This window comes from Sceloporus occidentalis, unplaced genomic scaffold (genome assembly GCF_023333645.1).
Source record: "Sceloporus occidentalis isolate IW3139 unplaced genomic scaffold, rSceOcc1.0.p SCAF_1, whole genome shotgun sequence".
NCBI classification, from domain to species: domain Eukaryota; kingdom Metazoa; phylum Chordata; class Lepidosauria; order Squamata; family Phrynosomatidae; genus Sceloporus; species Sceloporus occidentalis.
The window spans coordinates 137,586,378-137,844,298 of NW_028316981.1; the positions used below are offsets into that span (position 1 = coordinate 137,586,378).

At 41.1% G+C, this 257,921-nt stretch overlaps 4 protein-coding genes across 6 annotated transcripts; 1 reads left to right on the plus strand and 3 right to left on the minus strand.

Annotated features, from left to right (window-relative positions):
- Positions 1–11,800: 11,800 nt before the first annotated feature.
- On the minus strand, positions 11,801–15,380 carry SOCS3 (suppressor of cytokine signaling 3). The gene is made up of 2 exons (XM_089538635.1): positions 15,251–15,380; positions 11,801–13,812 (listed from the first exon to the last, which is right to left on the minus strand). The coding sequence occupies exon 2, from the start codon at positions 13,731–13,733 to the stop codon at positions 13,104–13,106; it is 630 nt and encodes a 209-aa protein (XP_089394761.1). The 5' UTR covers positions 13,734–13,812; positions 15,251–15,380; the 3' UTR covers positions 11,801–13,103.
- An 18,798-nt stretch (positions 15,381–34,178) lies between these two features.
- On the plus strand, positions 34,179–71,798 carry PGS1 (phosphatidylglycerophosphate synthase 1). 3 transcript variants are annotated; one of them, XM_089538661.1, is made up of 10 exons: positions 34,179–34,329; positions 46,630–46,819; positions 48,320–48,397; positions 49,213–49,312; positions 50,522–50,711; positions 56,746–56,975; positions 60,085–60,618; positions 65,387–65,535; positions 68,666–68,807; positions 70,967–71,798. In XM_089538661.1, the coding sequence occupies exons 1-9, from the start codon at positions 34,187–34,189 to the stop codon at positions 68,783–68,785; spliced, it is 1,734 nt and encodes a 577-aa protein (XP_089394787.1). In that variant the 5' UTR covers positions 34,179–34,186; the 3' UTR covers positions 68,786–68,807; positions 70,967–71,798. The 3 variants fall into 3 exon arrangements, with proteins under 3 accessions (XP_089394787.1, XP_089394805.1, XP_089394796.1); XM_089538679.1 differs by having other exon boundaries at positions 56,746–56,924; XM_089538670.1 differs by lacking the exon at positions 70,967–71,798 and adding an exon at positions 70,878–70,964.
- On the minus strand, positions 70,709–121,431 carry LOC149322290 (dynein axonemal heavy chain 17-like). Its single transcript, XM_089538648.1, has 28 exons — positions 121,350–121,431; positions 118,248–118,514; positions 113,920–114,081; positions 112,275–112,508; positions 110,246–110,410; positions 106,924–107,019; positions 106,061–106,278; positions 102,996–103,203; positions 101,602–101,717; positions 96,090–96,282; positions 94,898–95,133; positions 94,163–94,285; positions 92,332–92,536; positions 89,553–89,717; positions 89,207–89,347; positions 88,232–88,402; positions 84,328–84,450; positions 83,222–83,415; positions 81,924–82,072; positions 81,702–81,829; positions 79,978–80,205; positions 78,259–78,450; positions 76,186–76,365; positions 75,596–75,778; positions 74,715–74,897; positions 73,196–73,339; positions 72,317–72,542; positions 70,709–71,059 (listed from the first exon to the last, which is right to left on the minus strand). The coding sequence occupies exons 2-28, from the start codon at positions 118,452–118,454 to the stop codon at positions 70,812–70,814; spliced, it is 4,818 nt and encodes a 1,605-aa protein (XP_089394774.1). The 5' UTR covers positions 118,455–118,514; positions 121,350–121,431; the 3' UTR covers positions 70,709–70,811.
- Positions 120,007–204,817, minus strand: LOC149322291 (dynein axonemal heavy chain 17-like). Its single transcript, XM_089525681.1, has 54 exons — positions 204,479–204,817; positions 203,201–203,394; positions 202,177–202,369; positions 201,833–201,932; positions 201,626–201,711; positions 199,556–199,681; positions 197,872–198,027; positions 196,525–196,611; positions 195,915–196,082; positions 195,570–195,686; positions 194,289–194,557; positions 193,940–194,135; positions 191,539–191,685; positions 189,416–189,524; positions 187,838–187,941; positions 187,527–187,667; positions 183,692–183,835; positions 179,303–179,485; positions 167,572–167,826; positions 166,987–167,156; positions 164,706–164,928; positions 163,437–163,553; positions 162,718–162,804; positions 162,098–162,250; positions 155,830–156,078; positions 154,926–155,048; positions 153,952–154,299; positions 153,763–153,854; positions 153,328–153,454; positions 151,956–152,108; positions 147,464–147,589; positions 147,105–147,212; positions 146,737–146,868; positions 146,212–146,372; positions 145,953–146,109; positions 144,739–144,843; positions 143,637–143,794; positions 142,954–143,092; positions 142,239–142,466; positions 141,196–141,333; positions 139,877–140,009; positions 138,704–138,831; positions 138,472–138,620; positions 136,890–137,172; positions 134,720–134,893; positions 133,812–134,019; positions 131,011–131,176; positions 129,085–129,187; positions 128,774–128,921; positions 127,017–127,108; positions 123,699–123,860; positions 123,172–123,336; positions 121,350–121,541; positions 120,007–120,072 (listed from the first exon to the last, which is right to left on the minus strand). The coding sequence occupies exons 1-54, from the start codon at positions 204,815–204,817 to the stop codon at positions 120,007–120,009; spliced, it is 8,577 nt and encodes a 2,858-aa protein (XP_089381807.1).
- Between the last annotated feature and the right edge of the window lie 53,104 nt (positions 204,818–257,921).

Genomic DNA, 257,921 nt, shown 5'->3' on the forward strand with positions numbered 1-257,921 from the left:
CACAACATGAGGCCAGTTCTGCACCAAATCCGCCCCTTCCCTGTCTTAAAATAGATTCAAAAGACTTGCCTTTTGCTGTGGGTTTTCCAAGAAAACCCAAAGGACTTCAGAGTGATGTTGTGCAGCTGTTTACACATTTGTCTCACTGTGCCACCTAGCACCGCCACTGCTGATGCGAGTCACTCCCTCTGAGATCACAATGAGGGGTCCAGCCATGTGATCAATGCTAGGCACCTTGTTTCTAATCTTAGAGGGAGCAACACATGCCAGCAATGGAACCGTGACAGTGGGAACATGAGTATAAACAACTTCCCAGTGTTACTCCAGAATGCCAAGGTAATGGGGGAGACTTGGGGCAAACTCTGGGGCCAGAATACTCTAGGAGTAGCCGGTATGGATGAGCCCAAGTAATTAATTATACTCTTAGGATATATCTTGCATGGTTCCTTTCAAATTCGAGTTCAAACTCAGAGTAGATTCACTATCCCCACTGGCATGAGAACCACCAGCCACCAGTATATAATAAAATTTCTGAGATGTTTTTAGGAAAAGTCATAACTCTTCAGCTGCTTTTAAAGAGAATTCCCTTATATAATGCAGATGTAATACAAGAACTAGAATTCAAAGGATGCTGTATCAATCCACAATGCCTTGAATCCCATTCTGGAAGAAAGGTGGGATATAAATCCTTGAAATAAATACAAAAATAAAAATAACCCCCCCCCCCCCCCACTTTCTGCCATTCCTCCATGTCACAGATGAATTTACTAATTGTTAAGGGATCCATTTACATTCGGAAAAGAGTAAATTTATTATAAAAAAACAAAAGAGAACAATTTTGCACACAGTTCATACATGCTAATTTATATGTGTGGTGCAAATTTAGAAATAATTTAGAAACTTGCCATAATGAATAAGAACATGCTTGCCTCCCCATCTGCATGGGTCAGGAGCAAAGGGCAGATGGGGAATGGTTCTCACTTGTAATGGTCCTTTATCTTAAAACCTGGGTTGGCTTGTACAGCCCTTCAAGTAGAAGACCGTCTACTATAAAGTATAAAATATGACACTTGGCCACCCTACAAGTGCCTAGCCATTCTCCTCTGAGCTTACAGTTGTTGTGTGCCTTCAAGTTATTTCCAATTTACGGCAACCCTAAGGTAATCCTATAGCATTCCAACGTCTTACTCTTAGGCTAAGACAGTGTGACTTGCCCAAGGTTATGGTGGGTTTCCACAACCAATAAGGAATTTCACTGCTTGTCTCCCAGAGACCTAGTCATTCAGCTTCCTACACCACACTGTCTGCCATATAGACGGATACATCCAATGCTTATTCTAAATTGTCCAAAAAGGCTACAAACCTGGACAAAGCAAATGGGATGGAGTGAAATGGAGTGGAGGTCGAAGTAAAAGGGCTGATTTACTGTAAATGCCCAGCTGTGGTTCCTTTCTTTCCTGAGCTTCTCTGGGAAGTGATGAGTGAAGAAATTCAGGCAGAAGGGAGGATCAGTCACTGAATAATGGGAAGCCTTATGCTTCCCCTTTCCTCCACTAATCTATTCTGTGGGTTATTCCTGACTCAGCCTAGACCGAGCTGGGATACGTCGCCAAATGCAGGAATTGTGTGCAGCTGGGAATTAGCCAATGCCTTGATTGGGAAGTAATAAACTGTTGCAATAATGTCACCGTGACAAATATTGCTTTCTGTGGAATATGATGTGTGTTTGGGTCCTTCCTCTCCTGCCTGAATCCATTGTCATATGTATTCTAGTGATTCATTGTAATGGGAGCAGTTGCTGAGCAGAAGTGCCTGATCTTGTGTATGCAGGTACCCTGGGGCCGTTGTTGCTATTGCAATATTGCACAAGATTATTTATGGCAAATATCTGAGGTCTGCAAAAGCACAAAACCCTGTTCCTTGTCGTAAGCAGCAATATACTGCTAGGGCTTTGTTGTGGGACTGTAGTACAGTACACTTAAGTAGCCTCTGCCATTGTATCACTTTTTCAGTCCCCAGTATTTTGTGAACATACTGCTTCATTGTTGTTATCCCTGCATAACTTGCTTCCAGGCAAGTTGTACCATGTTTATAGCACATAACCAAATGCTTCCTTCTTTTGTAATTACTTGGATTAGCTCTCTCTATCTCTCTCTCTTTGTGTTTGTGTGTGCGCATGTATTTTTATTTGTGGGCAAACTTTTTAAAAAATCATGCAAGATTTGTGCACAGCCATATAATGGCTTGTACGTGACCAAACGTGCACATTCAGAAAAAAGGTATTCCCCCTCCCCCCCCCAAAAAAAGTTGGTAATGATTGTTAAATATAGAGGCATGTACAAAACCAGGAAAATGGGGTGGGTAGGTGAGTGCAAAGAGGTCTCTCTTAAGGGAGCACTTAAATAGATGTACATCCACAAAACTACTAGATAAAGGCAAAAGCAAAAGAGTCATGGGAAAGGTTGGGAACAGAAGTGAGTGAGTTAAGAAGTGCTTATATTCTACTGTCAGAAAATACTTGGTAGTAGTTGTTGTGGTGTACCTTCAAGTTGTTTCCGACTTATACGACCCTAAGAGAACCCTGTCACCAAAAGAACCTGTCTTTTTGGGCAAGATATGTTCAGAGGAGATTTGCCATTGCCTTCCCCAGAGGCTGAGAACATGTGACTTGCCCAAGGTCACCCAGTAGGTTTCATGGTCAAGCTGGGATTTGAAGCCTGGTCTCCAGACTCATAGTCCAACACACAACACTACTACGCCACAAGCCAGAAACAACTTGGAAGCACACAACAACAACAACAACAGCAACAACAACAACAGCAACAGCAACAACAGCAACAGCAACAACAACTAAAAATACTTAGGGAGATCATAAGTACTTGGGATACAGTGTTTGGAAATTTATATCAAATAAGGAAGTAATTACAGTTTAGGAAATGGTAGTTACTATCATGGGGACATTTTTTTTTAAAAAAATAGTTCTTTCTTTTCCCTTTATTGAAAAGTAACTAAAATAGTGACTTTAAAAAAACAGCTAACACACAGCTACTAGCCACAGTGAGAACAGTAAGGCCATTCACATTTTGAAACTAAAAACGTAACATTTAACAAAATGAGTTACAGTTATGCTGCAACTGAATTATAAGTGAAGGAAGAGGAGAATGAGCATTCTTGGTAACTTGTTACATCCAAGTATTTGCTAAGAAAAATCTATCCACTATTACTTGTCACATTATTTCACTTTTAGAAGGTAGCACAAGGGTGAGAGGAGACAAGACTTATTTCCTGATGCATTTATACACAGGAATAGCCTGAAATTTCTAGACTCAGGCCTATTTCTTTCTTGTTCAGTCTGAGGGCAATGTGAATATTGCTTGTGGACACATTTGCCTCAGGCTTCACCTCCAAATTGTGTGACAGTTATACTTTTCTGAGTATAACACAGATCACAAAGAGGTCATTCATTCCTTATTATGACCCTTAATGTATGGAGTTTATACGCCGTGGCATTCTGGTTTCCTGAATTTTTTTTTAATTTCCAGTAACAGAAAAGTGGTTTGATCCAGGCTCAGAGTCAATTGCTGCCCACACACATGACTTTTAGTTGCCATTTCCCTGAATGGAAGAACTTGCCACAGTGAACTCTTTTGGAATTTGCTTTTCCCATACCTATACCCAAGAAAGACTGCTCTTTCCTCTTAGATCTGATTCTGATTCTCAGAAGAATCAATGATTCTGTGTTTAATATCCAAAGGTGGGCTGGAAATTTTGTGGGTTCTTTCAGAAGTTGTTGGACTGCAACTCCTAGTAGGCCTAGCCAGCATAGGCAATGTCATATGGCTACTGTGGTCATGATAAATGTTTACTCCCTTATCTTCTTCCTTGTCTTTTTCTTCTTCTCATTTATATCCCTCCTGTCCCCAGTTTGGGACTCAAGGCAGCCTATAATAGTTAAAACAAACATAGGCTGCATCTGCACTGCAGAAATAATCTGGGTTGACACCACTTTAACTGTCCTTGCTTAATGCTAGGGAATTCTGGGGACTGTAGTTTTGTGAGACATTTTAGCCTTCTCAGTCAGAGAGCTCTGGTGTCACAACAAATTACAATTCCCAGGATTCCCTAGCAGTGAGCCAGAGCAGTTAAAGCAGCCTCAAACTGGATTATTTCCACAGTGTGTTCCGGCCCATAGATCCAAAACACACTGCAGAAATAATTCAGCTTGAGACTGCTTTAACTACCCTGGCTCAGTGCTAGGGAATTCTAGGAACTGTAGTTTTGTGAGGCAATTAGCCACAACAAACTACAATTTTGCTTCAAAAAGTACGTTAGAACAGCAGAATAATATGCAATCCTGGGGAAAGGAGAAGTGTGGTATTAGAGAAAGGAGGAAGCAGAAAGAAAAAAGAGTGACCAAATGAAGGAATGTTAAAAATAAATAAGCTCCTTTTTACCAGGTAGGCTTAAAAGTAAGTGTCAGATCTGGACAAGCTTAAGAGCACTGCTCTACATCTTTCAGCTGATGCTTTTGGCTCTTGGGAAAATTAACTTTCTAGGGCAGTTTAAGATACATTATGGTGCATGGAGAATTCCCCATACATTTTGGACTATGGCTGCATCTATGCCACAGAATTAATACAGTTTGGCACTGCTTTAACTGCCATGGCTTAATGCTATGGAATTCTGAGATTTCTGAGATTTGTAGTTTTGTGAGATATTTCACCTTCTCTCTCAGAGAGCTCTGGTGCCACAACAAACTACAAATCCCAGGATTTCATGAGATGAGGCCAGGACAGTTAAAGCATTGTCAAACTGCATTCATTCTGCAGTATGGCTCATGACTCTCCTAGCCCCCTACTAGAGATGTCAAGGCCTGCGGAAAAATTAAGGGGAAAACCACACATTTTTGTCCTTGTTTTTCCATCAGCCATGCTGGGTATGGCTTGTGGGAGGAGAAGTTCAAAACAACCTGATTTTTCCCCTCATATACCAGTTGCAGTTGCTAGGACTACACTGACTTCCTCTACCCTTTCCAGTAAGTTAACACATCATAAAAGTGACTCAGGTTATCTAGGACATGGGGTAACCTAATTCTAGTTTTTAAAACACTCATTGTGGGGTGGTGGTGGGGTGGGATGGAGAATGAGGGGTAGATTCTGATGTTTGAAAGGACTGCATCAGACTGTCATGAATGCTTCTAGCCAGCTTCTGTTTTGCTTTCTCAGAACACTGGCTGACAGGAACTGGTTAATGGTGTACAGCGTTAGATAAGAGCCAAGCATCCTGCATTTGGTGGAGATACTTTCCTGTTGGGACCGAGTATTTCCTGCCAGTTAAACCAGGGCCAGAGCATCATTCCCCAGCAAGTCCACCCCCATTCTCATATCCTACTAGTCCATCCCATCTCATCCAGTAAATACCAAGGATGGGGGCCTACTCTGGTAGAGAAGCAAGGAAGAGAACTGTGACATAATTGATGTGTTCACTTACTTCCCTATGTAATGCAGAACTGGAGATGTTTCTGGGGAAAAGAATGAGGCTTGTGAAACTTCTGCTTAAAAGTTTTCTCCTGGACCAGCACGTCATTGTTGACTGGGAGGCATTCCAAGAAATGAGGAGCATTTTGTAAAGCTTCCCGGACCTTTTGAATCAATCAATTGCAGCAGTCCTGTGTTGTGTAAAGCAAAAAGCTGAGGGCAGGTTGGTAAGGGTGTGTAAATGGCCAGTCCTGAGACAATTTGCTGCCAGAGGTGGAGTGACACATTGCACCCCTTTCACTAGCCTTGAAACCAAAGTATCTAGTAGGCCAGCCACACTATTTTGGCAGCAGAACCTGAGGGTCAGACAGGTCTTTTTCCCTGGCAGTGAAATAACAGTGATCATGACTTAACTAATCATTTTCTGCTCTTTCATGGCATGCAAAATGCCTGGGTCAGATGCCTTATGCTGCTAAATAGTACATCTCTCTCTCCTGAGAGGCAGAGCTTGGGAAAGTTCTTTCTTTTTTCTTTTTTCAAAACTACAACTTTCAGAATCTCCCCATGATTCTGGGGATACAGGAAGTAGACCAGCAATTCTGGAAGCTGTAGTCCTGAAAAGGACATTTCAGCGCTCTTCCTAGAGCATGTGCCTGTAAGAGGGATTTAAGAACTCAAACAATTGCAAGTGGTACACAGAGATAAGACTAGTGTGTGAGAAGACACCGTTTGCTTTTCTTGTAAGTCGAAGGGTGCCTGGAATTCTGGCTCTGCCCTCCTTTTGGTGGCTTTTGGGAAAACCTTCTGAGTTCAGAGGGTAGCCTAGGCACCTGAGGCTTGTTCTGTTTGGCAGGCAAACAATGTACCTATTGTGGCCTGATCCCTGGACAAAGTCAGTCAATATTAATTGACTGCTTCTCTTATGTGCCATGTTGTCCAGGCTGAGCGTTCTCAGAGGGACCTACAAATCAAGGGCACCCCCAAGCCTCTCCCTTGATTGGCTGCCTTGTTTGCTTTCCAGCCTCCACCCGCCACCAATTTATTTCCATGAAAGAGACTACCCAAATTTTCCATGAATCCTACCCTCCCCCTCCCCAGCCCATGGCAGCTGCTGGAGTAAGGGAAAGAGAAGGCCTCTCATTTCCTGGCACAGGCCAAAGAATAAACAGTGATATTCCAGCTTTTAATTCTGTTGCTGTAGAAACCCAGATCTCAGCAAGGGAGAGGAGAGGGGTGTGTGCTGGCCAGGATCAGATGGCACTGACGCTGGGGATGTGTCTCGGCAGGGCCTGGCATGGCGCCACCAGCTTTACTCTGCCTGGACATTCTTGACATAGCACTCTGACTGGCTGGGAATCAGTGTTTCCTGGCAGGGCTGAGACAATAGGCCAAAGGGGCTGGACAGGGGCTGGGCCAGGAGACGGTGCAGCTCTCTTCTTGGCTTTCTGTTTTCTGTGCTTGGGATGAGATGACAGATTAGAAGAACTACAACAGCCTCTCCATATACAGAGAGGAGGTTATGGTACTCTTGTGCCCATGTGGGCTGGCTGATATGCAACTGGACCTTACTTTTCTGGAAAGGATGTGCCTTCTCTCTTAGGGCCACTTTGTTTTTCTCCATTAGGATTGCTCTATTTTTAAGTGTGTCAGAAGAAGTAAATATCGAGAGAGTACAGTGGAGAAGTTAAAGTTTAGATTTCAATTACCATCACCCCCAGGCATCATGCCTTCTGACTAGGAGATGCTGGGAGAAATGGTTTAAAAATAAACTTTTCCAAGCTCTGTCCTTGCCCCCAGCTTTTAGCATCCAGAGGTGGCTCTTTCTTGATTTCTTATAAGATGTACTTTTACCTATCTGTTCATCACCATATTCCTTTTACCAACAGGAAACCAAGGTACCAATAAAACACACCAAAACAATGACAGCTAAATCTTGATCAACACAAAGGTTTCTGAGAAAGAGGACTGCCTGATAGATATAGATGAACATAGTTGTGTGAGCGACTGAGCATTCATACAAAGCAGTAAAAAAGTGTATTGATGTCTAATGGTTGTATATCTCTGGGCTTTTTCTTGGATAAGTACAACTTCTGGTTTGTAAGCCTGAGGAATGGTGGTGATGGGATAGCCATGAGTGGAAAATTGGCCTGTTCACTTTTGGGGGTAAGATCAGAGCTTGGAAAAGTGACCTTTTGGACTACAACCCCCAGAATCATCCCAGCCACCATGGCTGTTTCCCATACTAACATGAAGACTGAGGGAGCTGTAGTCCAAAAGTAATTAGGTAGGACAAGATGAAGGGCATTCAGAGTTTGCCAAATGGTTAATTGCTTTCTTCTTCCTGAGGCTGGGATACACAGTAGGCCACAGAAGCCAGGATCCTGTAATGTTTCTATGCACACCATTGGCTATTTTGGAAAAAATAAAGTGGGAACGAGAAGAAAATAAATGGTGTGTGTGGATAAATGCACAGTTTGAAATGGGAGGGTAGTGGAAAGTGAAAGCTACTGAACCCTGGCAAAACTGCTGAAAACAAAGCCTGAAAATTTGCAAAGGAAAAAGAAATGAAATGCCAAACTAGAAAATGAAGAAGAGGAAATGTTTGCAAAAATGATGGCTAACTCAATTTCTAGTTAAAATAACCTAAAAATATAGCTTCTAGGGAATTTTTTTTTCTTCAGGCTGCTGCCACACTGCATAATTAATGCAATTCGACACTTCTTTAACTGTCATGGCTCCATCCTATGGAACTGTGGGATTTGCAGTTTGTTATGGCATCAGAGCTCTGTGACAGAGAAGGCTAAATATCTCACAAAACTATAAATCCCAGTATTCTATTGCATTGAGCTATTACAGTTAATCCTCCATTATTTCTGCAGTGTAGATGCAGAGAATGTTAATCTGTATTAAGATAGCTGTGCACAGTCATATGGTCCATCCCTAGTAGGAGCCGAAGAAGGTTTTGACCATGCTGGCTGGGATTCTGGGAGTCATCATTCCTGTGCCCCCCCCCCCCGCCCAATCACCTTTTGCAAGAATTATTTTACACTCACTTGAAGACATAAGTGGGAAAAGACCATCAGAAGACACCTCCCCCACTCCTGTTTCTCTAACAAATGCCTGAGTGATAAGGAAGCTTCTTTCTGCAAACATAGTCAAGAAGTGGACATGCAACCAGCACGTTCTCCTCCAGAACTTTCCACTGCCCTTGAAAATCTCCTGAAGCTAAACAAGCTATCTTATCATACCTCCCAGTGGTCCAAACATAAGGCACTGGAAACAGGAGACAGCTCTCTCTATCCATCGCCTGAAGACCCAGCAAAACCTTTAGCATGCCCCAAAGGGTGTGTTTTCCATTTGTGTTTAGTTCTGGGAAGCAGGAGATTCTTAGCAGCAGTGAGGAGGAACAGTAACTTCTCCTGGGAACTGGCTGTGCTGGCTTGGACACAGTTAGACAAAAGCATCTGGAGGTCACAGGTTTATGATGTCTTACCTCAAACTGGGGCCTGGGAACATGTGGCGCTCCAGATGTTGGACTGCAGCTCTCAGCCCTCACCACTATAGGCAATGGTAAAGGGTATATGAGATGCAATCCTACACTTTGGGTGATGCAAGTCATTGTTGTTTTTAGAAAGGATTTGAAGATGTATCTCTTCAAACTGGCTTTTAAAACTGTTCTAATATCTATGAATTGTTAATTTTGATGATTTTACTATCTTGTGTAAAAACGTAAATGAGGAAAGAAGTCTAATGGCATCTTTAAGATTAAATAGTTTATAAATTTGAATCTTAAAAGTGCCACTAAATTCCTCCTCCCCTATCCTTTTTATAATGAAACAGATGGAACACAAATATCTCTACAAAGGTTCTCATGTTTTTAGTGATGATTTCAGTATTATGGTTTAATTTTGTTTGAGTGTTAACCACTTGGTGTGTTATTTTTAGTGGGAAGTGGCATGCTGAGTAGGGGATAAATTAAATAATTAGTAAACAAGATCATCTCGTTCCTTTAGCAAGCAACATTTTTAGTCTTCCAACCGACAATGCTGCTAACCCGTTCCCTACACAAGGCTTTTCCCTGGCAACACCTCTCCTCAGTTGCTTTCATTTCTGATAGATATTCCTGATCAGTGTCCATCTGGCAAAAGCATAGCCATGATGGCACTGACAGGAGAGGGGGATCTGGCCTGAGTCACTGTGATATCATCACCATCACCATCACCACCATCACCATCACCACCATCACCCCCCCCCCTCTTCCTGGCCTTATATAATGGTAAAGGGGTTCCCCTTTGACAAGGTTGTTGTGTCTGACTGTAGGAGGCAGTGCTCCTCTCCATTACTAAGTTGAAGAACCAGTAGTGTCAAAGACAACTCTGTGATCATGTGGCCAATATGAGTGAACAGAATGCTGTTACCTTCCCACCAAAGTGGTACCTATTTATCTACTTGCACTTTTACATGCTTTCAAATTGATAGGTTAGCAGAAGCCGGGACTAGTGACGGTGCTTAGGCCTTGAGCTGCCAATCTTGCAATTGTCAGAGTCAGCATCTTAACCACTGAGCCACCATGCCCCTAGTCTTTTATATGATTCCTCTTATACTGCCAGCCTGTTTGTTCCTTCTCTGTTGTTCTGCCCCATCCAGACAGAGAAAACTACTTCATGCCAGATCAAACCACTGTTTACTATGACTGGCATTGGCTCTCAAGGATCTCAGGGTGAAGCCTTTGTCAATTAATTACCCAATGCTTCTAACTGGAGATGTTGGGGTCTGAATCCTGGGCCTTCTGCATGCAGTGCATGTGCTTTTCCAGTGAGCTATGGTCTTCCCCGCTCCCAAAATGGAACAGCCTGTTTTCTGCTGTGCTCTCTTTGTGTGAGGTCTTCTGCTTTAGTCCTACAAAGCCTTTGATAACACAAAAGGATAACATATGACCGTCTTCAAATAAAGTAATGCCAAACAGCGGTACAGATGCCCAGGTGCTGTTTCATGGTTTCTTCTACGTGAAGCAGAACTTGGAAATGTTACTTTTTTGCATTGTGCTGGTCAAGCTGTCTGGAGAATTATGGGAGCAGTCACTCTATAAAAATAACTTTACTGTATATACTCATGTATAAGTCTAGATTTAGGTCAAAAAATTGACCCCAAAACATGAGTTGTCTTATCCATGAATCAATGTAAGTACTATACTTTAACTCTTATTTAAAAGAATGAACCATCCCCTGGTGAAAAGCTGGAATTTTGTATGTTCTTTGACATTATTTTGCTTTGCTTCATCCTTTAAATCCTTTGCTATATGCCCCTAAGGTTTACCCTCGACTTATCCACGGGTCATAGCAAAATCCACAATTCTGGCCCCAAAACCTGCCCTCGACTTATACATCAAGTCAATCTATAGTCGAGTATATACAGTAAGTTCTGTCTCTGACACAGCGAAGCAGACTTGGAGAAAGTTGTATCAGGTGACTTTTAACATTTAGTACTTTAAATCACAAGAAGCTTGCCAGAACACAAGCACAGATGGGAAGATTAGGGTCTGTTGTTGCTATGTTGCATGTAATTCCATCTTTTATGCTTCTAGTTTTGGCACCGTGTCAGTGTACATGCCTTCAAGTCGCCTGTCAACTTATGGTGACCCTATGAATTTCATAGGGCTTTCTTGGGCAAGGAATACTCAGAGGTGGTTTCACCACTAGAAGAATGGAAACAAGACATCTCTCCCACTGGCTCACAGATGACCACTGGCAGCGATTCTTCAGCTGCAACCCACATGCTTTTGGTGACATAAGCAGGTACCCCAGAGTCAAAAGTAACGTTCATGCTGAAACCATCCATGACTGAGAAGTGGTAGGAGGTGGTGGCTTTGGGTACCAACCAGCATTATCAAACACCCTCCTTGCTTAGTTATGGATGGCTGCAGCTACCCACTGTATTAATTCTTCCTCAAAATTACTTTTAAAACTTTGGTCATATTTGCTAGCATGAACCAGCCCCTTAGTCATTAGATATTAGTCTGCACTGTGTTTTGATGTTTTTCTAGTCAACACCAGCATGAGAATTCCCTTCTTTTACACAAGAATGCCATGTACCCTCTTTCATGAACTAGATGCACAGGTGCTTTAACACCCAATGAGAAATCAATGGGTGTTAAGCTGCCTAATTGCGGCATGCAGCATTCTGGCCCAGATATTTCCTTCAATTTTCTAACACTATTAGAGAAATACTGCATAAGCTGGGTCCGAATGCATGTATCATTGAATGGTATGGGAATAGCAAGGAATGGAAGAAGAAAAGAAAAGTTCATTTAAAAAATAGTGCTTTTTATTATAAATTAACAAATGTTGTATTTAAAATCCCTTGAATATAAATATAAATAGATGTGCAAAGTTTTCTTCCAAGTTTGATTTTTTGGTTGAGTCTTCAAGCATGTCTAACAGCCTGCAAGGCTGAAGGGTGGAATCTTTATAAAAGACAGAATGATATTGTTTTAGGCAGGTCTGTAAACATTTCTTTCTGTAAAAACAAAACCTCATCTGCCCTTCTAAAACCCTGATATGGAAAAAAATAAGATGAACACGCAAAATTTGGATTACAGTTTTTTTTTTAAAAAAAAATTATATAAGAGTTCCAGGTAATTCTGTTGTTGCTACATTCCTGTATGTTTTTTCATTCTTTCAGTGCGATTTAGGACCCAAATCTACAACTTATGCTGTAGATGCAAGACAATCTGAAAACCCATGGATAAAGGCAGGAGATTATCAGTCCAGGCAGAGATGCTCAGGTGGAATAACACTTCAGGAAAAATTGCTAGTTCATTCATCATCCATGTTGTTGTTCCAGCAGTTATGTGATTTCTCAGAATGAAGTCCTCCTTTGTTTGCATAATGCCACAGAAAGTGAATGACAATCTTTCTGTGCAAGATGTGCAGTAATAAATCAGTCCATGGGATAGGACGACATAAATTTCTTTCTTTTTTTAAGGCTTAGTCTCATGTGTGGCAGCTTCCTCTGAGAAAGAGGCTTGGGTAAGGAGAAATTCTGCCTCTCCTGGAGGTTGAGAGAGGTAAAGATTTATTTATTTTTAAAAAGTTTCCTCTTAAAACTGAGGAAAAGTTGGTTTTCAGGCACTAGCTGGATTCCAGTGCATTTATTCCATTGTCTGCAGAATGGTTTTGGTCAGAGGTCATTAGAAATGGTGTGGGGCCAGTGCAGAGCAAAAGCTCATTGTAAACTGTCCATCAGTTAGTGAAGTTTGCAAACCATTCTATCTTAACTAGTACAGGCCAGACAGACAATTATCTCAAGGAACAACAGCCTGTTACATAGTCCAGCAGCATCAGTCTCTCTCCCGCATAAAGCACCCCTTGGAAAACCATCCAACACAAACAACAGCAGGACAGTTACTCTGATCTGGGCAGAGGATCCTTGCCCACTTGGCATGCCAGCTCTCCCTTCCGCATTGTGGCTCCTCCTCACATATTCCACAAGCTAGGACAAAAAAAAAAGGTTGTCTTTGTTGTACATAAATCTCCTTTTTCCTCATTTCTCCCCTGCTCTGCTCTTGTGCTTGTGTCATGGGCTCTCTCCACCTCATCTCTGTCCACGTGGAGGGAAAAGTTCCACTTAGAAGGGCGCATCATACTGGTCTAGGAATTCTTTGATGGGACCCGGGAGCTGGGTCATCTTCTCATAGGAGTCCAAGTGGCCATTGACTGTCTTACGGCACAAATGCTGCAGAGTGGAGACGTTGGAGGAGAGGGGGCGGCTCAGCACCAAGGGGATCTTCTCTCCCCCAGAATAGATGTAGTAGGCACGCTTGGGGCGCGACACCTCCCCTGGATGCTGATGCTGCTGATGCTCAGGGAGAGGCATGTAGTGATGGACCAGCTTCAGGACACAGTCAAAGCGCGGGACGGGTTGGCTGCTGTGGGGGTCGCTCTGGAGTGAGAAGCTGCCCCCTTCACACTGGATCCGCAGGTTTTTGGTACCAGACTCTGTCTTGACACTGAGAGTGAAGAAGTGGCGCTGATCCGAGCTGTCGCGGATAAGGAAGGTGCCAGTGGGCTCGGCGCTCAGCAGTAGGTTGGCCTGCCCGCCTGTCACTGCACTCCAGTAGAAGCCGCTCTCCTGCAGCTTGCGCACAGCGTTCACCACCAGCTGGTATTCGCTCTTGGAGCTGAAAGTTTTGAGGCGCAGGCTGGTGTCCAGCGGGTGGCTCATCCCGGCACTGGGGAACTTGCTGTGGGTGACCATGGCGCAGGGAGCCAGCTTTGCAAGCAATCTGGGCTGCAGCCAAGTGCAGCAGCAGCGGTCAGGAGGATGAGGTGAGTATCTAGAGAAGCAAGCAGAGAGAGAAAAGGCGTTAGGGAGAAGACAAAAAGGGCACCTGGGAGCCACTTCTCCTCCCCATAGGGCCCAATCCAGATGAGGACCTCCTCCTCCTCCTTCACTCAGTCATCCTGCTGGAAATCTCCCGTTATTCAGGGTGACCAGACCTCCTCCTTTTCTAGGACATGTACTACATTTCAACAGCTTGTCCAGGAGGAATTCCAAAAGGTCCACCATTTTGAGCATCAGTAAGCAGCATGCTTTTATATTAAGATGAGTGTTTTTAGCTGGCCGTGCCCTACTTTTTTCTTGAATGCTCTACATTCTGCAGTGCCTTGTCCTCCTTGGTGGTGGGGACATGTAGTCACCCTGCTTGCCAGGTATTCCCCGATTTGGTCACCACCACCACTACCACCATCACAATGCCCTCGGGCTGAGCATGAAGCCAAGGGGCACCTGCCTTAGCTGCCCCCTGCCACATGCACCCTAACATCCCACTCTCTCTGTGTTTCCTCCTTCTTGGTCCTGCCTTTTCCCTTTTCCCTCTCTCCCCACCAAGGATGACAATGTCATAACCCAAAGAGGAGGAGGACAAGGCACTGCAATCAAGAAAAATGAAGGACATGACCAAAATAAGAAGCTAGAAACACTCCTAGAAATATAAATGCATGCTTCTGAATCCTGCTCCAAATGCAGGAGAGTTTGGAATTCCTCCTGGACAGAAAATAAAAGCTAACCACACTGCTAGAAACAGAAATCCCCGTTTCTGAGTCCTGCTCCAAAAAGAGGACATTTGGGAATTCCTGCTGGAAAGAAAATAAAAGCTAAAAACCCAGAAATATAAACGCATGCTTCTTAGTCCTGTTCGAAATGGAGGCTCTTTTGGAATGCCTCCTGGAGAGAAAACCAAAGCTAGAAACACTGATCTAAATGCAAAGGCATGCTTCTGAGTCCTGCTCAAAAGCCGGAATGTTTGGAATGCCTCCTGAAGGGAAGAGAAAAGCGAAAAAGACTCCTCTAGCCTCTTCCAGACCGTGGCCACAGAGCCCGAAAAGGCCACACACAAAAACCGATGGATGCCGGCCACGAAAGCCTCCGCCTGCCCTCCTGCTTCTCTTCTTCCTCCGGCTCAAAACTGCAATTTTTGGCATTCCTCCTGGAGAGAAAACCAAAGCTCCAACCGCGGCTTAGAAGCAGAAATGCCTGCGCAAAATGGGGAGATGGTGGAGAGAAAACCCAAAGGCTTCTCTTCGTCCTCTTCCAAACGGAGGAGAGAGAAAAGGCAAAGCGGAGCCCTGCTCCGAAGGGGGATTGGGGGACTCCTCCTGGAGAGAAGAGCCAGAAAGGCCAGCGCCGCTCCTAAGAGGACCAGAGAGGGATGCCTGCCCTCCGAGTCGGGGGATCCCTCCCTCCCTCCCGGGGGCCAGGGGGCTGCTGCCTACCTGGGCGAGGAGGGCACCGAGGAGGAGGAGGAGGAGGAGGAGGAGTTGAGGCTGGGGCCGGCGTCGGGAGCGAGGAGGGCCGTGTCGGCTTGGTCGCCGTGCTGTGCTCCTGACTGCCCAGCCGAGGGAGGTTTTTATCCGCCTGGCTGAGCCCCGCCTCCGGCTTCCTGGAATTGGGCTACTTCTTGTAACCTGGCTCCGGGCTCCGCCTCGGCCTCCAGAGCCAGCCAGCCCCACAGGCAGCCAGCCAGCCAGCCAGCCAGCCGGCAGCGGACGGCCCATTCCGGGCAGCGGGGAGGGAGCCCCCCTCCTCCCTCCCTCCCCAGTCAAGGAAGAAGAAGCCGGGACCTGGCGGGGGGAGGCCCAGCAGCCCCCTCCCTCCCTCTCTCCCTCCCTCCTCGGGGGAGCCAGGCCCAGGGCCTCCTGAGGGCAAGGAGGGGGCTGCCCTGGGCCTGCCCTGGCTGGCCGGAGGGACTCAGCACAGGCCTCCTGGCCTCGGAAGGAAGGGAAGGCCAAAGGCCCCAAAGAAAGACAGGGCTAGGGACCCTCTCCGAAGCATACAGCCGCCCTTCTGAGTCCAGACCCCAAAATAGGGCACTCGGGGCGGGGGGGGGAGTGTAGGGAAACGAAAAGCTCAAAACACTCTAGAAATAGACATCCCCACTTCTTAGTCCTCCTCAGAAGAAAAGTGACCAAATGAAAGGCTCAAAACACTCCTGGAAAAAGAAAGGCCTGCTTCTTAGTTAGTCCTGCTCAGAAGAAAAAAACGGAGGGCATAACCCAAAGAAAGCGAGAAACAATCCAAGTCTAAATTCCTGCTTCTGAGTCCTGCTCCAAAGGGAGGGCACTGGAGAAAAGTGTGAAGTCGACATGGCCATATGAAAGGCTCCAATCACTCCTAGAAACAGAAGTGCCTGCTTCTTAGTCCTCCTCAGAAGAAAAGTGTTAAGATATCACCAGAGCAAGACACATGCTTCTGTGTCTTGCTCAAAAGGGAGGAGGAGGAGGATGTTCAGGAAAAGTGTAAGACCTGACCCATCTACAAAGCTCCAAACGCCCCTAGAAAGGTAACTGCATGCACCTTCTTCCTGCTCAGAAGGAAGGACTTCGGAGAAAAGTTTAAGACCTGACCCAAATACAAAGCTCAAAACACTGCTAGAAATGTAAATACATGCTTAGGCCTGTTCAGAATGGAGGACATTTGAGACAAGTGTAAGAGATGACCAAATAGAAAGGTAAAAACACTCCTAGAAACATCAGCTCTTGCTTCTGATGAGTCCTGCTCAGAATGGAGGACATTTGAGACAAGTGTAAGGTGGCCAAATAAAAGCTAAAAACGCTAATATAAATGTAGATTCATGCTTCTTGCTGATGATCAAAATGGAGGATCTTTAGGAATTCCTCCTTTCCAGGGAAGAAGGGCTCAGTGGGGAATCCTGGGGCCACCCCCCACTTGCTATTGTATCTACATTTTAATGCTTTGAATTGTTTTTAAGTGAGACAGTGTGCTGCAGTGGTTTGAGTGTTGGACTATGACTCTGGAGATCAGGGTTCAAATCCCGGTTTGGGCATGAAAGCCCAATGGGTGACCTTGGGCAAGTCACATATTCTCAGCCTCAAGGGAAGGCAAGGGCTTCCTCTGAAGAAACCTGCCAAGAAAACCTCATGACAAGTCCGCCTTAGGGTCGAACCATAGATCAGAAATGACTTGAAGACAAGCCACACACACAAACAGATTTTTAACTAGTACTGGTATAAATTGTGTTAGCTGCCTTGAGCTTCTATCCCTGGAGAAAGGCAGGATATAAATAATAATAATAATAATAATAATGATAAGGGGTGCTCTGAGGAATTGGGAACCTCTGTACACAGGGTGGCCAGACACCCGCTTTTCCCAGGACATGTCCTACATTTCAGCCTTCTTTCCCAGAGGAATTTCCAAAATATCTTCCATTTTGAGCATGCCCAAGAAGCGTGCATTGACATTTCTGTGAGTGTGTCTAGCATTGTTTATATTAAAGGGATTCACTTTTGTTGTGTCCTTCATTTTTTCCTTGAATGCCCTACATTTTGCCTTGTGCCTTGTCCTCCTGTTAAGACCTCTGGTCACCCTGTCTCTACAAGAATTGGGGAGGGGGCTCAGCAAGTCTGCCTGGCCCCCTGGCTCTTGATCAAGCCTCTTGATGTGCTAGACTGCAACTCCCACCATCCCCCGCTGGCTCTCATTCACTCTTCTGAATGAGCTGTTTCTCTGCAGCCCTTCCAGTCAGTGTTTTGAATTTCTTAGAAGGCAGCATTGTTATTTGAATCCTGTAGCCTGGAGGCGGAGGGTGGCAGCAGTTCTCTAAAGCGTTTTCTTCATCGTTCAACTCTCCTAGCCCCAGTTCTTCTTTCCTATTCCGCTAAGCTGCTGGGTAGGTTGGCTGGCGCTAGGGGGCGCCCTTCCTGGGCAGGCCTATGTGTCTTTCACAAAGCCAGGGCTTGCTAGATCACTGACACCAAAGCATTTGCAGTCCAGAGAGCAAGCCTGGCTGGCAGCTTTCTGGCATGGACCCAATCTTCCAGCCAACTTGCTTTATGAGAAGCTGCTCCTGGAAGCAGTGGCATCATTAGGAGGGTGCTGGGGCACCAAGTGATACTCTAAGTGTAGGGTGACACCACTGCTCCCCAACATTTGCTTTTGGGTAGAAATGGACTGTGGCATTCACCTGTGTCCCTTGAAAATGCTGAAGAGATGATGTGAGTGGGCTGAGGCTCAGTGGGAGGAGAAAGGAGAGGCCCCAGGTGTTTCTTTTTTAATTAAAATTCCCCAAAATTAATTTTTAAATTTCTTTTATAAAACATTTTTTTAAAATTGTTTAAAAACATCACATTTTACCAACTGTTCACTTTAAGCACATAAAACTTTGTATAGTGGGGGCTCCTCATCCATGGACAGCAACCCCCCGTTGTCTTCAATGGTAGTGTGTGCACGCGGCCACACTAGTGGCTGCACACACATTGGGCCACCATTAGGGAGAATGGGACTTGAGGTCCCAAGTTTTTTTTTGGTATCCACGGGGTGGTGGTGGTTCAGGAATGGATCCCCCGTGGATACAAAAGTCCAACTATGTAAATACATTTAGGCTGTGCATATGATATTGTAATTTAAAAGTACAATTTTAATTGGGCTAGTTGTTTATGTTGCAACTATAACCGTTAGATTCAGTGATAAAGGGGAATTAGGACTTACGAGTAACATTAGTACCAAAAACATTACTAAGGATTCTGGTAGTGGAGGAGGTCAATGGAGGGGGTGACACCATTAGTTACTACACAGGTGATGGCAACTCTAGTGATGCCACTGCCTGGAAGGAGGGGGAAAGCAATTTTTTGCCCTCTTGTAGATGGTTAGTTGGCCCTCCACATTTGTGGCTTTGACTTTTGAGGATTTGATTATTTGGAGTTTTGATTAATATGTTGTCTCTAGGAATCTCTAGGTCCTCCAGCACAACTCTGCCAGGAGTTGACCATAGAATTGTGCTGGAGAACCTAGAGAAAACACTTCCTCAAGCATTTGTAGGTCCTCCAGCATGATTCTATTATCAGTTTCTAGCAGATGTTGATCATAGAGTTGCACTGGAGGACCTGGGGATTTCTGGAGAGGTGTTCTCGCAGGTAAAAATAATAAAGTTTTTTTTTAATTTGCGGGTTTTCCACATTCACAGGGGTCCTTCACACCTAACCCCACTGAATGTGGAGGGAACACTGTAAACTGGTTTAACACCACTTCAACTGCCATGGCTCCGTGCTATTGAATTCTGGGAATGGTAGTTTGTTGTAGCACCAGACTTTTGTGAGGTTGGATACCAGATTAGGAAAGGCTGACACTGACATGTGATCAAGCAGCATCAAGAGCAGGAATATCATTTTAAGGGAAGATTTAAGACACTCCTATGGAAGGTTCCAGAAGCTTGCTTCCCTGCACTGCTGAAATAATGCAGTTTAACACAGCTTTAAGTACCATGGCTCCATTTAATGCAATTCTGGGATTTGTAGATTTGTGAGATATTTATCTTTCTCTGTTAGAGAGCTCTGATGCCACAATCAACTACAGTTCCCAGAATTCCACAGCATTGAGCCATGGTAGTTAAAGTGGTGTCAAACTGGATTATTTTTGCTCTTGATGCTGCTTGATCACATATCAGTGTCAGCCTAGTGAATTGGGCATCTCTCCAGCATCCTTTGGTGATGCCTTGCTCATATATTGCAAAGAATACTACCCAACACACCCAGCCACCCACCCACAAGCCTAGTGGACCCTGGGGGAATCTTAAATGCTCCAAATGTTACTTGGGAGATTTACTTGGGGGGCGAGGGTAATTTTTAGCATGGTCTATTTTATGCCATGCATAATATGATTATGTTTGAGAAGCCTAAACAGCAAATACAGAAATGTGCTTTTTTAAAAAAGCTCTTTCTCTTTGGAATAGAATGCAGAAGAGGACCAAAAGAATATAAAATCTACAGACAGTATTGTATCCTTGGGGTTCTGTTGACCACAGCTTTTATCTTGCAATCATTGTATCTACTGAATTTATGGAGGGTCCAGCCACAGGTCTTGTTGACAAGCAATGCCTTCCCAATGTCACCCTCCAGAATTCCCCCAAATTTTATTTTGTTGCATTACTTTACTTATGCACTGCTTTTTTTGCAAAGCTGGGGCTCCTGAGCAGATTATGAAATAAAAAATAAACACAAGTGAAAACACATGCAGATAAAGTATACAAAAACTATTGTTAAATGATATTGAATTTTCTAGAGAATTAAAAACATTGAAAACATCCCAATTTAAAATCAAAGGACAGAAATAGCATAATGCACTAAGGAAAGCCCCAAAGAGTCTAACATTTTGTTAATAAAAGAAAATATAAAATAACTACAAACTACTGTCTTTTCTTGGGTAGCAGTAGGAGCCTTCTTTTTTCAAAACTACAATGGAGGCAACATTTCTTTTCTTACTGACCCCTCTATCTGCAAAGCAATCATAGAGAGTGGCTTAAATCATATAAACTGAACAATGCTTCCAGGGATATCCTCTCCTTGTGCTGCTGTCACTCAGAAGGCATTTCCCAAAATCTCAGCTGGATGATGATGACAAAAAGTTCTGTGTAAATGTTTTCCAGTGTTTGCTATGGAGAAGAAGGTCTCCTTACATACCTCCCTCCTTCCTACACTTAGCATTTTGTAGTGTTTGGCAGGGTGTCCTTGGACTTTGGGAATTCTTGGGGTTTAATTGTCCACAGAGTTCTAAGCTGTCGGTTTGTTTTTTGTTTTTACTCTCTCCAAGGGCAGGCTTCCATCCTATCCTTACTTGCCCTTCTCAGAAAAGTTGCAGGGCAGGAAGACAAACTGAGTATGAGACATTTTGGGAACAAGAAATGCTAGATCCTCTCTCCCTTTCTTATCTTGATTCAGTAGCAGAGGGCTTGGGAAAACAGGTCAGGTCAGTCTATTAACCACTGAGTGGATGTGCTGCAGTAACAGCTTGTAATAGAAGGAGCTGGTTTTGCAAGAAGTACAGGAGACTGAGGATACCTTCCTAGGAGACTTATGTGCTCAGTTTTGGGTTAGGCTGTTGGAATTTTTCCAAGAGGCAAGGAATGTGATGCATAGGCTGGAACAACATAAAAGGACATGGGTTGGGGGGGGGGCTAAAACCTTTGGTTCAGTGTGAAAGCTACATGGCACTTTATGCCACCATTGAATTTGCTGCAGCCATTTCTGGCTTTGGGGCCATAACTCCCACTTTGTTGACCATTGGCCATCCAGGCTAGGACTGATAGGAAATGGTGCCACAAATTTCCCTCTCCTCCTTCACAAAAGTGAGTAGGGCTGATCAGATGTGCTCCCTTAAATGCTTGGAAGCATGCATTGGGACTTCTGATAGGCTGTGATTTCCCACAGTATGTCCACTGTAAATGTAAGTCCTTTCACAATGGATATATTTAATGCTAGAAATATTAATGCACCATAGATGTAGTTTTCTGAGAGCATGGCTGGAATCTTGTTGTTAAGTTGCAAATGGATTAGACCTACTGACTCAGTTGATAAATGGTGTGTCAATAAAACCCATTGATTATGGGATTATGGCTCTAATTATGGAGTTAATCACATGGATGAATCCCGTGCAGAAACTAGATTTAAAGTGAAGAAAGCCTGCTTTTGTGGGTTGTTTTTCACATGATGTTTGGGGTTAACCCGAACAGAAAGTAGAAAAACCCCACGAATGCAGGTTGTTTTTAAGATGATGTTTACGTGAAAGAGAAATAACACAAAAATAACCCAAAGAGAACGCGAACAAAACCAGCTCCTTTTTACTTTCAGGAAATTCCAAAAGAAGAAAGGGGTGGTTTTTGTTGGGTTTCCATTTGGGTTATTTTTGCATTATTTCTCTTTCTACCAACTTGTTTAGCGGATTTTAAAATCCTGTTTCTGCACAGGATTTGCCTCCGTGTGATAAACAAAAGCTAACAATTGGATTTAAACCAATAACTTTAATAGCTCAATAAATATGGTACTTGTTTGCTACTTGAAATCTGACCGTGTGCCCTCAGGCTTACACTTTACATTTTCATAGCTCTGAAAATTCAGAGGCTATATGCTTTCATCATATCTTTGATTAATGCCAGGGCTGTGTGGCTAAATGAATGTCATGGCCGCCTTCTACATAGTTCCAGTGATGCTGATAATAAGAGTCATTTTATTTACCTCCAGCCCCATGGCACTCCTCTTGCTTATATTGTGTCTGTCATTTGATAAAGATGTTTTTTAAAAGAATATATAATTTCTTTGTGTCCTCACTTATTGGCTATGTGCCCACCTTCCATGGATTCTGGTAGCTTTGAAATATTTGATGAGTGATGGAAAAGTAATCTGGACAAACCAAAAGGCTACTACTACTACTACTACTAATATTTATTTATATTCTGCTTAATCTTGAGGAATCAAAGTGGATTACAGCAGCAAAACAAGATACAATTTTTAAAAAGCATTAAAAGTTCCAAGATCCCCATCCCTCCCCCCCATCATAAAAACATAATAAACGCTAAAAAGAGATTAAACCAGGGGAAAAAAGTTAAAAACAATGGTACAGTATACAATAACAATTAAAATGAGATAAAATTTCAAGTGGAGACCAGGTAGAGTAAAAGGTAAAGATGGAGAATAATGGGGGGGGGAGGGGAGGCAGGTCAATAAGGATGTTCTAATCCAGAAAGGCTTGCCAGAAGAGATCCATCTTAATAGCCTTCTTAAAGGTTTCCAAGGTGGTAATCTGACAGATCTCGTCTGGCAGGTCATTCCAGAGTCTAGGAATGGCTACAGAAAAGGATCGCTGGGTCACTCCATCTTCACATTGTTCTACCATTTCAGGAACATTACTTGGTCAGATGTATGATTCCCTTGCTAGCTGCATGTTTCTCCGTTGCAGAAACACAGTGTTGGAAAGCTCATCAGTATACTGCCACAACCAACACAGAATGATCACTAATGGTGGATTAAATTGAAACATACAAATCTGAGTGGTATTCCTTTGGGGTGGTTCATGGGTATGTGTGCCACTTTTGTTTCTTTCTGTGCAAGGAGTTGGAAGAAATTCTGCAAAGGGGATAGTACTAGTCATACTAGTTGTCACCATCTCCCTACTCCTATCAGTATTCAAATAGTGAATGATATGGTAAGACCAGCCCTGGCCCATGATGGGTGAGTTCTGGTTATGACCATCTCCTATGCCGTCCCTCATCTGATGTCCTCTTGTTGGTGGAAGATCTAATATATATGTATTAGAACTGACCTTGAGAATAAGGTCTGTATGCACCACTGTATGCACAGAGAGGAGGAGAAGGGCGGGAAGGAGAAGGAAAGTTTCTCTTGCTTCAGGGCAGCTGCCATCAGCAGCCAGGAATAAACACCAGCAAGCAGTTCTGGGAAGTGAAGCTGCAATAGCAGCTGCTCTGAAATGCAAACAAGAAGATGCTGCCTGGAGCCTTTTCCTGGAGTAGGAGAGCATGTTAGAGTCAAGCAAGGAGCATGAAAAGGACCCACAGCTCTGGCAGTTCATTTCTTTTAAAGCTGGGGTGGATGTAAGACCATAAGATTTGGGGACCACATTGGGTCCATGCAGGTCTTCAGAAAATGGAATGGATCAGCTGGAGCCAAGCCCTAAAACAAAGCCTCCTTGTCTCTTAATCCTAAAGCTGGATGGCAACAGATTGAGGTTACTTAGTAGCAGTGAGAGGGCTAAGCCCCACATTTTCTCAATAGCAGATCATTCCCAGGTGGTTTTCCATCCAGGCAATTTACAGAGCTGTGTGTATGCGTGTGTGTGTATGCTGCCAAATCAGCAGTTTAGAAATATTCCTTTTTTGGGACTACTGCTCTCAGAATCTTCTAGCTATCATGGTCAGTGTGGGTTGTATCTTTTTGTTCAACTTCTGGGAGTTGTATTTTTTATCACAGCTCTCAAAATCTCCTGCATTATTCCACGTAGCATTTGATTCATTTGCTATATTTCTGACCAAAGTCTTATTTGCTGGTACTGGTTGATTTTTATTTTATTTGTCATTCTAATGACTTATGAGCTGAATAACTTTTTGGAGCGACTATCATTTTTATATTTTTAATGAAACTATAATGAACTGTGTGAGAAACATCACCCTGAAAAGTAATCAATCAAATTGTCTTCTTCCTTCCATTCATTTCCTTTAGCTACTTCAGAAACCTTTCCTCTGAAACCCACTTCAGTTTATTTTTATTTTAGTCCTAAATACTTATGTGCAAGATTCACTGACTTCATTGTCTGATGTGTGAAAGAGGCAGTACAGACAAGAAGAAAGGGACAGCCAGAGGCCATCCCTTTCTTCTCTGGATCATTGCTGTAGCAAACACATGCCTGCGGCAACGATCCAACTAAAAAAGGAGCTCCAAAACAGAGCTCCTTTTTGCGCCATCATAAGGGCTGTGATGCAGCCCTTATGATGACGCTTCCAGCTAGAGCCATTTGGGCGCTCTGATGCCTTTATGTCACGAGGCTGCACCCTGTATGGACGGGGCCGCAGCCTTATGATGTAATGGTGCTGTTATTAGGGCTTGGCGAATGTGGAAGCTGAGCCACACTGAGCCCTTATATCACCACCACCACACCGCTTCATGCCGGTATGTACTGGCCCAAAGTTTTCTTTTTAGCTACAGTTACAGAGAAACGGAGAGGGGGAAGTAATTGTAGTTGGGGAAATGGAAACAAGGTATACAATTATGCACCGAAGAACAGCCAGCATGGTGTAATGCTTTGAGCATTGCTCTAGGACAGTGATGGCAAACCTTTTAGGATCTGAGATTCCAAACTAAAAGGCTTTCCATTACCTGGTGTTACCCAGTGCTGGGGGCAGAACTTCCAGGAAGAACAGGATTTCTGCCCACCAGGGGTGAGACTTCCACCTTCCGGGGGTGGGACTTCTGGGCTGGACTGCTTCCTCCCACCCTCCTGGGCCTTTAGCTGCCTCCGGAGATGTAGCTGAAGGCCCAGGGGGTGAGGGGGCAAGAAGAGGAACAGGTGTGCTCCTGTTCCTCTCCCCCCCCACACACCGCCAGGCCTTTAGTTGCCTCTCTGGAGACAGCTGAAGGCCCGGGATGGCTGGGAAGAGGAGGAACAGGCATGTGCCTGTTCCTCCTCTTCCCCACCCTCCACATGCCCTCCACATGCCCTGAAAAATGGCTTTGTGTACCATCTGTGGCACATGTGCCATAGGTCCGCCACCATGGCTCTAGGATTTGAAAACTCAGTGGATGATCTTGGACAAGTCGCCCGCTCTCATTCTCTGAGGAAGGAAATAACAAAATTTCCTTATGAACAAATCTGGCCAAGAGAATCCTGTGATAGATTTGCCTTCGGGTCGCTTTAAGTCAGAAATGAAGGCACACAACAACAACATGTGCAGTGAAAATAAGACATTAGAATGGAAATTTATAACAGTATGAACACACAGAAACCCTTGCAGAAGTTTTTAGAGTTCATGACACAGAACATCCCTACCCACCCACCCACCCTGTATCTTAAAAGTACCAATTTTGGAAGCATTCATTTTATGAGATGTCAGGAATAGATGGGCAACTTTATTGCTGAAGTAATACAATTGATTTGTTGATATTTGCAATTAATGAGATTGCCATGAGTAAACAGATGTTTTGAAGGCACCTCTTCCCACAATTCCTTTGAAAGAAACAGCCAGCAATACAGGGCATAAGCAAGGATCGAAGCCAGCATTGTCCTTGGCTCTTTTCTTTCTTTCTTTCTTTCTTTCTTTCTTTCTTTCTTTCTTTCTGCATTGGATCTGAGTGTGGGGCATTTTTGCAGGTGAAAAATCTGTTCTTTAAAAAGGTGTGTTTGTAAATAATCTTCACCTCTTGTCTATCTGTATGATTAGTTTATCTTCTTTTCACAACCTCTTTTTCTAATCAATTAGCTGTGGAATTCCCCTTCTTCTCTTCCCTTAAATCCAGTGAACTTGGAAAAGCCATTTCATATTACCTAGAAAAGTTTAAGGAAGAGAAAGAGGAAGTGGAGTAATAATGAGAAAAGAAGGAGAGGGGGAAAAAGAAAATGAGCTAATACTGGATTCTTTTTGTTACTAATGTCATCTTATAGGTCCTTAGTCCAGAATGGTTCACAATAGCTTCTTGATGTTGAAACAAAGTTTGTGGAAACCTAATACTCCACTTTCCAGGAAGAGTTACGTGTTTGGACTACTCATTGCTGGCCAACTGTTCCAGGTGTAAATGCAACATATATAATGGCAGGTATATGGATCAGGACCCAGAATGCAAGAATGGGATTTTCCTTAAGAAAGTGTCTTGCTCTGTACCTTTTATCTTGAGGTGTAACTGCTTTCAGTTAAGAAACACACAGTGGGTATGTTATGTGGGGGCTCATCAATTCAAGAGCAATATTGACAAGCTGGAGCATGTCCAGAGGAGAGTAACCAAAATGGTAAAAGGTCTGGAAGCTATGTCATATGAGAAGCGACTTAGGGATCTGGGTATGTTTAGCCTCAGGAAGAGATGGTTTAGAGGTGACATCATAGACATTTTAAAATATTTGAAGGGATATCGTATTGAAGATGTAACAAGCTTCTTTTCTGCTGCTCTAGAAACTAGGACATGGAGCAATGAATTCAAACTACAGGAAAAAACATTAGGAAGAATTTCCTGACAGTAAGCTCTTTGACAGTGGAATATGCTGCCATGGAGAGTGGTGGGCTCTTCTTCTTTGGAGGTTTTTAAACAGAGGCTTCGATTGTGTCTTCCTGCATGGCAGAGTGTTGGACTAGATGACTCTTATGGTCACTTCCAACTCTGTGATTCTATGATTCATCATGAAACTGATTTTTTAAACACATGCAACATTTCTGTATTATATCTGTAGTTTTTTAAAGGTAATGTTGTTTCATATAACATGAAACACCATTACTTGCAACAAAACTAGAGTTCTCAGGGGTCATTGAAAAGACAACTCTAACATTTCAATGGTTTGGTAAAGGTGCTTTATTGGATTCTACTTTAATACAGGTTTGCTGTAGTCTACTGTTCCAGGAAATCTTGTGACTTCTTAAATTACAATCAAGGAGATTCTGACTAAACATTAGAAGCCCTTTCACCCTATGCAGGTAAAGAACTATGATTCCAGTTCAACTGCCATGGCTTCATCCTATGAAATCATGGGGCTTGTAGTTTTGTCAGAAGCACTAGAGGAGCTCTTTGACTGAGAATTTGAAGTACTTCTCCTTAAACTGCAAATTCCAGGATTCCATAGGATGGAGCCATGGCAGTGAAATAAGATTATAGTGCTGTGGGATCATGTGAAAGTGCTGGGAAGAACTTCCTGATGGTAAGAACTGTTCAGTAATGATGTGGACGACTGGGTGAAACAGTAGAACTGGCCTTGGAGGGTGGAGGAGGCACACCTTCACTGGTATACTTTTGCTGTGGATTACCTGCATTGGCAGAGGATTGAAGTAGATCACCACTGGTGTCCCTTCCAGCTCTACAACCCTTTGATTCTATAAACATGAATGCATTTATTGTTGTAAGAACATTTTGAAGCTACATCTTTATCTCCTCAGATGCATTCCTATATGCTATTCTAGACCCCAGTTACAGCAGCAGCAGAACTGTGAATTAGAGCAGGGCTGAAGAAGTAAGGGGCACAGTAAGACTGGTAAGAAGTGGAAGGTGCCTACAGAAGTGGGGTGTGTGTTCTCTCTGGATGGCCATCTATTGGGGATGCTTTGGTTTTGTGTTCTGGCATGGCAGGGGGTTGGACTGGATGGCCCTTGTGGTCTCTTCCAACTCTGATTCTATTACTATTACTCTTTGACTAGATTTCACTGGTACAAGGAAGGGAATGCCTAAGCTGGAGCTGTAGGTTTAGTTCATTTGTCTGACCTCATGTTGAATCAAGCAAGCGAATCAAGAAGCTGCAGCGTAACTATATGTTCATCTCCAGAGTGTGTGATCTGGCACATCTGACAAATAATGTATTCTGTAGGATATTACTGGGTAGTGAAATGTCCCTGTTTGGAATAGATTTCTTGTTCCAGAGTTGCATGCTGTCAAGAAGAAAAGCAAAGGGGAATGGGGATGAGAAGACAGTTGAGCTAAACTAAATATTTAAGCAGTTTCTGCCAAACTAATCAGCCATAAAGTTTATTCTGATCCCCCTCCTAGATAGGGAGGAGCAAGTCACATGTCTTGCACTTTAGAATCCAGCGTGATAGACAAGAGGCGACCATAACTCCTGGCCTTGTGGCAGGAGTAAAGATCCTGTTCCAAAAACTCAGCCAGGCTTGTAGAGGCTTGGAAACCAATATGTTTATTTAGAAAATCCACTCAGTCTACCTCCTACTGTTCCACTGTTGAGTCAGTCCCTGTTGGGCAAGATTCATGTCACGCAGAAGAAGTTTAGTCAGTTCACCATTTACTGTTAGAGGATGGAAATAGATTCCACAAGGGCTGATGCTGCATTTAGCTCTGCAAAGGGCTCCATTTTGCTCAGCCCCCCCCCCCCCTCTCTCTCTGCCTTTAAATCACCTGTTGACTTATGGCGACCTCATTATTTTTACAGGGTTTTCTTAGGAAAAAAATCCTTTCAGAGGTGCAGGAGTAGAAATCATGCAGCCCTTCAGGCTGTGCTGCACTGCAAATTCCCACATTCCTCATTATTAGATGTGAAGGCTAGGGCTGCTGGAAGTTGTAGTCCAAAAACATTTGGAAAACCACATGATTCCCATCTCTAGTGGAAGCCGGGTTAGGCCATTTCTTTGGTCTTCTTGAAGATGATCTCAGTGAGGCAAGGAGCAGCAAAAGGACTAGAACTTGGAAAGGTTACTTTTAGAACAACAGCTCTCCAAATCTGTCATGCTGAGGGAGTTGTACTCTAAAAATTAACTTTTCCAAGTTCTAGTGATCCTCAGTGATCCTTCAAGGCCTCAGTGATAATTAAGAGCCATGAAAAATAAATAATGTGGATTTGGTCTATGATAATTTTGTAGGGAAAATATGAAAAGAAATGCAGGGATAGAAACTGAGTTTATTGCATTATTCTTGGACAAGGTAATATTCTTCAACAGATGGTGAACAGGAAAAAACAATGCAGCTGAAGCAAAATATGGTTTTCAATGCATGTTCTTAAATTTTCTCATTGAAATTAGTGGGACTTAACAATGCCACATGTTAGCAGGTGTGCACTCTAATTTTATCATTACTGAATAAAAAAATATATGCTTGGTAACAGATATATTATTTGACTGGTGACACAGAGTATGAAAAATCTGGAAAGCTGCAAAAAAAAAAAAAAAAAAAGCAGGGGAGAAGGGAAGATAATAAAGAATCTTGAGTTGCAAATACTATCTCAAAACCAGGGGCAATGTTTTCAAACATTTCACCATCATTACTATTTTACTACACAAAAAATTAAAAATTAAAAAAATGGCACAATTATATGAGAGTGGGGAGGGTATAATGGGAAATGCTGAAGAAAATGAGGAGTGTCCATCTTGGCTGGATATAATTTAAAACACATACACACCATCTCTGTAGAGTCCTGGGGCCCATTCCCGTTACTCAGGTATGATTCCAGTCTAATTGCCATGGTTTCACCCTATGGAATTCTGGGATTGGCAGATTAGGGAGGTGCATTTGGAATCCTCAGCCAGGGAGTTCCTCTGGTGCCTCATGCTGCTATAATTGTCTAGTGTGAAAGTGCTCCAAAACTGTCAGAATTAATATGGTCCCTCTTGCTGCTCTTTGCTTTTGGTGTTTAGCCTTGCCCTGCAAACGTGGAAATGTAGAAAGCCAGTGCTGAATATCACATGGGCTAAACTGAGAGGTTCTGCTTCTGAAATAGAACTATAATGGCATGCTTTGAACTAGCTGGTACAAAAAAGCATATCCTTCAACATTTCACAGATGAAAACTGGGGCATGTGTGACCAAGCAATTTGGCCAAGATGTTTGGCCAAGATGGCACAAGTTATTAATGAAGAGGGACAAATTAGGAAAGGCTTAATCAGTCTGCTTTTACCTAAATCTACAGGGAAGCACAAGATTCCACCCCTTCCCTCTCTCCCTCTGCTGAGTTGTTTTTGTGCAAACTATTTTGGTACTTTTAACTCATTTTTCTGCAAATGGAGTAAATTGAGGAGTAGGGAAGTGGGAAGAGAAGATAGCAATTCGGACATTTTAAAAGCAGCTGCAAAAGTGAGGTAAGTATTTGAGGGTATGAGAAAAGTTAGTTTCTCATTTGCAGATTGGAAGTACCAGTATATCATCAGCATTTCTAGATGGCTTTGATACTAGAAACCAATCAGAAACATTTCGTACCTTTGGTGGTGATGATGAAACATTAGAGGAGAGGGAGTGGGGAGCCAAATGCTTACTATAGCTGGAAGGGGCTGTACATCTTGGCACAAGGATTCAGCACATGCACCACTGAGAAAACCATTCATGCCACCCTTCTCCTGTCTGCCATGTCCTTGACAGAAGGAAGCTGCAGCTCAGCCACAAGGACTTGCAGCCAGACCAGCTCATGCAGTAGCAGCATCTTTGATCCACCTGCCTGCAGTTCACACAGATCCTGTTATGCTGTTCTTACTGATTCCAGCAGTTGACCACTGTAACCAGAGGCAGTGTGGATCCTCCCAATAGATCCATGCACACACACAGCTACTTAACATGCCCTCCAGAACCATGTGCTTCTGAAGCCAATTCCTGACACCAGTACAGAACATACGGCATAAGAAACTTTCAAAGCCATTCTGTTCCTTTTGTGTTGATGTGGGAAACCATTCTATCTCTTTGAAAGGCAATGAAAAAACATGTTGCATCAGGGTGCTCTTGGTGTTCATAACTCACCAATATCTCCCAAGAAACTCAAATAAAAGTATGCTTTATGTGGCTTGTAGCCAGTAGTGCCATCAGGGCAGACTCTTAGGGCCTAACTCAGCAAAATGAGCAGGAGGGGTCCAAATGCTGCATATTTGGCTCATGATATTTTGATGTACATGTCTCAAAATGGGGGCCCTTGGATGTCTTTGAAGTCCAGAGACCCAAATGTTCTAGATGTGTCACTGTTTATTACACTTTAGTGGAGTTGTCATAGGTTTATATAAAATTTGCATGATCTCTTTGTTTTCAGATTGTGAAGTGACTATAATTTTGTTTCTAGCCTCTGTCAAGCCATAGTTTTCAAACTAAAAGGATCTGTTTTAATCTCCTCCCTTAAAACAGAAGCCATCACATTTCATACTGTTGAATATTTTATCTGGATTGTGAAGACATGAGTCTGGCTTGGTTTCATAACTGAGGAATTAGGTTGAAGGCATTTGGGGACTGGGGAAAATATGTAATTTACCTTTGCTTTCCCTTTAGTTGACCTCTGCCCTCACCTGAAAGAGAGAGAGAGCTAACGTTTATTTACCATCTTGTATCTAAAGCACTCTTGCTCATGTTACTTATTAAGCAAAATTACTTATCTTGTCTCTTTGTAGTTCTCTACAGAGGTGGGATTCCTCATGAAAAAGTTAACCCAGAATAACTGTATTGGTTTAATCAGCAAACTGAGGATCTCTCCTTTGATAAAAACTACAGAGAATCTGAGTATGTTCAGAAGTAAGCCCCACTGTCTTCAGTTTAACTCCCCACCCCATCCCCCAAATCGGGGTGTATTGGATTGCAATGTTATTGTACCATGCCATTGCTTTCAAAATACTATTCTGGGTAAAAAAAAAAAAGGAACGATTGAAAACACTGGAAGATTATTACAGTTTCTGATAGTTTTGATCCTTGCTTGCCTCGCCCCCAAGGCCTCTTGTAGAGCTGTATTTCAGTACCCTGCTGCCAGATGTGAAAGCCACAATGGGAAAATATAAGGAGAAGTCCAACTGTGCTCTGATCTTTAAAAGGAATGCCATTGGTTTTGGTCAAAGGCCCATGGGCAGATACCAGACAAATCTTAGATCTTCAAGGAAGCCAAGAGCATCTGGGAATGGCAGAATGTCTTTTAGATAATTATTTTGATGGTTTTTGCCTTAGGGCTGAATCATAGACATTCTGCCCATTACAGCCCTAAGTAAGGATTTCCTGCCTTTCTTGGGTCTGACCAGAAGCGCAAACACTAGAGCAACAGAATTCAGCAGCTCAGTCTGGAGAGAACAGCATGATCTGGTTTCAGTGGGAAAAATGTCCTTTGACTTATACTTCAAGAAAAACCTCTCCTCCTAATTTGTTTGAGAAGTGATTTGGAGATTAGTAGATTTCAAAGCACCCCCCCCCCCCACAGTTGCCAGGCATTGTGGGTGAAACCCTCTCCCTTTCCGAAAGTAAAAGGTTTTCTATTGCTTTGTGCTGGGAAGGCAGCTGGGCTTCTCTAAATAACTCTCAACTATTTCAAGATAAATGGAACTGCCATCCAGTACAGGAAAAGTTCAGTGGGCCTTTTTGGGATTAACAAACATTCTTTATCTTATGTATGAAGGGTGTGATCCTGAACTCGTTTACTTATGAGTAGGCCATAATGGAGACTATGGAACTTAAATCTGGGGAAGCAAATATGGGCAGGTCACAATCTCTCAGCCCCAGAGGAAGGCTAGCACCCTTTGAACAAATCATGCCTTAGGGTTGGTATAAATCAGAACTTGAAGGTGCACATCAAAAACAAAACATATGATCAAGTTATTAGTAACACAGGTTCAAATGTTGGCAACCCTACCCATTACCCTAACTCTCCGCATAAAGAATTGTCAGGTTACCCCTGACAATTCCCCTTACTCAGAGATCTGGGATGTATCTTAACTGTTCCACGGCCACAAGACAGGATGGGGTTGTGGTACAGAATGGAATCAGCTATGCTGCTTCTCTTTTCTGAGGTGCAAACCAGAAATCCTCCCCTAGTTTTCACTTTTAATGCTTAAAAATACCAGCTGGTTCTATCCTTCACTCTGTCCGCTTTCTTCACTGTCCAGCTCTCACATCCGGACATAGTGATGGGGAATACAATGGCTTGGACGGTTCTGACTTTAGTATTCAGTTACGTATCTTTGCACTTAGTCTAGGTCTCCCATAACTGCCCTTCCCATTTCTGATGAGTTTTCTTGAAAACTGCCCCTTTAGAATAGTTGCCTGATTACTATTATTGTGTGGTTGTTGTTGCTGTTGTTGATTTCCTTCAAGTTGCTTCTGACTTCTGGCAATGCTAAGGTTTCATGGGGTTTTCTTGGCCAGATTTGTCCAGAGGAGCTTTGCCATCCTCTGGTAATGATTGAGTTGCAAGGCTGTTGCATTTTTAAGTACTCCAAGTGAAGCTTGAGCTGTCAAACAGCATTGTGTACATTACGTTTGAGTAGTGCACGTGTCAAGAGTTCTGCCATTTAGGCAGAAAAATTAACATTGGGGAATACCAGAAAGGCTCTGCCCTTCTTCCTCAACGGTGCCCCACTATTTTGCAGGCCTTTTTCTTGGTTTGTTTTAAACTCTCTCACAGCCCTGAGCCACATCCTACTCCTGATTTTGCATTTGTTTATCTGGCAACTGAGAGCATAGTGGGTTTTTTCCCTTTCTGAGGGGCTTTGTTGTTGTCATTGTGTGCCTCTGTCATAGGATCTTCTTGACAATGTTCTTCAGAGGGGGCTTGACGTTGCCATCTTTTGAGGCTGAGAGAGTGTGACTTGCTCAAATTAACCCGTGGGTTTTCATGGCTGAGCTGGAAACTCACACTATTCCTCTGTGGCTTTGTGAGTACAGAGCAGAACTGGTGGCCCCACAAAACACAGAGGGTGCCAAGAGACCCGGCGACTGGAGCATGATGACAGCAGGACACGAGGGAATTAAGCTAAGTTCTGCAGTATTTAATAGCAGCAACGACCTAGATTACCGCTCTACACTCTTAGGGTGCTGCTATTCCACTTTAACTGCTCTGGCTGCCCCCTGTTGCATTCTGGGATTTGGAGTTTAGGGAGGGGCATTTAGAATCCTCAGCCAGAGAGCTCTTAGGCCTCACTGAACTACAAAACCCAGAATGCAACAGGAGGCAGCCAGAGCAGTCAAAGTGGAAGAGCAGCACTATAGGAGTGCAGTGCGTGGTAATGTGGAACGTTTATTTATATCGCCCTTTTAACGAAAGGGCGGAACACCAGGCGCGCGTGTGTGTATATATAAAATCAAGGACACATTAACAGAAAGGGGCTTCTGCCGCCATTTTGTGTCGGGGCACAAACACGCCCCCAGCCTCTCTCTCCAAAGCGCCGCTAAATGAGCGGTCAGTGAGGCCCCGCCCCCCGCGCTCTAAAACGGAAGTGACGCGCCCTCCGCGGCTCCGTCAACCGGAAGCGGAAGTACCTAGGTTTCCATGGCGGCGGCAGTGGCGGAGGCTCCGGCGCTATGGCGGCGCCTGTTGCTGGAGTACTGGCCCCGGGGCAGACCGGTTTGGGCCGCCCTCCTGGGCCGCCTCTCGGACCGCCTGACCCGAGGCCGAGAACGCCGCGCTCGCAGGTGACGCTGCCGCTGGGAACCAGTGGGCCGGGAGGGAGGGGGCTTCACGGCTGCTGAGGGCCTCCGGCTGATTCGGGGGTGCATCACCCGGAATCCCATAACATAGAGCCATGGCCATCAAAGTGGCATCAAACTGGGTTATCCCTGCAGTGTGGATGCAGCCGGGGAAAAGGTGGGTGCATGGGCAATTGCGGTGTAATTAGGGAGGGAAGATAAAGCTACTAATGCCATGCTTTCTGGTTGCTAATCGCAGTCAGGTTGACTTATTCAGCCAAGCACCTCAAAATGTAGGACACTCAAGGGAAAATGGAGGACGCGACCCTCCACAAAGCTTAGCAAACCCTCATTAGCAATGCAAATTCCTGCTGCTTCTTGGGCTGTACTTGCACTGCAGAAGTAACCTGCTTTGGCACCACTTTTTCTCAGTGCCTTTCGTAGTTTTGTGAGCCTTCTTTTGTCACAGAGCTCTGGTGCCCCAAGAAACGACAGTTCCCATAATATCCATAGCATTGAGTCATGGAGGTCAAAGCGGTGTCACACTGGATTATTTCTGCGGCGTAGAGCAGCCTTCGTTGGGCTCGGAACAGAGGACGCTTTGAAATTCTTCCTGGACATACTATTAAAATGTAGGGCGTGTCTGGGACAAGGAGGACATGTCGTCCCCTGACCTGGACTGATGGTGATCCTGCGGATGAGAGGCCTCCAGGCTTCCCTGTCGTTGCCAGCTCTGCTCAGGTCCTGCAGACTCAGGGCTGACCTTCCTTGAATGAGTCTGTCCACCTGTAAAGCGGTCTCCTTCTTTTCCTGCTGCCTTTCACTTTTGTGTGTGCATGTATCTTCAAATTGCCTGTTGACTGTTGACCCAGGACTCCCATCAGGGTTTCCTTAGGCAAGGAAGACTCAGATGGTTTTGTCAGCTGCTCCTGAAATGCAGCCTACAGCAGTTGGCATTCATTAACGGTTTCCCATCTAAGTACTAACCAGGGCTCACCCTGCTTGCAGAATGTGATGCCTTTAGGGTATTTAAGCCCTATCTATCGGATGATTGCCAGCTGGGAATTCAAAGCAGCTAAGCAGGTACGATTCCTGAACACACCGCCAGCACTGAGAAGACTAGGAACATGTTACATGCATGTGGTTAGATATCTTCTCAGTGTGTGTGTACATGTGTGTTCAAGTCACTTATGGTGACCCCATGAATTTATAGGAGGTGTTTTGTCATTCCCTTCCTCTGAAATATAGCCTACAGCACCTGATATTTCTTGACAGTCTCCCATCCAAGTACTAACCAGGGCTCATCCTGCTTAGTTTCCAAGATCAGACATGATCTGGTGCCTTTAGGGTATTTAGGCTTCCAAATCCATGGTGAGTTCAGAGATGGAATAAGATTCACAGTTCAGGCCATTGCACTAAAATGGCTCTCGAGCTGGAAACTGTAGAAGAGGGCAGCCAAAAATGTTGGAGGGGCTGGAGGATCTCACCTGTGAGGAAGAGTTACAAAGTTTGGGACCACTAGAAGAAGAAAAAGGCTACTAGTCAGGATGGCTGTATATTGCTGTAAGTGACAGCTGCTCTGTATCGATATTAGTTTTTGAGGATGGGGAATAGAGCATGCACTTTCAGTCCTTTCCTCTAGCTGGGCTTCACACAGGCATCTGGTTGGCCACTTTGCAAACAAAATCTTGGACTACATGATCCTATAAGGCTATTACAAAGGTTCTTCCTGATGACAGCATTGCTTGCTGTTTTCCCTTTTGTACAGGTTTCCCCATCCCCAAAGATTGAAATGCCTCTTCTAACACTTGTGTTCCAGCTGTAAAAGTTTTAAACAAAATAAATGCAAATGTCTTTGTTCTCACTCTTTTGTCCTCACCTCTGGAATGCAGCTCCCATGAAAACTTCTCTGAAATTGAATTTGATCTTTGAGCAGAATCATATTCCCAAAGACTTGATCTAAATTTGGTAAAGGTATGAAGTGAGCTGTGAGAGCTAGTGTTGGGTAGTAGTTTGCATGTTGGACTAGAACACTGGGAGACTAGGGTTTGAATTTGAGACTAGTAAAATTTTCAGGGGACATGGCAGCATGTTTTTGGACATTCCTTGACCTCTAGGACAGTGGTTCCCAACCTGTGGGTCGGGACCCCTTTGGGGGTCGAATGACCCTTTCATGGGGGTTGCCTAGGACCACTGGAAAACACCTTTTTAATTACAGTTATGAAGTAGCAATGAAAATAATTTCATGGGTTTGCGTCACCACCACATGAGGAACTGTATTAAAGGGTCGCGGCATTAGGAAGGTTGGGAACCACTGCTCTAGGAGGTCAAGGCAAACATTTTTCGTTGAAAAATTGTGCAAAATTTCATTTTGACCCAGGGGCTGGTTTGTGTGTGTGTGTGTGTGTGTGTGTGTGTGCGCGCGCGCGCATGCATACGTGTATCTCTATGTATGTGTCTTCTGTCAACTTATGGTGACCCCATGAATTTCATAGGATTTTCTTAGGCAAGGAATATTCAGAGCTGGTTTTGCCAGTTCCTTCCTCTTAAATATAGCCTATAGTACAGGGGTTCCCAACCTGGGGGTTGCTCGACCCTTTCTCGGGGGTCGTCAAGTTGGGAATCCCCCTGCCTCCCCCTCCCCTTCTCCCCACGGGTGCTGGCGCTGGCACCGCATGGGGAAAAAGGGGACGGGGATGTGTTTGCCTCCTCTTCCAGGTGCTGGCGCTGATGCAGGCACCCACAGGGGGAAGGGGAGGAGGAGGGAGCCCTGACCCTGTCTCCTTCTCTCTGCGGCTGCCAGGAACCCACGGGGAGATGGGGATGGGGTCAGGCCTTCCTCCTCCTCCCCTTCTCTCCGCGGCTGCCAGACAACTGTGGGAGAAGGGGATGGGGACGGGGCTCCTTCCTCCTCCTCTCCTCTCCGCGGCTGCCAGACAACCGTGGGGAGAAGGGGATGGGGATGGGGCTCCTTCCTCCTCTCAACGGCTGCCAGTCAACCGTGGGGAGAAAGGGACAGGAACGGGGCTCCTTCATCCTCCTCTTCTCTCCGCAGCTGCCAGACAACCGCCAGGAGACGGGGATGGGGCTCCTTCCTCCTCCTCCTCTCTCCGCGGCTGCCAGACCAATGCGGGGAGAAGGGGACGGGGCTCCTTTCTCCTCTTCTTCTCTCCGCGTCTGCCAGACCAATGTGGGGAGAAGGGGATGGGGCTCCTTCCTCCTCCTCTTCTCTCCACGGCTGCAAGACAACCACGGGGAGACGGGGACGGGGCTCCTTCCTCCTCCTCTTCTCTTTGTGGCTGCCAGACAACCGCAGGGAGAAGGGGATGGGGCTCCTTCCTCCTCTCTGCGGCTGCCAGACAACTGCGGGGAGAAGGGGACGGGGCTCCTTTCTCCTCCTCTTCTCTCTGCTGCTGCCAGACAACCGCGGGGAGAAGGGGACAGGGACGGGACTGCAAGCCCAGCAGCCTTTATGGCCAGAAGTCCCACCCCTTCTCCCCCAGTGGCCTCCCTAATTGGTTGGGAGGCTGGGAAGAGGGGGGACTTCTGGCCGCAAAGCCCGCTGGGATTTGTAGGCGGCCAAAAGTCCCGCCACTTCCTGGCCTCCCAACCAATCATGGAGGCCGTGGGCGGGACTTTCATCCGCAATGGGGGTCGCGGCCCAACACAGGTTGGGAACTGCTGCTATAGTACTTGATATTCTTTGGCACTAACCAGGGATGATTTAGCTTCTAATATCAGACACCGCTACAAACATTATGGCCCTCCACACTTCAAGAGATCATTTTGGGGCATTTCTGAGAGAGAAAAAATGCTCTAGTGCCCTGGTGATGATTCATAACCAAAGTGTCCGTCTTCTATTTTACTTATGTTAAGAAAGCAAAACTGTAATCAAAGAGGATACACCTGGCTTCCCTGAATCTCTTATGTTGATTTAAAGCTAGGGAGTCAACTGACACCCATGGCAAACATAGTTCCCACGTTCCGCTTCCCCCATCAGATCTCTTCCTGCTGGTAAACTATGCTGCTCAGGTGCCAGGGCCAGAAGAAACCACTTTCTGCAAATGTGGATGATTTCACATCTAAAGTGTTTGTTTTACACTGTGTTTTACTGTACTTGGCAAGAGTCCTTACACAAAGCAAGCCTGTAGATCTTTGTTGTAAAGTAGCATTTTCTTTTTCCCTGTCTATTTCTTATTTATTTAAAAAATATCCTGGCCTTCAGCCTCCAGAGGATCACAGACTGTTAACAAAGTTAATGTTAAAATAAGAAAATCCACATTGTTGTAATGCCTTTATTAGGGCAAAGTATAAAATTTACAAACATGTTGCAAACAATATTAAAATAACAGTCTTCAGTATATGCCACCCATGAAAGCGATTCTCTTAATTTGGTGTGTGGATGTGTTTCTCAAAATATGAGAATTGCAGTTAATTGTATTCTTCCTTAAGGGTAAGGAACAGAGGACTGCATCAGGGGCTGTATTTTCTTCAGCCACCCATCACATGTAGGTATTGAATACACCAGTATTTCATCAGACCTGCATTTCTAGTACAGTGCGCCCATGCCATACACAGGTACACTATACGTGGCTTTCAACGTACGCTGAAGCTGCGGGACAAAAGAATGAATGGCACGTGCACCCTCCCACAACCACAAGCCCTATTATATTGAATGGGGCTTGAGCATATGCGGTTTTTGGCTTATGCCAGTGTATGTCCATCCGGAACAGATGCCCCCGTAAGATAAGGCTCTATTGTAATAATATAATTTTGAACAAGTGTAATACTTGTGTATGCATGATAGGACAAGAAGAGCTGTGTGGGATCAGAATAAAGACTCATCTGGTCCAACATTCTGGTCCATTGACAGCCTTCACCTTCCTGAATTTATTAATTCTCTTTTTAGAGGCATCCGCGTTGGGAGCCAGCACTACATCTTATGACAGAGAGTTCCATAATTTAACTCTGTGCTGCATTAAGAAGTACTTCCTTTCATCTGTCCTGAATCTGCCACCATTTGGGTTCACTGGATGATCCAGGCTTCTAACATTATTCAAGAAGGGAAAACACACACACACACACACACACACTTTGCCTGTCTACTTTCTCTGCAAGATGCATAATTTTACACATGTCTAGCAGGGAAGCCCTTTTATACATGTCTGTCGTGTCTTCCCTTTCTTCTAAGCTCATTATAATCTGTCCTTATAGCACAGTTGTTGTAGTTTCTGATTTAGGGTGGGAACAGACTGGCAAGAAGGTGTGGTTTGAAGCTACCCAGCTGAAGGTGCATTGGGATCATGGCAAACACACGCCGTGGCCCCGATCCACCTTGAACCAGGCCTTTTCCGCTCTTATTTGGGCTGGGAAAGGGAAGCTTTTCTGGCCCCGCCACAATTTCGGGGCGGCTTCAAGATGCTGCTGGAGCATCTTGAAGCCGCTCGCATCTAGGCAGGTGACCTGGTTCCAGGCATCTTCAGAATGTGCTCCATGTAAACACTGTATTCCCAAGATGCCCCAAGGTGTCTTTAGTGGGCTGTCTGTTCCGGCCCTATATTAATCTTCCTAATCAGCATTATGGTCTTCAGCTGGGGTGGGCAATGGTGGAAGGTTAGGGACCCACATGAACCCCTAGAAGACCTTGGAGAGCTGTACCTGCTCACATAAAAAAAAGTTGACCTCAGACTCCTTTGGGGGTTCTGGGACATTTTCATCACATTTTGGGTTTCCAAAAAGGCCTCTCCTTGGGCTTGAATTGGCCCAGAAGCTGCAAAATGTGGTGGAAATGCACCCATGCCTCCTAGTGGACATTTTGAGTTGTTCAGAGGCCCACAAGTAATACATGCAAAGTATCTTGTACCACATGCAGGGCCAGATGGACCAGTTCCTGTTTCTATTTTTTTTAAGCACGTGAGGATAGCTTTTGTACTACAGTTCGTCAGTCTTGCATTATCTGGGGAAATTACTTGCTGCTGGTGTTACAGGAAGTATATTGCATTCAAATGAATTCTTTATTTTCTTAGCAGATGTTCTGACTTTTTCTTCATGCCACCTCATCTGTGTACAGTAATACATACTGTATTAAAAACAAACCTTTCCTTTTAAAAAATGCATTCTAAAGAAATAGTAAACAATGGTTTCTCTGGTTAGAAACTTCCTCTCTTAGCCACAGTTCCTATCCTTGGTTCCCAGGGCATACTTTTCTTGCCAATTTCCATAAAGAATCGATTTCTAGAAAAGTGGCTGAATAGATTCTCTGTGGTCTGTGGAGCAAGGAGAAAATCTGTCCAACACAACTGCAAAATCTGATACTGTATTTTTACGTCAGAGTCAAGTGGCTTTCATGGGAATTTTGTTTTCAAAATGCTTTGTCCTCATGATTATGAGGGGGAAATGTTAAATAGTTGGATACTCTTTGTGTGTCAAGTTTACTTAACACCATACAGCTGCAAATCTCCTGGGTTTTTTTTAAAAAACATCCATTCAAGTATATATTACTCTTATTTTTGCTTTTCACTTCTGTACTTAGCACTGTTACATTAAGTCTCAATTTGTAACGAAATATTCAAAAGCAGTCTATACGAATCTGCTTTATCAAATCCAAACCTATATGTGTATTCGATTACAGTGGGCCTTTGGTATCTATCGGAGTTTGGTTCCAGGACCCTTGTTGGATACCAAAATTTGTGGCTGCTCAAGTCCCTTAACATATATTGACATAATAAAATGCTGTACCTTGTATAAAATGGCAAAATCAAGGTTTGCTTTTTGGATTTTTTTTGGGGGGGGGCAGGGATATTTTGAAGTCATTGGTAGTCGAACCCATGGATGCAGAATCTGTGGCTACAGAGGACCAACTGTACAGCATTATGTGTTATATGGATATATAATCTGTTTTAAGAATGGATTCCAGGATATGTGAGCACAGAATTCTAGGTTATATGCATATCTTTGTGTCCATGTTCTGGGTTAAACTGAATTAGCTGGAGGTATAGCTAACTGTTTAGCTTCTGAAGTATGTGCTAATTCTTAAAGATGATGTATGATTCAAGTTTATTAATACAGAGTATGGAAATGTCCTATATGAAAATATTGTGTTTAGAAAGTGGGTTTTGCCATTGTGTTTGTACTGGGGTTTTGTGTCACTTTTGTTGATGTCTTTCAAGATTTTGTTGTTTTCAATAGTAATTTTTAAATATGGAAATTAATATGTTTCTTTAGAAGCAAGCTTCAATGATGTGATTAGGCCCAAGGTAGAGCCAGAAAAGGGAACCTATGTATAACATCCAGTAAGCATGACTCAGTAAAAGTATTGGAAAACAACAGTTTGAAGGCACATGTTTGAGACTAGCCTTCAAATTGTTTCATGCTTAAGAAAGTTACTCTGAAATCTTTGTTGTGGGTTGTATCAGCATGTTAACAGTAAAGCTTGTTTCCCAGATTCAGTCACAACCTATGCAGAAATACAGTAATACGCACTCAAGCATTCCAGTGAATTAAGAGCTATTGACAAAAGTCACTATTTTGTGGCTTATGTGTGGGTGATGAACATTATGAGATATATCCTGTAATCTCTTTTTGCCTCTGGTGAAGTAGCTGAGGTTGAACAAAAACTGTGGTACTTGAACTTTATCGCAATGTTAGTCAGCTCCTTATTTCCTAAAAATAGCAGTTTCAAACCCCCCAGATTTATAAAAATAGATATTTCAAATTCAGAAAAGAGATCAAGACCTCTGTTCAGTTCATTTTCTTTTCTAGGGAATTTTGACTCTGTGTTTGTGGTATTTGCAGTTTTTTTAAGATCATACAATTTGTTTAATGATATGGGATATGTTAAATGTTTTGTAGGTAGGTGGTATCTTTTCAGAAGTCTACTTGCAGATATTTTTGGTTTATCTGTGTTTCTGGAATGAGTTTCTTTGCTCGTTAATACTGATTTTATTAATTGCAAGAATGTCATTAATAGTAAGACAGTGGGCCTGTATGTATGCATCTGTCCAGACAGCTCAAGACATTTTCCCTGGACCGAGATTGGCCAGTTCAGAGGTCCTGGCTTGATCCCAAAAAGACCATTTGTTTGCCATAGTTTCCAGGAAACTCTGTAGTGACAATCAGAAGGCCAGATGTTCCTATGTGCCCCATATAATAATAATAATAATAATAATAATAATAATAATAATAATAATAATAATACGTTTTATTTATAGACCGCTATTCCTCAATGATCATAGCGGTGTACATTAAAAATTGAATACAACACAAATACAAGGTGACAGTTAAAGGAGGGAGAAGTCTCGTCCTTCAGGCAGTCCCTGATGTTGCTGGGTCTGCCTGATCGCTCCCTCTGAGGCCAAGATGACAGTTGAGGAGGGAGGGGCCTCTTCCTTCAGGCAGTCTAAGATGTTGCTGGTCTGCCTGATGGCTCCCTCTGAGGCCGAGATGACAGTTGAGGAGGGAGGGGCCTCTTCCTTCAGGCAGTCCAAGATGTTGCTGGTCTGCCTGATCGCTCCCTCTGAGGCCAAGATGACAGTTGAGGAGGGAGGGGCCTCTTCCTTCAGGCAGTCCAAGATGTTGCTGGTCTGCCTGATGGCTCCCTCTGAGGCCAAGATGACAGTTGAGGAGGGAGGGGCCTCTTCCTTCAGGCAGTCCAAGATGTTGCTGGTCTGCCTGATCGCTCCCTCTGAGGCCAAGATGACAGTTGAGGAGGGAGGGGCCTCTTCCTTCAGGCAGTCTAAGATGTTGCTGGTCTGCCTGATGGCTCCCTCTGAGGCCGAGATGACAGTTGAGGAGGGAGGGGCCTCTTCCTTCAGGCAGTCTAAGATGTTGCTGATCCAGATCCCTGAAGCCCACCATTATAACCCTTATGCCACATTGGCTCTAATTATTATTTATTATTTATTTAGTGTGCAGTAGTTTAGGAGTTCTTAGCTTAACACCCCCCCAGTAGTTCAGTATGTTCTATACTGGATGTTCATGAATTATGTCACTATCATGTTTGTTCTGAAGGCTTTCAACGTTAGAAGGGGGTGCCGACCATGGGCCACAGCAGGGGCCTTTGGGACAGATGCGACAATAGCAGCCGGTATAGGGTGCATGGTGGCAGCAAGTCCATGGTATAGCAGTGGGTGGGCATGTAAACACCTGCCCATCATTGTGCTGGCCTTGGGACTGACCTACATAGGTCAGAATCAGATTTGGTCTGTGGGATCCTGTCCACCTGCTCAGGCCCAATATATATTTAAAATTTCATAAGTAGATAATCTGAGTGTTCTCTTCAGGCCTGCCATTTCCAATTTCTTATCTAGATTGGCTACTCTAAGTGCCACATGGCAGTGCTGAATGATACTTGAATGTTGGGAAAGTTTAACATTGATGGTGAAATAGCACCTTACACTGTGGAAAAAGAAATTGACCTGTGTGTCTAAATCTTTTATCTGTGTAAAGGTACTAACTAGCTTTGAACTCATAGATCATTGTTGAAAGGAATGTGGCTCTCTAGATGCTGGATAGCAGTCTCCATCATCCATAGCCTGCCTATTCAAATGTCAAGAGATGCTATGAGTTACAGCTCAACAACTTCTAGAGAGTGTTCCTTCCCACCTGCTGAGATGTGTTCCTTTCTTCACAGGGATAGTTCTATCTTTGCCCACCATCAAAAAACAAATCTTAAGGCATCATTTGTTTTGTAGGCCCTAATTTATTAATTATTTATTGGACATACTGATGTCCCACTTTCTTCCAGTGAACTCAAGGCAATGTATGTGGCTCTCCCCCTCCCCACATTATCTTCTCAACAATCCTGTCAGACTGCAAGAGAGTGACTGGCCCAGGAAATAGCATGGGTCATTCAGTAGGGAACTGAACCCAGATCCCTGAAGCCCACCATTATAACCCTTATGCCACATTGGCTCTAATTATTATTTATTATTTATTTAGTGTGCAGTAGTTTAGGAGTTCTTAGCTTAACACCCCCCCCCCCCCAGTAGTTCAGTATGTTCTATACTGGATGTTCATGAATTAATAAAAATGTGTCTGAGCGGGTTTATGATTTCTCTTCACATGAAAAGAATCACCGAAATACATTGATCGTGGTAATTAAGTGAATGAGCACAAATTTGTAATCTTTGTTCTGAATTTATGTAAATAAATGTAGACATGATATAATAAATTAAATATAGGAGGAAAATTTTCCACAAAGTACCCAAGGTATATTATGATATTAAAATAAGTCATATGTTGTTATGTGCTCCAAGCTGCTTCTGACTTATTGTGACCCTAAGGTGAACCAATGGTGAGGTTTCTTATCAAGATTTGTTCAGAGAGGATTTGCCTTTGCCCCCCGCTGAGGCTGAGAGTGTGTGATGTGGTTACCCAGTGGGCTTCCAAGAGTGAGCAGGGATTCAACCCCTGGTCTCTAGAGTCCTATGACTTTATCACACAGGGGAAAATCAGAGGTTTAAACAGGCATTTTCTGGGGAGTATGATTGTCCCCGTGAATGATTTGTTCCTGGAGCATTCCTGGTTCTTCTCGGGATAAGTGCGCTCTAATTGTGACATTGTGTGAAAATCTTCACTGCGATTGTGCAACTGTCCCAGGAAAATGCCTGCTTAAACCCCTGATTTTCCCCATCTGATGAAGTCCCTAGTCCAACGCTCAACCTATTATACTATGGTGGCTCTCAGTATGTAGATATCCTTAATGAATTGTTTGGGACATTTGAAAAGACACTAATACTGTACAAATTTAATGTTTGTAATATTTAAACTGCTGGTCCAATTTCAGTGGTCACTTGGAACTTTGCATTTTATTTGCCTGTTCAAATATGCCCAAAGGGAAGTATTTCTTAAAGTTCTGCTTCTAGTTTAAGGAAAATGGAATTGTTTCCTCCAAATTACTGTAACTCAGGATTGCCAAAGAAGTACCCAGTCCCCACAAACTGTTGAAAAACAAAACTGCTGAGAATTCTTACATACACTGAGTCAGATCTCCAATGTGATGAATAGGTGGTGACAAACTGATGGGCTTTCTGGGAAATTCAGTGGCAAACTGTCTGGGGTTCTTTTTTTTATGTGTGTAAGGAGGCATGTGAACCTTATGAAGATTCAGTGTTTTATCATGAAGCAAGTAAGTGAAATCATCTTCCTGGAATCTGGTCATTTTTGCTTTGGACTCAGAGTTCCTCATAACTAAGAGTTCCTCATAAAATTCTAATAGTTCACGCCTGGGAGTGCTTTGTAGTGAGGTGTGGAGTATTGTTATGGCAAATCACAACCATGGAGCAAGTATGGGTTGTAAGCTATCTACTGAGAATATGTGGTGTTTGTGTGAGGAAATGTCTTGCCAAAGTACAATCATACAGATATAACTTTGCTTGAAATTATTTCCTTTAGGCTCACCTGCCTTTTTTAATTGTAGTCTCTTTCCCAAAAAATCTCAGTCAGGAAATGCCACCTACTTGGTGCTGGCAAATAGCATTTTGCCCTCTCCCAGGTTTGCTGATAATGGTGTTGTGGTGGATGATAGCTTTTTAGCAGTGGATGTGTGTCAACCAAAGATTATGATTTAGTCTTCTTACTTTGTGGAATACGTGCCAGAGGAAAGGATTAACCTCTCTTAGACAAAATGTAATGGTATTTCTTCAGCAAAGACAACTGCTGTTGTTCTATGCCTTCAAGTTGTTTCCAACTTATGCCCACCCTAAGGCTAAAGTATCAAGGGGTTTTCTTGGAAAAAATTATTCTGAGGGAGTTTGCGTTTACCTTCCTCTGAGGTGGAGAGTGCGTGACTTGCCCAAGGTCACCCAGTGGTTTTCTGTGTCTGAGTGGGGATTTGAACCCTTGTTTCTCAGAGTGCTAGTCCAGCACTCAAACCACTGCACCACTCTGGCTCTCAAAGATAATTATGATGCAATAGAAGTAATCTTCTGAATGAAAAGCACACCTAAATAGTGTTCTTTCAGCAAGTGAAACATGAAGAGATTGCAAACAATGGACCTTGGATATAATTCCTCAAACTGCTATCTTCTTACAGTGTAATTTGCTGCTGTTCCTAAATGTTGGTCATCTTTGTTCATTTTCATAGAATCTCTACTGTATAGCCCTGCTAAGAAGTTACTGACATACGCCTTTCCCTTTGGTAAGGCATTTCCTTTCTTGGCATAAATGACCTAGCTGTGACTAATGGAGCTGAAAGGCAGATGTGTAATGCTTTGACTGTATCCCCTTTGCTCACACACCTGGAGGCACTTGAGAGGAAATAGTACATTTATATATGCAACTTGACCCACATCTTTCTTTTATTAGGTCATCATGGCTGCTTTTGGCTCCACTGCTTGTTCCTGCTGCTCCTCAGCTAACAGTTTCACCTTGTTCCCTCTGCTCTGAGGGATCACATAGGTTTCAGTGGATCAGAAACTTGGTCCCAGAGTTTGGAATTGCCAGCTCTCATGTCAAGGTGCTTTCATCTCCGATGGAATTCTATGAACTTATGAAGGTGATTTTCATACCTCCAATATTTGTGCCATGGGGATGTGGGCAGCAAAGTATAGATTTAATAATACAGCATTTTCCTCATGTGCATATATCACCACTTCTGTCTCACCACATCAGAAATGGCAACTCAGGATTTCAGATTGTACAGGATTAAAATCTTTTCTTACTGTCCCTTAATAAATAGACCAGTGTGGTTTTCATCTTATCACCACACTTTCCTAGAACCCAAGGTTAGGATCTGAATGTGATAAGGGGAAAATCTTCTTTCCAAAAATTATATAAAATTCATCTAGACTTGGGGAAAAGGGAGAAGAAAGGGAGTAACTATGTCTCAGTATCAGAGCACCTGTATGCGTTATCAAGTTGCCGGTTTCAGTTTCTGGCCTCCCTGTTAAAAGTTCAGGTAGTGGGATGGGGGAGACCCTTGCCTAAAGTCAAGAGGAGTGCAACTCCTAGCACGGCTAGTAACACAGTTGTGGGTGAGGAATTCTCAGAGTTATAATTCAAAACCTGGCCAGCCACACAATTCCCACACAATGGCCTAAATTTTTGAAGAGCCTCTGTCAGTCATAAGAGATAATTTTAGTTTTATGATTTGCCTCAGAATAAGACAGATGCCCATGTTAAGTCTTTCAGCTTAAGGAGAAACACTTCTTTATCCATGCCTGTCAAAAGCATTTGTTACTTCATTTTAGAAAGAACCAAAAATGTGTACAGCGCACTGCACTGTACGCAGGCTCACCATTCGCAGACTTGAGGTCACATAGACAGTGAGCCCCAATATGGTGAATGGGGGGGCGTGCCCGTGGCATGTGCTGTGCAGAATTTGCCTTATGGGGGGTTCAGAATGGATCCCCTGCATAAGGCGAGGGCGCACTGTATTTAACTTCTTAAAAAATACAAGTCCCCCCCACACGCACCTATTAGCCAATAAGGCTGAGATTCTGACATATGAAGAAAAGTGTTTGTTGAAGTATGCCTGCACTTTCTCTTACAGAATTAGGGTGACACTTAATGTAGGTGCCTAGGGACTTCGCATGTTATAAATTCAGCTTCCTATATCTAGATTCCTTGTTAGATTAATATATTACTGTTATTTTAGTGACATGAAGGCTTTGTGTTGTGGCTACCTGAAAGCTAGCTATGTCTTGCACTTTACCTCTTAATGTATCCACCTCCACCATCAAGAGTTTCTAGAACAGCCACCCCCAACCTGACAACTGATTGGGGATGGTGGGAGGGCTGCTATAGTCTGGGTCTGTCTTTCTCAGCACCTTCTATTTCACTGAACTAGATATGCATGTACAGGTTGTCTGTCTTTCCCAGCTCAACAATATCTATCCCCAGCTCACTTATGGTCAATGTTTACTAGTAATAAGATTTAAAAAAATCAGATATGCTTGATTCCCATCACTAAGTACTCATTGTATACTCATTGGGTGTTTCACTTGATAGACAAATGAGGGAATCTGAATTTCTTTCTCCCTCTCGTGTCTTTCAGAGACAGATTAAGATGGCCAAACATCGAGTAGTTCTGGCTTCACTCTACCTTGGAACAGGACCCCTGGAACAGGAACTAGTAAGTGGAAGGGGCTGTGGGTTGTTGAGAAGATTTGGTTGAGAGATACCCTAATTGAAGCCTTTCTTGGAGATGGTCTCCAATCTTTTATTTCTACTTATTTTTGTTATACGTACCTTTGTGCTAAGAGTTTTTTGTGGTGGCATTAGCAATGCTTTTGAGCATTATAAAGTGAACATTTTGTGTGTTGTTACAGTTTTCATAGCTTTTCAGATTACTAAGTAATCCTCATGGATTACTTTGCTGCTCTCTGCCTTTATTGTCAGCGACAGCCAGTATGCCCTACAGGTATGCCAGTTTGTATTGTATGTAGTATGTATCAACTGTTGGAAGGAGTCTGTCAACACAATATTTTACTTTCATTCCTTTTCTTTGAGGAAATACTCATTGTTCTCCCTTATACAGTATTGCTTTAACCTTTTCTTAGTTTTACTTCCAACTAATGAGGAATTGTGTCATTAGTCTGTGGTGAGATCAGTATTAAAGGCATATTAAATGTTCTAAATTGCTTTCTTTGTACTTTTATGTTAATGTTTTTGTAGAGTGTTAATATATTTGTCATAGGAAAATAATTTACATAGAAACTACTATTTCCTCCCCTTCTTTGGGTGGAAATGAGTGGTAGCTGTCTATCTAACCATGATGGTTGTGTTGTATCCTGAGGATTATTTAGGAACTGAGTGTACTCAGAAAATTGATGTGCAGTGTATGGTTTTGTTTATCTTATATTGCACATGCTTGACTCCTGAGCATGTGGCATGCTTGAGATAAAAGCTTCTTGTGCTTTCATGCCTATGGTATTTCTTTTCTTTCAGGTGGATTGCATTGAAATGGCTTTGGAGAGGTCCTTGCAGGGATGTGGGACTTCCAGTCTTACAGTATCTATTCTCCTTGACTTCACAAGAGGATCTCGGGGTATGTCTGTGTCTGTTTGGTCACAGTGGTTTTTTTCATGTACCCTAATTTAATCTGCTAAGTCTTTGCTGAAAAGTTCTGTGTTTACAAGCTCTTCAAATTAAGAATCTTGGACTTTTTTTTTTTTTTTTTGGGTAAAAGGTAATCAGAAGCTCAAAGTTTCCTGATAGTAGCATCTCTCTCAACTAGGACTAAGCCTTAAGACTTCAGTTTTTCTTCCCTCTTTGGGTCCAAAGCAGGGAAGTAACTACTTACAAGAAATTAGTTACTCTCTCCTCTACATATGTATAACTGTGTTATATTACTCTTGTAATTTGTTGAGGGCTAATCACCCTTTTTTCAGTATAACTTTAAAAATTACTTCTATAGGTATAGCTTCACTAAAAGGTGGAGAGAGAATATAATAGGGTTCAATCATTGCCTGGTACTGTGCGTTCTGTTGTTTAGCTCTCTTCCTCTGTATTGTGTGGATTGTTGCTGGAATGGGAGTATGTACTTGTAAGTGTTGGTGTGTGAATGTGCACATTCATACATCTTTTTTGTTGCCATGAACTTAGCTGCCTGTTTCACTTTTTTCCAAGTTGGAAGAACATGACTACAGTAGAGTGCTCTTATGTGGCTTCATGAATCATTATCATCAACAATAACATTGCTGTTACTCATGCAGTAGCTCCTTGTCCTCCTCCTTGTTGGATTTTGGATGTTCTCAGAATTTACTGTCCATGCTTAGGCCTGATTAGTCTAAAACTTTTTAATTCTGAGCATTCAGATGATTCTCTGCTAAAGTAATTAAAATGTGAAAAAATAGTTATTTTGAAAAAAATGTGCAAGTAAAGAGTTACTTTTAAATATTGTAACTATAAAAATAACTGACCTCTGGGGTGAGTGTGAGTGTTGTACCTATAGCAGTTCCTAAGTACCTTAAAAAGCAACTTTTCGAGCTCTGCTGCAATTTTACCTTGCTATGGTTGGTAACCAGATTGGAGATGCAGGTGTTCTTCCTGCTGTCACTATTCTGCTGGAAGAAGATATAGGCCTGTCAGTCCTGATAAGCAGTATCCATTCACTGATAATTTTGAAATGCTAAAAATTAAGTGTTAACAAGAATGACTTAAAGAAGAAGGCCATTTCAAGATCAATAGATAAAATGTGACAGAAATTGTTGTATTATTGGAGACTGCAGGAAATCTGTTTCCTTCTGTGTTCCAGGCCGGAAGAACTCTCGGACCATGCTCCTTCCACTCCTGAAGAGATTTCCTGAGCAGGTCCGTGTCTCTCTCTTTCACACTCCTAATCTGCGTGGTCTTCTCAGACTCCTAATCCCTGAGCGTTTCAATGAGACCATTGGGTTGCAGCATATCAAGGTCTATCTCTTTGATGATAATGTGATCTTGAGTGGGTGAGTTGCTTGTTACAAGGAAAAAAATGGTTAAAATCCTAGGGTGGGGCATATATGGGTGAATTTTATGAACTCCACTGAACAAGAATGAGACTCAATAGTCAGAGCATACTGCAGACCTTACTAATTGTACTGTTATTTTAACTGCCATCAATCTAACTTTACCTTATAGCAACCCTACGAATGAGAGACTTCCAGGTCACACTGTCATCAACAGCCCTTCTCAGGTCCTGCAAACCCAAGACCGTAGTTTCCTTGATTGAGTCTATCCGCCAATAGTGGGGTCTTCCTCTTTTCGTACTGCCTTCTGTCTTAGCAAGCATTATTGCTTTTCCCAGTAGATAAGACCCCCACATCATGTAGAGTGGGTTATGCTCCTCCCACTCACTCCAATAGGCAGGAAGTAAAAGGAGAGACCTTCTGGTGACCCCACATGGGTGGAGCTAACCCTAGAAGCTCAGTCTTGTCCTGCCTGTCAGTCCAGTAGGATGTGTTTACTGTTGCTCTGCAACTTCTTCACTACAGCCACTCCAGTACTTTCCTTCTTTTCTTTTCTCTTGCTGCCTTGGAAGCATGAAAAAAGACTTAATATGGCAAGGACTCCCAGGATTGCAGAAAGGTCTTGGCTTTGCCAATGACTCTCCCTCTCCTCCAAAGCTGCCCCTTTTCATGGTGGGAGCACAGGAGATTTCTACAAATAGCTTGGCAGCACATGGGAGCCGTGGAAGCAGATGGTGCAGGTTATCTCCTCCATGTCTCTGTTTCTCCACATCACCTCTGCCCAGCCCGTTTAGGTCCAGGGATTAGTGAGGAAACTGGTCAGAAGTTATGGAAACTTCCCTTCTCAGCTTCTCTGCCCAGCCCATTTAGGGCCAGGGTTCAGAGGGTAGGACAGCCAAAAGCCATGGCAAAGAGTTTCTTGGCATCATCTCTGCCCAGCCTGAAAAAGGGCCAAAGTCAGAGAGGCAAGCCAGCCAGAAGACACAGGAAAAGGGGTGAGTACCAGGGGCCCTCTCTCTCCAGCCACCAAGGAACCTTTGCCAGATCTAATGCCCTCACTCAGGGCAGGCATTGCCAAGAGGCCTCTGCCATTGCTACTGCAGGCACTGTGCCTAGCATAAGGTTTGGGACTCTGCCAGGAGGGCAAATGGGGGGGATAGGCTCTTGTTTTCCCCCTTCCTTCCCATCTCTGGCCGTAATGGCGTTCAGGATCCCAACAGGTATGGGAGATCCTATTACAGCCTGGGAAACACGTGGTGTTGCCAGGGCTCCTGCACATTCCTTTTCAATTCTTCAAATGAGATGGTGTGGAAGGAATCAGAGGGCTCCTTCTCTGGCATGTACATGTTAGGATAATCAAATGTTGTGGTACACCCATTTTTCTTTAAGAGCAATCCATGCTTTTTCATATCTATATACAATCAAATGCTTTGCTATAATTTACAGGGCACAGACTGATTTTCTTCTGGAATTGTGTGGAACACTGCATTATTCAACATAGGTTTACAAAATGATCCCTAGTGCTCCTGCCTTTCCTATTTTTTACATTATCCCTAAATTCTGCAGGGATATTCTTCAGGTTGTATTTTTGCACATTGATTTGGTATTCTTTATTTTTATTTTTTATAATCTTTATTAGTTTTTAAAATAACTCTTTAAAAAACATATCTATTATGAGATACAAAATATATATCGGAAACCTGTAAATTGCTTGTTACACAAAAAGAGTAAAAAAAAGAAATTTCTACATTATCTTCTTTTTCTTCCTTCTTTCTAATGAGGTTCATCTGTTAATTTACACTATATTTCGATCACCCTATAATATAACACTATAAATTACATAAGGTTCTGGTAAACATAAAACATAAACATACTTCCACTAACATGAAGTATTCATAATCTTAGCATGATTACAAAGTCTTTTCGATTCAGATATAATAAATGTCAATATCTTTATTTTCCTTTTCCTTTTGTTTACTCCAGACCAATTGTAAAGTCATTTCCCTGTTTTGTTTTCAGATATTTTATCAGAGGTCTCCATTGTTCTTCGAATTTACTCATAGATTCCTTTTAACTGTATTTTCCGGCGTATAAGATGACTTTTTACCCCTGTCTTATACACTGGGTTCTGACCACAGAGACAGACGAATGGTGTAGCCACCTCTCTGTCTCTGGGGTAGTTCCTGTCCCAGCAGGCACCGCGGCCGGGCTCTCTCTCACCGCCATTGCTGGAAAAGGCGGCAGAGAAGCGGCTCCAGAGCCGGTCGGGCTGAGGGAAAGAGCCGACCCCTTATGCTTTGCCGCCACCGCCCGGAATACTCCGCTCCTCCAGCGGCTTCCACGGCGGACTTCTGACACGTGGCGAGAGAGAGTCTGGCCGCGGTACCCGCCTTCCAGGCCTCCACAGACGCCCCCTCAAGCTGGCGCATGTGGGCACGAGACCCCCTTAATTCGGCCTATAGGAGGCCAGGGACTCTGCCTGCCTGCGACTTGGAGGTCGTCTTATACGCCCAGTTGCCTTATACGTTGGAAAATACGGTAATTAAATACAGTGGTACCCCGGGATACGAATTGCTCGCGTTACGAAATTTCCGGGGTACGAAAAAGTTAGATAGGAAAAAACTGTTCCGGGTTACGAAGATTTTTTCGGGTTACGAAATTTTTTTCGGCGCGAAATTCAAATCTGAAAGCGCGGCTAGCGGGCGGCTAGCGGCTTTCCAGCGCCTTTTCGGGTTGCGAAATTTATCGGGTTACGAACGGCGCCGCGGAACGAATTAATTTCGTAACCCGAGGTAGCACTGTATGTTAACTTACCAATTTCTATAACCTCATACAATTTCATCAGCCAATCATTTGAATTCGGTATTATTTTCTGTTTCTATTTCTGTGCATACAACATTCTTCCTGCTGTAATCATATAAACATCTTTTTACCATATTTATGTTCCAGTTCTTCATTTAAAAATATGTTCAATAAGTACATTTTTGTATCCTTCTCTAGTTTTTCTTGCAGTATTATTTGTATTAATTTGTGTATTTTGTTCCAGTATTTTCTTGCCATCGTACACCCTCACCACATATGATATACCAGTCTTTTTTCCACATTTCCAGCATATCTTATTAACCTTTTTAAACATTTTTGACATTTTGTAGGGTATATAGATAGCTTGAGTCTTATCATTAGCCACAGTGATACTCTTAGTTGTTCTCTGCTGTACCCCAATAGCTCACTGAATATTTTTGACCTGGGAGTCTCATCTTCTGGCATTTCTATCAGTTGAGATTGTATTATCATAGGTTTTTCATGGTAAACGACATTAAAAAGGGGTTTACCATTGCTTTCTTCTGAGCAGTACTGACAAAGGTTAGCTACAGTGTCACTGCTGTTGTCTCTGAGAGATACTCTGCCAGTGACACCCTGCACTAGTGCTGCTGTCAAGTAGCTGTTTGGCATCTTTAGTCTGGCTCCTCATTAAAAGCCTGTCTGACATGGGAGACTCCCCCAGTAGCAGTGCTCCTGTCAGCAGGAGCACATAATTCCCCCACCATGGAAAGATGATCCCATGTTGGGAGATTATACTGTGGAGTAGCTTTGTTTTTCACCTTACCATTATGGCAACATTACCACAATTGCTATTTCTGAAGATGTATCCCCTGGGTTTCTCACATCTTAGCTTAGTAAGATTGAAGAGGAGGGTTAAAGAGGCAACCTCTGCCTATATGTATTTATTAGCTCCCTTTATATCTATTTTATACATGCTTTTCTGTCAGCTTTGTCACACATATATGGCGTGGAATATAGGTATGCTCTTTTTTCCTGCAGTGTGCAGAGGGTATCCTGGGTTGGTTCATTATTGCACTCCCTCATCTAGGCAAGCTCTCCAGCCAATAACTTTGCCACCCAATGAAGGGAGGGCAGGATCTCTTTGTGTGCTTAAGCTGTTGCCTGCCTCCCCTTGGAATGAGAGCTCCACATATCTCTCACTTTGTCACTAATGAATGCCTCTGCATCTCTCTTCCTGCTCTCATCTTCCTTTCCTTTGTCTTTCAGATTTGCCTCACAAAATAAGCTCTTCCATCTGTTATTCTTTTGCTCCTCACTCCCTCCCTCTTCACCACCACCTCCCCCATTGAGTGGCCTATGCACTATGCAGGGGGAGGATTCCAGCCCAGGTATGTAGAGGGACATGCCTAATGCAAAATAGGAGCCACTTCAGTTCCCTCAGTTAATAGTCAGCAGTCAGCCACTCCTGCATTCACTACACTGGACAAGCTGCTCCTAGGCTCTCGGGAAAACTCTAGAATGGGGGAATTATCTTCAGCACCAGCAACAGGGGTGAGTGGTCCAAGAGCCCTACTTTCCACCCCTGTCAGTCTCCCTTCTGGGTCAGCAAGCTCATAACCTTGGACTTCCTGGCTTGGCTGAAAGAGGTTGATGGCCTCTGGGGAACAGGGATCCCCAGGAGGGGGAAGAGGAGAAGGGGCCTTGTCCCTTGGCAGCATGACTAGGAAGCCCTCATATGGCAGCAAGCTCTCAATCTTGAATCACTGCTGCTATGCAAGTAAATCTTCTCTCTTCCCCAAAGAGAGCTAAAAGGGGCTCCAAGGTGGGGAGACAGCATGGCTGATCCAAAAGGGACTCATGGGCCTTCCCCTTGACTCATTCCTCAGCATACGAAGGTGAAAATTCCTCCTGGTCCCTCTTGGGTCCAGGCAGAGAGAAGAGGTAACTCCAATGGGGTTGGGTGGGAGTTGAGTGGCAAGAGGATCCCAATCCATTTTTTTAACCAGGGGGCTTTTCAAGTCCTCCTTAGCAAAGCTGCAAAAGCCTTGGCTTTACCCACCAAGGACTCTCTAGTCCCTTTGGCAGATTCAGACTGGCTGTATCAAGGTCTACATGGTGGCATCAGACCCAGCACCCTGAAGCGCCAGCTGGTAGTCATCTTGGGTTTTGAGAGGAAGCCTGTGTCACACCACCTACATGTTCAGACATTTTCTGAAAAGGGCTTTCTCAGATCTCACACATTCCCTTCTTTATAGCTGGGTTTGGTGCTGAGAGCTCTAATTGCCATCAGTCCCACTTAAGCATCTCTTTCTAGTTGTCATCACCTTGGCCCTCAGGGTTTCTGAGCTGGGGACACGCTCTGCCAGTCTGGAATTCTGTCACTTCCATCCTGACATAGTCCTAACTTTGCTTTGTGAGGGGAATTCAGCCTTCCACAGATCACAGGATCCTATCCTCTCAACCTTCTGCCCAAACCTTAATAGATTGCTGGAGAAGAAATGACACAAACTAGACATTATTAGGAGGACATTAAAATATACCTTAATGGCAGAGAATCATTCAGAACTTGCAGTTCTCTCTTTTTCTCTTTCCAAGCATGCTCTCCGGAGCATAGTATTTCCAAGTTCACCCTAGTGATATGGATTAGGTCTTGTATTGCCACATGCTATGACTGAGTAGGTAAACCCCTCCCTCTGGTTACCACAGCCCATTCCACCAGAAGTGTGGCTGCCTTCCCATCCAGGATGTCCTCTGCACACCACAAAAGAAAGAATTCTTAGCATTCACCATGAAACAATCATTCTGTATGGTGTGGAGAGGACATTATGCCCCTCCTGCTACAGGGTCTTTCTCAAGGGGTGGGGCAACCCAGTTTCCCTCCTTTTGAGCCATTCACCCCTGGAGGTGTTCCACTGTGTATGATAGTTTTCCTCTTTTCATTTGTTTCTTTCTCCACTCCCAGGAGGAATCAATTCATCTGTTGTTTCCTTTAGCCTCCTAGCAGGGGATATTGAATTCTCCATCTGGCTCGTAAGTGGGCACACAAGGGGAGTTCCCCCTCCCTTCAGTGGGGGGCCAGAGCTTCAAACTGATTAGTTGGAGAGTTTGCATATTGGAAGGAGTGGGAGGACCCATTCCAAGATGTCCTTTGCACATCATGTAGAATGATAATCTCTTGGTAAATGGCAACGATTATTTCTACTGGCACTCTTAGCTAGCTGTTGATGTCTTTCCTCTTTTCTTCTTGCAGGGCCAACTTGAGTGACTCCTACTTTACCAATCGTCAAGACCGATATGTGTTCCTTCAAGATTCCCCTGAGATTGCAGATTTCTTTAGTGAGCTAGTAGATGCTGTTGGGGATGTGTCCTTGCAGTTACAGCAAGATGATACAGTCGAGGTGGTGGATGGGATGGTGCACCCTTACCAAGGTAGGAGCATTATTAGTGGAGTCACATGCCCTTTCAGCACACAATGTCCAGGTAAGCCAAGGGCTGTCCAGCCCAAGTAAGCTTCTAATTGTGTACCTCTAGGCTTTAAGGCACAAGCAAACTTACCCCAAGTATTTCCAAAGGAAAAGCCATTTCTATGGACAGAGAGGCTCTAGGGTTGACTCTTGGCCTGATGTCTGGAGGTGTGTGTCTTTGGTGTGGTTGGATGGGAATAATTCTTAGAAAGGAGATAAGTCTAGCCACTGGATATTGGGTTTGCCTCCTTGACAAGTATGACTATCAGAGTTTTAAACACAGTGGGGAACTGACATATACTCTTAGCGGTGTCACCTGATGATGAGATTATTGATGATAGAAAGGATTTGTCAACAGATGGCATTGTAGCTAAGGAGATGTTGGTAGTTCAACAGCTTTTATTCTTAATGTTTGGGTGTGCTATGGATTGTTAGCTTGTGCTTAACATGTTGATTGCTAGATTAATTCCATTCTGGTAAATAGGTTTGCAATCTTGTATTCAGATGTTTCCTGGAAAACCAAGAAGTATGGATCAGAGGGAAGGTTTTTTTAAGTGTAGTTTCCCCAGTATCACCTTAAAGTATTTCCTAAATAATTTGTGTATGAATACGTATGTCCTGGTTATCATCATGTACTCAATGAGAGAATATTTTGCATGCCACATTTATCAGGAGAATATTGTTCCTCAGTTATAGCCTGAAGACCTTTAATATAAGATGTAAGATATTAGGTTGTCACCCTCCTTTGAAAGATCTTTTCCAAGTACCAGCAAGAGTTCAACTGTGTTCCCAGTAGCAGAGCTGCTGAGATTTCTATGATCAACTGAGTTTCTGGAGAACAGATGCAGTGGGAATAGGTGAGGGAAGGACAGGCCTCCAGTATTGATTTTCAGGATTAGCACACACAAAAACCTCATGCCCATCACAGATGTTAGCCTACAATTTCTTTCTTTCTTTTTTGTTGTTGTTGGTATGTAATTGTTTGTTCCACCTCCATTTAAACATGTTTTTGTATTTGTTTTTTTTACTATAGGACTTCTCATTTTTGTCATTCACATACAGTAAATTCTGCTGGGTAAATGACAGATGTATGTGGAATTTACCTTGCATCAAGTGAGTTGTGATTGCTTTGGCAAGTGCTTTAGAGTGGACCCAATTTTTCCCATTGAAATTATTAGTGTAGTTTTCCATATTTTGGCTGTTCTTCCATTCTCTTTCACCTGATGTCCCGTGTTAAGAATTTGGCCCTGAGCCTTGCACACAAGGAAGAGATGGGTGCATTCTTTGGAATATATGTAGTGCTTAGGACAGACATTACTTGTAGCTGCTTCATGCTAAGAACTGAAGGGTACCAGTAGCTTCTCCTGGTTTGGAATGTGACCAAGTACTCAGACAAGATAAGAATAGTTTTATATAGAAGGGTATTCTGCCAGGTGATTTACCTTTGTTAATATGCTATAACTGGGGTGAGCGGTTGGGATTCTGACAATGAGTGAAACCCTTTTTTCAAAAGTAAGGCAGTAGAAATGTTTGCTCCCATCAAAAATTTAATATCTTCTTGGTGAGTTCATATAGGCTTATAAAAAAGCTTGAATATTGCTGTTTTTTTAAAAAACTGGACAGATAGAATTATTTTCCTTGTTCCTTTCTCCTTCTGTATAGTGTAGCACTTAACCAAGTTAACCAAGTGTGACAGTCTAGAACTCTTTGTTCAAAATAACAATGGCAGTTATGTTGCTTCAGACAGTGACTGTATAATTACTTCAAAACTGTTAGTTTAAAATTGCAAAATAATGAGCTTATTTTAGAATTTTGCAGAACTCTCCCTCAAATTGGACCTTAAGTTAGCACGCACACAAAGCTGAGATGGTGGTGGTTGTGGTAGAGAAGTGGAAAAGATCTTGCTGGTAAGAGTAGTCCATTATGAATGGGACAGTCTTAAGATGGAAGTATTGGAAGCTGTTAGGAGACTGAAGTAACTGTGCTGCACACACATATTTGGGCATAAATGATGCTTTGCTAACATAAGGGCTACCATGTTTTCCTTTTTTCTCTGTGTCCTAATTAGTATTGGGGACAGATCTGCAGGGTTTTATATTTTCAGACAAGTTAGCTATTACTTTGTGGTTGTGTGTGTGTGTGTATGCATGTGCCTTCAAGTTGTCCATTGACATACAACAACCTAATGAATTTCATAGGGTTTTGTTATGCGTGAAACACTCAAGAGATACTTTGCCACTCCCTACTTCTACAATACAGCCTACAGCATCTGGTATTCCATGACAGTCTCCCTTTCAGTTGCTAACCAGGTCAGACCATGTTTAACTTCCATAGTCAGTTGAGACCTGGTCCTTGGTCTTAGTATACTTCATTTCAATATGAGATTCCTTCCACTGAGCACAAGCTAACTTAATTAGAGCTCTGTATATGTTGTAATGTAACAACCAAACTCTTGTTCTCAGAATATAATGTGGCTATTCTGTGATGGGCATGTGAATTTTGTTGTTGGGTAAAACAGAGGAGGATACATATTTGGAAAAGAAGCCTAGCAATAGGCTTTACCCACAGAAGAAAGAAAACAGAATACTGTAGAAATTAATGAAATCTTCCATTTAGATAAAAATCCCTCAATTTTTCTGATGAGTCCTGATTAAGAGGCTTCCTGTGATGACAATTCCCCCTTCCCGAAGGAAATATACTTGGTTAGCCCTAGTCTGGGTTGGGAACTTCTTTCCTGTTCTTCAGTGAAATGCTGTTACTTTCACATCTGTACATGGTTTTCTGCATTTAAACCCAAGCTGTGATCATATAATATGCCTATTGTGTTTGTGCAATAGATGTAGAAAATGTCAGATGAATGGTAAGTCATCTTGAGTGGGAAGAAAGGGATACTCTAATCCTTCTGTGACCTGTTCTTGAAATTGCTTACAACATCCAGAATTGCTTATACCGTTTGGAAAAAGGCTTATTTTGGGGCTTAAATATTCCTCGCTGTATTCTCGTGTCATATAGCATCTATGATTCTTGTCTTGTAGGGGATCATATTGGTATTATTTTGGTTTCTGCAGCTTTACAGGTAATGTTGTATACTGTTTTCCTTCACTATCATGTATTCCTTTCCTCAGGAGACAAAGTGGCTTATTGTGAAGCAGCAAATAGGAGAGTGATGGAAGTGATCAATTCTGCAAGGACCAAACAGGAGTGGCTGCACACTCAGACTTTCCATAGCAACAGTGCAGAAGAAGAAATTGCATTGTCCACAGACCCAAAGGCAACTGGTGATGGGCAGCCTGAACCAGACACATGGATTTATCCACTAATACAAATGAAACCATTTGGAATTCAGATAGATGAGATTGTCACAGAGACTCTCCTGATGGAAGTGGAACGAGGTGCTAGTGTTTATCTTACCACTGGCTACTTCAACCTCACAGAAGCATATATGGACCTGATTCTAGGCACCAGGGCAAAATATCAGATCCTCCTAGCTTCACCAGAGGTCAATGGGTTCTTTGGGGCCAAGGGCGTGGCAGGTGCTATCCCTGCTGCTTATGTTTACATTGAACGGCAGTTCTTCAGTGAGGTGTGCTCTCTGGGTCAGCAAGAGAGAGTCCAGTTGCAGGAGTACTCTAGGAGTGGATGGACATTCCATGCCAAAGGTGAGATATTACAAAGAAAGGGCAATGAATACAGAACATGAAGACCTCTAAGAGCTTGCTTATTCATTCAGGTAGCTGAATACTTATGCTGAAGCTGATGATTGGGTTGCATTGAGTTCTGTATTATATCTACCTGCAACTTCCTGATGGGAAAATATCCTGTCACTTGCATAACATTTGCACAAAATCTCTTAGACTATCCTTGTTCATCTTGAATGATTTTGTTAATGGTGGTATTAGCAAGGCTTGAAACAGGAATCATAAGATAGTTGTTGTGTAAGAGATTTACAAAAAGATTTAAGCTACAGAGGCAATGTAGCAGGTATGATTTAAACAGCATATCGAGTAATTTGCTGTTTCTCAACATCTTAGTGGCAGCAAAACTATTTTGGCATAATGTGAGCAGTTGGCTAGTTATGATAGGGTTGGAATAACCACCCAATCAAGCTTTGTAGCCATGTAAAATCTATCTTCAAGCCTAATATCTAAGATAGCAAAACAACAAATAGCAACCAAATATAAACTCCACAGGCAAGGGAGGAGGAGATGGAGTATATCCTTCTCATTTGTTGTGATATTGTTTCTTCATTTTCCTGTTGCAGTGGTATAGACAATTGGGAAAGCAGGAAATTCTGTAAGCAAGTAGTTAGAAAGGATCTGAAGGTCATTTACAGTGTAACATTGTGCATAACAACTAATGCCCTGTGTTCTGAATTTTCCAACCCTTCCTCCAGTTCTCAGAGTAACAGTCTTTTGTTTCCTTCTGTGATGGAGAATGTATATAGTGGAGAAAGGTATTCTCCATTAATTCAGTGGCCAGACTTCTCTTTTGCTCTGGCCAGTGAGGATAGAAATGAATAAGGATGTCAGGGACACCAGGGAGAAGATCCTCCTTTCACCGACATATCATGGATGAATTCATTGTTGGGGTGTGGAGAAGACAAATGAGATTAACTGGTATGTCATAAAGATGTGGGTGTGAGATGTACAAAGATAGAAGTGGAGACATTAACCAGGGCTATCATATCGCCCCTTAATCTTCTCTTCTCCAGGCTAAACACACCCTGCTCCCTAAGTCATCCCTCATTGAGCATGGTTTCTAGACTTTTCACCATTTTAGTTGTCCTCCTTTGGACACGCTCCAGTTTCTCAACATCCTTTTTGAATTGTGGTGCCCAGAACTGGACACAGTATTCCAGGTGAGGCCTGTCCAAAGCAGAATACAGTGGCACTATTACTTCCTTTGATCTAGACACTATACTTCTATTGATGTTTTATTGAACCATTTCCTGTATTGCTATGTATTTTATATCTATTATCCTATTATTTCTTAGATTGTATGCCATAGGCAGGTTTACTCTTTTATATTTATTGTTTTTATGTACAGCGCTGTGCAAATCTACAGCACTATATAAAATAATAATAATGATAATAATAATAATAATAATAATAATAATAATAATAGAATCACATTGGACTTTTTGCTGCCACATCACACTGTTGACAGAGGTGATATGATAGTCCTGTTTAAGTAATTGAAGGGGTGTCATACTGAGGATGGAGCAAGCTTGTTTGCTGCTGCTATAGAGAATAGGACCCAGAACAATGGATGCAGGCTATAGGAAAAGATTCTACTTAAACATTAGGAGGAACGTCCTGACAGTGAGAGCTGTTTGACAGTGGAAGACACTTCCTCACAGTGTGATGGAGCCTCCTTCTTTCGAGGTTTTTCAACAGATGCTGGATGGCCATCTGTGGGGGATGCTTTGGTTTTGTGTTCCGGCATGGCAGGGGGTTGGACTGGATGGCCCTTGTAGTCTCTTCCAACTCTGATTCTATTACTCAAGTTCAACTTGCGGTCTACTAGGACTCCTAGATCCTTTTCGGACGTAGTCTCATCAAGTCAGGTGTCCCCCATCCTATATCTATGCATTTCGTTGTTGCTGTTGTTGTTTTTACCCTAAATCTTACATTTCTCTATATTGAAATTCATTTTTTAAATTTGGCTCAGCTTTCTAATCTATTAGGGTCATTTTGAATTTTGATCCTGCCCTCTGGGGTATTAGCTATTCCTCCTAATTTGGTGTCATCTGCAAATTTGATAAGCATGCCCCCTATTCTTTCATCCAAGTTAACTGATAAAGATGTTGAATAGCACTGGGCCCAGAACCTTGTGGGACCCCACTGGTAACTTCTTTCCAGGATGAAACAGAACCATTGTTGAGCACCCTTTGTGTTCAGCCGGTCAACCAATTGCTAATTAATTTAATAGTTGCATTGACTAACCCACATTTTACTAGCTTGTTTGCAAGAATGCTGTTGGGTCCTTGTCAAAGGCCTTACTGAAATCAAGATATGCTATGTCTACAGCATTTCCTTCATCTACCAAGCTGGTAATTTTATTTTTTAAAAGAGAGAGATCAAATGTCCCTGATGTGTTTTCAGTTTAAGTGGAAATCATTGGATAATTGATTGTGCAAATAATTGGAAGAACATGCACTGTGTTAAATTTCTCGTCTTTCTAAAGGGCTAGTCACACCCTTTAAATCTGGAAATGCCAGTATCCAATGTCAGGGTGTTACGGCAAATAAATGTGCTGCAATTCAGCCCCCTGCACCAGCCCTGCATATATGGACTGTCTCCTAGAAAATAAATTCTTAACATGTCCTATATCAGCCTTCCACAGTGGTATCCTCCAGATGTGTTAGATTATAGCTACCATTATCCAGCAAGCAAGGTTATTGCCAGTTCTGGTTAAAGTTGAAGGGAACTACAGTTGGTTTGATTCCTTATCCATGTATTCAACCATCCATGGTTGGAATGAATATATATATATATATATATCTCACACCTTGATTTTGCCATTTTATATAAGGGACACCATTTTACTACACCATTGTTTTTAATGGAATTTGAGCCTCCATGGATTTTGGTATCCATGGGTGATCCTGGAGCCAAAACCTGAGCAGATAACGAGGACTCACTATATAGTTCAACACATCTAGAGGGTGCCAGGTTGCAGAAGGTTGTCACCAAAGTAGAGATTCTGAATTCTTATCATTCTGTCACTAAAGGCCAGTGAGACTAAGCAACCTTGATGAATATTGGTAGTACTCCTGCTGTTTCAGCTTGTAGTCTCTGTTGCTGCTGGCTAACAATCGATTCAAAGAAACTTTGCAAAGTAATGCAAAGGACTTCCAAGGGGATAGTAAACAGACAGTAAACTTAGGCACCCTGAAGTTCCCATAGTTTGCTTTTATTTGTACTGAGAAGCCCAAATTGTCACTTACTGTATATATAAGACTACAGTAAGCTGAGCAGGCTCTCCATTCCCTTGAGCATGTCCCAAAGGTCATGTCCTAGTAGGCTGAACTTCTCCTGGGATCCCTACTTTTGTTTGTCTGAGGCTTGCAGTTGTTAATGATTATGGGAATGCTGCTATCTTTCCTGCCTTTTTCCTGCAGAGCTTCTGGGAAGAGGTTTGGAGCTTGGTGTAGGGAGTGCTGCTGACTAAGCCCTATTCTCTTAAGAAAACACAGTCATATCTCTTCGCTCTGTTCTGTAATCACAGCCATGAGAAATGGCAAGAGAAGGGGCTGCACAGATCACAAAGAGCACTACTCACATTTGTGCTAGGATATCCTGCCAGCGGTCTTTTTAATGCAGTGTGACAGATCAGCATCTCTTCTTTAGCAGCAGCAGATCCCTTGCTTAAATCTTGGCTAGAGTAGGATAAAACATGGCTTCCCAAGGTCACTGCTTTCCCAGGCTCATCAAGTTTTTCCCATCCAAGAAGGGAGATATCGAACGAACATAGGACATTTGAGATTATGCTGGTATTGTTACCCTATCCTAAGCCATGCATAATTGTAGTCTGTCTGATTTTGTAAAACTAAAAATAAATGTGAAGCACGTTTTAAAGCAATGGATAACAATCACTGGATAACAGTACCAAAGTAACTAAACTCCAGTATCCTGGGCAGTCAAGCTCTTCCATACCACATTTTATTTTTGCCAATAACAGTCACAGAGGCCTAAATCACCCTAGTGGTACCACATGTCAGTGCAGTCTAATATTAATACTTGGTCATTTTGTCTTAAATGCTTGCTCCTTTTCTCACGATGCTTTTCTGATTATGCCCTTGAAACTGAACAAGTACTCTAGTTCTGATGTAATCAGGAAACTTAAAACTGAACTAGCACCCATAAGGAATGTACCTGCCTTTGGGTTGCAAATCAACTATCTGTTGAAATGGCTGCTGTAGTAAGTGCACATTATGTATTGATGTAAGTTTTATTGAGGTAGAATGTTATTTTCAATGGGAGGTATGACCGCTCCTGTTGAAGAAATAGATTGACAATAGAGATGCAGTCTTCTCTTTGTATAAGTACTGATCCCAAGGACTGGGATCCTTGCCACTGAGGCTGCTGTTAGTAGTGTAGCCACATGGAATAGGGAATGTGTGACCTGATTTGTCTCGTAGTGCAAAGATTCTATAAGTTGAGAGTTTATTCTTCATAAGTGCAGTCAGATACTGCACTGGGTTTTATGCCAGGTCCTGGTGACCTGTATGATATTGTCACCAGGGAAGTTTGACTGTTTCCTGGTTGCTTAGTGGAGATCTGACCTCTTTACACTTCTGGTAAAACTAAAAAAATGTTTTGTTGCTTTTCCTTTCAAGAACAAACTATTGTTTGAAGTTCATAATAGCCACCATGGTCACTTCCTTTGTCTGAAGGATTTCCTTTCTCCTTTTTTTCACTGCAGGTCTCTGGCTATACCTGGCAGGAAGCAGTCTGCCCTGCTTGACTTTAATTGGTTCTCCTAACTTTGGGTATAGGTCAGTTCATCGAGACCTGGAAGCACAAGTTGCAATAGTGACAGAAAACAAAGCTCTGCAGCAGCAGTTTCATCAGGTGTGTAAGCTATAGGCTGATCAGAATGCTTTGTATAATAATAGAAAGGGGGGAATTTGGATGAAATCTTTGCCCCAAAACTGCAGCAGTTAAAAACTAAATTGAGGGAGGTTGCATGACATCCCATTTGTGGTCACTGTGCTGATCATGTATTCAAATACAAGTTAAGTCTCTTTTATCTCAAATGTTTGGGACCTGAGGTGTTTGGGGGGGTGGGCTTTTGGAATAGCTGTGTTTGCATATTTATGCTTTATATACACATAACCTGAATTTTATACAACATTTTTAATAATTGTGTGGACAAAATAAAGTGTGTGTACATTGAACCAGCACTGTCTCAGCCACCCATGAAAAAAGTTTTGGTTTTTGGAATAGTTCAGATTTCAGAATTTTGAATTAGAGATACTAAAACTGTAGCTACTGTAGACCACAATGTATCTGGAATAACATGAACAGACTGAAGAAAACATGGGGAAAATTTGAAAGTAAAGCCACCCAAGCAGTAATGCATTGTATGTTTTTTTTTTCTTCTGATTTGGTGGTTGTCACCATCTGAGAGCAGCAGATGGAGAGTAGAGCATGCCACTGACTTCCTAAGAACAGTTTCTAGAACTGTTCCTAGTATCCATTCATTCTCAGTATCCCCTGGTATATAACTAATCCACAGCCTGTTGAGTTTTATAAGAAAAGATAACGATTTCTATCTGCTTCCTGGTTTCCTTCCTTCCCATAAATCTCATCCTTTCAGTAAATAAATGCTAGTGTTTCCTTTTAATGTGTTCTTATTGTGGGTTTTAATTTAGATTTCTGGTTTTTAAGGTTAATAACAATGATGACTGCTCTGGGCTTGTAGTATTTTCTTGTGTTACTGGTACATTTCAGATTGGTTTGTTAGTATCTATATGCTTGCATTTTCATTATTTATTAAAGTATTATGAGTATCAAAAGCTGATCTAAAGTTTTAGTAAGAAGTGTTGAATAAAAAGCTGCATTCTTTCCTGGAAGTGGGGAACCTAGAAACTGTAGTGCATACGCTGGTAACCTCTTGACTCGATTTCTGTAATGCACTCTACATGGAGCTACCCTTGTGCTTAGTTTGGAAACTCCAGTTACTTTTGGACATGGCAGCCAGGCTGATTACTGGTAAAACCAGAAGCGATCAAATAACACCTATTCTAAAAATCGCTTCACTGGCTGCCTATTAGTTTCTGGGCGCAGTACAAGGTGTTGGTTATTATCTTTAAAGCCCTAAATGGCTTGGGTCCAACCTGTCTTGGGGATGTCCCCCTTCTGTACAATCTACCCCGCACACTCAGATCTTCTGGGAAGAATCTATTGCAATCTATAAAAACTAGGCTAACTGCAACCACTCAGAGGACCTTTTCATTAACCACTCCCAGATTATGGAACGGCCACCGGAAGAGATCCATCACGTTACTAGTGTAGACAGCTTTAAAAAAGCTGTCAAGATGGATCTCTTTCGGCAGGCCTTTCCCAAATAAGAAAACCAATTTGAACTCTCTTACGTCTTTGAATTTGCTACAGTTTATTGCCTGATAGTTGATATTGATACTGATGTTGTTTTGATGTTGTCTTGAATGTATGGTTTTAAATTGTTAAGGTTTAATTGATGTTTTAAGGGGAGGGTGGGATTGGGGATATGGGATTGTATGTACATTTTAATTTGTAAGCCACCTCAATTCTCATCAACAGAGGCGGGATATAAATAAAAGTTTTATTATTATTATTTATTAAATGACAAGGACATTGTGTGAAACTTGGCTGCTGTCAGACTACAGACATCATGTATGAATGCAAGGGAGCCCATTTTGACTGTATTTTCCAGCCAAATATTATTCTGTGGCTGTTGCTAAACTTTTTCCGTTGTTATTGCTGTGTGCCTTCAAGTTGTTTCTGATTTACGGTGAAGCTAAGGTAAACTTACCATAGGGTTTTCTTGACAAGATTTGTTCAGAGGAGGTTTGCCTTTTCCTTTTCCTCATATTATCTGCAATTTTGCCCAAAAGAACCTCAAGTAGGGGTATTTCTCCATGCTGGCTTTGTGGAAAGCAGAAACAATGGAAGCGAAGTACCTTCTGCAAAATTATACTATAACCCATTGGAATTCTCAAAAGTCAGATAAACTAGAAATATTTGGAAGTGTAGTAAAAATTGAGATGACACCTAGTGAGAAATACTCCCAGAACATTCCTGTTACTTCTACAAAAGCAGCACCCCTCCTTATTTTGACCATGCTCTGTGCAGTTTACCCTGTCCTGGTCTAAATCTTATGACTTAAAAATTGTTTTAGACTGGGTGAGATTATAACATGGGTTGCTATCATACTACCAGGGCTGGGAGTGGGGGACCAAATTAAGCTAGGCATGGTGTAGCTAGGTTGAAGCTGGGCAGAAGTCCCAAAATTGAGTCAGGGCTCTGTGTATACAATAATCTGTTTTGTTAATTCAGACATAAAGGCACTCTTGTGATGTAAGCATTGCTTTCAAATATTGTGGTGTAACCATTGTAACAGAGATGCTCATTTTTCCCTCCAGATGTCCTGTTTGTACTTTGAAGGAGCTTAGTATTTCTGGGAACTGCATCGAAACCTTGAAGGCACATTCATTTTAAAATGCAGCCTAGAAGCTTTTTCTAAAAAGAAATGAACAGTCCGGTCTCTAGAGATTAAAGTCAGGCTTCCTATTTGGACAATTATAGCTCAGGGTTTGGCTGTGTTACGGGAAAAAGGATAACTGCAGGGCCAGATCTTGCAATGCTTTCCTCCTTGTTGTGTTTGTATACATGTGTGGGTTGGTCTATGTGTGTACAATTACTTGGGTTTGGCTCAGTAGGCTTTTGATGCCAGAATTTGAAAAGCTTTGGCAGGCTGACCTGAGGTTTATATGTGGGGTCAAATTTCAGGAAAATGTAGGATAGCTCAATTCTAATCATGCTTTGCATTATGATTCAGAATTGTTAAGGGCAGTGCAAAGATAGACTCTTTCAGGAAGAGTTGATGAAGTTTTGGTTGTGATGGTAGATGCAGTATGGAAGGCATCTTTTGTTGGTCATGGTGAGAACAAATGTTACCAAATTTACCTTATAGTTTCTCTATTTTCTCTCTTTCTAGGAGCAGGAACAACTCTACTTGCGTTCTGGAATGGTGTCTTCCTCAACCTTTGAGCAGCCCAGTCGTTATGTCAAGCTGTGGGTGAAGATGGTGACACCTCTGATTAAGAACTTCTTTTGAGAAGAGAGAGGCTGGTCCTTGGGTAAGTTTAATATGGTGCTCTTAATTCCCTCTTCCCCTTGGCAAGTACCTCAGCTGACAGAAAATAAGTAGTTTTGTTGCAAAGAATAGAACCTGGTGCCCAAGGGCCTGTATCAGATTGTCATTACTAATTTTGTGAGATCTTATTCTTACTACCAATCTTTATAGTTTAAAAATTATGTTTAAAAACAACCTGGGCAGCTTTGAGTATCTCAGGAACTACTTTGACCCTCAAGAACTTTGAACCACTTTCTGTACAGTTAGAAAATACAGGTGCTTCCCATCAGTTATGAACATCCATTTAAACTGCTGCTTCTCTCAGCAAAAATATAAAAGGGTATAAAAATATAAATATAAAAGTGTATTTTGGAAAAAATCCAAAAACAGTTCAATGCACCATCTCCTTCTTAGAGAAATGCCATATGTTTGCCCAAAATGTATTTCTGCATATATTGCTATGAGAAAAAACAATTTAAATGCTTATCACCATTCATAAATGATGAAAGATGAATGTGTATTGTACTCTGGTAGCCATGCTCAAATAATACATAAAGAATCCAAAAAAGTTGTCTAACTGGGGATGTAATAGAGGGCAAGTGAAAAAAGCAAGAGTACTTGCACCAAATAATTTGAAAGCCAACAAAGCTCCCCAAAATTAGAGGAAAGAGCGTCAATCTTGTGTTGTATTAGTAGCCCTTTTAGTTTCCGACTAGTGACAGCTGCAGCATCCATAGTCGAATAGAATCTTGAAGGAAATGACACCCTTTAAAAAGTTCATGGGACTTAAAGCTTGGGTTGGGAAAGTGGTGACCCATGGCCTGGTATTCAGACGTGAGACTCAATAAAAACTCCCCTAAATAATTCTGCCAGTTGCTCTAGGAGTCCCCATGGAAGTGGGTTTCTTAGTGCTGCTGCTGTTCAATTTCCTGTGACAAATAATTAACGAGAAGTACCTTGAGCATAAAGTTCAGTAAAAAGATAGCATTTCCATAATAAGTTATGGAATGGTGGTGGTGAAAATCCTAGCCTTCCATGGTCTTGGAGTGGTTTCTTCACTTAGTGATTTTACAGCATTGGCTATTTGATGCTGAAAAAGTTGAAATTCTGTATTGAGCCAATCCAAGTTAGGTTACACAAAACAGGGCATCTACTATCCTTATGCATACTTAATCTGTTTTTTTTAAGATGGGAGTGGGAGCAAAGAGCTATAAAAATCCTTGTACATATTTCCCTTGCCTTTTCAATCCTGGTTGTGGCTGCTGTGCTGGGGCTTCCAAAGGAAATGCGTGCAGTGACTAAAATGTGGTTGGTGAGAGGTGAGAAAAGTGCAGTTGCGCTTTTTAGGATATGGTGCAAGAGACTTTTCCATTGTCCTAGCTTTTCATGGTGCCAAACAACTCTGTCCTCTAGCACAATTGGAGTGTGTGTGTGGGGGGGTGAATCTGCCATTGTGCAACAGAAGTGCACATCAGTGTCATGTGAGTTTGGGTGAAGTAGTACACCAAAGGCGGAGCTATGAGGCCACGGCATGCTACACAACCACTTGGCCATCTAACTGGGATATTTTTGTGGGTGACACATGCAACATAACCCATGAAATCATTTCTCATCTTGCAGGGAAGACTTCAGGAGAGCTAGGTTGGGATGCAGCACTGTAGGATCAATGGTGGATGTTCTTGTAGCTCTAAACACGCAGCAAGCACTAAGTTATGAGTTTGAAGTGGGAAAGGAATCCAAATGGCCCTTAAAAGGAATCTCTTTGTTCTTTCCTATATGCTGGTGCAGAGCCAACAGTGAGTGGACAAGGTTCCTGTCATTGTTATTGGGCTGTAAGAAATTATCACAACAATTCTGCTTATATGGGTAGGAACATCGCATCGGACAGACTTTCAAGGAGCAGCCTTTTTATTGTCAACTTGCAAACAAAACTCTTGCTTTGTGTTTCTGGAAAGGGAGATGGCAGGGATGACATGATGGAGTGGGTGGGGCTTTGTCAACTTAGATTTTAAACTTGTAAGAGCAAAGCAACTCCCGCAAGAATCCACTTAGCAGGCTTCTCTTTTGTCTTCAGGTTGAAGGTCCAAACATAAGTAGGACCTCGCATACGTGTTTTGTACACAGGGCACTCATACATGTTCTTGGTGTCCATGCGATCCACAGGAATGGCTTTAATGAAGATCACTGGCATGGAGGGCGTCAATTCCTTCAGGCGTGCGTCATTGATAACACCAGTTTGAACATCCCAGCGGGCACCTGCAGCAAGACACGATTGAATTATCAAGACCAGTCACTTCATCTGAGAGTCTGCTTCATTGGCAGCAAGTCCAGAGCAAAGGGAGCCCACCTTGACTGCCAGCCTTTTATCACTAGCAGCATGGCTAAAGACTGGGTGCCATGGCTTGGATGTGCCTTTCAAGCCATCCCAGTAACTCACATAATGCATTTACAATGCTGTGAACAAGATTTTTTTTAAAAAAAATCTCGATCTTATGTTGCCCTCAGCCTGATACTGTTTGCAGTGTTCTTTTGTTAAAGAAAGCTGTATACTGTCCCATTAGTTCTTTCATTTAGACTTGTAGAAAACAATAAAGCCCACCTGTACTTATTTGAGCAGTTAGGCTTCTTTAGCTCCCTTTAAATTAATTGTGGCTTTAAAAAGAAGAAAAGATTTAGCCTAGATACTGCATTCCCTTCCTAGAAACTAGGAGTATTTTAACAAGAGCAATTAAATAGCTAACTTATCTTGCTCTTAAATGTTCCGCTCAGTCTGAATGCAATAAAATGGGCATGTGCTGCCCCCTGTTGACATGCAATTTTTAAAAAAAGCAGCTACCAAACCTGTCTCCTTTATTGTGGTCAAATCTTTGTTGAAAATACAACTGTAGTTTTCAGACTGGAAGTAAATAGAGTGAATATAATCTTGCCCATTTTTTTTTCCTGGTAGAAGTGCTTATGTTTAGAAACAGAATAATATTTTTTTTAATTCATGAAACATACTAAGCATCCTCTGTTCTTATACTTATTTTTCTTTGATGGTATTTAAAACAGCTGAAGCACTGAAAGCATAACAGAGTCTGAAAAATAATTCCCCCCCTCCATACACACACTCTTCATCCCCACATCAAAGAAATAATTTAGGAATGAAACAGCGACTTGGATGGGAAGAGGCCTGCTTCCTCTACAGTAGAAAACAACAAAGAATCAGTGTAGAGTTCTGCTGGCAAATTATGTCTCAGGTTGGAATCCTCTTTGTGAGTTAAGTTGTCATAACAGGGTTGCACTAGTGTAAGTTCTTTCTCTGATGTTGGCAAGGTGGTGCCCTTTCTTCCCCCTGGCAGCAAAATGGCTGTCAGATAGCAGGTGGTATGTGTGCACACTTTAGTTAGAAATCAGAACTAATTTGTTGGAGAGGACATCTGAATATAGAGAAAGCTCTGCATAAAACTACACTAAGGACCAAAGATCACTCAGCCATCTAATGGTCAGTAGTAATAGCAGGACTGTCTTTACCTTCCATGAAGAGTCCATGCACATAGGAACCCTCTCGAGGTGGAGCAGTCATATCTTCTCGGTTTTTCTTGGTAACCTCCACTGAAAGACACATCCTATCAAGAGGCCACTCATTTTTTCTAGCCATAGATTGCATAATGGCTGTGAGGAAAGACTGAGGGTTAAAGAAACCTGCTAACCATACAGTTGTGGGTAGGGCAAAATCTGTTGTCCAAGCCTCCAGCTCCTGAAAATGAAAATGATGTTGGGACATTAAAGGTAAGCATGCTTAGAAAGCCAAATTTTATGCTGCAAAATTAAGGTATTCCTATATGTTTACAAGGATGAGGCCTAGAGGTTCAAAGCAGGAAGCAATAGGGTGGTGGTTTCAATTTTGAAAGGCTAGCCTGGTGCAATAAAGGCACAGGAAAGCCTGGAATAGCCAAGAAAACTTTGCTCCTTTGTACGTCTCCATTTGGGGCCATTGTTTTTTCTGGCAATGGAGATGGGGCTGCAGCCTGCATAATAACTATCCCTGACTTAGAAAGTGAATATGATGGAATAAGGAATAAATATTTTCATAGTTTTGAACTGTCCCTTTAGCATATCTGTAATTTTTATTAGAGGCATGCCAAGGTGTACACACACACACACACACACACACACACAGAGAAATATCATAACCCTCCCCTACTTTTAACATCTTGCAAAGATCAAAAGGGATTATGAAATTATCCTCATAAAAATGTTTGAAGCCCCTAAGTATAGACTGCATTTATAATGTGTGGTGTGGGACCACCAGGCTTTACATTAAATTCCATGCCATTTCTAACAGCTGAGAGGCTGTATATAAGAAGAGCCTGTCTGTGAAAAGCTTAACCAAGGCAACATCTCCCTCACCCTGATCCGGAGCAGTAGGTCAGCATACCACGCTGCCAAACCAAACAATGATGGATAGGCACGGTTCGTCCAGGACTCAGGCACATTATCATAGTAAAGAGAATTTGACAGTTCTTCCATGTCTGTTGTGATTGTCAGCTCTCCCTTTACAGAAAATAAGTTAAAATAACAGTTTTCAATAGGCTCCCTCCATTAGCAATAGCCATTTGTAACTGAACAGTCCGGATAGTTCAGATTTTATATAATCTTACAAAAATGGCATCTTCTTTATATGAAGACTTCTACTAATTTAAATGAATAAGTTGCTTAATTAAGATTTTATCTTTATTATATCCTATGCCTTTCAAGAGTATATGCTATGCAGTAAATACACTATAATTGCTAACTTTTTGTGGAGCTTTCAGGCACCTTGCCTCAAGGTAATATTAATGTTATGGCAATTTAAATTTCCGAGCATTTGCCTTGCTAAGGAAATGAGATGCACTTTCCCAGCTAGTTTTGTAATGCTAGGTGGGTATGTTGTTGTTGTTGTTGTTGTTATTATTATTATTCTTTATTTACATTTACTAATCAGCATTAGCACAACTTTTCCATCTTAAAAAATTTTCTGTTGTGTGAACACTCTTCTGCTTTATACGCAATTTCAACAGGATCACCTGTATCCAAAGCCTGTGACCTGCCCTATGACTCACAAAGCTTCCAATTGCCCTTTTTGTTGTTTTTGTTATGTGCAGTCAATTCAGCGTTGACCTATTGTAGCCCTATGCATAAAACCTCCAAGGGATCTTGTTATTAACAGCCCTGCTCAGGTCTTGCAAACTCAGGGCTATGGATTCCTTGGTTGAGTCTATCCCTCTGTAATTTGGCGTCCTCTTCTGTTTTTCCTAGCATTATTATCTTTCCCAATGATCCGGCTGCCTTGAATATTTCTTTTTGGAGCAAGTACATTTCCACAACCAATCAATTAGCTGCTGCTTCCTTTGCAGCAGCTATGTGCTTCTAGCCCTGAACAAAGAAAGCAAGTATGCTCCCCAAAATTGGAGCAAGGCTATTCTTTGACCACTCACACACATTTGCCAACTTACTGCAGCACTTTTAATGACTTTTAAAAATATCTAATGATAATGATTGACAACCTGGAAAGAGCTCTTGGGCAATGAATTTCCGTTCTCATAAAGACTGATTCCTAGCAGCAAATGTAAAAGAAAAGTACCCAAGCAAAAAACTTTAGAGATGCATCTCTCAATTTTCATGTGCTGTGTGCATGGACTGCTGACTATGCAATTTTCTGGATGGAAAAAAGATATGTACTGTCTACAAGTTTAAAGTGCCTTTTGGTACAAGTAATAACTCGAGATGGCAGGAAAAATAGAAGTTGAAGACTTGATGACCTGGCACTGCCTGAGAGAGCTACACTCAACCTACTTTTTCTGTGCCAGTTTATAAGAAGGTAAATGAAGCAGATAAAATAGCTGTTGTTCTGGTACAGTGCTAGCTATGGCATACCATGCACACCTACCTTCAATCCCAAGTTTAGTTCTTTCAGAGAGCGTCTAATTTCACTGGTAAGAATGTTCATTCGTTCACATTCCTGGAAGGCAACCACTACATACGGAGTTTTCTCAGCTGCTTTTGCCATGATTTCTACCATATTGAATGGCTCTGGAAGTCGATCCATAATTTCATCTAGCACTGATTTTACCTGTAGTAGAGAAAGCCAAATGAATCCTTCACTTTGGCTAAGGCCCAGGTAGCCTGTGGTCACCCTGCAAGTCTCCACCAGTATAGAATCATAGAGTTGGAAGAGACCACAAGGGCCATCCAGTCCAACCCCCTGCCATGCAGGAAATCTAAATCAAATAATCCCCGACCGATGGCCATCCAGCCTCTGTTAAAAGACCTCTAAGAAAGGAGACTCCATTACACTTCGAGGGAGTTTGTTCCACTGTTGAACAGCCCTGACTGTCAGGAAGTTCTTCCTAATGTTGACGTGAAATCTGTTTTTCTGTAGCTTGCATCCATTGCTCTGAGTCCTAGTCTCTGGAGCAGCAGAAAACAAGTGAGCTCCCTCCTCAATATGAAATCCCTTCAAATATTTAAACAGGGCTATCATATCACCCCTTAACCTTCTCTTCTCCAGGCTAAACATCCCCAGCTTTTGATGGTTGTCTGGAGGGCAGAGGCTCTGTAGTCAGTTGTACAGCAAGGGGGCATTATACAAGAGGATACACAACATATCAGTGTTAAGATGGCTAAATGATTCTAACCTCCTTCTTCAGTGATAGTGAGACTAAAACCTTTTGCTAGCCAGAAACAAAATAGTATCAAGTTAGGAACTCAAAACAGTAACGGGTCCTTGAAATCCAGAGCTGAAGGAAACAGACTGGAATGTTCTCTTACCTTTTCCTCTCGGGAAACACCAGTTCCTCCTCCAGCATCTGACTCTTTGGGCTGCATTTCTAGCACGGTGCGGAAAAGCTTTTCTGAAGTGACAGTGAGGAAACCAATCTCTGCATTAGGATGAAGCCCATACAGGTAAGGACTCTCTGGTGGGAGGTTTTCATCTATATATTCATGATATCCCTATAAAACACATTTTGTGGAATATTAAAAATTTTAGTTGCTGCTCCAGGGCAATTACTCTGGCCCAGTAGGCCACTTTCCATTTCTATACCTTCACATTACGTTCCAGTGAACTGTGTGCTCATAACAAGAACAGTGCTCTTGACTGGCTTAGCTATTTCTCTAGGGGTTTCATTCAGCTTTCACTTGAGTGTAACATTTTCTCATGGCCTTCTGTTTTTGGTTTGTTTTGCATTGAATTACCTTTCTGTGTCCTCTTTGTTGAGGTATGCAAGTATTGGTAGTTGTCTTTCTTCACATCTTAGTACTACTTCTCCTGTGGCACATAATTTGCATGCAGTCCACCCCTCCCCTCTGATTCTCAACCCAGCATGCTTGTGAAGTCTCTTTCATGCACACTTTCATACCTTGTAATCAGAGTTGGGTGGTATAAGGAATCCTGGTGCCAGAAACATTTCTCCCTCCAGCATTTCCATACGGATGTATTCACCCAAATAGGTCCGGCATAGTCGGCGGTCCCAGTCATCAGTAATGTGTCCCCCATACATGATCTCACCAAAGAGATACCGCAGGTCATCCCAAGGAACCTAAGAAGAGATGCCAGACCAGCATGATAGAATAAGCAAGATGAGGGGAAGTATTATTATTAAAATTTGTTTATATAGTGCTGTAAGTTTTGCATTTCAAAAACAAGATAAAACCTGCCTACAACATACAGTCTCAAATTACAAAGCACAAAATTTTAAAATAAACAATTTATCCATTAAAATAGCTCTAAAACTATATGGAAAAGCAATACAGATTTAAGATGAACAGTCCTAGATATCAGGTTGTAATCTGAAACACTTCCATAAACAAAAACATCTTTAATTTGGACTTGAAATTGTAATAGTCAGCAAATGTTTGGGGTGGAGGTTCCAGGAATGAAGAACAGCAAGGGAGAAAGGGCAAATCTGAGCCGGGGTGGAAGAGACCCTTGGCTGGGTCAAGAGCCCTGAGCCCCGAGTCCCTGGAGCACAAAGCACGAACAGAATGATAGGAGTAAATAAGAGTTGACAAACGAGGGAGCCAAGTCATGTAGGGGTTTTAAGGTTAGAAAAAGAAGCTTGAATCCTGAAAGAAATGGGGAGCCAGTGAAGAGATGTCAACAAAGGGGTGAGCTGAAAAGATGATCCTGGCAGCATAATGTTGAACAGAGATCAAAGGACCAAGGTGGGATAGAGAAAGCCCCATCAACAGAAGGTTGCAGTAATCAAGGCAAGAAATAACCAGGGAATGAAATAAAGTCTTAGTAATTGATACTGACAGAAAAGGTCTAATTTTACCTAAATTGTAAAGAAAAAATGGACAAAACTTGACTGTGGCCTGGATCTGAGGAATAAACAACACGGAGGAATAAAAAAGCCAAAGCTACATGTTTTGTTCACAGGATGAATACGAATGTCATTAACTGTAATTGAAAATGTATATTGTGAAGTCGGTTTTTGTGGAAAAATAAGTAGTTCTGTTTTCGTCATGTTAAGTTTTAAATGCCAATGAAGCATCCATGCAGATATAGCAAAGATGATGAAACTCGCTGTTCAATGTTTGAAGAAAGTTCTGGAGTGGAAAAGTACAATTGGGTATCATCAGTGTATAGATGATATTGAAAACCATAGGAACTAATAAGATTACCTAAAGACAGAGTGTATAGGGAGAACAACAGACCCAGGATGGAACCTTGTAGGATGGTAACAAGATGGGAGTAGAAACCTGAAGTACACTAGAAGGAGATCAGAAGAATGCTACTAGTCTGGTGGTATTACAAAGGACTCCAGCATTTGTTACAGAATAAGATCCCCTTTTGAAGAAAGACTACGGTATATCAGGACTTCTTTTTTTAATTAAAGGGGAATTTTGCTATCAGAGCAAAGAGCAAAAGTGCAACCACTGAAAGTAAATTCAGCCAATCTGTCTGACGAATAAATCTAAAATACTAATTCTAAGAAAATGTGACTTTACTACTCCCCTCCTTCCTTAATGACAGCAAGAAAAATCTTGAATGCCAGAGATTTATGAAAATGGGTTTTATTCCCATTTAAATAGCATGCTGCACAAACACAACTCCTGCTTTATAGTAGCAGACATTAATGACTTTCAAATTACAAGAGCTTTGGCTTCTGGAGAAGCAGTTCCAGGTTGAAAAATGCAAACTGTTTACTCTGAAAGCTGAGACTCTGCTGGCAATGTCTATAGGAGCATCAATGCCACCCAATGAGATTCTTACTCTCCCAAAGCCATAAGCTACTCTGTACAATGTTTGTTAGGCTTAGAGTTTGTGTTGTTCTTTTTGATTTATTAAAACATGGTAAAATTAAAATGATAGTTTTCCATTTCCTCCTAAGTTTCAATGTAGATCATATCATTGCAGAAACATTGGTGCTATTGGTTATAGTTTAAAGTTACTTTGCTATGGAAACTAGTCTTAGCTAATTCATTACCTTTGCATTGGCTTCCAAGTAGTTATACAGTACATTGATGGAAATTGTGAGATCTCCATTGTTAAATGGATAGGACCTGTTCCATCCTTGGGCTCCAAATTTCCGTCGTTCTGCCACTACTGCATGGAAGTAGCAGAGGGCAAAAAGAATGCATTTGAATTCAATTTCTTTGGTGCACATTTCCAGGGTATCCTACAAGAAAGCAAGAAAAGCAACCAGGAAGTCTGTTTCTGCAAGCTGGAGCAGCCGTGGGGAAGGGGTCACCATGGGGGGGGGGGCTTTCTTCTACTTGCTCTTGGACTGCCAGCTTCTACTATATCATTCCTTTAGCAGTGGGATCTATATTGTTGTCACTTAGGGTAGTCATCCAAAAGCAAGCTATGTGGTCTGCATTAAACTATTCAAAATGTAACTAAGAGTTCTTTCACATCAAGCATTCTCACTTTCTACAGAGAATCCACCCAATTCCATCATCCAACCATTGTCATCTTGTTTTTTCCCTGTGGCTCCGCTGTCTTTTTCCAAGACCATCTCATTTTTTTCAGAAAAATGGAAAAGTAGCAGGGTTTGAGGCAGGCTGCTCTGGGGATGGCAAAGCTCCCAGATCACAGCCATCCAAGGACACGCCTCAAGTCCAGTGTTGCCAACAAGTCTCACAGATATTCCCCAGAATGTTTTACCAAAATCCCCAGAATTCCCCAATACTTATTATTATTCAGTCAAAATCCCCGGAAATAAATAGATTAAATTCCCTGGATTCTGGGAAATTACACAGAAATGGGCAACACTGCTCCAGTCTGTTCTATCCCAAGGAACAAAAATGAGGAATGCTCCTCTACTTCTTATTCCTGGGCTGTTGGCCCTGTGCACTGTGGAAGAGCAGCACAGTCTCCACAGGCAGGGAGGCCTTCAGTGCTTCTGTCTTTCAGAAAGGACAGAAGTTTGATGTGGCCAGTGACATCAGATAAATACGCATTTCACAGTTTTATAATATTTTGATGATTTAATTTATGAGCCTGATTATTTTTCTAATTAATCTTTTAGTGTTAAAATTGTTTTTTCTTGGTATAACGTTTAAAAATAGACAAGTATAGTGTTGTAACATCATAAAACTAGTATGAAAATTTTGAAAACAAGATTTACAAAAATATTGCTAGCCACTAGCATTAAACATGTTGGTAAAATGAAAGTGATCTGAAATGTTTTTTTAAGTACATTTAAAAAGGATTATTGGATTATAGGTGTATAGCCACAATACAGGCATTACTATTCTGTCACCCTGGTGTTATAGGTGTATACCTGCCTTTCATTAAATGGATGCAAACAACTGAACAACCATTTTATTGCTAGTTGTAGGTTGATTTTTTAAAAAATGGTCATCATAAAATGGCACTGATCACAAGAGCCCAAGATCCAATAGAGAGATATTGTACAATATATTTCCACTAACAGCTATGCAGTGCTTACATGAGGTTTGCTCTTATACAGGATCACACTGTAATGCAACCAGTTGTATATCTGGAACCATGCTAGCCTACATACCAATAAAAAGATGTCAGAGTGTGAATCTCATAGGGATAAAATTATGTGATTAACCTTTTTTCTAGTCAATATACTGCCAGCATTCTTAGGAAAATGAGAAAACCAACTGCAGTGCTCGTCTTTAGGTGTGAGAGAATACAGAGTCATAACAGACCAGGAACAGCAGAGTCTGCTTACCTGTGTAAAAAGATCCAGGGCTTTGTGTAAGTTGGCATACATGCCTGTTGGAGGCTCATTGGTGATTTTAATGGCATTTTCCAGGAGTCCCTGGGGAATAATGTGTGCTTCAGGGGTGGGGGCTGGCTCAGCACTCATAAATACACGGTAATCATCATGGCTCCCAATACTGTATCGTTCAACCTTCTTATCCAGGGTGCTCAACCACTTGGCTACCAGATGTATATTCTATGGGGCACATAAAGTTATGTGTTATTTGCTACTACTGAGATTCAACTTCTGTTTCCTCTATCCCACCCAGAGCCCTCTAACTGTAACTTTATAGATTCCTGTAGTGTGAATCAAAGTTGTTTTAAGTTTGCCTCCTGGCCCCAATTTCTAGTCTTTGGTTTGGATTCACTATTTGTGAAGGGTTCTTATCATCCCTGATTTGGGGGATTTCCACCTTCTTAGACCACAATTCAGCCCACCAGCAGCGTTTTCCACTGATCCTCTGTGTAAGACTTTCAGGTGGTGGGGGTGGTGTAGGAAGGGGAAGTCCAGTTCCATCAGTTCACATGCATATCTGCAAATCTGGATCCAACCTATGGAAATAGTACACTGAAGGTAGTGGGGAGGTTATCATTGTTAAATGCATGCAACCTGTTCCATCCCAAAAAGAAAAGAAAGGGCTCAGTTTCTTACATTCTTTCATTTTGTGTTCTAGTATGATGATGTGCTCTGTGTTGCTCTGCTTACAAGCTTAAATTTCCCTGAATTTAGAACACCTGAGTAGTGATTTGTTTGTTGGACTAGGATTCTGGGATATCAGGTTTGAATCTCCACTCAGCCATGGAAACCCACTAAGTGACCTTTGGCAAGTCATATTCTTAAAGCCTTGATCTTGTTTGTTCTCAAGTCAAAGGCAACCTAATCATGGGGGTTTCTTGGCAGAATTTGTCCATAGCAGGTTTGTCCTTGCCGTGCTCGAAGGATGAGAGTGTGTGACTTGCCCAAGGTCACCCAGTAGGTTTCCATGGCTGAGCAGGAATTTGAGTCCTGCTCTCCTAGTGTCCTAGTCCAACATTCAAACCACTGTGCCTCATGCTTTCAACCTCAGAGGAAGGCAATAACAAACTTCCTCTGTATAATACATCTTGCCAAGAAAAAATAGAGATGAACTTGAAGGGACATAAAACTTCAACAAACCCTTGCTGTGTGTTACATTTACCGCACCCATGCAATGAAAATCTTAACTTAGAGTAGAGCTGGGGACTTGGCCTGAAACATCATTGTGCATCCACCCAACTCTAGCTCTCACTGTCCCTGGGGCTTTTTAGAGGAAAGGTTCTCTCTTGTAATCAGCTTTGCCTTCCAAAAGGGGGGAAAGGATCCTACTTCAGCCTCCACATCATATATGTCCCCCAATTTGCACTATTTCATTGGAGGAGAGGGAGGGATCCATTATGCTGCAAAGTTGATGTTTCTGCATAGAGACTGCAGCTTTTAAGAAGTGCCAGTGTTACATCCTTGCTAATTTCCTGGACAATCACCAACCAGCATATGGAACATTATTTATAGTGTTTTTTTCTTTTACTGGATTATTGTATTTGTGCATTTGCATGGGGAAATATTGAACATTATTATTTTGCTAAGAGGTGACTTACATTAGAAATGCAAGAGAGGCATGGATCTATGAACTAGAAATTACAAAGCCATAAGAAATCCCATTGCCATTTTAATACCTGAAGGATGACCCAATGTCCCTCTACTGCAGCCACATCTAGAGCATTTTCTGCTACGACCTCTTGTCCTTGCCCTAAGGACACATTGTGGATTTTTCCATTGTCTATAGTGAAGCCAAGCTTTTGACCTAGGAGAATTAACATTTAAAAGTAGTGTTCGTTGCTTATCCTTGTTTTTTTAAAAAATAAAGCATGTATATAGGAGAGGGGGTGCTAACTTACCTAGGGCTTCAACATCTTTCAAGGGATCAACACCAGGAGACAAAATGAAGAATATTGGTGTAGATTGACTGCTTTCTTCATATGACTTGGAGAATTCAACACTTCGGCCTTCAACAAATTTACTCCCCATCTTCTCTTCCACAAAGTTCCTGAGAAAATCATAATTTGGGAGCAAGGAAATGGGGCAGGCAAGAGGGATAGCCAGAGTTTATAATCTAACACATTTAGTATTGTAATTAATTAAAAATAACTCTGGGCTACACTCTTAAATACACTTACCTGGGAGGAAATCCCACTGAAATCATGCATAGCATAACTAAAGCAAAGACACCAATGCCTATGAACTGACAAATTCACTAAGATACTCTTGTAAATACAGCACAACAACTCTTATTCCCCAGGGCCTGAGAAACATTGACTGCGATTCATTTTCAGTTTCTTGTTTAGGCATGATTCTAATGCCATGGAGCACCTGCCCACAGTAAATGCAAAGGAAGAGGTTTATTAAAAAGGCTCTTTCAAATAAGTAAGATATTTTTTCATATTAGAAGCCCTATAAAGATGAGTCGGTGGTGAAGTGCTTTGAGTGCTGGACTAGGACCTGGGGTGGAGGAGAGGGGGGCAAGGTTCAAACCACAACTCAGCCATCGAAACCCACTGGATGGCCTTGGGCACATCACTCTCTCTCACCCTCAGAATGCAATAGCAAGAGTTCCCTGAACAGATCCTGTCAAGAAAACCCTGTGATAGGGTTGCCATGAGTAGGAAACAACTTGAAGGCTCGTAGCGACAGCACCAACCCTATAAAAGTAAGATGAAATTCTATTATTGAATAATTGGTAAAATGCAAATACCCGTATATTTGTAGGAGAGTCCCCCCCCCCCCCCCCCGAGCTGACACACTCTCTTAATATCACATTGTTGTTCAGATTTTTGGAGCGATGAATGACAGGCACACTAATGCAGGAAAAGGTGTATTACTTTCCTGAGAGATCCAGCCCATGGGTACTGCTGTACGTAGAAGGGAAATGCATGTGACCATGCCTTTTAGATGGGAAACTGCCACTTCACATTTTGTTGTACATCTCATTTGAGGATGGAGAATAAAGCCAAAATATACTGACAAGCCAAAGTTTGCTCATTAGCACTTTCCCCCTGTCTTTGGAGTATGCCACAGAACTACGTTCTTACATGGTGCTGTGCCAGCTGGTTTAATGGTGAAATTGTCCCCATTCCCCAAGTGCAGGAATTCTAGTTTTATCTTACTTTCCCAGCAGTGTGAAGAAAGCAACACATACTTCACTGCATAGGTCATCCGGTCTGGCCTCATGCATCGCATCATGCACAACTTTTGCAGGGCTGTCTTGTTCTTCCACTCTTTAGGGAATACTTCTTTCTCTGGAGTCTCAGACTCCACAAACTTTTTCCACCGCTTAGCAGAACCTTCAATATCACTGTCCAGGTTTTTGAACTCATCCATCTCAGAAAGTACCTGAAAGTAGAGTGACAATAGTGATGATGTTGAATATTTATTTCCTGTCTATTTCCAGTATAACCCAACTGTACAGTGTATTTCTCCTATGAGCCATTCAGAGAATAACACAATTCTCTTTCAACCCACATACTCTTAAATGTGGAGCCTGCTAATAATCTCCCTGACAGCAACCAAGTAGACTAAACAGCAACTGATAAGCCTCTCGCCCATGCCTCCCCTCCAGCAAAGGCAGTGCAGGCAAGAATCCTCTCGGTTGCTGCTCAGGCAGCTGCTTGGTTATTGCTCCCAAAGCAACCAGGTGTAAAGGGAGAAACTTCTCCCTCATGAGGAAGCACTCTCATCCCACCCCTTCTTCATTCGGGAAGAGAGTGGTGCAGTGTGTAGAGTGTTTACAGAGGTCCCATGCTATTGGCTGGAGACTGGGGCAACAGGAAAAGGGAGAGATTTTAACTACAGGAGCTGCTCAAAGGCGAAGAACTCTTTCCAAGAATTGACCCTAGATAGTCCTCCCTTTCATTCACTAGAGACATGTTTGCCTCACACAGCTTCAGGTGTTCATCCACCCACCCAATCACCTAAATATACAAACATTGCTTCTTCTTTTACCTCTTATCTCAGACTGTCTGATGAATAGAAAACAGGAGCAGCAGAGTAGCTCCAACTTGCCAAGTCGCAGCAAAGCTCACGAAGTTTAAGCAGGGTCCTAAACTAATGCTCATATTTGAAACTGAAAGGACAACTTGCATGTTATCACTGTTTTGGGTTTGGATACAAAAGCAGAATTCCTAAGACTGTTTTACTTGTATTCCTATCAGGGATGATGGGAGTTGCAATACTCAGGGCCACATGTTCCCTTTGTTACATGCTTCCTGTTAAAAGGATATTGGACTAGAAAGAGATCAATCAAACCTTAATTCCACCCCATCCTTGCCCCAATAAGAAATCCACTGGAGAGGTTAGTCCAGCTTTAAAGGGAAAGCGCAGAAGAAAATCAAGTTCCACTGGATTCACTTCTTTCTTCACCAGCAAGACCTGGATAAGGCATGAAATTAAGAACATTAGAGGACTCTTTGTTCCACTTCCTGTGAAAAGGTTAGGTGTGTGTGTGTCTGTCTGATCTGTTGGGAGGGAACAAGACATATTGCTGTACCTCCTCCTTTTTAAAAACAACCTTTTTGCTAACCACATGATGTTTGGGGCTATTTCCATTCCTTTTCTGCAGTAGTCCAAAATATTTTTCTATACCCAAAAGATGATTTATTAAACAAACAAGCAAACAAACACAAATGCATTTGATTTTCAGGTGGGTTATGATGATCATCATGGGTGGGTCTAATCACTCATCCCTAGCTATTTTCAGGATGTTTCTGCCCTCCATCGTAATTACTTTCTTGCTTCTGCCCTCACATTGCCTAGGGCCAAATGGTACCCCCAAGCTCTATGTATCCTGCGTTTCATGGAGGTGGACTTCTGACAAGGGATGGGTTGCACCTCACAGCATTTGGCAGGAACTTTTCTCTCTAAATCAGGAGGCTTTAAATTGAGTTATGTGGGGGAAGGAGACAATACATGAGAATAGGAGCTCATGAAGTGCTGGAGATAATAGCCTAGATGATATAAAGAGAATGAGGCAAACAGCATAAGAACCCAGCAGTGGGAGGGAAAAAAACTTTGAAAGGCAGATAGGGGAAGAAAATGCAAGAAATGACAAAGTGCTAACAAGGAGCAGATAAAAGACAGAACTACTCAACACCTTCTTTACCTTGGTTTTCTCTGAAAAGGAGAGCAGTGCTCAACCTGGGAAAAATGGAGCAGATAAAACAGTAGGGGAAATGCAGCACAAAATAGATAAAGATACCTGGCTGCTCTAACTGAATTAAAGTCTCCAGGGCCAGATGAACTACATCCAAGGATGTTAAAAGCACTGGCAGAAGTAATCTCAGAACAACTTTCAATAGTCTGAGAATTCCTGTAGAACAGGAGAGGTCCCAACAGACTGGAGAAGGGCAAATGTCGTCCCTATCTTCAAAAAGAAAAAAAGAAAAAGAAAAAAGAGGACCCAAATAATTATAACCCAGTCAGCCTGACAGGGAAGATTCTGGAACAGATAATTAAACAGAGTTGGTAGCACTTAATGAGGAATGCTTTGATTAATAAAAGTCAGCATAGGTTTCTCGAAGTCATGACAGATTTATCTTCTTTTTTTTTTTTTGATAAAGTCACATGCTTGGTAGATGAAGAGAATGCTGTGGATGTAGTAGATCTTGATTTCAGTGATGCCTTTGACAAGGTCTTCCATGACATCTTTGTAAAAAGGCTAGTACAGTGCGCCCGCATCATACGCGGGCGCACTTTACATGGCTTTCAGCATATGCTGAAAGCCGCGCAGGGAGGAAGGGGCTTTCCCATTGGGAGTAATGGGGCGTGTGCCTGTGGCACGCGTGTGCTGCCATGTGCACAAGCCCCATTCATTTAAATGGGGCTCGAGCATGTGCAGAATTTGCTTTATGCGGGGGAGTCTGGAACGGATCCCCCGCATAAAGCAAGGGCGGACTGTAAAAGGTGGGCCAGAAATGCGACTGTTAAGTGGATTTGAAATTGGTTGACTGAACAAACCCAAAAAGTACTCAATAATGGCTCCTCCTCATCCTGGAGAGAAGTGACTAGCAGAGTGCCACAAAGTTCTGTTCTAGGCCCAGTGCTATTCAACATCTTTATCAATAACTTGGATGATGGAAGAGAGGGCATGCTTACCAAATTTTCAAATGACACTAAATTAGGAGGGACAGGATCAGAATTCAAAATGACCTTAATATATTAGAGAGATGGGCTAAAACTAGCAAAATGAATTTCAACAGAGAGAAATGTAAGATACTAACTTGCGCAGTAAAAATGAAATGCACACATATTGGATAGGTGTCATATGGTCTGACAGCAGTACATGCAAAAGGGATCTAGGGGTCTTAGTGGATCATAAGCTGAACATGAATCACAAAGTGATGCAGCAGCTAAGGAAGCCAATGCAATTCTAGGCTGCATCAGTAAGAATATAGTGTTTACACTGAGGGAAGTAATAGTACCACTCCATTATGCTTTGGTCAGACCTCACCTGGAATACTATGTCCAGTTCTGGGCACCACCGTTAAAAAGGGATGTTGATGAACTAGAGCATGTCCACAGGAGGGCAACCAAAATAATAAAAAGTCTGGAAACCATGCCCTATGAGGAGCATATTGGGGAGCTAGGTATATTTAGCCTTGGGAAGAGAGGGTTAAGGAGTGACATGATAGCCATGTTTAAATATTTGAAGGGATGTTATATTGAGGATGGAGCAAGCTTATTTTTATGCTGCTCCAAAGACTAGGACTCAAGCAATGGATTCAAGCTACAGGAAAAGAGATTCCATCTCAACATTAGGAGGAACATTTTGGTGGTAAGAGCTGTTTGACAGTGGAATACACTTTCTTGGAGTGTGGCAGAGTCTTCTCCTTTGGAGATTTTTAAACAGAGGCTTGATGGTCATCTGTCAGGAGTGCTTTGATTGTGTATTCCTGCATGGCAGGGGGTTGGACTGGATAGTCCTTGTAGTCTTCCAAATCTAGGATTCCATGATTCTATGAGAACTAGTGAGCAATAGCAGATGTGAGCCTTAAAAAAAAGACAACTGACTAGAGGAGCAGTTATGGTACTTCCGTCTTCAGAAGGTGCGGTTTTGCTAATAGTAGGTATGCCTCTCAATTTTGACCTCTCTGCTCTTTGCTTTGAGCTTCCCTGTCTGTACCCCAGCATTCCACTGATAAAGAGGTTTGTCGCTCAACGCTTTCTTATTCAGTGCTCTTTCCTGGCATGCCCAGAGACATTTATGCTCTCTGGAGCAAGTAGCAAATGGCACCCACCCCCTCAAAATCAAAGTCCACAGTAGCCAAGTTATTCTGGCAGGTAATACAAGGTAGGTAATTCCACAATCACCTCTCATTCTTGGCAATAACGATACAAGGCAAACAAATTTTAAAACTTAAAATGTTTTCTCTTTTCATATCATTCCAAATCTGCTGCCTGAGGTAGCTGAACCACTCTGCTTAATGGGAGGGCTGGCCCTGGCTCTTTCTTATAAACTTTTATTTATTATGTTTATTTATTTATTTCATTTGCATGCTGCCTTTCTCCCACAGTGGAATCCAAGGGGGCTCCCAGAAAGAATATATTAAAGAATATATTAAAACCTAACAATAAAATTTCAAAAACAATTAAAAATAATAACATCAAAACAATATAAAATCATTTAAAAACATACAAAAGTTTTAAAATTAAGTAAAATACCTCCACCCATAATAAACCTCTCTGTTTACCCATTAAAAGACTGTTTAAACAAAAAGGTCTTTGCCTGCCAGTGAAAGGAGAGCTAGGAGGGGACCACACTAGCTTCCAGTGGAAAGGAGTTCTAGAGGGTTGGAGCTGTCACTGGTAAGCCTCTCTCACCTTCTCTCTTACCAAGCCTGTGGGACTGATAAAAATCCCTCCTTGGTAGATTTTATGACTCTGGCAGGTTTATATAGGGAGATATGATATTTTAAACTTTTCCATAACTTTTATTACAACTCCCTTCTACTCATACTCCCACTATTGGGTGAGCCTTACCCCCCAGATGAGTGCTATTGTCCTTTGCATGAGTCAATAGCCTGTCAGCTGTGCCCCTGTCCACATAACTATATGCTGACTGTCATGAAGGACAGCGATGTTGACTGACTCCAGCACATCAAGAAAAAACCACAAAATAATTTCTTTAGCTTTTGTTAGCATAAAAGCATCTTACCTGAAAGGCAACCTGGGCTAGAAAAATAAGCTTGTCTCTTTCAAAAAGTCCCCGAGCTGTGTACATGTAGACTGAGTAAGTGATCTCATCCGTTAGATTGATCACCCTGTGTTTCACGTCATCTGCTGGAAGAGTACGTTGAATGGCTTTCTCAAAGACCACGTTGAATGCCTGGTTAGAAGATAAGTCAATGCACAGATCCAGGAAGTTTCAGATGGTTATCCAGTTTAGCATTGTATTAAAAAAACCTCGTCCCTTCACATTTGCAGCTTTGACTTTTGCAGATTTAATTATTCATGGATTTTATTAATATATTCTCTCTAGGAATAGGTAGGTCTGCCAACACAACTCTATGATCAGTTTTAACCAAAGGTTCGCACTGAAGAACCTAGAGATTCCTAGAGAGAACACTCCACTTGGCAATTGCAGCTCCCTCAGTGCAATTCTATGGTCAATGACTGGCAGATGTTGAACACAGAGTTGCACCAGAGGACCTAGAGATTTCTAGAGAAGTGTTCTCTGGGGTAAAAACATAGTGTTTTCATTATTTGTGGTTTTCCACATTTACAGGGGTCCTATTCCCCTAACACCAGTGAATGTGGACGAATGAGTGTACACAGATGTTGGGAAAGCATCTTCATCCAAATATGACATTACCCAACATTTGGGCTTTACAGTGTGACACACATCAAGATTCCAGTCCCATGGGCAATATGACTTTGGGACAAGTTATTTCTCCCTGGCCCTTAGTTATTCTTCACTATAATGGGCATAGTATGGTAGCCATGCCATGGTCGTCACTCCTATCACATGTCACTATGATGGGCAGATGATCACCCACCATACAGACTGGCTGTAAAATGAACTGCAAAACACAGTGAGTGATTGAGGTTCTGTGAAAACAGAGGACAAACTACCTTACTATTGAAATGAAATTAAAGGTCCATCCAAATAACCTGATCCATTGTTAGTTACCTTTAGGGAGAACTGATAGATGGGATTGATTTTGTTGAGATCATTTAATATAAAATACAATAAAGATGCTCTTTCTGCAGCTGGCCTGTAGTTTTCTCTAGCTTCGTTAATTCGCACTTCAGTAATCTTAGCCTCTTTCACCTAAAAAAAACCAAAGCAAGCAATTGCCAACACACATTATATTAGGGCTTTTGCAGAAAGCTCTCACAATATCCCTCTCCACATTGTTGCTCTGCTGCTGGGCTAGGAATTAATATCCACTCTCATCAAAGATCCCAACAAGTCCTTTTGGTGCTTATATAGGCACTGCCCAATAGCACAGGAAAGGACTAACAATCCCACTTACTTTTTCTTCTATCTCGTTTGCTGTGCGTTTGGTTGTCTCTAGATTTTCCACTAAGGCTGTGTCGCCAAGGAAGTTCCCTGAAGCAGCAGAGAGTCTTGCCAGTAAGGAATCCTCCAGTTCTTTCAGGATGATCTTAAATTCATTTTGTTGCTTTGTGAGAGTGGCCTGTAGCAGCAAAGGGTATCGGGGATTAAGAGAATGGGTTGAGAATTTCTTACTTATTAGTGAATGCATTGTCTTCTTATACTGAAGGTGAACAATATTCCCATCAGTGTTGCAAGCTCCTGCCTCCAAACTATTGGGAATATATGAGAGATTTTCTAGTTCTCGCTCAAGGAGAATATCTGATGCACTAGGTGAACGTTTGAAGAATCTTCCAGTAATATCTTGCAGAGATATAGATCAGACTTAGCCTTCTTCATAAGATATATAAAAGTAGTTTTACTTACTGAATAATTTGTACACAAATCACATAGGTGCATTTTCTTGTGGAAGGTAAGGAAAAAAAACTTCTACATAGTTGCAGGGAATTGGAGCGTCTCACGCATGGAGACAGCTCTTTCAGACCATATGCTTTGTGAAGGACGAGAGAAAGAGAGAGCAAGTGAGCACATGCAATCTCAGGAATGCCTAGGGGCTAGTCTAGATGTAAGTATACTATGTGAATTGCCGTGGATTTTCACACATTCCTATAGATGTTTAATTGTCTTCAATTTCCTGTAGAAATTCGTATCTATTTGCCCCCCCCCCCCTTTGCCTAAATGTGCAGCCATGTGAATTGATGTGAGCCTATGTGAAGCAAACAGCCAGCCACACATTTGATAATGCACATCCTCACAGATACTCTGGTAAAAATGCAAATCCCTTTTCAGAGACATTTATGGAGACACCCTCCCCTGCAAAAAGCCTGGATCCCCCTGAATGGCTTGTGACCAGATTGCAGTCTATTTGATTCTAATGAGGTATATTTTAATCATTAAATTAAAATTAGATTAAAGGCCTAAGTGACCCAAACTGCATCTGCACTGCAGAAACAGTCCAGTTTGACTTTAACTGCAATGGTTCAATGTTATGGAATCCTGGCATTTGTAGTTCATGAGACATTTAGCTTTCTCTGCTAGGGAGCTCTGGTGCCACATCAAACTACAATTTCCAGAGTTCCACAGCATTGAGACATGGCTGTTAAAGTGGTGTCAAACTGGATTATTTCTGCAGAGTGGACATAGTCCCAGAAAGAGAGTGGGTATGAACAAACAAGTAAACAAACAGGATGTGACCATAAACATACTGTGCCTTAAACTCCTAGTAAGTACATGCAATCCAAAATAACACTGAGTCTAAGGTATGCAAAGGTTGCTAACTCCAGCACAAACAAGGCAGATGAATACAACAGGAGCTTTTTGAATTCAACACCTGTAGTGGGTCTCCAAAGTATTCCTGATCTTGTTGGTTTCAAGCGTGACAATACAAGGCACTCAGAGACTTGTAGCTCTCTTTTTTCCCTCACTAAAGAGAGCAATTTGGATAAAGCAGCTCTCATATATTTATAACTATACTGAACAAATCAGCCAACTGGCTTCCCCTCTACTGCTATTCGTTTGAATGAATGTCACCTTGTTGCCTTCATGGTGAATCCATGCCATGTTTTAATTTGAACTGTAAAGTGCTGTGCAAAGGGCTGAACCCCATCTCTCACCATAGGTTCAGTACCTTAGATAGCTCCTTCAAAGTTCAGTGTAAAACTTACAGCCGACTCATCACCCCACTGATGGAAACTATCAGCCACCACTGCCTTTCCATGAGAGATTGCTGAAATGCAACAAAAGGCAACAGCTCAGGCAGACACTGAAGATGAGTTGCAAATGCAGCTAGGAATACTAAGCTTACTTGGTTTGTGCCTCTTTGTTGGCAGTATATGAAAGAACCCAGCACCCAGTCTCTCACCTGATCAGAAGTGAGAGAAATGAGTCCTATGCATGTGTTAATACTTTTAACGGCAAAACGTTAATGAATGAGGGGTTGGGGGTGGGAATAGGTTTCTGCTTGAAGCAACTATCACATTTTTGATAACTTCGAGCAAGAAATGGCTCCTTCCCTGTTTAAATTGTAGGCATCCTGTTTTGCACACCCCTGTATTCCATCACCAACATCTCATACATTTAAAATGCCTTAATTTGTACATCTCTCTTGTTTTTTTTTAAGTTAATAACTTTGACAAATCAAACTTACAAAGAAACAACAAACATGCAAAATAACAGAAAGGAAAAATGTAGAGACTAAATAGGAAAAATAATTAACACATATCAACAAAGAAAAAACAATACCTAGTTTTTTGTGGGTTTTTCAGGCTATGTGGCCATGTTCTAGAAGAGTTTCTTCCTGACGTTTCACCAGCATCTGTGGCTGGCATCTTCAGAGAAAAACAATACCCTCTCCCCCCCATGCCCTTACCCCTCTGGATTGACTACCCATTTAACTCTGTCTGTGATAATTAAATATAGCATCTCATTAAACCTCTATAACTAACTCAATATTTCATAGACCAACTTTTCTATATTTTCCTATAATTTAAAGAGAAGAGGGAGAGAAAAAAAAAGGAAAACAATGTACATCTCTTTTTTATAATACAACTGGGTTCCTCCATGTAATAAGTACATCATATGTGAAATCTGAACAGTAGCTTCACTTTGCTCTGGGGTTATGAACACAGTGTAGCCACCACAAATTCTTGCAAAGCAGACCATGCTGTTCCTTCTCTGGTGTATACAATAACAATTACCTTCAGTTCCTCCAAGTCAGGCCTCTCCTTTGCCACCACAGCAGCTAATAGTTGGTCCTCGAGCCCATCCCTGGTGACCAGAAAGTTGATCAAAGTACACTGGGCCTGCATCTCTGGTTTGTAGTGAGGGTTGAAATATTTGGTGTGCAGAATGAGACGGAACTTGGGGTGGTACTCTACCTCTTTGTCTCCTATCCTAATGAACCTGTGGATTAGGGTTTTGAAAAGAGATGAGGATTTTGAACAAGCCAAAAGCAAAAGTTAGACTGGTAGCTATTTCTCAGACCTTAGTGATTAGAGGGGAATAGTGCCAACCTATTTTGTTTTAGCAGAGATCCAGTGTTAACAAGTGAGAAATCCTAATGTTTCTACTCTGGAGAAGATGGTTCAGTCCAACACAAGAGAATCAAAATCCTGCATGCTCTTCTCTTGTAACAGATGAAGACGAGGGCTTTGACTGTGTTAGATGGATTCCATGGTGTTAACTGCCTTCGAGTCAACCCCAACCCATTGGTGACCCTATGTATGAGAGACCTCCAAGTCACCCTATTCCCAACTGCCCTGCTAAGCTCCTGCAGACTCATAGTTGTGACTTCTCTGATTGAATCTATCCATCTGGAATGCGGTCTTCGCCTTTTCCTATTGCCCTCCACTTTACCAATCATTATAGTTTTTTCTAGTGAGTCATTTCTTCTCATAATATGCCAAAAATACATAGAAAAGTAGTGTATATTATGAGTATTTGTTGTTGATGGTTTTAAAAATGCTTCCTAAGAACTTGAATGAATCCAGATGGCAATCACATTTAATTTGAAACACCAAGAGGGGAGGGTATCTCTGTTGTCCTGCCCTTTAAATGTCACCTACTAAGTGGTAGTCTATACAAAACACACCTTCTGCTGGAAATTATATGAGTGGGTTTCAATGCATTTATGTATACAAACAACTGTTGAAGTGATTCCTGAAAATTAGATTTGCTTGACAGCCTTGCAGCCCTTACAAATAGGCATCTTCCAGAAAATTTTTGATCACATCTCTTAAAGGAAATGAAATAAGACCCATAGCAAAACTAGGAAGCTTTTTTTGGTGGCAGAAGGTTTTATTTTCTTAATGTCTGAAATTGCACAAATACTAGAAAAAATATGCTTGCAATTTCAAGCCCACTTAAAAGCAAGATATTTGAAGACTAACTCTCAGTTTTTCATATTATTCCAGTCAGAAACATACAAATTTGCATCTGGAAATAAGTATGACATTTCCCAGCAGCGTGGAGCTGGGGAGGGGGTTGCACTATTAATCTGGGAACTCCCAGGCAACAGTTTCCACTGCAAAACACAAGGGATGCAAGTCAAGGAAAATATACAGCAAATTCTACATTTCCTTCTGACCTTGAAGAGCAGATAAAAATGGGAAGGGGATAAGGAAAGTACACAGATAATGTTTCTGTTCAGGAAGGACGTTATGAACAACACATCCAGTCAAAGCCCTTGTATTCATCAGTTACAGGAGAAGAGCATGCAGGGCTTTGATTCTCTTTTATTGTTATTAACCATCTTCTCCATGATAAAAACATTAGGATTTCCCACTACTTAACCTCTGCTAAAACAAAAGCAGTTGACTATTTTCCATTAATCAGCATAGTGTGAGTGACTGCAGATTGTGTTTTTCATAATCAACGCACATGTTTAGTCATTTTATCCTGAATAAAAAAAATCTGGGTTCCAATTACAAAAGTGTGACAGAAAGGCTAATAATCTATCTCCAACATTTGTTGTTTTACATTTATGTAATTCTTGTTACTGTCCATACAATGGATAAACAGCAAACCTACTTTCCTTTCTTTATGGTGTTTCGACCCAGCAGAGGATCCAGTACAGGCTCCACTGTCTCTCCAATGTTCTCAATGAGTAGAGTGTCTCCATCAGAAATGGCTTGTTCAATGATATCTAGATAACTGCAAAACCAGATGAGAAAATTTTAAGTGTGACACGCAACACTAAAAAATACACAAGGAGCCCTTTTAACTTGGGCCTCTGTATCCACAGGTTCTTTATCAGTGCATTCGACCATCTACAGCTTGAAAATATTTAAAAATATACGTAAATTCTAAAAAGCAAATCTTGATTTTGCCATTTTATATAAGGGTCACCATGGTGTAGTAAAATGGTGCCCCTTATATAAAATGGCAAATTCCCATTTGACAAAATTTCTGCCAATCATCAGGGGCCCAGGTCCCCTTTTGCTCCCTAACTCATGGCATTTGGCAGGGTCTTTTGATACTTACGTATCAGTTTGGGGACTGGAACAGGTGATGTAACTAACTAACTAAATGAATAAATAAATGATCTGTGGAAAAGGAAGGGCCGGGAACTCTGCCCCTGTCAGCTTTGATGTGAGGACTCAAACTAGATCTAACCCACTGGTTATGAGGAAGCCTCTCACAATATTTCTGAAATTTGAAGGGCACCACCCTTGGCAGCATAGCACACCCTGTCTTTGGATCTGTAGACAAGTTCATGCTGGGGAGAAAATCCAAAAAATAAGAATGCAGCAACTGGTGCTCAACCTTTTTTGTCCAAGACGGATAGCCTTCAGGTCTCTTCCATGTTTGTTCTTAATCCATTTGATCCCTTGCAGCTGGGCATCTACAATGAGTGGCCAGCGTTCTGTATTGCACAGGATAGTTGCATTTTCTGATGACATGCGGTCACTGGGGAGACCTTGGTTGTTCCATGTTGCTATATCAGCATCATCAGTTAGGAGGCTCAAAGGATCCAGCCCAGGAGTGATGGGAATTGGCACCTAGAGAGGAAGAGCATCTTTTTGAGGCCATAAAGACATAATTGTTTTTGTCTGATATAGAACCATATGATGGGCTACAGTCACTCATTTGGGTAGAGTACAGTCAAATAAACTAATTCATAACAGAAAACTTTGTATTTTATAGTTTCTTCATATGTTGATATGTATAGGAATGATAATTATGATATTTTTATAGATATTATCATAATTATGTGTTGGCCTTTTGATTTTTAATTTATCATTTGTATTTATATTTGTTTTTATGTAGCCCTGGGAAAAGGCCATTGAAAAGGCTGAAATGTGTTGGGCTTGTTTCAAAATAGAAAGTAAAGACTATGTACAGAACACTTGAAGACATAGCTCCCCATTTTTCGTGAGAATTCCATTGCATACTCTTCAATATTCTGCCTGTACTTTATGATCTCCTTTGGAGATCACTTTCTGGATGCCTTTACCATCGTAGGTGATGAGTGGGGAAAAGGCCTTCTTGGTTATGGTGCTCTGCTTGTCGTACTCTCCTAGGTTAATGTCTTAACAACACCAAACAAATACCTTTTAATTCCATCTGGCTTTTAAACTCAGATATATTACTTCTGCTGCAATTGTTTTTTTCAAGGCTGCCTTTTCCTGGTGTTAGCTGTTGCAGTAGTTTATGTAAACTGCCCTGGACATTTCAAAACTGAAGAATAGCATGCATTAACAAGAGGAATCCATTTGCACCCTAGCATCACTTGGGTCAAAATTTTAATTCTTGAGCAAGGCAAGTACGGTTCTCATGAATTTAGAAAGGGTTTTTTTTTTTTTTTTACTGTAACTCTCTGAACCCCCTAGCCTGCATTTCCAGTAACTTTTCCCCTGCTTTGGGATTTGCCAAAATGCAACATGAATCTCTGCAAAAATATCTCTTGAGGTTATGATTAGCTGCACAAGTCCAGTTTACTACTGAGCTTAATTACCTTTAGCTGTTGTAAGTAAGGAGTCCAGAATTTGTCCAACAACTCAGTTCTGTATTTTTTGGTAAAGTAGCCAACATAGGAAACAAATGCAGTAATTAGGAGCACATCTCCACACAAAGTCTTTTCCTGTTCACGGAAATTTTCCACAGACTCGGCCCAACGCACATTTTCTGATGCTAAGCCACCAACAAGCCTTAAGAAACATTTCAAGAAGTTAGATGCATTTGGTTAGCGCAGTGCATGAGTCTCCCTAACCAATTTGATATTCATTGCTAGGCCTGCAGTGTTTCCTGCTTAAGGTAAAGGGTGACCAGTATCTTCATGCCAAGGACCATCTTTATTTTCTGCTGCTGGTATAACTTTGAGATGGTACTCAGAATGACTTCTCAGGTGTCTCAGGTTCCAGCCATGTGAAGTTAGACTGTGAGAGTTAGGTCTGTCACATCTGTTAAACCAGTAGAACTACTAGAGGTTATCTTATCAGCCCTGACAAGTTACATTCTTTCTGAAGGACCTGGTTCTCACTTGGGGATGCTCTTGGATTCAGCATTGCTTCCAGAAGGCAAATAGCTGCTGTAGTTAGGAATGCCCCTAATTTGGCTGGCACTCCAGCTGCACCTCTTCCAACTGAAGGCACATTTGGCCACAGTGGCAATGTTATGACTGCACTCCTACAGTGCACTCTGTGTGGGGCAAGTGTTCAGAACTTACAGCTAGTGAAAAATATTACTTGTCTGTTTTGCACTGTAAAAAGCATTGATCTTGAACAAATGACATTGAACAAATGGGAAATTTGTTTCAATCTCAATTCAATGTACTGATTTTGACCTCAAAATCTTACTGATATGAAGCTGCCTGAACTTTGAGAAGCAAAGACTAGATGCATTTTGAAATCGTGACCTTCTTCAGTGGCCAATATGAGTTCTTTAGTCTTCTATTTCTCCCAACAAGGCTAAACCAAGCACATCACTGTAGAGTTTCACACAGTGTAAGAACTATGGGGTGGTGAAGGCAGGAGACATGTTTATTCTTATTTCATGAGGAACTCTATACTGATGGGTTTGGTTAGGTCTGCTGGGAAGAACTAGGAAGTTAAAAGAACTCTAATGCTGGCCACTCATGAAGATGACAATGGTGAAATGCATCTGGCCTTTGTTTTATTAAAGGCTTGTTCAAACCTATCTTTCTCTGGTTAAAGATTCATACCCAGCAGAACTTCACACGTATTGTCCCTTCAGTGCTATAAAATCTATTTATTTATTATATCTGGATTATTGATTGTTGGTAGATCTATCGGAAATTAGCTTTTAAACATTTTTAAACACATACACATTACTTATTTTCTGACTCTGCTATTTAACAGTCTGGTGAATCAGGTCCTATATTAAGTTTTTTTCTTTTTCAATTTTGTTGGATGTTTCTATGCCAATTATCAGTGAATTAACACTCCCTAACCTGTTCACAATGTGGAAGCTAATTTCCCCACACAAGCCGGGTACTCATTTTAATGACCTACAAAGGATGCAAGGCTGACTGGTCCTTGGAGCCTCTGGGATCAAACTCAAACTTGTGGCTTCAGTACAGTACAGTAGTAGAAGGGTCATAGAACAGATCAACATTCCTGCTAGTTCTTTCTAGAAAGACTTCTTTGGAAGGTCAGATGTTCTAAATGTGTCTTCCAAAGAGAAAGCCTTCAGTCTGACTTTCTGGTTACAGAGCCAGGCAGCCCTTGGTGAAGTTTTGGCAGTGTTTGCACCTGTCTTGCCTGAACAAATGAAGAAGCAAGAGCATATGTTGGATACTGTGATTGTATCCCTGCAACTAAGACTGAATTGCTGCAGTGGATGAAAAAGATTTGAGAGGATTGATCAGAGATGTGCCTGGCTAGATGGGATGAAAGAAAGAAAGAAAGAAAGAAAGAAAGAAAGAAAGAAACCTACAGTCATCTCTACAAGGTTCTAACCAGCTCTGTATAAGCACATAATAACCTATGTGTGTGAGATCATGAAGAAGAAAAGTGAATAATAAATGCTTTTCATAAATGATAAGTAAGTGTTTTGCCTTAAGAGACTGCTTTCAATTGCTAGAATCTTTTAGAAGACAGACATCAGAGTTAGAATCTCTCTTCACTTCTCCTAGCTGTGGAATGGCATTCTTCACCTATACAAATTCACATTCTTGGTGTGCTTTTTGCAAAGGTATCTAGACACTACTGAAAAGATGTGTGGCTTCTTTGTGTGTGATATATTTTGTGCAATTTCTGGTGTAAGATTGAAAGTAGCCCTTTTGAGGGCCTTTTGAAGATCTAAGTCAGCTAAGCTCTTGAACTCCTGTAGGACCATAAAAAAGCAGTGAGTGTTGCTCTCCTTTGGACTGACTGACTTCCCACAGTTAGGGTTGCCATAAGTCAGGAGCTCCAAACTGGGACAAATGTAAGACAAATGTAGGACAAGATTTACAAATGTAGGACACGTTTTTATAAAAATGGAGGACACGCCAAAAAAATAATGATTTTTTTAAAAAATGTTAATATAAATGCATGTTTCTTAGACATGGTCAAAATGGAGGACAGTTTGTTGTTTAATAACAAAAATAAAATAAAATAAAATAACCAAGGCTGGGTTGTATATATTTAAAAATAAAATAAAATAAAATAAAATAAAATACCAAGACTGGGTTGTATATATTTAAAAATAAAAAAACACCTTTCCCTCCCCCTGGCCCAGAGGCCTATCCTCCTCCTTTGCCTCCTCCTCCTCCTCTTACTCCTTTGCCGCCGCCGCCTCCTCCTCCTTTGCCTCCTTTGCCTCCTCTTCCTCCTCCTTTGCTTCCGCCTCCTCCTCCAAGACTGCTGACACTGGCCAATGGCAGACTGGGGCTGGAAATTAGGCCAGCCCCTGCTCATCTGCCATTGGCCAGAAGGCTTAGGAGGCGAGCGCTGCTCCTTAAGCCCTGCGCGCAAGCGTGCAAAAGGGGCAAGCACACGCTGCTCTCGGCCGTGGCCCAGTCAAGCGCTGCGGGCTGTGCAGCAGCTGCGCTGGGGGGGAGGTGGAGGAGGAGCGGTGGAGGCGGAGGGCGGTGCGGCGCGGCCATGGAGGAGGAGGAGGAGGAGGTGGGTGGCCAGCCAGCCGCGTTAGCAGCCACGGTAATGGCCGCATGAGCGCGCCCGGCCTGGAGGCTGGGCCTGGGACAAAGGCCCCAATTGGGGGGGAACTGGGCCGGGGAGGGCAGGGGCCCTCCAAAAGCGGGTTTGTCCTGGGGGCCGCCGGGATATGGCATCCCTACCCACAGTCTAATTACGTCTTCTCTAAATAAACTATGTGTTCTTGATTCACTGCCTTTCATGCAGCATCCATTTTCAGGGAATGTTTCATAACATGCTGGGAAGCATAACAAGTTTCTTCTTCCCAGTTGGGTCAACCATAAGCCCTTGAACTTCTGACTCTAGATATATAAAATACTGAGTGATCCCTTCAGATTCACAAAATTTAAAAATGAAATTATATCAATATGCAATAACATTAGGAGTCTTTTTAATTTCTTTTTGACATATTGTTTTAATATCTACTGCTAAGTTGCTGGTTTTGACCTTTCTGGAAAATCAAGTTTTAAAAAAATAATAAATGCTTAGATTCTTGGGATACTGTAATAAACTGCCATATTCCCCACCCTTGGCTTAAATTCAGGAAATATCACAGCTTGATTTTAATAGTACTTAGTGGAACGATCCATAGATCATAGCAGCAGCACAGTTATTACCATATTCTTATGATGATATTTTGTATGAATGGATCTGGGGAATAGCAGTCGAGGCTGAACATGTTGGCTTTTGTAGCATCTTAGGACCTTAGCCCTGTTCTGCCTCTTAAAATTTCAGAAGACAAAGGAATATGTAACACTGGCTCTTCCAGAACCAAACTAATTGCTACATAAAGAAGATCCATGACTGATCTCTTGCAAGGGACACAATTTTAAAAACATATTTACTGAAATTATATTCTGCCTCCCTAAGGGCCTTATCACATTTCTTCTTTATACCACGTTAATCTGCTCCAGAACAGGCTGGCCCAGCGTCATCAGGGGCTAGCCTGAAGATAGAGGCCCCTCCCTCCATAACTGTCATCTTTCGGCCTGTGAGGGAGAGAATAGGCTGGCCCAGTTCCACCAGGGCTAGCCTGAAGAAGAAGAGACCGCCCTCCGGTCCATCTGCCTTGGTCCAGGCCTCAGAGGGAGAGAAGAACCACTGGACCTGATCCCCTCCCCCCCCCCCTCACCATTCCCTTCTCTCCTTTTGTGTCGTGTCTTTTAGATTGTAAGCCTGAGGGCAGGGAACTGTCTATTATCCCCTCTATTGTAAACCGCTCGGATTCCCAGTGATTGGGCGGTATATAAATAAAACCTATTATTATTATTATTATTATTATTATTATTATTATTATTATTATTATCAGTAGGGATACTGAACTGTATGCACCTTGCTGTTTTTCTGCAGTAATCTCTTCATTAGCATGCTCCACACATAGTTTTCTCTTCCATAATACCCATAATACTTCCATAGCCTCCTTTCATATCCTGCTCCCAGGTTCATGATTGTTCCTTTGTTTTTATTTTAATTTTATTTTTGTTGCCATGGTGTCACAGCAGAAAGACGTCATGCTAACACCTGGCACTGGGCAAGACCTTTTCTCATGAGAGAGTGAATAGGAATAAAAGGTGCCACCATTTCCCCCCATTTTGTGTAGATGAAACTGCCTAATTTGATTTGAACTCATGTAATGAGGTGTATTCTGGCAGTTTAGCCATTTTCTTCCCACCATGGTGTTTTAGTGTCTTTGCATTGTGGGGCCAACTTGGTAGGGTGCTGCAGCTGAGAGTGATCTTCTCTGACCAAGCACCAGCAATAGTCTGTTTATTCTTTGTACAAATCTCCTGAGCAATTCTGAGAGAGGAACTACCTGACAACACTCTCAACGCACCCTCATCACACCCAGTAATGGAGTTCTCACAGAAGGAAGTGCCATTAAGAGTTCCACAGCAAAAAAAGCTAGTTTGGTGGTGTGAAAGGTGATCATTAATGGATTATTTCCAGTGTGCAAAAATGCACATTTGTGACAGTGTTGTGGCAGGATGACATCAGGACACCAACATCATGCAGTAGGGTATGAATGCTGGTGATGTTGCTGCATCACTATGTCACCATAGCACTATGGTGTGATAAGGCCCTAAGAAACATTTCACGGCACTTTCCCTCTGTATTTCCTCCTTTCTTTATTCCACATAAAAAGTGAATGTTTGTGTTGATTTGGGCTTGGAATATGCAATGTGGTAAGAGGCACCCCCCCCCCCTTCTCACTGCTTCTCCAAAACCATGTGGCAGCCCCCACATGTATTTCATATCTTTAAGTGGGGGATGAAGGATGGATCTCTTCCATATGTTGTTTGGCTCCTAATAAAACAGGAAACCAGAGTGACAATCAGCCAATGCCAGCAAGAGAATTTGTTAACGTGGTACCTGTTAGCCAATGAAATGACTCTGTTAGTTGCATCAGCCTCTTGCTGGCACTTGATTTTCTCAGCAGTCGCCTTTTCAAATTCAGCAGTGAGATTGGCCAAATTGGCATTTAGATCCTTTAAAAAAAGTTTGCAGTTAGTTTCATGAAAACTCTGATCAGTCTAGAATAGCAACAGGAAACCCACAGACTATGAGCCACATTTGCCTACCAAAGCTGGACCAAATTCTCCTTCCTCAGAAGAGAAAAGCATTAGACTAATAATTCATCTACAATCTTGAGGCTGCAGCTCAGCTATTCTACTCCTCTCTTATCCTCCCAATAAAACAAAAGTCAAGCTTGCTGTTTGGTCAAGAGATCAGGATTCAGCTGGCTCCTTGAAGCTCTGACTGAATCCATGTCTCTCCACTGCATTCCCCACCTAGGTAAGCCCATAAGGGCTGTTTGATATTGGAACACACTCCCTTGGAGTGTAGTGAAATCTCCTTCTTTGGAGGTTTTTAAACAGACACTGTCGGAAGTGCTTTGATTGTGTGTTCCTGCATAGCAGGGGGTTGGACTGGATGGCCCTTGAGGTCTCTTCCAACTCTACAGTTCTGTGATTCTAAGCCAAGGGAGCAGCGAAGCTGGCTGTGCATTTAGCCAATACTATGAGGTATTGTGTAAGTCTCAAGGTGAGGATTCAGCTGGTCCAGGAACTGAGTCAGTGTTGCTACTCTTCCATCTTCCATGTGTAAGAAAGATAAAAGATAAAGCCACCCCAAGCAAAGTATTGGTAGAGGAGCATTATTTGGGAAAGTGACTTCAGTTTCCTTACATTTTTCTAACTGTGCAGAATGAACGAGTGTCCAGGACTGAAGTCCCAAATGGGAGAGTTTCAGTTGGTATGTTGGCTGGGCACTCATGACATTAGGTAAAAGGCTGTGGAGGAGGAATCTAGTTTCTAGAATCTCCAAAATTCCCCATCACTGTTACTGAGTTTCAAATAATACACTTAATGTTTCCTCCACTGGGACAATACTTCACACGTTGCGTGTTATAACCTACACCCAGAAGCATCTGGTGGCCCCCTATGGAATACAAGATGCCAGACAAGAAATTTTGTTTTGATTTGAATCCAGCAGAGTTCTTCTGCTTTGACCTCTGTCATGAACTGGAGACTTATTGGCTCAAGATGACATGCTTAGCTCATACACTGACTATCCATTTTATATAGACATAGGGGAAATGTCACTTGAGCACTATAGGCTTAATTTGCTAACTCACATATAAATAATGGGTTTGCTTGCTCAGTGCCAGTAGTAAATGTCAGTTGTTTTAAAAGAGTGACATTTACTTGGATGGGACTGCCTGGGGCTCTGGCAATTCACCAAGGTGATGTTATGGTGCACTTAACTGCAATCTTGTTTTTAATCATTGTGAGTTTTGCCTGCGCCTCTGCCAGTTCATTATTAGCCTCTTCCAAGGCCTGCCGCTTGGGTGCAACATTACAGTAGACTTCGTAGAAACGAACAATGTTTAGGCACCATGAGCACAAACCAGCTGCTGCTGTGGACTTAGACAGTATAAACTCAGGATCAAAGGTTGGATCATTCTGAAATGGCCTGCAGAGAGAAGGCAAAAAGCAGAGGTTTTTAAACATGAAGAAGCAAAAGATCCTTAAAAATTTATAAAGGGGCCATAAAATATATTATCACATCTACATGCTTGTTATCACAGAGATCACTCCTCCATGCAGGGTTCCTCTATTTGATATAAAATTAATATTAAACAGATGTTTTAGGCAGGTAGCCGAGAGGGCACCCCAGTGCAGGAAAACTAGCTATGCCATATAAGGACCATATTTGGCGATCCCGCTGGCTCAGGATGAGAAAGCTGGGATATGTAGCCAGGACAGATGAATTAAAATCAGAATCTGCATAATCCCTTCACTGATAGGAGTGATGGTGGGTGATAAACCTTGAGTTTACACATGAACAGAAGTCCAACATTTCCTCTCTCTGAGAGTGAGATTCCTTTGTCAAGGGACATTCATGGTGACTGTTCAGCCATTTACAGACTTCTGGTTCTTTTCTTCCCTTCTGGAAACTTCACCTTAATTCCCAAACTGTCCCGGGATACATTTTGTCCTATAAAAATGCCTGCCAAAACACTTTCAATTTGGTTTCAGATCCCCCTTTCTATGTTGATTGTGGGTGTCCTCTTGCATTTTGGGTAACATGCTGTATATGAACAAAAGATGTTAGGAGGGACAGATGCATTCCAGACTGCACTTATCAACAAAGAGAGGTTGGCCATATTGATATTCTGATCCCAAATGTACTCAGGGAATATGAGAGCATATTTACTATGTCTGTAGCCTTCCTGGTCATTTTAGGCTCAGCAGAGGCAATTTAAAAAACAAAAACAAAACAGGAAATAATTTCTGTTCACTTCCTGTTGTTAAAATTGCTTCTCCTGGGTCTGAAATGGCCGGAGATAGGGACAAAAACATGGTAAAAATGCTCCCATGCCTCCCAAAACACTATAGCACATTGGGAGAGTAAAAAAGCTTGGATTTTCTTTTGCAAGTGTATGTGGCCCTTTAAGGTCTCCTTGGAGGCAATATAGTCCCCTAGCCTCCCACAGTTGCCCACTCTGACTTAGATGTGAGACCTTGGAGAGGACAATCCCTATGTAGGCTTCTTCTATGCTTTGATCCAATAAGGCAGGGGTTGGCAACCCCTGGCCCGTGGGCCGCATCCGGCCCGCAGAAGCAGCAGGACCAGCCCCAGCCCGGTCCTGCTGCTGATTGCCACAGGCGGTACTGCGGTGCTGGTGGCGCCGCTGGCACCGAGGAGGGCAGGCCACAGACAGTGTGCCGCCGCCGCCGCCGCTGCCCACGCCTTCCTGTAGCCCTGCGCGCGCCTGCAGGGCTGCGCGCAGGGCTAAATAGGTGGAGTTTCTCCTCCTGGGGCTGGCTGGCCAATGGCTGCTGGCAGGGGGCGGGCTTTTGGAGCTCCAGCCTGCCCCCTTTGGCCAGCCAGCCTCAAGAGGAGGAGCTCCTCCTCGGGCAGGGCTGGAAGGGGGTGGGGGTCCTCCTCCTCCTTCCCGCCACTCCCACGGCTGCCTGACAGCCGCAGGGAGGGAAGGGGGCAGGGGTCACCTCCTCCTCCTTCCCGCCCTTCCTGTGGCTGCCTGACAGCCGCGGGGAGGGAAGGAAGGGGGCGGGGTCGCCTCCTCCTCCTTCCCGCGGCTGCCTGACAACTGCGGGGAGGGGAGGAAGGGGGCGGGGGTCACCTCCTCCTCCTTCCCACCCTTCCCACGGCTGCCTGACAGCCGCGGGGAGGGAAGGAAGAGGGCAGGGGTCGCCTCCTCCTCCTTCCCTCCCCTCCTATGGCTGCCTGACAGCTGTGGGGAGGGAAGGAAGGGGGCGGGGTCGCCTCCTCCTCCTTCCCTCCCTTCCCACGGATGCCTGACAGCCGCGGAGAGGGAAGGAAGGGGGCGGGGGTCACTTCCTGCCCTTTCCCTCCCTTCCCACAGCTGCCTGACAGCCGCGGAGAGGGAAGGAAGGGGGCGGGGGTCACCTCCTGCCCTTTCCCTCCCTTCCCACGGCTGCCTGACAGCCACAGGCAGGGAAGGAAGGGGGCAGGGGAAGAGGAGGAGGAAGAGGAGGAGGAGGGAGGAAGGAAGGAGCAGGAGGAGGAGGGAGGACGGAAGGAGGAGGAAGAGGAGGAGGAGGGAGGAAGGAAGGAGCAGGAGGAGGAGGGAGGAAGGAAGGAGGAGGAAGGAGGAAGAGGAGGAGGGAGGAGGAAGAAGGAGGAGGAGGGAGGAAGGAAGGAGCAGGAGGAGGAGGAGGAGGAGGAGGAGGAGGAAGAAGAAGAAGAAGAAGAAGAAGAAGAGTAGCAGGAGGAGGAGGAGGATTTCCATTCCATTTGTACAGGTCTGCTTTGTTTTAACAATGATAGTGGTGATGATGATGATGATATCAGTCAGTTTCTGAGACATGCACTCACTCTTTCTGAAGGTGAGAGAGTGTGACTTTCCAAAGTGCATTTCTGTGTATTTTCGGTGCTTTTAATGCTAAAAGGTCTGCTTTAACAGTGATAGTGATGATGATGATGATGATGATGATGATGGTGATGGTGATGATGATGGTGAAGGTGATATTGATATCAGCCAGCTTCTGAGGCCCAAATGTCCTCCATTTTGATCATGCCTAAGAAACTTGCATTTATATTAACATTTTTTAAAAATCATCAAATTTTTTCGCACGTCCTCCATTTTTTAAAAAATGTGTCCTACATTTGAAAATGTTGTCCTATTATTTATTTATTTATTTATTTATTTATTGGCTTCGGCCCCCCAGTTGTCTGAGGGACAGCAACCCGGCCCCTGGCTCAAAAAGGTTGCCTACCCCTGCAATAAGGGTATGGCAATAACTTCTTTTGATGTAGCAACATTAGTGGAGACTCCTCTTACTTAAAAGCTTTCAAGCAGGGCTCAGGAATATGCTCCTTGTCATATTTCTTCAGGGCATCCAAAAATGTGTCCACTTTGCCCATCATGCCTTTTGCCGCCTTCCAGCTTCTGTCCTTTGGTATCTTGCCACCCGGAGCTGTAAGGATCATTACTGCAGCTGTCACATTAACCACAGCTTCTGGAGGTGACCCAAAAGACTTCAGTTCTGTCAGGTTGTTCTAGAAAGGCAGAGAGAGAGGGAGGGAGGCAGGCAGGGAATTAATGGATAATGATGGGACAAGATGTGGTGGGAGACAGAACAATTTTATTTTTCATGTGGTACTGTATGTCAGGGCCTTAGCTAAATACTGAAAATTATATTATAAACCAATAAAAGTTTATTGACCAAAGAACCTCAATCATATACAATATTTAAGCACTAAATAGTGCTCTGAAATTTTTATTTTTGGGAAGGTGGTAAAGTTTAATGTTTGTAGACATATCAACGAAGGAGGAATAATATGGAAGTCATATTTTGGAGTCATTTATAGGCTCTTCCTTACAGGTAAAGTCTTTTCTGAGGTTCAGGCTAGAAATGGTCTCAAACACTTGGTTGGAACCCAAATCAACTTCAAATCTGCAGAGGTTTGCCATTTCTATTGAATTTTTGGATTAGAAGAAGAGCCCAAAAGAATTTGGAGCCAGTTTCTAAACAACATGAGAATGTCCATAATTTCAAAATATTTGGGGCCTTGTAATGGTATTTAGAGGGGAAATAATGCTTCCGAAAACCTTTACTGTCTCTGTAATTCTATTTGACATTGATCAACCTTGAACTAGAAAAGAATGTATCATCTGACCCATGGAAAAACCTAAGACTGTACCTTGTTGAGAGTGTCCAAGGCTTCCTGAGCAGCAATCAGTGCAGGTTCGGCTTTGGCTAAATCAGTTTCACAAGCTCGTTGCTTTTCTGATACATTCTGGGTACAGGAAGTGCAAGGAGATGTGAGAAATAAATGAAACTGTTGATGCAAATACACTCACTTCATGTCTTCCCCCCAACTTTTAAATTTTGAGGCCTATCTTTTGTATACCTTCCAAATAACCCAATTTGGCAGGGACAGTCTTAGTTAATCTTCTCTCACCCTGCTTTTTAGCTGCTTTTAAAGGCCCAATTCCCACTGGGCTAAAAAGGGGGCCTATATTGCTGCGATTCTGATCCTGATTTTTTTTTTTCTGAGCTGTATTTGAATCTGGTCCCTCATTCTCATTACGAAAGGGTGCAAACAGACTTGGGTTTTTTTTTACACATGTTCTCTTTCCCATTGAAATTTTCTCAGTTGTAATTTGAAGCAGACTTTTTTGCTCCTCATTCCCATTGCCCTTCTGGAACCTCTTTTTTTTAAGCAGCTGTCAATCAAGTGCCTAGGCACTTGATGTCACAGCCAATCAATCTCTTAGGTGCTTTTCCCTTCTGGGAAAGAGAGAAGGAGCCTCCATCTCCCCAAGTCACTTTGCCTCCCAGGCTCTCCTGTGTCTTCCCAGAGCCCCTCTGGGAATGGGAGAAGGACCCTCTATCCCCCTAAGTCCCTTTGCCTCCCAGGCTCTCCTGTGTCTTCCCAGAGCCCCTCTGGGAAAGGGGAAAGGAACCTCTATTCCCCCAGGTCCCTTTGCCTCCCAGGCTCTGCTATGTCTTCCCAGAGTCCTTCTGGGAAAGGGGAAAGAAGCCTCCATCCTCCCAAGTCCCTTTGCCTCCCTCATTGCTCCCTGAGCTATTTGGGGGGCGATCGAGCAGGCATGTAAAAAAAGAAAGAAAAATAGTTAAAAATAGTGTTCAATGAGTCTCTTCACACATCGGTCTATGAATGTGGAGCAGGGGGGAGTTTGCAGGGGGGGCATAATGTGTTTACTGCGTTTGGAGGTCAGTGTAGCAATTTGCTATATTTGGACACCCGACAGAGTGCCTAAGCGATTGAAAGCTTAATTAAAAATAAATAAATTTGTCTACACATGCGATCGCCTTATCCTGCTTCCCACTCCACCGGGGGAAAGGCTATGCGAACGGGAGAAAATGGCACCGGTAATGCAGGAAAGAGAACAAGTGGGTGACACCCCCAGGCCAGCCCCTTGAGCACTGCTCCTCCCATCCCCAAGTTCCTGAATCAGACATCCTTTCGTTCCCATTCATTTGCCCCGAATCAGACTCAGAAGGTGCAGGAAAAACCTCCAAAAAAGTACAGTCAAATTAACCCAGATTATCCACCACTGATTAGGGTTTTCCCAGGAAAAATCGATTACATGGGGATCAGATCCGAATTCCAATGGGAACGAAATCAGTGCAATGAGGATCGAATGCGCGCTCAAATGGGAACGATGCCCCCATAATCCATGTCTTGATCCGCTTTATAACCCAGTGGGAATGGGGCCTAAATATACCAGGTTCTCTTTCCCCCACTTCCCCCCTTTGCCTTCAGCTTACTTCCATTGTTGCGAACTGAGATCAAAGTGCAAAATAGTTTGCATTCAATTAACCCAATAGGGAAAAAGGAGAGGTGGGAGTGGAGTCTTGCCCTTCTCAGTAGGATCAGGGGGAAATAAACTGCTGCACCCTCTCCTATCTTGTGCATTCTTCTTCATTAATAACGTTTGCCATTTTGACAACATTCCAATGTTGCATGTGCCCACAACATTTTCATCTGTGAAATGTTGGCAGGCATGCTTTTATTATTGAGAACATTTCCACAACTAATGCTGAGAAAAGGAGAGTATGCTTGTGAAAAACCAAGCATATCACTTGGGAACATGGCTCAGCTGCACAGTCTCAGAAGCCTGCCACTATAAACCTTCAGCAGAAGGTAGAAAATGTATTCTTAAGAAAGCTTGATGGATTAAGGTAAATTGTCCAGAAGAAAAGGGCAGCCATTCCACAAACACAATGGAGAAAATAATGGGTCTGAAGAAACAAAAACCATCTCTCTACCTTAATACAGCCAGGCTTGTGACATGCCAGGATAGGCATGTGACAGACACACTGCAGTTTTAAGTGCTTTGTTGCATGTTGGTGTAAATATACATCAACATAGCACAACAGATGTCACAGCCTTGAGTGCACCTGCTGTATAGGGGCTGATTAACCTCCATCTCAGCTAAAACTGTGAGACAAGCCCATGGCTACACAGGCACCCACATTTACACAGCTTCTGAAAGACAGTGAAAGACAGTGAGGTAGCACAACTGCTTGTATAACCATAGTTATGCAAATGTAGTGTTCCAACAGGACTCAAGCTCATGAATAATATCATAGCTGCAATATTTTTAATGTGAAAAGAATCCACTGTGGCGAAATATGTCAACAGTTCCAGTCATCAATGTTTGTAACACAGTACCTTTCCTTCTTGTTACTAACCATCTCTTTTCTTACACTGTCATAGTTCATAATGAGAAAGGCTAGGTGATGGAACTGGAGACTTGCAACAACTCATTAAAGGGCCAGTCTCTGCTGCATGACTAGTTTATGAGGAACATGTTAGAAATGCAACAACACCTAGCACTGAAGAGTCAAGAATGCTTCAGAGAGGGCAACAGTAATAACGAGTGACTAAAAAGTGTCCTCCCTGCTTGTCTACTTATCCTGACCCTCTGTGATGTAAATGGATCCTCTCCCAGCTCCTCTCTAGATTGGAACTAGTTTATATTAGCACCCTGAGTAACTTTTGTATCTTATAACCTTATCACACAGGGAAAATTGAGGGTTTAAACAGTGACTATCCCCTGAAAATTATGTGATCGTGATTAAGATTTTCACACACATCACGATTAAACAGTCATTATCCCGGGAATAACCAGACAATAATTTCCCAGTGACTGATTTGTTGCTTTTTATTGCCTGCTTATTCCCAGGATAATAGCACTTTAATTGTGATGTCATGTGAAAATCTCAATTGTGATCACATGATTTTCATGGGATAATCACTGTTTAAACCCCCAATTTTCCCCATGTGATAAAGTCCTTAGAATACAGTTTCTATAACAGAGTGTTTATTTTGTTTTTCTAAGCCATTGGTGTCTTTGCTCCTTCACCAGGATCTTTAACCAATTCAAGCACACACTATCAAAACAGACCAACTAGTATTGTAGCTTTGTACCTTACTAGGAGGATTCTGCTTTCCACTGAGAACTAAATAAAATAAGAATAGTTTTACTTACTATGTTAATGACCTGGACTTTCAGTTCCTCCTCATCAGCAATTGCTTTCTCCCTGCTCACTTTCTCTGTTTCAACCCCCACCACTTGGATCAGTTTGTCAGCATCTTCATTCTTATGTTTGAGCTCCAGCTCTTGAACAGCAAGTTTAGCTTTCAGATCATCAACCTATCAAGTACATCCAAAAGAAAAGATTGAGCTGAAATAAAGTGTGTGTGTGTGTGAATTTCATGAGCTATTCTGCTTCCCTTCTCCTGATGACACATTTCTCTGTTTCAGTGATCTTTCATGGACCTAAGAAATTGAATGAATGGGAGTAGAAAAGGGGGACAAAGGGGAAAGATGTATATTTCCTCCTTTGGTCTAACAACTCCAGCTCTAATCAGATTAACACATAGCAGCTTTTAATGAAATAAAAGTACCCCTAGAGCCCAGACACTCTTAAAGTGCCCACTTCCATCATTTTAAAAGTCAAAATCAACCTGGGCAACATGTGAGCAGGAATGTGTGGTGAGAGGAAGAAACAGAATGAAGGTTTAAACTTTTCTTTGTGAGTTATTTTTTCATCTTGAAATTAGACACAGGAACCTTCCCCATGTTCACTCTGCTCCAGTAAATGAAAAAACAGCTTGAGGAAGGGGTAAGTTGACTCTGAGCAAGAAAATAAGTATGAGGAAAAATATTAAGCAATCCTTCTCCATTCTCTTTTCTGGTAGTATAATGTTAAAAAACCTTATGAAATTCATGGGGTCACCAAAGTCAACAGATGATTTGAAGGTGCGTGCATGCATGCACAGTATTGAGGCTGCACAAGCTGCTTGGAAAAAGCACCACAGGTGGTGGGGAGTCATGCAGTTCCATGTAGCGTATAATTTGAGCTGTTATATACTTGCGGGGAACTTAGTCAATGAATTAAATGTGTTTGGAGTATGCACTGGTCGCTCATCTGGAAAAAAACCTTAGTCATGTGTAAATAATTGAATTTCTTATGGGACGGAGTATCTTTCAGATCATCTCAGAGAGGGCGGACAACAACTCACAGAGGGTGGCCTTTCTCTCACATTAGCACTTTCATGCACTCATGGGTCCCTTCCTGCTTCTGGTGAGTAGAACGGTACTCCTTAAGGGCATCTGGATGAGCTGTCAGCACCCACTGATTTTAGTCCATGTGACCTAGAAACTCAGTGAGAAGTTACTGTGGGTTCAACTTGCACTTTCCACCTTTGACTCTGCAGAGATTTTCTTTCCCTCACCCTTATGGGAGCAGGCACATGAAAGAGTGTGAAAGAGTGGAAGTCTGTAAAGGAAGCTTTATGCTAAACAGTAATCTACATTGCAAAAGGTTGTCTTTTGCATGAAGGACACTCCTCCCTTCAGGCATATGTAGAAGAAGTTACAAAGTTGCAGAATAGTCTAGGTCACATTCAGCCAAGGTGACAAAAATAAACATAAGCCCCAACACATCTAGCTACATCTTTTGTCCTTGGATTTTGGATGTTCCCGGGACAAGCTGTGATTATGGACTGCATGATCCAGCCTCAACCAAGCATCCATAGGTATGGCAGACACCCAGCCCCTTTGTCTTTGTTTGTTTTTCTCTCCGTTCAACTCTCTTGCCTTGTGGTCACTTGGTGCTTTTTATAACTTTTTCTGGGAATAATCTCAAGGATCCATGTTTCTGCCATCTCCACTGGACTATTGTCTTTTCTCATCTTCTATACTGACCCCAATACATACAGTTTAGCACCATCATATCATCAGTCCCCTGCAGGGAGACAATAGCCATCAGCTGTGTTGCCCAGATGATGGGAAAGCCCATTATCACAAGCACGTTGATGTTACACAAAATACCACATTTGCATTCTTCATTATTTCTCAGTGACTATACAGCATCCAGTGTATGTGCTAGATTCATAGTAACTAGACACATGGCAATTCTCTACAGACATGGAGTAATGGACCCAAGGAGTGATCTTGTCATTGTCACTGCAAAACAAAACAAAACAAAATGTTAATTCATTCACAGACATACCTGAGAGGCTGTACTCTGGAGTTTCATCAAACCATTCTCCAGCCTTTCAATTTTGGCAATCAGCTCCTTTCTTTTTTTAGCAAGCAGGTTCTGATAAAGTTTGATCTGTTCCAGGAAGGTCTTTGGAGTGGTATAATTATAGCGCCTCTCAGTGGACAAGTAGACCTTGGACATTTCATTAACAGTTTTGTGGACATGTGACATAAAGAGGCTGATGGAAGTCTTAACATCAGGCTGTAAAAAGAACCATGAGATATCAGTTGGCCTCTTTAAAAAACAGAGGCTGGTAATCAGACAGGCAGTGAATACCATAAAAATAAATTGCAAATGAAACTTACTAATACATGATAAAAACTAAGTTTTATTATTTTTGTCACTTCAGCATTGAAGAAAGAATAAACTGTGTTCAAACCAAGCTACATTTGAATCAGCCTATATTTTATAAAACAAGTGAATTGAACAAAGATAGTAAAAAGCCTATATGAGAGGTATTTTGTCCATCCTCCAACCTAGTTCCAGCAAGCATACTAGCTTGATAACTACAATTACTGAGACATGCTATGTTAAAATTAAGGAATCCACATTGCCATTTAACACCTGATTCCACTGTGGAGAAGTTGGTATGTTGTTGCTAAATGAATGCTACTCTAAAGACCAGAGGTTTTGCACACTCCAGTTTCCTTTGTTTAAATATGCAACATGAGCATTGCTGTATAATACAGAGCCTATGAAAGTTTAATGTGTTTAGAAGAGGAAAGCATGTGTACTGAAGGAAAACAAAGATATAAGGGTTTTTGTTGGTGAATATTAGCATTAACTAGTCTCAGTGGGACACTGATGTTAATATACTGTAGCTCTACAAATGTAATGGGACTCAGTGGTGTTTGACTTGCACCACTGCTTTTTATCTGCTGTACATGTTCAAAACAAAATAAACAAACATGGCAGAAAGCAAGTCCTTTCCAAGAAGTGAAAGCTTCGGGCAAAGATCTAGAAAGCTGGGCTTTTAGCAGAATCCCCCTCTGTTCCATGCATTGTGTTAAACTGGTATTGTAATACAAAAGGGTGATACAATGACAATGTTTTAGTATGTTTTCATCTGTGTAATTGATTTTTTAATGTATTGTAGATTCTATGTACTGTAAATTTAGATCATGTTCAAGGCCTACAGATCCTAGAAGCCCTAGCAAACGTGGCTAATGGTAAGGAATTTGGCAGGAGTTATCCAGAAATCTGGAAGGCCAAAAGTTCCTCATGTTTGGTTTACATAATCATTTGAACTGGGGCAAAAGCTCAAGAGTCAGAGCAATTGTCCCTTTCAACAAATATATGTTACTGATATGTTAGTGGCAGTGAGATAACTAGTTGTTGTTTTTAGAAAAGCTATCTAGCTACTGGTCAATCTATTTCTTCATAATTAAAGTTTGTGCAAAGGTTTTGATTTTAGTGAGATAGAAAAATGCCATTGGTTTAGCTCTGAAGTCTGGCAAAGAATAAGAGTACCTTAGCCACACATAAAACCAGTAATAGACCAGTAATGGACTATTACAGAGATTGTTCTACTCAGTACTAATTTAGCCTGGGAGACACAATGCTCACTGAGTTAACATTGTTAGAAAATATGTTATTATAAGTGTAGGCTCACCTCTATTCCTTCTGTCTCCTCTAAGAACCTTGCACTGACAGACACCAGTGCTTCATCTGGCCATTCATGAAACCAGTCAATTGCTGTGCAGTTCACCACAGCAGGGAACTTTCTTGCTCTCACTCGGAGGGTGGACCCCACAGGAGAGAAGCATAGGATCACCTGGAGCCCACAGGAGTAAGGAGATACAACATTCAGCAATTGTTTTGCTTGACAGATGTACAAAAGTAATGTTTTGTGGCAGGTTTCCTGACTTCTACATCTGGGGATTTCGGTCTGAGTTGTCTCCAGGGATGCAGCTATTGGGCCAAGGAGTGCAAAATGATGGCATTGCAACTCTAAATAAAAATTCTGTCCTCTGCATGAAATTTTCTTTCATTCTCCAAATTTCTATCATAGTGGTAACTTAAAATTTTGGTTGAGCATTTGAAGATACAGTTTAGTCACTGAGGGAAAAGCAGCAGGCAAAATTACCAAACGACTATCAATGCTTTTCAGTGTTTCTCTGTCTACAAATGGTGAATAACTGAACCTTAAGAATCTGATGTACAGCAGGGTATAAGATGGGATGGGCAATTATTGGGGATAGGAAAGCTGCACTAACTCACTATGAGACCTTGGAGGGCTCCTCTTTGCTCCCCCCCATCCTGTATTTTTTTTTAAAATGTCCCTCAATGCCCCTAGGGACAAAATTTCCCCTTTGCCCCAGGAGGCATTGAGCAGCATTTTTCTATTATTTTCAGTGGAAGGACAACTGTCCCTCCAAAACAGCTTTAGGTGGCTGAATGGAGCCTGCAGAAATAAGTAATAATTCTAGTAAATCTGCAGTGTATCCACCCAGATTGGAAGACTCATAGGCGGCATCCACACTGTAGAAATAATCCAGGTTGACACCATTTTAACTGCCAAAGCTCAATGCCATTGGTGGCACTAGGGTTGGTGTCACTGGGTGTGGCAACTCCTGGTGTCATGCCCCCACTGACCTCCTCCCACTTTACACCATGATCTTTGGAATAGTGGTATATAAATAAAACAAATTATTAAATTATTATTATACAGAATCCTTATCAATGTTTTCTTGCACTAATGTTACTTGTAAATCATAATTCCTACATACCACTGAATAATAATAATAATAATAATAATAATAATAATAATAATAATAATAATAATAAAGATTTATTTATAGCCTGCCCAATCACGAAGAATCCGGGCGGGTTACAACAATAAAATATATCAGTTACAATAGAGTTAAAAATCAAACCCTAGACCTACTGCCCCCCCATACCCAGTACTAAAACAGAATTAAATAATAATAGTATAAAAACATTAAAAACATTAAAAGCATTTTAAAAAAGGCAGAAACATAGGTAGGGAAGAATAGACAAATGAGAGGACAATGGAGTGTTACAGACCACGCGACTCCTTCGCGGAGCAAAAAAGAAGCTCCAAAATGGAGCTTCTTCCTGCAGCGCGGTTATGACGCCTCAAGGTGCCAATGGCGCACTCGCAATGTCATAAGCGCCGCGCAACGTGCGGACGCACAGCATCCACTACATCAATATAGCGGCGGCCGTGTGGAACGGCTGTCGCCATATTATACATATTGACTATGTACTAGGGTTAGGGGTGTGTGGAAGCACCGCCCCTTCCTAACCCTAATACGTAGTCAATATGTATTTTATGGCGGTTTGTAACCCGCCAATATCTCTATATCTGGGGAGGGTAACTAAGTTGGAAAGGCCTGCTGGAAGAGATCTGGCTTGAGTGCTTTCTTAAAAGCTGCCAGAGTGGAAATGTGACAGATCTCCTCCGGCAGGTCATTCCATAGTTTAGGAGCAGTAGCAGAGAAGGTCCTCTGGGAAACTGATGTTGACCTAGATTTTTTGGCTGTAGTAGATTTCTTCCAGAGGACCTTAGTGTGCGGGGCGGACAATAGGGAAGAAGGCGTTCCCTCAAGTACTCTGGGCCCAAGCCATGTAGGGCTTTAAAAGTAATCACCAACACCTTGTACTTTGCCTGGAAACTAATAGGCAACCAGTGCAGGGAATGTAATGCTATTGGTTGTGACATAAACAACTAGCAAAATTAAAATTATACCTTCAAATTAAATATCATACTCTCAATCTAAATGTATTTACATATACATTATGAAGATTTGGTTAAAATGTTTTAAAAGAAAATTTAAAATATATATATTTTTTAAAAAATAAAGTTTAAACATTTTGAAATTTGAAATTTTATTTTAAAAAAATTCTGGAGCCTCTCCTTTCTCCTCCCACTCAGCTTCACCCCACTCCCACCATCTCTTAAAGCATTTTAAAGGGAAGCAGGTGAATGCCACAGCCTGCTTCTGCCAAAAGGTAAGTGTTTAAGGAACAGTGGTGTCACCCTCCCTTAGGATGTCACCTGGTAAGGTCTGCACCCCCTGAATCCCCCAGTGATGCCACTGCTCAATGGGAGTTGTAGTTTTATGAGACATTTAGCCTTCTCTGTCAGAAAGCTCTGGTGTGACAATAAACTATAAAACTAAGAATCCCATAAGATTAATCCATGGCAGTTAAAGTAATGTCAAACTGGAGTGTGGCTGCAGCCATAGCGAGCACAGAGGAGGACAGTGTCCTTTCAGCTGTTTCAGCAAAAGCCTAAAGCAGCAGCAAGACTTTCCAACAGGATACTTGGCTGTATGGTATTTTCCCCTATGAGTTTGGTCCCAAATACACTTCAGACTTTTTCTAAATCCAAAGTAATTCCTTTTATAAGCCACTTTTACTTCTGTTAACTGAAAGCTAAGCAATTGGGAGCACAGATAAGTTCATACTGGGAGGCTATTACCTTTTTCAACAATAGAAGAAAATAAATCTATGCAAATTTTTATCTTTCATTTTGAAGGTTCAGCCATAGAAGCCTATTATCATGCTTCCATGGGATATTCTCCAATTACTTCAGAATCTTTTGCAAATCCCTAAATGTCCTAAATTAGTAGAAGGCAGATAAGCTCCACCAATACAGCAGGAATGTATGTATACCCATCATGGTGAGTGCTTCATTTATTTATAGCTGAAATAATGACTTTAGGAACCTTCTAATACCAGAGTATTCATTATTATCAGCAACAGTCTTTCCTCAGACATTCTTGGTTCTTTTTAGATCATCATATTTCAAAACTGCATCCTGAAACTTTGTTCAACCACCTTCTGGTTTAGAGCATTTTGGATCCTGGTCTTCTTGAAATGTTTACCAGTGTAGTAACAAGACAGTGCTGGCCTAAGAAATTTTCTGTCTAAAGCAAAGGACATATTCCTTCCCTTCTATTACTAGGTAGGGCCAATATTCTGCATTCATACTTAGGGATTCTTGAAAAAAGCAATGAGTACTTTAGGAGTTTTCACCTAACTTGAAAAAGTCTTCCAAAATAGTGCAGTTTTCAAAGACCATCCACACTATTCTGTGCACAATTCATGTGTGGTATTTTTGCACATAAAACAACATTTTCTACACAGGAAAGAGTATTTTCCACATGGAAAATAAGATTTTTGTAGAAAAGTTTTTTGTACAAAAAATGATGTTTTCTATTTTAAAAGACTGTGAATTTTTAGAAGAATAAGTCATGAGCTGCAAAGATTCTCGTCAATTCAGGTTTCTAGTTGTTCCTGACACCCAATAAACCTCCTTTTCTTTTTTCTTTCTTTCTTTCTTTTTTTTTTTTAATAAACATCCTTTTCAATCATTTCCCAAACATTTTCAAATATTTTCCCATCTACATTCTAGTCCCAGTTTATTATTTTCTCACCCCAAAATGCTAGGAGTGACAAGTTAGGAGCATCACAGGCCCTGAGATTTCATAGTCCAAAGCTGAGTCCCAGAAGTAGTCCCTGTTGAGGTGACAGGGGTTGTGGCCTGGTCATATCCATTAAACATCAACCATTGTTGCTGAGAGCATACTATTAAAAGAAAAGAAAAACAACCCACAAACTCTAACAACCAAGGCAAAGGAGAGAGGAGCGGTGATTTCTGAAGCATTTATGGTAGCTTCTCCAAAGTAGACTGCAGTGGGAACCACAGCATATTAGGGGGGGGGGGGTCAGGACAGTGCTTTTGTCCTGTGAATCTTTCCCCCATCCTATGGTTCAGAGAAAGCACCTGAGATTCAAGGTCAAGCCCTGAGATCTGGGAATCCGATAACCCATTATGGTACCTGAAGCAGATTGGCTTCACCTTGCTGCATGAAATGGCTAGACCCAGAGTCACAACACACAAAGCTAGTACATTTTTTGTGGTAGATACAAAGATACTGGGAGTAAATGCAACGTGCAAGCATACACTACCTTTAGCTGCCTTCGGACTTTGTCAATGAAGAATTTCCAGCAATTTTCCCTTGTATCTTGAATGCCAAGGGATTTTACCTGAGGCCGCATGGAACCAATAATATTTTCCACTTCATCATCCTGGAATAGCCCAGGGACCTCCCCAGAGGCCAAGAGATCATTAATCAGTACCAAGAACTGCTCTTCAGCAACCTGCGAGTCTGTCATGAGAAACACGGTGGGAGTGTTCTTCACAGCTGACTTGATGTACTGAGAAGCCAGGTCAGCCTGAATCACAGAACAGAATCTTGTCAATTTCTCATGTTTAGACAATTATGGGAGACCAGCTTTTTTTTTTTTTTTTTTACTGCAATGGATGGTTTGGGTTTTGGTAAAATTACTGAATCTGCTACAACAGAGAGAGAGAACCTTTCCATTCTGAAAGATGGACTAAAAGCTTATATTCAGGAAGACTGCATTACATTTTCAAAGTTGTAGCTCTATTTATAAATTGGAGAAGCAAAGTCACTGCAAACACAAGCATCACATTGCTGAATTCCAAATTTTTCTTCTTCATAGCCATTGCTGGGCTAAATTACAATAAATATCTACCACACTGAGCCTCACTTGTTTCCTACTCCAAAGTATTTATGCAGGGCCATGCTCCAGTTCAGGAACAGTGCATGCAAATAAGAAAACCTTACATCTCTATCCCTTATTTCCCCCTTTAAATGCTTTTCTTCCTTATGCAAGGGCTTTAAGAAAAACACCTCAATTGGAACAAATTTCTTTCTATTTCTCTTCCAGGGGAAGTGCAAATTATGGGAAACAATGGCTGTAGTGAGAAGATTTTGGGTACCCATAAGCAGTGCTCCAAGTTTGCACCAGCTCTTCATGTATGTACTTTGGAGTGAGAAAGAAAGAGAGGCTCATCTGTATACTATGGCCTAAATTCAGTTGTTAATCCCAACAAGGGTAGACACATGGAATCAGGGGGAACTTCATAAATTAGCACTGAAGTATGTTCCATAGCTTCAATAATAATAATAATAATAATAATAATAATAATAATAATAATAATAATAATAATAATAATAGTGCTGTAGCACTATCTAAGAAATAATAGGATAATACATATAAAATACATAGCAATATAGGAAATGGTTCAATAAAACAGGCAACAAAAATTGGTCTACTTTAGTTGTGATGGAGAACGGGATTTAGATCAACATATTTAACATCATGGATAGGTAGTCATTGCATTTGAAGAAACAAAAACTGTTGTTTTTCTTGCTGATCACTAGATGCCACTCTTGCACTTCCTAAAAGGATTGGCAGAATGACTGGTATTTCTCTAGGATGCTCCCTCTGTCTGTTGCTCAGGGTCAGAACTATACTGCTCAGTGTCATAGGATCAAGCAAGTTTGGAGAAGCATAGCAGCTGTCACAATGCTAGGCTCATAAAGCTGTATTCAGATGCACAGGTGTTTTGTGTTAGTAAAGCCATGCCTGGCAGCTTTATCTCTTCTTCAAGCACATAGCACTGCTTGACCATGTGGGGCAAGAGGGCTGGCAGACAGTAGATGTCTGTGTAACACCCTTAACACATCAAATGGGTTTCCTAAGGAACTGTTTCTTATTTTGGCTATGTGAAAAAACACAGAGAAACCTTGCCACAGAGGAGTCACTGACTCAGCTGACACGAGAAATGCCTTGAAAAAGCAAAAAGTGCTGATAAATATATATATTTATCAGCACTGGCAGTGAGAGGCAGTCTCTTTCAGTGTGCTAACTGGGAGATGTTATGTACAGCATATTGAGACACCTGGGGAAATACTGACAGCATCTTCAGAACAGAGATGTGAAGAATATTCATAAATTTTCTTTCAGATTGGCCCAACAAGACACCCCATTAAGAAAACAGTTAGCTGCCAGGACTCTGCCTCACTCTGCCCCACTCACCTTTTTTGCATTTTTGAATAATTTTTTATGTGTTTTCTGTGCAAATGAATTTTTCACACAAGAGTCTTGAAATGTGAAACTTCATGTAAAAATGCACAATAACTCTTGTACCCATCTCAGTAGTCTGAAAACTTAAAAAATAATATTGTTTTTTGCATGCAAGTATTAAGTAAATAAAGTTCCAAAACACACTGCAGAAATAATTCAGTTCAAGAATGCTTTAACTGCCATGGTTCAGTGCTAGGGAATCCTGAGAACTGTCCTTTATTGTGGCACCAGAGCCCCCTGACAGAGAAGGTTAAATGTCTCACAAAACTACTGTTCCCAGAATTCCCTAGCATTGAGCCAGGGCAGTCAAAACGATCTCAAACTGGATTATTTCTGCTGTGTGTTTTGGACCGAAGATTTACATCTCAGAATGCACTAAAGCTGAGAGACAGCATGGTGTAGTGTTTTGAGTATTGGACTGTAATTCTGGAGGCCAGGGATCAATTCCTGACCGAGCCATGTAAACCCACTGGGTGACCTTGGACAAGTACTCTCCTAGCCTCAGAGGATGTCTCTGAAGAAATTTGCTTTGAAAACTTTGTGACAGGTTCGCCTTGGGTCTCCATAAGTCAGAAACGACTTGAAGGCACATAACAACAGCAACAAACTGCACTAAAGTAATACTGAATCAGTTTCCTCATAAGATATAAGAAAGAGTTTTGAATTCTGATCACAATAATTAATACTACTATTTTAGTTTTTATGTGAAAAATACGCACAGGCAAATTTGTGAGAAAAGTTCCTCACTTTGTATCTTCAACAACAACAACAAATAAGGGAAAGGCTACCTTCTATTCTCAAAGTTTTCATTGTACCACAAAACACACACACAACATTTTGATTCAACATATTGATATTTGGTTACCTCACACTGCACAGTACTGTTTCACTCCTATAGCTTCTAGTCTTTCTTGGGTTGAAAGTTCTCTCCATTACCACTTTTAGGAGTATACCCAGTGCATATAGTCCTATCATGCAAAGATAACACAGTGCCTGAAAAGGTTATGTTTGGCGGTTAAGATGTAAGATGGGTGTGTAGGATGTATTAGTGTCAGTTATTATGTTGCCTTCTACTGCAGCATACTTAGAAAAAAAACCCATTTTCCTCCTCACCTTCAGATCTGGAATTCCATAGCCTTTCTTCAATGTGATCTGAAACACATCCAGGGAGCTGATGTAGGCTGCCAGTCGAGATAGGCTCTGCTTCCCACTACCTCCTACCCCCACCAGCAGGGCATTCCCTCTAGGAGCCTCCAAAATGCGATTGATTCGGCACACATGAGCTACAGCATCCTCAAACAGAACCTGCAAGAGGCAAGGAAGGAGTAGCAAAGGCACAAACCACACCAAATACAGTATAGACCTGATATCTAACATTATTGCTCTTTATCTGTCAATTTTACCATGCTCAGAATTCTATTAGCACTGACTAACTAGTGTAGTCTGTACTTAGTCCTAACTTGATTTGTGCTTAAGTTTTTATATTAAGAGTGCAGCAGTACTGCCTACATTCACACAAGCACATTCATAGAGTTGGAAGAGACTACAAGGGCCATCCAGTCCAACCCCCTGCCATGCAGGGACACACAATCAAAGCACCCGCAACAGATGGCCATCCAGCCTCTGTTTAAAAGTACTAAAGTTGTTGAAAGACAAGTATTTGGCAATATCCTTTTATCCTGATCATTGCCCCACCCTCCATCATTTCTTTTTCTACGTTTATAATTTAATTATATGTCTGTCCACTCACTATTTCAGCTCAGACACTGCATCTTCCCTCGTTCCACATTCTCACACTTGTACCACTCTGGTCAGTTTTCAAAAGCTCAAAATGATATTTCCATTCCAGTTATTAAAACATGCCATAAGCTTGCAAGGAGATATTCTTGCTATGGAAATGGCGGGGGGGGGGGGATGTATACTAGGAAGTTCAAAAAGTTAAGTGAGTGCTGGTTTACAGAGAAGCACCATTATTATATGCATGTGTTAACATTAATTAATTTAAGCCTGTTGCAAAATCTACCTATCATGAGCTCAACATACATACATCTTCCAGATGTTTGGGACAAGAAATTACAACATCCATAGCCAAGACAGCCAACTGGCCATCATAGACAGACATGATATTATTATTGTTTAGAGAAGCGTTCCCAGAGGCTAGCCCCTCTCTGACCCAGGAAGCCTTCTTTTAACCATACATTAAGAAGCCAAGCCCTCCCTCCAGTCCATCTGCCTTGGTCCAGGCCTCGGAGGTAGAGAAGAACTGCTGGACCTGATCCCATTCCCCACCACCACTCCCTTCTCCTTTTGTGTCATGTCTTTTTAGATTGTAAGCCTGAGGGCAGGGAACCGTCTGACTAAAAGATTGTATATACAGCGCTGTGTAAATTTACAGCGCTTTATAAATAAAGGTTGATAATAATAATAATAATAATAATAATAATAAATAATAATAATAATGATAGAAACTGTAGTCCAACTAGAGTTTCCAGGTGTGCCTTTTAAGGAATGTCCATTATTTGAAGGGTTGAAATATTATCCCTTACAGGGCTGGCAAATGCCCCTTACTGTAAGAATGATCCCTTATTTGAGAATATCCTTTTATACAGACTGAATGGGATGCTAAAAATCCAGTGTTTGGAAGTGTGGGCTTTTGAGAAAATATAACGCCAATTTGCAGGAGTAAGTGAATGTGTCTGAACCTCACTGCCAATAGAGATAAATATAGAATTAAAATGGATTCTGGACTGTTGATACATGCCCCCCCCTAAAAACAACTATGGCTTTTCATAAAGATAGAAAATTATCAACACTACATGTCAAGAAAACCTGGCAACCCTAACTCTAAAACATCTGGAGAGCACCATATTGGGGATGGCAACCTCACAAAGGATCAGCAGAATCTTCACTCTGACTCAGCTCCAGTTTCACTCACCAAACTCATCACAGCATTGACCTCATTGTAACTGTCCAGAGCTTCCACAAGTAGCTTATTCAGAGACTGAATGTTAGAAACAGGCAGATATTTGGGATCTCCAATCCCCTGAGCAAAGTGACAAAAAATATTGGGCTTTGCAAAGACAATACTGTCAGGCATATCCTGCAGAAAATACAAATATAGGTATCATCAGTTAAAAACAACCACCACCTTCTTTGCTCTTTGTATTTTTCCCCTCTATCTGCACAGTAATTATTATTACTTAGTGCCTTGTTCAAAATGACCATTGTGCTCTAGCTGCCACTTTGGATGATCAGTTTGGAACAAGAGAACTTGAAGAGAAATGGGCAAGCAGATGGGAGCTGGGGGTCTTTGATCCACTAGACATACAATGCTACAAATGTGTTTGGCTTTCCATTAAATGAAGCTTCAGTTCTTATACAAGGTTAATCAACAATGCTTTTGACTGTGATTTTTAGACTACAATCTGAAGAAGGAAAGAAAAGTAGAAAGGACTACTTCACCTCAAAGTATTTCTTGCAAGTAGCCATCATGACACGGCCAAAGCTCTCTTGATCTTTTTCCTCCACCAGTTTGTCACAATAAACCCTCTCAGCTTCATGCAGCCACAGTCGAACCAAGTCTGAAGGTATTTTGAGGCACTCGTGTGTGGAGAACAGCAGTCCCTGCCAAAGAGAGAAGCCTCAGTACTGGTTGCCTCGTCCAAAAACAAGCAAGTGTGGCAACAATACTTTCAAGAAATGGACTCCTCTATATGCTGTCAGACTGCAACTTTCATCAGCCCTGCCTAGCAAAGCCTGGGGTGAGGGATTATGGGAGTTGGGAGTCCAACAACAGTTGGAGGGCCAAACTATCACAGGTTCTTCTTGTGATATGTTGGACTGTGCCAAAGAAGACCCAAAAAAACTCGAGTAGTGCCAGGAGAAAGGGATATGTATTCTGCCTTCACAATCACTTCAGAGGTCAGCACTCAAGTTAAGATAAAGAAGACATCTGGGAATTGAAGTGAGCTAACTATGGGAGGGGGCAGATTCTAGCACTCCCACTGCTGCTCCTGGACTCTCCAGTCATTTTCACAGATCTTGAAGATGTGAGATGTGAAAATGTGCTTGATTAATAATCAAAGTTAGTTTGTTTTCTGATATCAGAGTTAGGTGAGTGAGTATAGGGCTACTGATGAGATAACTGATGAGGCTATCCTTGGAGTAAAGTGGTGGGCAGGAGGGGAGTGTCTGTGCACATGTGCATGCAGGCATGGTGAGGGGAACTTTTCCACCACAACCATTCATGGGATGAATATAGATGCATCATAATTGCCACTTATCAGTCTGTTCCTTGTCTATTTCCATGCTTTCTTCAAACAAGATTACAGCCTGTATTTTCTGGTCCCTTGGAGGGAGTTCAAATGTTATAGTCCGTGTGTTTCATTGAAAAATGCTCCTGCATGGTAGGGCTCCACACAGAAACCGTAAGTGCTCCATGTGGGCAGCTGATGTGATGTCTTCACACCTATCAATGAATTAGAATTGTCCTTATGATGCTTTTGTGAAGCTTGAGAACATTAATTTGTTGGACAGTGAGTCCCTGAATTCCCCAGTTCAGTGGCAATGGTGGTGGGAGAATTCTTGTGCCTGTAGTCCAGAAAGTAACTTTTTCAACCTCTGCTCTTTTGCCATCTGCTCAAGAGGAGAGGAGAAACAATACAATCAACATTCCAGAGAAGTGGTTTGCTAATGTTTTTTGAAGAGTGCTATAATTCTGTCTTTGTTGTCACTAGCAGAATCAGAAGCTGACCTTCTGTTATGTATGTGGTCATAAAGTAACTCAGAATCCCAACAGCCAAGGTAGGATTCATTGTACTGAATTAAAGGTTGACCAAGAGCAGCAAATAAAATGGTAAATTACTGTAAGATTTAATAGAAGAGTGTCACACTCCTTCCCTCCCTAAAACTTTTGTACAGTGTTATTTCTACTGGGACTTAGTATCCAACACTGATAAGGCTGAATGATTCATGATCTCTTCCTGACTAAGTTGTTAGGATGGTTGTTGAAAATGATTTGCTCGCCTAAAGAAATGTAAATACAGGGGGAAGAAGGGCAGGAAGAACATGAATGGCTCTTGGTGAGACTGCAGTGTTGATAAGGGCAGTGCAGGTTGAGTCTCCCTTGTACTAAATGCTTGGGATTTGCAGTATTTTGGATTTTGATTTTTTTCCCCAGATTTTGCAGTATTTGCATATTCATAATGAGATATCTGAACATAAAATTCATTTATATTTAAACATAAAATTCATTTATGTTTAATAGCTTCTTTATACACATAGCCTGAAGATAATTTTATATACAATATTTTTGATATTTTTATGCATGAAACCAAGTTTGTGTACACTGAATCATCAGAAAGCAAGTATGCCATCTTCTCAGCTACCCATGTAAACAATTTTAGATTTTGGAATATTTTTTATTTTGGAATTCTGGATGAGTGAGACAACAATATCTGGAGACAGGCAGTTTTAAGGTAGCAGACGGAGCAGTTAGAAAGGAAAGACAAGGAAAATGAGGTGTCAAAAATGAAGAGAAAAAGAAACCAGCAGCAGAGTCTGAAGGAAGATAGGACAGGACAGCTCAGACAAAAGGCAGGAGAGGAGTGAGCACAGGACAATATCAGCCTTGGGACACCACTTTATTGTGGCATCTGGACAACATGATGATACCACACATGATTTTATTAGAAGAAAAGTACATTATATATTGAAGGGAAGTTCCCAGTTTAGTACCTAAAATGTTTACATGTTATGTGTTTGTAATGGTTTCAAACTCTTTTCCTGGAATATTGTTGGAGGATTGGTTTTTGCTATGGCCACAAAAGTGTCATGAATCAAAGGAATATTTTAATCCCTTGCATTAAAATCAAGTTGTAACAATGTGTAAGAACAGAAACACAAAAGATATCTAAAAAAGAGAAGAAAACCTGATGGCAGTTATCTCTTTCTAGGACAGCCACTGGTTCCCTAGGGGACCTTGTTTACATTGTAGCTATATGGGTGTTAACAGATTGTGTTTCCTTCTGCCAGAACAAGAAAGCCTCAGGAGGTGTCAAACTGTATAAATTCATAAAGGCAGTAGGACAAACAGGCATGCTGAATCACAGGAGAGAGACTATGGACACCACAATGTAGGAGTTATTTTTGAAACTGAAGGCAGGGAGAGGCAGGGTAGGGACCTCTCAGTATGAACACAATTGCCAAAAGCTCTGTAGAGGATGCTGAAGTAATAGCCTGTGATATAGCGGCAGGAGGAAAGTAAGTGGCATGGAGGCAACAAATCTCTGTATCCTGTCTCCCCCCTGCCCTTGCTCTTTCCTCACAATACTAACATTGGCCTACCATAGGATGCTGAGGAAGTAGCATGTGGAACTTAAAACCACGAATTAACCATGCTGTAACAGTTCCACTCTTTCCCCACACCTATGGAGAGTGCCAATGGTTCTCAATCCCTAAGCCAAAATCCATTATCATCCCCTGCTGAATGGGAACCGTTTAAGATACAGTGAGAGGGCTTTTTCTTTTCTTTCTTTCTTTCTTTGCTCTGTTTCCTAGATGACTATGCGCTCATGACTGGAGCTTGGAAATGTTACTTTTGTGGGGCTACAGCTTTCAGAATCTTCCAGCTAGCTTGACCAGCCATCAGGCTAGCTAATTGATTATGGAAACTGTATTTCAAAAAGTCAACTTTCCCAAGCTCCGTTGAGGGCATGTGCTGTAAAGCAGCAGCTATGGTCAAAACAATGCTAAAATATTGATAAAGAAATGATTTTGTACCTGGAAGATATTAGACAGGTCTCGAAGATTGAACACATAATGAAATTTTATGGCAGTAGGAAGAAAGGTTGATGTTATCTTCTGATGCAAAGCTGTTGTGGAGAAATAGAGCACATACTCATTTTAAAAAGGCATTACGATTGTTTGAAGGGTAATGAGTGAAGCCAACCTGAATCAGCATGTCACAAATTCATTTATTGTGGCACATATCATGAAACCCTCTCCTTCATTTTCCACATGCAGACAAATTTTTCAAAGCCAGTTCTGTACATTTTGCCACTGCTACGTTGTTTATAAGAATGCAAAGGAAGTTCTCTTGAGCAAGGCCCAGATACAGGCTTTGAGAGAAAGCTTTTTAAGGGCACGGATAAATGGCTGTACAATTATTTAATTAATTTAATTACTGATTTCCATTTGTTTTCAATAAACCAATAACATTATTTCCTGTTCTAACAATGAAAGGAAATAAAATAATGCAAGGAGACCAGTAATCTAATTTTCCCCTGCCCCGTTACTGAAGGAGGAAAGAAACTCTAGATAGACAGTCACCTTGTAGAAGTAAAGCTAAACTATGCAGTGAATATGGATGCATAAGTGGACTGTCTTTCAGTGTTTCTACACACCTGGCTAGCATTTAGAACGTCACACATTTTGTGCAAAAAGCCTGAGCAATGTCTTTGTGACCACTTGCATTTGACTGCACTTACATGATTTCCATGACTGGAAATGCAATACAGCTTCTTATCATGGGAGCTCTGTAAAATGCATTTTGACAAATAGCTTTTCCAGATATTTGTGCTAAATGTGTAAAGATTTCAATGGCAGTAGCATTCCTGGGAATGTTGTGGGTTGGTTTTATGAGCACCCATGTAATCCCATACAGTTTACCCCTTATATACAGACAAATGTTTGCATAGGCCTGCAATAAACTATTCATCACTAATCTCTGAGACAGTCAACAAGAAATAATTGATTAGAGTGAAGCTGCAAATTAGAAGAGTCTAACAAAAGGCACAATAGCCCCTCCTAAGCCTTAATAGTACTGCCTATTTCCACTTAATAAACCAATGCTGCAATTTCATTTTACTGGAAAAGGTAATCACAACTTGGTTTGAAAAGACACTAGCAACCAATACAGAAAATGAATGCAGTATGCTGACAAGGAATGTTTTCAGAGAGATGAATCTTCACACTAGCAATTACAAGAATTATACATGCATCCTGTCTTTTTCTCCTTAAATGATTTTATCCAATAAAGAAAATGATAGAAGAAGCAATGCAAAAGGTATAGAGGATTATGGAGAACAATATTGTGTGAAGACCCTGTAAAATTCAGTGAATGGGGAAGAATTACAGCATGATAAAATCCTCATCTGAAATTACAGAAAGAGTGCATCAGAATGTTACATTAAAATGAACAAATAACAGTGAGTCCAGACGCAGGAGCTAGTGTGGAGGCAACCATGGACACTAGATGCCAGGGAGTGTCAAATCATTATAATCCAGACACAATGGCTCAGGTAAGTGAGGTAAAAGTTACATTTTCCAATAATAATAATAATAATAATAATAATAATAATAATAATAATAAATTTAATACTGGGAAGAGCTTAGATTTTCCAAAATACTCCTTGTTGAACATTATCCCTGGACATTACTATATCAGCTTGCAGGTTATTTACATTGGTCAAATACAGAGAAATGACAAAGTGACAGAAACATTTGCCCAAGTACATGCTGTTTTATATGGTGCTTACCCAGAGCTACAGAAACAAGCTGTGAATGAATCTTCTGGACCACCATTGGGACATTTCGATGGGCCAGGTGCTGACTTAGGATAGAGCTGTAGATGGACATAAGGGCATCTTGTCCCGGGAAACTCACAGCAAACACACAGAAGTGTCGCTAGAACAGACGGTATTGACAAGGATCATTTTATGATGACAGAGTCAGCTATTTAAGCAAACAGCACATCTTAAATCTTTAAACAAAGTCAGTGGCCTCAGACATATTCAGATCTTCTGATTCAAGTTTACTGAAATTTCTGTAACAGGTCTCTGATAAGTACCTGGAGTCTGGAGTCAATAGTAAAAGATCCAGCAGTTGGATTCATACAGGCAACATATTGGCAGTTGTGGATATCTTTTAGTGTCAACTTGGTTCTGTCATACCTAAAAAACAGGAAAAGAGATAGTTGAACAGAGAATGCCTGTAGAAATTATCTCCTAGTATCCACTTACCTTCAGAAACCCTCCTATCTTGCACATACATTTAAACAGATAACAAAGAATTGTGACTTTATGATCTTCTCACATCAAGAGAAGTAAAATGATATTTGATATGAAATCTTAATGCAATGGATTTGTAAAAAAGCAACATAGACAGTCACCTGAGAAAAGCATGCTAGCATTTAAGATCAACTACTGATCTATGACCTACCTTTGACAGTATTCTTAAAATAATCCAGTGGAACTGGTAGCCAGCTCTATTCTGACTATTCCTACAATTCCCTTAGGAATCAAACAAACATTCTTTGCAAAATACAAATAATGGAATTTCTTTTTGATTATGCTGAATATTTATCATAGTGAAGATGTTACAGCCTTCATATGATTAATCAGTGTCTCCCATATGCCATATCCAGCAACAAAGTCCTGAACTCGAGGAAGTTACATAATTTGCTGTAATTTTCTGCTTGGTACTTTGTTTTAAGCAACAGGAAGGTGAGTCTGATATCATGTTGCGAAACTAGGTCTTGGTCAGTTCTCTCTGGCATTGCCAGTTCTGCAGAGGTCCATAAAAGTGGACACCTTACAATGCGGATGTCTAACAATGTGGTAGAACTCACACATGGAAGCGAAGTATACACCAAAGAAATTTGCCTGTGTGGGATGCAGTGTACTAGGGGAGGAGTATTGCTGAATGTACTGCACAGACTGACCAACTGATGCTGAAGAAGTGGAATTAGTTCAAAGCAGAGGGAGATTTGTAATGGTATGTACAGTATGTCATTTTACTGCAAATATATTGGTGTATTTCGCATTGTGCTTGGTATTTCAGAATCTTTATCTCAAGGATAAATTTCCAATACAGAACTTGACAGAGGCCAAGGCTGCCTTAGAGGAAGGGGGGTGGGGCACTATTACACATGAGCAGGATCTGGCAGTCCAGAAAGATACTCAGACTAGAAAGCATACACTTTTGTCTTTCTCAGTATATTATTATTTGTCAATTGTTTTAATCATTCATTGTAAAAATTTCAAATAAAAGAATGATGTAAAAATGATGGCATAATCAGCCAATATAGATTCTAACCACCAAAGAACCTCTGTACTAATTACTTAATAAGATAATTATATTTTAATGTAATTCTTACAAAAATATATATAGTCGGCCCTCCACATTTGCAGCTTTGACTTTTGTGGATTTGATTAATCTGCTCTGTCTAGGAATCTCTAGGTCCTGCAGTGCAACTCTATTATCAACTTCTGCCAAAAGTTGCACTGAGGACCTAGAGATTTCTAAAGAGAACAATTCTCTAGGCATTTGTACACCCTCCACCACAATTGAGTTGCCCTGGAAGACTAAGAGATTCCCCGAGAGGTGTTTTCTCAGGTTAAAAAATACTGTTTTTTAAAATTTGCATTTTTTCTACTTTCACTGGAGTTTTGTGCCCCAAGCCCTAGTGAATGTGGAGAGTCTACTGTACTTCATGTTCAGCGTATGCACAATTCTGAATAACAGCATGTGCACTTGAGCCATGAACTGACTGTTTCCAAATAAAGAGTTTTAGCTGGTCCAGCTTTGCTGGGGTGCCCCAATTTCTTTTCATGGGGGTCCAAACACTCTTTCAAATTTCAATGGCCTTGAGAAGACCACCAAAATGTCTATACACATGGAGGTTCTCTATGGGTACCTCTAACACCTGCCAGGCTCAGCTGTGTCATTCAAATATAAATGATAGTCACTGTTCTCACGCAAGCTGCATTCATACCAGTGCCCATGGTCCATGTGCTGTCGGATCAAGGTATGAGGAGCCACAGTGCCATATTTGTCGACTTCTGGCATGTTCATATCATCAATGAAATAAATAAGCCTCTTTGTTCCTGGGGGACCAAAGTTTCTTCCTGATTTCTTCTCCAGGGGCTTCTCAAGTATAGCTAAGCAAGCAGAAGACCACAAATAATAATAATAATAATAATAATAATAATAATAATAATAATAATAATAGCAGATTACTAAGACTGATCTAGATGATCGGGAAGAATATCCTCCAAATTAATTTCTTTGCACAATAGGCCTAACCTTCAACTTTTAAAAACAATAATGTGATATCAAATCTGCATGGAAGAGGCAGCCATACTGCAATGAGGGAGAACTCGTATAAAATTGAAACTGACTAGTCTGAAGGCTAAGGGTGAAGAAGCCCAGTGACACTTTCGTCTGAGGAATCAGATCAATTATGACTTTCATAGAACAGAATGAGTCAATGGAACTGGTATGATTCTGGGATAGTGGTGGTAATGGTAGTGGTGAATAGAAGCACTCCTTATTTCCAAACACCACATATTCAGTAGACTAGGTGAACAAACTCTACAAGTGGAGGCTTGTCTATGGCGACTGCAGCTTGCCCCTTTTGTGAGATTTCTGATCACACATAGTGACCCTAAGTACAGATAATTTGTACACAGGCCCCATTCACACAGTGTGCTGAATGTACATAGGTTAGAAAAGGGGTACTGCTGTAATGATCTTATTACCACCCCAAATCTTTACACAGCCTGATGTATTATGTGAAGGCAAAGTGAGGCAGGATGCAGAATGTTGGCTGATCAGAAAACATCATCAGTAATGTTAGGAACATTGTCCAATAAGTGACCTGTAGCAATACCATGATGGACCTAAATACCCTAAAACAGCGGTTCTCAACTTGTGGGTTGTGACCCCTTTTGGGGTTTGAACAACCCTTTCACAGGGGTCGCCTAAGATAATTGGAAAACACATATTTCCAATGGTCTTAGGAACTGAAACACAGTTGGGGGGGCCCACCACAACACGAGGAATTGTATTAAAGGGTCACGGCATTAGGAAGGTTGAGAAACACAGTCCTAAAGGCACCAGATTCTGTCTAATCTTGGAAGCTAAGCAGGTCAGCTCTGGTTAGGAGTGAATAGGAGACTGCCATTGAATACCAGTTGCTGTAGGCTGTATTTCAGAGGAAGGAACTGACAAAACCACCTATGAGTATTCCTTGCCTTAAAAAAAACCCTATGAAATTAATGGGATCATCATAAGTTCTCAGCCAACTCGAAGGCGTGTGCATACACACACACACACACACACACACACACACACACACCATTATCATGATTGTATGCTTGGTATTAGTTCTCTCAAAATGTATGTCAGGTCAAGTGTTAGAAAAAGTTAACCTTCCCAGACTTCCTCATGGAAAGACTGTTTCAGCCTCTGTTATAGGCTGTATTAGGTGAAGCTGGTTGTTATTTGAAACAAGGCCTTGCTGCATCACCCAAATCTAATCTCCATAAATTTCTTCATGGAAATTAGATTTGCTGCTTTTCAATTGTGTTTCAGGCAGAACTACTGTATTGCTTTGCCAAGCTTTTAACAGGCACTGTTTCTCTTTGATTTTCTTCTGATTTTATAATAAGGAATAGTCTCTCTTAATTTTGTGCTCCCCAGCCCTGGAAGGTGGTGGTGTTATTTAAAAAAAAAAAAAAAAAAGCTTTATTTTTTGTCAACGTAAGTACTCACTGACCAGAAAAAGTGATCCATAAATATGCTAAATAATTAAAGCTAGATCCTGTGAAGATTATCACATTTAGATGGGACAAGGTCAGAATAGCTCTCCCATGTTTTTCCCGTCCATGGAAGGAGGGGGGATTGCATGAAAGCCTTTCATATTGTTCACACTGATCCTGTCATTATCCTATCATTGAAGTGGCATTGCATTAACACGAACTCCCATTAATGCAAAATGCCAGGCCAATGCCGCTTCAATGACAGGACAATGACAGGATCAGTGCAACTTCATTTGAAAGGCTTTCATGACATCACTGTCACTTGTGCTTTCAAGATGGGACCATGTCTGGATAAGTGCAACATCGTCTGAAAGTCCTTCCCATGATCGCATGGGAAGGACGGGACAGGGATGGGACAGTGATGTCCCATTGGGACATCATTGTTCTGTCCCCTGTGTGATAATCTTCTGTGTAACAAGCACTTGCACATTTGTCACACTGCAAATTAATGAAGTGGGCTGTAGTGTGTGAAAACATGACCAATCAATCAATCAATCAATCAATCACACTAATGCCTGACAAAGCTCTTTGCTCTTTTTTGCTGCAACAGACTACCCTTTGTATACTGCATAAACTTTCCAGAAAGGCCATGAGTTTCCAAAATCAGAAAGAACGCCTGCTCTATAATCATTGCTAGTTATTATTACCTATTCTTTAGTATTTCCAATCACTTGTTATGACAGCCAGCATGGTGTAGTGGTTTAAGCATTGGACTACACATCTGGAGATCAGGATTCAATTCTCTGCTCAAGCACAAAAACCCACTGGGCAAGTCACACTCTCTCAGTCTCAGAGACTGGCAATGGCAAACCACCTCTAAAGAAATTTGCCAAGAAACCCCATGATAGGTTCACCTTAGGGTTGCCATAAGTCAAAAATGACTTGGAGGCACACAACAACAACAACTACTACTACTACTTGTTATAATCTGTTCTTAGGTATTGTTATCTGTCTATCAAGCCAATCTCTTTACCTTGCAGCATTGCTGAAGTTGTGTAGAAATTAAAGGGGACAGATTGCACCATGTAATCATCCATGCTTAGGGTGTCAAGCTTATCCACCATAAGCACTGACTTCCCAGTGCCTGCATTCCCAACTAGCATCACAGGCCATTTTTTTTCCATTAGCAGATCCATGAAATAGCGAATCCGAATTGTTTCAGTTGTATGGACCATGGAGGCCTGTAAGACAAATCCTCACATTAAAATACACTGATTTTAAAACTTGAATTAAATAAAGTTGATGCTTAATTTCTTTCTATATTTTCTTTATAGTTTTTCCCTCTCTACTTTCTTAGGAATCAACTATTACTTTCTCTTTCCAAAACAGAATTGCCATTCCCATTGCATTGCTCTCCTCCTCCTCCTCCTCTCTCTCTCCCCCCCCCCCTTCCTCAGAATACAGCCACAAGGCTACCTCCAGCTTCCTTCTTTTGGTTTAGCTTCATGGACAGAAAGAACTGGTAAACATCCAGTTTCCTCACATATTCTTTCCAGAGTGGGATGACATCCCAGACTACGTTGGGGCCAGTGATGTCTACAATGCAGAACATCAAGATGTTCACCATATGCTGTTCAAATACCATCCATTTCTTGTTGTCCCCATAAAGGGGCACATCACAATTATTGCTGCTTACCCAAATGGGCACATATCTCAACATGAAAATGTGACTCTGGGAAGAGGCAAGAAATCCTCAAGGCAAAGAAAAGCACATCAGTCAAACGTGATGTGGCAGGACTTACTCTTCCTACTCTTAATAGAGACAACTGAGATGATTTAATGATGAACCTTTTGCTAGTGATAGATTTTCAGTTTTTCAGTGCTATGGGGAAAATAATACAAATAAAGCAAAAACAGACAACAAATCATTTCTCAAAATACCTGCAACGGGACATCTGGATCCAGCTCAAATTGTGGCACTTTTTCAGTCCAAGGCATGAATTTCTTTGTCTCGGGGTCAATGTAATAGTCAAAAATAGTCCCTTGAGAAGGAAACTTGATTGTTTTAAATTCATTCACCCACCATTTACTGAACTCCACACGATAGTCCACAAGCTGGGGAGATAAATGTGTCCAATTTAATAAGTTTTTTTCTTTTGATTTAAAGACATACCTGTGCTAACCTGGAAAATCAATATGCAAAGGGATCATGGGCATCTTTGAGACTAACTGAAAGAGTTGGTAGCATGAGCTTTCATAGACTTGAGCCTACTTCCTCATGCACAGGTTCACCACAAGCATGCCTTTTCACATGCATCTGAGGAAGTAGGGTGAATCCAATGAAAGCTCATACTACCAACTTCTATTGATTTAGAAATACTAGATCATAAAAATATTGATGTTTTCATTCAAAAATTAAACACATAAACACAATCATAACCACACAATAACCAAGACAAACATTTAGATATACACTGGCTATCCATCCACCAACTAGGACAAAGTTCCCCTTCCCTCTTCCCCCCCTTAAAAACAAAAGACTTCCTGCATATTCTCTAACTGATTTCCTAACAACAACAACAACAATAATAATTTCCCCCCTTTAGTCTTCTGTCTTTCTCTTCTAACTTTGCTATTTACCATAATATTAATCCACATTATTTTCATTGACACATCTATAAGAAAAAAATGTTTTATTGGAAATGTAGAGAATAGGTGGGAACTTTTTTTCACTTATGGTGGAAGTGTAGAAGAGTGAAGAAATATTGGTTTAAAATTAATAAGAAGTAGGGGAAAAAGGGATTTACAATTGGCTTGAGACCAAAATTCTATCTTTTAAATATGGTTAATTTAGAGGCTAGAAGGAAGGTGAAAATAGATACTTGATAAACTGTTTAGTAATGGCAACAAAACTGATTCTTGCAAGAAAGTGGAAAACCAATAAAATTCCACCATGTGGGGATTGACTTGAAAAAGTAATGGAGATGACTCAGTTAGACAAATTTACCGATCTGGTGAGATGAAAGCAAGCAGAGGCTTTCACAGAAAACTGGAAACTATTTATAGAATATGTTAAGCAATTAAAAGGAGATATTAGTGTTATTGGATTTGATTGTTAGGCAATCTGAGTCTGTTTTCTTTTCTTTTCTTATAGATGTGTTAATGAAAGGAATGTGGATTAATATTACAGTAAACAGTTAAGTTAGAAAAGGACAATAGAAGACTAAACAAGGAGAAACAAGGTTATTATTATTTAGGAAATAAATTTGAGAATATTCATGAAGTCTTTTGTTTTTAAGGGGTGAGGGAGAAGAGGGGAGGGAGGTGTTGTCCTAGTTGATGGGTGGTTAGCAAGTGTATATCTAAATGATTGTCTTGGCCATTGTGTACTTATGATTATGTTTATGTGTTTAATTTTTGAATAAAAATATTATTAATCAAGAATGAGAATGCAGGTTTGCACGCATCTGCATAATTTATGTGTGTAGCAGAATTTGATCTGGCATGGTGCAGAATTTTGACAAAATAATTTTGCTTTTTAAAAAAATATTATCTCTTCTCTAGAGATGCTAGAAAATATCCAGACAAACCCTATCAAAATAATTTTATTTAAAAAGTGCATTCAGACATATGCTGCCCCTGAAAGAGCCAGCAATATAGGGCACAATCAAATCTTTATTCAGAGGCATGACCTACAAAATCATTTTCCTACAGAAGGAGAGAATGTTGACTCCATTGGCTGATCTCTCACTCCAGAAGGAATGAGGGCTGTGGTCCCACAAGACTACTCATCCTAAAAGGGGCTGCCAGATCACATGGCAAGCAGTCAGTATAGTACCATTGATCGTGTGGAAATTATGGTTGGGGTGCAGACACAATCGAGCCAACACACCAGGGAGGCAAATTTCAGTGTTACTGCAGCCACATGGAGCTTAGGTGACGTGGAAGTGTCTGTTGGATGTCATCTCTGCAGTTGAATTACCCTTTGAGAACTGGACCAATAAAATGGCGTCTGTGTCACTAATACTCTTCATCACATATTTGGGCACTATTATGATGACATCTGGAGGAGTGTGAAGCAGAACATGATTATTTAATTTTTTTAAAGCACCTGGTCTTGGAACATTGCTCCTCCAAATGCCCAGAAGCAAGCAAACACAAAATAGAGTTCATATAGCTCTTTAGAAGAATCCGGTGGGGTGTTGGTTGGAGTCAGGAGACATTCCAATAGGTAGAGGATGGTTTGTATCACAGTCACTTCAGGTACAGGTGTTATCTTCTTGAATCCAAATTTCAGTTTGTCCAAACACGTAGGCAAGTACTTGTCAAACAAGATCATCAAATTGGCTTTTTCAGACTGCACTTCCCTGCGTTCAATCCAACTACTCACAACTCTGTAGAGTGATTTAAAAATAAGTTATTGAATATGGCCTGAATTTGTATGCTTGGAATATTTCATATCTACCATATATACTTGACTATAAGTCATGTATAAGTCAAGGGTAAGTTTTGGGGCCAAAGTAATGGATTTTGGTATGATCAATGGATAAGTCAAGGGTTAAACTTTGAGGTTCCTCAGGTCCATGGTGGCTCTTCAGCATTTCCCCAGCAGTGAATAAAGGCTGTTCCTCTCTCACAGTGAGGAAGTACCAAAGATCTCTGTTTGCAGCCATTTCCCCCTTGGAGTGGGGTTAACCAGACACAAGTGCCCTCTGCCCCTTCAATCCCATCAAGAAACCTACTTTAACAGTAGACTCTCCCTGGAATGGAAGCTCTTTACTTCTGGCTCATCTACAGTTGTCTGAAGTGGCCAGTTTGTCTTCTCACAGAAGATGAGGAGGAGGCGAAGGTGAAGAATCAGTTGGGGGAGAGCCAAATGTAAAAGGAGCTAAGGCAGGGAGGGAGAGAATGTGTGTGTGTGTGTGTGTGTGCGCACGTGCGCACGCACATGCATGCTGGACTAGGTAGGTAGGCACACTCACACACAAGATCTATGTGAGAGAAATTCTCTTCAGTATCATGAACCCATATGTGTGCTCAGCCTGCTGAGAGAACCTGGGTGAGTAAGGTGCTTAAGTGATTGCCAGGTTACTGTAGTGCAGCCTGTGTTGATAGTCACCTCAAGTATGTGGGCTGCATGGGCTTGCCTGAACATTTAACCCATCCCAATTTCTTTTCCTTTTTAAATTCATTTTCTTAAACTCACCCCAATTGCATTCCTTAACCTTACACAAAATTTAGGCATGGCAAAATTTGGGCAGTGGATGGCAGGAAAGGATGTTTATTTGGGGCGGGATCCTGGAGTTAAGAGCATCCAGCATTTTACAATCCCATCATTTCATATACAAACACAGATACTACACAAGAGGACAGAAAAGGAAGTTAAGATGGTGGGATGCACACTTTGTAACTTAACAAGACTATAAAGTATATACTATTTCATTAGTGCACCTTTACCATTATACACACTAGAATACATACAAAGATTTTTCTTTAAATCTATGGTTGAAAAAATAGGAGCCAATATGATTGTCTAGCAGATGGCAGAATAGAACAGAATACCAAAAGACCTGTAGGACACCCCTATATGTAGCAGTTGGGAGGAAAAGCTTTTACTCTTTATGCCATGAAAGAACTCAAGTCTTCTTGACAACGCAAGATGCTAACACACCACACAGGGAACCAGAACTCACGGATTCCATCCAAGGTCAGCAGGGTTAATGTACAAGATTCCTGCTCTGGAGACTGTGGCAGGTGTGGCTGTTCTGAGGTGGCTAATCTCAAACACAAGCCTCATCGTGGGGTTGAGTGGGATTCGCTCATTGCTTGCTAAGGTGAGGACCTAGGAGAGAGATACATAAGCATGATACCACTGTCTCATGGAAATGGATGCCAGCCACAAAATCCCTGGCTTGCTTTACTAACCTTGTTGTCATCCATCACAGTATTCAAAGACTCAATCCACATTGGATCTATGTCCCCATCCAGAACAATCCATTTGGGCCCTTTATGTGTTATATTAGCCAGGTCTCGCATGATAGTTGAAAACAAGCCTGCCCAGAACAAAACATAGGATTTTATTATTCACACAGAAGCTCTTCAGTTATATCAAAAAGTGGCCAGAGATAATACACTTCAGAGGTTGTTGTTATTGTTAACTGCCCTTAAGTAGGTAGGTAGGTAGGTAGGTAGGTAGGTAGATAGATAGATAGATAGATAGATAGATAGATAGATAGATGATAGATAGACAGAATTGCAAAAAAAAAGCATGATTTCCATAGACCAGTCTAAACTGATTATCTCTCTTTCTCTCTTCCACATACACAAAGAACTGAATAATTTTACCTTAAAAATTATCTTCAGATCAAACTTCCTTAGTCTGAAGTTACTCAACTCAAATTTGAAGTTACTCAAAGGCCAAATTAGAACCAGTAATCTCCTTATAGAGGGACTGGAATGTTTTGCTCAGCAGATGGTTTTGTGTAAACTAGTTTAAAAGATGTGGGATTAAGAATACTTTAAATGAAACAATCATGTTGTTTTTTGTCCTTAAATTTTATCCTTGAGTCAAACAATGTGCAGTGGAATGGATCAAAGCAATTTACAACAAAGACTTTCAGAAGACATAATTTTAAACTTTAGTGTTTTGAACTAAAATTAGTTTGGAACTTAAAAAAACAAGCCCCATTGAAATCAATGAGACACATTCCTAAGTAATTGCTTATATAGGATTGCTCTCTAAAACATATAATATTTTCAGGTAATTCCAGGCCCTGGCATTTCCTTATATTAAAGTATTTCTATTTCACAGAAAAATATCTGGAAAAAAATGGAAAGCATAAAAAACCCCATACTATTTTAGGTGACATTTCATGCTGGAATAAAATTTTAACCATACTATCATTGTAAATGAAACAAATTGCACTTAAAATTACACTGTTCTAAGAATGTGCCAAAGAAATACTTTTTCAATATACATATGGATATCTGGTTTTTTATGTTATGGCCCTTTCTAGGGCAGGATGTTTGCCAAAAGTAGGCTTCTTGTTTTAGACACTAGTTAGACATATTTTGGAAAGCAGCTGCTATGATTCCTACCATCTTTCCATTCTCTGGTAGCTGGATTAATGATTCCAAATAGCTCATCACAGGTTACTGCTTTAGGGTCAAGGTCAATGGCTACAGGCTTCCTTTTCATGAGCTGGTAGGTTTTATTCAGAGATTTTAGCACCTGCCAAGAGAAAGAAACCCAAGGCTTTGAGCATCTTAGCTATTAGTTACCAAATTATGGAACAAATTAGCCACTCCCATATGGCATCTCCTACTGAGGGGAGACTTTAATTTCCTAAATTTATCAGAGGTTTCCATGGCCAACACAATATTTCTCTTAGCAAAAATAAATCCCCCACATATAAAGCAGTTGGACCCATCACAGCATAAAAGATTGGTCTGTTGCCTCCTCAAACTAGATATAGGGGGACACCCAACATCAGATGAAGATTCCATTCAGCATCCATTGTGCAACAACACTAAGCCACAAAAAGCTCTCTGGTCAAGAAGTGCTCTTTTGCTCAATTTAAGCTAGAATTATCATATCTCAGTCTGATGCACACATGAGCAGCCATAGTGGCTGTAGTTGTGACTCATTCTTTGTTCCTTGAAGTCACAGGTTCTAAACCTAATATTTTATGAAATTTATTTCCAAGATTCTTTCAAACCATAAGATCTTCAGATTTCAGGTTCTGCAAAACCTACACCATAAATGACATGAACTTTATATCTTCCTTAAAGGGACTTATATTTGAATTGTGGACATTACCATATCCATTTTTGATTGTTCCCTTGATGATTTTTTTTTAAGTTTTAAAGATGGGATACCTTACATTATGTTACTTTTCAATATTTTTGCTGTGTGATCATTTTCTATATAGATGGTTTATATAGTTTCTTTATTCCACTGGATATTTAAATTACATCATTGCAGTAAACATATGCAATTTATGAGTTTAATCAGTTTTTGCATTAATGTTAAATAGGTATTCACAAGCATCAGACTTTCCTGGCTGTAGTTATGACCCACTCTTTGCGGGAGGCATTAGGGAAAGAAATTGTGAATGTTAAAAGGGAGAAGACTGGCTGGAACTACATTATGGGGACCACTGCTTTTAGCCTACTTTACTGAAATGAAGATAATGATGTCACTCAGGTGAGAAACAATGACATGTTTTAGCCCTAACTGAGAGTGGTAGAGGATCAAGAGTGCCATTTTTGCAATTATAAATATTTCCCAAGACATCCTGGAAAGATGGCCAATTTCTTGGGAAACCATCTCAGAAATTAGCTTTCACTAAAGATAATGAATGCTCCAAATAGAACCCACAATGCTTGGACCATAGCTGCTGGCCCATTGCTCACACCTGGGACTTGCCAGAACCAGCATTCCCAATCACAAACACAGAATGTCGGACTTGGAGTAACTCCTCCAGCTGCACCACCTTCAGTACAAAACTTTCCTCAGGCTGCAGCTTGAGCTCAAGAACAGCCTGCTTGATAATCTGAGAAGACAAGAAATAAAGTTAAGAATGGAGAAATCTGTCTCATTCTGGATCACATCAGTTTTGCGTCTGTTCATTCATGAATCTTTCACATAGTTTCTTCATTAATCAGCATTTTTTTAAAAAAATAAAAGAGATGCATTTGTTTTTAAAACAAAACAGATGTATTTTTAACTTTTCCCTAATATGCACTTCAATAACTGCAATCTGACCTACACACTGGATGGCATGGCAAAAAGTTTACTGAGCAAAATGCTCAAGCATCCTTTGTTAAAGACTAACTGTAGATATGCCACAATACAGTACAGGTGGGGTTAGCAGCACAGTGTCTGTGGCTAGTCAGATTTCCACCAGATACCTAAAACTCTCTGGAATAATTTAAATGTTTAAATGTCCCCCATTTTTAAAGATACTTGAGGGGCTGAGAAGCAACAGATGTCTGATTTTCAATAGCCCTTTCCTCTTGTTGTCCCATGCACTGATTTCTGGTGCCATGTAAGCCCAGAACATTCTTCAAATGAAAGGAAGAGGTTGAGGGAGCTAGAATTTTAATACTCTCCACCTAAACAGCCAGCCAGCCAGCCAATGAAAGCTGCTCCACTCAGAGTCAAATTCTGGCTAGAGGACTTGCCTCTCTCACTCATGGCTGACAAAGCACTGTAGCCATGCTCTGTCTCAACTAAAGAGGGTACTGCCTGGATAGGCGTCTTTGTGTAGAAAAAGGCACTGGAAATGTTTGATCAGGCCTCTTTATAGTATAGCCTCTCCACAGTACAGTACTAATAATTTTTGTGACTGAAGTCACAGGGGCCAGATATTCAGACCTCCAACCTGACTGCTGAAGAACAGCATTTGAACCCACTCCCACTCAGTTGCTTCAACCAACAAGAATGAATTAATTTCACCTTTTCAAAGTTGAGATCACGTTTCCTGGGTACATCAAGTGCTGGGAAAAGGTCTCCAATGAGTCCCATGAAAACAGGCAAGTCATCTGTCACAATCTTGGGAATGTTGAAGTCACGCAAAGCTCTCATGAGGACCTGGTCCTCAGCCCGACCTGGGTCTCCTCTCTTCAGGGAGCCAGCCACTACAAGTACAGACTTGATAGCTCTCAACCCCCAGTCATAGTGATCCTGTCAGGAAGGAGGTACCATCTTAGCACTATATACAAACAAAATGGCATAACTCAAAGCAAGATGTGAAAGGCATGTAAGTGTATAAAAGACAAGAGAAAAGTTTCCCTTTTTGAGCAGTGGATGTATTGGTACAGGTATTCTCTCTTACCAAAGACACTAATGGAACTGTTGAGTGGCCTTCTGCAAACCCTCAGGTTTTAAATTACCTGCATGCAAGGGGTGATACTGAAATGTGTGGTGTGAAGTGGCAGCAGCAGCCATTACAAGCTTGCTATTAGTAATCCAGACCTCTACTTTCTGGCTGGGTATTGGTGTTAGCAGGCAGACAGGGAATAAGAACACAGCATGACATCTTGGAGTGATGGGAAATGTCTACCCCCACGGCTTAAATGACTCTCAAAAACTTCTGCCAATTTGCTCCTACAGACTCTCTGTTGCTCTAAATTCTATGACAGTCAGGCCTGTGGAGCAAGTTCCAAATTACCTGCTTGGAAAGCAGCTCCTTACACAATGTGTAGAGCGTAATGAATTTCCTAGCTAGCAGCCTGGCATCAATGAAACCTTCAGCAACCAGCATGATCTCACAGATCAGCTCAAAGTCAGGAACCACCATGGCACAGGGCCTAAAACAGGATGAGTGAGACAACATCTGGAGTGATTATGCTGCAGAAACAACAGTCAGTTTGTTCATTAGGCTGTTATTCAATGCAAATGTCAGATAACATTACATTTCAAAGCTTATACTCAAAACCTTCCACTTTATACTTGGTTATGTCCTGCTGTGATAATTTTACATGCTATATATAGTCTGTGTTGAGAATTTCCCTCTTGGCAGTCCAAGTCAGTGAGTGTAGCTGGTATTCTAGTATTTTATGAAAAAGTGTTATATGAATATCATCTGATTGAAAGTTAGGAGATAAATCTTTAAAACACACAAACACACACACACACACACACACCTCTTCATTTGCCTATTTCAGTAATGCCTTCCAGGTCTATGAACTATTCTTTCCTTTTCCACACTATTTGCTCATGTTTTCTTATAGTCTCTTACAGCTGCTTATGTTTTTTAATCAAAGAATCCTATGTTTTGATCCTTTCCTGCACAAACTCATCCATTATCTTGATCATCAGTATATCTGCTGAATAACACATGTATGCCTGTACCTGAATAAGGCTTTCAGATTTTCAGGCAGTTCGGTCCGACCTGCATATCCAGGATTCATCGTAATAAACATTCCAACTGTTGGTATAAGAGAAATCATCTCTCCAAGGAAATTGAAGGTCTTCTTTTTAGCTCGAATGGCATCTTGAACACATTTAACCTAAACAGTGCATAAAATGGCCTACAACTTATTAACGAGCTGGTCATGAGAAGTAAAATGCTTAGGGGCATTTTAACACAAACATAAGTCAATTTCTTTTCATTATTTCTTGCAGCATATGAACTCTTAGGCATTTAGGGTTGGGGTGACAAATTGACCCTCACCTATCAAGCATTTTTCCACCTCAGCTATGGTGAGTGGAGTGTGGAACTCTTGCAAAAGCCAGCAGGAAAGTACCCTCCCACTGTAAACACCTTTGGATAGTTCAATTACAAACAGCAAGTATTTACCATTCAGAGTGAGAGCAAAAAAGATCTTGTCATTCTAAACCTGATTTGTAATGTCACACTACCAAATTTGGTTGTTTAGAGCCAATTAAGAGGAAAAACCAGTTAAGAGAAGGCCAATGATATCTACCCTCACTCAGAACTGACTTCATAATATTGTCATATAGCCACATTTCACTGAATACAGCAGTTTTGTAGTCATCACAGGTTCTGGTTGGGACCACTGGGTTGGATCTAGTACAGCTCTTTACAAACTAGAGTTGCAAACCAATATAGATTTCCATGAACGGAAGGAGGAAGAGGCAATTTTTTTCTAGTGCTTCTACTCTGAAGCCTCCACAATACCTTCAGTGATGTTCTGGAGGCTTCTTGCCTCTCCTAAGCAGATTGTCTTCCTATTTAAAGGGGAATTAGTAAGCCCTGGAAATAATGCACACATGCACAAACATCCTCCTTTTATCAGGAGGGGTCTGTGAACAGAATTTATCTCACAGGATCTCTTAATCCATCCTATTATTTTGTCAAGGACTGTTTTAGTTCGAGACAAAATGACAGGTATTTTACCACAATGATAAAGCTGAAAGCATTATTAATGTCCTTTTATTTATACATAATAGCTGGACACATCACATGTTGTGTAAAAATGAGAATTTTTACCTGTACAGCAATTACTGACAGGACTTCCACTGAGATCCGATTGAATTCATCAAAACACCCCCATGCACCTGTCTGGGCAAGCCCTTTGTAGATATTTCCACAGGACTAGGAAGAAAAAGTGTAGGCAACAATTTAGAAGAATTTTATTTCATCAGTTAATTAACATTTTCTATTTATATACTGTTTTCCTGTAACAGTAATAGGGCCCACAGAAAGATACACTGGGGAGGAGAGAAATTGTCATAAGGAACAAGCAGTCTATTCTTTTCTTGGATATTTTGAGTGTTATTATAAGGGGTATAATTAGGGGTACCATGTTTTTTAAAATGTGGTGCTTTATAAAATTTTACAATGCCAGGTATGTCCTATAAAGCTGCAATATCCTAGCAGAACATGCAAGTTTTTTTTTTAAATAATAGATACTCTTTAAAGTATGCAGAATAGTAGGAAAGCTGAGTGTACTGTAATTGTACCTCTCCATGCTTTTTTTTTTACATCTGTAGATGATGTTTTCATCTTCTACAAACAAATTAGATAAGATAGGTAAGAGTGGCCTCTTCTTGAAACTAATCAGAGATATGGCCACAGAGTGTTACTACTTCTAAACCTATGTTTGCCTTGCAATGTTTCAGTCAGAGCAATTAGCATTTGCAAAGTGGGGACGCAGCAGGGACGTAGCCAGGATTTTGGGAAGGGGGGTCCAGACTAAGTGCCACCATTATAATGGGGCTTGGGCACAGCGGCACGCACCATTCATTGTATCTAACGGAAGGGGGGGTCTGCAACAAGCTCATGGTGGGCAGTGCTGTCTGTGCCACACTTCCCACAGCTGTCTGTAACTATGCCACTGTGTGAAGAAATGTTCTTTTGGCACACAGAAGAAATATTCACACACAGGACAATCTATCAATTAGAATGACAGAAAGGGTAGCTGCATAATCCATAGTTACAGCATCAGCTAAAAATGAGGGGACTGGTTGGGAATGGGCAAAAATGCTGCAGCCATTACCTGAGGCACACAAGAAATAATAATGCTTTGTTAGTTTAGAAAAAGTACTGGCATTCACCAAGGAGGAAGGTGATCCTTTTGATTCTCTGCTGCCTGTAACGTACTTGCTAACAATCTTAATGTCCACTACTAATCTGCATTCAAGGCTGGCCAAAGTATCCCTCCTCCCTTTCTTTATATGAGTTTCCTTAATTAAATCTTTTACCTTATAGTCCATTTGCTCAGAACAGTTGAAGACATACACCATAATCCCTACTGCCCTGCCCAAGTCTTTGGTAGTCTCAGTCTTCCCTGTGCCAGCAGGGCCAGCGGGAGCACCTCCCATGATCAAGTGGAGAGACTGTGTCAGGGTGATGTAGCATCTGCAAAACACACACACACACAGAGGCATCTGTTGTATCACAGAAGGCCTAAGAATGTCTCCTGGGTCAGGCTGAGAGTCTCCCAAGCTGAGCTGCTCATACCGATCAGTGAGTGGGGTGATCACCAGACGTGGAGTGTTGCCAAGATACTCATAGGAATACTGAAGTTGAGCATCACAGATGTTGGCAAAGCAGTGCCTCTTTTCTTCATCCCATCGATGCCGAAGTTGGGACTGCCACGTAAAAGCCTGGGAACTTTCTACCTGTTGTCCAAAAGTAAAAGCATCTTCTTTACATTGGAGAATGAACACAATATGATTTCTCCTTTCCCTCTTTTAGTTCTTAAGAGCCTAGATATATGGGGCTTCTGTTGTCATGTGTTAATGCTTTAACACTCTACCTTTGCCGATTTTGCAGTCATGAGCAGATATCAAGTGAATTTCCATTTTTAAAATTATAGTTCTTCAAAAGGATTCAGGATAGGTCTTTAGCATCCCTATGTCAGATCTCCCACTATATGGCAGAGCAAAAGTCTCTTCACACACCCCATTTTTACATATATGTATAAAAAATAAAAACAAATGCAACAAAAATGCATTGTCAGGGAATCTTTAATGCATAAGATACCTTTGCTGTAATCATTTTGGCAATGACATCTCGAGCATGGACATCAATGGTACAGATTGTCATAATCTTCATTCTGTCTCCTGCGGTTAAGTTTCCAATGAGTAGTGTAATTAATGTGTTTAACTGGTTAATCTAGGAAATGAGAGAAAGAAGACATGGAAGTAGTAGTCTTTCTAACAATGAGATATAGGGGTTTTCTTTACATGCATGCACATACATATTCATGCACAAAGTGCCAGGAAATCACATTTAGTGACAGGGATGTTAACCCTAGGCAATGGCCAGAGGAAACAAAATATTCTTTACTGCCCAGTTGAATAATCTGGAATTGCATAGAACAGAGACCTTGAGCATAGAAAACAGTGTACCTGTTTCTTATTGTAATCTTTAATAGCATTTTCATAGCCTTCTTCCAATCGGGAAAAGGCAATGCCAACTTCTGTTGTCCACCATATCTGAGTACATGTTAAAGCAATCTGGAACAAAAACCAAAAAGTTATGTGAAACATTGAAGCCTCATGAGATGTCAGAACCATCCATAGGCATTGCAGTTTGGGCTCCAATGTACAGCCATGGTAAGCTGAGTCGATTAGACAACTCAGCTGCTTCTGGGTTGATTTGCTCCTCTTATCAGAACAGATTCTTTTGTTCTTTTCTTTCAGCTTTTCTTTGCACCTCACATATTAAATAAATACAGTTTCCATTTTGATTTGTTTTCTTTGCTTACCTGTGCAGGATAATCAAATATCCACTGCTCTCTTGGCTTTTCTTCATAAGTCACTACAGCTTCAGAAATTTCTTTGCGTAACGTGCTCTGCATTCTCTCCAGCAATCGGTTTAACCAAATCTCCACCTGGAAGCAATTTTTCCAAGTTCACGTGGTATGCAGTGGTGCTGCATACAACATACGAACATAGCCACAAAGGTCAAAACTCCAGAGATCATGTTCTTTCATATAAGAAATGCATAGTTATTACAAAATGGTTGTGTGGAATATAGATATTATCTCTTTTGCAAAGATGTTGCATTTATCAGTGCTTAACTACAATATTTCATTGACTGCAAAACTACGTTCTTCTTCCCTTCCCCCCTAAAATGGTGGCAACATGAACCAGTCTCCCCTTATTTCTGAGTTGCCAGAGGGGACTTCAGCTTCAGTGATCAGGCTTCCGCTAACCTAGGCTTTTCTTTTTCTTTTTTTTTAATTTTATTTTTATTTTTAAAATACAACATTTGTACATTTTCCAAGGATTCTATCTTCTCTTTCTTGTCTTTCATAACTTAAATCTCATCCATCAGCTTTGGGAAGGGGAGAGCGGGGAAATTAAAGATGAAAATAAATTGGTATTATATTCAGAAAAAGAAAATATAAATTGATTGCATCTTCCCCATAGTCTACCCTTAATATGGTTTCTGCTCTTACTATACTATTATATTTTTATTCCATATGTATACCTACTGACTCTTTTTACATTTACAGTTGCCTTCATTTCCATATTTTTAACCACAGTGCATATGCACTAACCTAGGCTTTTCAAGAATATGCATTTTGAAAGGCAGATTTGATGCAGCATCTAGTAACGGCCAGTTAAGGAGTTTATCACACAAGGCTGGTAAAGTGCTAGCACAGAAGCCAGGGACACAATAAAAGAAGAATGCAGACAGATACTTTCAGTAGCCAAAAAGAAACAGAAAAAAACATGGATGACAGATAAAAGCTACAAGCAGTAAAGGAAAAAGAAGAGAAGCAAAACAAAAGGGAGACAGGAACAAATTCAGAATCACTGATGCAACAGTACAAAGACTAGTGCAAAAACACAAAGACAACTACTACAATGGCCAATGCAGAGAAGCAGAAGACAATAACAAAAAGGGATGAACAAGGAACATATTCCACAAGACCTGAGAAATCAAAGAGAAATTCAAACCAAGGACTAGGATTCTCTATGACAATAAAATTAACATAATTCAAGACCAGGAAGGAATAAAAAGATACTAGATGCAATAAACAGAAGAGCTATATAAAAGAGATGGAAAAAATGAAAGACACAGGGAATGAAGAGCCATATGAACATGAACCCCAAATTATAAAAAGTGAGGTGGAAGCTGCAATAAGAGAAATGGTGAAAAGTAAATCACCAGGAACAGATTATATACTAATTGAACTGCTTCAGTTCACGCTGACAAAAGCAACTCTGGGGCTAACCAACATATGTCAGCAAAACAATGGCCAACAGATTGGAAGAGACCAATATATATCCCCATCCACTAAAAAAGGAGACACAAAAGACTTCAGCAACCATAGGATCATAGCATTAATTTTCTACACAAGCAAAAGTATGCTCAAAATTCTGCAACATAGACTCCAGCCATACAGGGAGAAAGAAATTCCAGAGGTCCAGCGGGGTCAGAAAAGGAAGAGGCACTAGGCGCCACATTGCAAACATACGATGGCTAATCGAGTGCACCACGAAATTCCAAAAGAAAACCAGGATGTGCTTTACTGACTATAGCAAGCCTTTGACTGCATAAATCATGAAAGGCTATGGAATGCCCTTAAAGACATGGGAGTGCCAACACATCTGATAGTCCTGATGAGGAATCTGTATTTAGGACAAGAAGCTACTGGCAGAACAGAACATGGAGAAACAGAATGTTTCCCAGCTGGAAAAGGGGTCAGGCAAGGCTGCATCCTTTCACCCTATCTGTTCAACGTACAGTCGGCCCTTCTTATACACGGATTTTTTATACACGGATTCAAGCATACACGATTTGAAAATGTTCCAAAAAAGTATAAATTTACCTTGATTTTCCATTTTTTATAAGGGACACCATTTTGCTATGTCATTATATTTAATGGGATTTGAGCATACACGGATTTTGTTATACACGGGGGATCTTGGAACCAAACCCCAGCGTATAACAAGGGTCCACTGTATATGCAGAACATTTTATACAGAAAGCAGGCTTGGACACAGAAGAAGGAGGAGTGAAAAAAGGAGGAAAGAATATCAACAGTCTAAGGTATGAAGTGATCCCATATTACTAGCAGAAAATATCACAGACCTAAAGCAAGTACTAAACAAGGTCAAGGAAGAAAGTGAAAAGGCAGACATTGCTGAACAGAAAGAAAACAAAACGACCATAGAGGATCCACACAAATTCAACCTAGACAATGGGGAAACAGAAATAGTAAAAGAGTTCTCATACCTGGGATTATACATGGACTGCAGTCAGGAAATCAGTAGACTGGGAATGGGAAGGGCCGCTATGAAAGAGCTAGAAAACATCATAAAGAGTAAAGACATATCACTGAGCACTGAAGTTAGAATCGTCCAAGCCATTGTATTTCCTGTTACCATGTATAGATGTGAGATCTGGACAGTTAAGAAAGAGGACAGGAAGAAAATCAATTAATTTGAGATGTGGTGCCAGAGAAGAGTGCTAAGGATTCCACAGACAGCCAAAAAGACAAACAAATGGGTCCTAGAACAGATCAAGCCAGAAATCTCTCCAGAAGCCAAGAAGATTAAACTGATGCTGTAGTACTTTGGCCACATCATGAGCATGCCTCATTGGGGAAAAATGTAATGCCAGGAAAGGTGGAGAGAAGTAGAAAGAGAGGAAGACTGCATGCTAGATGGATAGACTCTGTTAAGGATGCCACAAGTATGAATTTCAGGAACTGACAGATTGGATTTACCATGAAGATTCATTCGGGGATGCCAGGAGGATCAATCCACTATGATTGGGGTTTATCCTCACATGCCAGCCAGTTGTGCAGGAGCCCAGCATTCTTTTCAGTTGTTTTTGTTGTATTCCATCCCTCCATGGTCAGTTTTGTTATCTAGCCTTGTATAATGTCTGTGTATTATTTTATTCATTCATTTATTATTATTTTGGGTATGTGTGTATGGACTGATCCTCTGCCATCCCTGAATGAATCTTCATGGTTAAATCCAATCTGTCATTCATGGGATGGCACGGAGGATAAATCCACTATGACTGGGGTATACCCAAGCCTTTTGTATGTCTAGGGTGGATGTTATGTTTTTATGACAGCCTGCAGCACATTTTGTCCGAATGATGCCTGTGCTGACCTAAACTTGTCCAATTTAAAGTGTTTAATAAAAGTGGTTCTTTCCAACCTGCCGCCTCGCAAATAGTCTGTGTTGAAATAGAAACAGAAAATGCAGTACTTCTTGCCATAGATTGCATTGAATGAGGTCATATGGGTGTTGGTGTTTTTTCCTACTCAAAGCATAAATTAATGCAAGCTCAAAGCTACCTGCCAATTATAGTCTTTGTTGATCTGTTACCTAATGTTTGTGAATGGTATGATATAAACAATGCCTCTGTTCATCTAATATCTTTTGTTCTGTCCAAATAAATTTTAACTGTTTCACATCCAAAGTATGTCATCTGTACTCCTCCAGATGCTTTGGTTTGGGAAAAAATTTTGGGAGATAGATCACTTCTGGCATCATCTTCCATGGACATTTTGGCAGAAATGACGGGGTCCGTACTTTAATCTGTCTGGCTTTATCTTTCATAAATTTGGATTCACAAGTAATGCTGATAGCTCTGATATAGGTGTAGCTAATGTAATGGCTATTAATAATGGTACTTTATATGTAGCATTATTACATATAATAATGTACCACAAAGTATTCAGTCTACAAAGTAACCTCTCTTATTGGTTTGAATGGTGCTTTGGTCAACTTGTTCAGTACTAAGTTTAGGTTCCAATTTGGAAACCTATGATATATGGGATATGATTTTATTGTTGCTCCCATTAGGAATCTTTTTAAGTGTGGATGTCCTGATAGAGGAGACCCTTTCAACTGTATTACCACTGACAATGCCAACATTTGTCTTTTTAGAGTATTTGGTCTGAGGCCTTTCTTCAAAGCACCTTGCAAGAACAGTATGTGTGTCACTTTTATGTCATTCATTCCATGTTTTTGAATATATGGCTTTTTCTGATTCTCTGCAGTATGCCATTTTTTAGAATGTAGAAGAGTAGATGTGAAGTAGGGAAAGCTGTAAGGATAACTGTTTCTGTAGTGAGTGTTATGTGAAATGAGGTTGTGCAGAGAGGCCATCTCAGTGGCTACATGCAATGTCACAAGGAAAACTTATGGACTTAGCAATCCCTTAGAAATTATGCAAATCAATTCAGGGGATCAATGTCAAATTTGAAATTGAATCCTACTAACCTGTCCAGATAAGTCACATTCCTTGTCAAAATCTACATACTCATCTTCTTTGCTGTACATTCCCAAACCAATCTTGAGAGGCTTCCCACTTGTATCTAATTTGAATTTCAGCTTGGCCATACTATCGAAAAGCTTGGACAAGTGGCGAGACACCTTCAAGAAAAAGAACAGGATTCTGAAGCACAAAATATAATAGGGTCCAAAATAGAAAGATGAAGGTGATGAAGAAGATGGAGAAAATGAGATAAGAGAGGTTTTGGTTTTTTTTAAAAAAATATGTTTTGTTTTGTTTTTAAAGACAACCAATGGGAGAGGTTTGAAGAGAATGGGCAGTGAACACTCTAAGAAAACCCCCACACTGTCTAGCTGAGAGAGGATGTGTAACATTGATTACAAACCATTGGTCCATCCAGTTCATTATTGTGTCCTCTGACTGGCAATAGCTGCCCAAGGTCTCAGGCAGAAAAGAGTACCGTATTTCCATCACCAGCTGTCATCTGAGATTTCTAAGGCTTATGCTGAAGTTATCCAAGGCACAATATGGTACCTGCCACATGCAAAACATGTACAGTCTCACTGGTTTACAGCCGGTGCTTCAGGCAGGCAGGTTTACACCCTAGAGTTGATGGTCCTAAGCCATCTAGTGAGGCACAACATTCTTTCTTCACACCACACTTGGGAGTAAGCACTGCTTTGAAAAGGACAATATATTTTAAAAATAAATAATAAAAAAGAACACATGTAACTATGTACATACCTCTCCTTTACATACAGAATACTTTAAGAGAAGGAAAGAGGAATATTTTAAGAGAGGAAGAGAGGAGTGGGCTCTGGCATGCCTGAGTAGCCCTGGTACTGACACTGTTTGCTGCTGCCCCATTACCTGCCACTTTCTGTATAGTTATGGGGGGGGGGGCTGCATGTCACCCTAGAAGTCCAGTTTACCTATGCTCTTTTTTAAATTGTCAGTCAAAGCCACATATAACATCTATACAGTAGGCTCTTGTTATCCATGGGCTTGCCATCCATGCATTTGAGCTTCTGCAGATGGCAAGCCCCGTTGTTTTAAATAGAGGCGCATGCATATCACCACGCCAGCAGCCGCATGCACATTATGCTGCCATAGTAAACAATGGGACTTGACATCCTGTGTTTTTTGTTATTCGTCTGTGTGTGTGGGGTGTGTGTGTGTGTGTGTCTGGAATGGATCCCCCACAGATACCAAGGAACAACTGTATTTTCAACTAATCTGTGATTTTTGTTTTGGATAAACTAACTTCATTGCTGAGTTTTTCTTTCCTAAAGAAAGTGTTCGATATCTATTACAATCATTCCAAAGAAACCAACATGCTCCCTTCCACAGATACCCTACCTCGACTGGATCATTGCCATTGGACAAAATATCCAGCAGATCAGCAGAGGACACAAAGTAAAATCTGGGGAAAGCCAGTCTCTTTGTTTCCAGATATTCAGCCAAAGCCTTTTCGCAGAGTGCCAAACTAAAAGGCAAGAAGGAGAAGACAGTGGAAGCATATAATGAGAAAATATGACTCAACAGAAAAGACAAAAATGACTGGTAAAGTAGAAAGCAGCAGGAAAATTGGATGACTATATTGCAGATGGATAGACTCAACCAAGGAAGCCATGGTCCTGAGTCTGCAGGACCTGGGCAGGGCTGTTGATGACAGGGGGACTTGGAAGTCTCTCATTTATAGGGTCGCCATGCGTCAAAGTTGACTTGATGGCAGTTAACAACAACATTTTTACACTTCAATAGCATTAGGCTAGGAAATGCCATCTTCCTGACCTTTGCTGCAAGGCTTCCAGCTTGTCATAGAGACCTGGTTTATTTGTTGCTTCAACCACATTGGGAGTTTTTACTGCATCAGCCATTAATTCCTGTCAAGAGGAAAAAATGGATTTGTCAACCAATCAAATAATTTTCTTTCTGCAGGTTGTAATTCATGAAAAGTGTGTCTGTAGGGGGCTTTCTCACCTTAAAATCCTTGTCAATTAAATCAAAACGCCTTGAGTCCTCAGGAAGCTGATTCCGAATGTCTTCTGACCCAATGAAGATGCTCTCCAGATGGCTCCAGGTTCTTTGGACTTCAAACCAGATGGATATAACAGAGTCAGCAGTGGATAGCTTCTGCTGCCAGCTGGAGACTTCCTGAAGGAAATGAGCTAAATACTTAGAAGTCATCAAAGTCTGGAGCTGCACCTGGTTTTCTTCAAGGGTCTCTACAAGTACTTCATCAGACTTGAGCATCATGGTTCCAGTTCGATGGTGGGGCTCATGTTCAAATTGCATGGTAGACCAGGTACTATCAAGAGCTTTCAACACCTTCAAACAAACAAACAAACAAACAAACAAACAAACAAACAAAACATAGTCAGAAAAAGTTTCAGTCTTTGAGCATTTAAAAATAAGAGTTTACATATGAAGATAATCCTCCAACATTTTGTTAAAATATTTAAAAAGTAGGGAAAATGTATATATTGTGATTATGGTGTTGTATTGTTCATCAAATTTTGTCGACTCTGGATGTTTCAAAAGAGCTACCAGAGATACAGGATTGGTTAGAAAGATTAGACTGATGAGAGTGGGAGATTTATGCTCAAGTTTCTACTGAGCCATAAAACACACTCAGTGATATATGGCCAGTCACTTTTTGTCAGCTTGATCTACCTCACAGGATTTTTGTATGTGGGATTGAATGGGGACAGGGGCACCAGAAGTATGTCTCTCCTTCTTTACATGATATAACAGAGATAACTTTTGTCTCTATACAGAATATCTCCATTCTATCTTTTTTAAAGCCCTTGATGTAAAACAATCTCTGTGAGTTGATCTGCTTTTTTAGGAGTGTGAAAATCACAAAAAAGGTTGAAAGTTGTAATTTTATAATGCAGTATACTGAATAGAAAAATAACTAGCAGATGTAAAATGTAATGTTGCAGAAATAGTACCTTTTCCATCCCTGACTCTTTCACAGCCTTGTCCACAATACTGCGAACCTCATCCTCAAATTTGTGAAGATTCAGCTGAAGTAGGTCTGCAAGTGTTGTTTCATCAGACATGGTAAATTTCACCTAATACAGAAATTAATATAGGAAAAACAGGACAAGAAGACACTCTATTCTTATTTGCAGTGTAGTATTTGAATACCCAGAAGGAATTTACCTCCAAGTAAGCGTAGGAGTGCAGTGTAAAACAAATTATAAGAAAAGGAAGTGCTAGAGTGAGTGATGTAGAAATATTGATCTCATTTTACTTTTTAAAAAAGATATCAGTTAAAGAAAAAATCTCTGATATGAGATGAGTAATAGTACTGTAGCCCTCTAGCAAACACTGCTCTTTGTCAAATGGTACCAAGTGTCTAAATTGCTTTCCAAGTCACACTTCTCATCCTTGCTCTGCCATTTAACAGGAAACAGAAAAAGATACACAGAGAGAGGTCACCAATCAAGAAATGAAATTCATTTTAAGAAACCCATTATATATCCCCTTTGGCAGGCCATCTCTGGTTCAACCAGAGGCCAGTATAATTACTTGAACTTTTGTTGATGAAGATAAAAAAATTGCAGTCAGAAAGACAGAAGACTGAATTGTGCAACAGAGTACTGTCTACATTTCAAATCTCTGAATTTGGGTGAATGGGTAACAGGAGAAGCATACAGAGCACTTTTTGAGATGCTGAGAACTGGAATAAATCTATTTGTCCAAGACAAATATCTGTGATTTGGACAAGGGATATGAATATAGTAGAGAAGCCTATCACAGACAAAGAGCTTTGACAAGAGAACTGACTAATAATTACAGGGTTTTTTAAAAGGAATAATAGAAAATGGAAACACTCCTTGTTGACTGTACCTGGGTGGCCTGCATGAGTTCTTTCCAATGCCTATCTCGGATCGCTGGATTCTGGAGCTCACTCACAGCTCTGAGAGATGTGATCATGTTTTTAACTGTGTTGTCCAGTCCCACAAAAGCATCCCATGGTCTCATTTCTTTGTCTAATCCTCTTACATCTTTAGCAAATTTCTTACAGTCAAGATCCATCTGCTCAACATTAATTTCCTTCCACTTGGTTGTCTTCCAGTCATTAATGCTTTCATTTACCTACATTAGAATAGATACATGTATATGATTTTGATTCACTTTAGTTTTGTATGAGCCCATGATTTAAAACCAGTGTAAAACCAGTTTGAAGCCTTTTTGAAATGTCAGTCTGCACTGTATTAATTGATGTTTTGTGGGGAGTTTTGTACTATTTGTACTAAATGTGTGTGTGTGTGTGCGTTTGTGTCTATGAATGGTTGACACTTACCGAGAATGGTCATTCTTGTGAGACTGAAGGAACAGTCCACAACACATAGGTTTATCCCTCATGCCAACCAAGTCAGACAGCATTCTCAAATTTCCAAAAATGTTATAATCATTGCCTCTAACCTCTCTCACCTCAGCTTTGTTTTCTTGATAATCCATCCAATGACATTAGTCCATCTGCCTTGGTCTAGGCCTCAGAGAGAGAGAGAAGAATGCTGGACCTGATTCCCCCCCCCCCCACCATTCCCTTCTCCTTTTGTGTCGTGTCTTTTTAGATTGTAAGCCTGAGGGCAGGGAACCGTCTATTATCCCCCCTGTTGTAAGCCACCCAGATTCCCAGTGACTGGGTGGCATATAAATAAATCCTATTATTATTATTATTTCCTTATATAGAAGACAAAGCTGACAATTGCCTTTTCAGAGTGTTTGGTATTAGCCCTTTCTTCAAACCATCCTGCAGAAAGGCCAGGATATCTTTCACAGATGTGTTCTCCAGCATCACTGAAAGCTCTACACAACACAACATTTTCTGAATGTTCTCCCAGTGTTCTTATAAATAAACTGTGTTGATCTCCTCTTGGATTTAAAAACAGTCTGTCACTGACTCTGAATAATGCTGACTTTTTAACTGTCTCCTTTCAAACTGCATGCATCTAATTTTAGCAAACATGGATCCAGATGAGACACCTGACCTTATATTAACAAATCCTCTCTCAGAGGTAAATACAATGGACATTTCAATCATCATTAAAAACCAAGGCCTGAAATGTCAATAAGGTGCAATCAAAATTACTTGTGTCTTCTCCTGCCTTATTTTCAACAATACTCTTAAAACTATTGTCAAAGCTGGAAACATATACAATAGGCCCTTTGGTCACATCATTGTCAATACATCTTGTTCTTCCACATTTTGACTTCCATCAAATTAAAATGATTGAAATTAATTTTTTTTTTACTTTCAAATTCTTTCCAGAAACAAAAAGGTCCATTATAAAAGTCCTACATTTGCTTTGAAAAAGCTGCAAACTACTGGATTCAAGCTCAATTCTCCTGGCATTATTCTATTTCTGCTTAGACTATCTTCTGTTATATTAATTGAACCTTGCACATTAACTGCTGTTAACTACTGTAGATGCCTCTTGGTCCATTTCAGAATTTTTGTTGATTCTGCTATCAACTATTGAGAACAGGATCCTCCCTGGTTGCATAAATAAGTTTCCACTGCTACATAGTATGTGCAAATGAGCACATTTTGATGCTGAATCTATGCTTCGAGATGTTATAACACTAGCCTTAGAACTTTCATTTCCAAAATGTTAATATGCATCACTTTCTCTGACACTGGCCATTGACTCTCTGCATAATGATCCCCGTAATGGGCTCCCCAGCCAAACAGACTGGCATACATTGTTAACAATATTTTTTCCTGAGGGACAAGAGAATCCCTGTTATTGAGGATCTCATCCTTCAGCTTCAACTTTAATATCTTCCAGTATGTTCTTGGAAATTGTCAAGTTTGAAACATCTCTTCCTTATTATTGATAACTGATGAGGGTGAAGAAAATCCCAAAGTTTCTGGTATGATACCTTGCCCAATAAACTAATTGAATTATTGATTTTAAAACTCCTAGCACTTACTGCGTGCATCAGATTCACTGCCTTTACTGGAATTAATTCTGCATTCATATTTTTTTTAAATCTTCCTCTCTTCTGAAAGGAAAACACAAACTTTTCCTGTGTTTATGAAGACATCCAAATGTTTAATCTTTTTGCTGGCACTAGGTGACTTTTTTCATAATTTATCAAAAATCTGTAAACACTCTATTGATCTTTTGCAGTCTAAAACAGCTTTCTCTCAGTCTTTCACCTTCACTAAGACATCATCTAAATAAGGAAAAAGGAATACTTGATGCTGCTCCAAGTAGGTTACTATTGGCACTAAGAGCTTGGTAAAAACCCTTGGGGCTGGAGCCAGTATGAATGGTAAAGCCTTGAACTGGTAAGGACGACCACTGAACTTGAAATACTCCTGCAGCCTGGATTTATTGATACATGTAAGTAAGCTTCCTACAAGTCAAAGAAATCAAAATTCCAAATGGTTTGTAAAGTCTCCATTTTGAACCTTTTGTACTGGGCAAACCTACTGAGATACTTTAGATCTAAGTTTGGTCTGTAACCTTCACTGCGATTGGGAACTGTGAAGAATAGGGAATATACTGTACTCCCTGAAATTTCTGATTTTGTAGCATCTTTTCTATGGCTGCTATTTTTAACAAATGATTAATCTCATTCTGTTTAATCTCTTTTTTCACCAATTCTTTTAATGCTGAAGATGAGAAAAATCTCCCCTTTAGCTGATTCTGAAATTGAATTCTGTAACCTGTTGTTACCAACTTTCAACACCCATTTGTCTGATGTAATGAGGGGCCAAAGATGTCCAAGGTGAAAAAGTCTTCCCCCTACTGGTATTAGTCTCAAGTCAGTATTGTGCCTTTCCAACCTTATTGGGTTGAATTGCACCTATTCTGAACTGTTGTTAACCCTGAAATTTAGATCCACAATGGAATAAAGACCTAAAGTCTCTTTGTCTTTGATAATTTCTTCCTCCATGAAAGGAGTTAGATTCATTTTTTATTAAAAAATTCTGTCAATTTTTTTCTTTTGAGTTGTAGAAAAGACCTGATTTTTGTCTTTACCTTTACCTAGCACTTTACTTAGAGCCTTTTCACCAAATAACAATTTACCTGTGAAAAGCACATTTACCAAACTAGTCCTAGGGTTGTGATGAATGTCCCAATGTTTCAGCCACAAGGATCTCCTTCCAACTATTATTGCTGTGATTGCCCTGGCTGAATACACTGCTGCATCATAAATTGTCAGCGCAACTGCTGGGGTCCAACAACCACTATCAGCAACTCAAACGAGTCCTGGGGTTAAATCAGACCCTTGTAGCAGAGCTGGCAATTTCCAGAAGCTGAAGCGTGGCTCCAAAGTCCAATTGGGATGACAGCAACTGGATGTCTTCCAGGAACTGCAGCAATGCAGGGACCTCCAGGGACACACAGCAAACCGATGCTGTAGCTTCTTCTGATAAACCACCAGAGAAACAAAGTCCCCAAAGTGTTCTTTATTCACAGTGCTATTATACAGATCCAGACCTCTAAAACTCCAAACCATACCAATCCAACTCCTACTTCAAACCCACAAGCTATCCCTTGCAACCCCTGGGTTTATATAGTCTCCAGACCATGTGGTCTCCCAAACCCAGTGAGCTCAGGTGTGTAACCATGTCATGTGTCTCCTGTGCAATCCAGACACATGGTTTCATCATCCATGGCTACATGCACTTGGACACTGAAGTGTCCTTGAGCCAATGAGCTTCAGCTGTGCTGTTCAGCCTTGCCACTCTGATGAATGCTCATGGCCAAACACACACACATCAAGCATTTCCCTGTGTGCTGTGTTTTAACCCTTCAAATCCCTGACATAAATTATACCTGTTACTTACTGAAGTAACTTATCCAATCTACTTAGCACCCTTTGCAATGAGTGGACTGATAAATCCTCCGTATCTAGAACATCCTGTTAACCCAGAACATTCCTGCTTTTGCAAACATCAATGCTTCAATTCATGCCCTGACTGAAGCTTCATGAGTGCTCCTCAATGTCAAATCAATTCATTTCTTATCTATGTCATGTCTCCTTCACATGGAAGAGCAAATTTGACACCTGATACAGGTTCATCAACCAAAGGAATTGATAACTGCTCCATCAACCCCTTTTCAAACCAGTACAGCTTTTTCCATAGTTATTGTCTTCAGCCTCACAGAGAATGATACTTTTATATTTCTACTATTGTTATTGTGTTCTTTAATTGTTTTGTACATTACCATAACAGAACTTTTAAGTCTTGAAAGGTGGCTTAGAAATCTCTTAAACTAAAAACTGGAAGGAGGATGAAAAGTAGATGCACATATCATGTTCCCCCAGAAGCACGGGTCATTACTTCTTTAACCAGTTTCAAAACTGAGTTGCAGACCATCCTGTTCAGAGAAGTGTTCCCAGGCATTGTGTGACTATCATTTGTTATTTGACATTTTTAATTTGTTGCCTGCCTTATTTTATTGAACCCTTTCCTGTATTGTTATGCATTATTTATATGTATTATGCTATTATTTCTTAGATTGTATGCCATGGGCAGGTTTACTTTTATCTATTTTATTGTTTGTTTGTACAGTGCTGTGTAAATCTACAGCGTTATATAAATAAAGTATAATAATAATAACAATAATAATAACAACAACATGACATCCCTAATAGAGCAGTGACAGGGGAAAACCACACTTTTTGGTTTCCGCCTGTTACTCATGGTAAGTTTGTATTTACCATAAATGTTCATTCTGGTATGGATTAGATAAGCAGTCCACGTATTACTGGGTTCCTGCATGGCAGCAGATGAAGCAGGAGTCCAATGTCTTGCTTCATCTGCACCCACAGAGGAATAACCCAAAAGTATGTGGATTGCTCCTCTGGGCCATCCAGAGAATGACAAATGATGTCACTGATATGGAGAAGTTAGTAGCCCTGCTATATGGATCTGACAGGCTGTTTAAGGATTACACAGACACACTTGACTGAAAGATTCACCAGAGGAGCACTCAACATCAGTAGAAATAATAGAGGGAAAATATCTGTAGTTATAGAACAGCTGTGTTTTGGAGGATTCTACCAACAACTTTCCATGTCATTTGTGATCTCTCTGGGGACCACCATTGTGATCTTCCAGTGTTACTTACTATCATTTCCTTGGGTTGTAAAAATCTCCTATGCAGAAATTCTGGTTGAAATGTATTATATGTGAATCAGCAAGGATGCTATGTTGTGACAACTACAATTTAGAACTACAGCAGCAGAGCAGAAGAGAGGGGAAAGAGACACTCTCTGAAAGATGGGAAATCTACTATCCAGCACTGGCTTCCTGGAGATCACCCTAGGATCCCCAGGTGCTTCAGAGGCAGCTTCCCCTGTTCTTCTTTTTCTCTGCTTTGTCCCTGGTTCTCACAGATATGACTGTCCAACACTCAAGGGAGACTCCATTCCCTTGCTGGTGTTGAATAGTCAGGATACTATTCAACAGCCACTAAAGCAAGGAGAGGAACCTGTGGCCCTTCAGTTGGGTTCCAGGTCCCATCTGCCCCAGCTAACACAGCCAGTGGTCAGTGATAATGGAAGATGTAGCCTAAAAGATATCTGAAGGACCACAGACTGCCTATGCTAACTAAACGTTGATGTCTTTTGTCAGAGTAGAGCCACTGTGTTATAGCGATTTGAGTGTTGGACTATGACTCTGGAGACCAAGGTTCAATTCTCCACTTGGCCATAAAACCCACTGGGTGACCTTGAGCAAGTCACATGCTCTCAGCCTCAATGGAAGGCAATGACAAACCTCTTCTGAAGAAACCTTGCCAAGAAAGAACCATGATTGGTTCACCTTAGGGTTACTGTAAGTTGAAAACAACTTGAAGGAATACAAGAACAAGAAAAACAACAGTGAATCCTCACCAGGCAAAACAATAGTTTGGTAGAGCTGGTTGGAAAATACATTCAAAAGAACATATTCATAGTTCAATTTATAGGAGCAACACCTTTTGCAGCCTGAATTATTTTTATCTGCACTGCACAACTTGATGCCAAAAAATAGGGATGCTGAGCTCAACATTCTCACTTCCTTGTGAAAGAATTCAAAATTTCAGTACAGGGGTTCTATAGCACAACTTAGCTTTCTGTACAAATGACAGGTCCAGTTTCTTACCAAGACAATCATATCCCAGAGCTCCTTGAGCAAGCGGACTTCCTTATGGCATGCTTTCAGCTGCTTATAATCTGGGAGAGATACTTCAAACAAGCCTGCTGACTTCGATAGAGCTGCCATCTCTTTTTCCATAGCAGTAATCATTTTTTGTTGCTAGAAGCAGAAAATGGAAAAGCATTAGCTAATGTTTTAGTCAGCTGAATGCAGATGTTTTGCTGGTAGGAATGGTGAAGATTGGCTGCCTCACCTATGGACCTTCTTATCATATAGAATATGTTAGTTTAATGTAACTTGTTCTGACACCGATATACAGAGGGCAAATATAGGCCAAAGAGTGACAAAGAAGCATTGTAATGTGCTTCTGTGGAAGTTACCCTGCAAGATAGATTAGCTTCTACAACACTGAAGGCTACACTGATGCATGGTTAGTAGAATATGCATTAATTTTCATGGTGACCATACACTCATTCAAATGCACACAGGGAAGCCACTGAGCCCAAACAGCTTGGCCAATTTTTTGGAAAATGCTGTTTTGCTATAATAATAAAAGCATGGCTGTTATTCTGTAGAGAAGGCAGACACACTGTGATATAAACAGTCCCATCTGTTAAGCAAATTACCTTATTGAGAGATTTATAAGGGTCTGGATCAACAAAAGTGAAGGGTGCATCCACTCTGAATTTTTCCCTGAATTCATGTTGTTTAATCTAAGAGGAAAAATAAGAAAAGAGAGTAACTTGGTTAAGCAGGATCATGCAGCACCTGGAAGCCATAGCTTGGTCTCTGACACTCAGATGAGAACAGCCTGGATAATGTTCTAAGACACATAAACAAATAGTAGTTGTGGCAAGAGCCCTTGTGGGCCCCCACTCTCTAAACCATTCATAATGTGGTACAGCCTGTAGGGAATAATGAGGCATTAGTAATGTCTTTTGTTGGGTTAGCTGTCACTTTTTCCTCAGTACACTCTTCATTCCTTGGGCATGCCATGACATGACAGCATGTTAGATTTTTCAGAAAGATCACAGAATCATAGAGTTGGAAGAGACCCCCAAGGGCCATCCAGTCCAACCCTCTGCCATGCAGCAACACAGGATCAAAGCACCCCAGATAGATGACCATCCAGCCTCTGTTTGAAAACCTCCAAAAAGACAAGTTATTATCAGTGAATACCCATTGCACAATTAAAGCAGTTTGATAGCACTTTAACTGTAATTGCTCCATCCTATGAAATGTTGGAATTTGTAGTTGGTGAAGCTACTTAGACTTCTCAGACAGAAAGTTCTCCTCCCCTCAGCATTACAATCGGACAGAGGAAATAGTTAAGCACAAAAGGTACCTCAAACTGCTGGCATTTCCTTCGCAAAATTGTAACTTCATTGGCTTGAAGAGGAGCAACATTCTGCTTGACTTGGAATGACAGCTTTTTTGTGTTGTTCCATTGTTCTGGCAAGTCCTAAAAGCAAGTATAAGGACAGCTCTTAATTTTTGCTCACATGAATCAGAGAGAGATGGCTGTTTAGTAAAACCAAGAAAGGCCGCCACAGAAAAATATGGAGTGGGAACAGGGGAGGCAGGATGGGGAAGAAGGAGGTCAGAGTCAAGTTGCAAAATGGTGGCATAACATTCTGTGTGTTCAGATTTGCAGATCCTGAACTTTGCTTACAGCATCAATCAAGAGAAAGCATGTGTACACCAAGTAGGTCCTAGGCTTCATTAGTGGATGCAGAGACCGCAGAGCACTGTTCAGCCATCTACACATTGTGTGGACCCAGGGTGACCAGTTGTCATAACCTCCAAGAAGGACAAGGCACCGCAAAATGTAGGACATTCAATAAAAACGTTGAACATTATCAAATAAGAGCTAAAAACGCTAATATAAATATAAATTCATTTCATATGGTTAATTTACAACAATATTACACACACTGTATTTTATTATGCACTCAACCATATTTTTTGGATGAACTTATCTTCAATACACTGTTTTGTTTGCTTGCAATATACTTATAGAACTCTGAGGAAATGTTTAAAATTCTACTTTACTAGCAACAAACCCTTGACTGAATCTACATTTCCTCACCTCCTTCAGAAAAAACACACAACTTTCCTTTTTTTTTTTTTCATCTTTGATGCAGGCAACAGTTTTTCTGTAGTCATTAGGAAGTATAGTTGCAGGCTAAACATTTTTGTCATGCTTACTGCTTGAGGAGAACTGACAAGCCCTTTGAAGCAGTGAGTAGCATTAAAAAAAATCTATTGGGCTACCTCTTGCTTGCCTGACAGGTTTTATGTCCTCAAAATAGAGGACATTTTGGCATTCCTTTATGACACACACACACACACACCCAACAGAAGCTTGAAATTTAGGACATGTCTGGGAAAGGAGGACCTCTGGTCATTTTATGTGGACCAGATATGTATCTGGGTGGGGCCTTTCTTAAAGGCTGTACCATGCTTCTGTATCAAACATGCGTGGACATATTATAAAAGCAACCATTGCTTCTTCTACAAAAGGAAAAAAGCCAATTGATTCCGCTTTTAAAAAGCTAAAAATAAAAATTCCCATTATTCAAATATCTCCACTGTAAAGCATCCAGTAACTTACATGCAACTGCATATGGATCTCTTCAGGCATTTCTTCTCCATAGAGTTTTAGCAACTCAATAGTCTGCTTCAGTGGCTCAAACATATTGTCAGTTGCTACCTGTCTTTCTTTGACTCGCATCAAGTGCCCCATCACTTCTACAAGCCCATCATAGTCACCTTCTTTCAACGGTTTAGATAAGCCTGCATTGGCTTCTTTCATGAAAGCAGCAAGATCCTGAAGGCTGTAAAGGAAATAACAGGTTCCAACTTTGGGTCCATTCAGATTACCTTTGTACTGAATTGTAACCCTGATTAAAAGTCAGAAGTTCCCATTGGCACTGGTTTAAACATATCAGAATTGGGGTTTTACACACCAGGGCAAATCCCCCTTAGTGCGGTTTTTCTGAAAGTAGATTATTTCCCATTTCTTTTTGGAAAACCCATTTCTTCCCTGCTGCCGGCAAATGTGAACTTGGCCCCGGTCATGATCTGGTCAAGTTCAGGGGAGGGATTTAGGTCAGAGGGAGGGCAGAACATGCCTCCCCTCTCACACCGGTCGTTTTGCAAGCGGCATTTTTTATATTTCTGTACGTGTGACAGTGCAAATGCTTGTGGAAGACGATTCACAGGGAAGGATAGATGGCATTTTGGGGTGGAAAACGGAGGCAGAGCAAGGAGATCCAAAGAGGAGGGAAGGATAGATGGCATTTTGGGGTGGAAAATGGAGGCAGGGCAAGGAGATTCCAAGAGGAGGGATCATGATCGGGTCAAGTTCAGGGGAGGGATTTAGGTCAGAGGGAGGGCAGAGGGCGAAACATGCCTCCCCTCTCGCAGGCAGCTTTCTCTCTCTCTCTCTCTCTCTCTCTTTTTTTGTAAGTTTATTCCTTTCAATTTGGGAAAATGATACAATGTGTGAATGCTTGTGCTACAAGTATTGTGTAAGGAGAGGTGGCATTCTGGGGTGGCAATCGGAGGGAAAGCAGATGCAGAGATGGCATTCAGGTTGCCTCCTCTGGAAGCACATTTGTTATTATAATAATAATTATTATTATGCAAGATTATGCAAATGCTTTGGGCTGGAACCTGGAAGGGAAGGCAAGGGAAGGGAAGAGGTTCCAAAGAGGAGGAAAGGCTAGGCTGGAAGCAAAGGGGCAGCTAGAGGCTGGCATTCAGAGGGAAGGCTGTGGAAACTCATGACTTTGGGGAGTCACACTCTCTCAGCCTCAGGGGAAAGGCAATGGCAAATCTCCTCAGAACCAATTTTGCCAAGAAAACCCCAGGATGGCGTCATTTTAGGGTTGCCATAATCTGTAATGAACCAAATACACACAACACACACACAGCTGGAGGTTTTTTAATTTAACAAGTTGACAGAATATGTGCACACTGCTGCTAGTTTTTTTTAAAAAGGAGGTGGGAAAGCACCCATTCAGTTGGCCAATGGCTGTAGGATATGTCACCTTTGACGAAAGTGGAAATGAATTTGAATGACAACAAAGGAGGCTCAATTTTAAAGCGGTACTGCAAATGTGAACTTCAGAGGGGCAAATTGCCCTGATTGAGGTAAAGGGTAGTGGGCACTTGTAACTGTGTTGATTCAGTATGGGGGCAACCGGATCTACCCAGTTCTATCCAGTGCAAATGGGCTAGTGAGAATGGGGCCTGGGATACCTTGACCTATTTCAATAGTAAGGGAAACAGAAATACAGGAGTTTTATCCAAAAGGGTAGTTGTGTGTTGCAGTAAAAACAACAGAAGTGTCTTCTGTCACTTTGAACGCCTAAGTTTTATGGACCGTGACAGTTCTTTCCAGGTCTTCCTATGAGATGGATGATTCACTTGTCCACTTGGAGCAGGTAGAATTTCCAGAAGGCTTCTGGAATCTTACTGGGGGCTGGACAGAAAGAATTTTTTAAAAAATCCAACAGCTGCTGAAAATAGTTTAATATAACAATTGCCCTATTTAGGAACCCAGATAAAGTCAGATCCTTCAGCTGTGGGATCTACTGCTTCTTTCCATGGTTGTCAGAGGTTCCCTCCTTTCTTATAAATACTAGAATTTGGAATCATCTGAAACTGTTAAGAAGTATTTCTTCACACGGTGAAAAGTGCCAGATCTTGTTATGTCACACTCTTATGCCTCCTGAGGGCTATCTGACTACAAACAGAGATGCTTCAACTCTCTTTCTCTACACACACACGACTCTGAGTGGCTATGGCTGATCACCATGGGGGTAGATGGGTGGAGCTGTGACGTTAGAATGGATGTTGGAGATTGCTAAAATTACTTTCCATCCTACCTGCTGGTTACATGGTCAATGAGGTGCTGCTTGAACATCAGGCTCCAGCGCTTGATGGTATTTAGGAGTGCTTGCTTGAAGGGACGACAATCACTTTGCAACCAACCATTGAACACTTTGGTGTTATCAAACTTAGCTACTTCTTCATAGAGTTTCTCATAAGTGTCAATCTAGAAAGCCACAAAAAAGCCATGGCTCAATGGGATAATGTAAACTAGCAAATAAATATTTCTACATGCTCACCAGAGGTTTGAAGTACCTTGTTGCAAATAACTGGTTACTTATCATTAGTCCCCCTCAAACCCTAAAGTATATAACATTGCAGTTCGAATTTAAAAAGCAATAACCTCACAATAATTTCACTTTTTTGCAATACAAGATAAGCTATTTTAATCGTTATGGAGTGATGATGTGACTTTTCTTGGGTTACAAATATGGAATAGATACTATATCTGGGCAGTGGATTTCAGAAAGCTGGACTGAGTAGTTTAACCATGCTAGGAACAGGGCCTTAAAGGACTGGAATGGGTACTTACCCAAACATATCTATCAAATACACAGTAACACCCACATATCACCTCTCACCTGGAGCTGAAATTGTTCTAAGGTGGGTACCATGTGAGGCAAGTACTCTTCTGCATGAGACTCCAGCTCTTCCTGTGTTAGAGCCCGGCCAAAGGTGAGGAAGCGCTGCATAAATTCATGTGGATCATCCATCCAAAGGTATGCATATTTTTCAAAGGAATCTTCATATTCCTCTCCTTGCTTCATGGCACTGATCACAATGTTTGCCACCTCCTCTCGCATCTCTAGCAACTCTCCTGTATCTTCTAGGTCAGACTGCAAAGATGAGTAACATTATTGCCTTTAGGGAAACACAAACGTGCAGAATTATCTCGAGCTTGGGAATACTACTCTTTTTTGGACCACAATAAGAAGCTGTACTTACCGAGAAGGTTCATTTTGGGATGGCAGGGGGAGCTATCTCCTACCATTTGGTTTATCCCACATGCCAACCCACGCTGGCAGGAGTCCTCGTCCTTTTTCAGTTATTACCATTTGGACTCTCTTCTTGTCCTTCAGTTTATTTACCTAGCCCTGACTACTTTTTGGAGTGGTGGTGGATAGCTGCCCCTGCCATCCCAGAATGAACCTTCTCAGTAAGTACAACTTCTCATTCTCGGGATGGCAGGTGGATCTATCCATTACCATTGAAATTTATCCAAGCCCCTAATTGTGGGTGGCATTGTTTTATTCTGGTAATACTAATTAAAGCACCGTCCTCCCAAAAGAAGCCTGTGGTGATTTGTATTTGTCTACTTTATAATGTCTTATAAACGTGGTAGGCTCACTCCATCCTCTGCCTCACACACATCCTGTAAAGATGTAGTTATGGCACATGCTTTTCTTGTTGCCATTGACCTTTTTGAGTGTGCATATGCATTTCTTGGCCTTGGTGCCATTTCTAAATCATAACATTGGAAAATGCATACTTTGATCCATCATGCATTTATATTTTTCAATGCCTTCTGACCTATTGTCCATGGACTGAAAGATACGAATAATGTCTCCAATTGTCTAAAATGTTTTGTTCTTATCTTATATATTTTAATAGCTCTTTTGGCATCTGGAGTATGCCATTTTTTCTCCAGTGGATGACACGGATCCAGGCAAAATGTAGGTAAGTATAAGGTGTCATAGTTTTTACCCCAAATATATTTTGGTAGAAATTTTGGATCTAAGTTCAACACCAAGAGAACTTTTTCGAATTTACATAAATTTGGTTGTAGCGATAGTGCTGCTATCTCTGAAACTCTTCTTGTAGATGTTATTGCCACAAAAATGAGACCTTGTTGGTCAGGTGACATAAATGATCTTCTTGCAACAGTTCAAATAGTGGCTTTGTTAAACCAAACATTAAGTACAGGTTCCAAGAGAGAAACCTGTGTACCATTGGGTTAGTTGTCACTGTTGCTCCCTTTAAAAATCTTTTTATGTGTTCATGCACAGACAATTTAATTGTATTTAACTGTATCGTATTTATCATATTTATCATAGCTGCCACATGATGTTTTAAGATGTTGGTCTCAATCCTTTTCTTAAGCCATCTTGTAAAAACGGCAAGATCTGCTTTATGTCTATCATGTCAGTAAGTATTTTCTTCTTACACCATTCTGAGAATGTCTTCCATGTTCTGTTATAGGTTTTCTGTGTTGACCTTCATCTTGATGCCATAATAGTGTCTGTTACATTGTCTGAATAACCACATCTTTTTTAATTTTCGCCTTTGATGTTCTTTCAAGTTCCATGCAATCAAGGGTAACCAACCTGGGTTGGGGTGGTGAATTGGCTCTTGACTCAATAGATCATGATGGTTTGGAAGTCAGATTGGTGGTGATATCTACATGCCCACCAGCAGTGGAAACCATGTCCTCCTTGGCCAAAATGGTGCTATCAGCACTTTGTGCACTTTGTCTATCTATATCTTTTGTAGAACTTTGTATATTATTGGCTTGGGTGGAAATTCATATAGGCATCCTTTTAGTAATTTTACTGATAGAATGTTGAAGTTTTCTGCTACTACACTTCCACTGATCAAAATATATCTTCCTAATTTGTAATTCTTTGCTGATCCAAAAAAATCTATTTGGACCTAATTGGTAGTATACTTTCATGAACACTGTGTTGTTCAGTTCCCATTCCCTGGGATGAATTAAATTTTGACTTAGGAAATCTGTTTTGACATTCGGACTCCCTTTCAGATACATTGCTAAGATTGAGGTTATGTGGCCTTCTGTCCACTTGAACAGACTTTCTGACTCTCTCATTAGAGGTATTGATCTTAATCCTCCCTGGTTGTTGATGTATGTACGTACTGAAACGTCTGTCACTATTTGTTTGTGTTTGTTTTTGATTATCTTTGTAAACTTGTATAGTACTAATCTTACAGTCTTCCATTTCAAATAGTTTATGTTGTGTCATCTGTCTGTTTTGCTCCAAACTCCTTGAGCTGAGAGATGTGTACCCCTTCCTTCAGATTCACATCCATTGTTATTTGCACTGGAGTGTCTATTCTCAGTGGTATTCTTTTATCCAAACTTTTGTCCATAAGCCACCATTGGATCTTGGTCTTTATGTGTTTTGGAATCAGAAAGGTATAATGTTTTCTTCCAATTGCTTGTTAATATGGTAGAAGATATTTTTGTAACTCTCTGGAGTGATATCTTCCCCAAGGTACCAGGTGAATTGTTGATATCCAAACCAGCAGACTTAACGTGGCTCACTCAAGTGATGGGCCTGATCGTCTCTTTGGTGATTTATTATACTTTACAGTGACTGTATACCATATATACTCAACTATATGTCGAGAAATTTATGCCCCAAAATTGCCCCTAAAATCTTGGATAGACTTATATAAGGGTCAGTGCATCAGTAGTGCTTAGAAGGGTCCTAAAGCAAGCAAGCCTGATGCCCCAATCTTCATTGAACACCAATTCCTTCCCCATCCAGTCCATTTTGCAAGCCTTTGCTTCCTATCAGATAAACTCCCCATTTAAATCAACGTACCTTTCTCTTGCTCCATTTTGCAAGCCCTGGCTTCCTATGGAAACAACTCCCCATTTAAACCCACTTGCTTCTTTCTCTGGTCCGTTTTGCAAGCCTTTGCTTCTTATGGAAAATCCTCTCCATTTAAACCCACTTGCTTTTTTCTCTGCTCCATTGTGCAAGACCTGGCTTCCCATAGAAAAATCTCCCCATTTAAACCCATTTGCTTCTTTCTCTGCTCCATTTCGCAAGACCTGGCTTCCTATCCAAAAAACAAAAAACAAACAAACAAAAAAACACCACCTCTCCATTTAAAACCACTTGCTTCCTTTCTCAATCCAATGTTAAAACCTCTCTTCCAGCACCTGGGAATCGGTTGGGAGAGGTCCAGAGAAGGAGAAGGAGGGACAGAAGTGGTATTTTCCCCTTTCCATCCTTTCTTATAGCCCCCTAAGTTTTACCATTTACTTATCCACGGATTTTGACCCTGAAACCTTCCCTTGACTTATACATGAGGTCGACTTGTACACAAATATATACGGTAATCATTTTTTGTATGCCCTAAGTCATACCATAGTAAACATATGCCATTTATGGGTCTAACATGTTATAATAGCATTGTTCAGTATCTGATTTTCCTGGTTACTCTTTTTTAGTCTCTTAGGGGCTATAGAGATGGGCGGAATGCAGCCGCCCCTTTTCACCCTGGATTAGTGCTGCAGCAACTGCATGCAGAAGCACCGATCCGCTCCCTGGAGGGATCAAAAAGAAGCTGTCCTAAGCAGCTCCCTGGAAGGGGTGTCATAAGTGCTACAGTGCAGCGTTATGATGCCCTTTCTGTGCTACACCATTTGGGCATTGTGGTGGAGGTGTGTCATCATGGTGAACACCATCTAGAAGGGTGCATGCCAAAATGGTGCCCAGGCAGTGGTGTAAGGGCTTGGAGCATGCGAATGCTTAGCCCTCACCTCGCCCACAAGCCGGCACAAAGTGCTGGTCTGTATAGTCCCTTAGTTTAGAGACCTACTGTGTGTAGGGTATACACTTTTTCTCTCCCCCCTGCCCTTTTAATAATTTGGATAACTCAGACCTGAAACAGATGGGCCAGAAGTGCCGGCTTCAGGCTGATCTAGGGGCATTGGCATTCAGATGACACATGCCCCAGATCGGGCTGAAGCCGTGCCATGGCTGCCTAAGGCAGTCCAAACCTGGCTGCAAAAGAAGTGCAAAAAATGAAAGATGGGACTTACTGTGAAGATTCATTCAAGGATAGCAAGAGGATCAATGCACTACTAATGTGTTGTTTCTGAGCACCAACTCGGACCTGCAGGAGTTCTGTTTTTTTCCTTTGTCCATAACAACTGTTAAACTCCTGCCCTTCCCAGCCAGTTTAATTATCAAGCCATTTGGATCTAATATCATTTCAATATGGGCGAGTGTACATTGATGCTCCTGCCATCCCTGAATGGATCTTCATAGTAAGTCCAATCTCTCATTCACGAGATGGCACGGAGGAACAATCCACTACTAATGGGATTTACTCAAGCCCTTGATCTTTTGTGTGGGTTCTTTATTTATGCACTATAGACTGTAATACTGTTCTCCCAAATACTGCTGAGGCAGATTGGAACTTGTGTATCTTGCAGTGCCCAATAAAAGTTCTTGATTCAGTCCAACTCACTGCTTGACATATATCTGATACTGAATATACTGTACTAGCAGACATTTAGCTAGTGGAATGTGGCCACAGTAGAGATGGTCTTGGCTTTTTGTCATGATTGCAGCCTAAATAAATGCACACTTTAATCCACCTCCCTATGGTTGTGGGAGAGGCTTTTTGTCCCATTTTTCTTGGATTAAAAGAAACAAATAATGACTCAGTTTTGCTGAAGTGTTTTGTTCTACTGATGTAGAATAGCACTGTTCTTTTGATAACAAGAGTGTGCCATTTTAGCTCCTCTTTATATTTTGGCTTAGGACAAAAATTTGGAATGCATATATTGTCTGGAAGTCTTGAATTGGTTGGACACTCAGGGATAGATGTGGCATCTGGTATTAAGACCAGCCTGTCTGGCACTACTTTGCAGAAACGTGGATGAACCAACAGCACTGATAACTCAGACACTCTTTGTGCCATGATAATTGCTACCAAAAAATACTACGTTATGAGTTAACATTCTTAAGGTTGAGTCCTTCAGTGATTCGAAAGGAAAAAGGATGTGTCTGTTCAAAACTAAATTTAAATTACAGGTAGGAAATCTATGGTTAGTTGGATATGGCTTCAAGGTTGTTCTTCTTAAAAAATAATAATAATGTAGGGATGTCCCAATACTGGCTTTCCTAAAAAGTCCAGTACTATTGAAAAGGCAGACACCTGTATTTTCAATGTATTTGGATACAGTTCCTTATCTTGCAGAAAATGTAGAATGGTTCATAGTGTTATATCTTTGATCTCTAGATTTTTCTCTTTGCACCATGTTCCAAATGTTTTCCATGTTGTGGTGTATGTGGATTTTTGTGGAGTCTTTACGTGATGCTATCCTGGTTTTTACAACCTGTGAAGAATATCCCTCTTTCAATAGTTTGATCCACTCAATTTCCAAACTTAACCAATGGGGATTTGAATGAAGAATTGGCCCTTGGTGTAAAATATCTGGTGTCTTTGGCAACTGTATTGGCTGTGTCACCAACATCTGTAGTAGCTGAGGATACCAAGGTCTGTGGGGACAGTTTGGTGTTATTAGAACTACAGTGCACACGCTTTACGCAGCTTTCAGCATATGCTGAAAGCCATGCGGGGAGAAGGGGCAGCGCATCTCATAGGGAGTAATGGGGTGCATGCATATGCCAAATTCATTTAAATGGGGCTTGAGCATAGGCGGTATTTGCTTTATGCAGGGGAGTCCAGAACGGATCCCCCACATAAAGCAAGGGTGCACTGTACTAGTGCTTCCTCCATTCGAATTTTTCATATTACCTTTTGTATTATTTGTAGTGTTAGGAAGGCATAGTGACACCCCTTGTGCCAAGTTATCGAAAGTGCATTGTGCACCTCTGATTTCTTGCTGCTATTGAGAAGAATCTTTTCAATTTTGTATTTTGTGCCTTTGCAAATAGGTCTATCTTGGATGGCCCCCAGGTATCTGAAAAGGTTTGGAAAACTGTTTGATTCAGTTTCTCATCCCCCTGGATGTATATTATGTCGACTCAAGAAATTGGTTGTTACACTGTGTGCTCCTTTTAGATAGACTGCTGTTATGGATTTCAAATTGCTTTCTGCCCATCTGAATAACCTGTTTGACTCTTGTATCAATGCTGGTGAATGAAGGCCACCTTGCTTCATAATGTAAGTCCTGACCGTAATATTGTTCATCCATACTTGCACATGTTGCCCCTTTACTTGATGTGCAAAAATGTATAGTGCTAAGTGAATGGCTTTCCTCTCCAGATAGTTGATGTTTCTCTTTTTGTCCATGTATGTCCATGTTCCCTTGCCATTAGACTGTCTGTATGTACTCCCCAGCAGAACAGACTTGCATCTGTGGTCACTTTAACATAATTTGAAATATTTACTGGTACCCCTCTGACTAAGTTGGAGTGTATTACCCACCATTTCATTAAGTTGCTATTTTTATTGTGTACTGCGATTATTATTTTTTTGCTATTGCCTGTTGATATAGCAACAGGAATCTTTGTAGCACCATGCAGTGATGTTGTGCTCATGGGATAAATTGTTTGCACAAAATCATTAGTCCTTGTATCAAAGTTAATTGCATTAGGTTCATTCTTTTTGTCATGAGTAATTGTTGAGGAGCTTGTAATAGTGTTTTTTCTTTCTCGTGAGATCATCTCAAACACCACCCACTTGTACTTATTATGGTTCCTAGATGTGTTATATTTATTGGTGTTAAGTGGTTTATTGTAGTTGATCAGAAAACCATACTTTTCTAATGTATGGATTATAATTTGTAGATGTGTCAGTAGAAACTGCTTTGTTCTTGCTTTTGTTAGGTTATTGTCCAAATATGGAAAAAGTTGGATTCTCTTCCTTCTCAAGTGAGCTATTAGTGGAATTTTTGTAAAGATGTGGGGTGCTGATGCTATACCAAAAGGCAAGAACACAAACTAGTAATGATCTTTTTTGTATTGGAATCTGAGATATTGCTTATTGTTTGATTTCAAAGGAATGTGTAAATAAGCCTCCTGGAGATTTATAGAGGCCATCTAGTCTCCTAGTTCCAGATTTTCTTTCATTACTTCCAGTGTCTCCATTTTGAATTTGCAGTATCTTATGAAACCATTGAGATATTTCAAATTTAAAATGAGGCGGTAAGTTCCATTTGATTTTAGTGCTACAAAAAAGTTGAATATATTCTTATATAATGTTAATCTTGTGGTACTTTCTCTATAGCGTTTATGTCCAGCAAATGCTGTATTTCTAATTGGACCACTTGTTGTTTTTGTATTGATTTTGGTACCAGTGAGTTTTTATATCAACTCACTGATGATGCATTGTAAATTATGTTGTATCCTTGATGAAGTGTCTGTAGCACCCACTGATCTGTTGTTATATTTTCCCATAGAGTTGCAAAGATGAGCAGACAACCACCTACCGGTACCATAGGTAAGTCAATATTGTGATTTTCCTTTTTTCTGGGAGCAGCCACTCCCTCAGAATTGTTGTTTATTGTACATGCCAGGTTTCCCTCTTTGGTAACGTGGTCTTGGCCATTGCTGACATTGTCACCTGTAATCATTATATTTCTATGAACCTTTGGTGTTGCGATGTGATGTGTTGCCTCAAAAAAAAGTCTTTGTATTTTTTTCTTTTAGATTGTTGGTACAACCTGTTTCTTATTTGTGTTTTCTACCAACACTTTATCCAATGCCTCTCCAAATAATTGTTTTCCTTTAAATGGGATAAAAGCCAAGTTGTTCATTGACTTCTGGTCCACGTCCCAGGGTTTTAACCATAATTATTTTCTAGCTATTGTCATAGCAGCTATTACCCTGGACATATATGCTATGGTGTAATTTGCCTCATCTGCTATGTATTGCAACACTTTTTGTACTCTTTCTTGCAGCTTTTGTAAAGTCTCTATGTTCACCTCATCAAGAGTTGGTAGTTCTTGAGTGCAGAGTACTGCAGTCCTAGCAAACATAAAAGCTCCAATATTGCCTTAATTCCTTGCACATTAAACTCATATGTCTTTTTCAGGGCACTGCCTGCTCTGTGTTCATCTGTGTCCTTCAATGCTGTATCCCTGGTGCAACTACAAGTGATGTCTTTAGGAAATCTGTGTCTTTCTCAAAAGAATATAATTTGTTGGACTGAATTTGAAGACGTCTAGAATTTAATGGAGCTTTCCATTCTATTGCTACAAGGTCTTTAAATAATTCTGGTAAAGGAAATTTATTTTTCTGAATAGTTTTCTTCTGTATTACTGATGATAACTTATTTTGTGGTTTTTCATCAGTAATTTGTGCTGATTGATCTAAATTCAATGTTCTCAATACTCATTTTAATAAACACCAGAAATATTCATTGTTAAACAACCTGTCTGATTCTATATTCATGTCATCGTCTTGGTCTGAGGAACCATGTATTTCATCCTTGTGTCCTGTTTCCTGATATGAGGCATCCTCTACATGTTTCTTTTTATTCAACTTTTTCCTTGGGATTTCCTCAGCATAATCCCCTGCTCTTCTTTTTCTAGAAGAAACATTCCTCTCACCACTAGTACAGGATTCATCCTCATCTTGGTTCTCCAGGTAGTCTATAAATTATTGTCATAGGTCATCTTTACTGATGAGATACCCTGATTTTGAATTATTTGTTCATTATCCACATTTCTATCCTGCTGCACTGGAAAAAATATTATTTCCTATGCTATAACTGTTTTAATTGGCCTTTCCTAGATAGTCTTTGAGCACACGCATTGTGCAGGTCATACTCTCAATGTGGTCTTCTGTATGGAACAGGCATATCTGTGGGCAGAAGTAGTTAATATCTCCGCTTTGTCATGGACGGATCATTTCCTGGTCAAGGTTGGGCTGAAGGTCACTATTCCCCCCATCAGGGGTGGAGGACCTATTAAAATAGTCTGCCCTCGAAGGCTGATGGCACCTGCTAGGTTCCAAGAGGCCCTAGAGGGTTTGATGGTTGGTAATGTCGGCGATTCTGTTGAAGCTCTGGTTAACACTTGGAACAACGATCTTACCAAAGCTATAGACACTATCGCTCCCGAGTGTCCTTTCCAACCCGCCTCTAATCATAATTCGTGGTATACTCATGATCTCAAAATTATGAAGCAGGCTGGACAACGGCTAGAGTATTGCTGGCAGAAATATCGACACATGCCTGATAAGACACGCCATAGGGTTTTCCTTATATCCTATGGAGCGGCAATAGATGCAGCTAAAAAGTCTTTCTATTCTGCATCTATTGCGTCTGCGAAGTCTTGTCCAGCAGAGCTGTTCAGGGTGGTAAGAGACTTGACTCAAATGCCCCACTCTGAACTCTTTGTTAGAACCTACAAAAGCCTGCTGTGATGCTTTTAATAACTACTTCACAGACAAAATCTCTCAGATAAGAGCCGATTTGGATGCCGGCCTTATGACAGAGGCGACAGAAGAGGTACCCAGTGCCTCTGCCTATACTGTTATTCTGGATCAATTTGAGTTGGTTAGTACCGAGGATGTTCACAAGCTCCTTGGCAGTATGAAAAAGACAACTTGCTCTCCCGATCCTTGCCCATCTTGGCTGGCTGTCCAGGGGGGAGATACCATTAAGATGCTGCTAAAAAACATAATTAATGCATCTTTCAGGGAAGGCTGTCTTCCATCTTGCCTGAAAAAGGCAGTGGTTAAACCACTTCTAAAAAAGCCTTCCCTTGACCCCCTGGACAGAAACAATTACAAGCCAGTTTCGCTTTTACCATTCTTAGGCAAGGTAATCTGGAGGGCTGTCGCCACTCAACTCCAAGCAGTCTTGGAAGAAACGGATTTTCTAGATCCATTTCAAACCAGATTTAGGACGGGTTATGGAGTTGAGATGGCCATGGTTGCCTTAGTCGATAATCTCCGTCTGGGCATTGACAGGGGAAGTGTGACCCTGCTGGTGCTCTTGGACCTCTCAGCAGCTTTTAATACCATTGACCACGGTATCCTTCTGGAATGCCTAGGAAAGTTGGGTATTGGGGGCACTGCTTTGCAGTGGTTCCGGTCCTATCTCTCGGGCAGATTCCAGATGGTGTTGTTTGGGGACAGTTGTTCGGCCAAGAGGGAGCTCAAGTTGGGCATCCCTCAAGGCGTGATTCTGTCCCCAATGCTGTTCAACATTTACATGAAGCCGCTGGATGAGATCATCCGGAGACATGGAGCGGAGGGTATTAGTACACTGATGACACCCAAATATATTTCTCTATGTTTCAGACTGATGCAGTGACTAAAGATGGCATCTCTCCTCTGAATGCCTGTCTTAATGCGGTAATGGACTGGATGAGGGAAAACGAACTCAAAGTGAATCCAGGTAAGAAGGAGGTACATGTAATAGGGACCCCTTATCCAGGAATGGAATTATGCCAGTCAGTTCTGGATGAGGTCACACTTCCCCTGAAGGACTCTGTCCGCAGTTTGGGGGTGCTCCTTGACTTGTCTCTTTAGCTGACAGCTCAGGTGGATGCGACAGCCTCGAGGAGGCCTTGGAGGTGGTACCGTGCTCCGGTCCTGGGCTAAGGCCTCCTCCAGCCCCGGGGAGGCCTTGGAGGTAGCGCTGCACTCCAGGCCTGTCCCTGAATGAATCTTCACAGTAAATTCAATCTCTTTTTGCACTCCTTTTGCAGCCGGGTTTCGACAGCCTTAGGCAGCCACGGCGCGGCTTCAACCCAATCCATGTGTGTGTGTGTCATCTGAACGCCAATGCCCTCAGATCAGCCTGAAGCTGGCACTTTTTGGCCATCTGTTTGGGGCCTGAGTTAACCAAATTATTAAAAGGAGGTGTGGGGGAGAAAAAAGTGTATACCCTCAACACAGCAGGTCTCTAAACTAAAAGACTAAAAAATAGTATCCAGGAAAGTCAGATATTCAGCAATGCTACTATAACATCTTAGACTCATAAAAGAACTCTTGCAGGTCCAGGTTGGTGCGCAGAAACAACTCATTAGTAGTGGGTTGTTCCTCTGTGCCATCCTGTGAATGCACTCCTTGCTAGTGGTCTGTTGCAGACTGCGAGATCTGTTCACTGTGGTCTCATGCCACCCAGGGCGCACTTGTGGGTGGAGCGGCCAGAGGCTGCTAAAAGCTGCCCATCTGCTTGAGGCTCAGACCTTTTGACTTGTAGGCACAGACACACATGGTCCTGCATTTATATCTTCCACACAGATGAGAATTTCAGGTTAATTGATGTTTTGTGGATTTTAGTACTATTTGTTTTAGATCCTTCTCTCAAATCTCTCTCTCAATCTCAGTCTCCCTCTGAATGCATATATATATCTAGAGAGAGAGAGAAAGAGAGAGAGAATGTGCTATCTTTATGTTTGTACTGTTATGTTTTGGCACATGAGAGACTTTCAGGTTACATAGTAGAGTAGTGAAGCTTCAAACAACACAAAAACAAAGTCTCATATAAAAGAGATGTTCTAATGCACCATCAGAAATGGTAACTGCTCAAAGAATTACAGTATGCAGCTAAGTAAACCAAGAGAAGATACCACATTCAGTGCTCTCCACCCTGAATTAAGGAGAAAATGTCTGCCAGATAAGGACTAACCTTGTAGCTGAGTTTCCCTTCTGCCAGTCGTGGTATAAACTTAGCTGTTTCATAGGTATCATTCATCAGATTTTCTATCATTTCCAAAAAACCCTGGTCTGCTCCCACTTCCAGTGATGGACGATACCTTAATTCATCTTGATACAGTTCCATGCGCACTTCAAATAAAGGGGCTACATTGGCCTAAAACAAATTAGTATATTCTAGTCAGTTTTTATCATTCTTAAATTCAAAATATAGTTTGAATATCTTTCCATCAGCTCCCTGCCTTTCCCATCCCATAATTATGGCTATGACTTCTGGTCCCCTTATCCACAGACTATACATCCATGGATCTATGGCTTGAAAATATATATTTTAAAAACCTCCAAAAAAACAAACCTTGACTTTGCCATTTTATATAAGGGATACGATTTTACTCCACCATTGTATATAATGGGAGTTGAGCGTCCATGGATTTTGGTATCCACAAGAGGTACATGGACCCATTGTATTCTTTATAACAGAAGTTGTGTGGACAGAATGTGTAAATGTAGATCTGAGATATTTGAGAAGATATAAGAATGTTCAAAAGCATCAATGTTTCCCAATAAGCAGGTGTGAGAATTCACTTAAAATTTACCTACTCTTTCTTCCCTATATCTTTGGGATCGCTATGCACTCCTATCACCAAATCTGCTGCTAAGCATACAAAAATTAGTGTAACAAAATAATGCTTTGGGTGTGGAGTGGTGGTGGTGGTGAGTTAATGGTCTATTGGATTATGCCAATGGGGGAAGGGAATTCCCTTTTCCAAATTTCTTTCCCATCAGAATCTCTGGGCCTGAACAGACAGGCCAAAATAAAGCTGCTTCGGGTTACTTTGGAGGTATGCTGTTTAAATGATGCATGCATCCTAAGAGGCTGTAAACCACACCAAAGCCAGGCTCCAGTCCTAAGGACTGAAGCACAGCTTTGGCACAGCTTCTATCTTCTTAAGATGTACATGTCATTTAAACAGTATACCTCCAAAGTGACCCAAAGCAGCTTTATTTTGGCCTTTCTGTTCGGGCTCAATGGGAAACAGAATAAACAAACAAGTATGAGTCTTTACATGGACATGGGGGTGCTTACCACTGCCTATCTTTTGCAGCTATAGAGTTCTTAGTGGCCATAGATGGGATCTCCAGTATAGATGTTGAATACATACCGAATCTTTTCTTTGTGGGTAGAAAGGTCTCTTTGCCTCATTCTGACATCTGTCACCTTGTTGACTAAAGGACTCAGGATTGCACTTTTATGCTAATTTTGACCTTTATCACAGTAAAAAAGAAAGCCAAAACAGAGCAAGAGAATAGCAGCTTTCTCCATGCCTCTCTGCATGCCATCATAGCACTTCCGTTCTCTTCCCAAGGGAGAAAGTTGTAAAAGCGTGTTTTTTGTTGAATTGTTTTTTCCAGAGTGGCAAAAGACACGCTTTCATGCCCATCCCACTTGGGAAGAGAACAGAAATATAGTCAGCCTGTCCCATATGCGGGCTTCCCATATGTTGACTTGAGGTCACATGGCTGAGAAGCCCCATTTTAATTATTGGCACGTGCACCACGCTGCGCACAGGACCACACCCCAGTAATCTAAATAGGGCTTGAGCATGCACAGAATTTGCTTTATGTGAGGGAGGGGGGTCTGGAACGGATCCCCCGCATAAAGCAAGGGTTCACTGCACTACAACAGTGTGCAGACAGACATGGAGAAAGTTGCTACTTTCCCTTTCATTTCAGCTTTTTTGTCATGTGATAAGGACATAAGGAAATTTGTTTGTACATCTGTAAACATTTAGAATCATAGAATCATAGAGTTGGAAGATACCACAAGGGCCATCCAGTCCAACTCCCTGCCATGCAGAAATTCTCAATCAAAGCATCTCCAACAGATGGCCATCCAGCCTCTGTTTAAAGATCTCCAAGAAGGGAGACTCCACCACTCTTCGAGGAAGAATGTTCCCGCATTGAACAGTCCTTACTGTCAGGAGGTTCCTCCTAATGTTGAGGTGGAATCTCTTTTCCTGTAGCTTGTTTCTATTGTTCTGTGTTCTAGTCTCTGGAGAGCAGAAAACAAGTTTGCTGCATCCTCAATATGACATCCCTTCAAATATTTAAACAAGGCTGTCATATCACCTCTTAACTTTCTGTTCTCCAGGCTAAACACATCCAGCTCCCTAAGTATCTCCTTGTAGGACATGGTTTCCAGAGCCTTCAACATTTTGGTTACTCTCCTCTGGACATGCTCCAGCTTCTCAACATCCTTTTTGAATTGTGGTGCCCAGAATTGGAAACAGTATTCTAGATGATGCCTGACCAATGTAGAATACAGAATACTTCCCTTAACTTAGACATTATTCTTCTATTGATGCAGCCTAGAATTGCATTGCCTATTTTAGCTGCTGCATCACACTGCTGACTCATGTTCAACTTGGTCTACTAGGACTCTTAGATCCTTTTCACACATGATCTCATTCAGCCAGGTGTCCCCCATTCTATCTCTATGCATTTCATTATCCTCCCCCCCCCCCCAGTGCAGTACCTTACATTTATCTGTGTTGAAATTCATTTTGTTAGTTTTGGCCAAGTTTTCTAATCTATTAAGGTCATTTTGAATTTTGATTCTGTCCTCTGGGGTATTAGCTATTCCTCCTAATTTGATGTCATCTGCAAATCTGATAAGCATGCTCCCAATTATTTCATCTAAGTCTTTGATAAGCACTGGGCCCAGGACAGAGCCCTGTGGCACAACACTGGTCACTTCTCTCCAGGATGGAGAGGAGCCATTGGTAAGTACCCTTTGGGTTCGGCCAATCAATCAATTACAAATTCATTTAGCAGTTGCATTGTGTAATCTACAATTTACTAGCTTGTTTGCAAGAATGTCAAGGGGACCTTGTCAAAGGCCTTACTGAAATCAAGATAGGCAATATCCATAGTATTCCCTTCATCTACCAAGCTGGTAATTTTATCAAAAAAAGAGATCAGATTAGTCTGGCATGACTTGTTTTTCAGAAACCCACGTTGACTTTCTGTGATTATGGCATTGCCTTCTAGATGTTCGCAGATTCTCTGTTTAATGATCTGCTCTAGAATCTTTCCTGGTATTGATGTCAGACTAACTGGATGATAATTGTTGGGATCCTCTTTTTTCCCCTTTTGAAGATGGGGAGAACATTTGCCCTCCTCCAGTCTGCTGGGACTTCTCCTGTTCTCCAGGAGTTCTCAAAGATTATTGCCAATGGCTCTGAGATTACATTTGCCAGCTCTTTTAATACCCTTGGATGTAGTTCATCTGGTCTCGGATATTTAAATTCATTTAGATTAACAAAGTATTCCTGTACTACCTCTTTACTTATTCTGTGCTAGATTTCCCCTGTTGTCCTCTGCTCCATTTTCCTCAGGTTGAGCACCCTTTTGCTTTTGTGAGAAGACTGAGGCAAAGAAGGTGTTGAGTAATTCTGCCTTTTCTCTGTCCTCTGTTAGCATTTTGCCATCTTCTCCATGTAGTGGCCCTACTATTTCGTTCTTCTTCTTTTTGCTGTGAACATACCTCCAAAAGCCCCTTTTATTGTTCTTAACCTCTCTAGCAAGGTTGAGCTCATTCTGCATTTTAGCTTTTCTGACTTCTCTCCTACACATATTCGCTATTGATTTGAATTCTTCTTCAGTGATTTCCCCCTTTCCCCATTTTTCTATACATGTCCCATTTAAAACTTAACTCATTGAAAGTTCTTTAGTCATCCATCCTGGTTTCTTGAGACACCTCCCATTTTTTCTTCTAATTGGAACTGTTTGAAATTGTGCCTTCAGTATCTCCCCTTTGAGAAACTCTCATCCATCCTGAACTCCCTTCTCCTTTAGTATTCCTGACCACAGGAACATCCTCAGTATTTCCCTAAGTTTACTGAAATCTGCTCTCCTAAAGTCTAGAATGCATGTCTGACTATGCCTGGCTTCTCCTTTCCAATGTATATGATCACTCCCACCTAAGGATCCCACCACTTGCACCCCAAGTCATCCCTGTTGGCTAGGATCAGATCTAAAATAACTGACCCCCTTGTTGCCTCTTCCACCTTTTCGACAATGAAACTGTCTTCCAGGAAAGTAAGGGATTTGCTAGCTCTTGAGGTTTTGGCTGAATTTAACTTCCAGCAAATATCAGGATAATTGAAGTCACCTTGATAGTTTACCCAAAACCTAAATTCATTCTGACTGCAAAAAATATCTGCTTTCTTGTTTAAATTTATTCAGTTTTGAAATGAAGCTATACCAAGTTGGTAACAAAGCTCCAGCATGCAGCCCATTGAAATGCATTCATCTGAGAAAACAGTAATTTAAAAAACCCTAAGAAACTTCACCAAGATACCTCAACCGACATGTTGCTGAGTAGAAACTGCAGGGATTTGCGGACAAACTTAAAGTAGCCATCCAAAACAATGTCATCTATGTATTCCACGTAATTAGACCACATTGCTGTTTCCTTACTGGCCTTGAACAGTTCTGCATTTTCCTGCAAATAGAACAAGTAATTAATGATAATAAGCAATGGCCTGAGGCTAGCCAATATTCTTTGGTTAATCACAAATGCCTTAATAGTAGAAGGTTCACACAGAGAATACTTGATCAATTCAACCATTAATGACAAAAACCACCAAGAAATGGAAGTTTTGGTTGGAATAATGATCTGACATGGAACTATCCTAAGGATAGCCAAGAACTCAAAGAGATGATGAGTATTGATGCATTTTGTCACTTGTGTGAACCAAAGGATTAGTGGAGTAAGACCAGAACATGAAAAAAAATAATAGTTTGGGGGACTACAACTTCCAGTGGTCATGCTAGCTCCAGAGTCCTGGGAAATGCTATCCTCAACATTTCCAAACTCAAAGCAACATTATGCAAAAATAATTATCTATCCATTTGTATACAACACAGGCAATACAACACCTGTGATTAACTGGACTTGCTCCTTTTCTTCCTTCTGGCTAAGAAAAACTCCCTCTGAGTCTTTCATATGGGGCAGGGGAGGACAACCAGCATGGGTCATAAACCATTTTTCTGCTACTCTGCTCCTCCAGATGCTGCACAGACTATCCAAAGTATCAGCGGGGTGGGGGTGGAGAGTGGCTTGGTGGTTTATAGGGTTGCCAGGCCAGAACTATGGGGCAAAATAGACAGCCTCTTTGTGGCAGCTTCTCGGCGGCTTGGGAGCATGTTGTTTAGAATACGCACACCCCCAAGCTGGCAGGAAGCCACCGTGAAGCTGCCCACCCAACCACACAATGGGCAGCTTTGTGGCATTCCGGCAGCATGGAGTTTAGATGTCGCATGCCACAGGAGCACCGCAAAGGTGCGGCAGAGGCGGAAAAGCCGGCTTTTTGCCAGCTCAAAAAGGAGTGGCTTTCTGCCGCTCCTTTTTGAGCCAGTAAAACATTCGGTTTGGGGCATGGCATGCAGTTGCCGCGGCCCCAACCCAGTGCTTTAGAGTCATCTGTTTTGGGCCTATGATAGGTCCTGATATTTCAGTGCCAAAACCTGAGATCTAGGGATAGCTACTTTTGATGTCACAGAAGGCAGGCTCTGGTGATGTCACTAGGTTTGATACATTAAGACTCAACCACAATTCCAAAAAGTATGCCATTCAAATAAGACAGACAAAATCTAGCAAATAAGGGAAAGGTAAGGATATACAAACTTTCCAATATACACACTGAGATTCTTCTCTCTCACCTCGAAGACTGAAGAAGAGGGGCCAGGATCTGGGAACTAGTTTGGAAGGGGTAGTGCTTCCAACAGCCTATTTGCAAGGTAAATTGCCTCTCCTGAAAGTTTCAGAAAAGGCAGTGTACTCTTTTGCAGTGAGAAAAAAGGCAGTCTGGGCAAGTCTGTATGGGTTAAGAGCTGCTAAACAGCTTGTAGGGGGATATATAAGGTATAAGGACTGGACTTTGCCCAAACCTGGATTAGGGTGAGCTTGACTACAAACAAACTGGAATGCCTGCTGTTAAACCACAGTTCCAGTCAATATGCAAAATGCAAAGTAGCTCAGAAAATTACCCACAAAAAATAAAGCAGGTGTGGGCAACTGTGGGGGGTTAAGGGGCCACATTATCCCATTGGAGACTTTGGGGAGGTCACACTCCTCCACCATTTAATGCTCCAACAAATACTCCCCAAATAGGACAGTGGGGACATTTTCATTATGTCTTTAAACCCTCCCCAGGTCGTATTATGACCAGAAGTGGCATTTTTTTTCAAAACAGGAAGTTACTAGAAGTCACTTCTGGTTTACTTCCAGTTTTAAAAAGGTCTTTCCTGGGCTTTAAATGGCCCAGATGGCCCCCAAAATATGGTAAAAATTCACCTCATTTGGGCAAAAAAATGACCTTTTAAAAATGTTTGGGGAGCTGGGGTTCACTTGAAGACCATGGGCCACACATGGTATAAAGGAATGGGTGTGCTTTAGTGATGTAACACATGTCATACATAGGTAAGTTCTCTGCCTGAAATTACACCAAGTCATTGTCAGTCAGTGTTGGCCCCTGGTGGCAAACCTGTGGCATGTGTTCCCTCACTAGCACATGGCAGCCACAGTAAGTAGGGGCAGAGGGTGGGGAGTGCAAACGCTTGGCCTGGCTCCTTGTCCTGGGTCAGTTTGCTTTGGGAGAATCGGGCCACGGCAAGGGAGGGCTGGGAGGTGCGCGCAGCTGGCCTGGTTCCTTCACGCAGCTCGATTCTCCTGAGGAAAACTGAGCCGTGACAAAGAGGGATGGTGCACAGACATTCTGGGTGGAAGGCTGACCCCCTTCTGGGTGGAAGGTCTGCCCCTCCCAGCTGTAAGACCCACACCTTGCTATGCTATGGAATTCTGGGAACTGTAGTTTTATGAGGTGTAATCAGGCCATCCATGGGGTTTTCTTGGCTAGTTTTCTTCAGAGAAAGTTTTCCATTGCCTTTCTCTGAGGTTGAAAGAGTGTGACTTGCCCAAGGTCTCCCAGTGGGTTTCATGGCCGAGCTGGGATTCCAGCCCTGGCCTCCAAAGTTGCACACTCAAACTGATGGCTTTCTTTGTTCTTGTTATTGTGCTGTGCCTTCTGTGCTTTATTATGCTTGTTGTTGTGTGCCTCCAAGTCATTTCCAATTTATGGCAACCTTAAGGCAAATCTATTATGGAGTTTTCTTGGCAAGATTTCTTCAGAGCAGATTTTTTGCTATTGCCTTCCTTTGAGGCTGAGAGAGTGTGACTTGCCCAAGGGCTCCCATTGGGTTTCATGGCCAAGCTGAGATTCGAGCCCTGGTCTCCAGAGTCACATGCTCAAACCACTGGCTCTCTTTGTTCTTATTATTGTGCTGTGCCTTCTGTGCATTATTATGCTTGTTGTTGTTGTTGTGTGCCTCCAAGTTGTTTCCAACTTAGGGGCCAGAGCATCCTTCTGAGTGCCAGTTCCTGGCAACCCTAAGGTGAAACTATCATGGAGCAAGCTTTATCAGAGGGGGATGTCCATTGCCATCCTTGGAGGCTGAGAGAGCATGACTTGTGGTGTGATGCCTTCAAGTCGTTTCTGACTTATGGGGACCCTAAGGTGAAACTATCATGGAGTTTTCTTGGCAAGTTTCATCAGAGGGGGGTTTGCTATTGCTAGCCTGAGGCTGAGAAAGTGTGTCTTGTGTTTTTCCCCTGGAAGTCCTGCCCCTGGAAGTCCTGCCTCCCAGAAAGCAGAAGTCCTGTCCCACTGGCATTGGGTGACATCCGCTGTGGGAATGCCACTGAGTTTGGGCATTCAGTCACAAAAAGGTTTGCTATCACTGGTATAGGCAATATCAAGATAGATGGATTTATAGTCTGAATTAGCCTAAACAGCTTCTCATATTATTGAAGGAATGCTAAAAAGTATTCCTGTTTCTATGGGGTGAAGCAGACTGGCAATAAGGAGTGGCCAGAGGCTGCTCTGGTCTCAACTGGACCAGGACTGCCATGACCAGATGGCCCACTCCTGAAGCGGGCTGCCACAGGAGTCCCAAATGGGCTGCTGGCAGGAGTGGATTTTCTCTGCTGCATTTTGGGCCAGCTCTTGCAGCCTCCGTGTGGCCTTCCAGACACTTCGGGGACATGAGTCATGTAAACACTAAATATCTGAAGCAGCTGGAAGTTGCTTTATTTGGCCTGTCTGTTTTGGGCCTAAGTGATGCAAGTCTCTTACCTCAACCATAGCGTGAATCTTTTGTCCAGCATCCTTGACTGCTGCATAACGTTTGTTTAAATATGTTGGTCTTCCATCCAGGTCAAGGAGTGCTGTCTCCTTATTGTCTTTTCTTTCAAACAAAGGACTAGCTGACCATTCCTTTAAGAAGAATCAGATAAAAGGAAAATTTCCTGCTATACCTCTTGGGAAATAAAGCTCATGTGCAGAAGAGCAAAACTAAAAACATATCAAGAGAACACTTTTTTTCCCTCTTTGAAGTGCCTCATGAGTAGATATTTAGGATAAATAATTTTTCACAAGTTACTCACCTGCATTAGCTGCCCGATATTCTCCACATTTAACTTAGCTTTCTGAATCCTTGTCTCTAAATCATATAAGACATTTCGCATATCTTGAATATAGTCCATAACACCTAGTGGAGGAGAAGAATTAGGAAACATACATTAACTTGTGTTACCCCAAGGTCTAACCCTCCGCACACCTCCTCTGTGCTAATATGAAATTGATATCAAAAGGGATGTTTCAGGCAAGTAGTCAAGAGGTCACCCCAGTGTAGGAAACTAGCCACGCCATATAAGGAAGGTGGCCATATAAGGTGATTTAACTGGCTCAGCATTAAGGAAGCTCAAGAGCATATAGCCAGGATATATCAATCAGGACTAGAATCCCTTCACTGATAGGTATGATGGTGGGTGATAGACCTGGTGTTAGCAAAAAGAACAAATGTCAAAGTATACTCCCCTCTGGAGGAGCAATTCCATTGTACAGAGAAATCTGCATTGATTGTCCAGTCATTGACAATTTCCCTTCTCTTGCTTGACTCCTCAGCATTGCTGGCAGCTGCTGAGCCATTTCACTCAACAGAATCCCCTGACTGGAACCTTCACTTCTGGAACTGGTACATTATTACCTTCTGCAAACCTTAAAGTCGCTATCTTCTACCACCTTTTATATTGTTAGTTCTTGTGTGTGTGTGTATGCTTTTCTGTGAGTGGCAATTCTCTTTTACAAATAAAACCACATTTGGATCTTGCATTCTGACGTTCTGTTTCTCGAAATCAGTATACACAAGCTTGATCCCTGTTTTGAGTTGCCAAGCCCTCTCAGCTGCTCTAATTGAGCTAATAAAATTCCCTTATTAAATATTGATTGCCAGTGCCCTCTCTGGACCCTGGCATTTTGGGTAACAGTTGAAGGAGATCTTCAACTATATTAACCTTTAAGAGTTTCTGTACAAGATCCAAGATGGAGGGTTCAATGATAAGAAAGGAGTTTCTAAATAAACATTAATAACTTTCCTATGGCAAGACCTATTTGACAGTGGGCGAGACTACCTTGCAAAGTGGTGAATTCTCCTTCACTGCAAGTTTTTAACGAGAGGTTTGATGGCTACCTGTCAAGAATGCTGAAGCTGTGGATTCCTGTACTGACAGGGAAACGAATGTTTGGAACTATGGTTTCTTCAGGATGAGCCAGAGTTCCCTGGAAATAGGTGGCAAGGGGTGTGGGATAGCAACTCTGAAACTACACCCCCCACATACAAAATGTCAAACTTTCTCCTCCTTCAATGCCACTTTCCATGACAGTTATCTCCACACCCAGATAAGCTTCTTTGAGATTTCAGTTAGTGTCCTGATGCTTGTATGTCTACTTGATGATGGTATAGTTTTGTGATGTTCATAAACCATGTCATAATATTTTTGGGCATTAATAGATGAAAGATGGATCAACCCCCAGTATATCAGGTCAACTTTAAGAGTTGTAGTTTTTTGGTCATTTAGTATGATGACGGATGGACTCAAACACTAGTGTTGAGCATTTTGGCCTTTTGTTCTCTAATGAAAGGGGACTGTGGTTCACAACAGAGAAATTATAAACATCTGTACCTTCATTGCTCCAGAACAGATTTGTCTCAGCTTTCTGTAGGCCAACATCAATTTCTTCTAGCTCAGTCTTGACCAGTGGAAGTTCTACTGGCAAAATTGTCAGTTTGATCTAAAAAGAAGCAATTTTCTTAGGGTTCATACATGGCTTATTTTGAGGAATTGTAGAAAGAGCATAATATCAGGAATGTTGTATCTCTCACCTCAGTCCCACCCTGAACAAAACAGTTTGTGCTGGACTGAATGGCTTTTGATTAGGATGAGATTAGGTAGACTAAGGGCTCATTCCCACTAGAGAATAAATTTATTTCCTGATCGATTTATATGTGTGTGTGGTTCCCACTGTGAACCGTTTCAGACATGACTGTGTTCAGCTGGATTTGTGTTAAAGCGAGACAAATTTAAAAAAAGCCTTTTTAAAAAAACATTAGGTTTTGGGTAATTCTCTTGGAAAAAATCAATTCAGTGGAGGGTTTTTTTTTGGGGGGGGGGTCAATTCAGGGGAGTGTGAACAAGGGATCTGATTCACATTCACAAGCCCTGAGCAGGATCTTGCTTTTTGGGACCTGGCTTTGGGGCTGCTGTGATCCATGACAGACAGCTGACATAGAAAGAAGAAGAGGAGGAGAAGGAGGAGGAGGAGGAAAGAAAAGGCAAATTCCTGAACAAACCTTGCCAAGAAAATCCCATGGCAAGGCACACTTAAAACAGACAAAAGGCTGGTGGCATGATGGGAAGGCTTGGGCCCTGGTGGCTCCTCCTCCACCTCCTCCAGATGGGCTGCCCTCCGGTGTGCCCCTCATTTCGCTGCTGCTCCACTGGAACCCTCTGAGGGACCCTCTACGTCCATGCCAGGGACAACGGTGGCAGTGCTCCATCTCCCTCTCCTCCTCCTTCCCCTGCTGGCTCCCTTGCAAGCCAGCCTAGGGCCTCCTTACTCTGGCCACGCTTCAGCCCCAGAGGTCAGGAAAGGTAGAGGAGGAGGAGGAAGGTGGCAGGGGGTGGAGGAAGAGAGGGAGGAAAGGAGCCAGGAACTCAGGCCCTGATTCCTCCGATTCCTCTGAGTGGCCACCTCGGAATAATCAAGGTGGCTCAGCTGGTTCAGCCTCAACCGCTCCTCTGGGGGTCTTTTCCTGGATATATTGTATCTATACGGTAGAAATAATGCAGTTTGACACCACTTTAACAGCCATGGTTCTATCTTACAGAATCCTGGGTTTTGTAGTTTTGTGAGGCACCAGCACTCTGGGAGAGAAAGCTACAGACCTTGTAAAACTACAGATCCCACAATTCCATACAGTGGGGCTACAGTACTTAACATGGTGTCAAAATGTACTTATCTCTACAATTTAGATGCATCCTAAGCCTTGGGCACAATTCCACCCTTCAAAACATCATTTCAAAGGCTTGCCAGCTTGTGATTTAGACACATTAAACATTGACATAGGAATAGGAATAGAGAAAATGCCTTATTATCTATACAAATTGCACAGAAATCATATCCTATCTTGAACCTTTAATTTTAAGAAAGTGATTTCATATGATATTCTACTACCATTACTTGATCAAGTGGTAAGATAAGAGTGGTAAAGTAGGAGTAGGGCTATGGAGACCCAGACTCAAATTCCCACATAGCCATCATTTTTACTGGATGTTTTTCCTCCAGCTCTCATGTTGGAAGTGGAGAACCATGTATGCCACCTTGAATTCCTTGGAAGAAAGGCAAAATATAAATCAGAGGCTAATTCCCACACCCAAATCCTTGGAGGCAGTACACCCCCATAACATAACAAAGCAAAAAACCAAACCATGAAACTGGAAGTGACATGACATCATTTCCCCTTTTGTCACAGGTATTTTGGGCCATTTTTCGGCAGTGGTGGTATTTTGGAATGGGATTTGCCTTTCTTTTTTGGATGTTTTGGCATCAAAACAGCCAAAATCTGAAGGCTTGTTGGAGAATTCCTCAGGCCACCAAGAGGAAGGAAGGAAGGAAGAAAGAAAGGAAGGAAGGAAACACCCAGGGGCCCCACAGGCCACATTCTTCTTATTCCTGAAATAATGAAGAAACTAACAAAAGGGAGAGAAAGAAAATTCATCACCTCTCATTGTTTCCTGATAAATACCTTATTGTACCAGCCAACAATGAGGTCCAAGTTGTCCACAAACCTCCGGAAAGTTTCATTTTGAGAGAAGAGACTTCCAGCACTGTCTGGAATTTCTTTCTGCTGCTGAAAGTTCAGGTATTTGACTTCACGGAGAACAGCAACAAGCTGCATAATGATACAGCAGTGATAAACAAATGCCCTTCCAAAAGCTGAAAAGAACTGAACTCATGGTGTGATGTCAATCCTAACAAGTGACACATTACATCAAAACACTATTTCAGCAATAAGTGCTTGTTTTTCAAACTTTAAATGGCAAAAGATGGAGGATCAGAATGGGAACCATGACAGTGAAGGATGATGGCTCCAGTGTCAGCGGGATGGTGAATCTGTTCTGGGTTTTAATCCAAATGTTAAAGGAGCCATCCAAAGGGATGCACCTATTTGGGGGATAACGTTTATTCAGCACCTTGGGTAGGTTCTTTGAACTAAAACTTCAAATGGATTCACAACTTACCAACATTGGAGCCACCGACTTCTGCTGGCACACAGTGGAGAAAGTATTTTTAACACTGCCCCTCTGTGACAAAGTCTGAATACATGCCTGCTGCTCCACCTATCTTGTACTGCAGTCCCATGAAACTTCCTTCTATAGGCAGACTCAGATCACTGCCCATTGGCTCATTGATCCATCAGTGCCTATTGCCTATATGCACTGGTAGCAGAAATTCCAGTTTTCAGATGAAAGGATTTCCCAGATGCATTCGGAAACTGTGATTGCCTCTGTATGAACCACATGCTCTGACGGGGACCTCAGAATTGCTTTTAAGGTGAGGGGCCCCAATGCTGGCAGGTAGTTAATTTCACCTTTTTGCAAGGAAGTGGTCAAGGTACTTTTCTTATCCATTATGATGAAGGCGTAAAATACACATTGTGTACTTGTAAGTGACCTCCATGTGATCAGTATGGCTTACTCCCATGGGATAAATCGCAGACAGGCTTTATTATTCTTGGGAGGGCTCAGCAACAAAAATTGTCTTAATAGCTCTTAATCCTTGATCATTTAGTACGCTTCTGACTGATAATTCCTGACGAGGCTCAATTACATAGGAGACTTGGTGGTCCAATTTTACCAGATCATTTTGGGAGGACTGCCACTGCCCCCATACTATTCTGGGGTCCCTGTGCTCTGCCAATGAGCTATGTACTCTCCTTTCTATCATGTGTTATCAGACTGCAGTAGCTTGCATTTGTCATCATTGCCCCACACGAATAACTCAGCATAAGCACAAGTGAAATGCAGAGAAGCAGATGAAGGCTGGGGCAGCTGTGGGCTCCAACTGTCATAAAAATTTCAGAAAAATCCAGAGGGTCCCAGGTTTCCATCCTGGAACAGCTTCTGCTGCTTAAAAAATCAAGCTGGATGTTTCCTCATAACTAGGGATGCCATATCCCGCTTGTAGGCGGGACAATCCCGCTTTGGGCGGTGCCGTCCCGGTCTGGTTTGGCACCAAGACCGGGACGGCACCACCCGCGGCCACCTACGCCCCCGCGTGCGCTGCGGGGTCCTCCAAGGCCTCACTGAGGCCTGGGAGCGCTCTCCGCGATCGGAGCTCCGGCCACAGAGACGCTCCCTCCCAGGCCCCAGCGAGGCCTTGGAGGCGGGTGCGCAATCGCGGGGTCCTCCAAGGCCTCCACGAGGCCGGGGAGGAGGAGGAGGCCGCTTGGCACCGCAGCGATCGCCGCGATGCCAAGCGGCCCCCACGCCCCTTCCCGGCCTGGGAGCAGGCGTAGGCTTTCTCCCAGGCCGGGAGGAGGAGGAGGCCGCTTGGCACCGTGGCGATTGCCATGATGCGAAGCAGCCCCCACGCCCCTTCCTGGCCTGGGAGCAGGCCGAGGCTTTCTCCCAAGCCGGGAGGAGGAGGAGGAGGACAAGGTTTGAAAATGTAGGACCTTTTTTTTTTATTTCCTGGCCAGGAAATTTTAAAAAAAAGTCCTACATTTTCAAACCTTGTCCTACATTTGTCCCGATTTGGAGGTCCTCAGGTATGGCAACCCTACTCATAACCAAACAAGCTGGTAGAAACAGCATAGTTAGAGCTCTTCCTTGCTTGTGGACAGTTAATACCCCAGTCTGGCACTTGCAATAGCAGGCTGGGGCATTTACTGTTGAATAAACCCACAGGCATTCCTATGCTGAATAGTCCACTCCATGTTTTTACAGTAAATCTAATATATCAGAATCTTTACTTTGGACTGAAACTCTGCAGCTGCCCTGAGCATTTCTACTGACTTTCTGAGTGGGAAGGGAGAAGATGGGTGATACGTATCATAGTTCAAAATTTCTGGTGAGGATGTATCCAGGTAAATTGTCCCTGAAATTGATGCAACATGCTAATATGTTGGTATTTTATTCTCAAACCTCTTTGCTGAAGTTCACACTAATAAGATTTGTCTTTGGATCTCTCTGGATCAATGGCTGCTCTAGATTGAACTGACAGTCTTGGTCAACTCGCTTAATCCACTCTTCATAAATCTGCTCACGATAACCTTGCAGAAGACGTATCATCTCATCATATTTTCCATAGATCAGCTTGGCTTCAGAACTGACCATAATGCTACAGGTTACAAAAAAAGAAAATCCCCACTGTCATATGGCAAATGGCACTAAATTAACATGAGAAAACTTGAACATTACTTTGGAGAATACAGTACTGGTGGTGATGACTAGGCATTCTCTAATGCCAGATATCAGACTGAATGTTACTTACGGGTGATCAATGCCACGCAAGTCTTTCCTTGGGATTTGTAATCTTTCCTGGAGTTCCCATGCCCATTTCAGTTGCCCAGCAACAGGTGGCATGTTTTTGCTTATAGGAGGTACATGGTCTCCAACTTTTGTGGCAGATATTTGTGCATCATACAGAATCTTTGCCTTGTCCAAATCAACATTGAACATCTCCAAAAGCGCTGCATAGTGTGGAGCTACATCTGCCTTAATCAATGGACGCTCCAACAGAGATGCAAACATATGGATTTGCTAGACAACAAATATTGCAGCAAAAAAAACACCTATTAGATCATCAAAAAACAAAAATAAATACTTTCTATGAAAGATATATTCAAGAAATATTTGCTAAATTTGTTTTGAATTATGCTAAACGAATGCACCAGCAACAAAGTGTTCTCTCTCTCCTTCTCTCCTCCCTCCTCCTCTGGGATTCCCTTCCAAGCCTGTGCATCTTTTATCTCCTCCCCCAACAGCTTCTAATTTTCTAGAAGTAGGCCCAGTAGTCCAATTAGTCTGTTGCATCAAAAATGAGTTTTCTGGCACCTTAAATATTAACCTGTCTTATTTGACATAAATGTTCTGATGAAATGGGCTGTCCAAATCCTGATTATGGTTATCACTAAATGGAGAGACCCCTTGTTTTTCAGAGTTTGACTTGGATTGTCAAAAAGATCTGTGGTGTTTTCTGGAATCCCTAGGGCAATGAAATGACAGCGTGATCTGATAATATTTCAGGTCCTTTTGTAAAGTCATTAAAGATTTCTCTCTGATTTTTGAAACAGAAAGTTCTAGATTATATATGTCAGTAATATCAGGCCAATGTCATTTTTTTCTAATTATTTGGAAATTAAGACATCTTTCCCCCTAATTATGAAGTAGAGTTGGATGGTTCTTCCATGATAGCTAGAGATAGAAGGCCTCTCCACATATAGGGATTCAAACTATTGTTACTGTTCTGCAGCTAAAGATAACGTAGGCTCCATAAAGACAGGCCAAACTAACGCTGCTTTGAGTCACTTTGGAGGTATGCTGTTTAAATGATGCATGCATACTAAGAGTCCGGAAGTTGCGCCAAAGCTGTGCTCCAGTCCTTAGGACTAGATCTTGGCTTTGGCATGGCTTCCGGATTCTTAGTACACATGCATCATTTAAATAGCATACCTCCAGAGTGACCCGAAGCAGCTTTATTTTGGCCTGTCTGTATGGGGCCTACGTAGTTCCTGGATAAGGAACATGCAAGCTCCTTCATGGGAAAATGTACCTTGACAGCAGATTCAAAACTGGAACAGTCAGTAAATCCTTGATAGAAGATGGTGGCCAAACGTCTATCCAAATCCTGAATTTTGATTTGGAAGTCTGCAAAATCTTCCTCAAATTGCTTTTTACAACAACAACAACAACAACAACAACAGAATGAATTAATTCTCCCATATACTATATTGCCTAATTTTAAAAAGTTTATTCAATAAGTACAGTGAGGCAGAGGATGAGCTAGGCCAATTTATCTTAAAGGAATATCATTTGTTGATATAGTGACTAGTACACACCAGGTTTTCCTGGTCTACATTAAGCCAGTCTACATGTGTGCCATCAAGAAAATACTAACCTCATCTGCTGGATCTAAAGGGTCATATTTGCATTCAGCAAACACTTTCACATATTCAAGAACCTCCTCATAAATCTGGACCACCAGGCTCCCAAGGATATTGCCTCTCACACCACCCAGCTCAATTTTTTCCAGTTTGAGGAATTCAATTGCTGTCATGTACAATTCCTTTAAAAACACACACAGCACATACACACAGTTAATTGCAGGCTTACTCCTTTGCGCAAAAGTAAGACCACCACCAAAAAAAACCCTAGACCCTGAAGAGAGATGATCACCAGAAAAAAAGAAGGCAGTTTTACAAGACACTCCAACATTTACATTCCCATTGTCTCTATTTTATGAGCCATTGGTCATAAAAAGTAATTTTGTTTAATATCAACCCTTTCAAATAGGCAGGCATCAACAATAGATCATCATCTTAAAACTTAGTTTTTATTCTTAACAGCAACCTGCAGACTTCAGCTTATATTTTATAAGTTAAACATATAGGTCTACATCTACATCAATGTATCTAGCTCTATATGGCTACAAATAATATATGACTGCACTGTCAAATCTCCTGTGACTATGACTGTTTTGTACTTCAGATGAACTCTTCTATTCTCACCTCTATTGTCTTCAGTCTGTGGAAAAATGAATTCATTCTAGTAAAGACAAGAGTAGAAGGGAATTCCCAGAAGAGTGGCTCTTTTTCCTGCAGATAAAAATAAAGACTGTGAAGTCGAAGGCTTTCACAGCTGGCATTCATAGTTTTCTGGGGGATTTTTAGGCTGTGTGGCCATGTTCTGGAAGAATTTATTCTTGACATTTTGCCTACAATTGTGGCAGACATCTTGGGGGGAGGGGGGCTTTTTTGGTACTGTTTCTAGGGCTTGCCGTTTGAAGTGTTCCATGTAAAAGTTTGCTTTCACGGGGCTCAAAGGGCTTCCCATGGCTATCCCATCCCTCTGCTCATAGAATTCATTGTCACACTGGAAGTAGGTTGTGGTGAGGCAATGTTCAAACAGGGCTGTTATGTCTTTCAGAAAAATTTGTTGGAACATCCTGTTTAACAAGCCCCCCCCCTCAATCCCACCCTGTGAAGATGCCAGCCACAGTTGCAGGCAAAACATCAGGAATAAATTCTTCCAGAACACAAACACACAGCCCAGAAAACCCACAGAAAAATAAGGATTCCTTATGCAGACCTGGCCACACATAGCTTCCAATGATTGCTGATGGGTCTGTGTCCTAAAACAAGGCAGACTAGAACTAGGAAGGATATACACAGGACTGCTTTGCTTAGTCCTGCTTACTGTGGATAGGGAGTTAAAATACTGCTGCCCTATGTGGAAGAAGGAGATCATTATGGGAAAGGGGGGCTGTTCTGTAGGATAAGATATATATTTTAGTAGAATGAACTTCCTTATGGAAGTAACCTATGTTATGTAAGCCAGTCCAACTTCTGAATACAGAAAACAGCACTACAATTAGTTAACAGTTATTCATATTACCTACTGAAACACAGAACAACTATCCCAAACTGTAAAAAAAACCAACACAAAGCAGTTAACAGAATTATTTGTTCACATGAACTGAGATGACTTAGGCATGAAACAGACAGGTCAAATAAAGCGAATTCCGGCTGCTTTGGGAGCATGGTCTTTAGATGATGCATGCCCAATGTGGCTGGAAGCTACTTTGAGACAGCCTAAGGGGGCCCGAAGCCACCACCAAAAGGAGAATATTTAATCAGCTCCTGCCAGAACCCTATTTGGGACCATAGCCCTGGCCTGCTTTGGGAGCAGGCTGTGTGATTACCACAGTCCCAGAGCGATTGCAGCTAGAGCACATGGGAGCACTCCCTTTGGGTCAACTGTTTTGGCCCTTAGTTATCTAGAACAAGTTGCACTGTGAAGCTCTGAGTAACTCTTTGTCTAAGAGTTGTCAAAATCTCCTGGTACCAGTGACCAACCTTAAAAAAAGCTGGCATCATATCTGTGCAGCAAATCTCATAGGTCTTGTAGAGTTTCTCTATCACAGAGATTCCCAGCTTAATCCCTGACAACACTTCCTCAATTTCTCCTTGCAGGCCTTTCATCACTTCCTCAGGACACAGAAAGTTACGTGTCTAAATAGAAAAGAAGGAGATCAAAGAAGATGCTTAGATACATGCACAAGCCACAAGGAACCAGACTTTAAAGATGGGATTTCATGACATTTTGGTTGTGTAAGACACTTTTATTGATAGCTGAATTGCTCCTGGTAGCTATTGGGATGCCAAAAGAGGATTGTTTCATCATGCTTTTAGACATTGTTGCTATTTGTGGCCCTTTTCACACATAAACACAATAAACATGAAAATATCAGCATGGATACTATTGGCAATCCTTTCTAGAACAGACCTACTGAATCAACTGTTGAATAGTGAATCAACACATATATAAATTGAATGGCTCTACTCTTATGTGGATTATCCAGAGGAATTCAAACTTTTCCCCACTAAATGGAATGCTTCCCCTTCAAAATGTCTCAATCTTCACGCTCCTAGAATTCAAAGACATATACCTATAAGTCTGGAAAAACAGTATGCCAAGAGATCTTGTGGTCTCAAATGTGCTACAAGATCCCTCTTCAAGTTCTCTGTCTCCTATGGTACTTGACTAGTAATAAGACAAACTCTTTCCAAATCTCATACAGATAGGAGCTTGAGGAATGGTTACAGAAGACTGTAATAATGTAATTCATTACCTACAAATACAGATGTTCTGTTGCTAGGAAGCAAACCCAAGCTTATTATTGCTGACTCCTCACTTCTCCTACTTCAATTGCAGAAATAAAAATGTCAGTGAGTAGCAATCCTGTTCCCAATAGAGTAGTGGCCAAACATCCTACTGGCCTCAGTGATTTAAGACTGAACTATAAGAAAGTAGTAAGAATGGCAAGTACAGGCAATGTGTGGGCCACTTCTGTTCAAATTTCTATGCTTCTTAATGGTAAATTCTCAGTGTTGGGCAGTGGAAAGAGCAAGTGTGTCCAGGGTCAGCTTCACAATCCTTTTTCACTTAGATGGGCAATGCAAGGTGAAGTAGGTGGCGGGGGGCAATGTGTTTTTTTTCCCTTTTTCTAATCTTAAGTTTGTCCCATTCCACTTTTCCATCAATTTGCCTTTTTGCATTTTCATGCACTTTTCTCCTAATATATTCATTTTTCAAACTTGGATATGTACATTTTTGCAAGATTTTTTCCCTACATAATACATTGTTGCATGCTATTTTTCCTAATATATGCAAGTTTGTGTGTCCTTTTCTTCAGTATAAACACTTGAAAACACCTTTGGATCAGATAGTTGGAGAAGTGCAAGCACCAAAGCATAACCATAGTTTAATTCAATGTACACATCTGTTAGACTTGCATTAAAATTATACTAATTTCTCTCTATTTCTTCTGGCACTGTCCTTCCAATTCTGCATTATATATTAGCTCCATACCAGAGCTGACAATGGTGAAATACACCCTGTTTTTACTTTTGGTTCCCGCCCCTTCTTACTGTCAAAAGCTCTTCAGCATCTGCAAAAGAAATAGGACTGAATCTGTATTTGAAAGCTATGAAAAACAAAACAATGGCAGTTAAGAACTTGATTTCCAGAGAATAGTACCATTTCAATGAAGAGATTGCAGATCTCTTGCAAAATCACAATGACCCGGGATGGAATGTTGTAGTATTCAGAATTGGCCCAGACCAAGCACACAGTATACATGACGCTGTTGATAAATGTAGGCAGCTGGGTGGATATAAAAAGAGCAAAGGTTTTAGGAAAGTAAACTGCACATGTTTAAGATAATTTATGTAGTTATCAACCTGTCAATCACCATTATTATTTCAGAAATGCTTACCTCAAAAACTGAACATCTAATTTTCTTAGACTAGAGAAAACAAACCCTTTGATAACTATTTCAGTGAAGGCAGGGGTGCAGAGATGAGGAGCACAAACCCAGCCCCAAGCATTCTCATTTCTAGAACCACTGAGCTTTCAAAGAAAGAATTTAGTCTGAAGCAAGAGGACTGAGTATGTGCCTGGCTTATAGTCTCATAGATTTCATTAACATTTTCAGGTAGTATAGAAACTGTTAACTGAGCCAAATGGGCTCCACATAGCTTTAACCATGCATTAAAGAAGTGGACACTACAATAAATAGCACTGTTAGTAGCAATAGCAGCTGGGAGGAGGTAGATTACAGTTAGAAAATGTCCCAGGGAGGAAAGAATTAACCTTTGTTTCCCTGTACTAGAGTTCTGGTTAGGACTGTGGCCCTGTCCATGTACTGATTTTGAAAAAGAGAGAGTCCAAATATCAGGCACTGTTAATGCAATATATAATTTGACCTATTGTGAAGTAGGGTGGAGGATTTTGATCCAGCGTACACACCAAAGTCCCACTATGACACTGCCTTTTTGTGACTGCATACTCATGTGAGGCAAGAGGCAATACTGATGGCAGCAGTGCTGCTGGTAAGGTCTCTTATGTCAGACATGCTTTTGCTGAAGAGCCAACTAAAAGTGCCAAACAGCTACTGCTATAGGGCAGCACCGTTCATGGGGGGGGGGGTGGTGACACTGGTGGAGGATCTCTCAGAGACTATGGCAATGGTATCCAAGCTAGCTATACACCTATTTTGAATGTGAAAACTCTATGATGAGGCAAACCAAATGAAACAAGAGACAGCACCAGAAGATGAGACTCTCAGGTTGGAAGGCACTCAACAAGCTGCTGTAGTACAGCAGAGGATAAGTACAAGTAATGCTGTGACTAAGGACACAATTGGACTCAAGCCAAAAGGACATTCAGATGTGCTCAGAGCTGAAAGGAAAGTCTGAAGCTGCACAAAACACATTATAGGAACACAGAATGTGAGAAGCACAGATCAGGGGAAGATATACACAGTAAAACAAGAAATGAAACATATAAATATTGCCGTATTTGGAGTGAAGGGCTAAAGTGGAAAGGAATGGGCTATTTTGAGTCAGATAATCATAGCATTTTCCTCAATAAATGAAAATCCAAGAAGAAATGAGGTGGCATTAATAGTGAGGAGAGATGTGACAAAAGCATTCAAAGGATGTAATACAAAGTCTGACTGAATGACATCAATAAGAGTTCAGGGAAAACCCATCAATATAACCCTTATGCTCCAACTACAGAGGAGGAAGAGGAGGAGGCGGCTGAAAGATTACGTGCTGAAGTCCAGAAGGAAATTGATCACACACCAAAATAGGACTTGTTAATCATAGGTGAATGGAATGCAAAAGTAGGAAACAAGAGTAGAATCAAAGATTGTAGGAAAATTTGGCCTAGAATCAATAAACAAAGCAGGAGAGTGACACACTGAATTTTGCAAGGTCAACTGTTTGTTTATCTCAAACATATTCTTCAAGTAAACAAATAGGTGATTGTATAAATGAACATCACTCTGGTGGCCAATACAGAAATTAAACAGATTACATAATTGGAAGCAGAAGATGAAGAAGCTCCATTCTCTCTGCAAAAGTAAGACCAGGAGCAGATTGTAGTATAGAGCATAAACTGCTGATATAAAAATCAGGGTAAAGCTGAAGAAGAAAACTAAACCAAACAGGTGCCAAAATGCAAATTGAAGAGTATTCTCATAGAATTTAAAGATGATGCAAATTCAAGCTCCACACATTACTTCTCCCTTCCTCTATATACCTGCTGGTACTCAGTTTGTTCTGCTTCCTCCAAGACAACTTTTAGTGGTTGCAAATACAGGTTAATATCCTCGGCTTCCTTTAGTCCTGCATCAAAGGAAAGTCCCAGAGTAAGTGAACTAAAAAAAGGCTTGACCAAATAGTTCTTAAAGCCATGGACACATATGTCACAAAAGGTCATTTCATATTTTAAGAAATATAGCTATACCTGCAGATACATCCTTGAAAACATTTGTGAGTGCTGGCCAGTAACAGCTCTTTGCTCTCTCCAAAATATCAGCAATCTTTTTAACTTGAGGGGCATACAACTGGAACAGAGCAAAACAAAAATGTCACTGTATTTTCATTTGTTTTTCATCACCATAGAGTAGGACTGAGAATCCTGTTGTTCTCCCAGGTGTTGTTGGAATGCAACTCCCAGCATCCCTCCCCAGTGGATATTCTGGCTGGGGCTGATGGGAGTTGTAGTTCAACAACACCTGCAGGCCCACACAATCCCCTTCCTTGTCATAGACTGGTATTCAGCCAAACATGAGATGACTTTCAGCTTACCTGGCCATTTATACACTCCAGGTTGGCCTGCCGACTGTACCAGAAATCAAATTCTGCTCTGGGTAATGGGTTCAAACCATCCAAGAGAGGTTGTGCAGAATCTTTGCTCAGGATATCTCGGATCTGATGAGACCAGTCAATTATGATGGTTTCAATAGAGTGTAAGAGTGAACTGTCCACAGCTAAAGGCAGACTGAAAATCCAAGAAGAACATAGTGAAATGTAAATAAATGTTTAATGTCCAATATAACAGCTAAAGAATAACACAACCACAACCCTTTAAATACACAGCCAGTTCTTCCTCCTTACAGTTCATATATAGAAAACCAGTGTAGGTAGAATGGCAAAGATTTCTGCAGACAAAAAAATTATAATATTTGATAGGACATAGATACACACAAGCATCTGAAAGTATTTAGCTGATGGATGAATGAGAGATTGATGGGAAAGGGGGAAAGGCTGCATGAGTGATGCAGGCAGGACACTATCAAGTGAAAAGGGATAGAATGCTAGCCTATGGCAGCATACAAAATACATACATACATTGCCTGAACCTTTTAAATAACAGCCACCTAACATTAGAGTAGCTTGGTTTTTAAACTTGGGATGTTATCAGACAAGGCAAATTGGAAATATAATCCTATGGCAATCCGAATGCAATCATGGGGTTTAACGTTATTGTGTGATAGACTACTACATGCAACTTCAGGCAATGGGAAGTCAGTCTGAACGCAATCATGGGGTTTCATGTTATTGCGTGAGAGGTGATCACACGCAATTTCAGGCAATGGCAAGCTATTTTCAGGCTATGTGAAGTCAGTTCGAATGCAATTCGAATTCATGTAAATTCGCTGAACTAGCGAATACACATGAATGCGTTCTGGCCCCACTTTCTTTTAATTTGAAATTAAGAGAAATTCCTACCGTGTGATAAACTCCTAAGTGAACATGGATGTATCTCACTTATAATGCATATGCCCATATAAAAGAAAAGCAGACACAGAGACCATTTAAAAGCACCCACCCTTCAAATACATCTGTTGTGCTGTCCACAGTATCCATGTGCTCTGGCAAAGGAAGCAGTGTTTTTCCTTTGATCTTTCCTCCCATCACAAACATCTCATTCTTCAGCCAGTGGGCTTGCTGTATCACATCATCTGCTACCACTCGAGGCCACCCTGCTAGATTTTCAGTCTTCAGGAATAAGGAATAAACCACCTGGGGAGGGAGAATTGTTTTCTTGCAGTGCATGTATGTGCTTTCAGGTTACCTGTCAATTTATGGTGACCCCATTATTATTTTTATACAGAAGGAATAATATACTTGCTGAGGACAGTGTTGCTTATGTCATCCATCCAAATATTTCAAGAAGCACAGGGAGAATTGAGTGCCTCTTTAATAAGGTACAAAGCAACTTTCCACATCACCACCCACAAGCACATTCATAATGAAAGATAAAACTTGAGATGGGTTGTAGATCACACAACCTGTTTCTAGGATGTCTTGGGACATGCTGTGGCATGGACATGCCCTCCTAAATGTGTTTAATGGTCATTTATGGAGAATACAATCACCAGGCATCCTAGTTAAGGTAGTGCAGCAGTAGAGGCTTGATGCTCAGGGGTTCCTTAATTATCTGGAACTGCAGGTTTTAGTTTACAGATTCCATTTTAGTCTGTCAATCTTTCTGCAAGGAGCATCACAGAAGGCATTCTACCTTCACAACAACAGTATGAGGTTAGGGTTTGGGCACAACTTGAGAACTTTTGGCCCTTTTGATGTTTTTCCTTTTAAGTTCCATTAGTCCCACTTAGTATGAACAATGGTAAGGGATTATGGGATATGGCATCCAAAATGTCTGAAGGGCCCTACTCCTGACCTACAGCTACTATATTCCCTAATTACAGTTAGTTCTTTATTCCTGACTTAGTTAGTTATACTTTCCCATTTCCAAATTGAAAACTGTAGCAAATGAGCTACAATGATTTGGTACAACACTGGAAAAAGACAAGTCTTCCCATTCACTTCACAGCAATTTCATGTTTTCATGTAACATTGCAGGAGCACCCCATCATCCAAGTGGGAAGGCTTATCCCAAATTACAGGATAAACTATCCCAACCCAAGTTCAGACCATGAATTGCTGGTGCAACATTAGGAGTCCTGCTGTAGCCAAAACAGGAACAAGATTCATCATTGTCCATGTTTTTGTATATGAAGCCAAACCTCAACACCACACTCTCTGGTTACTGAAGAAGGATGTATAATGTAATGATAATCATTAATTAATAGTACAAACTCACCTCCTCTATGACAGCCATCATCTGCTCTACAGGAGAAGGACTGATATCACCAACAAGGAGCGTATCCATGAAGTTATCTTTGGTAATGTTTTCATGCTTCTTCTTTACAAAATAAATCCCTTTATTCTTCAGTGTTGCTGGGAAGCCAATGCAAGGAACTAGTTGTCCTGTTGGGAGGACAGTGATCACCAGGGCTGTCAAATCTTGCTTTTCATAGAACTCATTGAGCATGGTGAGGACATCATCGCTAGTTGCAAACTTGGACCATTTGTCAGGCTTAACACGGAGATAGAGGGTGCAGTAATTCTCTATCATGTCCAGTCGTTTGTCTGTCGTCATTTTGAATCTTCAATACCTAATCACTGTGTGAACAAAATAAGGCAAATAGTAAGGTGGAAGGACTCTCTCTCTCTCTCTCTCTCTCTCTCTTTTCTTCTTCTTGGGTTTGGAATAGAAGATCCTTACCAACATGCTTCAGAACTGCCTGTGCAGCCTGTCTGTATTTTCTACTATGCTATGCTGTCTTCTTTTTTCATATACTACTTAGTACAGAATTAATTGTAGCAGAATAGAGGTAAGAGGTTGAGGTTTAGCTTAGATCAGGGTTCTCAAGTTTTGGTCCCCCAGATGTTCAGTCCCCAAAATTTCTGCCCACTGGTTATGGTGACTGGGGCTCCTTGGAGCTGAAGTCAAAACACACCTGGAGATTCACAGGTTGAAAACCAATTTTTTTAGTGGAAGATTCCTCCTCCACCACCTGTAAGTTAAATGAAAGCTTTTTGCAGCTCATGTAAATGTATATAATTAATTGACCAAGTTGGCTGGCTCTGCTACCACCTCTCCCACGATTATGCAAGCCTCCAATGAGCTGAGCATGTACAGCAGCTGAACATTTGATCTGCTCTTTTCAAAAAGTCAGGAAAACATTTGTCTCGTTGAGATGCAATCATGAATGAAGGCTTTGAACTTAAAATCCAGGTATGTACTTCAAGAGGGGCTGAAAAGAATAGGAGTGGTCCCTCTTATCACACATCCACATATCTATGATGCACAATTCTTTCATCTCTACAGGGCTAAGGACTTTGTCCTAAAAGAACCATAGGAAAAGACAACAGTGGCATTCACATAGTTCAACACTGCATATCTCTTTGAAACCTATTTGGAGACAGAAGTTCAATACGTTGGCTAGCTTCTGTGCAATTGTGTACAAATTATGAAATGAAATTGCCAAAATGTATGATTTTTTGTTGCAATTTGAAATAAAAGAAGAAGAGAATGTATGATAAAATGGGCTAAGAGCTTTGATTATAATATACAGGTGGGCCAATAGGAAAATATGAAGATAAGGGGATTGAAATTTACATTATGTTATGATCTTAGATAAATGTTGTGAGATGATGTATCAGTGGTATATGTTGCCAGATAAATTGCTTAAAATGTTTTAAGGTGTTTCTAATTTAGCTTGGAAATATGAACATGATTAAGGGATATTTTATCATTTATGGTAGATATGGGGGCAAGCTAACAAAAAATGGTTTCAAATAGATGTGTTGATACAGAGGATATCAAAAATTAATATTAAATTAAAACAGTTTATTTAGAGATTGTTGAATTTACAGGTGGAGAAGACACACAGAAGATTATTTCAGTATATGATCACAACAGCAAGATTGTTGTATGTACAAAGATGGAATAATTCAACATTACCTACAATGGCAGAGGGGTTGTTGACTTAGCAGAAATGGATAAATTGACTTGTCTGATTAGAGAATGGTTACTAGTGACCTTTCTCAAAGAGTGGAAACCTATTATAGACTTTTTGCAAAAAAGAAAGAAAGACAGACAGACAGACAGACAGACAGACAGACTTTGGAGTTTATCACACAGGAGGAATGTTTCTTAATTTCGAATGAAAAGAAAGTGGGGCCAGAACTCATTCACATGAATTCGCTAGTTCAGTGAATTTACGTGAATATGAATTGTGTTTGAACTGACTTCCCATTGCCCGAAAATAGCTTGCCATTGCCCGAAATTGCATGTGATCACCTCTCACGCAATAACATGAAACCCCATGATTGCACTCGGACTGACTTCCCATTGCCCGAAATTGCGTGTGGTGGTCTATCACACAATAACGTTAAACCCCATGATTGCATTCGGACTGCCATTGGATTATACTTCCAATTTCCCTTGTCTGATAATGTCCTTTGTACCTTTTGGTGTTGATGATGAGAAAGAATAGGATAGGATATTGAAGAGAAAGGAATGTGTTGTAATATTAGAGAGTGAATCATGAATACCTATGGACCAAAACACATGGCAGAAATAATCCAGTATGAGACTGCTTTAACTGCCCTGTCTCAGTGCTAGGGAATCCTGGGAATTGTAGTTTATTGTGGCTCTCGGACAGAGAAGGCTAAATGTCTCACAAAACTACATTTCCAAGAATTCCATAGCATTGAGCCAGGACAGTTAAAGCAGTCTCAAACTGGATTCTTTCTGCCATGTGATTTGGACCTATAATGGATGAAAGAAAGATTAGGAATCCTCTTTTTCTTCTTTTCTTTTTTCTTTTACTTCTTTCTCTCTTTTCTTTCTTATAATTTTTATAATTCTTAATGCTTTTTTCAAAGTTTGAATAAAAAAATTACGGCCCCACTTTTGGCTAGCTTTTTAAAAGCCTGAAACAAACACAGAGCAAATTCACTGCACCTCTGACATGGAAGCCTCTGATCACTACTGTGCAGGGCAGAATGGGAAACACGGAGGTCAACCAGGATCACAGAGCAGGAAGAAAGGTTAAATTCCAGTCTCCTAAATCCTACAGTACTCATAGTTCACACACAATTACACACCATGGCTGTTACTGTTTATTTTGAAAAGTTACATACAACATCAAACCATGTACTGTAATGTGTAATTTGGCCTATGCTGGAGAGCAGAATCTTTGCTTTCCCCTTGCTAGTGGTCCTGCAAAAGATTATCCAAATGACTGAATGAGAATAAGATGCAGGGAAAGAAAAACAGACAAAAGAGATTATAGGGTGGAAAACTGGATTACAGGATGGAAAACATTCAAGGATGTTGCCAAAGCTGCAAAAGTTATCCCAGTGGACTCTCCTTCAGTATTCAGTGAGGTACTTTAGGTATAGACAGGATTCTGGGCAAACTCACTGGGAATTTTCAATTACCTCTCTATGAACATTAGGACCCACTTCCCTATATGTTTAAAATCTTAAAAATTAAAGCATTCTTTTCCTCATAGCAAACAAACTGGCACAGAAATTCAATAACAAAGATCATGAAAAAATTGTTATAAAAGTTTGTACTTTAAACTCTAGCGGCATGCTTGCAACACTACTAGACTGGCACAAATTAGTTTTACAGACACACAATGACCTACATTCTTTTATTCCCGACTCAGAGAGACCTACTGAATCCGTTAGAGTCATCAGTGTATTGACTCACCATTTAACAATTGACTGAATGGGTCTAGTCTGGTTTTTTTAATTATTATTTCAAGGATTTATATCCTGCCTTTTTCCCACAATGGGATTCAAGGCGGGTTTAGTCTACTTGGGACTAATCTGCTCTAGCTTGAACTAATAACAGGATGCCAGCCAATGGGATGGTTAAGCAATGTCTGAATAGGATCAAAGTTGGGATGGGGTACTTTTCTTTTCCCTCACAGGTTACTTTCCTATTCAAAATCAACTTTTCCCAAGTTCTTTTTCTACCTGACGAAGAAAGGCTAAGTAAATCCAGCATCTTGTCCCTATGGGCAGGGAGAAACCTGTGAGGGCAGTTTTAATCAGGAAAATGGCTTACAAAGAAAGAGTGCTTCCAGTTGCTCCTTTGATCAAACTTAGGTTTTTGAGCAGCTACATTAAAGTAACGATTTACAGTGGCTAAAGTCATAGCTTACTAGATCATCCATTTAGATGAATTATAATATGTACAAGAGTGTTCTTAACTTTTAGAAGAGATAAGTATCCTACATCTGAAGACAAATAAAGTTAAGGAAATCACAACCTCAACCTTTTTTCTTTGCCAAAATCTCTTACAGGTTCAGACTCCTCCACAGGCAAGTCACTCAACTGCCAAGGAACATTCCCTCCAATGAGGTTCTTGTGACATCAACTATCAACTGCCACAACGTACTAGAACCTTCTTCTATTGACATTCTGTTCATTGCTTTTGAAGTCTGTAAAACAGAAAACAATAGAGTTTCTAGAGGAAAAATGTCTATGTATGTTATCATCACCAGACTGTTGCATCTTCAGATCCAGGTGCACACTAGGGTTTCAGTTATGATAAGGGCACAGTATTTTTTGATGTTGCATTTAGTTTTTGAGAAAGGAGCCATAGTATCTGTTTAAAACCATAGTGGTTTTAAATATGCTTTTTAAGATCGCATATATTACACAGTGCCTCACCATTGCTGAAAGCATTCCAAGAGTAAGTTCCTCACAAACTAATATTTCAATGTTCCTGGTCAGTGACTGAGCGGAAAAAGCCTCAGCTCCTTTCTCTTCCAGGGAAGGGAAAACCATGTCCACTTCCAGTTTGAACATACTGTGTACTTATATTGCATTGAGATATTTTCAATTTTTGCCATTAAATAAATGTCAGGAAACTGGTTTTTGACCATTGCTTTCTGCTGCATTATGGTAGCCTTCTCCTTCCTTTGGATTTATGTTGATATTATAAAAAAAACCTGCACACTTTCATAGCAACCTCATTAATAATATGAATATGATATGAATAATATGAATGAATTAACAGTAATAATAATTTTTAATTTCTTAACCGTCTCACCCCAAGGCTCAAGGCAGGGTACAACATAGATTAAAACATTTAAAATCAATTAGTATGTAGCGAGATCTTGTAGCACCTTTGAGACTAGAAAAAAAATGGGCAGCATGAGCTTTCATAGATTTAAGTCTACTTCCTTAAAATGGATTTGGTGGAGATGCACCAAATGCATCTGAGGAAGTAGACTTAAGCCTATGAAAGCTCATACTGCCAATTTTTTTATTTCAGCTAATCTCAAAGGTGCTGCAAGATCTCTCTGCATACTGATTCTACAGACTAACACTGCTATATCTTTGAATAAAATAATTTAAACACTGTCAAAACATTACTAAAACACATAAACATAAGACACATTAAAATCATCCAGCATAAATTAAAATATCTTAATTTAAAATACATAATTTAAAATTGGCTGGATAGGCTTGATGGAATACATAGGCCATGTTTCTATTTACATGGGAATATGAACAACAACAAGCAAGTATAAACCACAACACTCAGATCCGTATCATAGTAATCATGGATACATACTCCAAAATTTGCACCTGCTTAAAATTATGACAAATGAGAAAGCCATACTAAGTCCATTATGACACCACCCCAGGGAGGAAGAATGTGTGGGCTGATAATTACACAGAGAGAAATATGATATTTCCAGGAATTAATAAAATAATTTTCCAGTGTAGGGTGGGTATTTTTTTAATATGAGTCTTTGTCTAAATAAGATACAGAAGGAGATAATGTAATTCGAAAAAGCTGAAACATAAAAATTTCACAACAGTATGAAACAATGGCAATTATATCCACACAAACCAAAGCATTTGATATCTGTCAGACTTTTCTAGGACTATACAAAATCAGTGTTTAGATTCTTTTATCCTAATCTATAATAACAATCTTGTGGTGTGCAACCAAATAAATTCTGTGCACACTCAGATAAATGTGGAAAATCTGATAAAATTCTGTACATGCCTGATCAAACTGAAAGAAAGTATGGGGATGTGATATTTTTCTAGATATCACAGCATGATAGAAAACATATGATTGGAATCCTCTGCTCATCTGACAGGTTAGAGACTGGAGCAATGGAATTGGTCAAAAAGTGAAACCAGGAGGGTTTTTTAGCTTGCAAATTCATTTTGGCTGCTGAAAACTGTAAATAACACACTATCACTTTTGAATGTATGCAAAAGCAAAAGACTCTCCCTCTCTCATAAGAGATTATAAAACAGGGACAGGATTGCTCACCCGTCCTTATCCCATCCATATAACAATTGCGTGAAAGCGTTTCATAGACATCATGCTTATCCTGTCATTATTCTGTCATTGAAGTAGAATTGTATTAACATAAACTCACATCAATACAAAATGACACGATAATTCGACTTCAATGACAGGACAATGACAAGATCAGTGCAACGTCATATGAAAATCTTTCACAGAGTCGTGGTCAACTGCAGTTCAATGACAGGACACTGATAGGATAAGCACAATGGTGTATGAAAATCTTTTCGTGATTGCGCCATAAGCATGGGGAAAGGGACAGAACAAGGATGTACATTTCCCCATCTGATAATCTCCTCTCTCTATGTATACACACACAAAAAGAAATAAAATGAATAAAAGTTTGCTTTTAATGTCCTGAACAGTAATGTAATACAGAAATACTGTAAGAGGTGTGCTAGGTTTGGTGTCACCTGGTTTGGTAAATCATGGAATCACCCCCCCTTGCCCTCCTCCCGTTACTACACCATACAGAATCCTTAGTAATGTTTTTTCTTCTAATGTTACTCATTAATTATAATTCCTGTATATTACTGATGTAATGGTAATAGTTGTGTAAACACACACACACACAGTTTTGTGCAGCTGAAGTGAAAATTTGGTAAAATGTGATGTTTTGAAATAAAATTTAAAAATAATAAAAAAATTAAAAAACCTGGGGCCTCTCCTTTCTCCTTCCATTGAGCCTCACCCCACTCACCCCATCTCTTCATTTTAAAGGAACACAAGCAGATGTCACAGCTTGTTCTTGCTCCAGACAAATGTTTGAGGAGCAGTGATGCCCCCCCCACTTAGGGTATCACATGTTGTGATCCAGACACCCCCCTAATGATGCCACTGAGGGTGTGAAAGACAAATGATTTCAGCACCTGTTTGTACAATAAAATTCAGCCCCAAGTCAAGTTTCCAAGTGATCTTCAATGACAAACCCAAATAGACTGTTGTGGTAGCCCAAATGAAGTGAAGCTAATACATATATGGCTGGCTGTGATTGCAACTGGCTCACAAATAAATTGTGCAAAAGCACTTCTGGCCACAGCGGCTGCTTGAGCATGTGTTACAGGTGGGGATAACCGTGCAGTCTTTTAGATGTTACTGGACTGCAAATCCTAGGAGTAGCATAAACAGAGATAAACTGGGAGTTGCACTTCAACAACATCTGGAAGGTTGCTAATTTCACTCCCCGACAAAATAGCAAGAAAAGATCCAAGGTACCTCTGTTACCAGCTACAAACTCAGTCTTTTTAAAGGGAGTGCAGCTCTGTGCTGAACAAGTTGCCATCCTACTCCTTGGCAAATTGAAATTCAGTTTGTTTGTCCTCATCCAAATCATCATGGAATCAGAACCTTTTCTGGCTTCTGTAGAAAAGCAGAGCAAAGTGATATTAGGTGTGTCCCCATAAAGCTTTTATGGTGCAACTTGCCTTGCTAGGGAATAGAATTTTACAGCAGAGCTAAACTATATTGTCACCTCCTATGCTAAAAAGTCATTTTCCCATCTCTTTTTCCCCTTAGCAGAAAAGAAAAACTGTTAAGGAAGGAAAGATAGAATAGTTCCATAATGCCATTTGATTAGTACCACTAGGATCTCTCCGTCTGGAAGCCTCCATAGAGCATATCCATACATTTGGACAAATTTATACTGGTGTCTTCAAATATATGTACAAAAGTAAAGCAAATAAGCTCAGAACCTGCAGGACTGAACTGTTCAAAAGGAGAAGTTGAATATCTCAGCACCACCATCTGAAATTTACTTTGAAAAAGAGGGCTGGGAAGTACCCCAAATAAGCACCCCCCACAAGCCCCACCTTGCAAGACAGTGCAGAATGATACCCTGGTCAACAAATACTGTTGAAAACTGGTGGGAGGTCCAGCAAGAAACAGCAGGGGCATCTTTTGCCTCCTCCTCCCTCCTATCCCCCCCCCCCCGGCATACATTCTGGCATGGGTGACCAAAGCTGTTGTCCTCAGAAAATAAAGGTCTTCATTTGCATGTATAGGAGTGCCTCCACCTCACTATAGCATGATATGGGTATGTAATTTTGTCAGGATAACAGCTAGTGAGTAAAAGGCTCCATCCTGTATGAAAAGGGACATTTAAAAGGATGCAGACACAAAATCCTGAAAGAAAACAATCCCGACAGAACATCATCATCATCAACAACAAGATAGTAAGAAGGAGAGCCCTCCCTCCAGTTCATCTGCCATGGACAGAATAGTGACCCACCATCTCCATTCTGGCTCTGGCTCTTCCTGAAAACCAGCCAAGAATGTTTGATGCTGCTCTTCCCCTTATGGTTGGACTCTATTTACATAAACACTTTAGTGATGATTCAGGGCCCTGCCTACAAAGCATGTATTTAAAAATACTGGGAAAGCACAGGTTGGCTTTCACTGAGGGAGCTGCCCTAGATTTGCTGGGCCAAATTACCACATCTTGTAGATACGTTCTACCTCCAGCTGTGTGTGACCAGAACTAGGACACCAGTGGGACACAGGCAGGTGCCTCTTTCAAGGTGAGGACCCAGGAACTCGCTTGGGCATGTGGGGTACTGTGCTCCCCCTTTTCCTCTTGGCAGCTGTCCTGCCTTCCGTGTGGCTGACTGAGCAGAAGAAGGCCCTGGATGAATATGTGGAGACGTATGACCCTTATTACAGTTACACTCTCAAGAAGAAAGAGACCAGGCTTGACACAACTATCTATACACTCAACATGACCTCCCTGAAATGGCTGAATGGTGAGTTTGCAAACGTGGAGGGAGGGAATCTCACTGCTATTTGCACAGGACAAGGAAAATGTCACTGCACAATGAGAAGGCTCTTGCAGTTTCACCTTGTGAGCAGGAAAATGGGGAGCAATGGGCACTTGACTTTTCACGGGGCTGGCTATGAAAGAAAATGATAGAGATAAAAGACATCAAATATCTATCAGTGGACTGTTCCAGATTGGTTGAAAGAAGAGTGAGTATTCACAATACAGCTCCTTGGGTTTTGTTAGATTTTGCCAGTTGTTGCCTCCTCCACAGCTTCTTGTTCTGTTTTGTAGCAGTTTCCTGGAGCTGCACTAACACTCTTCCAAAGTTGTTTAAAAACAAACAAACAAATGAATTGAGAAACTAGTTTGCTGAGGTGCTCCTGTGGTTTGAAAGGCATTTTTTCTTCTTTTAAATCCCCCCCCCCCCCCCCCCGGACTGTATTGTAGTACAAAAGTACTATTTAACTGATACGCTATAATTGTAAGGGTTAAAAATTAAAAGGAAAGGAGAAGAGAAGGAAACTTTGTTCCAATATGTCCAGGAATAATAATTTTAAAAAAGCTTGAGGGTGAGAATAAAATGTTGCAGGTGATTACTATAAAATAGTCCAGGACAACAGAAGTGTTGTGCGTGTACTTTTCTTTTAACAAGAAAAAATACAGCAACAAATTTTGTTACGTCCTGTAAGACAACAACTGCTACTGGAACAAAGGAAGCAAGACATGCAACTACTTAATGCTCTCCTTAGCAAAATTAAATTGTTGATAATTAGGACACCTTGCAAGGATGAAGTTAAAGGACAAATGCTGATGACTGAAACTGTAACATGTCGTAGGTAGAAAATGAGCCACGCTGATTTGTGATGGCATAGGTTGTAGTCTCCACCTTGGCAAAAAGGAAAAGCAGACAATCTGGTTAATTTAGGGTACATCCACGCTATAGAAATAGTGCAATTTCACACTATTTTAAGTGCAGTAGCTCTATCCTATGGATTCTTGGGGCTATTAGTTTTACAAGACCCTTAGCCTCCTCTGTGAGCGTGTGTGTGCCTCACAAAACTACAAATCCCAAGATTCTGTAGGAAGGAGCCAAGATAGTTAAAGTGATGTCAAATTGCATTGTTTCTAAGGTGTAGAAATACACTGTATTTCTAGTGTAGAACCTTTTCTGTGGTCTTTGCCATTGCCACCATTTTATTTCACATCTGCTCCCTCCGCAAAACAGCCCTTTAACATCTGACCTTGCTCCTGGCCCAGCCAACTTGTTGTACTAAATTGAAGGGAAAGGTAGTTAGCCATGGAGTGAAAACAGAGACCAGTGTTAAGCCTGCTAAACAGCAACTTTACAAGTTAACTTTTAAAAAGATTTTAAAAGTATAAATATAGCCATTAATGAGATTGTACTTCTAGCATGGAAAACACATTTTAAAAACAGCTTTAGAAGGGAACCAGAATTGTGATGTGAATAGATAATAGAAAATTAGCATCCATCTAAACACAGAATAATATTAAGGAATGATTTCCCTAAACTGCCTTTTTCAACTCCTAGAGAGTTTCTAAATAGAAAGCAGCCATTTTGCAATTAAGAACAAAATGCAGAGCAGCTGAACAGATTTATCCCTTCATACTGCCATAGCAAGTACTTTATGTTCACCTGGTCCTGAAGGATGCAGAACAGGTGAGAACTGAAAAAATGTAAACCAAGAGCAGGCAACTGTGACCCTCCAGGTCTTTTTGGATTGCAGTGTTCATAATCCCTCACCATTGACTGTGCTGGCTAGTGTGATAGGAGGTGCAGTTCAACTACATCTTGGAGTCCACAGGTGACCATTCTTGATATACATTTTTGGGATAAGCTGTGCAGTTGTCTTGAAGCTACACCAGTCTTACCACCAACTCAAACCTGCCTCCCGTCAATGCAAAGTGCTAGAATCAACTGTTCAATTCTAAATCCTCCTCATAGAATCATTCAGCTGCCTCTGGAAAGGATAGTGATAGGACTTTAGATGGGCTGACCTACTGGACTTGGATGTCTGTCAGTGAAAGTTAGGACCTTTCCTTTCATTTCCACAGCTCTGTTTCCCACATCTCCTTCTTTCCCACTAAATGTTCATTCCTGGGCATACCCCTCCCCTCCAGTCCAGATTCTAATTCACTTTCTACACAGCTGCTTCTTCCTGTTCTCAAATACCAGTTATGTTTCATGAATGAACATGGTGGGGGCTTTTCACAGTATAATGTTATAGCACTTTGATTCCACTTCAGCTGTCATGGCAACTTTCCAGTGATGTAAACTTGAATTGATTGACTCAGACTCAAGTTACTTCATTTACTTGACTTGCTCTTGACTTGGTAATAAATGATGTTCTGACTTGACTCACAGCTTGTATATTTTTGGCAACCAATTTGCTGGCCTAATTTCATCCCGATACAGCAAACATATTATGCAACTTATTATGAAATCCTCTACTTTGCAGAATGGGCAGGCCATTTACAATTCTCAGCCAGACAATTTCAACAGCCTCCAACAAACTACAAACCCCAAGATTCCATAGAATGGTAGCATGGCGCTGAAAGTGGAAGCAAAGTACTAAAATGGTGTAGTGTGAAAAAATTCTGATTCAAAGGAAAGGCTGAGACCTAAATGTGTCAAGGTTGTGTGTCTGTTTTCAGAATCTGAAGTGGACAGATCAATTTGGTGGCATGAGCTGTTCATTGTGGTGCCAAAAGTCCAAATAATGAAGGACTCGTGTTTGTTGATTCCTAACTCTGGAAGAAATGATGGTGTGCCTATTCCAGATTTTGACTATAACCTTGATGACATCATTGATGTAGCAAAATCTACTGGCTCGTAAGTAACAGATGTCTCCAAGCAATGATAATAGGGACAGCTAGGTTGTTTATGGGCATTATCAGTTCTATAAAAAGGGCGAACTAGTAAGGAAGGCATTTACAATGGAGGGCTATGCCCTCGAGAATGATTTTCTCTGTGAATCCTGGGCTGGCCCAACTATTATAGCTGGAAACTAGACATCCTTTCTGATATTGTTGGACTGTAGCTCCCAGCATCTCCTACCACCAGCTGTGCTGGCTGGCATTGCTGAGAATTGCAGTTGAACAAATTTTAGCCAGCCATGTAATTTCCACATTTGTATTAAATAAATCAGTTTCAGGCAGTGGATTTTGTGCATCATGAAAAGGCTAAAAATGTTTTGTTTTTCTTACTCCATTTTTATTGCCAGGACAGATGTTTGTGAGGTTTTTCTGCCATGTTACAAAACTGCTTGATTAGTGCAGGATACTATCCATAAGTCAACTGGTCACTTGAAGCCACTTATGCACATACTGTTCATCTTGATTTTGGGATGGAGGGCTGTAATTTGATTTTCAGTTCTAAGCAGCAAACATTTGGGTAGATGAAAACATCCCCCTGGATTGATTTTGACACAGATACCTGCCTCAGTTCAATTGTTGTTTCAATAAGAGCAGAGCCACTGAACAAATGTAAATTATGTGCATCATATTGATTCAATTGGTCTAGTCTAGTTGGGAGTAACAGTTGGATTTGGGCCATATTATGTAAGAAAACAGCCACATAGTTTAATTATTATGGTACCTCTGCTTATGATTCATAATGTCTCTTGAATTACTGCTAGAAGGAGGAAGCTGCATCTAGGCACTGAGAAATGACCTTATGTAAAAATAAAATACACAATATTGACAAAATGTATGTATTCTATTTGCCAATTTAAAACTTTAATGTTGAAGATGACAAATCTTATTTGTTTATTATAATATCTGCAAGCTGCCTTTTGACCATAAGGCACTCAAACACAGACACACAGAAAAGAAAATTATACAAACTGGCAACTTAATCTAGCAGCACACTTTTGGAAGATTCCTTCCATTTTTTGTGGAGGCATGATTTGTTTGCAATGACAGGTGTCATTTAAAGAAAGCAACATTGGCCCTCCAGATGTTGCTAGAATGCTGCTCTCATAATCTCTCACCATGGTTTACACTGGCTAAGGCTGATGGGAGTTACAGTCCAACAAAATCTGTAGGGTCACATGTCTCCCATCCCTGATTTAACATCTATAGTACATGATGCAACAACTTTCTGAAACATAGCAACCAGTTGACCAGTTTACAACCTGGTCATCTAACTTGCTGTTGTCAGATGCACACTCCAGGTTAAATGTCTAAGCACCCTCTCCCAAACATGCATGCGTATAAAGATGGCATAGCTTAAAACTGGACTCTTTGTAAAATGAAGTTGTTGTGTGCCTTCAAGTTATTTCGGACCTATGGTGATCCTAAGGCAAAGCTAAGAGCCAGCCTAGTGTAGTGGTTTGAATATTGGACTATGACACTAGAGACGAGGGTCTCATCTCTACTCGGTCATGGAAACTCACTGGGTGACCCTGGGCAAGTCACTCTCTGTCAGCCTCAAAGGATGGCAATGGCAAATCGTCTCTGAACAAATGTACCAAGAAAACCCCATGTAGATCCACCTTAGGTCTCCATAAGTCCAAAACAATTTGAAGGCACACAATAATATAACAAGGTGAACCTATCTCAAGGTTCTCCAGATCATATCTGCACATCTTCTAACAAGCTGTCATGGGTGTTGCTTGATGGGTAATAAAACATAATTGGTTGCTCCTGTACCCTGTTTCGACAGCTGGTGTTTCCCATTACCTCACTTGATTTATTAGTGCATGATAGAGCTATGAGTTGCCCTACTGTGTTGACACCAGTCTTTTTGGCCACTCTGACCTGGGATTCCTGAGATCATCTGCTGTGTTGATGTTTCATCACTAAGCATGAATATGCACTATGGAATTGGTACTGACAATCATTCATCTGCTTTGACTCTGCAGGTGTGCAGCTCTTGTGAGGCAGATCCCAAACCAACCAAACACCTTCCATGTAAGTCAGGAGTAGTACACATTATATGGCTAGTGTACAGACCTTCGGTATTGGGAGGGTGTGTTGTCATGTTGCCTTTGACCCCTGTATCCCCAGAAACATCCCATCCTGATGATTGGGGAAAAGGAAACCCTCTTCCTTTTTTCTAAAAATAGCTTCTGGGGCAATAATTCTCAAGCTATCTGTTATGAGGGAACAGCAGATTCTACCCTCCATGTGCCAGGGACCAGCATGATATTTGTGCTCATTGACTAAATCTTTTTCTTTCTTACTTGGAAGTTCATTGCAACTGACATCACCTAGGCTGACATCAGTTTACAGACCGCTACTTTGAGCAGTGCTGTTCCTCACTTTGAGGCCTAAAATAGCTGGGGAGGGAGGCTTTTTTGTCTATAAATGCTGTTTGGTGGGGCATAGAAAACCAGAAAAAAATAGTGTCTAAATGTGAGCAGAAGTGACTTTCCATTGCTGGGTAAAGTCATCATTGGATAACACAAGCAGTAGGAACTACACTGCCCTTTCAATTAAATGCAGAGATCATTTGATAATCTTTTTTTAACAAAACAAATTTCATAATCAGTGAAGATTTTACTGTAGCAATATGAAGAGCTGTTGTGTTGTATTACAGTTCAACAAACTTTGAGATAAATTGTACCGTATTATGGGGGTAAAGGAGGGAAGCAAGTAGATTATATGGATTGGCTGTGGCCATGATGATAAAACTTCACGACAAATGAGTTTGTTTCGTGAGATTCATCCAACTGAATTCTTTATATTTCTGTGTTGTTCTTCAAGTTGTGAGCTGGGTACCTCTATTGGAGACATAGCTAAAATTTGTCTCCCGATCCAACCCCCAAACCCACCTGAAAAGCCAGGGAGCCACACCAGCTGAGAAATTCTGAGGTAGCTGCAAGCAGGACACAGATGGATGAGGCATCCAGCCCACTCCTGTCAGTAAGTCATAGCGTGGATGTGGGTGTGCATGCATTCACTTGCCTTCAAGTTGCCTGTTGACTTATGACAACATCATTAATTTCATAGGGTTTTCTTAGGAAAGGAATACTCAGAGGTGGTTTGCCAATTCCTTCCACTGAACGAATAACAATTGTGACAGAGACCTGTGGGGTTCTCTGTTGTTGTTCCTTCAACCACAGTTTGCTGGCAGGAGGGAGATGGATGTGTCATCCTGCAGTGTCCTGCTCAGCAGTGCCTCAGAATTTCTTGGCTGGTGTGGCTGTTAAGGTAGGTTGGTGTATGTGTGTGGTTATGGCAGTGGTACTGTGAAAGAACCACAACAGGTCTCTAACTCCTATAAAATACAACCCAACACAGATGATTAACTCTGTTTATACACTGAATATACTAATCAGAAATAAACTAGATGAACTATTCCCTTGATGCTCTATAACACATATGCATCCAAACATAATAATGGGTGATCTTGTATATACTGTTTCTAAAGTTTTGCGTGTGTGTGTGTATACATCTGAAATGTCAAATCAACATGACATGAATAAATTCATGAAAAAACCCTTAAAAGCCACATAGAAAGCATAATTTAATTGCTAACAATAAGCTTAAACTTAAAAAACGCTTTGCAGAAATGGCTAATAGACACATACCAAGGATAAGACCACAACGAACTGTTATACTTCATAGATACTGAATCAATTTAATTCATAAATCAAACTACCCTACATCAATTAATTTATAGAAAAATTCATGGAAGGAGCCAAAAACCATATGGAGAGAACAGTAAAAATGCCAACAATAAGTTCAAGCTTCAAAAATACTTTGTGTGTGTGTGTGGGGGGGGGACTTTGTACACATGTACTTTGCAGAGATAAGACCAACTGCAGAGATAAGACTCCAGCTGGATGCTTTGTAGAAATAATACTATGGTTACAGGCAGTTTGCAGAAATAAGCCCAAGTGCTAAGTTAAGACCCCAGCAGAAGAGCAAAGATAAGATCCCAGCAGGACGGAAGAGCCCAGGAGTTGTTCTTTCCATTTCACTAGCCCAAACTGGAGAAATCCATATAATGAAGACATAGGCTGGTTGGAATTTAGATCCATGGTTTTGTTTTTTTTTTGGGGGGGGGGGGGGTTGGGCTATGTGGCCATGTTTTAGAAGATTTTCTTCCTTCTTCTAGAACATGGCCACATAGCCCGAAAAACCCACAAAAAACCATGGATGCTGGCCATGAAAGTTCGACTTCACTTTGGATCCATGGTTTTACAGTATCGTGTATTCAACTGAAAAAGGTGGTGCTGGTCATGTAGTGTAATTTGATTTATTAATTAATTGTTTATGAATCAATGTATGCATGAATTGATTCCGTATCTCTGAAGTATATACACAAGTGTATGATATGAACAGTATGTTGTGATCTTATCCTTGCTATGTGCCTATTGCAATTTCCACAAAGCATTTTTGAAACTTGAGCTTATTGTTAGCAATCAAATTGTCCTTTCTGTATGGCTTTGAATTTATTCATGTCATGTTGATGTAACATTTCAGATGTATATATACAGTGTAGAAACAGTTTGTTATATACAGGATCACACATTATTATTTCTGGATGCATATGTGTTATATAGTGCATTAAGGGAATAGTTCAACTAATTTATTTCGGATTGGTATATTCAGTGTGTAAACCTGTGTTCAGTTGCATAGTTATGGCAATGATGCTATGAGCGTAAATGTGAGTAGCTAATTTTAAGAGGTTGTAAGTCGACATCATAAACACTGAACAAGATGCTAACCATTGTGTTGCCCATGTTGCCCTTGTACCTGTTAAGGAAAATGCAACATGGGATATACAGTAGAAGAAATAAAACATGTATGTGAAAGTCACAGTGACTAAGCAAAAGCAATTAAGAAGCCACACAGGTGTAAAAGCTAATGTAATTTAGCAGTCCTAAATGCCAAGGATAGATTTATGGAATGTACAATTGAAAACACCTGAGAATCATTAAGTGTACAAGGTGAAATGATGAACTATGTGAACCAATCAAAATGAGTGTACACGCCCACTGGGAGGAAACTGACTAAGTGGGTGGTGTTTAACAATGGCTATAATAATTGCTATGTTTGCCAATGTATTTTGTGGGTAGTTGTGGAGTTGTGTGAGTAGTTTGGAGATATTGGAGATTGTAGAGATTGTGATTTGTAGGGCATATAGTTTTTGTATATAGTAGAATAAAGTAGATCTTTTATATAAGACTACTGAGTTGTCTGGTGTCTTGAGTGAAGATACAAGAGCCAGCAGAATCCTGGAGAAGTGTGAAGACTTCTGAGGAAGAAGAGTGAGAAGGCTTGGAGAGTTTGTCAGGGTCTTCAGCCTATTCTCTGAAACTTTGCTGCTTTGGAGAAAAGCATTAACCACTGGCCAAAGCTGGTCAGCTCCGCTGCATAACAAGGTGGTGAGTTAGAGCCAGAGGTGAAGAGCTACAACTCCCATCATCCCTGACAGTACCTCACCTGCATAATGGTCTATTGATATTGATTATTTATTTTTCCTGGAACTTGAGAGCAGAAAGGAAGCCTCTGTCCTTCTGTCATCAGCCAGGGAAACTAGTGCCACTGGGGGCTACACAATGCTTCTGCCTCTCACCAATCATATCAAGCCAAGAGAAAGACCAGGGTGGGCAACTATCAAGGGACTGGGTTCATGTTTCACTCTGGACCCTCTGCTGGAGCTACAATCCCATTCCTGACATGACCAGTTTCATTTTTTTACTGATTTTTGGAAGGTTTAGGGGATTTAGAGCACTGAGGTGCCTTCAGGAACATGGGGACAAAAGCCATGGTATTTGGTAGTGGTTTCCTTCTTTTCTTTTTTTTTTTTTACCAAAATCACAACACTGTTGCGAAGTTCAAAAAATAGCCCAAAATGTGGGGGGAGACCTTTGGGAAGCATGAGGGCTGCAGTTTCCCCATTTCGGGGAGTCCAGCCTTGTGCATCCTTCTGGCAGAGAAGAGGAAGCTGGATGGCACTCACTACACACACACCCTCTTTGCTCAAAAGAGCACCTAGAACTGCAGAAGGGGTCAAAGGCCCAAGAGCCACTAGCTGGTATTCAAGCAAGACCACCAACCAGGGAAAACAAGCCCAGGCAGAATGGTGTTCAGATGCCTGCTACTTATGGCATAACATCATGTTCAAGGATCTGATTTCTATCATTTTCCTTTTCTGTCCCCTCCTTTTCCCTTTCCTGCTTCTGTTTTTCTGTTGATATATCCTGGCTGACAAGACAGTAGAGTGCCTTAATAGGTGCCTTGGCATTGCATGAAGTGATTACTCCCACTGTACCTTCAGCTGAATGAGAGTTTCCACTCTGCATGAAGTAAATGGATATGAACTAGTCTGGGCTAGACCCTGCAGATGCTTCTGGGAATCCTGAAGGGGGAAGCAAAGGTGAACTCATCTTTGATCTTGATCTCTCTCTGTATTGTATTGATCCTAGAAAATTCCGATCCAAGAATGCAAGAAAAGGTCTGCAGATGGAGGATTGAGTTGTTCATGGTGGAAGTTCCTGAATGACAAGACTGCTCAGCCACACACACTTTTACAGTTCCCAATGGTCAAGGTAACTGAGGCCTCCCTAGACTCTCTAGAGCAAAGTGGGAGGCTCGGGAGAAAGACCAGTGCTTGGGAAAGAGAGCCTGCTGCCTTGGCTCTGATTCCTTGAGAATAAGCTGACTTGTAGATGTTCAGCCAGATACAAATGGGGAAGATGAATCAACTGTCATCATAATGGCATAATAATTAGAGTAGGTGACTGTGTTTCCAGGAAGAAGAAAAAGAAAGCTGGCTCTTCCAGAAGAACTTGGCCAGCACCATAATCTATTCAGAGTCATTCTATGAGTACCTCTTAATTCAGGTGCTTTCTGATCTGGGTAAAGGATCACATTGAAAACAGGCATGACAGCTTCAGAATCCAGTTTTTGAAAAACCAAGCACAGCCACATCATCCCATAACTCTAAGATGTGATGTACTATGGAACTTTTTCTTGAGTTTTCTTCAGACCTGATGATACTACTGCAATTATGTGTAATGTAATTTCTTGCTATACTGTATTATTTGTTGTTTGCACCCACAGCATTGAAAAATGCAAGATGAAGACACATACGCACACACACACACACACACAACTCCTTTCCAGGCAAGCATTCTCTGAAGATGCCAGCCACAGATGCTAGTGAAATGTCAAGAATAAACTCTTCTAGAACATGGCCATATAGCCCCAAAAAACCACAAAAAACTATCTATGCCACATTTCCATTATGGTTGCTTATTCAGTGTTATCTTTGCAGAACCTTAGGCTAATAGTGAATCTTCTTAAAGCTTAATAGAGGAAAACTCTTTAATGACACTGCTTACATACCATGCCCATACCAGAATGTATTCAAGTATCTCCTAATGCCAAAAAATGCAATTCTGTTTTGTCATGTGTAGGCCACAGTTCGAGCCATGGACACTATAACTGCTTTCCTGCTGAAAGAATCTAATAGAAAAATGAATGTAGCAAAATTTACTTTGGCAGGCATTTCCAAGGTATGCACTGTGGGCCCTTCCCTATTTATATCTTCATCCTGGTCCCTTCTTCTGGGCATGGTATGGTCCAACCCCCAGCTGGGAAACACACACCGGATTGCCCATCATCTATTTATCTCTTTTTTGTAGCGTGGCTGGAGCTCTTGGCTCACAGCAGCAGTGGACAACAGGGTGGTTTCATTTTTTCCATTCCTTGCTGATCTTTTGAATATGAGTGAGGTGAGTTTTCCTTCCCTTTTGCTCCATAACTGGAAAATCAGTAGCCATAAGTATGTTTCCTTGCCATAATGATTCTGTGGCCAAAGAAAGGCTGCCACATACTGCTGGGAGTCCAAAAAATGACAACAATCCATATAGATCAGCTCTGCTACAGAGTTGTAGTTGTGTGCCTTCAAGTCATATCTGACATATGGTGACCCTAAGATGAATGTATCCCATGGTTTTCTTGGCAAGATTTATTCAAAGGAGGTTTGCCTTTCCTTTCTCTGAGGCTAAGAGAGTATGACTTGCCAAAGGTCATGCAGTGGGTTTCTGTGCTTGAGCAGAGATTTGAACTTTTGTTACTCAAACTTCTAGTCCAATATTCAAACCACTACACCATACTGGCTCTCCTGCTACAGACCACCACTGTAAAATTGATTTGTCTGAATCTTAAGACTGTATCTTTTTATTTAAACCAGTATGTGTCTTAAGATCCACAGGGGAGGGCTTTCTCTCAGTCCCATCACCTTTGCAGGCACGGTTATTGAGGACTTAAGAGAGAACCTTCTCTGTGGCTGCTCCCAGACTGGGGAACTTCATTACTCGAAGTGTCTGGTTGGCCCACTCCTCACTCTCTTTCCATCAGCAGGTGAAGACATTTTTATTTAAGGAGACATTTGGCGACAGCAGATATAGCTTTTAATCAGGAGTGGGTGTCGTGTTTTTTATTTCGTGATGTTTTAAATGCCTTTCAGTGCTGTTTTAACTGTCAGGAAAAAGCAACATGGGATATATAGTCACAAAAAATATAATATGTATATGAATGTATTTGAAAGAAACATGACACAGCAAAAGCAATTGAAATGGCACATAGGTGTTGCATATAATGTAATTAGAAGTTCCTAAATGCCAAGGACACATGTGGCAAGGACAAAGTGAAAAGGTGCAAATTGATATCACCTGAAAGTCATTGAGTGGACAGGAATGTATGATGCAATGTGAGGTAAAGATTGAGCCAAGTATGATATGTCAATCATAATGTATGTACACGCCCATGAGGTGGCAACTGTATAATGAATGGAGAGACAAATGCCTATATAAGCAATAATGTATGGCAATATTTTTGTGGGTATTGAGGAGTATAGTAGTGAATTGTTTTGTGCATTCTCAGAGCTACTGGTCAAACTGGTTGTTCTTCCGCTGACCAGGGGGGTGAGAGTGAAAGCCAGAAGAAGAGCTGCAACTCCCATCATCCCTAACATTAACTTGGGTTTTTAAATTAGTTTAATTGTATTTTTATATTAAGAGTTTTAAAGTTGTATTCCTTTCATGTCTTTTTAAGATTGTAAGCCTAAGGGCAGGGAACTGTGTACTATATATACTCATGTATAAGTCTAGAAATTTAAGTAAAAAAATTGCCCCAAAAAATGCTGGGTTGACTTATCCACAGGTCAGTGTGAGTACTCTGTTTTAACTCTTCCCCTTCTCTGAGTAGAGTGGCAAAAGGTAAGAGCTTATTCTATCCTGGGAGCACCCAAAAGAAGCACCAACCCCCCTCTACTCTTTCTATTGTGATGCCAGTTCTAGACTTTTTGAATTCTTAGGCAGAAAAATGGCAGTAGTGGCACCTCTTTGGTACTTCCCCTCAAAGGGGTGCCGAGAGGAATCGGGCTGAGAAGGATCTGAATAACACATTTCTGTATGAAGACAGTAAATTTTATCTTTTACATTGTTTGCTATATGCCCCTAAGTTTTATCCTCAACTTATCCATGAGTCCTATCAAAATCCATGTATTGGTCAACTTATAGTCAAGTATATACAGTCAGCCCTTCTTATACACAGATTTTTTATACACGGATTCAAGCATACACGGTTTGAAAATGTTCCAAAAAAGTATAAATTTACCTTGGTTTTCCATTTTTTATACGGGACACCATTTTGCTATGTCATTATATTTAATGGGACTTGAGCATACACGGATTTTGTTATCCATGGGGGATCTTGGAACCAAACCCCAGCGTACAACAAGGGTCCACTGTACAGTAATTAACAATTTGTAAGCCGCTCTGGCAGAAGAGTGGGGTACAAAAACTCTGAATGAATGAATGTATTGTGTTTTTAAGATTTTGTGTGGCACCTTGGGTCTCAATGAGAACAGTGGCATACTAAATAAATCAATAACAAAGCAAATCATGGCAGGCAAGGTGTATATGCTACTCCTGACAGCAGCAGGTTCACATTTTCCCATCAGCTCATCCTTAGGTCAGGGGTTAGAATCCTGTGTTATTGAACTGCAGCTTCCTGCATTCCTCACCATTGGCTCTGTTGGCTGAGGCTGCTGGAAGTTGCCATTTAAAAACATCTAGAAGGCTGCATGATTCCCATTCCTCTTTTATGGTGGCTTTGGAAATTCCTGGAAAAGAAATGCAGAATAATACAGTGTGGACAGAGAGAAGACAAGAAGAATGTGATTTGCTACAAATGTAGATGTTTGACATTTCAGTGATGTGTTATTGTAATAAAATACATAAATATTCTGGCTTACTGACTGAAAGATAAGGAGGTGCCGATCAAATTCAACCCCATCCCCAAACTGTAGGACTAGGACTACACTCACTGAAGTTTACTATGGCACAGTTGCCGTGTGATATTGAGAGCCTGAATCTTGACACTTTATAATAATAATATCATTATAATAATATTGTTTACCCACTTCTCCCCATGGATCGAGGTAGTGAACAGCAACAAACCAATTGATGAATCATCAGTAAAAAACATATCAGTTAAAAAACACATCAATTTAAAAGAACAAACAAGACATATACATACAAATTCATCATTTACAATTTACAGTTTAAAAATCATTTGGATAGGCCTGCTGGAAGAGACTGGTCTTTAACACTATTTTAAATTCAGATAGTGTATTTAGTTGTCAAATCTCTTCCACAATCTAAGGGCAGCTGAAGAAAAAAATCCTCTCACTGACAGTTGCCAATCTAGTCCTGACTGACTGGAGCAAATATCCCCTTGAGGATCTGAGTGTATGGTGTGGATTACTGTATATGGGAGGAGGAGATTCTGTAGGTAACCTGGACCCAAACCATATAGGGCTTTAAAAGTAATAACCAACACTTTGTACCTTGTCTGAAAACTAATTGGCAGCGTATAAGGGCTATGTTATGAGTATACCTATTCTCCATACTATATTATTACAGATTATTAAAGTGTAAAACTTAAGTTCCCCATGTCCTCATATGTTGCAAACCACCCATTTTTTTGGCTTTGGGCAGAATTTGCATCACCAATACCAATCATATTGTGGATGGACCTTTTTACTGAAGCCTTTACGTAATACAAACATAACTCAACAGTTGGATGAACCCCGGTTCAAGGAAATGGCGTCACATATTGATCCTCTAGGTGAGTAGTTCTTATATGGTTAGATTTCTGGGGGGAAAGGCAAGGAAAATAGACAAAGTGGTGAAATTAGCAACCCCAAGCAGAAATTACTGAGTTACAGTGGGCATTTGCAAGAGGATGTCACAATGTAAGGAAATAGAAAAATTCAGTCATGCAAGTCAAGGAAATCAATCCACTTTTATTTTTCCATTTGCTTTCATGAACTTCTTCTATGGTTCCTGTAGACAGCATCCTTTTTATTGGCTATATTAAGAATGCATGTAACCCTCAAGGATGGGGATTCAACTAATGGGCACACACTTCCACTCTTAATGCCTAGTGGCTCCTTCATTCGTAGATTACACTGCCCTAAAAAACCTAACCATACTGGCAATGTTGCAGAAGAGCGATGAAACAGGGGTGAAAGAACACATATGCATGTACCTGTATTGCACCTCTGTACAGAAATATAAATTCTGGGGGGAAAATGTTTGCAATAGATAACAAAGCAGAGTATCTGTGTGAGGGAAGCTGAGACATAGGAAAATAATGGCAAACCTACTAAATGAGACCAAAGACACATGCTTAGTCCAACATTCTCTTTGCATGCAATTGCCAACCCATTGCCTCTGAACCACAATTTTTCATTGTTATTTCCCAGTAAGTATGAAAGAAGCCATGCTGCCTCTAACAGGAGTATGATGGGTAGCATCTTATCCATCATGACCAGTACCTACTGTTAATCTGATCCAATAACCTTTAAAAAATCTAAGTTGGCAACCATCACAACATCTGTTGGCAGTGAATTCTGCAGTTTAACTATGTGTTGTGTGAAAACGGTAATTCTTTTTTATCTGCTCTGAGTTTCCCAGGATTATCTTCAGTGCCATTACCCTAGGTTTTCATATTATGAGACACATTGACATGAGGTTTACTTCAGTCTAGATTCACATATTACCCTTTAGGTTTCCCCAGTTGCTGTTGTTTTTCCCCAAGATATGCTACCAGAGTTGAACTCATGCATGGGGATATATTTGTTGCCTTGGGCCAGTTGCACACCACATGGAATATATAAACCTATTCAAAGAATGTATTTTTCTTCATCCCATGCTGCTGCTTCTCTGTCTCTTGACATCCTCATAACTTGAGAACTGTATATATGTTCAATTACAGTTTGTTGTTGTTAACCACCCTCAAGTTGATCTTGACACATGGCAACCCTGTGGATGAGACATCTCCAAGACTCCCTTGTCCTCTACTGTGCTGCTTAGTTCCTGCAAAGTCATACTGTGTCCTCTTAACAAAGTCCATCCATCTAACATGCAGCCTTCCTCTCTTTCTACTTCCCTCCATGTTTCCTAGCATTATTGTTTTTCCAATGAGTCGTGACTTTGCATGATGTGACTGAAGTACAACAATCTCTTGGCTTCCAGGGAGATTTCTGGCTAGGACTGATTTTTTTTAAAACCTATTATAGTAACACTTCATTTTTTTATACCAGAATACAATGGACGATACAGTAAGCAGGCCAAGTACATAAGTGTTGCAGCAGGAGATGAAATTTTCCAGCCTGATGATTCCCACTATTATTTTTCTGAACTGACAGGAGAGAAACTTTTCCGGTGAGTTCCTGTCTCAGAATGTCCAGAACCTCTCCCTTGCAGAGGAAATGCAGACACAGAGTCTGTGTGGTGACACTGTAGACAGTGTTATTTACAGATCCAATTATATGGTGTAAGGTGAAAATAACTGTGATATAATGAAGTTATGCAAAGAGATCACTCAGTCAGGGTCCAAGCCCAACTAAGCTCCTGTCATTAGTCCCAGCCTCTGCTAACCTAGCAGTTTGAAAGCATGCAAATGCAAGTAGATAAATGGGTACCACTGGGAAGGTTTAACATTTTGCAGTTTAGCAATTCTAATGATACATGTATTCAGCAGCATACCATAACAGTGCATCAGCTGTCAGTTTGTTGCACCATATTTTAAAAAAATGCATGGCACCTTTGCTAACTCCTTTACCCTACTGAAAAATGAGCAGTATTAAAGAATGAATAAAATGTCCAAACTCAAGGTCACAAAACTCAGACCCTGGAACAAAAAAGCCAGTAAAGGTTTCTAAAAGGGTAACAATACCCCACTAAGAATTATATAAATGTGAAAAAATCAAAACATAAAATGATATAAAACACTAGAGGCCAGACGCGTTTCGACAACTGTCTTCCTCAGTGGCCTGCAATTATTTAAAATATAATATATCTATTAAACACAATGTGTCTGCGCTCAACTCAGAAGCAACAATCTTTTACTCAACTCAGAAGCAACAATCTTTTCAGTGGGGTATTTATACCCTTTTAGAAATGTTACTGGCTTCTCTATTTGAGGGTTTAATTTATCCCTTATTTCTTCACAGTTGTGTGTTTTGGTAATTGGAGGTGGGTTACATTTTATTCGGATATATTTAACATACATATTTTCTTTGGTAGAACCCTTCAGTTTGGTTTTGTGTCCTTTCTAATGATTCATTTTTCTTCATGATGCGGCCAAAGTACAACAGCCTCAGTTTTGTCAGCTTGGCTTTCAGAGAGAGTTTGGGCTTGAACTGTTCAAGGACCCATTTGTTTATCTTTTTGGCTGTCCATGGTATCCTCAGCACTCTTGTTCAGCACCAATCTCAAATGAGTTAATTTTTTTCCCATCTGCTTTTTCCACCATCTCACACCCATACATGGTGATGGGGAATACAGTGGCTTGGACAATTCTAACTTTAGTGCTCAGTTGTATAACTTCACACTTTTGGATCTTGTCTAGTTCTTTCATTGTTGCACTTCCAATTCTTAGTCTTCTTCTTATTTCTTGACTGCAATTTCCATTCTGATTAATATCACAAGTTATTAGAACTCGTTAACTATTTTAGGCCTCATTCCCACTACCTTTTAAACCAGATCATGAATCGATATGAATCATTTCAAACGACTCTGGTTCCCACTTATTCCAAATCGCTGAAGCGATTCCGAGAGGGGAGTCGTGTGCTAGACCCATTTAATCCATGTCTTTTTGACAGTGATTTTTTCAGCTTCTTTTTTTTTTTAATTAAAAAACAGCTATTTACATGATTTTCACGATTATACATTATATCATATATAATCCTACCAAAGTTTTCTTAACAATCAATTACTTCCTTAGCCCATAATTCTAATTTGTGATTTAAACATCCTTATCGTCGGATTCTCAGAAACTTAAACTTGTATTTATTTTTAATCTATAAAGTCCCTCTGAAGAGTTCCTAAACTATCAATTTAGACTAAGTTTATTGCTTGTTACTGTTGTTCAATCCTCCATGCTTTTCAATATCAATGAACACCCTCCTTAAACCACTTTGCTTTACAATATTGAATGATTGAGAACCAATCTTTCTCAGCCCTATCAATGTTTTTGTTTCTTAAATATAAAGTCAGTTTATCCATCTCTATCATATCCAAGAGTTTCAGAAGCCAAAGATCTATATTTGGTATTTCAGGTTCTTTCCAATATTGGGCAACAAGTATTCTCGCAGCTGTTATCATGTATAGTATTAATTTACCAAGTTTTCTTTCTATATCTCTTGGCATTTTGTTTGTCATGTTTAATAAGTAGATTTCTGGTCTCAATTCAAACTTAATGTCCAATATTTTTTCGATTGTCAAGTGTATTTGTTTCCAATATTTTTCTAATTTGGGGCAGCTCCACCAAACATGCATCCAAGATCCTCTAGCTGAGTTACATTTCCAACATTTATTTGATTTTACCTTACTTATAAAAGCTAGCCTATTTGGAGTCAGGTACCACCTATTCTCCATTTTCCAATAATTTTCTCTCAGAGCCTGAGATTGGGTAAATTCTTTTGTTTTCTTCCTCGCATGCTTCCAGCTCTCCAAATCAATAACATTTCCACAATCAGTAGCCCATTTAATCATGGCATCTGTCACTATCTCTTGTTCTTTGTCTAATTTCCGCAAAAATTTATATAATTTCGATGTTTTCTTTTTTCCCTCACTAAGTAATAATTTATCAAACTCTTCCATTTTATCGTTGATTCCAAATAATTTTATATCCATCTTGAAACGTTCTTTAAGTTGAGTATAAGAAAACCAATTCACTTTGATGTCTAATCGGTTTAGTTCCTCTATTGATTTCATTCGGGAAATATCATCTTGCCCTTTAAATATCAAGTCTTCATATTTCAACCATCTCTCTGTTATTTCCCATCGTCCAAAAAAAGCTTCTTATTCGGAGGTCCATAGGGGCAACTTCCTGTAAATCTTCTTCTTTATTTTTTCCCACGTTGTTAATAAAGATCTCCTAATTTCATGTTGTAAGAATTCTTTGTGGATTTTTGCTTTCCCATAACATGTATAAGCGTGCCAACCGAATCTATTGTTAAAATCTTCTATTTTTAAAGTATTTTGGTTTTCAAGTTTTATCCAATCGGACATCCAATTTAACGCATTTGCTTGGTAATATAATTCTAAATTTGGCACTCCAGCTCCACCATCTTCTTTGGAATTTGTCATAGTTCTCCAATTAATTCTTGGTTTTTTATTATCCCATATAAAGTTTTTAATTTCTCTGTGCCATTTCTTAAATGTCTCTTCTTTAATAACGATTGGAATCATCTGAAACAGAAAATTTATCTTAGGAAGAACTATCATTTTGATTGCCTCAACTTTTCTTGAAAGGGAAATATCTAATTTAGACCATCTGTTAAAATCCTTCTTGAATTCCGCCCAAAGTTTTTTATAATTGTTTTCAAAGAGGTCCGTATTTTGATTTGTTAACCAAATCCCTAAATATCTTATCTTGCTTTTGACCGTGCATTTTGTCGCTTCCTCAATTTCTTCTTCTTCTTTTTTTGAGAGGTTTTTGGTTAATATCGCTGTTTTGTTCTTGTTTATTTTAAACCCCGCCACTCTTCCAAATTCTTCAAAACTGCTAAACAAATTTTCTATTTGGTCAACCGGGTCATCTAGTATTATCACTAAATCATCTGCAAAAATTTTAGTTTTGTATTCCTTTCCTTTTACTTTTGTTCCCACTATCTCTTTATTTGCCCTTATGTTGTTTGCTAAAATTTCCATAGTCGTAATGAAGAGTAATGGTGATAAAGGGCATCCTTGTCGTGTTCCCTTAAAAATGTTAAATATTTCCGTTCTTTTACCATTAATTATTAATTGAGCTTTTTGAGTTATATAAATTTTTTCAATACAGTTTAGAAAATTTGTTCCCACTTTCATTCTTTTAAGTACTTCTACCATGAAGTTCCAATTTACTTTGTCAAAGGCTTTTTCTGCGTCTGCAAATACAAGAGCCAATTTCCGTCCGTTATTTTTTTCATAAAAGTCCATGATATTCATTAGTGTTCTAACATTTTCTTTCATATGACGAGTTGGTAAAAAACCATTCTGGTCGGGGTTGATGTAATCTTGAAGAACTTTTTTAAATCTAGCCGCCAAAATAAACGTGAATATTTTATAGTCCGTGTTGAGAAGGGAAATGGGTCTGTAGTTTGACATTTCTGATTTATCTTTAAGTTCTTTCGGGATTAAAGTAATATTTGCAGTTTTCCAGGTTTCCGGGATATCATTATTTCTAATATCATTCAAAGTGTTTAGTAAAGGTATTTTAAGTTCATCTCTAAATATTTTGTAGTAATTTGCGGAAAATCCATCTGGACCTGGGGCTTTATTCAATTTCAAATTTTTGATAGCCTCTTCCACCTCTTCCAAGGAGAATGCTGCATTTAACTTCGTCTGCTGGCTCAAAGACAATTCTTCAATTTTTTGTTTGTCCAAATACAAGGTTATCTCTTGTACTGAAACGTCTTCCCTTTTGTATAAATCCAAGTAAAATTTCTGAAAACAGTCCATTATTCCATTTTGAGTTTTTATCATCTTCCCTTTATTATTAATTTCTGTAACTGTATTTTTCTCTTTCTGATGTCTTAATCTATTCGATAACCATTTCCCATTTTTATTAGCAAATTCAAAATGTTTCTGTCTTAACATTTTAATTTTCCTTGCTACTTGCTTTGTCACCTCCTTGTCTAATTGTTTTTTCCAAAATTTTAGCTGCTTATCAAGTTTATCACTCGTCGGGTCTTTGTTTAATTCCTTTTCCGTTTTCTTAATTTCATCTTCTACAAATTTTAGTTCTTGATCCCAGTTCCTTTTCATTTCTGCTCCCTTTTGAATAAAGAAACCCCTCATGACCGCTTTAGACGCATCCCATATAGTTTTCAGCTTAACCTCTTCATTACAATTTTCTTGAAAGTAATTTTTTAAAGTTAATTTAGCTTCTTCAATCGTTTTGTTATTACTCAATAAAAAGTCACTTAATCGCCAATTGAATTGTTTTCTTTCTCCTTCCATAACCATCATTATCAGATTGTGATCCGAAATAAATTTGGGCAGGACCTCAATGCTTTTTATTTTAGGTATAAGCGTTTTGGAAATTTGGACCATATCTATTCTTGAGGTGGATTTATGAGCCTCTGAAAAGTATCTATGTCCAGGATTTTCAGGGTAAAGTTCTCGCCAAGCGTCTGATAATTTCAGCTCTTCCTGCAGTTCAAAAAAGATGGATGGGAGCTTTCCTTTATTTCCCCTCAATTTCTTTTCAGACTTTCTGTCTTTTACCGGGTCCATCACTGCATTCCAATCTCCTATAGCTATAATATTTCCATATTCTTCTTGTCTCAATCGGTCATTTAGTTTTTTATAAAATTTAGACTGCTTTTCATTTGGGGCATAAATTCCCAGTACAAGATATTTAAGATCATCTAATTGAATTTCCACCCCCACATAATGGCCTTCTTCATCTTCCAAAATTTTCTTTGCAGTTATACGATTATTAATATATAACACTACTCCACTTTTCCTTTTCTCATTTAAAGAATAGAAGTCTTGACCTAACTTGTTATTTCTTAAATATTTGGAGTCCTTCTTTTTTATCGTTATTTCCTGCAAACATGTTATGTCCGGTTTTTTCTTCAACAAATAATGAAATATTTTACTACGTTTAAATTTGGAGTTAATCCCTTTTATATTCCACGAGGCTATCTTAAAATCCATTTTGTTATCTGGTTTAATATAGTTTATTTTCCCAGTTATGTTTCCTCTTCTACTACATCCTCTTCAGTTTGTTTCTTTTTCTCCTCTTCTTGTCGATCTAGCTCCTTCTTTCTGGCTTCTTCTTCTTCCCTTAGTTTACGCTCTTTTCTCCTTGTTATCATAGAACTTTCTTCTTGAGTTCCTTTCCCCGTTTCAACTCTTATTTTCTTTAAAAAATCTTTCGCCTTAAAAATTGAGTTTATCCTATACAGTATCTCTTTTGCTTGAATAATACTGAGATCCCTTCTATTCTATCCCATGAATATGGGATACCTTTCTTCATTAGTTCCTGAGTCAAAAATTTGTAGTCTTGACGTTTCTTCAAAATCTCCACAGGCACATCTTTGAAAATCTTCACCGTCACATCATCTATAAGAAAATCCTTTGAATAGCTTCTCTGTAGAATCTCATTTCTCCATTTTGATCCTAAAAAAGAGACCACCACGTCGCGTGGTAATTTTTTTTCTCTTGCCACTGCAGAGTTCAATCTAAAGATTTTATCTATCGCCGCTCCCATCTCAGCCTCCGATATGTCTATGAATTCTGCAAGGGCTGTATTAATTTTATCATACAAATCCTCTTTTATCTCCTTGGGGATGCCTCTCAATTTCAGACTTTGTTCCCTTTGATGGACCTCTTGAATTAGCATTTTTTTTCTAAAATTTTATATTTCTCCTTCAAGTCCTTATTTGATTCCTCTAGTTCTTCTGTGTTGTTTCCTAGTTTCTTTGTTTCCACTTGCAAACCTGTGATATCTTTAGTTATTTTTTCCAATTGTTTTCCAAAAGAATTTAATTCTTTCTGTAGGTCCTCCTTAGTCTCCTCCCTCGAGTCCTTGTATTCTTTTCTCATTTCTTCCTTAAATAAATTAAATTGCTCTATGAACAATTGCGCTGTTGCATCTGTTGGTTTTGAAGAAGCTGCATCAGAACCTCTTCTAGAATTGGCTGAGGAAGCTTGAGTGGTTTTTTTTAATACCTGATGCCATTGTAGCTTACAGGGACAAAAGAAGTTTTTTTTTCCCCCAAAAAAATCCAAATACAAATAATCCCAAATATAATATGTATATATATATGTGTATATATATATATATATATATATATATATATATACCTCTCTCTATATATGTAAATATGTAAATAAGTTAGTTCTTATTTTACTAATGTCACTATAATCCAAAACAGAAAGCAATTCAATATTAAATGTTCCTTGTTTTCCCTTACCCAATTCTGACTGATTTTTAGACTAATTTTAACCTTCTCTTATTCAAAATAACAGTGAGCAGTAATAATAACAAAGATATAACAAAGGTGTAGAGATATAAGACCCACTGTCTCCACTGTCATGACAAAAAAGAGAGGAGAGAGAAAAAAGAAAAAAAAAAGAAGATAATCAGTAGGGTGAGGAAGCTCAAGATCACCCTCCAATTTATATCCACTTTAAATCTCCAGGCTTCTTCTCTGTGTCCTTTTTATTATTTTTCCTTCCTCTCAGATGCCTCCTCCCCCGTCCTCTTTCCGACGCACTCTTTCTTGGCTCCACCAATTAATGAAATAGAATTCCTTTGTTTGATTCTGAAGAAAGCTTAAGATTTCAACTCCTGCTGTCTCCTCCCCCGTCCTCTTTCCGACGCACTCTTTCTTGGTTATAGACACAACAATAACAGCATCACCACTCAATCTGTTCCAGCTGTCATCTTTCCCTTTTTCCTCAGATATGGCGTTCCCGAATACTGGACTGAGAGCCTAATTTTGGGACCTTTGCAGGCTCCTCTACTTCAGACTTCTTTGTGTTCACACTCTTTTAATAATTCCACTTTAGTATGCTAGTTCAGTGTAGTAAATTCTGAATTCATAAATCTGATTAGAGTACTATATGAATATATTTAAATACACTGTTGCTTCTTCTTCCTTGGTATTTCTCCCTCAAATCGCTATAATGTTTCTTTGGCTATACAGTCCCAATCCGAGTCTAGCCTTTTTTTTTTCTCATACTCCAGCTTCAAATTAGCTCAGAGTTTTGCTTGATATTCATATCATCCCACAAATATTCAAGTCCAGAAAGATTCCTTAATCAGTTAATAAATTGTCCCCATTCCAGATCAACAGGATTCCTTTGCTTATTTCGCTTTTAAAACCCACCTTTCTTCCCCGTCAGGCAGGTTGTCATTTCTTCCAAAGGAAAACCAATACTTGTGAGGAAGGTCTAATCAGCCTCCAGATTTGTTTAATAAACAATAGTCCACCGTTATTTAACCAAAAAAGAAAAACAGGCTGATAAATTAGTAATGTTCAAAGGAAAAAGTCTTCTCTTCTTAAAAAGTGGAAGGCTAAACTCAGAGCCAAAAATGGCTGGCAAGACAGACCCGGTCGTTCCGCGGACCCGCAGCTCCTGTCGGCTCTCGCCCGCGCCTGCAGGCTTCTTCCTCCAGTTGCTGCCGCGTCTCCTGACGAACCCCGTTCTTCGGCTCCCCCCTGGAACCGAATTTAATAGGGATCAGCGCCCCTATTTGATCTGTCTTGCTGGTCGCCGTGACGAGCCCGTCTACTAGCGACCTAACGTTCAGCCATTACCACCGGAAGTCCTTCTTTTTTGATAAATCGAATCTGTGCAAGTGTAAACCACATGGAGATCAGAATTTATTCAAATTTCCCCTTTGGCTGGCTGGAACCAAATCATTTTGAATCGATTCATTTGTGAATGGGAACCACGTTGATTATTTTTGGAGAGGAAAATCCATTTGGTGCAAATGTAGTGGGAACCACGCTCCGCTATCTAACTGATCCATTGATTCTGATCGCACACTGATTTATCTGTAAGTGGGAATGGGACCTCAGTTTCCTCATTATCAAGGTGAAATTTATGTGGATCCTCCATGGTCATTATTGTTGTTTTCTTTATGTTCGGTAGTAAGCCTGCCTTTGCACTTTCTTGTTTGATCTTCCTTAGTAATTGTTCCAAGTCTATTATATTTTCTGCTAGTATGTCACTTTAATTAAAACAGCTGAGGAGGCATTCTGAATACTTTGAAAGGCTTTGATACTGAAAGGTGAGGGTAGAATTGAGATAACCATCTCACTGCTGCTTTCCATCCTTCTCATCTGCTGCCTCAGGTGATCTCCTGTCTGATTTTGAGAATGTCTTGTTATTGCTTTGCAGGATCATTCCCAATATTGGTCACACTCACACACTTTTTCTAGGCCAAAGGGTAACTCTTCTGGATTCACTCAAAGCCTTTTATGTCAGCACCATGCAGAATCTGAGAAGGCCCCAAGTCTCCTGGAACAGGATTGAGGTGAGAGGAGCTAATTGCAACACTTCCCATCATTAATAATTACATGCTGAATGTCTGAAGTACCTAATACAAGGATTAATTAATGGAAACAAGGATAAAGTGTGGGCTATAGTCTAATTACTGCACCACACTAGTATAACTAAGGTGTAGCAACAAGAGATCATGGTCATAGAGGCAGCAGCCATAGATGATGGAAGGCATTGGAGAAATAAGCTTCTTGGAGCCAGGAGGTTTTTTCTGTCTTCCCTCCTAATGCTGCACAGTCCTGGAAAAGCTGCAACCACTGGCATGTTGCTCTAACAGAATTCTAGCTGTAGTCATTTACCAAAAGCACCTGCTTGACCTCAGGATTTGGACCCCAATGTCAGAAATATTTGTGCTGGCAGGCTTTCTAGGGGTATTTACAAACAGGCCTTGGTAAATGTTGTTCTTTGAAAATAAATGATGAAAATGAACATGAAATTTAGTAGTTAAACATTTGCTCTTTCCCAGGGTTCAGATTTACTGGCAAATGTAAAATTCTGCATTTTCTAAGTTAATTGTTTTGGCAAAGATCAAAATTTGCAATTCTGGCATCCTAAAATCCTACCACTGAAAAATAATATTCACAAGTTCCTGATGTTTACAAAAACATAGGAAATGTGCCTTAATAATATGAGATTCATGTATATAATCATATCAAAAGAAACCAGATATTAGATGGAAGGAAGAACCTTTATGATAATCATCCTTCTCTCTCATCTCTCTTTCTAGACAAATAGTTCTGGCATCATTCATCTCTTCACAAATCAAGAGCCCTCCTCAATCAAGTGTTACTTTGCAAACACCTTTGGCTCTAAAAGGTAGGATTCTTTCAGGGATATCAGATTTTTAATGGTATACTCCAACAACCTTCCTGTGTATCACCCCTCCTTTCTCATTTTCAGGCGAGATTTTCGGTTAGTTGTGGGTCCTGGTATACCTAACCCTGTACTATGGTGTCAGTGCAGGGTTGAAAAAGTGGTAAGTGGATCTCAGATTTAGATTATTGTATCTTCACAAAAGTGGAAGAAATCAAGAGTTTCCCCACATAAGCAGTTCCTACATGATAGGCCAAGATTCAGTTTGACTACTGGCAAAGTGTAAATCTCTTGCCTTGTAATTGCATTGCTGGTCATGACACCAGTGGCTATCTTTCTTTCCTCTGGTGTGCAACAGCACCCAGATAGTTCCCAGGCACAGCTGAACAGCTCTTATCTGGCACTGATTGGCTGTGAGGATGTGCCCAGGCATCATCCAGGTACTGCTTCTGGGGAGGCAGTGCTGTCATCACTTCCAATTTAGTGCACTTTTCCTTACGTAGTGTGGCACCCAGATGCAGTCATTGATTTGACACCTCCATGGCCAATCAATGGCTGTGGGTCGAGGGGAGAGCTGCACCCAGAAGTCATCCAGTTGCCCTGGCATTGCATAGGCGGGGTGACAATGTTGCTCAAGGAGGTAAAGCACAATTCCTTCTGCAATGCTTTTAAAAAGTACCTGTGCTGGTGACAAAAAGCTGGGGGGAAACAGGATTCTCAGATATGAAAAAATTATCTTTAGGGGAAAATGCTAAGAAGTGGGAATCTCAAAGCAACCCAAAGGAGTAAGCATGCTCTGTGGCCATGGAATGCTGATTACCAGTGGCCAAGGATGGGGTGGGGTAGATCAGGAGGAATGGAAAACTAAATAGAGTATGCTCAAAGAATACAGCATAGCCAATTTGCTGGCTGGGAAACTGAATAGGAGCACTCTCTATAACATTAGTATGAAATCCCACTGTAATACATATGTTTAAAACTCCTGCTTCCAGTCATGAGGTCCAGAATGTTTATTAGTATGAAATCCTACTGATTTCATACTAATAAACATTCTGGACCTCATGCTTAGAAGCAGTCCAGTTAACAATGTACTTTACTTTGCAGATGCCAGGTGTTTATAAAGCAGAAGTGGACAAGCCATCAAAGGGATGGAGAGGATTCTTTATAGAGGTAATTATTAAGAAGAATCAGCTAACAAAGTGTGCAAATAACATGACTGGAGAGAAAAGGCTTCCTACTACAGAAATCATGCTTAAATATGTAGAGGTGGTACTAGTAAAGTTACCTTTTTAGACTGTAATATTCAGGATCTCTCAGACAGCATGGCTGCTGGTCATGTTGGCTGGGTGATTTGAGAAGTTGTAGTCCAAAATAGTAACTTTTCCAAGCCCTGTGAAGAGGACAGTAAGAATGGCAACAGATGTTGAACATAGCTGGCATTCTCATCTTTGCTTCCCCCTCCTCACCTGCCCATTATACCGACAAGAACATCAGAAGAGGACTGAGATATATCAGTACTTACCTAGTCAGGGAAGGCATAAATAAGTCATGTTTGCACCAGTTTTTGCCCTGTATTTTCCAACTAAATTCTTCAGTTTATCTTTCAGCTGAATTTTTTCCTGTATCCTTCAGAAGGACAATGAAGCAATTAACTACATATAATCTGAAAGAAGCCATGTGTATTATTAATTGGAACCAAATAAAACAAACCTGCCAAGCAGCTGCTTAAGCTGGTATGAAGTGTCACACTGCTGGACACTGTGTGCGTGTCTGTATGTGGCTATGCGCATCTTCAAGTCACTTGTCAACTTATGGTGACCCCATGAATTTCATAGGATTTTCTTAGACAAGGAATCCTCAGATGTGTTTCTGCCAGTTCCTTCCTCTGAAACACAGTCTACAGTACCTGGTATTTCTTGGTGGTCTTCCATCCTAGTATTAACCAGGGCTGACCCTGCTTAGCTTCCAAGTTCAGGTGGGATCCAGTGTGTTTTGGTTATTTAGGAAAATAATGCAGTTAGAAACATAATATTTATTTCTTATATATGCAAGTAAATTAACACTTGGGGATATCCTCATGCTATACATGCAATTTATATTCCCATTCTTTGCAAAATGAAGTACTGATGAAATTGCAATTTATTTTCCAGGTCACTTTCCCAGGACCCGGGGACAATACTTTCGTGTTCACATCAGAGCTTCACATCATACCAGACACATTTCCATGCATGGAATGCAAGGGAGAACAGTGCTATGGTAAATTAGTCTGACACCTTTTGGGGATGCTGGAACTTCTGCTACTGACAAAATGCCTGAAGCAAAGGCATGAGAGGAACTTAGAGGCCAAAAATGCAGGGGAGGCCACTCTCTCCTTTCTCTTCCTTTTTACCAAATAAAACTTTCCCTGGAATTCTTGCGGTTTTGCAGTTTGACATTTTATTGCATTTTAGAAAGAAAAAGGAACATTTGCTCATTTTTCAGAAGCATGTTTATCCTGGCTTTTGGTCCTTGCCACAGTTTCCCAGGGAGATTTTGTTGTTGTGTTCCTTCAAGTCTTTTCCCACTTATGATGACCCTATCACAGAGTTTTCCGGGGCTGAGAGTATGTGATCATCCAGTGGGTTTCCATGGCCAAGCGGGGATTTGAACGCTGGTCTCCAGAGTCATAGTCCAGGACTCAAACCACTACACCATTCTGGTTCTTTAAAAAGATTATCCCCACAAAAGTTAAAAGAATGCTACAAAAATCACCAATTCAGAGAACAATTACAGAGTATGACACTGAGTACCTTTTTGGTAGAAAAATAGGATAGAAACAAAATTGTATCTGGCAATCAGAAAGGTTTTGGAAGTGTAAGTGATATGGGTGCAATTCTATGCAGGCTGCCCTCAGCCTGAAATTCTACAACCTCAGAGCTGACCCTGGAAAGCTGCCTCTCTCTGATGCCCACCTGGCTCACCTCTGATGATGGGACCAGTGGCCATGCTGGCTGGGCAGATTCTTTAAGCTGTAATTTTAAAAAATTAAATCCTAAAGTTCAGGGGGAGGGGCAAGTGGGAGCAAAAAGAGATATTATTTTTTTAAAATCCTTAATGAAGGTGGGAGGGCACACTGCCCTTTGACAGTCATAAGGATATGAAAGCACTAAGAATCATTCAGGGGAAGCCCCATCTTGTGAATCCTTGCATCTTTCCAATCATCTTATGTCATGATAAACCTTCTGAAATGTGAGCATGAAGGAGCCAAATCCTGATTCTCTGAATTAGCATTCGTTGCATGATGATGAAATTAGAAAATTGAGAGCAGGGCAGGATGTCATTAAGCTACCTTGTGTTTTCCTAGTTTCTTCTTGCCATCCAAATGCCTTTTTTCATTAATTAGATGTAATGTCTGGAAGCAGATAGCTTGCTTACATATATGGTGGGCTCATGCCACCTGTTTGAAATATCTATGTTCCACTGTCCAGCCAGATTCTCCCTCATTTCCTAGTTAGCATCTTGTAAATTTTTCTTCATCTTTACAATGGGAATATCAATGGAATCTTCTCCTTTGCAGCAAGAACATTGTTTGATCCAAATTTCCTTAGACTTTATAGGCATGTAGTAGCAACGTAGGGATTCCACGTTGCTCAGAAATCTAACGCTGATATTAAGGAGAATACCTGATCCTACGATTAACTTTTTCCCACTTTTGCAACAAAATTTCCTCAGCAATCAGATTTTCAAATAAGTTATTTACTGTCTAATGGCCAAATACAAATCAAAATATACTACACACTTGAGGAAAATCACATGCTATGGCAAATGTACATCTTTTACCACTCAAGGCAACATTGCTATTGTTACCTTGTTGCAGAGATTTTGGCCAGCTGTTTAATGGCAGCCAATGGTGTCAGGCACAGTTCTGCTCTTGATTCATATAGACACTAATTGGCTGTGGGGATGCACTGGAAAGATTCCCTCATACCACTACCTGGCTTGCCAACTTTACTCTCCCAGACTTCCATGAGATATACATGCATATACGCTGGCAGAACATTGTATTCCACCAACTCCACATAGGATCTCACGTATTACTTGATTGTCCAGTTATTTCGTTAGGATCATGCTGCTAATCATGGAAGCTGATTTGAGCATGGAATCATCCAGAAGATTTGTCATCATCTCAGCTCTCATCCATTCATCTCTTTCTCTCTCATCTCTCAGCTTCTCAGTTGTAGGGAAGCTACTGTAAGTGAGGGTTACTCAATATGGCCTTCTCTTTATCAATATTGAGAGGAGTATACTACTTTCATGCTAAGTAATTTCAGTTGGTGTTTCCTGTTGCAGCACATTACAGAAGGTATTACATGAAGACTTGTCATATTATGAATGTGAGCTGCATTCCGCAAAACAAATGCATTTTTAAAGAACAAACTACCTTGTTCATTTTTCCTCTTCTGAGGATGTATGCGGCACTCCTGATTGCATCTGCTCCATCAGAAAGATGAGAGAATGCCACTTCCCAGCCACAAAGATTTGTCAGGAAAAAATTTGCATTTCTGATGAAACTGGAAATGAGGCCCCACAAGGTGTCACTATATATTACATTATTCATTATTCATTAAAAGCTGCTCAGAAGAAAAACTGTGCACGTCTTCCCCACCTCTGATCCAGACTGGAAGTACCTATCGGGCTGGGGTCCCTATTGTTGACTTTTGTTCAAAATAAGAGTGTCCAGTTTAAACATACTTTTTAAAAAATGTGAATAATGTAATGGATAGTGTGCCCTTGAGTTACTTTTTTCTAGGTTTTAAGGGTAGTCCCTTTTAAAGGATCAAGAGCAGACTGCATTTATGAGATTTACAATCAGATCTCTTCCCATCACCAGTTGTTGTTTACCACACTGTCAAAAACAAAACAAAAACAAAAATTATAGTCTTTCTTTACCAATCCTACACAACAAATAATATTTTCAATGTAGTTTAGAATAGGATAGTTAATACTTGGATCAGTGGCAAGGCTTAGAAAATTTACTTTCTAAGTCACACTGGCTGGGGGATACTGGCAATTGTTTGGGGAGTGGGGGGGGGGGGGCAAGGATAACTTTTCCAAGCTCTGGTCAGTGGCCTATTTGAGTTTGATTTTGAGTCACCAACCTTCACTGTAAGTTGACCGTATACAGAAATGTAAGTTTTGGGAGATCTGTAATCTAGTTTAATCCTTTGATTGATTGTCGAACTTTCTGGGTCATAAATCATGTCTCAGTGCTTTACTATTGTTGAAGTAACATATTTCATGTGCCTTCAAGTTGCTTGTTGACTCCTGGCTACCCCGTGAATTTTTCAAAGGGTTTTGTTATGCAAGGAATACTCAGAGGTGGTTTTGCCAGTTTTGTCCCCTGTAATATAGCCTACTGCAGTTCAAAACCTAAAATGACTGGTTACATGTCAGATCTGGAGACATGTCAGAATGGCAAAGCAACATTATGAATAAAGCATAAATAGATAAAACAGGAGATACCAAACCGAGGAGGCATGAAGACAGACACCTACTAAGAGTATGACTAACAACATTTCCAACTAGGGTGGTAGTCTGTCTGTTCTCTAAGAAATATTAGTTTCAAAACAACCTGTCCACAGTTACATATAGGGGCAAAACAAACCACCTCAAAAAGGTGGGCTGGAAGCACCCGTTTCAACTCCGGAGGGACGCCACAGCAGCCAAGACATGCGGCGTCAAAAGAAGTTGCGAAAATCAGGTTCTTTTTATGGCACCTGTCTGATGTCACGAGTGCACCATTGGCACATGGGTGACATAAGAAACACGTAACAATGTCGGTATGCTGCGCGTCTCTTATGTCATCATGGCAGCGCCCATGTGGGCGGGACACCACCATGATACCGCTGCCTGTACAGACTCAGGTTCTGAAGCATTCAGTTGCCATAGTTACCAATATGAAGCTATAGTACTAGTATGTGATCACTTTGAGGAGGTTGACTCAATGGTAAGTGTTTAACTGTTGCATGAGATATTTTTTAAAATAAAGATACATGCACAAAATACATTAATGATGAAGTATTGAAGGTGGATTTCCCCTAAATGGCCTAAAATAGTTGCATAGGTTTCCCTTTATTTGTAGTCACCTCCATAATGACAAAACAAAAACAACACCAAAAAACCCCTTTACCCAAAAACTGAGAGTGGAGTGGGGCATGTATGAATGAGTATGTGTGTGTTCCAGTCTGTTCCTGATCATTCCTTTTGTTGGCCATTGACGACAGTTATCAGGAGTATTATATTTTTATGCAATTGGAACCTCATAAGCAATGTTGCACTACCAGTTGGATCCAAAATTTGGCTAATATGCCAGTAAATGTGCTGTTTACTATCAAGGTTGATGACAGAGTCACTTCTACATGGAAGCTGTTTCATTATCTGAAGATTACTTTTTAGTCCAGTTCCTATATGCTGTATCAACTGTTTCAGAAAACACACAAAAATAACACCATGGACATCTTTAGAACTGTCATCAGAAAGGCTGGCCATATTCGAGCCTCCTAAATGCTAATATACTAATCTGCATATTATCCAAATTGTTCTGTTTTTCAAATCAAGCTCATTAATTTTTGCATTGTTCTATCACAGAATGGGCAACTGTTGCAGAACTGAGGGCCAATTTTCTGATGCTGTAACCTTTTGAAGGTGGCACAGAATATCAAAAATGGCATTCCTTTGAGGCTGAGAGCATGACATTTGCCCAACATTATCTAGTGGGTTCCCTGGGCGTCAGAGTCATAGTCCAACACTCAAACCTCTAAATCACACTGGCTGTGCAAAGCATTAATTGTATAAAGAGATGAAACGTGGCATTTTTTAAATTCACTAACAAGAAGGCACCTGTTTGAATAATGACTCTGCCCAAACTCATTGGATGGCTTTAGGCAAACTACTAGTCTCAGTTGCCACCCATGCTAAAGCTGCAATATGCAGACAAAAATACAGGCTCATCTGTTGCAAGATTCATTGCCATTAATCATTAAACAATAGGGAAACACTAAATTCAAATGTGGGTGTATATGATGACATTCAAACTACTCTCAGGATGCATATGCATCTGGGAAATACCCAATTCTTTTTTTCCTGGCTGCCAAGTGTTATTGGGAGGAAGGAGGCTCTGTGGAGCAGAAGAGTGGTAGGACACAGAGATGCTCAGTGCTTTCAATGGTGGCTGCTTTGCCCCTCTACTTCTGGGGAGAAGAAATGGAAGTAGTGGACTGGAGACGGGTTAAACATTTTTCTGCTGCTTTTCCACACAGTTGCTTTTTCCTCATGTTGCTTTGCAACAAGAAATCTGGTCACTGGACTTTTTGATATGTACCCTTTTGCATGAAAAATATGTCTTGAGGGGGAGAGAGGCCTGGCCTGGAAGACAAAGAGCCCTCCTCCCGACCACCATCTTGAGGGGGAGAGAGGCCTGGCCTGGAAGACAAAGAGCCCTCCTCCCGACCACCATCTTGAGGGGGAGAGAGGCCTGGCCTGGAAGACAAAGAGCCCTCCTCCTGACCACCATCTTGAGAGAGGCCTTGCAATTTTTTGTATTGTATTGCAATTTTACTGTACACCGCTATGATCATTGCGGAATAGCGGTCTATAAATAAAAATTATTACTATTATTATTATTATTATTATTATTATTATTATTATTATGTCAGAAGCATCAAGATGTAAATTAAAACCTAAGAAACCTTTCTATTATAAGTACGCCAGGTCTAGTAAAGTAACTCTCAACTCACACAGTGTATCCCTTATCATTTTTCCATCCTTTCCTTGTGCTTATGGACCTTCAGAGAGGTAGCCATGCTTGTCCATTGCACGAGTTCTGCAGCACCGCAAAAATTAAAAATTTATTACAGCATGAACTTTCATGGGTCACAGTCCACTTCATCAGATGCCTGGAGTCCAGAAAAATGCTACCATAAATTTATCAGTCTTTAAGGAACCACAAGACTTTCACCATGTTTCTCCTGGCTGTACAACTCTGTACTTTTGGCTGCTGTTGCTGAAGTTGCACTTTTATCTTTGATTATAATACTAGTGTTGAGAAATACTATCAGAACTATGCAAACATAACATCTAGCCACTTTCAGACTATTTGTTTAGCTTTTTTGTACACTATGTTCTGTGTCTGTGGATTACAGTCAAAGGGGACATTAATGAGGGTGTAAGGGCATAAGGTATACAAAAAGATGTGGTTATGTGTAAGCAAGAAAGGACTGGTATGAAAGCTAATATTTGAGTGTAATTCCCTGAACAACCTCGCACTGTTTTAAGTGTGTGCATGTGTGTGTGCAAAATATAGCCTACCGTACCTGGTCTTCATTGGCAGTCTCCCATCCAAAATAAATTATGTAAATTAAATTGAGAAAAAGAACCCAAGAATGTGCCCATATTTAGCTCATATTTTTCCATATCCAGGTTATTGATCCAAGTACTGTACTTATTTTGTATATTTCCTTCTGATACTGAACTTGGGTGACCCTGTGACTATCAATTTGACAGTGAAAGATGGTCAGCCACAGACAAAGATTTCTGTGTGGTTGTAGAAATGTTCAAGCATGCAGAAATTTTCACATGAAGGTGTCAATGAGAAGCAAAAAGAAGTGTGACACTGGCAACTGGTCAGGTAGCTTGGAGATAGGGACATGCACATCAACAGGCTAAGTTCCTCTTCATTTGCTATGAACAGGGAGATGGATTAGGAGGGAAGAAAGGAGGAGGGGAAACTTTTTTTTTAATTTCCTACTGTACTTTCCAGTGCACATGTATGTGTGTTTATACATACCCAAAAATATGAGTCCCAGAAAAATTGTGTCCCATAAATGGCATCCATAGTTTTCCCACTGGGAAATCAACCCCCCCCCCCCATGTGTTATGAATGGGAGCTGAAGATGAGTAACATCCAGACAACATAAATCTGAAAACCACCATTATATCAAGGTGGAGGAGGACTGACAAGAAGAATCAATCCTAACCCCAGCAAAGATTTCCCATCCCTCCCAATGCTGCATGTGGTGCAGCAAAATGGGTTGTAGGAGGAAAAAATCCCTATGGACCAACAAGGAACAGAGTGTTCTGCAATGCTGCAGTGAACGAAACTTGAGGTGGGTGGGATATCTTTGGGCTGAGACAGACCACCCAAAAATGGCGGTCTGCAGGTGCCTGTTTTAACTCTGGAGGGACACCACAGCCGCTAAACCACACAATGTCCCTCTGGAGTAAAAAGAACTTGGTTCTTCCGGGTTCTTTTTGCGGTGCCCAGGTTATGTCGTGAGTGCACCACTGGTGCACTCGTGATGTAAGCGATGTGCAGCGATGTGCGGATACTGTGCTTCCCTTATGTCGAGATGATGATGCCTGTGTGGATGGGATGCCACCATTAGGCCACTGCTGCTACACACTAGGGTTCTGGACTGTGTGGTTGCTGCGTGGTCAAGAACCTTAATATTGCCACCGCCACGCCGCTTTTGGCCCATCTGTCTCAGGACTTAATGACCCCATTTTGTAGGGCCTGGATCTTCTCTAGGATAACTCTCCACTATGCTGGTGGCTGTGCTTTTCACAAACTTGCATAAGGAGGCATTTGATATCTCTTTACACCAAAGGCTCCCAGGGGAACAGTAACTCCCACAGACAGTTGTATCCTCCATAGCCACTCCTTTCTTGCAATTCTGGCTGCTGCTACACTGCAGAATTAATGCAGTTTGATACTGCTATAACTCTCATAGCTTCATCCTATGGAATCCTGGGATTTGATATTTGTTGTTGTACCAAAGATCTCTGTTAGGGAAGGCTAAATATCTGACAAAATTACAAATCCCAGAATTCCATAGCATTGAGTGTCAATGCTGCATTAATTCTGCAGTGCAGCAGCAGCCTATGTATTCCCTGGCAGTTGTGTGAATGCTCTTGTATACCTTTGCACTTTACTGGCTCACAACAGAATTCTGGCAAAAGTCTTCCCCTTAATACCGAGGAACCCAGATTTTGGGCATGTGCAGCTGGGATTTGCCAGGAAGTGACAGGTGCACTAGCAATGGCTTGAAAGGTGAGAAAAGACAAGGAACACTTATCTCATGGCCGCACAGCTTGAGGGTACACTGAAGGAAATACAGCAGAAGTTTTCTGTAAGAAGCTGCGCATATGCCCTTTCACTTGGCTCAGAAAACATGCAATAACAAATGGCACCCAAATTCATGATGCCTCCTCAGGCGTGTTACAGGCAACATGTTACACCATTTTATGCAGTGTGCTGTGATGCTGCAAAGTGGTTTTTATTTCCTCAAGGTACTGAAAACAAAGATCTTTGAGGAGCTTAGCACCCAAACTCATCCTTCCTTCACAAAGAAAAAGAACCTATAATGGTCCAGGATGCAGTTACAAAATAGTATGTATATTTTTTCCAGTGACCTTGGGCAGCCACTTCATATCTCATAGGCCTTTTTCACACAAGGAAAATTGGAAGGTTAAACTGGTCACAATGCAGGGTCAACCAGGGCATTAGGGACAATTTCACAGTTGCTTTTCAGACTCATATCCAGACAGAAAATGAGGTGAATCAGGAAATAAGCATTTTCACAAAACGAATGTATTTGCATTTCCATTTCATTTGCAAATTCGTTCTCTTCACATAATTGCAGCAATCTGAAAACCAAGTCCCCAATACTCCCTGTTCCCAGATTTCCCAAGGAGAGGGAGAAAGCCTTGTTCTTAAAGGGATAGGTGACACACACCCCTCTTTCCATTGTGTAGCTGGTCTCCTCTTCCTGCAGCAGGGAACAGCTGGTGAGAGAAGACAGAGGGAGAGGACATTTCGGAATTCCTCCTGTACAGGAGGAAGAAATGGAGGACATGTCCTGGAAAAGAAGGGCATCTGGGAGTTTCACCCTGTGCTGGAATCAGGCAGGTTTCTGGAGCAGCCACCTCCTCTTTCTCTCTAGTGTTTGTGTGTTTGTGCTTTTATGGAAGTTTACAAAGGGAAACCTCAGCCTGCCTTCCTCTGAAACAGCTTCTGGGGCAAAGAGGATTTTCCTCCTTGTTTCCCTTCCCTCTCTGGAGCATGTCTGTGTATGCACTTGTGGAAATGACAGTTTGGAGCATGCCCAGGAAAGTTATTTCCAAGCTAGCAACAGGAATTTGTCCTCATCCATCTGAAACCCAAAATTCATTGCTGGCCCACTTTCTTGCCTAAGTAATGTGTTTTTAATCCTTTGTTGTGCTCTGTGTGTGATAAGCATTAGCGAATTGGCTTGCTTTTCCGGGATGCCAGCACTTTAACCATTTTCGGAATGGAAGCACATAAGTCCTGTGTGATAAAGTCCATACTAACAAACGTGAGGGTGTTGTGTCCAAATCCTAAATCAACTAGAGGTGTAGTGGCTATCTGATTGCAAAGATGGATTTTACCCTTGGCTCCTGTTCAGTAAAATATCTCAACCTTTCTTACATGCATTACAGAACATGCCAAAATAAAAAAAGTTTAATCTCCAATTTAATTTCAATTGTGCAATGCTCTGCCTTATTCACTAAATTTTATAGCTATCTGTGGTTTCTAGATGACAGTCTTTTATTTGTAACCTTCCCAGCTTTTCTCACTTTTTCACCATTTTTTCTTACCTAACCTGCCCTCTCTATTGAGAAGATGGAAATGCTGCATAACAATTTTAAAACTGCTTGCCACAGAACCTGCCTGGATGGAAGCATGCCAAGGGATTGTTCCTGGGAATGATTTTCACTAACCCAGCTCTCCACTCTTACCTAATAAAAAGTCTGCTCTGCATGAAGTTTGGGCAATTGGACAGGATGCTGTTTTGACTTTTTAGGCAGCAGAAGGACTACTATTCATTCATGGGTGAGGAAACTCATAAAAAGGTACTATGCAAACCTGAAGAAGCAACACCTGCAGAAATAACCATTGCACTTACGTATGTAGCATGGAGGAGTTACAGTACACTTCTGAAACTGCAGAAAGAGTGGATGCTTACAGTTTTGCTAGCCATCTGGGGGTTTATTACTCGTGGGACAATTTTATCATTCATAATAAAGAGCAGGGTATACAAATTAGTTCTTAAACTACCATATATAAAGGCTATTGGAGAAAGGGCTAGGCAAAGAGCCAGACTGTTGGACAACTACACAGATAAGTATGGGTTAAGTCCAACATTCCCCTTCCCAAAGTAGATCCATTGAGATTTATGCTAGATGTGACTATCAGGGTGACTTTGGTGACCAGGGTTCAAGTCCCTGTTTGACCATGGAAACCCATTGGATAGCTTTGAGCAAGTCACTTTCTCACAGTCTGAGAGGAAGGCAATAGCAAATCCTTTCTGAACAAATCTTGCCAAGAAAGCCCTGTGACCCTGTTCACCTTATTGTTGCCATAAGTGGGAAAGAGACTTGATGGCACACTTTATTGTTGACATTGGTGGGTTACAAACCGCCACTTTGCGGCAGTCTCCCGGTGCTGCTCTTTGCTGCGCGAGGGAGCCGCTGCTTGCAAACCGTGCGACTCCCTCGCAGAGCAGAAAAGGAGCTCCAAAATGGAGCTCCTTCTCGCGGTGGGGCTATGACACTATCACATGCGGAAGCCCAGTGTCCACTATGTAAAAATGGCGGTGGTCGTCTGGAACAGCTGCCGTCATTTTTTATGCGCAGAGTGCGTATTAGGGTTAAGGAGGTGCGGAAGCACCGCACCTCCCTAACCCTAGTATGTGCTCCGCGCATACTTTAATGACAGTGTGTAACCCGCCTCTATTATTGTCTTCACAGAGATCTACAATAGTAGATTGGGTAGTCTGTAATTTTGCAGTTTTGCATTTTATTGGCTTAATTTAGATACAACATGTGTATTCTGTAAAAGATGGGAAAGATATAACATGTCATACTTATCAATTCACCACATATACACAACTTTAGATGGGTGTGATGTAAAAAGCCACAAAAATTGCATAAGAACCATGTCCTTGTACCATTTGGACATGGCTTCTTGAAAAGTTGGCATTTTGGGCCATATGTTTGATCCTGATTCATATCTTTTTCTGGCTTGTTGCATGACTCCCATTTCTTCTTCTGAAACTGGTGAACTTCATAAGTAAGGCTATCTGAAATGTTGAAGTTGTGGGCTATTTTCCCTGAACACAGGCATTTTGCCTGGAATAGGTAGATGGAAGTGATTCCTGAGCAATTTTTGTGACTTGGGCATCATTCTCATCTAGTCTTGTGTATCTGCTTAATTTGGTGTTCTTCGCTTCCTGAATAGTTGACATCTCTGTCAGTGGCATCCCTGGGGTTGGTGCCACCAGGTGTAGGGAGGCAGACTGTTGTGGCCTCTGGAGATCCACTTGGGCTTTGGAATGCCTCCAGCTGTGCTAAAGCATAAAGAGAAGGAACTGTCCCCTACCAGAAGCCTCCACTGCTGGAGAGGGCAGTGCCATGGCCTCCAGAAGGCTGTTTGGGCTCTGGAGTGCCTGCAGCTGTGCCGGAGCCCAAAGGGAAGTGGCAGTGCTATGGCCTCAGAAGAATGTTTGGGCTCTGATGTGGCTGCAGGGCAAATGAGAAAGGAATACAACACTTTTTCTCGCTTGCTCACCAGCAGACATGCCAGTCCCACCAGGTGTACCAGCCTATCAGATGTACACCTCCCTCTGGGGTGTTGCTCAGTGCAGGCCACACTCCCTGTGTCCCACCTAGTGTTGCCACTGATCTCTAGCCATTTCCTCAATGTATTGCCTGGAATAGGTACAAAAAGATAATTTCTGTGGAATTTTTGTGGTGTGTGGCACCTCTCCCATGAGTCAACAGTGTGACGCAGCAGCTTAAAAGGCCAATGCAATTTTAGGCTGCATTAATAAAAGTATAGTGTCTAGATCAAGGGAAGTAATAGTGCCACTCTATTCTGCTCTGGTCAGGCCCCTCCTGGAGTACTGCGTCCAGTTCTGGGCACCACAATTTAAAAAGGATGTGGGGAAACTGGAGCATGTCCAAACGAGAGCGACTAAAATGGTGAAGGGTCTGGAAGCTATGCCCTATGAGGAATGACTTAGGGAGCTAGGGATGTTTAGCCTGGAGAAGAGAAGGTTAAGAGGTAATATGATAGCCCTGTTTAAATATTTGAAGGGATGTCATATTGAGGAGGGAGCAAGCTTGTTTTCTGCTGCTCCAGAGACTAGGACCCGGAACAACGGATGCAAGCTACAGCAAAAGAGATTCCACCTCAACATTAGGAAGAACTTCCAGATAGTAAGGGCTGTCCGACAGTGGAACACACTCCCTTGGAGTGTAGTGGAATCTCCCTCCTTGGAGGTCTTTAAACTGAGGCTGGATGGCCATCTGTCGGGGATGCTTTGATTTGGATTTCCTGCATGGCAGAGGGTTGGACTGGATGGCCCTTGTGGTCTCTTCCAGCTCTATTATTCTATGATTCTGGGCCATACTATACACCAAAGACAAGGAAATGTGGAGTTAGACCTTCCCAAATAATATAGTAAACTAGTAGGAAACTTTTACCTGGCAAACCTTTTGACACTAGAATAAATAAAGCTCTTTTCCCTCCAAGACTAGGGAGCTTGTCTTTTCTCCACTCTGTCTCTGCTTCCAGAACAGCTACTTACTTTATTTTAATGAAAATGAAAACCCAGGCCAGCTAATGATCCTAACTGGTACTATGTATATAAATAAAATTTTATTATTATTATTATGTACAGTGTCTAGAATCTGTATTTAAACTGGAACACTACCATTATGATGCTTAAATATTACCACTCCCTTGTCAAACCTCCAAGGGACTTACGATTCTGCAGAGAAGAAAATTATAACTCACCTTGAGGACAAATGAAAAGAAGGCACCATTCATACTGATCTTTTTGCCCTGGATGGAACTGGGCAGATTCGGTTCCCCCCCATCCCTCTGGAAGCAAGTGCCCACTACCTCAATCAGGGTATTTTAACCCTGAATGCCCTTGTAGCTCCTGCAGAGAAACCGGTTTAAAATGAAGGTGTCTTTGCTGTCAATCAAATTCAGTTCCGCTTTCATCATAGGTGACGTTTCCTGCACCCCCTGGGCAATCGGAAGTGTGCTTCCCCCGCCTTTAAAAAAAAAAAAGGCGAGAATGTGTGCAGATTCTGTTAAATTTAAAACCCTCCAGGGGTGTGTGTGTTGTGTGTATTTGGGTCACTACAGATTATGGCAACCCTAAAACAACCCCATCCTGGGGTTTTCTTGGCAAGATTGGTTCCGAAGAGATTTGCCATTGCCTTTCTCCTGAGGCTGAGAGAGTTTGACTTCCCCAAAGTCATGGTCCGCAGCCTTCCAGCCTGCTGCCTGCCCTTCGCTTCCAGCCCAATTCTACCTCCGAAGCTCTTCCCTCCCCCCCCCATGCATCCTCTTCCCATCACAATATTAATATTAATAATAATAATAATAATAATAATAATAATTCCTCACCCCAGAATTCCATCTCTGCAACCTCTTACTTTGCCACCCCAGAATGCCTCACATACACTAATAATAATAATAATAATAATAATAATAATTCCTCACCTTGGAATGTCATCTCTGCATCCTTTGCTTTCCCTCATTGCCACCCCAGAATACACATATGTAGCAAAAATATTCTGTATCAATTTGCCAAATTGAAAGAGAAACATTTGTAACATTCACATTGTAGCATTCGCATATAAAATTTAGGAAAAAAGCCTTTTGCAAAGGGCATGCTGGGAGCAAGCAAATGAAAGGGAAAGTATCACAAGTAGACACACATTCTATCTATATATGTATCTACCTGTAGAACTATGCGCATAGACTGTCAAATATATAAAAATAAAAAAATAAAAAGAGAGCTGCCTAGTGCGAGAGGGAGGCTTGTTCCATTCTGTGCCCTCCCTCTGAACAACCCTGAACTTGACCCTTTCTCAGGCACCCTGATTGCCCTTTGCTCACCCCAATCACCCTTTGCATCCTTCCTCTGGCTCCTGCCTCCTCCTCCTCCTCCTCCTCCTCCTTCTCCTCCTCCGATGAAGGGGAGGGAATGTTCTGCCCACTGCCCTCCCTCTGACCTAAATCCCTCCCCTGAACTTGCCCCGATCATGATCGGGGGCAAGTTCATATTCGCCGAATCCATTTTTTAAAAAAAGATACAGCTTTTACTCCATTTCCAAATGACCCACACTAAGGGGCATTTGCCCCGGAACGGGTGTGGAAGCCTCGAATTCGCTTGTGGGAGATTCGGGGCGAATATGAACATCACGTGCATAATTTGGTTTCGGATCCGGGGTAAAAGGTAGTCTGAATGGCCCTGAAGGGAAAGGGAGAAGAGAAATCTACAGCCTCTTTAAGACTAATTGATGCAATGACTAGGGAAGTGGACTGATAAGTGATGCTCACATATAAACCAGTTAGTCTTAAAGGGCCTGCCACTACTCAAGATCATTCTAAGTCTGGAAATTGACAAAACATTCACACAACCAGAGGCTGTGAACCAGATTAAAAGCAGCCCCGCCCCCCAATACAAATGTCAAACTGGTTCTCATCTCCACTGTCTACATGCCATTGCTAAGAACAGTAAGGAGTAACCATGGATACTGAAGAATATTTTACAAAAAAATTCAGTATAGAAAATCTTAAAAGTCCACAATTCTCAAAAGAGAAAAGGCTGGCATGCTAGACCGGTCAGTAATTTTAGAGAAGATCGTATTGAAATTAATTTCTTTCTGCCTACTAAATCAAGGCTGACACACTGCTACCATCTGCTGGTCATCAATCAGGGCAGCACTGAAGTTCAAAAGTTGAACCACATTTTTTAAAATTATTTTGGTGAAAATAATCCACAGGGAATTTGGGTTGAATCTCTGTTGTTTACATGTTTACCCCAAATGTACCCGAATCAGTTGTGTGTGGGGGGAGCTACCTGGGGTAATCGATACTGGGTCTCTTCCCAAGGTTTTTTAAAAAATATTTGCATTGTTGCAAATATGAATAACGATTGTGTGAATAATGATGCGAACAACCCTGGATTAAACTCAGTATACTTTGAATGTATTTCAAATGCATTCACATTGCCTGTGGCTTCACAAAGGAAAGAGACATGCTAGATTCCAAGGAAACATCTTCTTTGAATTGCAAATGGACATTATGTTTCCTTGCATTTGACAATCTACCAGTGACTGCATGGCCAAAGGGGGAGCCTGCAGATAGCCCTCCTTACCATCTGAACTAAGACCAGAAATAGAAAATGCAGGTCTATGACTCATATCTTCCATTTCTTTCTCCTGTTTGCCTGAAGAAGCAGCGCAGTGCAATTTCGCAACATGTAATTGTTCATTTTGGTTGACCCAATAAAGATATCATTGTTTGGATGTTATTGGATTTCCTATATGGCCAACACAGCTACCCCTAGGTGCTTTCCAGATATTGTTTGCACTGTAACTTCCAAGCCAGTCCTGCTTTAAGGCCCAGTATTAAATTACTTTAAATTTGCAACAAGACCTTACAAACAAAATTTGTTAGATTCCAATCATGCAACAACAAAGGTAATCTACAAAGCTAGCCAGCAGCCAAATTAACTACCACCTCCCACCTAGCCCATTCTATTAAGGAAGAACAGAACTCACTTAAAGAAGCAACAACTCAGGTTATCCCTCTTTCATTTTGCTGCTAGGCACCATATAGTCATAGTGAATGCAACTCTCTGACAGGGATGAATTCATTTTTGCAGAATCTGAAAATCATAGTTTGGAGGGGATAATGCTAGTGGCGAGTTCCTTAAAAGCCTTTTGTCTCAGTGTGCTTTCTCTTACTTTGCTTAAAAGTAAACAAAAGTTTTATTAATTTGTTTTAGGACAATGGAGAAGGCAGATAAGAATGTGCCATAGTGTTAGTACCAAATTTTGAATCTCTGCTATTCACTTACACAACTTAAAAAGACTTTTGTGTTCTTAGGCTATGCAGAGTAAACCTAGCAACAGTATCTTTTAAAAAATGTTTTGTGACATTGAGTAACTGTAAACATGGAACTTTATAACTGTCAAGATTCTTCCCTCTTAAGCCTTGTCACAAGACCTACAGCTTCTCAAATCAGCTTTCACATCATTTATTCCTCTTTGTATATGTATGGATTCAGTAGAAAATTTTGCTTTCCTCCCTTCCTGCCCCAGTCACTCCATCTTGTGTCCATCTGAACTACATCTGAACTCTTATTTGACAGTGTGATGTGCATATCTTTGAAATTCAGATGTTTAGACAGAAATTGTTGCTCACTTACAGAACTGGTCATGTTCTTCTGCTCAACTGGGTAATTATCTTGCAATTGTGGTTTGCTTTTCTTTAATGAATGCACATGCCATTTAATTGTTGTAAGGCCTTAACAATTACATTACTATGATCTAGGACAACAATGATATATAAATCTCATGCACGTGTCTTTAGATATAAAGTCCAAACATGTGTGGAACCAAGAATAAAATTAGTATGTGCTTCCCCTTTGAAAATGAGCAAAACGTGTCAGCTTTGCAAAGATATGCAGGGAAAGGGCAGATATAAACATAAAATGGCTGGAATTCTGTTGATGACATGGGTGTGTGAAACTAGAGGTTATATGAGTTTCATATGTACTTGTACAAGGAATTGTCCAATATCTTGTTCCACAAGGCCTTCACCCCAATGCACTACAACAACCAGGAGGCTGCTGGGTACAGCTCTGCTCAATGGATTAGCGGTGGGGATGTGCCCAGGCCCATTCTCCTGAGCACAAACAGCTGCCTTATCCTGGAGGCAGAGACTGTTCCTTCTCCCCCTTGGTGGCTCAGAGCAGCCACACTGATCCCAGGCTCACCCCTGCAGCTGTTCAATGACCAGGGAGATGGAGATGTACCCAACAGTTAATGTGAGTGCTATAGGAAGCAGCTGGGCACACTGCCTACAGTTACATATACTGACAGAAATGTACACTGCACTAGCATGAAACAGGATCTTTGCCAGAATGTAAGCAGATTGCTACATTTTGGCCTTAGTGAGAAGATATGATGCAATGTAAAAGTGTCTACTGTTCACCTTTAAGTGGGTTGCTTCTGTTGTTCACCACATACAACACAAGCTGCATTGTATGCATTACAGACAATTGATAGGTCAACAACAGGTTTGTCCCCCAAGTAGTTAGAAGATGTCCAAACCAGAAGCCCC

What these genes read in the sequence shown, in the direction of transcription:
- SOCS3 (XM_089538635.1), bottom strand. Translation starts at nt 13,733, where the DNA reads ATGGTCACCCACAGCAAGTTCCCCAGTGCCGGGATGAGCCACCCGCTG.
- PGS1 (XM_089538661.1), top strand. Translation starts at nt 34,187, where the DNA reads ATGGCGGCGGCAGTGGCGGAGGCTCCGGCGCTATGGCGGCGCCTGTTG. An exon ending in GACCCCTGGAACAGGAACTA is followed by an intron (nt 48,398 to 49,212) that starts GTAAGTGGAAGG and finishes CTTTTCTTTCAG; the next exon opens with GTGGATTGCATTGAAATGGC. An exon ending in ATGGACATTCCATGCCAAAG is followed by an intron (nt 60,619 to 65,386) that starts GTGAGATATTAC and finishes TTTTCACTGCAG; the next exon opens with GTCTCTGGCTATACCTGGCA.
- LOC149322290 (XM_089538648.1), bottom strand. Translation starts at nt 118,454, where the DNA reads ATGACAGACTCGCAGGTTGCTGAAGAGCAGTTCTTGGTACTGATTAAT. An exon ending in TGATTAAAAACAAGATTGCA is followed by an intron (nt 101,718 to 102,995) that starts GTTAAGTGCACC and finishes CTTTTTTTAAAG; the next exon opens with GATCTAAATGCCAATTTGGC. An exon ending in CACCCAACTCTGATTACAAG is followed by an intron (nt 75,779 to 76,185) that starts GTATGAAAGTGT and finishes TGTGTTTTATAG; the next exon opens with GGATATCATGAATATATAGA.
- LOC149322291 (XM_089525681.1), bottom strand. Translation starts at nt 204,817, where the DNA reads ATGACGACAGACAAACGACTGGACATGATAGAGAATTACTGCACCCTC. An exon ending in ACAACAGATGTATTTGAAGG is followed by an intron (nt 202,370 to 203,200) that starts GTGGGTGCTTTT and finishes TTGGATTTTCAG; the next exon opens with TCTGCCTTTAGCTGTGGACA. An exon ending in AACTCATGCAGGCCACCCAG is followed by an intron (nt 155,049 to 155,829) that starts GTACAGTCAACA and finishes TTTCTGTATTAG; the next exon opens with GTGAAATTTACCATGTCTGA.